At 32.1% G+C, this 288,358-nt stretch overlaps 17 protein-coding genes and 1 long non-coding RNA gene across 41 annotated transcripts; 10 read left to right on the top strand and 8 right to left on the bottom strand.

Annotated features, from left to right (window-relative positions):
- Positions 1-33,623: 33,623 nt before the first annotated feature.
- On the top strand, positions 33,624-36,898 carry Cyp18a1 (Cytochrome P450 18a1). The gene is made up of 6 exons (XM_085204605.1): positions 33,624-34,173; positions 34,417-34,538; positions 34,660-34,884; positions 35,040-35,244; positions 35,360-35,624; positions 35,712-36,898. Exons 1-6 carry the CDS (start codon positions 33,789-33,791, stop codon positions 36,130-36,132), a joined length of 1,623 nt encoding a protein of 540 aa, XP_085060731.1. The 5' UTR covers positions 33,624-33,788; the 3' UTR covers positions 36,133-36,898.
- Positions 36,899-37,029: 131 nt separating this feature from the next.
- Positions 37,030-40,890, bottom strand: phtm (cytochrome P450 enzyme phantom). The gene is made up of 8 exons (XM_085204606.1): positions 40,757-40,890; positions 39,608-39,928; positions 39,377-39,522; positions 38,538-38,737; positions 37,978-38,428; positions 37,746-37,892; positions 37,451-37,625; positions 37,030-37,344 (listed from the first exon to the last, which is right to left on the bottom strand). The coding sequence occupies exons 2-8, from the start codon at positions 39,924-39,926 to the stop codon at positions 37,163-37,165; spliced, it is 1,620 nt and encodes a 539-aa protein (XP_085060732.1). The 5' UTR covers positions 39,927-39,928; positions 40,757-40,890; the 3' UTR covers positions 37,030-37,162.
- Positions 40,891-71,841: 30,951 nt separating this feature from the next.
- Positions 71,842-75,250, top strand: LOC146527780 (uncharacterized). Its single transcript, XM_085204657.1, has 2 exons — positions 71,842-71,989; positions 72,286-75,250. The coding sequence occupies exons 1-2, from the start codon at positions 71,987-71,989 to the stop codon at positions 73,939-73,941; spliced, it is 1,659 nt and encodes a 552-aa protein (XP_085060783.1). The 5' UTR covers positions 71,842-71,986; the 3' UTR covers positions 73,942-75,250.
- On the top strand, positions 75,116-77,716 carry LOC146527779 (glycolipid transfer protein). Its single transcript, XM_085204659.1, has 5 exons — positions 75,116-75,250; positions 75,326-75,381; positions 75,525-75,637; positions 76,172-76,322; positions 76,635-77,716. The coding sequence occupies exons 1-5, from the start codon at positions 75,118-75,120 to the stop codon at positions 76,803-76,805; spliced, it is 624 nt and encodes a 207-aa protein (XP_085060785.1). The 5' UTR covers positions 75,116-75,117; the 3' UTR covers positions 76,806-77,716.
- On the bottom strand, positions 77,223-78,905 carry LOC146527778 (transmembrane protein 17-like). The gene is made up of 4 exons (XM_085204660.1): positions 78,663-78,905; positions 78,466-78,579; positions 78,162-78,378; positions 77,223-77,804 (listed from the first exon to the last, which is right to left on the bottom strand). Exons 1-4 carry the CDS (start codon positions 78,762-78,764, stop codon positions 77,740-77,742), a joined length of 498 nt encoding a protein of 165 aa, XP_085060786.1. The 5' UTR covers positions 78,765-78,905; the 3' UTR covers positions 77,223-77,739.
- Positions 78,906-79,055: 150 nt separating this feature from the next.
- Positions 79,056-80,531, top strand: mRpL16 (mitochondrial ribosomal protein L16). The gene is made up of 5 exons (XM_085204658.1): positions 79,056-79,212; positions 79,307-79,384; positions 79,465-79,622; positions 79,722-79,964; positions 80,236-80,531. The coding sequence occupies exons 1-5, from the start codon at positions 79,182-79,184 to the stop codon at positions 80,449-80,451; spliced, it is 726 nt and encodes a 241-aa protein (XP_085060784.1). The 5' UTR covers positions 79,056-79,181; the 3' UTR covers positions 80,452-80,531.
- Positions 80,532-81,486: 955 nt separating this feature from the next.
- Positions 81,487-140,585, bottom strand: dtn (transmembrane protein 132C dtn). The gene is made up of 21 exons (XM_085205196.1): positions 140,136-140,585; positions 96,239-97,070; positions 94,501-94,647; positions 93,347-93,614; positions 92,273-92,416; positions 91,382-91,556; positions 90,734-90,879; positions 89,660-89,861; positions 88,590-88,762; positions 87,717-87,885; positions 86,807-87,079; positions 86,576-86,710; positions 86,375-86,415; positions 86,080-86,284; positions 85,651-85,960; positions 85,430-85,535; positions 85,056-85,174; positions 84,568-84,863; positions 84,405-84,494; positions 84,113-84,258; positions 81,487-83,611 (listed from the first exon to the last, which is right to left on the bottom strand). The coding sequence occupies exons 1-21, from the start codon at positions 140,164-140,166 to the stop codon at positions 83,597-83,599; spliced, it is 4,023 nt and encodes a 1,340-aa protein (XP_085061322.1). The 5' UTR covers positions 140,167-140,585; the 3' UTR covers positions 81,487-83,596.
- Positions 140,586-142,350: 1,765 nt separating this feature from the next.
- LOC146527775 (rRNA methyltransferase 3, mitochondrial) lies at positions 142,351-144,944 on the bottom strand. The gene is made up of 5 exons (XM_085205195.1): positions 144,443-144,944; positions 144,119-144,366; positions 143,515-143,670; positions 142,797-143,082; positions 142,351-142,580 (listed from the first exon to the last, which is right to left on the bottom strand). The coding sequence occupies exons 1-5, from the start codon at positions 144,829-144,831 to the stop codon at positions 142,412-142,414; spliced, it is 1,248 nt and encodes a 415-aa protein (XP_085061321.1). The 5' UTR covers positions 144,832-144,944; the 3' UTR covers positions 142,351-142,411.
- A 593-nt stretch (positions 144,945-145,537) lies between these two features.
- Nop17l (PIH1 domain-containing protein Nop17-like) lies at positions 145,538-150,121 on the top strand. Its single transcript, XM_085205193.1, has 3 exons — positions 145,538-147,667; positions 148,243-148,363; positions 148,925-150,121. The coding sequence occupies exons 1-3, from the start codon at positions 145,674-145,676 to the stop codon at positions 149,300-149,302; spliced, it is 2,493 nt and encodes an 830-aa protein (XP_085061319.1). The 5' UTR covers positions 145,538-145,673; the 3' UTR covers positions 149,303-150,121.
- Positions 150,122-152,638: 2,517 nt separating this feature from the next.
- LOC146527772 (voltage-gated delayed rectifier potassium channel KCNH8-like) lies at positions 152,639-201,481 on the top strand. 5 transcript variants are annotated; one of them, XM_085205192.1, is made up of 16 exons: positions 152,639-152,819; positions 174,252-174,365; positions 187,296-187,526; positions 190,427-190,564; positions 192,614-192,756; positions 192,885-193,119; positions 193,210-193,373; positions 193,774-193,990; positions 195,175-195,354; positions 196,055-196,254; positions 196,581-196,830; positions 196,910-197,025; positions 197,519-197,799; positions 197,888-198,089; positions 198,416-198,562; positions 198,741-201,481. In XM_085205192.1, exons 2-16 carry the CDS (start codon positions 174,290-174,292, stop codon positions 199,209-199,211), a joined length of 3,051 nt encoding a protein of 1,016 aa, XP_085061318.1. In that variant the 5' UTR covers positions 152,639-152,819; positions 174,252-174,289; the 3' UTR covers positions 199,212-201,481. The 5 variants fall into 5 exon arrangements, with proteins under 5 accessions (XP_085061318.1, XP_085061317.1, XP_085061316.1 ...); XM_085205191.1 differs by having other exon boundaries at positions 192,563-192,747; XM_085205190.1 differs by having other exon boundaries at positions 192,563-192,756.
- On the bottom strand, positions 163,290-163,871 carry LOC146527773 (uncharacterized). Its single transcript, XM_085204416.1, has one exon. The coding sequence runs from the start codon at positions 163,869-163,871 to the stop codon at positions 163,290-163,292; it is 582 nt and encodes a 193-aa protein (XP_085060542.1).
- Positions 201,482-209,148: 7,667 nt separating the features above from the next.
- LOC146527771 (NECAP-like protein CG9132) lies at positions 209,149-212,258 on the bottom strand. Its single transcript, XM_085205169.1, has 5 exons — positions 211,976-212,258; positions 211,698-211,903; positions 211,389-211,570; positions 211,073-211,251; positions 209,149-210,606 (listed from the first exon to the last, which is right to left on the bottom strand). The coding sequence occupies exons 1-5, from the start codon at positions 212,059-212,061 to the stop codon at positions 210,543-210,545; spliced, it is 717 nt and encodes a 238-aa protein (XP_085061295.1). The 5' UTR covers positions 212,062-212,258; the 3' UTR covers positions 209,149-210,542.
- Positions 212,259-212,581: 323 nt separating this feature from the next.
- On the top strand, positions 212,582-223,399 carry Pef (penta-EF-hand domain containing protein peflin). 2 transcript variants are annotated; one of them, XM_085205147.1, is made up of 4 exons: positions 212,582-212,836; positions 221,608-221,842; positions 222,184-222,327; positions 222,877-223,399. In XM_085205147.1, the coding sequence occupies exons 1-4, from the start codon at positions 212,825-212,827 to the stop codon at positions 223,095-223,097; spliced, it is 612 nt and encodes a 203-aa protein (XP_085061273.1). In that variant the 5' UTR covers positions 212,582-212,824; the 3' UTR covers positions 223,098-223,399. The 2 variants fall into 2 exon arrangements, with proteins under 2 accessions (XP_085061273.1, XP_085061274.1); XM_085205148.1 differs by lacking the exon at positions 212,582-212,836 and adding an exon at positions 215,940-216,490 and having other exon boundaries at positions 222,877-223,397.
- Prim1 (DNA primase small subunit) lies at positions 223,395-226,013 on the bottom strand. The gene is made up of 7 exons (XM_085205168.1): positions 225,834-226,013; positions 225,506-225,762; positions 225,178-225,347; positions 224,681-224,879; positions 224,377-224,587; positions 223,755-224,094; positions 223,395-223,445 (listed from the first exon to the last, which is right to left on the bottom strand). Exons 1-7 carry the CDS (start codon positions 225,834-225,836, stop codon positions 223,426-223,428), a joined length of 1,200 nt encoding a protein of 399 aa, XP_085061294.1. The 5' UTR covers positions 225,837-226,013; the 3' UTR covers positions 223,395-223,425.
- A 3,324-nt stretch (positions 226,014-229,337) lies between these two features.
- On the top strand, positions 229,338-258,417 carry milt (trafficking kinesin-binding protein milt). 19 transcript variants are annotated; one of them, XM_085205166.1, is made up of 15 exons: positions 229,338-229,427; positions 235,307-235,411; positions 236,200-236,211; positions 239,151-239,255; positions 245,603-245,679; positions 246,022-246,186; positions 247,471-247,669; positions 250,295-250,425; positions 251,557-251,646; positions 253,162-253,367; positions 254,153-254,335; positions 254,660-254,802; positions 255,150-255,326; positions 255,721-255,871; positions 256,052-258,417. In XM_085205166.1, exons 5-15 carry the CDS (start codon positions 245,629-245,631, stop codon positions 256,788-256,790), a joined length of 2,235 nt encoding a protein of 744 aa, XP_085061292.1. In that variant the 5' UTR covers positions 229,338-229,427; positions 235,307-235,411; positions 236,200-236,211; positions 239,151-239,255; positions 245,603-245,628; the 3' UTR covers positions 256,791-258,417. The 19 variants fall into 19 exon arrangements, with proteins under 19 accessions (XP_085061292.1, XP_085061293.1, XP_085061277.1 ...); XM_085205151.1 differs by lacking the exon at positions 229,338-229,427 and adding an exon at positions 233,460-233,675 and having other exon boundaries at positions 255,171-255,326; XM_085205149.1 differs by lacking the exon at positions 229,338-229,427 and adding an exon at positions 233,566-233,675.
- On the bottom strand, positions 242,766-244,149 carry LOC146527768 (uncharacterized). The gene is made up of 2 exons (XR_014879199.1): positions 243,654-244,149; positions 242,766-243,621 (listed from the first exon to the last, which is right to left on the bottom strand). It is a non-coding gene; the product is annotated as an uncharacterized LOC146527768 (long non-coding RNA).
- A 1,258-nt stretch (positions 258,418-259,675) lies between the features above and the next one.
- Positions 259,676-266,261, top strand: LOC146527766 (intraflagellar transport protein 81 homolog). The gene is made up of 11 exons (XM_085205126.1): positions 259,676-259,889; positions 260,121-260,326; positions 260,923-261,110; positions 261,756-261,877; positions 262,052-262,183; positions 262,498-262,629; positions 263,787-263,987; positions 264,661-264,780; positions 264,872-265,045; positions 265,131-265,517; positions 266,073-266,261. The coding sequence occupies exons 1-11, from the start codon at positions 259,743-259,745 to the stop codon at positions 266,238-266,240; spliced, it is 1,977 nt and encodes a 658-aa protein (XP_085061252.1). The 5' UTR covers positions 259,676-259,742; the 3' UTR covers positions 266,241-266,261.
- A 5,894-nt stretch (positions 266,262-272,155) lies between these two features.
- On the top strand, positions 272,156-287,428 carry LOC146527765 (putative cytochrome P450 304a1). The gene is made up of 9 exons (XM_085204227.1): positions 272,156-272,313; positions 279,723-279,971; positions 285,066-285,238; positions 285,564-285,836; positions 286,058-286,175; positions 286,332-286,512; positions 286,723-286,840; positions 286,980-287,121; positions 287,204-287,428. Exons 1-9 carry the CDS (start codon positions 272,217-272,219, stop codon positions 287,392-287,394), a joined length of 1,542 nt encoding a protein of 513 aa, XP_085060353.1. The 5' UTR covers positions 272,156-272,216; the 3' UTR covers positions 287,395-287,428.
- Positions 287,429-288,358: the final 930 nt, after the last annotated feature.

Here is a 288,358-nt window from a genome sequence, read left to right as displayed (position 1 = left end):
GAATGCCTTCAGAATTCAGCGAAAAATGCGGATGCTTACCTTTCTATCTGGGGGTTTGATAAAAATGTCTCAGAAAAAAATATTCTTTACCTTTTGCAAATTAAGAAACATTGACATATCAGTTCAGCGTTTCGTGTAATTAAATCGATGGAACGGAAATATTTTAAAATACGATGGCGTCATCAAACATCAAGATTCTATTGATGTCCAAGGATATTTTTGTAATGGATTTTTTTAATTACATTGAGTTTTTGTTTAATATTGTTTTTATGTATGCTATGTACTAAAATGGGGAACGGAGTGTCTTACTAGATTCCCTCTGCCTATCCTGCTGTGTGCGGGATACAGCGTGAAGCTGATTTTTTTTTATTTTTATATACTAAAAATACAAAAGACGACTAATCGTTAATCGTTTTTTGGATGATATCTATTGTGTAGTTTTATATAAATTATGATAACTTAATGTAAATTTACCGTACATTTGTCATTTACGTGAATTGTTAGGATCTCACAAGAAAGTATTATAGGGGAGAGCGGGGCCAAAAGTTCCGATTTTTTTTTAACCTCAAATATTGCTACGAATACTTGATTTTAGTATTTATACAATATAATCAAATTAAACTTACATATCTAGACTTGCAATTAAAACAGTAATTTGGGGTATTCTTTGTAAGACTTTTTTATTATGAATTTTTTTATGACTGAAGTCGGAAAGTAACAACTTACCCCGACTTGGGGCAAGTTGTTAACAGACCGGGGTAAATTGTTACCATATTTTTAAAGCTATTATTTGCAAAATAAAAAACAATAAATAATCGAAAAAAGCCTGTTTATTTAAGAAATAATCAACAGTATCGTAATAATTACCAGGCGCAAAAACAAATCTTTATTAACCGACTTCTGTAAGAAAAGAAGATTATCAATTCGACTGTTTCTTTTTTTTATGTATGTTACTTCATAACTTTTGATTAGGTGAACCGATTTTGATGATTTTTTTTTTATTTGAAAGGTAGTGCTTCCCGTGTGGGAACCAATTTTTTTTTGGTCTATTTTTGACAATTTTGTCTATGAGAAAATCACATAAGTATTAAATTTGTATTGGTACGTGTGCGACAAAATGACGAATAACTCAATATCACGCCAACCGATTCTAATGATTCTTTTCTTATTTGAAAGAATACTCTTCAAGGATAGTTTGATAAAAGTTTAGTTAGGTTCTGATTATAAAATCCGGTCAAAATTGAGAAAATTTGTTTTTATTTTGGTAAATATTGCTTATACTGGAATAGTTACAAGGGAAAACTTTGTTAAAATTATTGTCAGAAGTAAGATTCCCCATCGTTGCATTTCTTTTCAACCAACCTTAAAAAAAGAAGTTTTCATTTTCAACCGACTTCAAAAAAAGAAAGGTTCCCAATTCGCCCGAATATTTTTTATGTATTTTCTTGTTAATATACCCAAATGTTAGTTTCCACAAAAATAATACCTAATTGAGTCAAGTTTTACATATCACAACAGATGCCACTCGTTAACAACCACTACCACCACAACCAACACTCGTTTAAGAAGTATCCTTTTAAGGTTACTTATCACTTAAAATCGTGAAAGAATTAATTTTGAACAAAAAAAAACCGAGCCGAAAAACAACGGAAGTAAAAAGTAAAAGATAATTTTACATAAAATAAAACTTATTTTGATTTTGTTAAACCAAAATAATAAACAAAAAATTTATACCTTTAGGTTTTTGCACTTAATATGTATATGTAATTCTTTGGTAACAGTTTTTATCTTATTCCTGCAATCTTTGAGAACTACATCCGCTGCTTTTTGCATCAACTCATATGGCACATAACCTCGAGTTGATTTCCGAGCATAAGTCCGCATGTTACTAAATTGCAATATTTTTTAGTATGAAAAATTACAATATTTACATCCCATTATTGGTACAAATGAATTGGCGAAAGTTTTTCGTCACAACAATAGGTCACAACATGCCCCAAACAAAGGGAACATCTAGCCCCAAAAACACGTGTTGAAAAAAAATTAAATACAAATAAGATATAGAAAACATAAATAATTTACAAATAGTGTTCCGAAATAGTAGGTAATATAATGTAAAAAAAACACTAACATACTCGAGGCTAATCGTTAAAATTTGTGAGATAGACCAAAAATATGAAATGCAAAAATATTTACAAACGTGCACCAACGACACCCGTGTGCTATTCCATTGGTTTCGGATGCCACTGGATTGTTCAATATGCTGGCCATGGGTGCGCTATCACATTGCATTTCACTATATGTTTACTAAATATTCCTATCACTTTTCTCCGCGAAATTATTTCCATCGGAACAACTTACCTCGGTAACTTTTAGCCCCGCTCTCCCCTATTCCGTATTTTATTCCATTCCGGAAAAGCTTATAATTCTTATAGATATCATTTATTAAATTTCAATTATAAATATATATAAGTATTTATCGGTTTATTATAAATTAAAAAATATATATTTATATCATAAAATAGTTTTTATAAGGCCAATAACCTGTACAATGTACATATATAAACACTACTAGCACACTAAAATTGCATTTACGTGCTAAAAATGTCGTAAAAATCAACACAGCGGCCTCACTGAAACACGAGCCATAGAATTGTAATTTGAAATATAATACTAACAGCGTACAACCTCGAAAACAACATACACGTGTTCATCTTGCTGTGGAAAACAAATAAATCAATCGCGAGTAAACGAACGTCCTTGCCGGAGCGATGAACCCGGAACACTCGTCTGTTATTAAGATAACAACCACTAGGTACTATCTGAGTACTCTTACGTAAGTCCTTGATAAAGTGACCTTCGCGGTCAATGCCTCATTGAATGAAGTTAATGACATATATCTAGCTTGTAATGCTAGAGGCACGTTTGTTTAAGATCGTTGCACTGTTACGTAAAAAAAACCTTGGAATATATATTCTTTATTTATTTATTTTTTCTATTTTATTTATAAATAAAAAAAAACCATTGATTGTATTATATTTTTTGCATAGATTTATATAATATGTATTTCAATTTCAATACAATTTGATGTTTAGAAAGCTAAAATTTCGCTCAGGATCAAGCTTTCACCTGGTAAGAAATCTTTTATGATCTACTACGCCTTTTAAAATACTTATTTAGAATTCTAAATCTAATTTATTATTATTCACGTCAATTATATAATAAACTAGTGGATTTGGGCGGCTTCGCCCGCTAGAACTATACGAACATTTATTAAATATATTTATGAAAATATTGTCAGTTTAGAGGATGAGTCCTAATAAACTAAGAAACACGTGTTCAATTAAATATTTTTAAGAGTCTACATTTCAAATCCTATAAAAATCGGTGGCGATTTAATTTTTAATTTTTAGGAGTCGAATATTGCAAATTCCCATCTTAGCGAACACCTACGTCCTATAAGTAATATTTGAGATTCCTAGCACATGTAGTTTCTGAGATTTCGTGATGAGTGAGTGATCTTTCGATTTTATATATATAGATAACTTATACTGTAGTCCATAATAATTGAGTTTCATATATTTTTAAATATAATAAAATATGTAGGTATGTTAAAATAGTGTTTCGTGAATCCATTGTGACGTCAGATATATGTGGGTACCTAAGTTAATCTAACATTTACATAAATAATATACCTCAGGCGTGCATATACTGCTGCACTGCTTTTCATTATCTGGCGAAGTGTCGGGTTCCTTAACCTAATACGCAATACTTGCAATTTCTTGGTAAATTGACATAAGTCTTAGAAATAGATGTGTAAAGAGGAGAGTCAACGCACTTTCTAACTAGTCTACGGTGGCTTTTATTTTCTTACATTATAATGTCACTGAAATGTCACTGAAAAATCAATAAAAGTCCTGCAATAAAATATTTATAATATAAACTTAAACTATGAGGTTAATAAAAACAATGATATTTTAATGTCGTAAGAACATTACGCATTACGTTTAAAATATTCGTGCTCACCAAGGTTCCCCATTTGTTACCAAACACGGATGTGTTGATGGTTTCCGGTATTGTTAATCAATTGACAAGATTATGTAAGCACGGTAAAGGAGATATACGAATGAATTCGTATAGCGCAAGTACATACTATTTTGAGACGTATTTGAGAAAAATATTATTCTTATAATAATGTTTTTTTTTTTTTATTTAAATTCTAAGGCGGCCTTTGAAAAACTATACTTTTTTCTATAACCAAACTTATATACTGTTGATATTATATTTAATAATAATAATAAAAAACAGAAATATATAATTAATTATGTTTTTTTTTAAGTAAAGTTAAATTTTAAGGCGGCATTTGAATACCAACTATTTTCTATAATGACATTGATATACTTACGAGTATATATATTCATTTATTACAATAAATAAATAAATAAATAAATACATATTAATCAGGTTACTTTTATTTAGAGGGCGAACAAAAAATGTTATAAGTAGTCAGCTGCAAACGAACGATTATATCATGGTCCCTTTTTGTGTGCCATGAAAGGGAATGTGTAGATCTGTTAAGAACGTACCTTTATATCAATAAAATTACAATAGTTTGTGAATGAATAAATCTTTATATAGCATCGACCTTGTAATTTTTGAGAATTCAAAGGGCAGAAGGGAGAGATTGGATGTTATTTAATCAACTTGACCCTAAATAACAAGTTCAAGGCTTTAAGGAGTAGTTTGACTTGTGTTAATTTTCTACTTATTATTATTTATATTTTATTTCATAAGTGCATTTATTATAGGTACCCATAATTAATATATATTTTTATTTTAACTATGCTAACCCAGTCAGGCTAGTAATAGCGTAAGGACACAAGCGTGTGACTGTAACGCGGTAGCTTATAGGTTCGATTTCCACTCTTCACGCACTCGTCTGCCGCTCAACACGTAATGCCTCTAGAATTCAGCGGAAAGTGGGGAACGGAAATGTGTTAAGTTCTTAACACTAGGTTCCCAGGTTCCATCTGCCTACCCTACTATGAGCTGGATACAACGTAAAAAGTAACAAAAAGTAAAACATTTACGTATATATTTGTAAGTTATGTCATATAAATACTTAACGATAAGTAATAATATATGAAGTAAATACTTGTGAAGAAGAGGCAATTAACCATCATGTAAATAAACACGTTGAATGCCATGTGAATATAGAGATGCATATCACGTACCTACTCAGCAATTAGAATTCCTAAGGGCACTTCTTATAAACACTAGTGCTTGATGCTTATCATAAATAAATTTGTAATTTTAGATCAAAAATGACCATTTTACTTATATGTTAACGATAAAAATCTCCATAACTTCCTTAACAGAATTTTTAATTGTTAATTAGACCGTGCCTTAAGCTTGCCACGTGTAAGCCAGAACGTCAAGGTTGTAAGGGATGAATCTACTACGGTCCCTGCTCGCGCTTGATTGACGTCAATTCATTTCGACCTCGGAATTCCGTTAACAAAACTTTAAACATTCATTTACCCGCCTATTCTAATTTTATGCCCCACTGCACATTTAATATTATTTTACATTTGTCTCTGAATGAGGCCACATAATTATTATTATTATGAGAATATAAAAAAAATAATCATAATTACATTTTCCCAGCAACTTTGAAATTTATATATTTAATCTACGTGATCAGAACTTCGCATGTCTAATACTATTATTGTTATAAAAAATAACATTTAGAAGAAATTAGCAAATTGTATCGTAAAACTAAAAAGAAAATAGTCATTGGAATTAACAGTCGGGATCCATTAAAATTTTACAAGTGTTTCGTCTCTACAACGCCACATAGGAACATACATACATACATACATATATACCTACATCCACCTAGCAGGGTAGACATAAAGAACCTGGGAACCTAATGTTGAGACACTCCGTTCCCCATTAAGATTTTCATTTCCCACTATCTGCCGAATTCTCGAACCATTGTGTGTTGAATCGCGGAACTCAACGCCGCGTTTTGTCTGGCTACCAGAACCCGAAGAAATGAAAATATCGAATATTACACTCCTCCAAGTGCCTATCGAACCCACAAGCACAGTATATATAAAATTGGCAAATAGAACCCGACTGTTGCGTCTGTAAACCGTCCGTCTGTAACTGTAAATTTAGGAAATTATTTTTGTTATTACGCTTTAAAACATGTTATAATTATTAATGTAGTTTAATTTCAAATACAATTTCTCTTTTTGTAACTTGGATCAATTCAAAGTTTTACATTTAGAATTTAACGTGAATATCAAATTTCAATGAAAAGATAAGAAGGTAGAGTCAAGACTACATAAAATTTATTTACAAACTATATATACTAAAAAATCATTGCTTATTACATTCTATAACATTGATTTTACATGAGATTTGATAACTGACGGTGAAGACACGAAACAAAAATCATATAGTACATGTACTATAATCAAATTATTATATAACAAATAATATATTTGTATTTTTTTGGCTTTGTATATTTGGCTTATATTTAAATATCTATTCAACTAATAGGCTTATAAATTAAACTCATAATTCATATAATATGATTAGAATATTATTATAATTTATTATAATTATGACTAGTGTTGTAAGTTTATTTCAGATCCACTCGATATTAGTCGTTTTTATTACACAATGTTCATAATTAATGCGGATCCTTAAAGAGAATATTTTCTTTCAATGGAAAAAAATATTTAATAATTTAGTCACGTCACTAGCGTTGGAGTGTGGATATAATATATGTATACGGCTTTATGTGTGTCGAATTGATTATCACATTTGTAAGTTGGTCAAACAAAAGTACCTACATTTAAAAGTATAACTTTCATATTATGTATATGTATATCAGTTGCAAAAAATATTTAATTATTATATTAAATATTAGATGTTTTTTTGCAACTGAAAGACACTCACTTAATATTTAAGATAAGAAATGCTCTATCATTCCATGGATTCACCGGGACCGGGTCCATCCTGTTGCAGCGTGAAGAGCAATGATCAAATACCTTAAATAGAAAACTCAGAAATATAGTAATTTCACTTTGAATTGATATCTAAACTAGCATTCCGATAAAAAGATTTGGCAAGTAAATGCTACTTTTAGTGAATGTGTGCAATTGTTACAAACAACCCCATAGCGGGGCCAGATATATCACAAAATAAACAAAAATCACAAAGTAAATATGAGTTTTATTAATCAAAAATACCTAATATATATAATACTTAAGCACACTAACAATATTTAAATATAGTTAATTTATTTAACTAAGCTTACTTAAGTGGCCCAAATTATTTAGACTAAAGTAAATCGACATTAATAATATTTCAACCTTTGATTTAAATATGATAAGTGATAATTATATATAATATATAATAACTTTAGTAATTACAGAATTAGACTTCCAAAACAAAAATGATGGTTATAATTCAAACAGTTAACAGTCATAACGAGATACTTTTCGAATTGAAGCTGATCTTCATTTAAGACTGCGTACTTGCCTCATAGCTCATATCCCAGTAAAATTTCTGCCTTTTCATAATCATCTTCATTTACTGAATCCCTCTCTCGCAAGTACCAGTACCTACTATCAAAAGCCTTATAGAAATCCTTAATTTGAACTTATATTTACAATCTCGAAATCTTTCTTATGCATGATCCCTGTAAACCACTCGAGGGAATGAAATATTTAATATTTTTATTTCTTCGCTCTGGTAACGAGGCTAAGAACGTCGTTTAATTCTGTCACTCAACATATAATGCCTCCAGAATTCGACAGAAAATGGGAAACGGAGTGTCTAACACTAGATTCTCTCTGCCTACCCTGCTTTGTGCGGGATACAGCGTGAAGCTAATTATTTTATTAACTTATAGAAAGGGCAGGGCGTACATTTATATGAACAAACCTATTCTATTCTTAGATGTGATGATATCACTTTAAAAATTATTTACATTGAAAAAATTATATAATTCTTTATTTTAAATTAGCTTAACACAAAAGAGCCAAAATTAGAACCAATAGAATTTTTGTAGGCTATTTACATCAAATAAATATTATGAAAGCGTGCAAAATGATATGACGGTAGCGACCTTACGCACCACCACCACCACCAGGTTTCGCAAGGGTTCCGTTACACAAGCTATCAATGTTCTTACGCCGTCATCGTCATTGTAATCGGACAAGTTTAAACTCGAGCATTTCTATTCATGGTGTGTAGTATAATATATTCTATGAGGTAACCCATTGGGACCCTTCGTAAGTTTTCGGCGTCAAATTTAGAAACGAAGACATTACAGAGGCTCGTGAGTCCAAACGCAGTTGGAATGACGAAATGATTTATGTATTTAAGTTGCCACATACGCTATCCTCTCGAATATTTAATTCAGGGTCGTTTTATTTTAAATTTTGCATTTTTTTGTTTGGCAAATTTTTGCGTCAATACACAGTTTTAAAACGTATGCGAATTTAACTAGGTGGAGGTTGGCCTCGGTCATGGATACATTTGTTTATATAAAAAATATATATTTTTTCATTTTCACGTTGTATCCCGCATGTAGCAGGATAGGCAGAGGGAGCATAGTGTTAAAACACGCCGATCTCCACGGTTTCCGCCGAATTTAGGAGGCATTGCCAGTTGAGTGGCGTAACTCAAACCCGCGCTTTGCTTCGACACCAGAGCGAAGAAACGAAAATATTGAATATTTCCTTTTTTCGAGTGGAAATCGAACCCACAACCAATCACGTTTACAGTAAAAGACATTTTTAATGATATTGATATATGCTTTACATAAAACATGAAAGAGCTTATATTAGTTAACCGTCCGTAAATTGCAGCGAGCGTGCAAGGCGACCCCGGCATTGAGTTGATAAGGAAAACGGAATAATTGCAATAAATCTCTGCAACTATTATGCATTTAGCGTTTTGATTACGTAACTTTAGATAACTGCTAAACCATAATTTAGTTCTAAATTATTATTTAGATTAATTTATTCTTTACATAATATATAGAAATATGTATTGTATATTACTTTAATTAATAAACGTTAGAATTTTTTTTTCAACTTCACGCTGTATCCCGCACACAGCAGGGTAGACAGAGAGAACTTAGTGTTCAGACATTCCGTTTCCCATTTTCCGCCGAATTTGAGAAGCATTGCGTGTTAAGTGACGAAATCAGAGCGAAGAAATAGGAATATAAATTTATATAAATATCTCAATTTCTTGAGTGAGGATCGAACCCACGACCGTCATGTTACAGCCACGCCCTTGTGCCCCAGCGCCACGACGTTGGTTTGATTAATATTATTTAATAATCATGCTTTTTTGTTTTATGGGTTCTTATATCTAAGTAAGGTAAGGGGTAACTTTTAAATAGAGACTGTAAAAATCAAATGAAAAAACAAAATTGCTTATATACTAACTGCTTATATTTTGAATTTTCTAATCTAATATAGTAAAAAAAACTTTATTTGGTTATAAAAGCTTATATAAAGCGTGAACTGGCGTAATGTAAAATTTCTATTAATATGTTTAAAGAGCCACACAATACATATATCTACATAGATTTTTTGCTAAAGATATTTAAAATGCTATATATTTTTTTCAGCTGTAAGCTATATACCGCATGTAGGGGTGGGTAGGCAGGACGAGCCTAGTTAAGACACTGCGCTCCTACGCCCTAGTTAGAGATAGAGTTTAAGCTCCTAATCGAACCCACTACCTGACGCTTGTGTCACTGCGCCATGGCTGGTCTGTTATATATTTAAAATTATAATAGTCACGTAACGTTAGTTTTATAACGTAAATCTAGATAACTGCATTTGTCTATGTCAAGGTTCGTAAGTGAAAGCATAATAATAATTCAGTTTTTATTTTGCTTACATTAACAACGATATATTTAGTATATTCTTTTGAGTATAGTTTTTTATATCTCAACTTTTTTTGACGATGTCTATTCCTTCCATGTTTCGAATTAGGCCGATTTATAGGGACTTACTTAAAGTTTGTAAATATATTTTTAAATTAGTGTTAAAATAAAAAGTTAATAGTCTCGATTAATCGATTTTAAGTTCGATCTTAACTCTCGATTAATCGATCTTAAGTTCAAGTAATATTTTAATTTTAACACATTAAGTCATTAACTCGAGAGTCGCCGTCTTAAATATGTTGTGAATAATTTCTAATTTAAAATGATTTTAGAAAAGTTTAACAAACTCAACATGACTCTATACCGATTTTAGAATACGTAACAAACGTTCTGTGAATCATTAGATTTTTTAATAAACTGAGAAAACACAATAAAATTCTCTTTCCTTTGGAACTTAAACAAATTGAATAGGTTTATAATTCATTAAAAATGAAATAAGAAAAAATATATCCATACCTATATTATAAATTCGAAAGTAACTCTGTCTGTCTGTCTGTCTGTTTGTCTTTTACGCAATCAGGGCCAAACCGCCAATTTAATTGTGATAAAATACTCATATAGAGATACTTGAGGGTCTCGGGATGAACATATGATACTTTTTTTTCTCATATTTGTAATATTTTCGATATATACCAATATATTAAAATACTTACTAATTTGACATGCAATGTATTCCGCCATATTAATAACAACCGTCGCCGTTTGTTGTTAGAAAACGTCACCCAAAATGAGCTTGATTAACGCATTTCTCTATTGAAAACTGAAAATAATTATAAATATATTTAATAAATATTCGTATAGTTCAAGCGGACGTAGCCGCGTTCGGGTCCACTAGTATAAATATATACAATAAATAGTGAGTGTGAGTGTATCTAACTATTACATCGCCTAATCAGATAGTAGATACTGATAGTATTTTTATAGCTATAGATACTTAAATGTTAATATAGGTCATCTCTAACGCCTAACAAGGCTAAGTGTCAAGTAACATTTAGAAAACCGCGAGGCCATATATTTATACAATATATTTATAAAAAAAATGTCATATTCTTTTTTTACATTTTTCAAAGTTATTTCATACTTAGGAATGAAAAATACTTTTTAGAAAACATATATAAATATATACATAGCTTCACGCTTTATCCCTAACGGGGTAGTCAGAGAGAACGGAGCGCCAAACGCATGGTCGAGGTCTCTACATACCTCTTTCGCCTCTTTAGAAAACATAAAAAAATATAAAGAAGTGCGGGTTCAAATTCCGCTACGTTCAATTTTTTATATTTTCTGAAATATAAAAGTATTATTTGTCAGTATAATATATAGCACTGGCAAATGAAAACATAACATACAAGACCAGACATCTATATAAATCGTCGTCGCAATGTACTTGTAGATTTGAAGAAATAATCCAAGAAAAAGGTGAGACAACATGCTCATTAACTCACCTACTTTCTAGATCCGATCTTTCTTCTTTCTTTAACTCACGCATAAATAGGAGGGTAGGCAGCAGAGAATAAGAACTTAATGTTAAGACACTCCATTCTCCACTTTCCGCAGAAATCTCGAGGAATGAAATTGAATGGTGAAACTCATTATTAAATAATTTATTTCTCAGAGTTGGAATCGAACCCATAACCGTCACCTATACAGTCACACCCTATACAACTGCGCCATGACGACCTCACTTACCCAGTACCCTTTACAATTTTAAATTCGAATCTGTTATCATATATTTCAAGACGACACGTGCACGGCCGCGGCCTTTATTATTCTGTATACATTTCTATCAATAGAACAATTCAAATGACAAACAACTGTGTCCTCTGGATGTCAGCATTCAGATATGCACTTAGGTTAAGAGATGGCAGTTATTATGTTTATATATACAACTCACAATGAGGTCAATGGCGGATGTTTGACATTATTAAGATGCCTTTATCCTGCCTATAGGGTTTCTATTGAATTACTTTTTAATGTTTGATAATGTTTGAAAAATAGATATCATTTTAAAAAAAACTAGGCTACTATTAGTTCTACTAGAGTCTTTATATATGAACAGATTTGATTTTGCTTTTTTTCCTGAATAGAATGTAGGCTACAATTTTGAAAGATTTTCACAATCGTCATACCAGATGTAGAGCCATAGCAATCCAGCTAAAGTATAACAAATAAAAATAAAAATAAAATTATTTAGCGTGAGAGACATTTTCCATTGGCATAAAAATTAACATTTGGAATATCTGAGGAAGAACTATAATAGTGCAGATTAATAAAAAAATATAATAACTTTTTATTGACAAATTAATAAAAAGTAAAATTAAAGTCACTGCGATACAGCGTTTGACTCCAATTGCAACAATTATGAATTTGATTGCTACTTAAGGTGTCATTTTAATATTTAAATATTGGCGTTAATTTTGAAACTTCACACGTAATATCTTGAATTTAGGACACATGGAGATCACAGAGTTCTGACACCAAGTTCTCTTTGGCTACCTGCTGCAAGTTGCAATAATAACTTGTAGTCAGAGAAAATAGCATGGCAAGGGTCATGATGTCCACAGAAATGAATATTGAGGTGACCAGTGTATAATAATATCACAACAATGATTTCTAATAGTATCAACACTTTAAAATTTTTATTAATTTAAATATTTTATTATTAAAAATTCAATATGAATAATAAATAAACTCATATATTATATTTACGACAATACCACAAAGATCTCGTTGTTATCTACGTTCCGCCATGAATAGATCGCTAATTATTTATTTATAGGCACGCAGGGTACCACTGGCACCGTCAGTGTTAAGTGCGCCTCTGCATATGTATGGGCATGGCCAAGCACGTGCAAGCCCACGTGATGATGGACAAAAGTATGCTGCATTTTGCCTGACTTTGCTATATTATGTATGTATATGTGATACCATTGTAAAAAACTCACGTACAAACAAGAGTTATTTGCTTTCTCTTTTTCGGTTAGCTCGTTTTGAATTAATGTATTTATATTAAAACTAAAACATCTTTGTTGCGCCTTTGAAACTAAGAAATAAATAATTTAGGTTCTCGCTGTATCCCCACTTCGTTCCCCACTTTTCGCCTAATTTATCTTCGGGGCATTGCGTGTTGAGTGGGGACTCAACACTGGGATTTCGTGTTGGTGCCAAAGCGAAGGAATCAAAGTATTAAGAAATCATATTTCATTCCCTCGAGTAGAGATCGAACCCGCATCCGTCGCATTACAGTCACCCCCTTGTGCCGCTGCTTACTGGTAGAGCTTAGAATAATATTTATTTTAACAGTATCACGTTATTAATTTAATAAACAATTGATTTACTGTAAAAAATTAAGACATTACTATTCAAAAGTTAGGTAAAAAATGAAGACATTGCTATTCAGAAAGCATCTATGCATCAGTTGCTACAGTAGAAATAAATGCATTAAATTGCGCAATTGTGATGACGTCACAAGGATAATAGTATTCGCCTTGACCTTAGGCTAATGTCAGTACTCAGTACGGCGCCGGCCGGCGTCTGCGCGCGCCGGTTATGCAACTTGCTCGCTAATGACACTCACAGGAAATGCAATGTGCATTACATGTTATTGATGTTAGCTGATATTAGGAAGCTGATATTATTCTTAGAACGGAGTATCTTAACACTAGGTTCCCTCTGCTTACCCTGCTGTGAAGCTGTTTTTTTTATTTTAAATATAAAAATGCAATACTAATGTAAAAAATTTAAAAATTGTATGTTTTTCTTTATTTTTCAGCTACTCACTGTATTCCACCTATAGTTAGACAGAGGGAACAAGGAATAGTGTTGAGACATCCAGTTCCCCACTTTCGAATGCGTGATGAGTGGCGGCACTAAGCAACTTGGTACTAGAGTGAAGAAGAATACCAGAGAATAGCAATCAAACCCACAAACCCACAATCGTCGCGTTTTAGTCACTCGCTTGTGCCCCTGGGCCTCACACTTATCATGGAGGGTATAATAGCGTCTTGTAAATAGTAAATAATTAACATTTTCATTTATTCGCTCTGATGTAGAGGCAAAAGCCCGGCGTTGAGTCAACGGAAAGAGGTCAGCTGAGTGTGTTAACACTAGGCTCCCTCTGTCTACCCCACTACATGCGGGATACAGCGTGAAGCTGAAACAAAATAGATTCAAGTAAATAAAGAATAGCAAAGAGCGAGATTTAGTTTCATAAAGATATCAAGGTGACCTTGCATCTCGACTAGGAAGCCTAGCCTCATATATCATTTTTCATTAAGCGTTGACAACTGTAAATTATATAAATCACTCTTAAATTGCTATTTAGTACTCTATGATTGTTCCAGTGCCAATCTTTTATAAAAAAAAAACAAACAATATTTGTATTTGTAAGATTTCAATCTCTTATTTATTTCTCTTCATCTTGAAAACGACCACTTTTGGAATTTGAAACATGGCTCTTCTTTCATTTTAATGTAAGTGTAATTTATTAAACCGATAATGACGTATCGAAAGAGTAACGTTAGAATTATAATGATTTTCCACTAAATTCTACCTTACAACCTGAAAATGAAGTTTGTTTGATAGAGTAGTAAGTATAAGTTTATAAAAAAACCTGTGTAAATGTGGCTTTTCCTATTTTTTTTATCTATATATATATAAAAGGACTTGTCCTCGCTGACTGAGGTAAGACGCACGCACAGCCGTAACTGCTGATGGTACAAACGTGAAATTTGGACAGATGTTTACTTTCGTAATCTGGACATTCACTAAGAAGGGATTTTGAAAAATTTTAACCCTAAAGGTGTGAAATAGGGGTTGAAAGTTTGTATGGAAAAATTTTTAAAACGCCACCGATTATTATAAAATTTGAAATTTAGACTCTTAAAAATATTTAATTGTACATGTGTTTCATGGTTTTCGAGAATTCATCCCCTAAGGGTGCAAATAAGAGGTTGAAAGTTTGTATGGAAAAATCTGTAAATCACCACCGATTTTTATAAAATTTGAAATTTAGACTCTTAAAAATCTTTCATTGAACATATGTTTCGTGGTTTATTAGAATTCACCCCTAAATAAGCAAGCGAAGCTGCGCGCGTCCGCTAGTTGTAATATAAAACTATTCAAAATGTTAAAAAGCCTTATTTTGTTATTTCAGTTTAATTTTTTTTTCAGCTTCACGCTGAATCCCGTACATAATGCAGGGTGTCTCTGTACGAGCTGCCCAGGGTGGAGAAAATGAGGAATGTCTCTGTACTAGCCACTTCGTTCTCATTAGGACACTTCCATTCTTCATTTTCCGCTGAATTACAGAAGCACTGCATGTTTAGTAGCAGAACTCAAAACCGTGCTTTGTCTCGTTATCAGAGCGCGGAAATGAAAATATTAAATATTTCATTTCTTCGATTGGGATTAACGAACGAACCCATAATATGTTGCATTTACAAGATGGTGCCCCTGCTGCGCCACAACGGGCTGACTAATATAAAATTATTTATTTTAATTTTCTCATATAAATATTTTAGTAATCTATTGGTCTAATATAATGTAAAAAAAGTTAAGCGAAATTAAAAAATAGCTATTCATATTTATGAAAAAAAGAATAAATCAAAGACAAGCTTAGCACCAAAAGAAGCATGGACACCAAGTTCTAAGCGAGCAGATATCCGTCTTTTAAAATTAAAAATATTTTATATTGTATTTCAAAGGCTTAACTTTTATGTAACTGTTAGAATAAAAATCTTGCTAGCTATAAAATGGTAAACGAAATTAAGAAAAACAAAACTTATGTCGTTTTTATAAGTTATACAACATTTATTTTTTAGAATACCTAACTTTTATGTTTAGATATTCAAATTAGAATCATAAATATAGTTGAATGATATCCTTCCAGACACGATTTTATTATCGATGACATCATCTGACTGCATCGGTTTGCCAGGATGTCCAAATACTAGAATGTTTTTTTTAGCTTCATGCATAGCAGAGTAGGCAGAGGAAACGTGGGTACACAGTGTTAAGTCACTGCGTTTCCCCTTAAGACTATTAGTAGGGGCGGCGAAGAGGGGACTTTGTGGAGTCATTCGAGCGCATCAGATTAAGATACTGGGGATTCCTTGTACTCGGTTACGTACTTCCACCAAATATGAGCTTCCTATGTATGGCCGCGCGTCTAGGATAAAGGATCAGATTAGTAAAAAAAAATTGATCATCGGACATTCTCGAGCGCGTCAGATTAAGATAGGGTAAGTTAGTTACATGCTAAATCGTGTATATTCCACTAATCTGACAATTTGAGAGTGACGCAAAGGAGGGAGAGGGCTCCAAAGTTGTAAAAAAAAAACGTTATCTGGACATTCTCGAGCGCGGCTAATTTTTTTTTTATTTTGAAGGGAATCATTCAAGGATTACGAAAAACATATAATCTGACAAATTCCACAAACCGAAGTAATAGAAATTGATTGATAAAGTTTAATATACCTAAGAATTGCATATATTCCTCTCACCGTATTTCTATTCCTATCGCACTCTTTTTTTATTTATTGGTCCCTAACTCATCAATGAAGATGATAAATTAAAAAAAATACTTGAAAAAAAAAAAATTTTTTGTACTTTTTTTTTATAAATACAAGTATTCTATTTCAAACATACATTCTTTTAGTTACATTCTATTTCTTGAGCTTTTCTATTGATTGCGTTCAATGAATAAAAAAATTGAGGCCAGTCGTGGCGCAATGGCATAAAGTGTGACAGTAAAACAGACTGGTTGTGGGTTCAATCTCCATTCCAGGAGATGAAATATTTATTGAAATTTATATTTCCATTTCTTCGCTCTGGTGTCGAGGCAAAACAGTGACGTTAAGTGCTGCTACTCAACACTCAATGCCTTCAAAATTTGGCAGAAAGTGGGGAACAGAGTGTCTTAACCTTAGGTTCCCTCTGCCTACCCTGCTGTGTACGGGATACAACGTAAAGCTGACTTGTTTCTTGTATTGGTTTAAAAAAATATTAATAATTGTCAGATTAAGCAAGTCCCTTCAGATAATCGTCTGATTTTGAGATATCACGTCTAGGGCATGAAGATGAACCATATATATCTTAATCTGACGCGCTCGAGTATTTCAAGATGACGATTTTTTTTTGCATTTTCAAACAACGATTACGAGCTTGCGTCACATCCAAAATGTCAGATTATTACATAAGAGCTTTTTTTTAGGTTCACTTAACACCCCCTTAGAAAATCTGACGCGCTCGATAATATTTTTTTTTTTGCCATTTTTAACTCTTACGTACGACCACCTCCACCACGGAAACTGTCAGATTAACATATTTTCATGCTTAAGAAGACGTAGGCAATTGATGATATCAATATCTGACGCGCTCGAGTATGTCCATGGAACAGTTTTTTTTTTACATTTTTGAAAATCTATAACCCCTCAACCCACCGGTGAAACGAAATTTTTTATATGACATTTTTTTCTTGTTATCATCTAAGCTTCGCAACCCAATAGGTCTCCATGACGCTCGAGTGACTCCACAGTTTGCTGCTTCGCCTCCCTAACTATATTCCGTTCTCTTTGCTTCGTTACCAGAGCGTACGAGAATAATAATTACAATAATTTAATATATTTTTTGTCACTACTAGAATATAATAAAATAAATATGTATGTACTTACGTATGATTAATAATAATGTGTTTTTGCTGTAATAGATTAAATCAATTATTTTTAAAGTACCTACGTATTAGGTATGATTCATAATTTTATGATTTTTTTCATGCTAATCCTCACGTTATTTACTTTTATGTACTTTTTTTTTACATATATAGATATTGTATGAAAGGACGAAGATAGATTTTTACATAGATTTTTTTATCGCTTTTATTCTAAATTTCAACTACATATATCAAAGGAATGTTTATTTAAAATAATATTTAAAAAATATTTTAATGATTGTATTTAAGAAGTCATTAGAAGCATTTATAATGTGCTGATTACTTAAAATATATTTTACATTTGTATCCTATAATATAATAATAAACATTTAGATGTAAGTTGTTAATTATTTACGCAACGAACGCGAAAATCTGCGCTGTTGATATTATTTAATATCTATAATTTTTTATCTTCTAAGTTATTTAGCTTGTGCGTAAAGCTAAACGAATTAGGACATCTTTCAATTATAAAGTGCTAAGTTATCTTTTGTTTTTTTTTTTAATTACATTAAAGTCGTTTTATACTGGTAACATTCGAATTTATCATTATTTCTCTCGATACTGTAGCAAGTCCACCAGCAACCAGGCGGGTCAAGGTCTCCATGTGTGCCATATAAAGAAGTTTGGCGCCTCAGACACATTCTTAAGATTATATAAATCGATTATTTTACAACTCTACCAACGTAATGTAAATTTATAATACAATGTAACACATTTGCAAGATTACGAACAAAAACAAAAAGAATTTTTGAAAATAAAATTGATTTATGATAGAGCGAATAAAGTAGGTAGGTTGTTATTTACTAAAGCATACATAGTAGGTGCACACAAAATATATTCAAGGGTGAGATTTCTGTGTATTCACCTGTATAAGTGTTGTATTATTAATCATTTTGCGCATTTTTAATAGTATCGATATATTTTTAAAAATGTCTAAAAAAAAATCTTTCTTAAAGTTATAATAAATTTATGGCATCTGAATCAAGAAAATATATTGAGACAAACTTTGTTAAAATGTATAATTTCAATAATTAGAATAATAGCGACCACAAATATATAATAGCTAGCAACCCCGCCACGGCTTCGCCCGCTTTAACTGTTAGTTATATTATTGCCAAATTATACAATAATCTTCACATAAATTGTAGTTGTGCTAATCAGAATAGCTAGAAGCTATATTACTGTAAAGTTCCATATATATTTGATCAGCAATATTTGCGTGAAAGTAGAACAAACATCCACCCTGACGAATGTCTCATAAAATAAATGATGGAGGTGGATAGTCAAGTTTTAGGCGTAATGGTACAGATAGATAAAAATTCAGATTTTTATTTATTTGTTTTCAAATACTGTCCGCTGTTTTGTGTGTATCGAATATAAAATTTCACAATTAAATGATTCATGTAGATTATAGTACGTACAGTCATATCTACACATAAATTTTTATTAGTAAATAATTTATGCAAATAATGATTATATAGTGCGAATTCGACGACCGAAGTCCGATAACTTACAAAGAATATGTGCTGGAAATTTTTTATCACAAAAATTGAGGGCGCCTTCCCAGCCTTGACCCGCGCGTTGCGCAACTCCGGCTCCAGAACACCGCGCTGCCGGACACCAAGGTTGACCAGCCGCCTATCCTTGCCAAAATAAACCTCATTATACATTTTTATTTGTACACACGATTCACTTTACATATGTATATTTCTTTTAACAAATTTGTGCATTCGCGTAGCGTAATTATCTATTTTAGTTGCATATGTGCTACGAAGACAATATTAATTATATAATATATAAAATAATTAATATTTTATTGAAATACGATAAACTTAATTTAATGAAATCAAAATAAAATTTAGTAAGATTGGATATGAGTACTAGCTAGGTACTTGACCTTAGCGCAGTGCTGTCTACATATAATAATTTCATACAAACGTACTTATTAAAACAACTAAGAACTATAATATATTTTTGAATATTTTTTATATATTACTATTTGATATATACTTATATAAAATCGAAAGGTGACTCACTCATCACGAAATCTCAGAAACTACATGTGCTAGGAATCTCAAATTTTGCATAGGCGTTACTTATAGTATGTAGGTGCTCGCTAAGACGGAAATTTGCAATATTCGACTTCTAAGGGGTTGTTTTTGGGGTCGAAAGTTTGTATGAAACTTCGTTACTACAAATGCTAGGAGTGTCAAATTTTGCATAGACGTCACTAGGACGTAGTCATAGAGATAGAAATTAATAATAACATAGTTCACGCGGGTGAAACCGCGAGCGGGTCGCTAGTACTTAATATACCTGTTATTATTCAATATCCAGAATATTTTTGTCATCACCACTTTAAATGAAACCCCAATTTTAACTATTCTATTAAAGCCTAATACAATTAAAACAAAAGAGATTTTGCCAAAAATGAAAAAGTTATTTTTCTAACAAAATAATATAAGATAGATAAAGTTAATATATTGCGAATCTCTTGTTTTATATTTCTATTTATACAAATTAAATATATTATATGTTTATTTTGAAGGTATACTTGAATTATTGTATACTATTCGTATTTTCGGGAATGTCGTGGTCGTCATTCCAAAATGAATGAATCCATTTTTTCGCTCAAGCAAGGCAAATAACTATGAGTCTCGCCAATCTATACATGATGAAGCAGAGTTTCTAACACTAGGCTCCCTCTGCCTCTCCTACATGCGGGATACAGCGGGAAGCCGAAATAAAATATAACTGTATAGTGACCAAAAATTATGAAATTAAATATATAGATATGTACACATTTCTTTCATATTGTATAACGCACGCCGGCTGTGATGCTCGCATAACCTCGAGATTAGTTACGCTGCTCGCTTCAGTGTCGATCCCCGGCCAAGGATACGCGTCAGTTGAAAATATAGATCACTTCAAACAAATACTGTTAATGTATATTTGTTAAAAAAATAATATATTTATACTGCTATCTATATACATATATAAAAAAATTGTAAATCGCTGTTTGTATATGGAAGGTGATTAATATATTTTTTTTTCAATGCACCTATATCTAAGTTTTTATTATATGAAGAACTAGAGAGTCGCTCGCGGCTTCGCTCGTTTGTAGAACCTACACTATTATTTATTTACTAATCTGAATTACTTTCGTGTTCTAATAACATTAGAACAGAAAACTCCATCACTATCATTATTAATTAAAAGAGTATCAGCTATTTTATAACAACAATTTTATCGAACCAAATACTTCAAATTAATATACCTTTTTATAACGCAAAAATAACTGAATGTAACAAGAAAACTGCATTAAAATCATCTAAGCCATTTCTGCGATTAGCGTGCACAAACGCTCAGACAAACTAATGAAAACCTCAAATTTCACTGTTTTGGATTCTTATTGGACTCTTCTTCGACATTAATGAATATACTCGTAGTTTTTCTCAAATATCTTCCAAGTACGATCAGCTATTAGTAACAAAAAAAAAAACAGTTTCACACTAGTATCCCACACGCAGTAGGACATGCAGAGGGAACCTTGTGTTAAGACACTCCAATCCTCACTTTCTGCCAAATTCTGGACGCATTGTGTGTTGAGTGGCAGAACTCTACGCCGCGCTCTACCTTGACACCAGCGAGCGAGCGAAAGAAATAAAAATATTAATTTAAATAAATATCTCATTTCCTCGAGTGGGGATCGAACCCACACTTTTTCCCTCAGCACCACGACTTTCCTCATTGTTCAATCAACATACTTTATTTTCAATTACGACAACCTTTGAGCCTAGGGCCAATTTCGACCTTTAATTATTATTTAAATGATTACTCTATCACGAGACCCACGCATGAACAGATACTAAATCGAATTATTTAAAATATTAAATTATAAGCACACTCAAAGCTTGACCTTGAATGGTGTTTTACTATAAATATACTTATACATTCTATTATATTATAAACATATCTATATTATATTTGAGTACGAGATTTGTAGAGTTCGTATTATATTATGTAGATATGTAAATGTTTTAAAATATATAATAGAGTAAACACGATTATGATTGTGGCCGTGAACTCGTTGGCCTGTTTAGTGTCGCTTATAAAATTTTTATTTACAGTTTCTAGAAATGAATATTTAAAAAAATCTTGCCATTCACATATATATATATATATATATATATATATAATATTTCCAGTGCATTTCCTCAATATGCAGTATTAAAAAATTATATATTTTACATTACACAACCATATGCAATAGGTACATGTACATAATAATATTAAATTAATATATAATATTCCATATAAGTATTTACAATGTGGTTACATACACCCTGCCTTACGCGGCGTCATATTTTTTTCGGATATATACAGCAGACAGAGAAGCCACCAACGTTACTACATAGATGTTCTCTATCTACCCTGCTATGAGTTCTTCAATTTCTCAACTCAACGCCGCGCTTCGTATAGAGCTAGAGAGGGGAAACGGAAATAATTCTTTCTCTTGGTGGCGATGGAACCCTTAGATCCAGACGCTGCCCTACGAAGCGGTCTAGATGTAGGCAAACATAAACTAAAAAAAGAATAAATAATATACAGTTTATTTATATAATTCGTAAACCATCACATTAGTTGATTACTAGAAATTATACTCATAAACTCTATATTTCATAGTAAAGCAAGTTTGTTATTTAATACATCCAATTATAAATATGAGGTTATTGAACTTTCATTCATGAACAAATAGGGAAAAAACATAACATTGCGGTGACATTATGTAATAAAATTTAGAATCAATTTTATGTCAACAAACTACAGTCGTATAGTATTTCAAGTTGAATCATTGAAAACTACAATAGTTATAAGTGAATCACCTTTCAGTATTGCGGAAAAATCATTATTATGTGAAACTTGAACCCGAGTTGATCACATCCTGTGAAATTCTATGTAAAAACCTTAAACAAAAGCAATTCTATGTAATAAATTGTTGTGGAAAATAATTCAATGAAAGAGTATTGATGGAAATTTGATGTTTTAAACATAATATAACATATATTTAATAATAAATACTATTACGAATCTTATATGTTATATGTTACCTATAATTAAAGCGAACTGATATGGTGTCAGGACTTTCCACAAGAATATTTTTCTTTATCTCTGGTCCGTTCTTTCATAATAATATAATAATAATTTAGCCAATATCACTTTTAAATTTTATAATAGATTTTAAGCAAAACTAATGTTATTATATTTAATCGTGATGGGTACGTAGAATGTGTACGCAAAATGTATTGAATAAATAATAGTCTATTTGACATCTATATATATAAAATCGAAAGGTCACTCACTCATCACGAAATCTCAGAAACTACAAGTGCTAGGAATCTTAAATTTTGCATGGGAGTTATTTATAGGACGTAGGTGCTCGCTAAGACGGGAATTTGCAATATTCGACTTCTAAGGGGTGGTTTTTGGGGTCGAAAGTTTGTATGAAACTATGTTACTACAAATGCTAGGCGTCTTAAATTTTGCATGGACGTCACTTATAGGACGTAGGTACTCATGGAGACAGAAATTAATAATAAAGTAGTTCACGCAGGCGAAGCCGCGGGCGGGCCGCTAGTTTATTTATATAATACATTTTAATTTTAATATTTGTTTGCTGCGTATATTCTTTTGTTGACAAATTTCAAGTTGAAAATATCTTATTACATCATTATAATTATAATACGTACAGGTCACAATCATTTAGATAAAACTTACTCCATTCTTCATTCAGTATCGCAGCCAAAACAAAGCAGATTTTACAAAAATACACACTGGGTCTACGTTTTAGATAAATCATAACTTATAATAAGAAAAAATATCAGCTAATAAATATTATTAAACATTGATAAAACTAAACCTGATTTTTTATAATATTTCTATTTTATAATTTTAAATAAATAATAATTTATGCACGAACATTTAGTTCGATAACTGTAGATAGTTTACAATGTGTATGTATTTCTTAATATATATGAACCCACACTCACTATAAAAATATAATTTTCAATAAGAAAAAATCGATCTCGTCGCCCAAAATATAATCTCAACTTTTTTTCTTCTATTAAAGGTATACTTACTTAAGCAAAAATATCCAATACTATTTCGTATATTAAAAACGACAGTGAAACAGAAAGAAATATAAACCTGTTTCAAATATAAATAATAAATCAATTAGTAAGAACAAAAAATATATATGCATAGTAAAAATAAAACCAGTTAATTTAATAGTAGTTTGTATGAATCAAAATTATCAACTTTATCAACAAGGTGACCCGGCTTAAATGCCGTCCAAATTATCTGTAAGGTGCCCCCTACTATTAATGATATATTCAAAGATAGGCTGAAGCTGTCAGGACATTTAAATATCTGTATATGTTACGTAAATACTTATCTTCTATGTAGATAGACACTAAATACGTACTTAAATATTAAAATAAAGTGTCTTATTGCAATCAGAAATTAATAATGTTCTTCGGGCGTTATATTTTTGCATTGTTTCTTAGATTTTTTCTAAGGTGGTCCTATAAGAATTTCGTTTGAGTTACGGATCCCTAAAAGCCCACACTTTTTTAATATAATAAATATATATAATATAAGAATTATTACTTATAATTGCTGTTCATTGTATTTATTACTAACAGTTAAAATAAATTTTGTTTGTTATTGATATTAGTTTTAACATTTATCGCTGCAACTAATAATAATGTTATACTCATATTCTTATTAACTTCATATATTAATCTGCGAATATTAAATGAAATTATAGAAGACACATAAAGGTGTTATTATAAGAGTTTAAGGTTTTCTTCGATTTACTTGGGATTCCATTATCACATTGTGACTCGGTGGCAATGACAAGAAATTAAATAATGAATTCAACATACTTAAATATATGTGGGCGTCGAGCAAAGAACCTATTTCTTTTTTTTTTTTTATGGAAAAAGGACAAGGTAAACGAGCGTTCGGGTCACCTGGTGGTGATCACCGCCGCCCACGACCCCGTGCAGCACCAGAGGAGCTACAGGTGCGTTGCCGGCCTTTGAGGTGGAGATAGACGCGCTTCTTGAAGGTGGAACCTGGAAAAACTGCCGCGGGTAGGCCATTCCACAGTTCGTTCTTTTGTGAAGTTAGTTAATAAAAGGTTCATAAAACGAAAATATTAGATATTTTATTATAACTATAGATTTAGTATATTTTTAACATTTTTAAGTATTATTCCACACTTTCTAAATAAGTACTCGACATATTTATTAAATTAATAAATTATGAATAAAAATTATTATCTCCTATATATAACTGTTATTATCTTTTAAGATTTAGTTAAATTTTTGGAGCATCAACTGTAGAAATTTAGGTTATCGCTTCGGAGGCGAATTGCGACGTTAGATTAGACGTGACGTCACAGGTCATTAGGATTTGTGAAACTATTGCAAAGTTTGTCATTATTTGTTATTTATTAATGCACCTAATAATATACAAATATATGCAAGTATTTTTTTTACCTATTAATCTTTTGGTTATCTTAAGCATAACAAAAAAGCCTGTCCTGGTGAAGAAGCACGCAGGTTGTGGGTTCTATTTCCTCTCGAGAGGAGATTTAACATTTTAATGTTCATTTTAATATTATAATTGCTCTTGGTACTCCTCTACATTCGCCACGAGGATTGTTTTTCACCAGATTTTCAATCACGACCGTATATGACGAACATATCGTAAAAAAGAATCTGCCTCAACTTAACTATTTTACTTCATTTATTATCTCATTCCTATCTCCGGTCGAAATGGAGATCTTTTTCGCTCTTGGAATTTAAAATGTCTAGACATTTCTTTTTGACAAAACAGAAGAAAACATTCAAAATATTCTAAACAATGGGTCGTAAATTCGTTGTCAGATTCGTAGACCAGACGAATTATTTGGCGGACATGTTTTTAGGAGGCAAGCTAAGCATAGGGTTTCGGTCATTAAACCTTCCATACTTTTTGCTCATTGTGTAAAGAGTTCCGCAGTAAAATGTCATATGAAAACTCGTGTTTTATTTATTTTTTCGAGGATTATCTGTATCTGTATTAAAATCAGTTTCACGCAGTATCCCGCACACAGCAGGGAAGGCAGCGGGAACCTAATATTAAAACACTTCGTTCCCCACTTTCGGTGCGTGTTGAGTGGCGGAACTCGAGCCCGCCCTTTGCCTCCACACTAGAGCAAAGAAATGGATATATAAATGTAAATAAATATTTCATTGCCTTGAGTGGGGATTGAACTCACAACCAGTCGCGTTTACAGTCACACTTTGTGCCCCTATGCCACAACTGGCCTCACTGTTTGCTTATTAACTTAATTCCTGTAATATGAGTGGAATACTTAAGAAAAAATTGTTCTCGTCATCATCAAGATTTAATTTGAAATTATTTTATGGAATTCACACATAAATTCTATAAATTTATTATTAGCATTCATTAATAAGTGAAGAGGTAAATATATTGTGTAATAATTTATAAAATATTCTGTAAGTTTTAGTTTGGAATTCCCCTAGAAGTACATAGCCATATGTAATTGCGTAAGGAGCCTCGACAGCCTTTGCCTATGTAATAATATTTTGCTAGGGTCAATGACCCATTGGTATATAGTGTGACTATTGATATTTGAAAACTATTATCACACTTGCAGCTGCATCTTAATTTAATTATAAGGTTCACAAGTGCGAGCTAGACATAACATACATACGCATATACCTACCTATCTAATATATACTAGTTCAACTTGAATTGACTATAAATAAGAATTCTATTATTTCTTCTACTACTACTCTCGACTCGACTATAAATAACAATTCTATTATTTTTTCTTTAAGAATTCTATTCTTTAAAAACAAATTCTATTTTTTTTTTAACTTAACGCTGTATCCCACACAAAGCAGGGTAGGCAGAGGGTACCTAATATTAAAACACTACATTCCCCACTTTGAAGAAATGAAAGTAATACTTTCATTAATAAATAATAATTCATTAAACCGAGTGGAGATCGAATCGACGGCCTTAAAAACACATTCAGTTCTTTAAATAATCGACATCAACAGAAGGCATCACAATAAAAAATCTAAGTATATGTTATAGACATTCCCTTCTATCGAGTGCTAAAGTCTCTTCTAAGAATTAAAGCTAACAATACACTACATAAATACATATATGTCTATAGCCTATAGCAACATACATATTTGTAAGCGATACAATTCTGTTTTATTTTTAACAACACTTATTGTTTTCAGCGTATTTTCTTCATATTTTTCACACAATAAATATAATTACGTAATTTATTTTGTACTTATATTTTATAACGTGATACGGTAGCGATATGAATGTTAAAAACATATTATACTTCCGTAATAAAAACTGAACTGAACAGCAAATTTTAAATATATTTAATTATTCATAATTTTAATTATTCATAGTTCGATTCCCACTCGAGGTAGTGAAATATTTATTTACGTTTATATTTCCATTTCTTCGCTCTCTTGAGGCGTGCGGCGTTGGATTCTGTTACTCAACACGCCAAATGCCTCCAGAATTCCGCAGAAAGTGATTCCTCTACCTATGCTTCTGTGTGCGGGATACAGCGTGAAGCTGACTTTTTAGTCATAATTTTAATTACGAAAGTTCGTACGTTTGTATTTCCCACCTTTATTATATACGTGTTACATATATACGTTCATTCGCATTAAAGTATCGCGATTAACGTTTTGGATTACATTGTAATCCTGGGAAGACAATAAGTTTCGATATGCCTACGTCGTATGTCAACATTTCCACGTAGCGACACTCGACACCACTGAACTGGCAGTACTTCGAAACGTTGCTTATCATTTTTAATTATAAGAAATCGTTCATGCAAATTTTAATTACTGAATTGGTAGTGATAGAAAATGTTATTACATATTTAATCACCTCATTCTTAGAGGCTGATTACATTTTTAAAGAAGATTTCGATGCAAACAAGTCTCTAACCGAAACTTACCAAAGCTTTACCAATGTTATTTTATCATATTTGAAAGTTAAAATAAAATGTTATATAAGTTAAATATAAACATGTTTTCCAATAGCCTTACGTCAACAACGATTGTTTACTACGTATTTATGTTCAAAATTGACTGATTGCTATAAAAACTACCTCTGTTATCACAATTGGCGCTTTATCTTCTTGTAGATACTTGCAAGAAGCGGAATAAGCGGAATTCACGTTGGAAGTTACATTTTTTTTTTGTATTTTATCGGTGATAAGCTGCTGTGGTCATAGTCATACGGGGTTTACCTGAAGATCCCAAAGCATGGGGTAGAGTGTTCGTTTGTATAATTGAAATCGTCAATTTGGCATAAAAAAATCGTTATCACAATTCACCGTACCACGTTTCTTTTTAGGATTCCGTATCGCAAAAGGAAAAAACGGAAGCCTTATAGGATGTCCGTCTGTTAAGACCAATTATACCGAGACCGCGTAGACGCATTTTAATATCAAATATTCAGGTCTACGTTCCCTAGTTTCTAAGGCAACGTAATCAAAAGAAATTAAAACTTCCTTTACTTATAGTAAAGGAAGTTTCTTTTGTTAACACAATCAAAGTGTTACACAAATTGCACATTTTTCCTCTAAAGGTGTGCGCACACTTACCTGCAATAAGCGTCTCGTGTAAGCATTTTATCTTTTATGTTTCTAAACATTTCTTTAAAAACTAAGAAACATATTGTTTTTTTTTTATTTTGATACACAAAAGCTTATTCCGAAATAATATTATTAATATTATGTGACGCCGTCCTGGCGCAGCGGCACAAGGGTGTGACTGTAACACGACCGTTGTGGGTTCTATTTCCACTCGAAGAAGTGAAATATTTATTTACGTTATTTCCATTTCTTCGATATTTTCATTTCTTCGCTCTGGTGTTGAGATAAAGCGAGAGTTCTGCAACTCAACACACAATGCCTCCAGAATTCAGCAGGAAATGGGGAACGGAGTGTCTTTAACACTGGGTTCCCTCTGCCTACCCTGCTGCGTGCGGGATGCAGCGTGATTTTATTTTATTAGTATGTGACAAAATTTTCACTATTCTATTGCATTATGACACTCGGTAGTAACTGAAGATAACATACTCGATCCGAACGATTCTATATGTACATATATATGACTCTATATTTCAGAGCATCTCGTAATCTTAACAAATTAACGATGTGTTTGGTTTTAATCGTATCCCAGCAAGAAATCTCGGTCAACGAGTATCTAAGAGAGAATAATATTAGATTCTTCCTGCCTAAAAATAAATAAAATAAATAACGAAATTTGTTATCAAAAAATAATTTAAAATATAGTATTTTAATATCTTTATTACCACTATTATGCTGAAAGATAAGCTGTACAATATATTTACATTACACTATAAGAAATTTAGATTATATTAGAATTCGGATTTCTGTGGAATAAGATATAATTAACATGATAAAATTATATTAGATAGTAAGTATTAACTAAACCACGATAAAGTATGTACAGTACACACTCTCTTTTTATTTAGAACGTGTAAATATTAGGCACAATATTTAACAGTTTTTTTCTTTTTTTTTTATATTTTAAGATTTTGTTACTTTATCACGCTGTAGACAGAATGAACTTCTGAACCTATCCCATCACCAGATCGCCAGATCCCATTAAGATATTTCCGCTTCTCACTTTCCGCTAAATAGTGAAGGCATTGCGTGTTGAATGGCGGAATGAAATGAAGAATGGAATGGTATCTAAATAAGATTTTCATTTTTCATTTATAATTATTAGAATATTGTAAATGATAAAGGACAACCACAGCCACATAGAGCAAATATTAATTAATAATACAAGATGTTTTTCCGACGGCAGCGGATATTTAATGACAGCAAAGAATCATTAATTAATAAAATAAATATTTTTATTGTTAATTGCAAAATATGCACAGGGCATGCGCTCATTGATTGTAGGGCCCGGGTTATCTCAAGTTATCGTCCCACGCTCGTTTGAGGTAGTGCAAAAATTGTGTCACCCACTTTTTTGTATATTGAAGGTCACTAGAGATAGCGACTTTTTTTTAGATTTTATATCGATCAAATTTTAATTAATAATAATATACATTAGGGCACATGTCATGGACAAGACGATAAAACGCGTCCGCGACATAATTTAAAAATTAAACAAAAAACATTAGTGTCAGACATCTATTATTATAACGCCTATTTGTAGTATAAATTGGCAGTTGAATTCCGCCATTCAACACTCAATGCCTCCGGAATTCGGTGGAAAGTCTGGAACGGGAGTCTCAATGGGAACGGTGTATCTTGAACACTAGGTTCCCAAATTGTCTCTGCCTACCAGGAAATGTGCGAGATACAATGTGAAGCTAAAACATTTATGTATATTTTTTATATTTGCAACATTTTGAAAGAAAAATTGCAATCAAAAAAATTTTTGTAAAATATTTCTAAAATCAACTTTTAAAGTCAAATTTTTAAACGTCCGGAAAAGGTTAGATGACTCATAGTAAATATGAGTCTCTCAAACATTTTTGTAAATTGCGTGAAAATGCGTTTATTATTTAATTCGTCATCGATTCTTAATATAGGGTCAATAGAATACGTGATCGGTTGACGAAGAAGAGAATATGCTTCATTTGCAATTTTTAGATCTACTTATTCAATCACGTTAGTTAGGTAAATGAGGCAGCTGGGGAAAGTATACCAATTAGAAAATAATATATTGTGATATTTTTATAAGAAAGACTTTTTTTCTGTTTTAAATAATTTTATTAAAACAATAAAGATATTGGTACTGGGTTTAGCCAAGCATAATTATTTTATTATGTTAATTTTATTTTCTATTTGTTTACAGAATAAGTAAATAAGATTTTCGCCATATTTTATATAAGTATGTACTTGAGTTTAAAAAAATAATATAGAATAATTAAAAAAAACTTTGTAATTTTACAAAGAATATAAGTTGATACATGTCTTAAAACGAAAATCATATGTGTAGCAAAGAGAAAGAGAAATAGTAATAGGAAATATTATACAATATTTTCAGAAGAAAAAAAAATATTTATGACTAGTACGGTTTATCCCCTACTTCCTCCACGTTCGTTTCGGCGCTTTGTACAAATGATGATGAATTGGTTTTTTTTAATCGAGATCACGTACTAATGTAGTTCTATAACTAAAAGTGGAACACTCACGCGTTTTGACTAATTTCACTTTTTATTGTAGGCAGTTACTAAATTTATCTTTATTTTTGTTATTATTACCTATGATAGAAGAATTGACAGATGTATTTGTTTTTTATACTAATTAATATCATGTTTTAAACTGCAACTTCATACGCGTAAACCTCAAAATCCTTTGCCACCCATTGTCATCAAATATGAACCCTTTGTACCACTTTCACTACGTGGAGGCAGTCCAAGCATTATGAAATGAGATAAATGTTAATAACGATGATAAGTCTTTGTAAGGCTTTATTCTCATATCTCATATTTGTCTCATCTTTTCATATAAGTATTTTAAGTAAAAAATAAATCACGTACAATTGAATTTTACTTTCATACGAAATGTTATTATATTCATAAAAATTAAATTTAGTTATATAGATTAAACCTTTAATACTTATTCTTAGGTGTCTTGAAAAATATTCCATAAATATACGAATATAGAAATCTTATTCTATAATATGAAAATAGGTTTTAGGATAATGAATACATATTTTGAATATATTAGGATTTTCCTAATACGTAAATAAGTAAATATACTAATTTGTTTCTTTTCATTATCGGCTTTAAAATACATTATTATATTTATGTCAAGGTGTCATTAAATGAGGATAAGTAGAGAACTCTCGTACATCTGTATTAACAATGAATAACGATCAAAGAATGAACCAGTTCTATAAGAGTGTAAAGTGACAAATCAAAAGGTAAAAAGTTTATCTCCAAGAGATGATGATTGAGATGTCGCCCTAGTTTTGTAGAGCCCTCAACTTGACCATATATCATGCCTTTTTTAAACTTATCATTTTGTAACTGATGAGGTGAAAAAAAGAGAATAGAGAGCCAAGCGTCATAAAAAGCTAATAAAATAAAAAAAATAAACAAAATAGTACTACTTGTAACTACATTCTTTACAATGTATTCTGCACTTAGCAGGGTAGCGCAAAAGGAATCTGCAAACCTAGTGTTTAGACACTCCGTTACTGATACTGATAAATGCCCAATAATATTTTTGTGATATATATTCCATAAACAGACACAATTAGTTACTATTTTACTATAAGTGTATGTAGATATATTCATTTTTGTTTGCGTTAACGTAAAGAATATTTAATTTGCCGATGTCTTGTAAAACATATATTAACATCGAATTTTACGGCATCAAAGCGGATTTAATTTATTATATCAATTTTAATTATTTAGGAATTAATAATTTACCAATGTCTTCAAGTTAAAGTTCCATATGAATAAATGTTTTCTGGTCAAATGCTATTAAAGATTTGTGAATAGAATGTCTAACGCCCTAATTAATAGTATATAACGTAATATCTGCTACAATCATAGATCGAGAGGGACGGTCGTTGCTCTTTTGGCCGAGTGCTCGAATTGCCAGTACGCTACGTAAAATGTAAACTTATTGTATAATAAACATTTGCAATTAATTTTATGAAGTTACTAAATTCAAAACTTCAAGAAATTACGTTGATTTTTTTCATTTCTAAAATAAAATATATATTTTTAATTGAGTATTACTGTTATATGAATTTAAGCTTTTTTAATAAAAAAATAAAGATGAGGTGAATAAATAAAAAATATTATTATTCCTGCTATATAAATGTGTCTTTTTTCAAATAGGGAAAGAATCATCATTGTCTATTAAAGGTTAATCTTATTCCTTTTTTAGTTTTATTATATTGATTAAATAAGTTATGAAACTGGTTTTAAAGCGTGTATAGGTTTACATTCTTTTATAAATGTGTGTGATTCAGTATGAATATTTGATATTAAAGAACGTCAAAACAAATTTAAAAAATATATTCTATAATAATGTATGTATGCATTGCTGGTATTCGGTAATTTGTCGGTATTTAATTAAAGATTATGAACTTATTTTAAGCTAAAAATTGTTTTAAAATACATATAAAAATATTTATTATTTTATAATTAATAAAAACAAATAATCATTCAAATAACAAATTTTCAAATGTTTCACAATTTTAAAAAAATACTTAAACTTCTATTTGAATATTATTCCAGAACATCATTATATATTTTTCGATTACTTTCTTTTATTACAAATTAAAAAAAATAATGGAACAAAAAAACTATTAACTTATATTATAAATGTTACGCGCGATATTAGTGTCGCTTAGAGGTCGGGCCGCATAGAACTTCGCCCAAGGCTCTTCTACGTACGCAAGTCGTCGACCCTCCGTCACCTTGCTTCGCACTAACTTACGCAATTTGTTAATCTTATCATCTGCATGCACACCCGCGCGACCTCGATGGCCTCTCTAACCCCTCGCCAAATTTAACGCATGTTCATAAACTGACATCAATACCCATCTCCGAACCAATAATAATGTAAACATACCGCTATCTCTTATTACAAGCAAAACAGTGTGTACAATCATTTTTTTATATTAAAAGTTGAAAGATATTTTTCTTAAAAGTTTAATTTATATTTAGAAGTGGGCCTACGACGCGAGCGCTACGCCTCGTAGCAAGCAGAACCGACCGACGGAAAAGTCGCGGAGAGAGGAGTGCCGGTGGGACGAGCCTGCGCGCGCGCCACCCGCGCGTATTTATTCGCAAGGCCACGCCAGCGCCGCGCCAGTGCGCAGACGACAGTCGCACGCGATATACGATTAAAGTGCTTAGGAATCCGCGTTGTCGTGATTAACTCTCCGCGCACTAATACTATGTGTAGTTGATTCACTATTCAAATATTTTTTTTTGTTGTAAACGTATAAAAAAATTAAAATGATAACAATGTTAACAAACTCTAAATTGTTGTGGGGCCTGTGGCAAGTGGTGAGCTACTGTTGTTCGCGTACGTCGCTGCCGCTGCTGTTTACCGTTGGCGTGACTTTTTTGGCTTTGCGGCTGATAAATTTAGTGCGTGAAATCCAGAAGCTGCCGCCAGGACCGTGGAGCCCACCTGTTGTTGGCTACCTTCCCTTCCTCGGAGTTCGGCATAAAACGTTTTTGGAGCTTGCAAGAAACTATGGTGCTCTATTTTCTGCCCGCCTTGGAAATCAACTAACGGTGGTGATGAGTGATTACAAACTGATTCGGGAAGCTTTTCGCCGAGAAGAGTTTACTGGACGGCCCAGTACACCGTTAATGCATATTTTGGATGGTCTCGGTAAATATTTATTTATTTAAAAATCTAAATGCTAAATTCATAATTTCTTGCTTAAATTCTAAACTATATAAATAAAAGTTTCAAATTCTTAAATTCCACTATTTTTATATTGCCGTATAACTAAAATTATAAATGTACTTATTTCTTGAATTAAGTAGTAGTAAGTAGTGCGAATTTTGTAAAGTGCTGTAGGCATAAGGTACCGCCCACACACTCAGTCTCAAACTCCTCCCCATTGTGCAGGTATCATCAACAGTGAGGGCCGTCTCTGGAAAAGCCAACGCCGTTTCTTACACGAGAAACTGCGTGAATTTGGCATGACTTACATGGGCAATGGGAAAAAAGTTATGGAAGCTCGTATTAAGGTATGCATATAAATAAAATGTATTATTTACTAAATCGGAGAAAGAGAGAGAGAGTTTATTGAAAATATTTTGTGTAATTTTAATATACGAATTATCATTTAATTATATATTTATTTATCAGTGTGAAGTGAATGAGCTGATTGCAAATTTACAACGGACTGAAGCTGAAGCAATAGACCCAAACCCGCTACTTGCCCTGGGCGTATCTAACGTGATCTGCGGTATCACCATGTCAGTACGTTTTAGTCATGGAGACGCACGATTTGCAAGACTTAATCATTTAATAGAAGAGGGTATGAAACTTTTTGGAGAAATTCACTATGGAGAATATATTCCGCTATACAATGTAAGTGAAATTTATTTATTTATTTATATAATTTTAAAATCAACGTAAAATTGTATTTCTAATTAATATCTACACTATGTATTTTTTGTAGAATATGCTCGTTTAATAAAATGACTTCACGTTTCCGTATATTTTATATTTCTTTTATGTTACAGTATCTTCCTGGAAAAGCCCTTGTACAAGAAAAAGTAGCAAAAAATCGTGAAGAAATGTTTGCATTTTATCAAACTTTAATTGATGAACATAGGGAAACTCTGGACATCAATAATGCTAGAGATCTTATTGACGTCTATTTAATTGAAATTGAAAAAGCTAAGATGGAAGGAAGAGACGGGGATCTATTTGATGGAAGAGATCATGGTAAATATATAATATATAATTTTAAAATAAAATAATATAACAAAATAAAGTAAAAAATGTTTAACCGAAAAAATATATACTTGAACCCGTTGTATAATTTTTAAAAATATTTCAGAATTACAACTTAAACAAATCTTAGGAGATTTGTTTTCTGCTGGTATGGAGACAATAAAATCATCACTTTTATGGATGATAGTATTTATGTTAAGAAACCCCGATGTAAAAAGGCGAGTGCAAGAAGAATTGGACGCAGTAGTCGGCCGTGAGCGGCTACCGACTATTGAGGATATGCCCAATTTACCATACACCGAAACTACGATTCTAGAAACACTGCGTATGTCTAGCATTGTCCCCCTCGCTACAGCACACTGTCCCACAAAGTAAGAATTATTTTAATAATGATAACCGTTATTATATATTTAAATTAAAAATAAACTTGAGATGCTAAATGCTTATTTTATTTGCAGAGATGTCCATATCAACGGCTACAGAATTCCTGCGGGCTCACAAGTCGTTCCGCTAATTAACTGCGTTCACATGGATCCAAATCTCTGGGAAGAACCTAACAAATTCAATCCAAGCAGATTTATAGACGAAACTGGAAAAATTAAACGACCTGAATTTTTCATGCCTTTTGGTGTTGGTCGCCGTATGTGTCTAGGGGACGTTTTGGCACGCGTCGAAATGTTTATGTTCTTTGCAAGTATGATGCATCAGTTCGACTTACAATCAGAATCAGGCGCAGCTCCCCCTTCTCTTGAAGGCACCGTAGGCGCGACCATCGCTCCACAGCTGTTCCGCGTAAAGTTCATCTCGCGAGCAGCGCCCGCCCCGCCCGCCGTGGTCCTGCACGACCACCCGCACCTCCGCCACGTCGGCGCGCACTAGGCGTGTCACCCACTCTGCCACAACATACCCACCAGTATTCCATGATCACTCGTTTTAGAGCGCATCGATGACAATCTTAATTAAGTTTATTCGTAAGTGACGACATCACCCCGTGTATGTCGAGGCTGTGCATAAAGTGTTCAATTAAGTGTACTGTAATTCCCATCGTTGAGATTATACATTTTTATTTTAACTTCAGTATTATGTTTAGATTGACGATCTTTGAGGTCGACCTGAATCAGATGACACGTGGAAGTAACAGTTTCGTTAAGAAATATGGTTAATTCCATAACGTCTTAACTCTAGTTTCCCATACCAAAATATAATAATGTTATGATCGTTATTTATTAATAGATAGCACTGAAGAATGATTGTTGTGTGTGATCTCAGGTTAAATGAGTTAGTGTGCCTAATAGTATTTCCGTAAGATGTCTTTGTGTTCATTTAATATTTACAACTTTAGTAACATATGTACCTATCATATTTGCTATTCTAAGTAACATTTCACGATAGAATAGGAACAACAACTAGTCTAAGAGCGGTAACATTTGTCGCTGTAATTATATCATTTTTTATTTATAATTGACAATAATTGTTGTAATAGTGTTTTTGTATGTAAAACAATAATTGTTAGCAACAAAGTTGCCTTATTGAGCTAGAACTCGGTATTTAGTGTATTACCAATATTTACCTTAGCTTTGTAAACAATGCATTACAATTACGTTATATGTAAGTAGTTTATAATAAATGATAATTTTGAATTATATTTTGTTTTTCAATAATCCCTACAAGAAGCTATGTTTAAAAAAGTGAATATATTGCTATAACATAAGTCAGAGCTATCAAGGTTTACTAAGAGTATACGTACATAGAAATATTTGAAATAAATGTATGTTGTTTAAAAAAAACACCACTGAAAATATAATTCACTTCCAATCCAAATATAAAAATCAACCACTTATGGGTGTAAGTACAATCCTTTTTACTATACTAAAAATACAGTTTTCCCCCCATTTTTAATAAATCCATGTTAAATATCTTCACAAATAAATGAAACCGCTGGTGCTGACAAAGTCACTCCAATTTTTCCTTGCATCTCTTTGACTGTCGGAGGCTCGGAAGCTAAGCGAATTCGAAATGATCGCAGAAGACGTACTATAAGCCCTGCAGATAACATGCGAGAAAGCTCATCGCCAGGGCACATTCGTTTACCTGAAATGAAGTTTGAATTATGTTAATTTAATAAATGAAAATTAAATTAAAACATCTAAAATTAATAAGATATTTAAAAATATTTAAGTTTAAATTAATGATTTACCCGTTTGAAAAGGAATGAACTCTTGAGGTTTTAGTAAATTTCCTTCCTCGTCGAGAAACCTGGATGGTTTAAATTTTTCGGGATCATCCCAAACATAAGGATCCATGTGAATGGCCCATTGTAGTGGCACAACCATAGTTCCTTTCGGAATGCGATAATTTCCTAAATATGTATCCTAGAAATAAATGCATATAAAAATCAAATATATAAGTGATTAATTACGTACATTTATAAATGTATGTATACATGTATACATGTCACTAATAGTGTGAGAATGACTTGTAAACCGACTCACTTCTAAGGCTCCGTGGGGTATTCCTACTGGTACAATTGAGCGAATGCGTTGTGTTTCACTTAACGTAGCCATAAGATAAGGCAATTTTGTACTGTCAATCTGACAATCCTCTGGATATATTGACAAAATTTCTCTTCTTACTTTTTCCTAATGAAAGACATTAATTATTAGCTCAATTTGTTTTAATATACTTTATGAGTCCATATGTGTAACTCTTGGAGGTGTAAATTACCTGTTCCTCTTGGTGAATGGCTATAAATAGCAAATACCATGAGAGAGTAGTTGCCGTTGTATCCAGACCAGCTCCAAACATATCAGCTAACAGAAAATGCATCTGTTCATCTCTCATGAAATAAGCATTTTCTTCGCCATTCTCAAATCTTTTCTTTTGCTCTATTAAGAAGTTATCTAAGATACACTCCTCTTTTGATGGAATAAGCGTATTCGGGTCAAAATAATGTACTGTTGTATCAGATGCATGATTACTATATTTTACACATTTGATGAAACCCTCAGGATGATCTTTAAATATTTCAGCATGTTCTGAATGTGCAGCACCTCTTGGGATCTCTAGGCCAAGCATCGTTCGACGTCTGGCTATAATACTAGCATAGAGCCTATGAGTTTGAGCTTGCCCTCGTATAAGCACTTGCATAGTATTTTGAATAGAGGGTGAAAAAAATCTAAAACATTTTTTTTTTTAATATTTGCAATATTTTTTAATATAATATAAACTTATAATATTATTATGATTCTTTATATCTAAATTGCATGCAAAAAATTACCACTCACCGAATGAATGGCAAAAAATTTACAACACCCGCTACTCCCATTTCATGACAGCCCTCCTCTTGAATATTTCTGAACCATTGCCATGTTTTATCTTCAAGTGGAAATTTAAAACCAAATATAATGTCATTGACAACATTTCCTAACGAATTGGTTATCAAATTAGATAAATTAATCGCCACTCCAGTGTTTCCGTTTAAGTTCTACAATTTAAAAAAGAAGTTAGCTTATTTCTTTGAACCAAATGTATAAAGCAGATGATAAATATGTACTATAATATTGTAAGAATTGAATTGATCTTTACATAAGTAGCCGAAGTAACATTTGTCAGTGCCATCAAAAAGGTCACTTCTAAAAACTAACGACGGTTTTTGTCGAATGTAAAAACAGTTTTTTATTTTATCTTACGTTCAACAAAAACTTTAGCTTATAACCATTTGTTACGTACAAAAATACATTATAGATACTATATTTTTTATATAAAAGTCCATAACTAAAATTAGACTTATCATCCACCTTTTTCAGAATATTTAATTTTATTTCATTAACCTTTCCTAAAAAAGATCACATGTAGATGATATTTCCGAATTCAATGCAGCAATTTTTTTCCACCATTACTATCTATTCAAATTCCTCTTAGAGGATTATTTACATGCCTGATATACATAGATGTTAAGTTTCGCCAACCGACACGTCTCTATAAGTTAGGTTAGAAATTGAAAAATATAACTAAATACGGGGCAATCTCTGAACTCAAATACATCGTATTCACCAGACATGACTCCAGGTTCCCAACGATAATGTCAAGTTTATAAATAAAATAAAAATAAGCTGTATAATACCTCTATCAATTCAATGACGCCAGTGGCAATCCGCTCTTCTAACTTATCTCGAGCCACACTGTGCTTACTCATTCCAAAACTCTTCAGCCATAAGGTTATAAGTTTACGTTGGTCTTTCCAAAGTGCACCCTCCGCGCATATGAGACCTGATATAGCAACATTATATTTTGTATGGTACTGACAGTGTAATACAAAAATATATACAAAGATAAATCAAAATATTATATTAACCATTTCCTTTCATGATTCCGTGTGTTAGATATAATGGTGCTCGTCCAGAAAATACATCTTTTGCAAAAGCTTCCCGTACTAGTTTAGGATCAGACAGTACGACCGTATAGATACTTCCCATATCAATGCCGTATATAGGGCCATATTGTTTAGCCAACTTTGTTAGCGTCAGATGTGGATAATCCCGATTGATAAATGGTAAGTATCCAACAATAGGTAAGCCCCAAGGGCCCGGCGCAAGTTGTTTCCATTGATTTAATTTTTTGAAAATCCAAAATCCCAAACCAAAAGTTACAAGAAATATAAAAATAAAATCCATGTCTAAAAAAGAAAAAAAATGTACAGATAAGTAATTAATAAAGGGAAATTATTAAAATTAATATAATTTATTATTAGGCTGATATAGAAATAAATTAAAATTATATTTTCTCTGTAATGAAAATATATATTAATAGTTATAAACAATCATTCTGTACGTTGGGTAGCAATTTAGACGTGAGTTCAGTGATCTAAATTTTCAATTTATTAACTACAGATATTATTAGCCACAAATATTTAAAAAAAATATTTAAGGAAACATAAACACCTATAATCATTAACGTAACTGTGAATTTTGTTTGATAAAAGATTAATTCAAGAAATACCAGATATTGGATGTAAAAATAATTAAACTAATACAGTTACAGTTGGACTAACCAAACTGCATCAAAACGTAATTTTTTTATTAGTTGGTATACCAATAGTGGTAAAAATAACAATTTTCAAAATATTTCTCAAATCCCATAAAATATTTGCCTATCCTATAAAATGTAAATAAGACATAAATACTATTCTAACATAAAATGATGTCATAACTTTACAGTCTTAAGGTTGCATAGCAGGTACTGATATTCGTATAACGTATTATAGTACAAAATAAAATATCATATCGAATTTTATCAGGATTCCTATCAACAGTTCGATAACATTTGATCTATACAGTGTTCAATGTCATTGAGTCAACCTTTCAAATCTGTACAAGTCAATGCTGCCAACTTAAAATATAGTAAACGCACGTGAATATGACGCATAGCCCGGCTTGCATTCTATTTGTGTGTCGCGCTCAACTTGGAATGAGGTTTTATATAAAATATTTATAAATAGACTCACCTTATGTCTTACGGTATCGATGTAATAACAATGTTCTAAATATAAGGGATTTAATAGAGAACTCCAATGCATTAGATGTAACCAAGGTATCACATGGCCTGACGCTTGACAACTGACCAAACGCGTCGTAAACAAGCGATATCAGACAAATTTGTTATTTATAAGAATGTTAATAAAATCTTCGAGAACGTTACGCTTTTTCAGATGTTGTGAGATGTTAAATATTTATGCTATACCTGAGATACATATTCTTGTTTTCCTTATACTTAAATTTTGTAAGTTTTTATTTTATTGATTTATATATTAAATATATAAATTATTTAAAAGTACTATTTACTATTAAATATTTAAGTAGTAGATATTTACATAAGTTGAGGCCAGTCGTGGTGCCTTGCCGCGTGCGACTGTTAATGCGACAGGTTGTAGGTTCGATTCCTGCTCGAGGAAGTGATATATTATAAACATCAAATATCAACATTCCTTATAGAAATTATGATAATGTCGTAAAAAAACATATTAGAAGTCATAATAATTGTCAGTCAATTCTATGTTTGAAATTAAATGAATAATTTTTAATATATTCAATTCCTCGCCCTAGTTTTTACTCAAGTATATTCTCAGTCAGCTCGACTGGGCTAACTTAGATTTGAACATCAATAGGACCCGCTTTAACAACTTAAGGTTTGCCGACGATCTGGTGCTTCTAGTAGAGAATCCAGGAGCAATCGAAGAAACGAAGCAGAGTTTAGCTAATAAAAGTAAAGAAGTTGCTCTTGAAGTTAATGCCAATAAAACAAAACTAATGATAAGCTTAAGAGAAATGGATATTACGGTGGATGGTATTAAAATTGAATATATCAAAGAATATGTCTACTTGAAGCAGATTCCTATTCCACAAGGGACACGGAAGTTAGGGATATCGTGTAACATTGAACAAACATGCTAATGATAAATAATATATGAATAATACATAGTAATAATATAATAAAAGAGGATAAGCTAGAACTCTATAATTAATTGTAAGAACTTTCTCTGCATCGGAAATATTGAAGTTATTACATACTAGATTTTTTTTTTATATAAATAAAATAAATAAAATCCGTAATACGTAAGAAAATGAATGGTTGCATCAAAAGTTATTTGGTCTCCATGGAGTTGTAGATTTAATAACGTTTTTAACTAATATTTACACATATTATATTTAATGTGTTATACATACATTTTACCAAAATAAGTATCAAAAGTCTAAGAGGTAATTAGATTTAAATCAATAAATTCAAAAGTATAAGATAAGTTTGACAGCGTGAGACGGACGTCGAGGTCTTGCAATGCGCAGGCGCAGGCGTGAGCATAAGCTGCTCGAAGTGTGAAGGCCGGTCAGCGGCCGATCTACTGTTATCGGACCACTCATAATGATCCACTATTAGCGTTTAAATTGTATGCTAATAGGTATATGCATATCCACGTGCCACAACTCTCATTGATTACTATTATAAGAAATCTTTAAATTATCAAAGTTTTCATGTGTTAATTAACAATCATTGAGTTGGCATAAAGAAATTATCTTAATCGTAACAATTTCAAATACTATCAATCAGTTTAAAGGAAATGAATACTATCATTCAATATTTTGTCTATTTTTGTCTGTGTACACGAGAGAGCTAAAAAATCTGTCTAGTGCAAGTCGGACTCGCCCACCGAGGGTTCAGTACCGATTTCAAGATTGACTTATAAGCTACATTTTTAAGTTTGTAATAGTCTTTTTTACATTTTTCGGATTTTTTTGTCCTTTTATTTGTACCGCAAGTTTTCACCAAGTTCGTCTTACCAAATTTTATAATTGTAGGTCTACGGGAAAGGTTTTAATCACGGGGCGAAGAAAGTTGCCAACTTAAGTTTGCGGACGTATGCACACATTTTGTTTGAAATAAACTGCAAATACAAAGTTTATCTCTATGAAATATCTATAAATTAACAGTTTTTCCTTTATTTCTATTGTAAGTCCTCATTTCGTGCCGAATTTCATGCAAGATGCTGGTAAAACGATGCTTTGATTATTTTCACTTAGAAATTTGGTTTTTTTCTGTGCTCCAAGGAACCACAAACCTGAATATCTGATATTAATTTCAGCGTTCAGCATCCACGCGTTCTCGATATAGAAATGGTCTATACAGACGGGCAGACAAACAACAAAGTGATCCTATGAGGTTTCCGTTTTTTGGCTTTTAAGATATGGAACCCTAAAAACTATTATTAAATATCTATTATTAATTACTGTGGTTATTTACTTTAATTTAGTCAATCGATGTAATGGATCCAACAAATAAAATATAAAAATAATCAAATATCGATGTATACTATACCTGTAATAGAAATACTATAGAATATGTTGCCAGTAGTAATACATTTAAAAATGATTCAAATAGAACATACGAGCTTCGTTATCTGCAATCCTGGCGGTCTAAAGTACCCGAACACTACTTTTTGCTATTTTCATTCATCCACCGTACAGTTATTCAGGGAGCAGTGTTACTGACACAATGCAAGGTTAACGCGAGGTAGACGCCCGCGTAACTTGCCTCCGAACATTTAAAAGGATATTTACGCATAATCGATTCGAAGGTATCAAACAGGCCAAGCTCCAGGTCAAAATTTTATTATAAGCCGTTTTACTATTAAAATGAGACTTGAAAACTTTAACTGTTTCCTAGTTGATATTAAAATACTTATTTATTCTTAATCCTTATACATGTGCAGTCACAGTTTGTCCAATCTTTTCCCTATACCGAATACAGCGAAGAATGTGACGGGCGAGTAGAGATCCTTGAAAGTCCTCATTTATTTAGAACAATTTATTATTAAATCAACAATTTTATAATATTTAACTTCTTAAGTAATTTAAGGTAGACACTTATAGTAGGAATACGTTTAAATATCTAGATATTGTTAAATTCATATAGCGCATCAAAAAAAGTTAAATTAAAGAAATGTTATTTATTAGAAGTATTCTTAATATAATTCATAATGTTAAATTTACATAAAATTAGTTAATTATAGCACTCTTTAGCAATAAACATATGTAATTATCTCGAGTCAACGATGGTGCAAGCTAATGATTACCAAGCTGTCTTGTCAATGAGAAGATGGAGGCAGACCCCAGTCAGATGTAGCCTCAGACTTCTTTACTTTCGATCGCACATCAAGTTTAACAAAGTTACCGCCCGCCGACTTCGGTCATCCACTTCACCTTAGGCCACTCAACGAACTAGATTATTTTTTTCCTTTTTCATCCTCTCCAGTCTAGAATACTCGTATCCCGTGTATTCATTTGCCTTCTTCTATTTTTAGTTACAGTGAAAAAGTTAATCCATACAACGAGTGCGATGTATTCTAGGATTTTATCCTTATTGCAAAATTGGAAGTTTTGAACAAGAATTACACAAAATGCAAATAGTTTAGTAATTTATTCAAATAATATGCTATACATATACGATTACAAAACTTGGTTTATTATACTTTTTTTTAACCAAAACGTGAAAGTATATCTATAGAATGCTGTACTTCTATAAATTACATGCTTTGATAAGACGTAAAGTAATTATTATTAATCCTTTATTCTTGAAATTTTTATAATAAGAAATTTATTGTTCATGCAAAACCCATAAATAATTTCTGCTTAAAAGCTTATTTCAAAACGTTTGTTTTAGGATGACAAACAGCAAGATAAATATTTACAAGACGTGGTACGTACATACGAGTAATATGTCAGCATAACATAATTTTTCTTTAACGCTTGAAAACAGTATGGTCAAAAGATAACTAACAATGTTTGTAATTTAATAAAAATATTATATTTTTTTAGCTTCACACACCCTATCCCTTATGCAGCCAGAGAGAACGGAGAGCTAAAAGCTGCTCTAAAATAAATTCTGTAGGATTCTAAATACGAGTCTCTGAAGTTCTGGACCTCCTCAATTTTACAAGGCATACTTGAAGATTCGCGGTAAGGAATATTGAAAAGCGTGCTTATTGAGTCATCTTATAATAAATGCTGTAGCGTGCTAGTATATTAATTACCTGTAAACGTCTATTGAATATCTAAGAAGCTGTATCGGCTTCGTTGTGAGCATACATAGTCAAGTATTGAGGTCAAATCTTGTGGACTACTTATGCACGCACGAAGAGTTGTGCCGCCCTAATGTAGTTTATACAAATATAATAAATAAAAGATAGTGATTAAAGTTGTCGTTAACCTAATGTAAGAGTACAGTAATTACTTAAAAATACTTATAATTTATATTTTTTAGGTAACTATGGCCAAATAAGCGCTATTAATGTCTGAAAATCTACACATTTTAAATAAACCTATCTTTTATACCTAAATATAAAAACTTATTTCAAATAATTACAGATAAAACACGATCTTTTATCGTAGACGACTGGTTGGAAAATATCTCGCAACATATTGTCATGACATTTTAAAAATATTATCTTTAAAACTAAACTAACCGTGGACTGAGCACTGACAAAGCCTTGTCACATATCAAGGTTAACGGTACAATTCATTTTGTTTTATTTTATGAGAACAAGAATGTTGCAACGTATTATTCCATTACTTTAGGTATTTAGGGTTTCCTTTGTAAATTTACTTTATGTTACCGGTAAGTACCGGTAAGCTAAAATAAAGCACTTTAAGAACATATATTTTAATTATATGCTGTATGTGTTTGCTTTTAAACTTCACATTCTTGCATTTAAAATTGTATATGAATATTGTTTGTATGTTTTTCAGCATTTAGGTACAAAATCAGGTTAAAGATGTACTTAGGTATTAAATATATTTTAAATTGTCTTGTTAAATATATATTTTTTACTTTCTGCATTGGTGTGGTTAAAGTTGTAGAAGACGGCGGTGGCGGTGGCGGTGGCGGTGGCGGTGGCGGTGGCGGAGGCGGAGGCGGAGGCGGCGGCGACGCCATGTTTACAAACAAAGAGATCAACGCACGCCAAGTAGGTTAGCACAGCGGTGCCCGCGTGCGCCCGCGCCGCGCCGGGCCGTATTGCGCGGGTCGTGGTCTCGTGGTTCGACTACCTCCGAAACTACACTGCTTATCTATAACATATTTTACAACTTGAATATAATTATAAAGCATAATATAAAGACAATCTGAATGCAGCTTATAAGCTTGGAATTATAAAATTTTCTTCCAAATTTACCTTTTAAGCGTTATTAAAATATTTATTTGCTTCATTTTTAAGCAATGTCAAATTTTAATACAATACAAATAGTGTTGGAAAGTTTAAATACACTTCGAAGTACCTACTATGGCAATATGATATGAGCAAGTTTTGGTAAATATTAATTGTATTATATTACAAGCTTTGGTGAAATCGATACAACGACCGCGCGGCTGCCACCGGTACGCCGGCGGAAGAAAGTTCCTACCAATTTGCATAGCTCAACTACGATCAGCGATAATCCCGCGCGCGCGACTCTCAGCGATGCCCTACTTAGACGTTTAATGGTTTATTGTGACGGGCCCAGTTCCATGGGTGCACGACCACGAACCGCCGGACCCGCGACCGACCCACTTAGCTCCAACCGAAAGTTTCTCCGATAGAGAAACTCACAATATCTAATAGCACCGACATCCGTCTATGCAGATTTCCAGAGCAAGCCTTCATATAGATGGTGACCTAAATAGAAGGATCACAAAGCGAAGCAGTAATGTTTGTAGGTCAACAATATCATACATTTTGTATGGCATTAACTTTAAAATACATTTTTCAGCACTCGCGGATTGAAAATATATAAAACAATTAAAATGTTAATGAGTCATCTCGTTTTCATCGCAAATGGCAGGCGGCAAGAAAAACTTGCACTAACATTACGTTAGAAAGCGTAGATATATTTCACAATGAATGAAACCTAGAAAGTGGACATAGAAAGAAAGTGAAGAAGTACGGAAAAAATGTACGATACGAGTACGCCGACTTCCACATTTCTAGTGAAGTGTGGGAGTACAATACTCGCTCCAAAATCGAATTTCCAGTCGGAATCACTTTTTCTCCCAAGAAAAGTATTGTAGCGCTCGCTTGCACAGTTTTCTCGATGCACCATATGTTGTTCAGCTCTTTTATAACGTTGAGCTCATTTTTACTTTCTTTTCCATTCACTCTTGTTATTTATTTCTATGCTATTAATATCGTTAACAGTTTTTATTTTTCTCTGGAGTATGTTATAATTTCATTTTCTTATTTATGAAGTCAGTCTACATAATTAAAAGGTGAGAGAAATATGGATATAATAAAATCGAGAATAAGCATAGTGTTATACTTGGAAAAGTATAATTATATAAATAAAAGTCTTGAATTGTATATAATTTATTAAAATTTTACTAACCTGAAAAAGAAAACCCCAAAATTAGCCTATTATTTGATTATTTCTACTTCTCTACATTATAACTCACATGTATTATAATAAAATATTTTTATAATGAAGAAACAAAAAACGATGGCATTTAGATTTAAAAGTGAAAATTTATAAAAATAGCATTATGGTTGAACTACCGTAATGGTGCATAGACATAGATAGTATGTTAACCATAAGACGGCCCTTTGTATCTCTATTATTATTATTTTCTCTTTTCTTTTATTTTCTTCTTTTAAAAATTAAATTATTTCTTTTAAAATAGACGTATATTTGCTTCACACAATTTCATGTTTGTATGTAATGCACATTCATATAAGAGCATTGCATGCTTTAGAGATAATTTATTTCTGCCAGATGCTGTTAGCAATAAATACCAATAAGTACCTACAAATAGATAGCAAAAAATCAACTTGTATTATTTGATGTTTTAATGACTGTCTCATATATGTCAGTTCCGTTAAATAGTTTAAATGGCCACATGCAACCAGTTTTACCCGAGAGAAAACACAAACATTGTCGATCTAACACGACATTAGATATCGTATCTCGTACATGTGAATACAACGTTTATTTAATGATTTTAGAATTGATTAATTCATATCAATGACATCAATTTAAAAATAATTAGTGAAAAATGCGAACGAAGCGACTATAAATTGTGTAGAAGCTTTACGCGTAACTTAGGGGACAAAGCGAATTGATGGGAAAGTCGTCGCCGAGTGACAATGTTGAGAGAAAGAGTGTGAAGGAGAAAGATGGGCATTTCACCGCGAAGGTCAATGCGCTCGCGGTACTGTCGCTGATTGTGGCCCAATTGCAGTATGTGGGTCTAGGCCGGCGTTCGTCGACCTGCGTGACACACTTAGCGGCGCCTGCGCACTGTCACAGTGCTTTCACGCCCCGCGCGGGGGTGGGGAGCGGCGCTGTCGCAGAAAGCTAAGTAATGTGCGGTGCATGGGCGGGATCACGTTTCATATCATAAACAAACACTTTTCTTTGCAACAAACAACGCCCTGACGTACACTTCTATCACTTTTCTCTTAGTAGAAAAATATATTTGTATATAATATAGAAAAAAAATTTAGCTTTTTTTATTTTTGTACTTTTAAAAACAAATACTTATAATATAGTCGTGACACGAGGGTCTGTAAAATTGACTGGTTGTGAGTTGGATCGCCACTCCAAGAATTTCCATTTTTCAACATACATTTAAATTGACATTTTCATTTTTCTTTCTGGTGTCGAGGCAAAGCCTTGAGTTACTACTCAACACGGAATGCCTCACGAGCTTGGCGGAAAGTGGGGAATGGAATATCTTAACACTAGGTTCCCTATGCCCGCATAGTACCCTGTTGTTTGAGGAATACAGCGTGAAGCTGATTTGATTTAATTTTTGACTTAAAATAGTTTTAGATTAAAATATAAGTTTACCAAAAATATTCACAGATTGTCCATGAATATTTTTGGTTAACGTGGCATAATAATTAACCTGACGTACCCTCATTTGTATAGTTAGAACATAAGTATGTTTTTTATAGTCATTTAGGTATCTTGGTTTTATAGTGATTCATTGGCTTGTTGACTTCCTTTTATAGCAAAGGATCTACCGTCATCATTTAGATCTTGTCATTATGTTGGAGATAATATCAGTTAATGATATAATCTTATACTTTTGTTTGGTAAATTATAATTTGGTGTATATATTTAGATATATTTTTTACAGATTTTAATTTTATATTATTATTATTTTTTTTTATAATTGTTTTGAATTGTTAGTAAATGTTTATGGTATTTTCGTTTTTATTTATATTTTTAAAGGAAGGACAACGATACACAACATAGTACGTTAAAAAGTAAAGATTCATCCAGGTCAATAAAGAATACTTTGACATAATTTTTTTACTTATGAAACAAACACTATGTTAAAGAAAGTAGAAAAAAACTTCATTTATATCCGTTAAGCGGTTTCTGAGATTAACGTGCACAAACAAAGAAATAAGCAAATTAAATCGTTGTTTTCTCATATATTTACCATGTAAGGACAGCGATCACAATTTTCCTATAGGTCTAGATTACACAAAGGTAGGAAAGGTATATATTACACAAATTTTATTATAAAAACGATTTTTATATGCACTAGAGAGGAGATTCTAAAGGTCGATCTACTTTATATATTTTTGTAACATTTTATTTTATATATTTTTTTTAATTGTCCCCATTTTTAACTAATTTGAACGACTATATCTATGTGAACGAGGGTTAGTTAAACTAAGGTAAGATGCACATTTATTTATCTAGTTTTACTTCACTAAAACAATATAAATATCAACACGAACGTATTTATATACGAGTAAAAATATCTTAAACTTTGTATATTAAAAACTATTTTATTAAAATAAAATACAATTATTATTAAAACTAGTTCTTAACTATAAGAGTGCTGGTAGTGGAATCGTCTTATTCTTGAGGTTGGTCGGCTTTAATACAAATTCGGGTGTCCCCACCCCTTTGGCTCGTTTCCCACGATGCTTTGTTTCTCATGGAGTTATTATATGAAATTTCCTCGAAGTCGGAAATCAGTGAGCCTATTGTCATCGACATCCAAATGTTCATGTACCCCAACATGTGCAGCAGGGTTCTCGTAATGCTTTTAAAGAACTTTCTCTCCGAGTCATAAATCTACCATAGGCCCACATGCCGTCGAGCTCTTGTTTTATATTTATTATCTTTTATTTAAACCATTTGTTACAACAATGCTAGACTAGGTTGACTGTCCCCCTCCAAATTCGAAGTACATGTTTCGAACGAAACCTGGATCTGAGAATTTAAGCTCAAATTAGGCATATCAATATAATAATAGTTATAATAGTTGTCAACCATATTATACTATGTCGTGATTTTCATAGTTAAATGTTGGAATTTCATTTATTCTCCATCTTCATCAGCTGTAATTCTTTTTTTTTAATATTTCCTTTGCATATTAATGTTCTAGTTCAGTATAATCTTCGACATCATTATATTTCATTTCCATTGTATGCTATAATTACCGTTCGCATTATAGGATAGGAACAGGGAAGGTTGTATTGGATAATAGGTACAATATTTCATATTTTCTATATACTACTTTACATAATTATCAATAAAAATCATATTAAATTTACAATACAATCTAGTATTTACTGAAACAATTTTATTTTAATATGTTCTAAAATAATATGTATACTTTGATATCTGTGATTTACATCTTTCTAACTTATGTATAATAATTTTTATTTCTAACTTATATAATTATTGTATAGCACTTTCCTTCTAATATTCGAGTAGGTTTTATTACATTTTCCGAAGGGTTTAACTACTTGAACTTATATCCGACAGTATAGAGGATTCTGAAACAATTAGTTCCTCTACGTGATAAATTTTTCCATTACTTATTTTATATTTATTATGCGGTTCTATACTTAAGATTTTGTATGGACCCAGAAATCTTGATTTCGTTTTGTGCCTATCTACCATTGATTTTTTTAAATAAACCTTATCATCTATTTTAAATAACTTTGGAGGCTTAATTAGTTTATTCAATCTATCATTCCTATAATTCTTTTGTTTCCTACATAATTCACAATTTACGATAAATTTCTTAATAATCTTTCGCATATTTTCAAAATAATATTTTTTCCGTAATTGCTTATAAACATTTTTAATACCTGCATGTTTATTATTTAATAAATGACACTCTTTAATCAAATCTAATTGTTCCTCTTTTTTATCTATCTCTATTAAAGACTTAGTATATCTTACTGGCTTAAACTTACTATGATCAAAATATTTCCTATATACTTCTGAAACTTTAAAATATAATTCTTTATTAGGAATTATAAACGCATATTTTTCTTTACTTAAATATTCTAACATAAAATTTTTAATAACTTTTTCCTCATTATTTGGTGGAATATAAAAATACCACATACTTTTTTCATATTTCGCGTTTTCGTAAGGCGCACTTTCAAACACTACACGTCTTAAACGTTTCGGTGGATAACTGTGAATAATTGGTATGCTATTATCACTGTCTTTTTGGCATGAATCTATTGTATTACTTAATGTTTTATTGTCTGAAAGCAATGAATTGGACTCTGTATTTACAGTAGAGTCCGTTTTACATGGTGTATTGTCTAACGATATTTCCTCACCACAATGGGCTTGTAATGAATCCGAGTGATTTTCTTTACCTTTCACATGTTCTATACTATGTGATTTTTTTTCGCGGTCGGTAACTTCGTGAAAATTTAAATTAATATTATCAGAATTATTTTCATTGTGGAATACTTCCTCAGCAACAATACCTTTCCCTAAATTGACCTGACCAGGACGCAATGGAGGGGCTGATTGCATTGAAACATCCCCCATTTCCTGCGGGATCCTATTTGTATTAGGATGATATTCATTCCTTTTAAAATAACTATTCTGCGGCCTAGTAAAAAAATTATTTGCATTCGGAGTCCATTGATTTTTATTATGATGGTAATTATTATTATTATAAAAATTATTATTATTATTATGTCGCATCGGAAAGTGATTCGATCGCGGTGTAGACGGATAAACATGTCTCTGGTTATAATTAAAGTTCGATTTATATTGCGGATACGCATTTTGATGTACATAACGCCGCGGCGGTAAAACGTTATAAAAATTTGGTTTAAAGTTGTCATATCTCCCTTCTTCTTCTAATTGCAATATTCTAGTTGCCGTTTCATTAAAATTACAGTTAGATACATATATTTGGTCATGATACGGTAAACTATTTCTTAAGGTGTTCTGGGCGGTATTTATGTACGGCTCCATTACCTCATCTACTAAAAGTTTTTCACTATATTTATCTAATAATTTACTTCTAATAAAAAATAACTTTTGTTTTAATTCGAATATTAAATCTTTATATAAACCTTTTCTCTTAACATTTCCTAACTCTATTAATAACGTATTTAAATCTCTATTATCTCCGCATTCTCTTTTTAATGCTAATTCTATATTATTCCATTTAAAATCATGCTCAATCATAGATATTGATATAGCAGCTTTAGATTCTAATTTACTTAATAATAACATAACATTTTGTGGTGTATCTCCACCCACTATTTGTAGCCATTGCTTAGCACAGTTAATATAATTATATAAAGTAAATGCATCGCCCTTATACGAAGGGACGAACAAAAGTAAGGTTTTTGGATCCATTGTTTAATGTAAACACGGGACTCTAAAATGGTAGGACGACTGACTCGCGCTACTTTCACTACTCTCACTATCAGAAGGAGAGTGAATAACACTACTAGTATTCCTATAGCTATTTTATACAAAAGTTGGGAGTTTCAGATGGGAAGGAATGGTGACAAAGATAATGCTACTTGGTACTTACAGAATGCTCACGACGGCAGCTTCCTTGATCATTTTCTTCCACTGATAACAGTATTTTTACGTATTTATATGGTTTCGTTGCCTAGCCATAGTCTTGAGAGACTTCGCGAAACTTTTTGCGGAATTACTTATGATTGCGCGTTTTGTTCACTTAGCTAGGCCCCACCGATGGGCGCCAGTAAAAATATCTTAAACTTTGTATATTAAAAACTATTTTATTAAAATAAAATACAATTATTATTAAAACTAGTTCTTAACTATAAGAGTGCTGGTAGTGGAATCGTCTTATTCTTGAGGTTGGTCGGCTTTAATACAAATTCGGGTGTCCCCACCCCTTTGGCTCGTTTCCCACGATGCTTTGTTTCTCATGGAGTTATTATATGAAATTTCCTCGAAGTCGGAAATCAGTGAGCCTATTGTCATCGACATCCAAATGTTCATGTACCCCAACATGTGCAGCAGGGTTCTCGTAATGCTTTTAAAGAACTTTCTCTCCGAGTCATAAATCTACCATAGGCCCACATGCCGTCGAGCTCTTGTTTTATATTTATTATCTTTTATTTAAACCATTTGTTACAACAATGCTAGACTAGGTTGACTTACGAGTAGATTTACTTGTCCCTTAAGTCTCTACGTATTTATAATCTCACACAGTTTTCGGCATTAGTGTTAACGATAGGCAATACCACGTTATTAAGTACAGTGGGCCACCATTGAAACTATTGCATTCTAGGAGATAAGCGCCGCTCGTTAGCTTCGAGAGAACAAGGTCAGATCATCTGGAGCAAGGTCAGAGCGGGCACTCTTGAAGTGATAGCACGACCTCTGTTCATTATCGCCCGATCACAAGTTGCACACTAACGAGTACGTCTCTATCGACAAAGAGAATTGGACTTGTGTGCACCTACGCACTCTACAAAACTTCTCTCTTTAAACTTATTACGTAAATTTATATATGTGAAACGGGTAGATAGGTCTAGTAAATCCGTTTCTCAGCCAGTGGTGGTCGCGGAGGAGTACCTTGAGGTTTTCCCGGGTATTCTGGCGGCCCACATCTGCCAGTCTGCAGGCTCTACATAACCTGTTCAAGTCCCTAGTTGGGCAGGTATTCGTAGCAAGATCTTCTGAGGTAAAAAAGGATCTAGTCAATATTTATATCCAAAACATTTTTCCATAGAGCATGTCTGGAAGCCTGGGATTATAAACAATCTGACACGACTGGTCATCAGGTTGAGGAGGTTGGTTATCAGTATTGATATTTAAACAAAAGTATCATATTACATCAAAAAGATAATTCATAGAAGTACTAGTGCACTAGGTAAGTATATTGGTGAAGAAGTTTCTTTTATAATAGATGTTATATAAAATATGTATGTATTAAACATGTATATGTATTTTATTATTATTATATTTTTTTTATCTATGATATCAAAATAAGCTTAAGCGAGCGAAGCCGCATTTATATCTCTAGTATAACATATTTATTACCGAAATTATGACCTTGTCGTTAAATTACTATTTGTATATATTCATTATACATACCTAATATAATTTACCAGAATTCCAGAATTCAGCGGAAAATGAAAAACGTAGTGTCTTAACACTAGGTTATCTCTGCCTACTCTGCTGTGAGCGTGAAGCTGAATTTTTAAAACATAATTTAAAGAAAAATGATACAACCTTAGTTAAAGCGCGATGAATCGATGAAACGAAGGCTTAGCCGCGCCGTACGTGTCATTACTTACTCGAACATACGAGTCGAGTGAAGACAAAAATAAACTGTCAAGATAATTGATGCTGCATTCGCAACACGCTCACAATTAAACGAGGAGGACCAAATAAGAGCAGGTGCTTAACTGCTATACTTCATGGAAACGTGAGAGCGTTCCGAGAACCAGTTGTATACGAGCGCATCCTGAGACAGCGAAGGGAATCTGCCTGGGCTGACGTCATGCGGGATGTCGTAATGAATGGGAGAATTATCCAGGACGTTAATGTTGAGGATGATATTTTTGAATCTTTTCTTTCCTGTATTATATTCTTTTACTTTTTTTGTTTTAATGTATATATATACACGTACGCACACGTTGCATTTGCTACATACGCAAAGTGATTTCATTTAAATTATGCTTACACGTTTCAAACTGTTTATTTCTTCTTGTATTCTTAATACTTTTTTAAATTCACTTGCACGCCTGCGATATCCTGCGATTCCTAGGGGGAACCTGGGAAAATAATGTTAAAATACTTTGTTGTCCATTAATATAGTTCCCATCCCACTTTCCGAATCCTTGAGGCATTATATGTTGAGTGGAGGAAATCAACACCGCGCTGTGCTCTTTGTCAGAGCAAGTAAATAAAATTATTAAATATTTCACTTCGCCGACTGCAAATCGAACCCACAACCATCGTGTTTACAGTCGCACGCTTGTGCCCCTGCATCACGGTTTCATCATCCATACCTATATTATAAATTGGAAAGTAACTCTGTCTGTCTGTCTTTTACACAATCAGGGCCAAACCGCTAATTTAATTGCGATAAAATACTCATATAGAGATAATTGAGGGTCTCGGGATGAACATAGGATAGTTTTTTTTGTCATATTTGTAATATTATCGAAATATACCAATATATTAAAACACTTATTAATTTGACATGCAATTTATTCCGCCATGTTAACAACAACCGTCGCTATGCAGCCGTTGCTAAGCAACGATTTGCAAAGTTTGTTGTTAGAAAACGTTACCCAAAATAAGCTTGCTTAACGCATCTCTCTATTGAACACTGAAAATAATTTCATAAATATATTTAATAAATATTCGTATAGTTCAAGCGGGCGAAGCCGCGTTCGGGTCCACTAGTTGAAGATAAAAGCAACAATATAGAAATATAATGAGACGTTCTATAAATAAAAACAAGCAAAGTAATAACAATAAGACATTTGAAACAAAAAGTTTAATATACGAGTAAAATAGATAACTTGTTTCTTGAAAATCATAGTGCTATTTATAGTAGGAGTCCAAGTGGAATATAGGAAAACCCTCTGCGTCATTCTAAAGAATTTTTAAGTGCCAGGGATTCACAGCCATTCATCCCTTATGAGGTACTGACTTTGCAGTGACTCATATTTTATTTATAGAGTCTATATACATACATATTACGCACGGTGCGTCGAACAACCGCATAGCAACCATATTATTTCTGGACCTGAGACTACTAAGAAACACTTAAAAACTTGTTATTTACATTTTTATCCTTTAATTCTATTATTACATATACCTACTTATACTGCAATGGCCGTTTTTTCGTACTTAAAAATGATTATAGTAGTTAAGCGACTGTATAATAAAATCGAAGTATATTAATTAATTATTTTTTCAGTTGCATTTCGTAAGCAATCAAGAAGTAATTCTTTTATGTTGATATGAATATATACTTGTATTAATAAAATATTTTTTTTAAAAAATCGTGAACGAGTACAAGGAAGTTAGTTAGTTCTATATTGACAGAGTAAACGGATATTAAATAAAAAAATCATTTTAAATGATTAAGTACGTATCTATGTAAGCGTTTATGATTTTATTTAACAATATTTCTGTATTGAAAATTACATGAAATTGTAAGTCAGTTCAAATTTCTTTTTGGGGTAACCTAAAATCCCAGAAGGATTCGAATATTAACCATGGCCATTAACATTATTATCTTGAACTATTAGTCATTTTTACTATCTTTGGACATTGATTAACAGTGCCTTCGATTCAAATAAATTATAAAAATAAATAATGGTATCTAATATGTTTTGTAAACTACAGGGCCGCTTTTATTTTTAACCGACTTCTTATTCATAGTACTCAAAAAACTTTCTTATATAATAATTAAAAATTCAATTATAATAACTTAAGTTTCTAATAATAAATTAAATATATACAAATTGATATCACAACAATCCCTATATCGAATATCCTGACCAGGACAGGTTCGTTGGAACAAGTATTTGGAAAGCCCGAGCTAAAACATCGATGGACGATACAGCTGTGCCAGTGTGCTCGTGGAAATTGTGCCGCACTGCTCGTCTCCGAGTAAAAGTACTTTCTTCTAGCCGCTTTCAGAAAGTAGTCAAGAAGTAATTTCCTATAGTAACCTTGTACGAAGTGACATAAGGTAAGGCCTGTACCCACTATAATTAGAACTCTCTGTCGTGTTACAGTAGTTCTCAGAAACGCAATCAATATTGCCGCGCCTCTGAACACCGTGAGAATTGCTATCAGACGTCGAGATGAACTCGTTAGAGTTTCAAACAATGGAATCTTAATTTTGTATATTGATAATCTTTAAACGTTTCTCATTGAATCTTATTTTAACTCGTGAACTGAGCCTTTCAATTCTACTCAGATCACGGATTTAAATAATAATATTTATTTCTGTAGGTAATACCTTCTAGGTACAGATTATGTACAATTTTTTATTAACTGTTTATTTGTTTTATTTTATAGTTATTTGGAATGGAATATTGTTATTTATTCCTGGTAATAATGGCACGTATATATAAATTGGCATATTAATTCTTAATTTAATTTAGTTTAATTAAGTAAGAACTGTGTAATGAGATAAACGATACATTATAATCGTGTATTTCTTATAATTAAATTTATATAAGAGAAAGTCTCCGGAACTCTGGCACCACAGGTAACAAATATATTATACATGATAGATACATAAAACCAGGTATATATTACTTTTTAATCTTGGACATCGGCGTAGGAATGGGGGCCAGAGGGGACCTAAGAATTTTTACTAACAAAAAGTATAAGGTAAATATTTTTACTCAAAAAATTAGTTCGTAAATAAAGTCGAGGTCCATTAAAAATATTTCTAGATACGCCCATGATCCTGGATGCATATAGTCAAACGAAAGTACAGAATAGGTATTACTTTTACCGCAGACAACAAAGGAACCGACGTTTTATCAAAAAACTTTAGATGTCTGCTAAAAATACATGGACTTCCAAAGTTCCAAAATATTTATTAATTATAATGAATCAACCATTTCTTTAAAGTTTTAGAAGAAACATTTTCTTGCAATATTTAAAAAACGATGTCTAAAGAAAGAGTTCCAAAATATCATTAATATACCTACGACTACATAGTATAAAAAATTTTAAAAAATTAAATCAGCTTCCCGCTATATCCCGCACACAGCAGAGTAGGGAACCCAGTGTTAATACACTCCCTTCCCCACTTTCTGCCTAATTCTGGAGGCATTGCGTGTTAATTAGCAGAACACCGCACTTTGCCTCGACACCAGAACGGAAAAATGGAAATATAAACACAAATAAATAATTCACTTCCTCGAGTGGGGATCGAACCCACTACCGTCGCAGCCTCAACATATTTAATTATATAGTATATTAACATAGAAATCAAATCAAGTTATTATTAAGTATTAATAATTAACAAAAAATTAAAGAATGGCTCAAATATAACAACAACGAATTCAAACCACCCGGTGGCGAGTCACACTCGAGCACGCTGCAGCACCGCGCCGGCGCATACTTACCACGGCTGTCTCGTGTCGTGCGCCTCTCCGAGACTCTCGACTCCGCTCTCGCCCACTGATCTACATTTCACCTCCAATATGGGTCAATAACTGCCCACGCTCAGCCCCTCCGAGCGCGGCCGTTCACCTCGCGACTCCAAATCATTGTTCGCCAAATGTAAAGCGTAGCTCGAGGTCGTCGACCCCCGCTATGGTACCGACTACGAACTGCGGCTGCTGTCAAAGACATATTCTTCTTAGAACGACACTCGATACTAACTGAGGGACAGGATTATTAAAAACATCCTCTGGACGTTAGTTGGTAATAGTTAATTGTATTGGTAATCTTCTTTAAATGATAACGAATTAGTGTTTTAGTGTAGGTAGGTATTTGTTATATACGGTAAAGGTAAATTCCGTGCAAATATGGCTAAGAATAATATTAACATAATGCTAGAAAGTAAGAACGTGGCAAATTGGAGGAGAAATACATAGATTTAGTGTATATTTTTTAAGTGATTAAATTTTCTTTCCTTTTTATATATAACGTTATATTGACCAAATAATTAATACCCAAAAGACAAATACAGAATTGTACTCGACCATAATTTGCAAACTTTAATAATATCTCTATTTTCCTATCACATAAACCAAAGCTTAGTATAGAGACAAAACTCGTTTTGGCCCACACAAATAAAAAAAAATTGGAGAGATATTAGTGCTTGACCGGTTTGCAACAAATTTCGCTGATGACCTATTGAGTTGACTCTATCTATTGACTTCTGTTTAAAGTTTCGGATCCCAACGTCGAACAATTACTCGGTAGAAAAATTTTGATTTGCAATTATGTATATTTGATCCACCATTTAAACCAACATACAAAAAAGAGAAGAGAAACAGGAGAAAAGATTTAAAAGAACAACGAAACGCTACAAAAGAAGAAATAAAAATCTTCAATCAGCACTAAAATTGGCCAAAAAAAATTTCTTATAATTTACCTCTCCTTATAAGACATAGGCGCAGAGTTAACCAAATATTTAACTGAAGGAAAGTGGCGCACTGAACGGGCGTGCCGCGTGCGCCGCGTCACGTGAAGTGTCACGTTGAACTCTTACATAAGGACTTAATGTGCTTTCGAAAATATAATCGGACATTTCGGACATTTCTTTTTCGTACAAAGCCTTTTGTCCTTTCACACGGCGTACGGATAAATATCCGTATGTAAATACATAAGCTACCAAAGTTTTACTAGTAACACATAGGTAGTCTATCTTTTCGTTGAGTAGGAAGGCAGACCCTGGTAATAGCAGGGATTAATGCCAGGAAGAAGAGGAAGTCTATAGAACATAAATATCAATAGGAACATTGATATTTTTTTCAGTATCACGCTGTTTCCCGCTAGTAGGTTGGGCCTCGACACCAGAGCGAACAAATAAATATTAATATTAAATATTTTATTTTCTCGAATGGGAATCGAACCCACAACCTGTTGCGTTTACAAGTCACACGCTTCTGTCTCTGCCCTACGACTGGCCTCAAATTTAAATTAATGTGATTTTATATACCTTTTGCTCAAAAAATCTAGTCTTACAGTAGTCGAACTGCAAAAGTGCAATACGTACTGGCTGCCACCAGTGCGTCGTCGAAGTAGAAACACATAGTATGCTCCACATTCAACGAGTTCGGAGGCGATGACTTTTCGTGACCGTGTCCTCCTTAGAAAATACTACTTTATCTCACGAAATTTCTCTTATGTTATGCATCATCGCAAATAAAAGTTATTCTACTATGGCCTAGTAACTAAGAAAGGTTGGGCAATTAAATCTCACCAATTTTTTTATTATTACCGTTTTAAGAGAAATATTTTTTTAGCAGCTTCACGCTGAATTCCGCACACATGTTATTTAGATTTAAAACACTCCGTTCCCCACTTTTCACCGAATTCTGAAGGCATTGCGGAGAGTGGCGGAACCCAACGCCGCGCTTTGCCTCGACACCAAAGCAAAAAAAATTGAAATATATTTAAATAAATAGAGAAATAATTTAAATTTCAATTTATTATTAATTGAAAAATCTAAAATAAATATTCATTAGCACTCACATACACGTGACGACGCTGTCATTATAACATAGTAGCAATGGTTATCTCAATGGACTGGTATGCATAAATCAAAATAATTAACTGTTTTAAACATGTAACTGACTAAGAAGTAACTTAAAGTATATATTATGTAAAAATTGTATAAAATGTTATAAAATATTATTTTTTTACTATCATAAAAAATTGTGTTATGGTAATTACTTATTCTTGCTATAACATGCATAAGGCAGGCCGAGAGGCGAGAGGCTTACTATTTAGAAACTCCGTTCTCTACTTTCTGCCCAATCTTCAAGATATGACGCTTTGAACGTCAATGATGCACTTTGTCATCTTACCAGAACGAGAAACCTGATTTATATTAGTCCCCGACCGGGAACCGAACCTACAACCGTCACGTATACGGCCAGTGGCCACACGGTTAGCCAGAAATTGTCCTTTTTGGCCACGATTACCCTTTTTTACTTAAACGATTTATTACGTTACTATACTTGTACAATAAATATCGTTAAAAATTCCTTAGTTTTTTAAATTACGTCCTCTATTTTCTACATTTAAAGTGAGTATATTTAATATGTATAAAAAAACTTTACAGTTTCTTATACTTTCGAAATCATACCGTATATAAAAATTTCTCATCAAGAATTTACCAAAAATGAATATCAATCAATACACGGTTAGAAACGAATTTATCTACAATTAAAGCTAATTTAAGCTAAATAATCTACATAACAAGTATTTCATATTAAAAATAAAGTATAAATATATAAGTCAATTCAAATATGGACATTAAATAAAATATTTTCTTAAATGTCCAACACAAATTTAATCCACTATTTCATTGATATCCAAGTATAGCACGAAGTCCTTTTTTTCTTTATTTCCTACTGAATATATTTAATTCGCATTATTGGGGATATTTATCTAAAAATAGGTAAATATTCTATGTGCGTGTGCGTACCTAAATGAAGTTTCGAGTTGAGATGAAAATAAATAAATAAATAAATAAAGTATGACAAAAAATTCTTTTTCTGATTTCTGTTTCTGATTTAGTTCATAGTTCGAAAATTAAATAAGTATTTATAGTTTTTTAAATGTATTGAATAGGATAAATTTAAATATATAAAGAATGAACTTAATGCTTAAAACAGTTAATTTCAAACTTCCTAAACTAAATTTAAATTCTGAACTTACATTTACATTTTAACTATAATTTTTACATTTACTACTATATTAATCTATATTAATTTTATTAGAAAATATCGACTCATGCCAACTAGCTAGCCACTGGTTATATATATATATCATAAATAATACGTATTGCCTACATTAGTTTCGCAACATACCATGTTATCTTCTGCAAAAAATATTAACTTTTAAATGAGCCGCTTTCCAAATTTCGTAACTCCTATTGGTTCCTTTAAGTATTTTGGTTCTTTTATTGAAAAATACATTGAATTAAATTATATACGCATTTTAAAATTATAGGTTTGTAAAAATATATCTATGATTTTCCTTTAAAACTAATTCTTCGCTTTTCTTTTTATTATAATTGTTATTTAACGCACTAAAACGATAAATTTCTAATCTTTCTAAATATTGGTACTATTATAAATTAATAATTGTCAAAAATTATTTCTTCAACCATAAATTAAAATAGTTTCTAGTTTCATAAGTTTCGAACAAGATGTATTCACAAACAGAATTCAAACAATATTCACAACAATAAAAATAGTTAAGTTCGACTTGACCTCCATATGAGCAAAAAGCTATATATTATAGCGTTTGCTTCTTTTTTTGTTTGATGTTTTAAAAGGTTTTTTGTTTTAAAATATCCCACGTATCTAAAAATAGCGTTTCTTTCTATGAGATTTTGAAGTTATATTATTTAATGCGTATTTTCATATACATATATGTATATACTAACTAAAATAGTTTTACACAAACAAATAAATTTAATAGACACCCAAGCAACATTACAGATTAACACAATTTTACTAAGGAAAGTTGTTAACTTCCATGTGAAAGCATTATCATTTCTCCTTTCTCCACATATAAATGAACAACAAATTTGTTTTGAATACCTTCATTTTGTATTTACCAACTAACCGAGCTTATTATTTAGGCTTATTTTTAATTATAAATTAAAGTTATGATAAATTATAATAATATGTACTTATATTGTACATAGATATAGTAAAATACGTCTAACTGTTTCATAACAGTCTAGTTAAATTAAAAAGATATAGATAAGGAATTATTAATTAATTATTGATATATAAAATAATCAATATAATCCATAGTGATTTTTATTATTTATTTTTAAAAAAGTGTGATTGTTTATATAATTAATATATTTCATTCAAAATGTTAATAATTCTATATCAGACTCGTACGCCTACCGAATGGTCGTGCAAGGCGGGTGCGTCCAGCATTACGGAGCTAAATGTCGCGCATACGGCCTCAGCACTCACAAACGGCCTTTGCAGTTCAATGCGGTCGACGACCCGCCCGGGGTCGATGACCAAGTCCACATTTAGTTTTCACTTTCGTTTACTAAGGATAACAGTAACATACCTATGTAACGTACATCTACGTCACTTTCATACTCACAAATTCGGCAATAGGCAGTAGAAATTTACAGTTTCTAAACGGTAGATAGAACGTTATTTATAGAATCTTAGATATAGTAACAATAAATATATTTCAAAAGTGTGGGATTTTGAAATTGTTGATTTTTTTACGAAAATTAGGCAGAAGAAGCAGGTTAAGTTAATTACGAATGTAAGCATACACCAGATTACAAACGAATATTAATCGGATACGTTCGATTCGTGCGTCCTTAGCAGAGGTTGTTGCTCCAAAGATTGTCTATTTCGCAATTCGACCGGTCAACCAGTGTAGTGTCCTTTTGGTACATTTTCGGTACAATTAAGTAACTTAACGAGTGGTGGGGGAGGAGATGACAAGGTGTGGTGCGTGGGGTTGTGGGTTCGACGGTGGTTGCGCAAGCGCGGTCGTCGACTTGGTTATATCAGCGTTTTACGTAAGAATCACCTCGCAACGCTCTCGGGCAGGCGCCAATTGTAGCCCCGCGATCATTTCGCACTTCTCGCATACTATTTGCGGACTTGGGTCACTCATTTACTTTTCTATAAGGAAAACTCTTTATAGAAATAACATTTAAGTAAACAAGTACAATCATTATTAAAATCATTTACTTTATGACACCTAAATTATTCTGAATCAAAATAAAAATACTAGCAGTCCTTTAAAAACTATAAAAGAATTACATGTCGCTTTAAACAGAATGTATATTATTATATTTATATATAGAATAAACATCGCAAGTTTGCTCTGACCTTTCAAGAACTGATAAAGATCCCATAGAAATCGTCGGCTATAGCCTACTATGAATAGATCTGCCCTTAAGAAATTATTAATTAATGATACTAGCTGAAGAGGAGAAGGGGCTGCCGCGGTTGCATCAGCGTAAGGAGAACGGCCGGGCTCAACGCACAAGGTTGCAGAGGTTCAATGCTCTAGAAATACGAGACCCGACCCCGAGCAAGCGCGCACTAGCGCTGCCACCACTACGGGCCTGTGCGCGTACTACGTACTGCGCGCATGCACTCGCGCCCTACGCTTCTGTGCGTAGACGATGCTACTACGTCGCGTAGACCATCCTGAATTCATTCGCTTTTAACAAATTAACTCTTAATTTATATTAATTTAAAAGCTATATACAAAATTAACAGTAACTTAATCAGTACCATTGCATGCCTAAATTATTAACAAATATATCACAATCCAAAAGCACTTAAATTTGACAAAGCATTTAGAACTATAACTGAACGTCGGTGTACAGTTACGCAGTCCTAATAAACTAGGCCTTCTAAATTATGACAGTTTTGTTTTAACGGTACACACACGCACAAGTTTGGCACATAACCTTCAAAAGAGAGAACGTGGCGCTTACGGCACGTCCAATGTGCCAACTCTTTTATATAGTCGTTTCGCAATTTTTATAAATTATCTTGCCTTCGACCTTTGTAAGCTGCCCAATTCAGCCCGATTGGTATTCCCGTGGCGCCGATGAACACTTTTCGTAATCCTGCCTCAGCGCAACAAGCGAATGTAACGTGAGAATAATATTATGTTTCATTTACACACTTGCCTCACAATTTTTTTAAATAATTAGCGTTTTCAGTTAATTATTAATAATTCGACATATTTTTTTTGTCTAAGTAAGAAGAAATATATTTATGATTTTTATGTGACGACCATCTATTCAAATTAGTTATGTTGCTAGCTTAGGCACAACGATTTTTACATTTAAAAGAATTTCAACATTACATCATTTGCTTATGATTATAATCTGCTAAATTAAAGAGGAAAGTAGGTAATTACACAGTTTCTTTTCTTGTTTATTGTTCCTTTTTTAGTGGTTCAACCGTTATTCGTTGACAATTTCTCCGTTCACTTCTTCGCTTATTCTGATTACAAGTCGTAGAAAGCGTTAAAGTGCTTATACAACTCTGTAACAGCCTACGTGAGTGACAACCTTTGTGTCTAAATGACTAAATGGTCCCTTTATCTGAAATTTCCTTTATATTACGACCTCATCGACCTCCTAGCGCTGATTGGTTCTATGTAGGTAATAAATACTCCAATACAATATGAAAATATTTTAAATCAATTGTACTAATATGAATAGCAAATATATTTAGCCTTATGTATGACAATCCTTATTGGTTAAGGTTTTCTACACATAGCAATGCATACCCAAAGTACCTACAGCACAGGGCTCGCTATTGCCAACTCGTACCTGATCAAAGGAACGACTACAGCCTTTCACGTGGTTATTTTGGCAGGACCCCCTTCTCACCTCACTCGTCGCGGCCCGCCTCGCCTCAACACCAAGAGAAAGTAGCTAGCCTACGCAATTCTAGGGTCAACAACCGAACTCGAAAATGCTTACTTCTGACAAAAAGTGACACATTAACTGCGTGCACTTCATATTCAGTATGTGTGGTCAGTTTCTTGGACGGATGTTGAATGGGCGATGTGATTGGGTCAGGTAGTGGACAAGTATCTATTGTTACTATGAGCTGATGTCCGTTCACATGGGCAGTTATGGTGTCGGTACATGGGCACGGTTCTCACTAGCATCAATTATGATATGCTATTATTGTTTCTTTAGCTGTCAGAGCAGAATTCTAAATTTTTCATATCTAAAATATTAATATTTTTTCTTATGTTAAAAATTCAATTGTAATTTTACATTTCGTAATCAAAATTAGAGTGGCCTATACTATACGTGAGCGAAACACGTCTTGAGTCATGTAACATAACAGGGAACTCAAACTCAAACGCAAAAGCGCCTTTAGTAAAAAAAAGTAACCGTATTAAAAACATAACAGAATAGTGTTCCACTACTCTACAAAGAGCATAGCAACGGACCAGCCTCGAGGCTGTGTCGAATTATTATTATATTAAGTAGATTGGAATAGCTTCGACTTCGCTCAAGATGTGGTCTTTTTTTTGGACACGTATCGTATGCTGTTCGTCATAAAACACAATCTGACAGGTTTGTAATCGACCTCCTTATGGTAGTTCAAAATTTGCGTATTGTAATTATGTATAGTATGTTTTTTAAATATACTCTAACATCGAACTCCCGTTCGTTACTCTTCCTTGATTGTGGCGGTCCGAGCATGTCAGTTTTACCATGTCATTAGGGATTCCTAATCACCTTGCCAGTATCACTTTGTATGAAGAGCCCCCAAAGGATTTTTTTCAATCGAAAGGTGAAAAAGAGAGAGGAAAGAGAAGTTGCACAATTGGAAAATGTCAAAATAATTTCAGGCTTTTAAATAGGAATGTGTGCGAATAAACATTTTGGATTAACCGTGCGATGTTGCGATTGATGCGGTGATAGGCGGTAGTTTTTTAGTGAAACCATCGTTCTTAAGGTGGATTTCCACTTCGCCTTTCTCTCGAAGACACCTGAGATTCGGAAAGGCCACTTCCAGGATCAGAAAGATCTAAATCTAAATAACCTAATCTATTTTATAATATACTAGTTTAACATATGAATAACACAAACACTCACTACAATTCAAAGATCATCTAGCATTTCAGCTTCAACACTTAAAATAACTTTTAAAAATTAAATTATTTTTAGTAATACGTACATCAAAACAACAAATTAGCAAGTACCCGCAAAATGCATACTAAAATAACAACTCGTATCACACTCGAAGCACCTACCAGCTACGAGCTCGTGCTAGGAACCGCCTGCGACGTCGCACGTGCCTCGCACTCTGCCATGGAAAATCACAGAAAACAAGGACACGATGCAATGGTTCATTCAACCGGACGTTATTATTCAACGAGCGCACTGTGATGAAACTACACAGATCTTCATTATTATTAACAAAGCCCAACGTTTCGAAATTGGACACGTAAGCAGTGCCTTGCGAGGAGCCCTAAGCTATTATCAAAATATTCTAATATTAGATTTTTAGATATCATTTTCTTAAATATCCAATTGATCCTCATAATTCTTAGTTAATAATGTTTAAAACAAAATTCTATTTGATTTTGGTCCTTAGTATTAAATAAATAATGCCTTACCCCTTCGGAAACTACATTCTACTTCACGTTGGAAGTTAATTGCATCGCACGATCAATAATGGGAAAAGCCAAGCGAAATGTAGGTATTTCAGGAAATTTCCACTGACAATGTTTTCAACCGAATAATTCAATTAGTAACTGCAAATATATTACTCATATTATGTTTCGTATTTTATTGCAGATTAATGCAATTATAATTCATAGTTAAATCAATATGATTTATAATGAATCCTTATAATAATTGTCATTTTAGGTAATGGTTCCACTCAATTTATATTTTGCAGATATTTTGAATTATAAATTTTATCGATATTTGAGGCCGGTCGTAGCGCAAGAGCACAAAGTGTGACTGCAAACGTGACTGGTTGTGGGTTCAATTCCTACTTGAGGAAATGTAATATTTATTTTAAGGCGTTGAGGAAAAGTGCGGCGTTGAGTTCTGCCACTCAACACGCAATGCCTCTAGAATTCGGTGAAACAGGAGGAACACTAGTCTGTGTTAACACTAGATTCCCTCTACCTATCCTGCTTTGTGCTGGATACAGCGTGACGCTGATTTAATTAAATTTTATAATATTTTTGCAAGGATTACTTTCATAATCGATATAATTATTATACTTAATTATTTTTTGTGGGAAGAAACAAAACGACCACCAATTTTATGTAATACTTATTTCATTGATTTAACAATTATTATCATACAATAGAATAGAAAATATACAATTATACAAACTTAAGACTAACTGTACAAGTTATATTTAGTGTAACTAAACACTGCATGCAAATAATGAAAGTTGTTTATTTTGCGTAATTCAAGTAAAGGGAAAAGTAACCAAAATTATTAATTTCTAAATATTTGTCTTAGTCGGTTAGGTTAATTTAACGCCTCAGAATATTAATTGCCTTCGAAGACATTATACACGCGAAAATAGGAAATTTGGAATCGATTAGTTATAAATATTTTTCCTATTGTAAATTCTGAAAAACAATAATGTAACTAACTATATTAATAATGCTAATAAGTCCAAATGGATCGGTGTCGAAATTGACACTTTACAATCAAGACTGCCTAGTGCCTACACAGCACGAGCAATCCCACGACTACAAGTGGATATCGGAAACATCTCTGATGATGAATCCCACAGTACCACCTGCTCGGGGGGTTGAATTACATTGTGCGTGCGGGTGGTCTACGCTAGACTATGGTGGAAAAGACGCTGTTTCTCAGTATGATGTAGCTATTAGGAATATCACAAATGAAACTTAAATCTTGGAGAAAAATTTCATTTAGCATTTTGAATTTTCATTTAAAATTGTTAATAATTTAATTATGCTCTTTATAATAATAGTACCCAATAAAATATATTGTAAATTACAACATCTATATTATCGAAATACGAAACCCAACTATTATATCTATGGATCTATTTCCTGCCAAGATATTTAAATAGGAAGTCCGTATATTTGCGAGCAAGTAACGCTATTCTTGGTTGCTGATACAATACCATCATTTATATTTTCATTTCTTCTCTCTGGTGTTAAAGCGCTGCGTTGAGTTCCGCAGTACACTACCCTCTGCTTACCCTGCTGTTTGCAGGAGACAGCGTGAAGCTGATTTAATTTATTTTGATTTTATTTGATATAATATCTTTAGTAATGAAAGTATGTAGAGAAATTATGATTTTGCCTTTCATTTCTTATCGGAAGGAAGAAACTCCGCCTACTACATCATAAAATATTAACACAAGATTCCATATAGCGCAGAGAAATCTAAGCACCACAAGTCTAAATTAGATCTATTAGTATGCATACCGAGGCGACAAACGCAGCCAAATCCGAGCAGCTGCGTGATGGTGTAACCGCGTGAGCGAGGTAGTAATGGACCGGGTTCGTTCGCCGATAAAAGCGAAAGTGCTGCGTTCACTGGGACAACGACCTGCTCCTGCGACCAGCCCTGTCCACTTCCTGCCAGCGACTCATCATCATGCTGAATGCCGATACGTCATTCACGCCGGCGTACATGACCTAAGTGCCGCAACGCGCACTGGCAGCCAACTAACGTTGATATGTCTTGATTTCTTAGTAGAATTGAAAAAACTATATATAATAAATATCACACTAATAGATGTTATTACTATAATATATAAGTAAAAAACTTATTGATCTTATAATAATCAATTTTCTTATTCGCGCATTTAATGTAGTTGTTATTGGCCTAAGATCCCACTGCAAAAATCTGCAGGTATCTGTTTTTTAATGAAACTTATTTTTTATAGATGATACTTAGTAGTAAAATCAACTGCAATGTGGTTGCTTCGCAAAATTTTGGCAGCAATTCCTAATTCAATTCATGGTAATTAGTTTCCGTTTGGAAAACTTTTAACCAAACACCATTTGAAAAAAAATGAGGTAAAGAATCGAAAAAGTAATAGGTGAACGCTCAGTCAGCCGCAAACATAGGTTGTCAGGTGGTGAAATGAGCAGGTGTTTTGTTGTTAAATATTTGCACTTACGCGTTTTTTAAATGAATTATATATCAAATTGAGGTTAATTCTTTTCTCTACTATAACATATGGTTGCCTGCAAAATAAGTGCCACAAGCTGAGATTGCCATCTGAATAAATTTTTTCCCAATATAGATAGCTTCAAACAAAGGAGATAATTAAATAAAAAAATAAACAAACATCGATTGATTATATTATTTGTTAAATCATGGTTCTTTTAATGTAGCTGAATAATTATTATATACAAATTACCATTTTTTTCATTAAGAAAAAATTACATATCAATAAACTCTCACTCTCTCTTAATCCTCTCACGGTACGGTTGGTACAGCAACGTACTTCTTAATTTTCTCTTTTTTCAGATCGCCGACAAATGATTGGTTTTAATGTAACTTCAATTAAAGTCCAGCTCCTCAGTGTTTGAGTTCACACATCATAATACTGCTGCTTTGATCTGCATTGAGTTGACAATAATAGTATGTATAGAATTAATATACATATGTAGAACATAACTACTGTGGGATTTGAATCCACAGGTCGCGTTCTATCAGGCATTCTTAACTACGCCTCGATAGTTGTACCTATACGGCTTCGCCACTCAACGAGTTATATTATATCTCTGAACGGTTAAAAGGGGAATACAAAGTGATATTTCTATTATTTTTATTCAGCTTCACTCTGTTCTCGTACCTAGCAGGGAAAGCAGATGAAACCTGGGAACCTGTGTTAAAACACTCTATTCCTGTTTCCCATTTTCCCCAACTCTGGAGGCATTGCGTCTTGAGTAACGGAACTGAACGCCGCGCTTTCCCTAGTTACCAGCGCACGGAAATGAAAATATTAAATATTTCATTTCCTCGGGTGTAAATCGAACCCGCAACATGTCGCATTTACAGTCGCACGCTTGAGCCCCTGCGCCACGACTGGCCTTTATCTATTTTTATTAATAAAAAAGATTTTACTTTTTATTAATCATTACTTTATAGTATTCGATTTTTTTATCCGACTTCTGTAAGAAAAGGAGGTTGTCAATTCGACTGTATTTTTTTTCTATTTGTCTTCAGTCCAGATTAAAAGTTAAAATTAAATTCTATTTATTTTCTTATATAAATATAATTACTCTACGAAAATCCTTAATTAGGCTTAGCTGAAATTAATATGACGACGTTTGTTGACTAACAGCTATGACTAAAATATATGTTCAAATTTTAAAAATTTAGCTACTAAAATAAATGTATGTAGCCTAAGACGCGCTCATTTATATTAAAATTATATTGCAAATGAATACGTTTGAGAACACACTTACAATATTTTTTTCTCGTAAATATGCTGAAGAGATCGAGATTGCGAGATAATATTTTATACACTACGTTATGAAAACCTAACTAAATTAAGAATTACATTTGAAATACATGTTCGCTGACCGTGTAATATTTATTTTACTTTAGATTTTTTGTAAATTGTAACTAGAATATTAAATTTAAAAAAATGTGAAATAAACATAATTAATTACATCATAAAAAAATCAGTATAAGAATATAGCTTGCAAGAATTTTGTTTATGAATTACTTATAGCTGTGTTGTCGGCCTAATAATAAGAATATACCTTATAATCCTCCACTTTTCATCCGTTTAGATACTTCTACCTACTTTCTTTCTAATATTAATTTTATGAATTAGAAACATACTGAACTTACAACATCTTCTTATATAAAATCTAGTATTGTCAGTGGTGCATGCTTAGTTAGATTAACTTGTTCACCTGTACGTTATCTTTGATTATTCGGCCCTATTCGCTAAATCTCTCATGTCGTATAAATAAGAAAAAAGAAAATCTATTTCATCGCACTTTTGCTAATAAAAATGAACAGGACCTACAGACTTCTTTTTAGTTATAACTGGAAGAATCGATAATTTATTTATCCCTGATGTAGTAAACTTTCTTACTCAACAAAAATACGACTGGACGATACAAGTTAAAAATGATATTTATAAATGCATGCATTATTTGCATAGTAGCCTGTAAGATATTGCATACAACTTTGAATAACAATCGAATCCACTATAATTTTTTGCAAGGCGCAAAAATACTTTTAACACACACTATAAGTAAATGTCTTTATAACCAATTAAAAAATAACAACAAACATACACAATACAATTGATATAGTAAATTTTTATTTTATACATGATGAATGAAACATTAATGAAATGTATACTTTGCTAAGTTTTACCATTGTAATTTTTTGTCAACAGATCAAATAAAATAAAATATAAATCTATTAAAGGCTAAACTAATAAGAAAGGCTACAAATGAATATGTACAAAAAAATCCATTGTTTGGATCTGGCGCATTCATTTGTATTTACTGCATCACATCGTTCAAATTTCCCTCTTGGCACCGGAGACAGCAAGTCTATACCTCCGGCGGGCGTCGCAATCGTTACGCCGCGCGTCGGCCTGCAGCGCCTGACATGCGCACGTCGAGAGAGAGCAGTGAGGAGAAGGAGAGCCGACCACCGAGGCCCGAGCACCGCCCGCGCCGCCCGCACCCGCGCCGCAGTCCTCCCGCCGCGCCGGTCCCGTGCGCTCCACGCTAGCCGCATCATGGTGAGTCATTGCTCAGTGCGAAACTATTCATTTATGACGGTCTCTAGTGGAAAAAATAAATGAACAATAGAGATTTAAGCGCTGTCGAACTGTTAAATAGCTTTTAGCCGAGAACCTACTTTTCGTCCATATATAACCAGCTCCGACAGAGCGCAGAATAATGCTTAACCTAATTATATGAGTGTTATTTCATAACATCGAGAAGCCTATACTCGCACCAAATAGTAACAAGGTCAATCTACAAATGCCTGCGCAGGTTGAGTTTTTAATGTGAAGTATTTATATAATAATTTCAGGTAATGGACAACCGACCGAACGAAGAAAATAAAAATGAACAAAATTCTGATATATTTATCACCAATTTTCAAAATGGTGAGACAGTTAACTATTCCTTGGTTCTTATAAGAGGTTTGATAACATCTGGAATATCTGTAAATAAAGACAAAATTATATGTATAGTGACTAACAATGGAAATAAATATGAATCACATTGGGAAATCCATAACAGAGAGTTCAAAACAATAATCGATCTTAAACGGGGTGAAAATGTAATCGATTTTATGTATAACAATCATCAAAAAAAATCTCTACTCTTGGATTATGAGCCAAGGAAGACTAATCTCAGAGTAACACCTATATATATAATCTGTCAAGGACATGATGGCTGTTTTCAAAGCCCCTCTGAATTTGAGAACTCTATAGAAAGTGCTTGTTCTCGAATATCTATTGGGGCAAAATTAATTCAAAGTGTGACAGCAGAGAAGCTTTTTGAAAGTGGATTTGGAAGGAAAACATTTCAACTTGAACATGAAGTTAATCAGAAAAAACCTGAGTGCATTGTATTTAGAAGTAATTTAAATGTAAACAAAGCGAGAAAAATGAGACAAGGAGAACTATGGACACATTTTGGGAGAGAGCTCATGCTTTCTGAACTAGGAAGTAATGAACGGAAATATCTTGCTTTTATTTCCTGCACACGATTTAAGGGTACGGATATAGATAAACCCATGACGCATGAGGAAATTGTTTCACTAACTGAGGCTTACGCAGCACTAGGCGGAGGAGGATTGGCATTATTTGGCACTGCTTGTTTATATACGTGGCCTACATCAGTAGAAGAAATACTTCCTCGGTTTTTAGATGTTACACCTGTAAATTCACGTCGATATATGGATGATAGTGGATATAGAGGAACTCTAGGTGGATGCTATGCTACGACATTAGGTTCTGTATTTCATGAACTTGGTCACACTTTTGATCTCGGACACACTAAAGATGGTATAATGGGAAGAGGTTTTGATAACCTTGATCGGGTGTTTATTGTAGGCGATAAGAGGTCATCTTTAGTAAAAGATAATATGAATAATTACAATGGGAAACCAGTACAACACTCGACTGTGTCGCTTCAACGTAATATAAATGTTACAATGAACGTAGCAGAGCCATTAAGAGTCTTAGGTCCTAGAAGCAAAACAACTTTAGGCAACTTTGCTTCCATGTCAAAATCAGATATAGTAAGGCGAAGTCCCAATGTAACCCCAATAACAAGACCATCTAGTGTTTATTCGACAATATCAAATAAACTTTCGGATTCGAAAAAAGCTCTTAACAAAACTAACAATAACGATTTTATTTATTGGACAAGGAATTGTGCTGTTCTTTTATCATACCATCGGTGGTTTAATAACGAGTATGGCAGAGAAAGACAAGCCATTACAAGATACTTAAAATTTGACAAAAACAAAATGATGATAATATCCACTGCAGGAATACGTATTGTTGAAGTGAGGGATGAATCTAATGGTATGGTTTTAGATTCATATGAATTTACAAATCTCCTACCAGAAAAGAGATTTCTAGTGCCGTTTACATTTTCACCTAAAAGTAAAGTGTTAACTATAGTGGTCGAAGACGATTTGGGAAATGTTTTAAAACAGACATTTTCCTATTGAGATTATGTTATGGTGTTAAAATAGTGTCGGTACAAACTAAAAATTGTGTAAAAGATGTAAAACTTACTATATTTTCATACTATTAAAATGTGCTAAGTGGCAAAACTATGGAACTTTAAACATAGCTATTTTTAAAAATTATTATTTCCAGCTGTATTTATTAAAGACTGATTTATTTGTTAGTATTACACTTGCTTTCATAGGCAATAAGAACGTCTACGTCTCTAACTTTATTTCGATTTACAATCATTTCTAAAAAATCTCATTCCAGATATTCGACGTTTATTATATAAAATGTAATTATGTTAAAATAACATAATTTTAGCCTACCGAAGGCTTAAATATTAACTTTTTTACTTCCGAATTTGGTTGAACGTAATATATAATTTTCTAAAATACAAAAAAATCAAGAGTCTCTTCATTTTACCTTGTTTATATATTTCAAATTCACATTTTCAAAAAGTCCATAAAAATATAAATAAAGTCATAAAACTATAAGTAAAAAAATATAAATATATTATATGTATTTTATTTTGTTTTATTACTATTATGAAGACTTTAAGTTGAAATTAAAAATTCTATTTACGATCTCAATGTATCTTACCAATGTTTAAAATTGTTGAAAGCATACAAAACAATTATATGTATTATTAAGTCAATTTTATGAATTGTTATTTTTTTGACGAGATACACTACATAAAATTGTTTGTACTTAAAAGTTTTCTACTGCGTATGCAACGTATGCAGTCGGCTTTAAATTAAATTTAAATATAGCAGCTTCTTACAAATATAATGTGTTTAGACTAGACTAGAATAAGCATAATGTCAACGATATCGATATGCTCAGTTCAGTTCATGCTCATCATTATTGAATCAAAAATGACATTTAGAAAATGACAATTTGTATAATAGCTTCTTGTCATTATATAATGAATTTATGCTTTTTAAAATATTTCAGTCAATTTTACAAATAAATGTTTTAAATTATTTACAAAATTATAATAATGACAAGAAAACATACAAATTTCCAGGTAATTTTATTGAATTTTCTATGATGTTTTGCAAATGATAAGAATGTAATGACTAATGAGACGATAAGCATTGATAAGGCTGCATGCTTATATCATGTAATAGCCGCTTTGTATGTAAGCAGCTTTTAGTACCTGACGCTTTAAAATGGAAAGTACTTCTGAAAGAAACGAACAAAGTTTTAGGTTTCAAGATGTCAAGCCTTTTCCTAACAATGGAGATGGAAAAATAAATTTGATGGAATTTTTAGAGGCTACTTCTTATTTAATTAAACTAGTTGGTAAGTTAAATTGTACATCTGTTTATATTAACTAAGTATTATTTTTGAAAATATAAATTAAACTCTTGTCTACAGATCATCTTGGAAAAGTTTTTGCTCCAGTTAAATATGATATGGAAGGCAATGTCGAGGTAAATATTGAATAATCATATAAGATCATATTGTAACTTATTCTTGCTGCTACTATTTTTCAATTGATCAAGTAGTAGGTATATTTATAGTCATACTTTAACAGATTAGTAGGATGCCATAGATGTTTTGATTTCTTTTTCAGAAAATAAAAAAGACATATAGTTATGATAAATGTTCCTGTTTACTAGAATTGATGAATGATGAACATTCAAAAGGAGAAACATGTGGTATTGAAGGGGTTTTGTGGCTTAACAGGTTAGTGCAAATAATTAGTATAATACAAAATTGCTCAAATTTTGCTTTTGGTATGAAAAGAATTATTTAATGAACATGAGTTCATTAAATAATTCTTTTTTGAAAAAAAAACACATTCCCAAAGATTGTAGCTTTGAAGTAATTAATTATTTGTAGACAGTGTGGAGTTGGAGGGTGAGAGTTTGTTAATACCTAACCTGAGATGTTTTGTGGCACAGAGCCTCAAGTGTATGAATGTAAAAACATTACCCATTGTGGTTAACAGCAGGTTGTGAGTTCAATTCTCACTTGAGGAAATGAAATATTTAATATTTTAATTTTGTTGCTCTGGTAATGAGGCAAAGCACAATGTTGAGCTCCACAACTCCACATGCAATGCTTTCTGAATTCGGAGGAAAGTGGGGAACAGAAATAAAGCCTAACATACAATAATATTATGTTAGTTATTATTTAAAATATATAGTACAAATTATATATATATTTAATTGCTAAATTGTAATTTAGTTACTAATATTAAGATGGTATCATTTCCAGGGCATTATTGTTTTTCGAATTAGTCTTTCAAGAAATTGGCTTGTGTCTGGACAAAAATGACTGTGAATATAGCATGAAAAAAATATTTACACTGGCATATGATGGTTCAGTCAAGAAATATCATAACTGGATTACCCAACAACTATTTACAGTAAGTAATTGACAAAACAGTATTTACAATACAGAATCTATATTTATAACATGTATAGTATATTTAAAAGCATATAGTGATACATGCTTGCACCACTTGACTGTAAACACGATGGCTGAAGGTTGGATTCCCATTTTGAGGAATAAATTATTTTATTTTTTTCTCTCTGGCAACAAGACAAAGCGCATCATTGAGTTACTACTCAAAAGACAAGGTCTTGGAATTTTTGTAATATTGGAAAGTGGATAAAGGAATGTCTTAACACAAGATTCCTTTAGCCTATATGATTAAAAAAGAATATTTGTGTTACAGTTTATTTGCAAAATGTCACCAACACTACCACAAATAATCAAATCTTGTGGTATGGAAAATGACCATGACACATTTAAATCAACACTATCAAGATTTAATACAACATTACATTCAGTGAGATGCCAAATAGATAGCTTTTTTGTAACTCATAGCTTATTTCTAAATCTTTAAATAAGTAGCGTTTTTATACATTCTTTAAAAGTAAAGTTAATAACTTTACCTACTGTTATTGCTATTTTTAGAAATGCCTAATAATTTAAGATACAATTTAATAAATTCCTTCCTTTTTTTCATAATCAGTGTAACAATTACAAAATGTAAGCTGTAATAGATAATATTATCTGTAGAATATTATTATCTGTATGACTCATGAGTTAAAAGGTGATTTTAATACTTAACAATAGTAGTAATTTGTTTGTGTTTTTTTTTGTATATTTAAAATAGTCTCTAAAATTATAAAAAAACATTATATTTGTTTTTCCCAAAGAAGTACTTTGTAACTTATTTATAAATGAACAAGATTATATTTATATATAAATTTTGTTTTATGATTTCTATTTTGTTTCCCATTCAGCACAATTTTTTAAATTATTTAATTATTACAAATGATTTGAATAAAAACTATGATTTTGATTATTGGTAAATTCTGAAGGAGAGCATTCTAGATGTCAGATTAGAACATGAAAAAGAAATATAAATTAAGAATAGACGTATAGTATTTTATTACAAAGTATTTAAAAGTATTTCCTTTGTAATTAGGATAAGTGAGAATTGGCAATAGTAACTATAAGTGGTGCTGTCAATATTTTTTCCCTTGAGTCCTGTGCTCCTGCTATAGCAAAATTCTATTTAAATTATTTTATATTAATATTTATAGTTAGTAAAGATACCAAAGTGCTTTTAATTTATAAAATTATCTAAAAAGTATTTTTGTAATCATAAACATGACCATATTTTATAACAAGCGATAATTATTATTAATACAATATAATTTAATCAAAATCATACTGTAAAAAAATATTATTATATAATTATTTATTTTACCAATGTGAGAAGCTTTAAAATAAAATGTAAATTATAAATATTTCTTTTATTTAAAATTCAACTATCTACCCTTGAATACCCCTTTCCCGCCTTCTATAATAGATTTTAGCACATATAAGTGTAAAGCTGTAAATATTAATTTATTGTTAATAATAAAAAATAAATTCACTTACAATGTGATCGACGAGTTTTGGCCGCTCTGAAGTTAGTTGCAGATGGCGGCGCAGTTTATATTATTTTCTTCCTAGCAAACAAAGCGGAAAACTTCGGAAAATCAACTTCAGGACGGCCACGACTAGTCGACCTGTTTTGTTCTTCCCGTATTTAATTTTAATTAGAAAGAAATAAACTTTTTATATAAAACTTTTTTGACTTATCAACTAAAAACGTTTACAAATTTGTTAGAATCAGAATAATAAACACATTGAAGGATCCTTATCTCGGTTAAAAGTAATGTTATTTACTATTTAAAAGTGTAGGTACCTCTAGGATGACACAAATACATGCTTTTTGCTACTGAAGATGCATGTTTTAAAGCTAAGAAGCTGTATATAATTTCAACAACGGTTACACTCCACAGACTTACGTGTAGTATAATTTCAGTGGGTGTACTTTCTAAATACGAGTTAAATAAGAAAAAACTAACAAGAGGCATTTGCATCAATATCGTTAGCATTAAAAAACCGGCTAATTCTGGCACCTGAAAGTTAAAAAATGACAAAAACAAGTAAATATTCAATGTTCATAATATAGGTAAGTATATAATAGAAATTAGAAATATACTTACTCGACATAATATGTTTCCATATTGGCCTAGGTAAAGTCTTATAGCCTCTATAACGGTCAATAAGGTAAAAACTGTGATCGATAAATATTTTGAAAGATGTCCAAGCTTTTCAAACTGTTAAATATATAAAATATTCATTAAAAGTATAATCATTAATAAATATTAACATATTAATTCACTAATTTATTGATAATTACCTTAATATATAAGAAAAAGCCAGTAACAATTACCCATGTTATATATAAATATACGTTAAAATATAAACTTTTCTGTAATTGTAACATTATTTTGTATTTCATTATATTAATAATCGTTTTCAGGAAGTAAAACTTAAATTAGTTGTCATGGCAACTATTCGCAAAATAGTAACAACAGATTTTATTATAGACAGTTCCGTCGGTCGGAATAATTTTAATTTTAGCCTATAGTTAAGAGCAAAAATTATGTCAGTATGTTGTTTAGTAATTAATTTATATTTTTTTAATTTTGCAATGTATATTATTATTTAAGCTTTTTCTTATTCTATGGCTTTTAGGCGTGCCAAATTTAAACTTTTTGTAAAACATGTTGGTAAGCCTTCAACTTCAAATATTTGAATTTGACTTGCACGTCAAAATTACTATTGTTAAATGTCAATTTCATAACCTTAATATTTTTATTTCTGTACTAAAGCATATCCTTGTAATAAACAACTGTTCAGGATACAAGTTTTGATTATGATTCCAAGAACGATTAAACTTTCAATAGGTGCTTTTTCAATATCTATTTAAATTTTCAATATATTTTTTAAACTTTAAGAATAAAAATTATTAGAATATTTTTTGTCTTATTATTTTTATAGGGTTATTGCGGCCAGAGAAGCTGCAGCTAACATTAAGTTCAGGAATAAAATATTTTGCACCGCCAAAAAACTATGATGGTAATATTTTTAAATGCATTTTATTCTATTACAAATTAATTAAAATATTTATGTTACTAATTTCAATTATGTGATTATAGACATTGAAATACCGGAACGTCCAAGACTTAGAATATTTGATAAAGTGCCACTATATCCTCCAAACTTAAAACCTCCTAAAATGCAAAAACGACTTAGATATATGAGAGGGCCAGAAACTCTTCATAACACTTTACAGCTTAAGCAATATGGTGTAGTGGTAAGTTACCAATAAACAACAAATATATGACTGTTAATTTTAATAAGAAGCATGACTTTTTAATATAAAATACTGATTTCATGTTTATATAAAAAATAGGCCACAGGTGGAGGAAGATTGAGACATGAACACTTTGAAATGGTTCGTCTTCAAGTTGCTAGAAGAATAGATATGAAGAGGATGTTTGCTATTTGGAGGGTAGATCCACCATGGCAACCTATTACAAAGAAAGGTCAAGGACAACGTATGGGTGGAGGAAAGGGTGCCATCGACCATTATGTTACACCTATAAAATCAGGCAGGATTATATTTGAAGTTGGTGGAAAATGTGAATATGCAGAGGTATATTAGTTTTTTATCGTCATATATTTTTAGCATGAGGCTGTCAAGGCTTGAGATCAGAGTGATGGTTGTGAATTTGATTCTCACTTAAAAAAGGAATAAGTGACTTTCATTTTTCCCAAGACAGAGTGTGGCTTTCAGTTCTTCTCTCAACATGCATTTTTTTTGTAAATTAGGTAGAAAGTGGGAAATGTGTAGCTAGAAATAAATATATATACTATAAAAATCTTAGCCTTTTTGAGACCATCATTACAAATATTAAAAATTCCAGGTATATGACTTACTGAGAATAGTCTCTGAAAGACTACCCTTCAAGGCAGAGCCAGTGTCATATGAAATCATGCAGAAAAAAGCAGAAGATGACAAATGGAAAGAGGAAAATAATAAAAATAAATATACTTTTAAGTACATAATACAAAACAACATGGGCGGCTGTCACAGGTTCCTTTCTAAATATGATCATAGATGGTGTGGAAAGTATGTTTAATTATAACCTTATTTTATTTATTGTATGTTAGACAAGCTTTCTTGTTAATTAGAATTAAAGATTGAAAAATAAAAATTAAATAGTCTTTTACTTCTATAGCAATTCAAAGTGAAGTATATCAAATATGATGCACTGTATTGTCCGTCTGTCTAGATCATATATTTCGAAGTTACGTGGAGTCACTAAGCTGAAATTAATATCAATTATTCAGATCTATGTTTCCTTTGAACAAAAGAAAAAAAATACGGCTTCTACTTACCTTTGATTGAGTAGACTTCAACTCAATCAAAAGATACGATTTATACATCATACTTCCTGAGGATCTACAGTTCTGTTATGAATTATGCCATTGGTAAGGGAAAACTTCCAGAATTCGGCAGAAAGTGGGCAACGAAGTGTCTTAACACTAAGTTCCTTCTGCCTACCCTGCTGTACGAAGTGAAGGAGTCACGCTGTATCAGCGTGAAGCTGATTTATTTATTTATTTTATTTCATAGAAAAAAAATATAATTAAAGGCAATTTCATTAAAATCTTGAACTTAGAACAAAGACCTCGATGGGCGAGATGACTCGCGCTTGACCAGGTTTTATTATTTATGTTGTTTTTCTTTACAGACTTATTTCTTTTTCGTTCTTTCAATTATATATTGATATAGAAACGTGTGAAAGTCATTGACAACATTTATCATTATTAGAAATCGACCTCATATTTGGATTTGTTTGTTGGTATGTACTTATACTCGATTTTCTAGTCAACTCTATAGAATAATCTTATTTAAAATCGTATCAGTGCAATAAATGAACTCAATTTGTCACAAATCTCGATGTTGAGGCCAGTCGTGGCACAAGCATATAAAGTAAAAGCGCCAGGTTGTGCGTTCGAATTATTTTTAAAATTCACGTATAATATTTTTTATATAAAGATTAACGATTGAAAATCTCCAACTACAGTTAACAGTCCATTAACCACTTAAAATACTAATATTATTAATAAATAAATTTTGCAAAGGGAAGTTCTTCAATAAAACTCTTACACATTTAATAAGATTTATTATATTTGACATTTTATGAAAGGATTTTCGTGACAAGCCTCGGTTTGCATACATGTATAAATTTTGTAGCATTAATTATAATAAAGTCCTCTTCTCATATAATAGGGCAAAACACAACAAAAACAATGACATTAACAAATAGGTACTACTCACTGCATCGTGTACTTACTTCTGTAACTTGTGTCTAATCTAACGACAAAAGCAACACTCTATTTTTATTTTACGAAATATCAATTATTTAGTAGATATCTATTACAACATTGCTATACACGGAGTAACAAGTTTACAGTTATTTCAAGCCCATTAGTAAAGATTTAATACATTTAAAACATAGCTTCGATCCACAGAACATTTTTACTGTTCTTAATTTCTAATAAATATTTTGCAGAACACTCTTACTATTTTATTATAAACAAATTCACATTGATACAAATACGAGACGAAACAATTACTATTCAGTGTATATTTTGTAACAGACATGAAGTACTTTCGTAATAATTGGGTGCAACTACTCCGTCGATAGTATATATAAGCGGCTACCACATCAATACTCTATATTCGCCATTCATTCCACATAACTATAAATTATATAACGTCATAACAATATTTACAAAGCCTAAAAACCTAACTTACCAGTAACCGCAATGTACACCCTTCAATAAATTATTAATAGTGTTTACATAATATAGTACAATACAAGCGCTACATTTTATATGATATGGCTTTTAATTTATAAAATCGACCGCTTTAAAACAACCCGTGCAGTCGGTTATCACATTAAACATATTTTTCTCACGATTCGAATCATTCTGTATACGAGTACGCTCCCAGATTTGCATTTCTAAGCAATTCTTAAAAAGGTAAAATGCAATTCAATAGGCCGAAGTACATAGAACATTTATTTATTATCTATATCTTATTTTTTTAATGACGATGGGTTAATGCGGCAGTAGGGTATAAGGAACATTACAGAAAATAAATATATTAACAATCTGAATTAACTATAAAATGTATTTTATTTATACACTTGAGCAAATAAAATTAGCCCATAAAATATTTGACTAGTTCCGTCTTACATTATATAATATCAAAATATGGAATATACCTAAACACTGGCATTATGCAGTCTTAAAATCTATAGACCTTTCCTTGTTTTTAAAAAAAAAACGAGAAATGAAACGGACGACGCCGACATGGCAACTATACGATCCACAAACACTATTTTCTTCTTAATTTTAAATGTAAGTTAATTTGATCTTGTACATGTTTGCTTGCGATATAGATATTGGCTAAGCTAAGACATAAGAATATATGTATAAGTGAGGTAGCGTTTTTACTGTCTCTAGTGGAAAATATTTACATATCTAGGACAAATGCAAATGTAATATATTAATTGGAATAACAACGTTGTGAAAATTAAATAAATATCGTATGCTTATAAGTAGGTTTGATATCGCATTGATGAATAGACTACATCGTGAATAGAATAAGTTATATCATTTTACAAATAAAATAAACGCGCGTAATTAATTATCTACAACAATATATTGATTGACATATTATGAGTATTATAGACTACGTGTTACACGTTGGCCGTTGGCCGTGTTGGCTGTTGGCCGTGTTGGCCGTTGGCCGTGTGATGGTGCAACTTGTAGATGACTAGAATATGTACGTTTAACGCTAAATAAGTATAAAAGTCACATCGTATGTATGTATTTGTTTAACGATCACTGCAAGGATCCACTTTTAGACACATATTGTGTGAGGATAATACTTTGACAGATTCATTCGTAGGACTCGCTCAGGTGCTCCAACAAAAATTTCAATTGACGTTTCATGAAATTATTTTTGTGCGCGATGGAGTCGCACAACATTTGAGTGGGTGCGACGTTGGCGCTGTGCACGTTCTCGTATATGTGCCCATCGTAACGGTTGGAGAGTGAGTCGCTAAGAGTGTCAAGAGTACTATCCTCGAGCCCGGCCACCCTGGTTGAATCGGTGGGTGCATTGAATACGTCGATCGGAGCTTTGGTGATATGCTGATAATTAAACGTAGACAATATCTGCCGGATCTTTGCAATGATCTGCTCTACTCAGGCGTTCGATTCCTGCGAAAAATTTCAAAATAGACATCAGACAGATTTTTGTTGCGAATTCTATTACGTATAATGTAAGTCATCTATGAACTAGTGAGAGATTTAGCTGACTAGCCGACTACTGGATGAGAATTAAATGAATGGGTTAGAACGCGACAGTGCGACGTGTATAGGTTGAAAGGCCTTGCATATAAATACTATAAATAGTTACTGCTACGACTAAATCCAAGAAGTAAATCGAGGACAATCTTACCTACATCGAACTATTCTTAATACTGCACGTTTTATATATCTTATAATAGTCGTATAAAACGTATCTATATAAAATACTATACTAGATATTCATATTAAATGCATCAAAATTCAGGCTCTATTCATAAGAGAGTAAGTACATCGAAATACAAAGGATATGATATAAGTTTCCGTGGCCGGTGCTCGAGCGGTATCGATGCAAGCGTCAGCAACGTCTACGAGTACACTAGAAGCATGGTGGGACGGTGGTGGCGATTATACCTTGAGGTTGTGGAAATAGTGCATGATCTGATCGTAGTCCATGTGCAGGTCGTCGATGCCCAGCGCCTCCGTGGGCGCGTCCTCGCCGCGCGAGTACATCGGATTGCCCACTATCGTGGCGCGCTTCACCTCTGGAGAATTGCCTCCTGACATCAAGTACAATATTTACTATTTTTGAAAACACCAAATATAATATCCATTAAAAGTTCAAAAACATTTTATAAAGCTTTAATTTTGTTGGGATTTTATTAGTAATGATTTTATCATATAATACCCAAAAAATGCAAAATACCTTTAGTTTGAGCAGTTGGCTCAACGAAGTCACCTTTAACGTTTGCTTCCTTATTCTTAGGCTTATGTCGCATTTGTACTTCAGGTAGGCCTGAAAAATTATAAAAATATTTGTTAATATAAGACGTTTAATATTTAATTTTATACAATATAAATATATTTACCGATTCCAGAATCGTGCATATAATCGGGGCTCTCCGGTTTGACAAATGTCCGTCGTGAATCGTCTGTTCCTCTATTGAGGCCTACGATTTCTCTATAATCTTTGTTTTCCATAATTAAGGGGGCATCATTATCGAATTCAAACAATCTAGCGCAGTCGTCTTTGTTGGTAAGCTTTTCCACGGGGTTGTCGTCAAATTCGTTTCGTAGTTGTAGGGGGAAGGAGTCGCGTTTGTAGTGGTCTTTGATATCTCGGCTTGGCATATAAGGGGCTTCCATTTTGTTTAAATCAATAATTCTATAAATTAAAAATATATACACATTTTCAAACTTATTAAATTATAATTTTTACATTTGAAATGAAATTGTTTAAGCAGTGCTTGGTTACTTATTATCGATTTCAGCTTTTATTAAAAGTTGTGTTATATCTTAGTTTTTACATAAGCGATAAAAAAAATTGAAATCAAACATCTTATTTTATTTAAATTACCGATCTGAGCGTCGGCCATTTTCTGGAGATCGTTTGGAGTCATGGTCGCGGTCATATTTTTTATGATGATTTCTGGAATGACTTCGTCGAGTAGGTGGCATGACGGTGTCTGACAAAATCTGAAACGCGACATAGATACATTTAATACTTATGCTATCAAATGTTTCTTTTTTTATAAATACAAATTAATAAATAATATATCCAAAATAATACTGATACAAAATATACTTATTGTACAAATATTAAGATTTAAGACGACCTATTTTCAAAAAGAAATTTGACAATCATATATTCGTTTAATTTAAAACCATTAAATGGTGCTCTTAACGACCAAAATGTATATTCTGATTGTATAAAATCAATGTAATATTTACTTTATTGGAACTTCGTGGTGGTGGTGGAATTTGAGTTTGGGGTGTTCCAGAGTTTCTATGAGGAGGTACGGGTGGTCGATATTCGTCTTCGTTGCTGGTATCCATCCTGAAATGAAAATGGTTAATTAAACTAAAGTAGAAGAGACCAAATGTCATTTTGTATTTCAATGTTAAAATGGCAGTTGTGAAGGTGCAACTAATGATGACAAAGATAATCTTACTGCCAATGACCGTCTCCGGAGTTTTGACGAGTGTGCCTCGATGGCTTCTTGCAGTAGGTAGTGGTGTCGATTAATCGATCGGCTCTCTCGTTTTGCGAAGGTAGCTCGATAGAATTAGGATTGTCGAAACTTGTCACCATAACGTTGCCATTTTCACGAATTGCGTCGTCTGGATCCACGTAGTTATAATTAAGCGGGTTCGAGGTGATCCTCATCTCTTGATTGTTGTTTCCTTTGTCTAAGGGCTGAGTCGAGTTTCTATTAGTGTTAGCAGGCTGGCGATTACCGTTTCGCTCAATAGTGGCTCGACCTGAAATTTATACAAAGATCATCAAAACTCTTCACTAAGTAAAGTATTTTTTTTTATTATTTATGTACCTATTAGAAATCTGCAGTTTAGGGCTGCATATAATTAAATTATGTACGAACCTAACCAGACCCAATCATGAGCATTAGTGGTAGATTCTCTAGATGGCTTCTCTCTCGCTAAGCCCAAGGTAGTGCCAACAAGTCCGGCCACTTGCAGTCTCCCGCCCTCTGCCACCGCTGCCATGGACCGCGTGCCCCCCGTATTATTTTCTACATTCGTTGGTTTCAAACGATAAGCGTAAACTACGCATGATACAACGAATACCTGAAAGTTTCGCATGATGAGCTTGTTAGCTGAAGGTTATCATTATTATGGCATTTAAAAATTGTAATACAAATATCTTTGCTTACTTACCATAATGGCAAAGCAAAATGCTCCGAGAAGGACGAACATGCCTGAAACATTACAGATTAACATTGTTAAGCTTAAAGTATACAGGCCACATTGAGAATAAGATCACAGTGGGAACACAGGGTTCAATTCACATCTCGTAGAATGTTAACATTAATTCTCATAATATTAAAATTATTTTATTTATTATTTTTTTATAGTTACCAATTTCAACTTGAGACATATTAGTCTGTGGCGGATGTCTTGGATGTAGCGCTGGATTGCTTCGGAATATTGAACCATATTGTTGAGCTTGTACAGTGGGCTCATGATTATTTTCGTCTTTGAACGGGGAGAAACCTAAACAAAACCGTTATAAATAATTATTTTATCATATTATTATACAAAGGATACTTTTATTGAAATTAAATCCTTATTAAAAAACCTTAACCTTACCTTTAAGTACATCGCTAAGATCAGACATGCCCGTCCGAACACCTCCTCGAGCCATAATATCATCGTTTTGAGGAGTATCAGGTCTTTGAGGAGTATCACCTCCACTAAAGTCCACATCGACACTGGCCGCAGCACTTGCAAGGGCTCCCGGAACATTCTTTATATTTGCAGGTGTTTTAGCATCACCTTTTCCTGGTAATGCTACACGACGGAGTGGACCAGATCGACATTGTTCAGGTGTTAATAAAGTAACCCGAAGGAGTTCGCCGCTACCTGAAATAAATAATTTAATTTATTCCCTAACTATTTACTTAGTTGGTTTAAATAGGAACATAATTTGTAAAAATGATTAATTATTTCAAATAATAACCATCACACCACCCAGTGCCGGTTTTAGCACTACCGGCGCCCTGGGCGAAATTTTTTCGGCGCCCCCTAACTACATTTTAATAATATACAAAAAAGGAATGGGTACAACGAAATAACCTTTTAGGCAATTCTAGCCTTTTTTTTACATATCAAAGACGACTTCGTTTTTTTTTTTTTTAAATTTTAGACCATTCTAAAAGACCCTAGCTACGCCACTGCAGCGAGGAGACATCTTTGCGCAAAGCAAAGCGCCCTAAACGGTCGTCTACGGCGCCCCTGGGCGGTCGCCCAGTCTCGCCCTACCCTAACGCCGCTAGTGCCACCACCATAATAATATTCACCTAGTTGGAAGAAACATATTTCGCCATATTTAGAGGCAATCTACATATATCTCGTTACGTCGGTTGTTTAAAACATGAAGAAATAAATGAATAGTTACAACTAAATATTACGAAAATTAACTAAAAAAATATGTAGTATTCTAAAGATTTTTGATAATTAAAAGAAATCTGCTATTAATACGATAAGTTAGCAATTTTACCTTCACCAACTGCAATAACCCTCGGGTGACGAGACGCCAACATTGGAGCGAATGCCACTACTTCGGTATCCAAGCTTTCCACCAGCAAATAATAATCTGAGACGGCAACATCTCGTAACGCAGTGTGACTGCCATCAGAGAACTCTATGTCTATATCCAACAAACCTTCCTGAAATAATGTTTTTATTTCATTAATAATACATCACTTATTGAGGCCGTTAGCGCAGTGGCATAAACGAGCGATGCATCGTCGCTTATGCATTGGATTGTGGGTTCGATTCCCAATCGGAAGAATCGAATCATTTTTATTTCGTAGCTCTGGTAACAATGCAAAGTGCGTTGAGATCCACCACTCACCATGCAATGTCTCAAAAATCGCGGAAAGAGGTAACGAAATGTCTTAATACTATATTCCTTCTGCCTACTTTGAAAGGTAAAAAAAAATAAAATAAAGTTGAAATCTAAGCCTTCCTAATAGCCATTTGACCTTTACACGACTGAAGTTTTGTTTTAAGGCCATCTAAAGTTCATAATTCACTATGAGTAATGTCGTTATATTTTGGAAATATGTATATTCACGAAAGCTTTTAAGTAAATATTTCCACACAAAAATTATGAAAACATTGAATTTATTGACTTTATTAACGCTATTATTATTATAACACTTTATTAAATATTTTAAATAAGACACTATTTAAAGAACCATTCAGTAATATATATTTAATCAAATAAAACAAAAATCCGCTACAAGTTGTATCCCGCGTACATCATTATTTTCATTTATATATTTAATATGTATTATATATATTTAATATATTATGTATTCATTTAAAATAAACACAAAAAATATTAAATCATTATTTATAACCATACCTGATATTGGGCCGTCAAGCGTCTAGTAACGGTGGTTTCCGAAACGTATCCATTCTCTATTGCAGTATCAGGAGAAATATTAAGTTGTAGACCGGAGATAACGCGCACCAGCAGCCGGGAGATGGAAACTTTGTCGTTCACAACACGCACTTCACGAAGGCCGATTACTCGTCCTTGGAATTAATATAAAAACTAATATAAGTATACAAGTATACAGGAGGCCTTCGTGGCCCAGTGGCACAAGCGTGTGAATGTAAACGTGACGTTTGTGGGTTCGATTCTTCACTCTGCTTGAATGAACTATTCATTTATATTTTCAATTCTTCGCTCTGGTAAAAGGGCAAAAAGACGCAATACCTCAAAAATTCAGCCGAAAATGGGAAACAGTTAACGGCGTATAGAGCGTGGAGCTCAAAACATATATAAAAGAAAACGATAAATTAAACATATGTTTATTCTATAATTTATTCAATATAATTGTGTATAATATCAAAACTTTTTAGAGCCATAGAAACGAAACACAACAAAAGCTTTTAATAAAATAACATTACCTACTAGCAGAAAGCTCCGACTACGCCCGTTTGAACTATACGATTGTTTATTTATATTATTTTGTAATAATTATTTATTAATAAATGCATAATATTACATGTTTTCGACAATATTAATAATTATTTAATATACTTAGTTTATGGTATGAATAATGATTCATTGAGTTCGACTGATAATTGTAACCGTGACCTTAGACTCTATTCAGTATAATATATTCATTTAATGCAATAATGACCTCATCAAGTGGAATATATCAGCCAATATAAATAAGTCTTAAAAGTTGTTAGCATATAAAAATAAAAAAATATATAGAAATGAATATTAAAAAGCTAAATAACTACGCTCTTTGTCGTATTATTACTAAGATTCTTTTATTAATTTATGAACGAACAAATGTGTTTGTCGAAATACGAGGCTGTAACTTAAGTTTGACACTAAATAACATCCATTACCATTACATATTTATGAAAAAAAATTCAAATAAGGAATAAAATAATAGACATTTAAATAAAACTTACCGGTAATAGGAGACAGAACTTGAACTTCAGTGCGACCGGTGCTCCGACCTTGTAATATTCGATCGCGCAAAGAAGCTATACGGGGATCCGACACCCGCATTAACGATAACACCAGCTCAGTCACTTTCAACCAAGTGCGTCGGGACACGAAGTATGACACCCTGCCGGAGTCGTGGTCTTTGGCGAGAAAACGTGCGTATACCTGTATAGGAAATGTAAAGTTATTTCATATATCGAGATATATGTAAAAGATTCTAAGAATTATAGAATGTCTTCCACCATAGCGATACTCGCCCCAGTACCAAATCCCTAACTCCCTATAAGAATAACAACTTATGTAATACTCAGACATAACCTACAGTTTATTTGATCAGTGTTAATTGAACCATTTTCATCAGATTTTTTTTACTTAACATAATTAATATTACCTATAGGAATATAATTATTAAATGTGAAAAAAAATTAACTACTAAAAGGTACAGTGATCCTAAGAGGTATTTTTTAATCATACGACATCGTAAAATACATCATGTTCATCGTATAGTGTTTCATATTCCAATAATTTTATAACCTTTAATTTCATCAAAAATTTTGATTTTACTTTCAAAATTAAATCAAAAATTTTGATTTAATTTTGAAAGTAAAATCTATTTAATTCGATAAAGCTAAATGCAATACCCGTGCTTACATAATTTTTAATAACCTTTTTGCAAATTGGCAAACAGCCAAGAGCATCTCAGTAGCATAGTTTATTAATTAATGATTAACTTCGGCAGCTAAAAGAACAGAAATATCAGTAAACTGTGAAGGAAATGCAGTTCGCTTTCTTGGTCCAATTAGTGCCAATTACTGCGTACTTGCTTCTCAGCGGAGGCAATTTGAGGATAAGAATAAAATTCTTATGTACCTACATTTTTCGTAGTTTAGTCGCATGATATTAATCAAAGAAAATAGGTCGCAATAGAATCATGAAAAAAGTAATTACGTAGTACCGGTCAAGTAAATGGTTTTTATTTGAAACTTTGTACTCACCAGCATTTAGAGACAGTAACAAAGAAAGCAATCTATACAAACCTCAACATTGCTTTGTTGGTATCTCAGCCTGCAAGAGCGCTGATCCGTCAGAGAGTTGGGGGCGTCGGGCCTCGTGCCCCACCCTCGAGATGACAAAGACCGCCGTAATCTGTCTTTAGCGTTCGCCTCGTCTGATACTTTCCAGCCTTGTGAAAGAACAGATATAGGTCAATACAAACAAAGTAGAAAGACTTCACGTGAACAAAGAGTTCGAACATACTATATAATATATAACGCTGGGAAATGGTATAAACCAACTAATATCATGAAAGAACGACTTATATTGAATGTTTGTTTAATGGTGCAAATAATTGACTATTTATTTAGTAAAAGCTTCATATAAAGGAAGCAAATAATTTTTGAAAATGTAACTCAGAAGTAAAGATGGTGAGAAATAAAAGATAAATGTGATTAATACAAATTTACATTAAATATAATGTCAAATATTCAATTAATAAAGGAAATGAATATTCCTTTGTCTAAACGTGAGTGTAGATAAGTCAATTTGATACGAGTACAGTATTTGATACGCCAATTAAGAGGGGTTTAATGTACATACGGTTTCCTGCTTAAGATATTATTTCGAATTAGACGGATCGTATAACAAGTTCAAATAACGGCGAGCAGCTGTATTTAATCATAGAATACCTTTGATTTGTGATAGTCGGTTGTCATCCACATCTATTTCAAGGGGGTATTCTGGCATCCACACTGTGAACCTCGCCAAACCGGTGTAAGTGCCGTACTTCACTATAACAGAAGCATTCGAAGAGCCACGGATTTCTGATCCATCTACGTAGACAGAACTGCACGACGAGGACACCTGGATTTGTTTAAAATAGTAATTATGGCTCAGTAATAGTATATTAAGACATCCTTTACGTTTCATGATTACAAATTCTAGTGATTATACCGCTGAAAACTCTTTATTTATAAGCCCCCTTGTTTTTACTTCAGTTTTATAGTAATTGTCAATGGATATTACTATCATTATCCGGCCAGTATACCTAAAAGGGCCCTAATTCTATGGGAAGTACCTTTAATTTTAAATAAGACCGAAAGCTTGCGTGTTTTACCGAATGCCTCCCCTAAGTGGTTTCTTCAAAAGTAATTCTTAAGCCATTCCGAGATTTGAATTGTTATGTTTATTTAATCCTATTAACATAAAATTAGGTTTAGAGTAAATGTATATAATATATATCTTATTTAAGCTTTAAACAAAATAAAAGCTTATAACTTTTTCAATGTCTTACAGTTTTTTTTTATTTATTTGAAGATAATAAATATTTTTCACATGTTCATTTTTATCTTACATTATTATTTGCCAGATAAATCAATAGCCGAGGCAATTTATTTCAATTCGTCAAAAAAATATAAAATTATTACGATATATCGAACTTTTTTTGATAAATCCTCGAAAATTAAGTATTTTCGAAAGTAACGAGTAACGTTTTCGTTTTATATAAAATATTTATACTAACTTTTTGAGATAAAGCAGAGAAGAGGCTTGTAGTTATTTTATAGCCTTTATAAATTTACCTTTAAAACACTCTCGTCTTCCGAGTGGCAAGAGCTCTGCAGCGTGACGTCAGCCACCTGACCGGCTTGAGATACGATTAACACTTTCATAGCCTGAGAAACTTGTCTTCCTGTGAGCACAGCTGTGTTCAGCACTTCCCAATTCTAAATAGAAAAATACAATTTAAAATTTTGAAGGCAGTCGTGGTGCAGGGACACAAATGTGTGACTGTAAACGCGACTGGTTGTGGGTTCGATCCCCACACGAGGAAATGAAATATTTATATTTTCATTTCTTCACTTTAGTGTCTAGGCAAAGGTCGGCGTTGAGTTCCATCACTCAACACGCGATGCGTCCAGAGTTCAGCGTAAAATGGGAAACGGAGTATCTTAACACTAGGTTCCCTCTGCCTACCCTGCTGTGTGCAAGACACAGCGTGAAATTTAAAAAAAATACACTAAATTCAACAGCAAAACAAAACCTGAAAACTTTTTACATACGTATAAAACAGTATGACATCATATGTCTCGAATGGCAATTAACAATTGAGCTCAATTGGTAGAAAATTATTCTCAATGAATATTTGAGTAACAATGAGAACTCTTAACACTATAACAACAAAGATATAATTAATAAAGGCGGCGCTTATTACGAGCACGCCATCAAACCAGTTACCAGTTACTGGTATTAATCTACTGCTGAGGAACTGTGGATAGTTCATCAATCATCAACCTAATATGAAATAACGGTCTACCTGAAGTGGCTTCCTCCTATAAGATTAAGCGATGAACGAACTCTCAATATAGTTTGGAGTTCATATTATTTTAACTTCTTAACTACTTGTCTAAAGCCATATATAATGAACTGGTGTCACTTAGCTGATATATTTTTAAGATCAGAATTAACCGTTCCCCTTGACAAGTTTCACGTTCTATTTTCGGATAAAAAAATACCTTTTAGACTAAAATATGTATACGTATAATTGTTAATGTCACATGTTTAGAACGATAAATTAGTTGAATCTAAATTCTTGTGTATTTAAAATCAAATATTCTATATTTGCGATAAAATATTTGCAGTATTTAGAAATCTACCTTTGAAATAGGAAGCACAGCTTGAATATCATCTTTTTCAATATCGAGTCTGGTATTGACTCTGTGTTCGTGGGGCGTCTCTTCGGTAGTTGATGTAGAACTAGGAGCCGTGGATACTTTGGCTGACCAACTGATACGTGCTGTACCACGACCAGATTCTCCTTCTGAACCTTCGGCATCCCCTTCTCCTTCGGCTCCAACTTCCACGAGCCATGTGAGAACTTCTTCCCACCCTGGTCCACCAGCTCCAGTGTTTTCTTGTACATCACTAAGCAAGATAAGCGACTATTCAATAAAATATCATTTACGCGAAAAATGGTATTATTTTTACATTGCAAAAGTTCTTGGCTGCACCCTTGACCTCATAATGTAGGCGTGAAAAGATGAAAAAAACCTTTTTTTTTTCTGTAAAAGCTACTAGAATTTAAGAAAAAAAAGTCACTAGAATTTCAAAATCCTTCACAAAACTTTAGCATAAAATGGCAGCCCATTGTGCCCATTGACAATTTTGACACCCAGCCAGAACAACTTGACCAGTGCTAACTGTGAAATTCAAAACGTTAAGTTTCATTTTAGATGTACCGACATCCCGGCTCTATGCCAATTTACTACTTTAAGAGCAACGCCGCTTTATAAACTGAAATGTGTGGAAATTACTTACCTACTAAAAGATTTTTAAACGATGAAAGCTGTGTTTTAAAAGCTTATTCTTTACAAATGTACGTAAGCTTATAATTTTAAGAGTTAAAGCTTCACGAAGAGTTACAATTATTTAAAATTAATTAAAAACTTGAAAAAATACATTTGGGGTAATATTGCAATGTTAACAAACAATATCTATATTACACAAGTAACAAATATATTAGAGATATTGATTGAGGCCGTCAAGGCTGTGTGTGTGACTGTAACGCGACGATAGTGGGTTCAATCCCCACTTGAGGCAATGAATTATTATTTATTAATATTTTCTTTTCTTCACTCTGGCACCAAGGCAAAAACCCGGCGTTAAGTTCTGCCACTCAACACGCAATGCCTCGAAAAATTCGACTTACAGTGAGGTACTGAGCATTGTAATTCCTAATTACTTATTGTATTGGCTAGTTTCTTATATTTATATAGATACGAGTACTTATATTTCTGGATAAATAACTTACGTATCCGAGCTGTCGTCATCCCGTAAAGGTTGCTCCAGGCGCGTTGCGGTGACGGTTGCTGCTCGCGGTTTCACTTCAGCTGTGACAGCCCAATGTGAATTTGCGGATGTAACACTCACTAGCCTCAATCCGGATTTCACCTTCATTCTGTTAAAACAAAATATATATTTGGAGACCAGTCGTGGCGCAGGGGCCCAAAGTGTGACTGTAAAAGCGACTGGTTGTGGGTTCAATCCCCCCCTCGAGGAAATTAAATATTTAATGTTATCATTTCTTTGGTCTGGTATTGAGGTAAGCGCTGCTTTGAAATCCGCCACTCAACACGCAATGTCTCCAGAATTCGATAAAAAGTGGGGAACGAAGTATCTTAACACTAGGTTCCCTCAGCCTACCTTGCAGTATGCGGGATACAGCGTGAGGCCGAATTTTTATATATATTTAAAGAGACTAAAACATGCCCCAAAAATGAATCTACTTAATGTAAGTTTTATGTTAAACTAACGTGGTTATAAATTTTCGTTTAGAGCGAGCGATATTCCCCAGGGATCCAATGCCTCATAACTCAAAAGTAGGAACAGATATATTCGCTGAAGTTTTGAAGCAGGTGCTATTAAACTATGGGTACTTTGAATATAATGCGTTTCTATCCTTTAAAATGTTTCCAAACATAAGTAAAATAACGCTTTTGGTACGGCGATAATTTTTACATACTACCCATAGCCCATATACTTCACGCTAAACAAAGGGCAAAACGCAAAACTAAGAACCGTTCCCTATATTCCGCCGAATTCTGAAAGTATTGTATGTTGAGTAGTGGAACTTAACGCCGCGATTAGCCTCGGCAGCAGAGCGAAGAAATGAAAATATTAAATATTTCATTTCCACGAGTGAGAATCGAATTCACAACCTGTACGCTCACCGTGCTTTGTGCCCCTGGGCCACGATTTGCAGATTAAGAAATGGTAATTTACTTCTATAATTTGCGTTTATTAATAACTTAAACGTTTCACGAGCCGTAGATTAAGTCGTAATTATATTTGCAAAATTTATTTTTAATTCTCAGTTTGCCATCTGTTTAACGAGTGCGAGGTTTTCACAGTTGCAAGTAATGGGCAGTAAAATATAATAAAAGTGCACGATATATCATTGAAATATTTGTGTACGCATTTAATATTAGGTGCATTTTTTCTTTTTTTTGAGGCCAGTCGTGACGCTGAGCTACAAGCGTGTGATTGTAGACGCGATAGGTTGTGAGTTCTTTTCCCACTCAAGGAAATGATATATTTATTATCATCATATCCTCGCTCTGGGAACGAGATAAAGTGCGGTGTTGAGTTCCGCCACTCAACACACAATGCCTCCAGAATTCAGCGGAAAGTGGAGATCGGAAGTGTGTTAATGGCAACGGAGTGTCTAAACACTAGGTTGTTAACAATTATAATGTTGGTGGATTTAAGAAAATTTCGTTGTTAACATAAAAATTATATCAAATTCCTTTATTTACTCCTATAGTGATTTTATGTAGAATCGACAATTACGCTGAAAGCTTTCAAATATATTTAATGACACCCTATAACGTTTTTTAAAAAAACATTATCTAATATTTTATTTCCTACAAAACTACTTACGGTACACCATAATTTGTGTTCATTATATATTATAGAGCAAAAGTAAAAATAAAATTACACAAACGAAAAAAATACAATATATGCATTAAATGCAATTGGTATGTACTCACCTTATAACTACATGTCCAATTGAATGACCGGTATCACGACGAACAACGAAGGGTAAATGTAAGCGAAAATGAGGATATAGCGGTGCTCTCGGTAGCAGCAGCGCCGTGTCACCAGCTCGAGCTTCTCTGTAACCAGCACGAGCTCCAGCTAGGGTTACTGTACCCAAGGGCCAGGCCGGCTGAACGGAAACCTTGCCACAAAGTCCTTCACCTGTGTCTCCACTACTTGCTTCCGCTGCACTATATGCTAATTTCATTGTTTTTGGTGGACGTTTTCCTTTGCCATCTGCTGGCCACCACGCTGCTGGTACAGTCAACTCCGCTAGGCAAGCGCCTTCTTCGCCTTCGGGACCACACGTTGCTGTTAAAGTTTTTGTTCCAAGACTCGCATGTAAAGTTATGCAAATATGACGTGGTCGTGCTGCTGCTCGTCGCGCGCCTCCCTCGCCGCCAGTATGAAATAATACTCTTAAAACTGGCGCATCTTTGGGTAGTTCACGGAACACGAGATGAGCTGATACGTCAAGTCTATGCGCTGTAGCATCTTGCAATTCAACTAAAGTAGCGTTCCTTTTGGGTGGTTCAAGCGGATCCGGCACAGCGTAGCGAGCAGGTACAGTTTGCTTTGTAGAAAAAGGACCATACGTAGCCCGAACAGAAGCTGGAGAAGAGCCTTGTAAAACTGTGAACCTATCGAGGGAGAGGAGAGCCCCGGGTAAGGCAGTTCCCATAGGTTCGGGTGGTGGACCAGCTCCATTCCATCTCGCAGTATGCTTTAGAAAAAATCCACTGTCTTTATTTTCGAAGTGGACTTCCACAGCAAATACAATTCCTGAAACAAAAAAAATAATTTGAAATAATATTTTTCTATATTTTTTTTATTAAATAGGCATATTCTATCGATGTAAAACTGTAAACTTTATTATCTTCAAAACAAATAACTAAAATTATTTCAGTACATTTTGTTTATTATCATTATAAATTGCTTGAATTTAAATATTAAATCATTGAAACTAGCGAACCAAATTGAAAACAGATTTAAACCGCGAAATGTATGAAAGATATACACAAACTCAATTAGTAGCGCAGTTGGAAATTTTCTCTGACAAATACAACACCAGACAAGCGTTAGACATGATCCCATCATTTGCCTCGGTTATTGCCAGATTTATATGTATAATATTCTACATAGAAATGTTTAACATTGTTCTATTGTATAAATACGACTATATCTAATGTTATTTTAAATAAATAAAATAAAAATAAATCAACTTCACTGTACAGGCTAGTAGGCAGAGACAACCTAGTGTGAAAACACTCCGTTCCTCAGTTTTCGCTTGCGCTTTGCTTGGAGACAAGAGTGAAGTTATGGAAATATATCGAACCCACAAAATAAATATGAATATCCTTTACCAACTCTTTGCAGTGCAGACCAGTCGTGGCGCAGGGCATAAGTCTGTGACTGAAAACGCAACTGGTTGTAAGTTCAATTCCTAAATTTCTTCGCTCTGATGTAGAGGCAATGTGGGGCGTTGAGTTTTACCACTCAACACGCAATGTCTCCAGAATTCAGCGGAAAATGGGGAACGACGTATCTTAACACTAGGTTTCTTCTGCCTACCTTACTGTGTGCGATATACGGCGTTAAACTGATAAAAACAACTCCTCCCAGCTTTTAAAATTGAACTAACAAAGCAGATATTTAGAGCACATTCTACTTTATACGTACTCTAATTTAAAAATAAAACCAAAAATGAATATGAAATAGCTTAGTGTTGAATTTTCCGTCTACAGTAGTAAGCTCCTTAATTTAACGGAAACGACTCCTCCGAGCGCACGCTCGTAGCTTGTAGGCGGAATATAGCAAGTAATAAAAAACTCCAGCACGTGACGCACTTAGAACAAAGAACACTTGCACAGGTTTCAATCTCCCCCGTAGATATGATACCTTTATATTACTCTGTTGGAGAAAATCCTTCAAGTGAGTACCTACACGTTTCATTATTATTTTTTCTTTTTTTAGGCTATACATTTTTTTGTATTCGTTTTTTTGTTATCTATACTTATAATAAAATCGTAAGAGGGTCGGTCTCTGTATTTGGAAGATTTAAAAAAAATAATATTGGGAACCTTTATTGACGTAATAGAACCCAAAACAATGATTTTTAAAATGTCTGTCTGTTTATCCGTTTATCTGTGCGTTTGTTACCGATAATCTCAGAAGCGGCTTAACAGATTTAGATGCGGTTTTCACTATTGAATTCCGAGTGATCCCGAGTGGGACAGACATGGTCCCTCTTTTTGCGAATTGTTCCATACACGGAAAATTATTTTTTAATAAATTAGGTACTATCAATTCCGGAAATAAAATCTCGCTTTTCCCCGAGACAAAATCTGGCAATGCTGATTTCTATATAAAAAACAGCGCAATATTACGTATGCATATACAGTAGGTACACATATTGACGTCAACCGACAGGTCGAAAGGCGAAATATCTCCTGTGATAAATGAACAATATTTATCTGTTAATGGATTCCAATACACTCGACTGTTCCCCTTTTTAATAACTTTTAACCATAAAATAAAGTTCATAAAAACATGTTAAAATAATAGAATATGTCACATTTAATTCAAGTAATGTCAACATATTTGGAATAAAAAATAATATTTTTTATGTTGTTTCAATGCGAGTGGAAGTCCGTAAAAGGTCAGATACGGTCGTAGCGTTGGGCACAAGAGTGTGACTGTAACGCAATGGTCGTGGGTTCGATCCCCATTCAAGGGAATGATTTATTACTTATTATATAAATATTCATTACTTCGCTTTGGTAGCATGGCAAAAGCCCGGCGGAAAGTGAGAAACGGAGTGTTTTAACACTAGGGTCCCTCTATTTACCCTGCTATATGCGGGATACAGAGTGAAGCTAATATATTTTTAATTTATAAGTAATGTGCAAATAAACAATAATAATTTTTATGTTGTTTCAATGCGGGTGGAGTATGTCCCTAAAAGGTCAGATCCATAAAGACAGGGGTACTGGATAGGATGGGGCCACGCCTGCCCATCAAGGAATAATCGTGAGACAGTTATTATACGGACTGCTCTTCACCCGTGTCGCGGCACCCTCATGGAATGATCAGATAGAAATATGGTTAATTTTGAATAACAATAACCTATTTGCACTATTTGAAATCTTGTATAAGAGACACAATTAAAAATTGTAAATAGTTTTTCCGCATTTTTTGACATAGAATAGAATAGAAAAAACTTTATTGCACACAAATATAACATATAACAGAAAAAGAAACAATATATTTTTATAAAATGTATTGCATTAAAAATATATATATATATTTTTTAATGCAATTACTTTAATGTTGCAATAAATGTTCAACTCTATTCCAAAGGTTAAACGCAATGGTTGCGAGTTCTAGCCTGCTGTATGCGGGATACAACGTGACACAAAAAAAAAAAACAATTTATTTCATTTACACTTCCTTCTGGTCATGTAACTGTAAAAACATTTACCATATTGTTTAAGGTAATGAAATATAGCCATTTATATTCATTGTTATAGCATTTGAGATTTAGGTAAACATTATTATAGCATAATATTCGTTAAATGTTACTGAATTTAGCTTTGAAATTGTAAAAAAACCAATAAAACGACGAAATTGAGGTAAAAGAATGGCGCGTAAAAAATAATGGCGTAGTCCCCTTGCCGTGTCGGTGCTGGGTATGGGATGGGCAGCTTAAATAAATCGTTAGCCCCTTTGAATGTGGGCAAAGCTTAGGCCAAGTGGGGTCAAAAAAATATTTCATAAACCGAGTCTTCCATTCTTTCTACATCTTTTCTGAAATTTTCTGAGATTTCCAATTAATAATACATTTTATACTTGTAATATTCACATATATGTATTTAGTAACGTATCTCGGAACATTTAACTATAACTAAGAACGCAAAATACTATATCTGAAATGTGAGCTTTTATATATATATATAGATAACATCACCGTAAACATTAGCTATAGGTTTAATTTATACATATATAACAGTTTGCAAAACTGGTTTAGCGGTGAAATTTAAGATCAAAGCTTTGGACTTCGTTTCCAGTTAATTGATTATAATCTTTCTCTGTCCCTATTCTTTAACTCGCCTAGAACCGAAATAACTTTATTTGGCCAAAATAGATAAGTAACTAATATAATAATATAACTAAAATGCTATTAGAAACTCTATAATATATAATCATACTGAAAACTATTAATGATTTCACATAATAAATAAATTATAATTTAAATTTTATATAGATGAATTGGGCGAAGACATGCAACTAACGTGACTCTCGAATCTCACTTTAGACGTTAACCTCTCATGCACTCTACTTGAGGGCACTTCTATGAAGTCTCTTTACGCAATATATTTCTAGTAGTTGATTTATGTATAAAGACACTTAATATTATGTTGGTAACTCAAACTCAAGTTGCCAACCTGTTCACAAAGTAGGGTAGAATGACTATTCCATAGTAAAATTTGATAACTAAAAATATTGATTAGATTAATTTAAAATGATAATACCTACTTATTATACTTTTTACCTACATTATGGGATTTAAATTAGAACCATAGATTATGGCTTAATAAAACAATCTTCCAACCAAAGTTAATCCTAACAATAAGATAAAAGCTAAACGCTTATTAAACTGTGATGATTCATAATATATTCCTTTAGAATAGTCCGCCTCCGCACATTTCCACCTTATACATACATACATACATAGTGTATATCTCTATATTTGACAAATCCGACTTAGAACGCCGTGAGATAGTACAACGCTCGATGCGTTCGCTTTCCTTTGCATTGTTAATACGTGCGTAGGTCTGTCTCTCTGTCCAAGTTGATTCGCTGCAAGTGTGTATAGCTGTACGAGTATGTACATAACGGTTTTCCTTCGTGTACTGTTGACGACGAATATTGACTGCTGTGCTGCTGTTTATATATGATGAGTTACATTCTTGCATATGATTATTATAATACTAGCGGACGCGCGCAGCTTCGCTTGCGTATTTAAGTGTGAATTCTAATAACCCATGAAACATGTGTTCAATGAAATATTTTTAAGAGTCTAAATTTAAAATTTAGGGGGTGAATTCTAGAAAACCATGAAACATGTGTTTAATTATATACGTTTAAAAGTCTGAATTTTAAATTTAATAAAAATTGGTGACGATTTAAGAAAAACCTATACAAACTTTCAACCCCTTATTTGCACCCTTAGGGGGAGAATTCTAGAAAACGATGAAACACGTATTCAATTAAATACTTTTAAAAATCTAAATTTCAAATTTTATAAAAATCGGTGCCGATTTAATTTTTTTTCCATACAAACTTTGAATCCCTATTTCACCCCTTTAGGGTTAAAATTTTTCAAAATCCCTTCTTAGTGGATGTCCAGATTACGAAAGTAAACTTTTGTCCAAATTCCACGTTTCTACGCACAGCGGTTACGGCTGTGCGTGCGTCTTACCTCAGTCAGTGAGGACAAGTCCTTTTATATATATAGATTATGGTTTTAAGCTTCCCGCTGTATCCCACAGACACTTCTGTCCCTACTTTCTATTGAATCCTGGAGGCATTGCGTGTTGAGAGGTCCAACTCAACACCGGGATTTTGCCTTGTTGCCAGAACGAATTAATGAAAATATTAATTCATTCCTTCGAGTTGGGATCAAACCCACAACCGTCGCGTTATAGTCACACATTTGTGCCCATACGTCATAACGGTCTCTTCCTCATCCTTATAATATGATAATTTAAGAAAATTTGAATAAAGTAACAACATAGGTTTTACAAGTATAAAGGGGTACAATAGAGCGAAAGGTTCTCCAATACAAGGACTTTTCATTGCGGCGAAAATTCCTAGCAGATTGTTAGTGCCCCTAATTAGTCGGGAAGGTGAAGGGTGATTGTGGCGACAAGTACGCCTTCCGCCTTACGAATTGTCGTGCTCAACAATATCTTGTCTCGCTCATCTAAATGCAAATGAAGTAGAACGCCCCTTGATCTTTGTATTCGCACCCCCCATTTGTCTATATTCGGTGTATGGATTTGGAAGATTTACTTATTTCATTTATAGTTACACATTTGTTTCATATATCTATGTATGTTATATTTTCTTAATATAAGACGTAATATGTAAATGCTGTTTTGAACAAACATTTCCTAGAAATATAATGAGTCTTAGAATAACGTAACAATATCTATCTTATATAAAATTTAATAATTCAAAATTGAAATTATGTAGATGATTGAATTAATAGATAGAAACATACATACTACCTATATACAATTACAGACCTAAACGTACTCGAAAATATTAATATTTAATTGATATTAGATATAATTTTGATACATTTAGAATATTAAAAATACCAGCTTAGAAAAGTTTAGAAAATCTACAAAATCAGTTTTTCCATGAGAAAGTGATTTTCCAAAGCGATGCAAATAGGATTAGACAGGATAGGCGGACAGTGAAACCAATTCAAGACCTTTGTTGGTAGGAATATGCAAATGAAATTGAAGTTACCTAGTTTACTTTGGCACTTCTATTCTACATATATTTAAATAAAAAGACACGAGGTCTTTAAAAAATCGCAATCAAATAAAGATGAGTTCAATAAATTTTGATCGATATAATAATATCATCGGATACATTTAGATATCATTATTGTCCAATTTTCTTCAAATGACTATAAAAACTTTATTTTTCTTTTTCTTATGTTTGTGAACCTCAAATAATTTAATAAATTTATTTTGTAACAATATACTTTAAAATATCTTAGTTAATTTCGTAGTAAATATTTTTGTTTCAACTGAAAATTCATTTTTTGCAACTTAGATGAAATTGAAATGTATAAATGCGTATGCTTGAAATTACGAAATTGAAGATTAAAACTTCGAATTTGGAGTGTAAAACTAATATGTATATATTTTTATTATTATTTTAACTTAAATCGATACAAACACCGCAGCACTACCGCATAGATACCTAGACACGAATATCAATTATCATGTTCCCCACAATTACAAATTTGATAGTATTTTATCCAAATATATTGACTTGACCACATTCATTTTTCGCTAAGTTAGAAAATAAAATGTAAATATTTTAAATTTGTAATTTTAGTAGCTACACGAGAAAGAAAAATAATTAATGATGACATTACTACCAGTGGACAAGATGATGAAGGCCATCGAAAGGAAAACAGAATATACCAGTTTGGTCAAGAAGTGGACAAAAGAAAAAAATATGAATAAATCGAAACTTACAAAAGAAAATAAATATAATTAGAAATGTCACAAGAGAACGAAATTAGCGGAAACTTCTTTGAGTTCAAAGTTATTTTGGTTACGACAATAGTATTTTTGAAATAGCATTTCAAAAAGCAGGTTTACCAGTTTACCCCCACGGACGTGGTTAAACATAGTTGTGCTAATTTATTACTTTATAAGTAGTTTTAAGTTGTGAAATTAGGTTAAGTTAGAAGTTTTAGATTTCAAAAATTTTGAGTTTAAAATCAGTTTAGATCCTGCTGTAGTAGTAGAGCTTAAAATTAGTTTTGACTCTGGTGTAGAGACCAACAAAAATGCCAGAAAGATAATGGACGCTTAATTTCATTTGTTTTTTTTTTATATTTTTCTAGTTAGGTTAAAATTCGATTTTATAGTTTTGGTTTTAATATTTGACAAGTTATCTTTCTCAATTACAAAACTGAGGCTTTTTGTCAGATATGAGGGTTGACTAGGCAAACCGGTACTTCTATATAACTATACAATAAGTATACCAATTTATTAATTGCCACATATAAATTGGACATTAACAATATATTTTGTCGAATTAAAAAAGGGGAACGGAGTGTCTTAACTAGATTCTTTCTGCCAACCCCGCTTTGTGCGTGATACAGCGTGAAGCTAAAAAAAACTACTTTCTCAAGAAAAGAAATAACAAAATGAGAGTACGTATATTTTTTTGATTAAAAAAAATCATATAATCGTGACCAATTGCAATAAGTAAGGTGGAACCCTGCAGAGCACACGCCGCAATCCCAGCAGGGAATCGTACTAACGTAACTAGACAACACAGCCCGTAAATAATCAACTTTTAAATATACGAAGGTAGAGTTGCTTATGGTATTATTATATGAAATTCTCATACCTGTCGTCCATTGTACATTTATGAAACAACAAAGCAGGTTGCTACGAATAAGGACATGATAATTCAAAAACATTTACCGCGATAACATGACGATGTATAAAAGGGTACTATGTCATTCAAATGAATATACGTTGTTCTTGTAAGGCCGATGTAAGCCGTGATAAATATTTAATGTTAAATAATTTAAGGAGTATATTATAATTCATATTTATTTACAAAGACTTAATACGTATATTTGTACATTTTTTGTCAATAAACTTGCTATAATGTATAGAAATAATAATAAAAAGTATATTGTTAACAAATAACTTTACAATATGAGATTAAATATAAAACCTCATTCGCAAAAAATGTGGAATGTGTTCAAAAAAAAAATAAAAAAAAATAGAATGGCTTTCGCAAAAGTACATGGTGATTGTATGTTTAATAATAGAAGTACAAACCTACCGTTTCACACGGGCGACGAAAAATATAGCAAAATGAAAAGCGACAAAAGCATTGCGGCTGGCTCCATCAGCAAGATTGCTGATATGCTCGTTACATGGCTGCAGTGCTGGAGAACCTTTAGAAATGCACGCGCCACACTCTTGCTTTTAGACTTAATAAAGATAGTTCAGCCTGTACCTCTCAAAGCTCATCCGTTTTAATGACTATGAGATATTTTAGAAACCTATTTGACTATCTATAATAGATGAATTCATATCGACTATAAAATCACAAAATTTTGTTGTAATCCGAAATAAACATCTAAATATAAGTGGATAATATTAAATTTGTATTTAAATTCTGGTTTATCAGTGCTGTTTTAGTCCTCTTAAACTACCTACGTTAATAATTTGAATTCATATACCGCAGTTACACGAATGTATAATATTTCTGAAATATTTAATAATTATTTTAAGTCAAAGATAATATTAATAGTTTAACAATATTTTCTCACTAGATACATTATATAGGTATCAGGTGTATTTCCGAGCAGCAACTCTGGATTCTGCACTTCCCGATTGCTCGAGCAGTAATTTAATTAAGCCGAGGACGCATTAGAGATGCCGATGAGGTAAATGGGAACTTCGCTTTGCTATTTCAAACGTACTCTTGAGAATTTGCTTTCATTCAAAAGAATACTGCAACTTCCTTTGGATGAAATGATGCAATAGTCAGTCACTTTAACAATTTTTAAGCAATTTTATAAAATTATCACGTCGATCGTTCGTAAACTAAAATATATGAATTAACACCCTTGATGCGAGTTCAAATATTAAAAATAACAAAAATATTGAAAATCGTCGTTTTTCTCATATATTTTCTATGTACAGACGAGTTACAGATTTATTATATGTATAGATATACAACATGAAATTTGAATACTCTATTAACTAATATGTATTCTGATATCTTAAGTATATTAATTATTATTACATAAAATAAAACTAAAACTAAATTTGATCCATTAATTATCATCAATCCGCTATAGCCGCTATATTATACACTATAACGTGATATCACATAGATGAGTAACGTGACATCATATAGATGAATAACGTGACATCACGTCCATTATCTATAGTTCCAGACTTTGGGCACGCTAAAAGCCGCCGCCATCGGCACCGCACCAATTAACAGCATTTATAGGTACAAAGTCATTATTTACTACGAGTATGTATGTACTGTGCACACTGTAGGCACGATCACGTAACGCAAAGCTTACTTATGTAAACATATAACTGGCAATTTGCACTGGCAATTTATTCTACAAATATTGGTAAGCTTCTCGAAAATATCATTTTCAATGAATTTCTGTGTGAATTTTTATATTTTTTTAAATGAACGCGTCTATGCCAATATATGAATAAATAAATTGAAATATATATGCATCAAAATTCTACAATAAAGATAATTAATAATTGTCAACACAATTTTTACACTAATTTTAAAAATCTAGTGATATCAACCCTGCTTATTGAGTCATCTTTTTGTATTTAAAAACACCAGCTCACCTGTATTAACGATGTAGCGTGTGAACTTACAGGCGCCGGTGTGAGATATTCATCTTATTTACATAACCGGACGTGTCCAGAATAAAATGGAAATGACCCCGGGCTTATAGAGGGGGGAGGTCTGGCTTAGTGCAGGCGTTAAAACGCGAGCCCGTCAATATTGGCTTCATTTACAGATGGAATCCGGAATTCAATCACGCGACATAACCATTCAATACTATATACGAATACCACACCAGTCAAATCAAAAACATGGCTTTTCATTGATCAGTCATGTTGAAAGTTTTGACTGTTGACAACTAAAAATTGATTCTCTATATATGTGTGAGGGTGTGACTGTAACGAGACTATTGCGGGTTCAATCTCCACTCGAGTAAATTAATTATTATTTATCTATATATTAATTTCTTCGCTCGGGCACCAAGTGGGGAAAGGAGTGTCTTAACACTATGTGAAGCTGATTTTATTTTAAAATTTTAATTTAATATACGTGCGAGTTTAAGCGATAAAAAACAAAGTGTACGTGTTTGTTTGTCAGTCAACATTTTCGTAAAAATCTCTTAAACAAATACGAATAAAAGTAAAACAATCAAGCCAAGTCTAGGATTCATTAATTATTTCTCTACTGATAAATGACTTCTGAGAACGCGGTGCCACGTCCCCTGAAAACTTGAGACTTGGCGACATATCGCTCGACTGCCCGTCTCAATTCCCCACTCTTGAATTATGCACGAGTATGCTTTAACTTTTTATTCAATTCTCGAACGTTAAATAAATTTAAGAATTCGATTTTATTTTAACTTCTTCGAATACTTGCAATGGTATGTTATTGATGTATTTTTTTTATATTTATATATTAAAGATTTAATTTTATATAGGATATCTAGATCCTCTACTCTAGAGAAGAGGCCAGTCGTGGTGCAGGTACACAAACTGAGGTGACCAAACACGACGGGTTGTGAGTTCGATTCGCACTCGAGGAAATAAATTTTTTAATATTTTCATAACGAATTACGAATTTCGATAACGCGGCTTTAATTTCTTAACACTAGGCTCCCTTTGCCTATCCTGTTTCATTCGTGATGCTGTATCACGTGAATCTAAAAAAGAAAGAAATACATATACCATGCACATGCAGTAAAAACGAGGTGTCAGAATTGTAGATGGTTCAGCGATAGCCGATATGTAGGTCTGAATGACATTCACTTCCCGGGGCGCACCTACAATGGCCATGGCGGCGGATCGAACTCAATTTCACGCGTGATTTGTACGCTTTTATTTCATTTCCACTCGAAACGGATAAGCTGTCGGGAAAGGCCGAAACTTATACAACATTTACACTTAAATTAAATATAAGAACAGAAATGTACTAGTCATTCAATATTTCGATTAGGGCATATTTTTATTTATATTTTGCTTTTTTATTGGTTTCGAGGCAAAGCGCGGTGTTGAGTTCCGCCACTCAACACGCAATGCCTCCAAAATTCGGCGGAAAGTGGTTAATTCTAGGTTCCCTCTGCCTACCCTGCTGTGTGCGGGATACAGCGTGAAGCTAATTTTTTTCTTTAAGTATGGTAAGATAATATTGGAACATCAAAAAAGACAAACAAAGAATGAAAAATGATAATATGACTACTACATTGCGTGACTTCCTTATGTGACATTATGATTTGAAATGTTTAACATTAGATAATAACTGACCATATTATTTTATCATTAAATTTCTACTATACTTATTATACTAAAAGAGAATAACATAGCAAAGCTTCGGATTGAATATTTATTTAATAAAAAAATCAGCTTCACGCTATAACCCGCACACAGCAGGCAGAGTGAAACTAATGTTAAGACACTCCATTCCCCACTTTCCGCCGCATTGTGTGTTGATTGGCGGAACTTAACGCCGCTCTTTGCCTCGACACCAGTGCAAAGAAATGAAAATATAAAAAATGTAAATAAATATTTTATTCCCTCGAGTGGGGATCGAACCCGCAACCGTCGCGTTACAGTCCCACCCTTGTGCCGCTGCGCCACGAGGGCCTCAATGAATATTTATTTGAACTAATTTATTTTACTTACAAGTACTTACGATACTTTAATCCTCATGTTCCACATATACGTGTTTCAGTTTAAGACAGGAATTTCATGTGAGCAATGCTATGCCGTAATAGCGAAGTGTTACGTGACAAGAAATGTTTTGGGTAACATCTTGCGACTTAAGTAAAGTTGAGACGACAACTTGATATATGAAGTTGCTTTAGTAGGGTGAACGTGAAAACAAGACCTAGTAAACACGTAAAAAGAAACATTTTTCCATTTTGGCTCTTATAACCAGGATATCAAGGCTGATGCTGAAGAAGAGCCTTTGGATCTGATAAGACTCTTGTATGGGAACAGTAAATTATTGTTATCGTCCAGCTTAAGACTGGCATCTTTATTCTCTGCGTACTTCACTTGTATTAATTGTATATAGCTTTTAATTAAGCAAGATATGAGTTTTCGCTACTAATAGGCTTTTCATATAGGGGCAGAATTTTTTTTATTTCTATAGATTAAGTATGCGTTCATTAAATTTTGTTTATAAACTGAGTATATGTAAGTATTGTAATAAAAGTATGACATATTTTACTATAACTAGAAAAAAACATACCCAGGATAGGCTTTAATATGAACAAATATCAAATAAAGTTACCAAATTATAATTTGCGTTATTACGATTACAATAGAAAACGTTCGTGAGATTATGTTTAGCGATAATATTAACAATTATTTTCTAATTGCTAAAACTTTCTACGCGTCTCTGAATACTCCAAGTTTTACAATTATTACCTCTTATATAGCTTTTCTTTGAAATCTTAGAACTGAGAACTCGATTTAATTTATATTCGACGTCGATCGACCGAGAAGGTCCAATAACTACCAAAAATATCTAGATACTAACATTTTTTTTTTCAGTTTACGCTGTATCCCACATGTAGCAGGGTAGGCAGAAGGAGCCTAGTATTAAGAGACACCGTTCCCAACTTTCTGCGGAATTCTGGAGGCATTCTTTGTTGAGTGGAGTAACTCAACGTCGCGCTTCAACAAAATGTAACATTAATATATATTTTGGTGTCACCAAGAGTTATGTAAAGGAGAACCATTACTCTATTTCAGCACTGCAACATTTAAGTGAACTTTAACTACGACCTACTTCGAGTTTGCTTCTCATTGGAAAAGTAGGTTGATTCCAAATCGGTCAATCAATTGCGTGACTCCATAATAGTATGCAATGAATTTTGTATTATGGAAAACGTTAAATTTATAAAAGTTGGCTTGCACGAAACCTTGTCATTTGTATTATTATTTTTTAATTTCACGCTGTATCCCGTACACAGCAGGTTACGCAGACGGAACCTAGTGTTAAGACACTCCGTTCCCCCTTTTCCGATACCAGAACAAAACGCCGGAATAAAAATATTAAATATTTAATTTCATCGAGTGGGAATGGAACCTATACCATGGACAATCACAAACTTGTGCAGAGGCATAGAGATGCCACGACTGGCCTGGCTATTTTTAAATGTTTTACAATTTTTTTGTAACATTCGATACAAAAGTTATACAGCAGGCTCTACAGGAAGATCGTTGTCTATATCCATTATGTAAATGGAAGGCTCCAACAGAAAACGCATTTAGCCAATCTGGCGAAGCTCGTTGTATGGCAGGCTTCTATTCCTATTCGTGTCTATTTTCGAACTAACTTCGTTAAGATAATTTCACAGTGATTTATCTCAGCTGTTAAAATAGGGAAAAAGGATTATATAACACTAGCGGCCCGCTCGCGGTTTCACCCGCGTGAACTATGTTATTATTAATTTCTGTCTCCATGACTACGTCCTAGTGACGTCTATGCAAAATTTGAAACTCCTAGCATTTGTAGTAACGAAGTTTCATACAAACTTTCAACCCCAAAAACAACCCCTTAGAAGTCGAATATTGCAGATTCCCGTCTTAGCGAGCACCTACGTCCTATAAATAACTCCTATGCAAAATTTGAGATTCCTAGCACATGTAGTTTCTGAGATTTCGTGATGAGTGAGTGACCTTTCGATTTTATATATATAGATGAATTCTTGTATTAGTTTGAAAATTAAAATGTTTATTATAATAAATATAAGTATTTATTGAATAGATGTTCGCTCGGTTAAAAAAATATGGCAATAGGTCACACATATTGTATGGAGTTCAACCTAGGTTCGATGTCTGTAGACATGAATTTCAAACTGGGTGCAAAGAAAATGTTAGTTTCTAATTAACGCGGTAGTTAAAGCTAGCTAAAAGAACTACTTAGCTCACTGAACTAAATGAACTACTTTCTTTTAAGTTCCCCCACTCAACACGCGGTGCCTCGAAAAATTCAAGTCAAATGGGGAACGGAGTGTTTTAACACTATGTTCTCTCTCATATCCTGCTACGTGAGGCAGTATAGCCACTTGATTGTTATACAACCATTGTAACAATATCTTCATAAAAGCTTCAAATATAAAATGTTTTATCTCCGACTATATATATGGCTATAATATCCCATTTGTAACTTCGTTGATATCCAATTTTCGTGTAAGAACGTGACTAAATGTATTTTTAGGGTCTCCCAGCGCCGTTCCCCCATCTTAACATAGTGATAGCAATGGAAGCAACATTTTGAACGGCTTTGATGATATCGCTCTAACGTGTCCCGCCATAATCGATATTGCAGCGGAACTGGAGCGTCTCTCGTTTCTATTTTTGTAATACGTACCTGCTATATTTGTTTACCAAAAACAGGGAACAGAGTTTCTTATCACTAGGTTCCCTCTACCTCCATCCATCAGTCTTTTAAGGTCCACTGCTGGACATAGACCTCCCCCAATGCTCGGCACTCCGTCCGGTCCTGCGCCCTTTGAATCCAGCGGGTTCCCTCTGCCTACCCTGCTGTTTTTTTTTTTCGCGTTACAGTCGCACCTAGTGCCGCTGCGCCAGTTTAAATGGACAAAGATACAAAGGCTTTTTATTTTTTAATATTCAGCAAATAAATATTATAATAGCGATTATAACATTATTATAATCATTATAATGAAATTAAAATATAACTCCTAAGTCCAACACGCTAATAAACTTTTTATAATAAAGTAGTATTCACTCTAGTTTATGTATATTCTTCGTCTACTTTTTCTCATGAACTACATTTTCTTAGGGTTTGAATTTTGTCATCGCATCAACGTCTAATAGAACTTCATGGGAAACTTTAATTGGAAAATGTTCCTCATTCCTAGATTCAACTCGTCTTTCAAGTTATTACCTAGTTACTATGGAATGTCTACAGAGCGATGGAATTAACTAATTAAGTTTAAGAAAATTTCAAATTTGATATCGACGCCTTCGTAGTGCAATTGTGACGAACTGGACTGGATGATGATGTTTTAGGTTGAAAATTTGCTCAGAGATTTGCTTGATTAATTAGTTATTAATTCAATATTTATTTATTATTTCATTTCTTCGCTCTGGTGTCGAGGCGAATTCGGTTAAAAGTGAGGCGGAATGTCTTATCCCTAGGTTCCATATGCCTATCGCGTGGGAAACAGCGTGAAGCGTGGTATATAAACTTCTGCTTTAATGTCTCGTTTCTAAATAAATATGAACGTAAAATATGATTTTGATAAAAAAAATCTTAAAAAGAGGTTTGTCAATATGGTTTCAGTAAGTATTCTCGACGACGACGGTGAGTATGGCGGCACTTGACCCTCTTCGTGAAGTGTTAAGTTCGTCTAAAATGGCCCTTAATGTAGCTAAATTATACTTCCTGAAGTGATATTTTATAACAACTATTTCTATATTTTATTTTAAAATAATTATAAGATTTAAGATAAATATTATTACGATAGCAAAATCGGCTTCACGCTGTATCCCGCACACATCACGTTACGCAGAGGGAACCTGGTGTTAAGACCCCCATTTTTTCCCCATTTTTCACCGTATTCTGGAAGCTGGCGCGATGAGTGGCGAAACTCACCGCCGCGCTTTGCTTCAACACCAAAGCGAAGAATTACAATATAAATTTTAATAAATATTTCATTTCCTCGAGTGGGGATCGAACCCACAACCAATCGCGTTTATAGTCACACACTAGTGCCCCTGCGCCACCACTGGCTTCCATAGTAATTCCACATAATAAATGGTAGAAGCAATAATCTCCAAAATTTGAATTTCTACAAAGTAGTCTATTAATATATCTGCCTTTTAGGATAAAGAATATTACTATTTTAGCTTACAAAGCTAAATTGAATTCAATAATTCACACCTTATATAAAGAGACAGTTGTATAATTTTCACATTTCTATTCATGTCTCGTGTTGTTTGAACTAAGAGAAAACCTTACTGCCTTTATTCCTGAATTTATCTCACCACTGCACTACTTAAGTCCATAATATTCTTTTCAATAATTTATTTTAGCATAAAACTGACTTGCGGCGTTTAGTACCGCCACTCAACACACAATGCATTCAAAATTTCGAGGAAATTGGGGAACAGAAGTATCTTAATGGGACGGAGTGTCTTAACACTAGGTTTACTAACCTTAATTGTTTTTTAAAAAACTTTATAGAAAGAGCTGTAAAGTTATTGATATAAATTTAACTTACAATTTATTTACTTTTATTTAATGGTCATATTTTTTTAGGATTCCGTACGTGAAAAAAAAAAAACATAATCCTTATAGGATCACTTTATTGTCCGTCTGTTCATCTATCAAGAACATTTATTTCGAGATAGCGTGGAAGAATCAAGCTGAAATTAATATCAAATATTCAGGTGTACGCTGCCTTGAAGCACAGAAGAAATGAAGCCTCTAAATCAACGCAACCAAAAGACACGAGCATATATACGCAAAACCTATAGAGCATTTCTCGTGATCTTTCCTGTGTATGCAATTTGGCACGAATTTAAAAATAACAAGTATATACGAGATTCCGTAACGTAAAAAGGCTATCGTAATTAAAATTCTTCTTATTAAAATCTTTTTCAAATATCTTAAAAAGATTTAAGGGTTTCAGGGAAGGAAATTTCGGGGCTTATCACAAAGTTTAATTAGAAATGTCTACGAAAATTGATAGGTTGAACTTTCAAAGTTAAGGCAATTTGCTTAAAAGGAACATTGGAACATTTTAAATATTGTTTTTACAATTGTATATGTAAGTATACTATATTATAACTTTTTATATTTCGTTATTTTTAGAATAAGTAAGATCTACCCAATGATAAGGTTTATATTATTTGTTGTGTAAATATTTGCTTTTGTATGAGGAGTCTTTTATATGAACAAAATGTTTCTATAAATTAATCGAATGTAAAAGCTAGTTTTATGGCCTAAGGTCCTAAGCGCTAGTGTTACAAACGAGAGAGAACCCACACAACATCCATTCTCTTTTAAACATTTGGGTTTTCTAAAAAATATGTTGAGTACTTACAATTTATTCGTTATTGTAATAGAGGTACATTCATAAATAATTTAATCGGAATCCTTGTAACGTCCTAAGAAGGTATTGCTTGAATATGAGATAAAGTTTGAAAGGTTAAGCCCACATAGTAAGGATGCTTTACGAACTAAAGAGGGTCTTTAGTACACCTAGCCACCTGTGATGCTCAGTCTTGTTTTCATACGAAAGATAATATTGTTATATGCCTTTAATAAGTATTTATAATTTTATTAAACGTTACTACTATACGAAATTAACAATTACTATTCTATATATAGCCACTTAATTGAAAAAAAGGGATAATTTCAATTAAGCTAATAAACTTTCTAAAATCAATTAGAAGGTATTTGTCTACTCCATTATCTAATTGGAGTGAACACAATGAAATCACCATTCACATTCAGAGCAAAGGGGAATAATGGGCCTTTGTTATGCTTTCTATATAAAAAAAACCTATTTTAACATTTTAACTGTTGATATTTAAATATTGCTATAAAAGAAATGATAATTATTATATTTTTTTAAGCTTCACGCTGTATCCCGCAAGCAGCAGGGTAGGCAGGGTAAGCAGGCATTACTTGCTGAGCGGCGGAATTCAATCCCGCGCTTTGCCTCGACACCAGAGCAAAGAAATTAAAATATTAAATAGTTCATTTCCTCGAGTGGGGATCGAACCCACCACATGTCGCGATACAATCACAGGCTCGTGCCCCTAAGCAACAACTGGCCTCAAGTCATTAATAAAATAATTTAAAACTAAGAATATGACATTTTTCTACAATTGATACTGCTTCCTAGTGTGATTCATATGTAATAGTTATGGCCAGGATATGACGAAGATTAACAGCTTTCTTTGAGAATTCCTTCATAGTCGCGCTTCAAGTTCACCTCCGTTCTCTTATTAAAATTCAACCCTGCCTCCTACTTTAACATAATATTATCTGTATTCGCACAATACTTGTTTATCGAATAAGCATAAATTGTCACAAGTTTAACATTTTTCCACGTCGCGCATTGAATCATTCTCAACTATTTCTATACAGATATTCACGTGAGTTAAGTTAAAGTAATAATTATAATGGCTTCCTACAGTATGTTATATTAAAAAGGTGCAAAAAAAAAGAATTCTAAGGAACTGCTAATAATAAACTATGCGGTAAAAGCAATAAAATTGTCATTTGAAATCTCATTTCGGGTAAAAAGAACACTTTCCAGGTAGTAGGTTTAAAAGTATTAATTTGTAAGATTATAAGCACGCGTTAAAATAAAATAAATAATTATAAACAAACGAACAAATAACGCCAATAATGATTGTTATACTATTATTATTTCTTTGAGTATAACTTAATACCTGGAATGTAATAGAATAATATAATTATAATTTTATACCTCCATACGCGAATACTAAACTTGTAGTATAATGTATTACAGAACAAAAAACCGTTGCGATAATAAATTACATATTTTTAAAAATAATCTTACCAGAAATATAAAATTGTTTATTTACTTATTTAGAACCACCAAAACCAACACTGCTCGCGTGATGATTGTGTATACTAGAGCTCGACCCAGAATCCCCACCATAAACACATCCACGCGGATGCCAGAACACTTCATAATCAATTTGCTAAGCATATGCATGCATTAAGTGTTGAAATTCAAATATTTATCTTTAATTCCCATGCGTAAGCGCATCGACCGTTGACCTGCACCCGCGCCTCACTGAGAATGAATCTACGAGTACTTTCTGTACACTGTTGGTGCAGAGCAGCTTCGAGACAGGTTTCAGTTATCTCGTGTTTGCTTAATGACACAAAACAGTCTTTGGAAATACCAACATGACAATGTGGTGCTTGAAAATAATAATAAAGATAATTAAATTTGCCATATAGGCCTACATATATTTTGTGCTGTTAATTAGGTATAATAAGAACATCGGATTCTTTTGTCAAGATTTTTATATGCGTATATTCGTAATATCTAAACGCATAGTCTATATGTAAATAAAATCTACACATTTCTAATAATTTTTCACAGCACAGTTGGTGCACTGTTGAATATAACAGAGGACATTCGGTGTGCTATGGACAACACCAAGCTCACTGTTTTAGTGTTGTTAGATTTCAGCAGTGCTTTCAACTCTGTGGACTTCGACATACTTCTTGGCACACTTCGAGCAGTCAATATTTCATCTGCAGCTGAAAGCTGGTTTCGTTCTTACCTCTTCGGCCGCCGGCAATGTGTTAAAGCTAACGATATCACATCAACATGGCTTAATCTCACTGCTGGCGTACCCCAAGGCGGCGTTCTTTCTCCTCTTCTCTTCTCTGTCTTCATTAACAATATTTCTAGAGTCATTACTTCTCCTTTCCATCTGTATGCAGATGACTTGCAACTTTACCGTCATAGTAACTTAGATGGATTGCCTGAAGCTATCGCCAGTTTAAATAGTGACCTTGATGCGATTCGAACTTGGGCCGAATCTTTTGGCCTACTTATTAATCCAAAGAAATCTCAGAGTATTATCATAGGCAGTAATAGACTGAGACATAAAATTAACTGGGATTCTGTGCCAGCAATACGTTATTCAGGAGTGCCGGTTCCCTATTGTAGCGAGGTTAGGAATTTAGGACTTATTATTGATTGCAACATGTCTTGGGCACCGCATATCAATGCAATCAGCAGGCGCATGCATTTCTCTTTCCATTCCCTTAGGCGTCTCCAATACTTCCTTCCTCACAAAACCAAAGTTATGCTTGCGCAATGTCTTCTCCTTCCAATACTCGACTACGCTGACGTCTGCTATTTGGACGCGACTGAGGAGCTACTTAACAAATTAGAACGTCTTCAAAATCTCGCCATACGCTTTATTTATGGCTTACGCAAGTATGATCATGTTTCTGAATTTCGTGCTAAGCTCAAGTGGCTCCCAATCCGTCTTCGCCGTGATATGCACATCCTTACCTTTCTTTTTAAACTCCTTAACTACAAAAATTTTCCCTCATACCTTCGCTCCCGCTTCAATGTTCTTCCTCCTCCTTCACGCTCTAGGCGGTCGTGTGTCGTTCCAGCGCTTGACGTACCTATGAGCAACACCAAATTCTTGAAAAATTCCTTCTCCGTTTATGCTGCATCCCTTTGGAACCAACTCCCTAACCCTATCCAGAGAAGTCCTTCCTTAAAATCCTTTAAATCCCAATTAAAAACGCATTTACTTGCTACTGAGAACAATTAATTTACATTCCGACAATGTTTCAAATATTGCAACTGTATTTCATTTTTCTTTTCTTTTGACACATTCAAACATATATATATATATTTATTTATATCATGTATTAGTATTATTTAGTTTAAGTATTTTTTTTTTATAATATATGTGTAGTGTATTTATATATGCAAAGATTATATTTTTATGTAGTTTATAAATGTATAATTGTATACAAATATATGTATCTATATTTGTCAATAACATGTTTCATCTGTTAGTATATTTTGTTTATTATATTCTTTTACTGTTAATTGCATTGTACTCTCCCCGCTGTTTTGATATATATCCACTTCCACTGGTTGGCTGGAAGAGATTTCTTTTAGAAATAAGTCCACCCTTGTCAACTTTTTTTTCATTTTATATTACTGTATGTGTGTTTTTTTTATGCAATAAAGAATATATATATATATATATAATAGATATAGAATAGAATAGAATAGAAAAAACTTTATTGCACACATAAATACATATAAAAGAGAAAGAAACAATATATTTTTATTTAAAATGTATGCAAAGGTGGCCTTATTGCTTCAAGCAATCTCTTCCAGGCAACCCTTGTAAAATAAAGGACTAAAAATAAAGAAATGGGAATAACGTTATAGTGCCCAATTAGAATATATATTTCTTAATTTTCTAATTTATACTTAAATCTCACGTGTAGGTGATGCACCGTGAGAAGCTAAGCTAAGAGCTTTAAAATTGTTCAAAGAAATAAATAAAAAAAAAAAAAAGATTTTGGATTAAGTTTTAGGTAATAAGTTCCCTCCCAAAACAATTAAATTTCATTGTTTAAATTATTTATATTGTATTTTTTTTATTTTATTTCTAGATCTATATAAAAAAAATATGTAAAATTTTATTAAATTTAAAGACTTCGTCTAATCTCTAGGAAGATTCATATATCCATCGCCTTGTACTCTCGAGCGAGCTGACAACGACACGCACCAACATTATGCATGTAACCCATCAGAATGAGGAAGTCGTACATTTATTTAATGACTTCGTAAGTAATAATAGTTATCGATAGCTATTATTAATTTTTACCGAACGAATCTCGAAGAATATTGAAATTCATCAAATTGGAAAGTTTTAATCTTTTTTTATACTCGCTTAATTATTTTTTTATATATAGAGCACAGTAACTGTAGCGGTTTATGCGCATATATCGAGGTAAGTAGAGGGAGGGGGAGACAGTGTTGAGACACTCCGTTCTCCACTTTCCGCCGGATTTCCTATTACGTGTTGCGTAACGGTACTCAACGCCGCGCTTTGCCTTGTTCTGGTAACAAAGAACGAAGAAATAAAAATATTAAACATTTAATTTATCCATATGTTTTAAAGCATATTTACATTATTATTATATGGTAATAGATATAGATAGAGTACTTACGATAAAACCTACGTAGGCATACAAAGAAAACATGCCATAAATGTAGCCGAAAAAGATATCATGTGAACTAAAGTATCACATGATGAAATTTACCCAAGACAAATATTTATTTAACGGAAAAGGAGGGACAAAGAAATAATGCGACCATAACAAACCACTCTAGCGTTTATACTTATCTATCTATGTGTTATATTGTTTATCTATGGCAATTGTTATTTCATATTAATATATTTTATGGATTAAGAATAAAAATAAATAAAAAATAACATTGTTTATTTTATTATATATTTTTTTTTTATTTTCATTTGAATGGAAATGATAATGAATACCATTTATACAAAGCATTTACATAAATAATTTGTTATTCGAACTCGTAGAATCAATTTTTCCAACCGGTTGTTTAAAAAAAAAGAAATAAATAATACATACATATATTATGTAAGCAAGACATTCATTTAATTTAAATATGTTTTTTATGTCACGTATCCCGCACACAGTAGTGTGGGCACAGGGAATGTTAAGACACTCCGTTCCACATTTTTCACTAAATTGCGTTGTGTTGAACTTGAGTAGCGGAACTCAACGCCGTGTTTTGCATCGAAAGCAGAACAAAGAAATAAAAATATATTTAAACATTTCATTTCCTCGAGCGGGACTCGAACCCGTAACCAGTCGTGTTTACAGTCACTTTGTACCCCTACCCCGCGACTGGCCTCAATATAATTAGATTTCATAAAGGTATATTATCATTCTTTGCTAGGTATAAATTTCATTTCAGAATAAAACTAAAAAAACTTCCAACTTAGACGTAGAACGTTTCACATAGCTTATAAATGCATAGTAGTTGAACATTTTTGTTTCAGAAAATAACACAACAAGTAAACTCAGCATGCGAGGACGTAATCTACCTCTTTCGTTAGAACTACTCCAAACTAAAAACTCGTGTAAAACTCTCCGTAGACAAAGAGAGTGGGCACTTTGTGTTAGCGAGCACACTTTCGTACCGCTCCTAGCTTGGTTTGAGAAAGAGTAATGAACTCTAAAACATTTTTAATTACTTATTTCAAAACAATGACTTTAACATTATTAATAACGATATTATACATTTATTAAAATACTGTGCCAACCTAAGATTTCAAACAGTTCAATGCACATTTTAGTCTCTGACTTGGGGTTCCAATCCCGCTGCATATTCAAATTTTATATGCAACATCGATACGATATTAACTATTATATATTTGTTAAACCTACAAATAAATATATTTTAAGTAATTACTACTGCGATAACCTCATTGCGATGGAAAATAATATTATAAAAATTCAATATTTGAATATATTCTGCATTCAGGTTATACACAATATCATCACGAAGTATTCCGTCAGGAGCTCGGGACGGGTCAGCGATTCGAACACAAGTCAATTTAATTAAATGTCAACGCGGCCATTGCACTTGCGACCAATGCAAATAAATACCATTAGATTTTCTTTTATATTAATTTATTACTAGGACTATATGTTAGTTAATATGTATTATCTATACTATATACATTATTTATTTGTGGTAATAATAAATACAAGAATAAGGCTAATAATTTTTAAGCTTTATTCTCTTACAAGAACTTTTTTATTCTATTCTAAACAAACCACTACATAAACTTTGAATACGGACTATCTCTAGGTTTTTCTACAAAATGGTTAAACATGGCAAGGAAATTTATTACTTCCCGATGTTTTAAATTGGAATTGAAATTATACAAGAGCCAGTAAGTCCGAAACATATCGAACTGTTCGTCAGAAGCCATTTACATAATAGTATTAACATTATTTCTTATTCTGTTTTATGTTGTGTGCGTCCTTTTTTTTAGGGTTCCGTATTTCAAAAGGTAAAAACGGAACCTTTATAGGATCTCTGTCAAGACAATTTAATACGAGATTGCGAGACAGTAATTAATTTTAAATATTCAAATGTCCTTAAAGTAAAGAAATAATCAAGCTTTTAAGTCTACGTAATTAAACGATACGAGCCCTTATGCATTCATTTTGCTGCATTTTTAACAAAATTCGCTGCATAGTCTAAAGTTCCCGTGGACCTACAGCTAAAAAATTCGGCACGAAGTGAAAATTTACAATGCAAATAATTTTCTTTATTACATATACATCCAAATCAATTCAAATAAGCTTCACACTGTATCCCGCATACAGCAGGGTAGGCAGTGGGAACCTAGTGTTAGGACACTCCGTTCCCCCCTTCCTACCGAATTCTGGAGAAAAAAAACATATGAAAAGAAAAAATGTATAGGTATGATTTAATTTTAATTAAAACAAATGCCCATAATCTTAAGTTTACCAACTTTTATAAGCTGTACTTCCCGTTGACCTGCAATGCTGTAATTGGTACAATTATATCAAAAATTACTTAAACGATTTTACTTTGTTCACTCAAAGTAAACGAACTTACCAATAATAAAATTAAAGCACAAGCGACGGATGTAAAATTAAAATTAACGGAAATTAGTAGACTACGAGTAAATGCCTTTAGTTTAAGCTCTCAATGTCATCAGGGTCTATTCTATTAGGGACGACTTTAATAACGTAAAAGCCCAATTACGTAGTACTGGACCAATTTATATTGCTTTTATTTCATTAATATTTTCAGTTTCAATATCAAAAAGAAATATATCTACTATTATCATTTTAATAATAAAAATCTATCCGAGTCTTGCTAGTAAAATATTGTCAAGCTAAGTCTTTGAAAATATATGTACATCTACATATATGCGACACACAAAGGATGTAGTCGCAATATATCAATCTTGTATACTATCATAAATAAAACATGGAAATATGCCAAAGGAGAGCTCTAAGGCGGCCATTTTGACCCTAATATCGTCGAAAACAAATACTGCTTATAAAATTTAGCTGAATAATGAAACAGTATTTCAGTTTCATAGAAGATCTTCCAGGAATAGAAAATTGTGTTTTATTTGAAATCCCGTATGTGGAATATTGGACTTTAATATGAAAGTAATAACATGACTAAACTAATATAGAAATAACGATATTATACAAAATCTGTAATATATTGTGGATCTGTAAATATTTTTATAGTTCAATTCCTAAAAGAAAATTGGGAACTCTTATCTGTTAACTCTTATCTTCTGTCTCTTTGTCTCTTGGTTTGTCTCTTGTATTGTCTCTTATCTGTTCATCTGTCTGTCATGATTAGATGTTAATGGGAAATACAACTTATGAAAGTTAGCCATTTTAAGTTTGCGGGCACTTATTTTGTATGAAATTAACTACAAATACGTGAAACTACCCATTTGTCCATTAAAAAAAATGAAACAAACATAAATCAGAAATAACTATATTTAAAACTAGTTTTCTTCACTTTTTTAACTATAGATACAAGATCTCATGTTGATATTTATAGGTTTTGAAGACCAAGGATTTTAATTACCTGCCAAATTGTGAACGGCGGCTAGCGTTAGTTGACTATAAGTGGCAGACGTTGTCGACTACACGGACTTCACTAGGATCGGTTGATTGGCCACTAAACTTGTCAAGAGACGAACAGAAACCAGAATTATTTACTATAGGTAAATATAACATTAATTTGTAATTATCACAATATTTTTCTCTTTATTATAATAAAACTACTATTATGAACTATTGTGTGAGACGTTCTCGAAATAATTAAAGAATAAAAAGATAAATTCTTGGTAAAGACTCTATTATATTAAAGTATTCAAAGAAATAGCAAGTATCAGACTTTTAATAAACTAAATGGTTCAAAAATATATCTCATATTCTTTTATTATTTTTTTTAAATTATACCTAACTAGAGACTTGCAGTTCAACTAATTAAACATTTAATATTTACAATCACGTCACAGAAATTACATATAATAATTATAGCAATCTCATTATGTAAACTAGCTAAATTGGATCTATAATGAATTTCATAGCAGTAATTCAGCAAAACGGCCGATGCAAAATGGCTTAAATCAACATTAGTGTTAATTAACAGCTATTAGGGAGGCTGTGTATCCTAAACCGCTCTGCGATATCAGCTCTGCCTGATTGGACTTAGATTAAAGGAGTTATTTAATCACCCTTAATGCCACGCCTCGTTATATGTCTATAAAGAGAATTAGACTCAGTTTTTGATTATATTTTAAGGTATATCATAAATATAATTATTTCCTTCTTCTTCTGTGTCGTTGTCTTCATTACTGGTCGTGCCCGTTCTGGTAGGTCTTGGTGGGAGAGCAAACGAGATGCTACCATGCCGTCCTGTTCTCTGCTTGCCTTATTGCGCTAATCATGGAGAGTCCAGTAATTTCTTTGACGGCGTCGGACCATCGGCAAGGTAATCGGCCTCTAGGTCTTCTACCGTCTACTTTCCCAACAACAATAACTTTGTCGAGATTATCAGACTGTCCTCGAGCCCGAAGAATTATTTCCAATCACTAATAATTCATATAAAAGTTGTATTTTTTTCGTAATAAAGTATCTACGTTTAATATATTTATATTAAACACATTTATATAAAATAAGCAACTAGTATGTTAATTGTAGTTAAAAAACAATAAACTAGTTCTGGATTTTTATTAAAGGGTTTATTTTATGGACAGTTCGTTTTACGATATAGCCAAATGTAGATACAAAATCGTTAAATTGTCGCAGTCGTTCCGTGAAATCGTCAATTCTACGATATTTCCACGATACTTATTATCCTAAAGTATACTGTATGATTTTTTAATATTTCTAATATCTTAAAAACTTCGAAGAGTTCCGTTTTGCCACTTTTACTTCTATATGATAACTTTTTAAACGTCGACGAACTGTCGTTCACTATAGGTATCTAATTTATGTTAAAAGTTTCATGCAAAACTTTAAACTTTTGACCTAATCAAATGCAAAATTTCACAGAAAGTACTGTCAAACTTTAGCTACAAGCGTCACAGGAACTCAACTGTGCAAGAAAAGCACAAAGTTTACAAAATAACTGTGAAGAAACGGACTGGATTTATATATGCAAAACATTATACAAAAATATAGTGATGAAGAGGAACTTATAACAAGTACCTAGTTATATATTTAAAAATATCGCCATTGCCTTTTATTACAGACTAGCGGCCCGACCGCGGCTTCGCCTGCGTAAACTACGTTATTATTAATTTCTGTCTTCGTGAGGACCTACGTCCTATAAGTGACGTCCATGCAAATTTTGAGACTTCTAGCATTTGTAGTAACGAAGTTTCATACAAACTTTCAACCCCAAAAACAACCCCTTAAAAATCGAATTTTACAAATTCCCGTCTTAGCGAGCACCTACGTCCAATAAATAACACCTATGCAAAATTTGAGATTCCTACCACTTGTAGTTTCTGAGATTTCGTGATGAGTGAGTGACCTTTCGATTTTATATATATAGAAGATTATTTTAAAATTTATTTAGTTATTATTTCACCTCGGCTAAAATGTAAATCGTTCCTATGTAAATTATAACATTTTTTAATTTGTTATTAGCTTGAGATTCTAACACTTTATTAAGAAACAAACGAGTCTTGATTATTAAGTCGTACCAAGAGATATTTTCTGTGGTTGTTTTAAGGTTTCGTGGATTTTTTTTGTTATTTCTGAGGTAGGCTCCAGTCTATTATTCTGGGGTGGACACGGATCACCCTGCTCTCCCTCTTTTAAGCCAATGAACACAAGCCATAAAGTGTAAATAAAAATAAATTACAACTTCAATAAAACACCCACATCAAATCTTCTTAAACAAATATTATTTTTACGTTACCAATATAAATGAAGTATAATAACAAATTGAAGTACAAAAATATATACGTGCCCATATATTTTGCGTATAATTGAATAAATTGGAGCTCATTTCTTCATATAAACACAAACAATTTGTACTAAAATTATATTGAAAACAACGATATCTTAATTCATTAGTAGGGTCTTTGTAAATATTTCTTACTCGTACATGTACTTTACTATGCTTTAAAATTAACTTCGTAAGTTCTTAGGTAATACCTAAAAGGAATGTAGCAAGGCTTATATGGTGCTTCAAAAGTATAAAGTTCTATATACAGCTTTTCTATATAGCACGTCTCGCCGCCGTCAAAAACGTGAATGGCTAGACGGCGCGGCACCATATTTTGCCGAACCGCTTCGTTACCCAAACGAGTTTTATGTCATTCTTTAAACTCTCTGCTGTCGTTTACAGTTTTTTTTTATTTCATAATTCTGAAATTTAAGATTAAAATATAATATGAAGTTTTCGTCATATGGAGGATAATTTTAACTTGTTAAATACTATAATTTTAAGTGAAACCTATGTAAATTGGGATCTTGATACATTTATCAAGATCCCAATTTACATTATTATTTATTTATTTATTCGGTGCCAAGTAAAACAAACAGGCTTAGTAATTAGATATTGTAGTAAGGTTGTTGTAGCAGTAGTTTGACACCGACTTCAAAATTACAAAATCTTTATAGAATTATTTTTCACTTTTTAGTTCGTTGTTAGAAGTCGGTTTTTCTTTTTGTTAAAAATTAATTTATTTTACGATTTTTAGTGATGGGTAGATCTTAAAATGATGCTTCTTGAACGAGTGGTGATGGTGGTGGTAGTGGTTGTCAACGAGTGGTTGTGATTGTTCTATGTAAAACTTCATTTAATTAGCTATTATTTTTGTGCAAAGTTACATTTTGGTATATTGACAAGAACATACATAAAAAGTATTCGGGTGAATTCGGAATCTCCCTTTTTTGAAGTTGTTTGAAAATGAGAACATTCTCTTTTTTGAGATTGGTTGTAAAGAAATGCAACGATCAGGAATCTCACCTCTGACATCAATTTAAAAAGTTTTTGCTTGTAACTGTTACAGTATAATCAATTATTTACCAAAAAAAAACAAACTCTCAATTTTCACCGGATTCCATAATCGGAACCTACCCAAACTTTCACCAAATTATCCTTGAAGTGTATTCTTTCAAATAAAACAAGAATCATCAAAATCGGTCAGCGCGACATTGAGTTATTCGGCTATTTGTCGCGCACATACATATGTGATTTTCTCATAGATACCATTGTCAGACACGGACCAAAAAAAAATGGGACCATTCGGGAAACTTCACCTTTCAAATAAAAAAAAAAATTAAAATCGGTTCACCCAGTCAAAAGTTATGAGGTAACAAACATTAAAAAAAATAAAAAAAAATACAGTCGAATTGATAACCTCCTTTTCTTACAGAAGTCGGTTAAAAACCCTCTTCAAATAGTACAAAATTTTTGGTCCTTTGAGATCCCAATTAACTAGGCTTCACTCTACTCTTCACTATATTGTAATATAGAACTCATTTTTGACTTATTAACTATGAGATGGCCTATCAGATATTTTCGAAAATAAAAATACTTATTTGTAGAAAGACAAAAAAGGTAATTATATATTGGTACTAGTGGACCCGGACGCGGCTACGCCAGCTTGAAATATAAGAATATAATTTCTATAGAAATATAATTTCAATCTAGATAAAATGCTAAAAGTGACTATTATATTTATTTTCATAAGGATGAATATCAAAATGTCGCGGTAACGGTTGCGTAGCGACGCGACGGTTGTTATTAACGTGGCAGAATAAATTGCATGTCAAATTAGAAAATACTTTAAAATATATTAGTTTATATGTATAATGTAATGTTATATAGCCTATAGCACTTCTGAAGAATACAGCTTTCACACAAAACAAAAACATAGTAAATCGGACCAGTAGATCCAGAGATCTTAGCGTTCAAACAAACAAACAAATAAACAAACAAACAAACAAACAAACAAACAAACAAACTCTTCCGCTTTATTATATTAGTATAGATTACCGCAAGAACTGATATAATCTACGATTGCATCAGTGCAGGAGTAAAAGTAAGCTCTATAATTACTTATGCTAAACATAGGACCAATATCGTACAATCTATAACTGCAAAATTGTATATATTTTGAATAATATCAATAAATAAAAAATTAACAAACATTAACATTAATATTTTAAATATTTCATTATATTGTCAAACTTTAACTTTAGGCTTTCCTTTTGTGTAATTTTGTTGCATTTATAATTTATTAAAAGTGAAAATAGTCTAAAGAAATATATAAATAATAAAAAAAGATATTTTTTTCTAGCTCGTTTACAGAGAATAAAGGGAAAGGAGTCGAGTCGCTATTAATCGTGCTCGGCTTTGCGGGCACAATCCTAGGTAGTGGTCACAATGGCCGCCATTTGAGTTAATCGTCGAACGTTTAACCGACAAAAGAAACTATTTAATTCTAAGGCACGCGTACCGTCGTTTCCTTCTTGTTCGAAACGTTTTATAGTGATTTCGTGCAAAAGAACAATTGTAGAGCTAAGAATTCAAATTAATGAGCTCTTTGAGAAATGCACTTGCTTCAATAAATAGTTTCTTATTTCAATTTAAAATATTTAAATACGAATATTCAACCACAAGTATTTTGGAAAATGTATATTTTAATAAACATAATTTATTTCTTGTTTTTAAGAAACACATAACATGTACAACAAAACTCGCTTTTCTTTATACATCCGATTATCCGGAATTTCGATTATCCGAATACTTAACAATAACAATTAATAAGACGTGAATACTTACTTAACACACTATATTAAACAAGGCATAATGTAATATTTTTTTACAACTTCATTTTTTCATGTTATATTATAATGCAAACTCGGTAGGGAAAAATATGAAACTTCTGACTGAAGGGTTCCTATACAAAATGGTTGGTTTCTAGTTCCTTATATATATTTCTACCTATGTCCAAAATAGTCGGATAGGCGGAAAATAGAAAACTTTAATACAAAAAAAAATATCTCAGCAATTAATCATTCCGAAATTATATTATAGAAGACAAAAGAAAAACTAAGTTGTAAATTACTCGGCTTGAATGCAGATCAACCATCAAAGCAACGTTAACACGTAATAATATAACCTATAAATAAAAATGAAAGTATATTTTAAACATTTCATCTATAAAATATAATTTATTTAACTATGAAACCGCCATACCTAAATCAAAATATGTATAGAAAAATTATTGTAATGTTTCGCTTTTAGTATAGCGCTTTAGTATAGCAAGTATAGCGGAAAGTGTAAGAGGTATTTATGTATATATAGGAAGGGAGAGAGAGAGAGAGAGAGAGACAAAGCGCCGAAGCAACAGCAAAGATTAATGGACTCAAAATTGCATCGCTGTTAAATGCAATAAAGGCAGACGCCACTGCAAGCTGTGCTTTATTGCTTAGAGATGTGACTTCGCCCTGTGACCTGATTTTATTGAACAAATTAACTGCAACCGAACGCATTCACAGCTCTGGCGTATCAGAGATTGCTTTACACCAAAGACTGAACTATTTTCTACAGTGCATTTATGTATATAAAAGCAAGAATAGTATTAATTATTTACTAAATATTTTTTTTACGTTTCAGTATAAGGCATTAGTTGTATGTAGCTTAAAATCTTAATAATTATTTAAATTTCAAAAATAAGTGTAACAAAAGATAAAGATAAAAAAGGTAACAGAAAAAAGAAATGGGGAAAAAAATGAATTAGAACAAGGACTTCATCCAACATATATGTAGATATAGAGCTAACGCCGTCACAACAGCTCGTTTATAATGCCTAACCACAAAACACAGATCATTTACTGATATTATCACAAAATTGCGGTTACCATAATCATAGTAATCATATTTACAAAAAAGCTATATAAATATTATTGTACTATATGAGACTGTAAGACCATTTTAACAGCTCATTTATCCGTGTAAGTTTTTATTCATACTTGGTTTTAATGAAGCGTCAGTATACAATTAAAGCAAAAGTAAAATAATTAAGGCTAGGTGTATTACGTAATATTTTTTTACAGCTTCACGCTCTATCCCGCACACAGCAAGGTAGACAGAGGGAACGTAGTGTTAGGACAATCCGTTCCCCAGATTCTGCCAAATTCTGGAGACATTGCGTGTTGAGTGGCAGAACTCACCGCTGTGCTTTGCCTCGACGCCAGAGATAGACGAAGAAATAGAAATAAATATTTCACTTCCTCGAATGGGAATCGAACCCATAAACGTCGCGTTACAGTCACACCCTTGTGCCGCTACGCTACGACGGCCTCTACGTAATATATTTTTTACTTAAATTCCATAGCTGTAGGTATATTACATAAAATAAATAGAGCATGTCATAAAAAGAAATCTATCAAGATTCTTTTTTGTGTCCTTTTATAATAATAGAATTAGTTAGTGGTCCTTCGATCTCAAAGAGTAATAGATGTAAGATAAGGAAAACGAGGGAAAGAGCGGCTTAAAACAAGCAACTCTCTAGAGAATAGTTTTACGATGTAAGGAAAAACTTCCTTGTGACCCAGAATGGAAACATACCTATACCTATGTAATACTATTTCAATTTAAACGATTCAGATAAAATTATTATATACTAGCGGCCCGCTCGCGGTTTCACCCGCGTGAACTATGTTATTATTAATTTCTGTCTCCATGGCTACGTCCTAGTGACGTCTATGCAAAATTTGAGACTCCTAGCATATGTAGTAACGAAGTTTCATACAAACTTTCGACCCCAAAAACAATCCCTTAGAAGTCGAATATTGCACATTTCCGTCTTAGCGAGCACCTACGTCCTATAAGTAACTCCTATGCAAAATTTGCGATTTCTAGAACATGTAGTTTCTGAGATTTCGTGATGAGTGAGTGACCTTTCGATTTTATATATATAGATAGATAGATAAATTTATTTACTCTGTTAAACAACGGTAATACGTATAAATCAATGCATCTAATTAAATTCAAGGCCAATGCCTGTTTAGGAGTATTTTATGAACAACAAAAAGAATTTGTAATGGCTTTAGGGAGACTATAACTAAATAAATAGTTGAGGGTGGATGGATCGACCCCGCTCTTCTACATAGGTCGCAGATGTCCATACAACGGTTTACGAGACGTTGCGTCATTTCGACCGTTTTCAATTACTCTTTTTACGGAGGTTCTATAAAACCTTCATCCTATCCTTCACCCTAGTATAGAAAACTAGAAAATGTGGATTCCAATGATGTTCATTTTTATAATATTATTAAATATATATATTTAATTTCATAGAAATATTATAAAAAAAATACTAATATTTATGATTTTATTTTTATTTTCTCATAAATAGTTTTCAATGACCGGTTCAACATAATATATGTATATCTGTATATATTTCCGGAACTACCAACAACTGGGGACTGGGGTTGTTCTTTTCTCGTGAAGTTATAAAGTTCTTATCGATTTATAGTAAGTTCGTGTCATAAAATCTGGAAAAAATAAAGCACAAAAGACAGTATTTGTTATGTGGGGTGAAGCCGGGATAATCCCCCCGCAGAGTGGCGCCGGCCGGGGCGACGATGTGCCCCAAATACCGATACCGTCTCTGCAGGCTTTCAATAAATTATTTTATTTATGTAATCGCAATGTACTTCGTTTAATATGTAAAACTAGAATAATAATAATTCTTTATTGCACAAATATAAAATAAAAAAATACAGTTCATTTAAAGATACACAAATGTAGTGTACATGCGCTCTTATCACTAAAAGAATTAGTGATAAGGCCGCTTTTTTTTACTTTATGCTTTACATATTTAATAAAACAAATGAAGGCTATTTGACCTGGCTCCTTTTAAATGTTTACATTTCAATTAAAAAGTTGCATATTGAATAATATAATTTAATTTTTTCAAGCAAATTATTTTTAACGTTTAGCAGCACGTATTTTAAATATTCATCTTATATTAATTAATTTAAGGAATTGTTTGTTATATTGAATTTCCCTAAAACAAGTTTACATAGCAATGTTCGATTAAACATATAAATTGATTATTTACATACATGTAATTACATTACATAAAAATAAAAATAAATGTCTCGATAACATATATAAAAGGCATTAAACTATCGAACCCTAAATGAGCTTCGTGTTTCATTTGAGATTTGTATCAAGTTGCCACTGAGCTACCCGCATTATGTGGCTTCTGGCAATATAATCAATAGGTATATAGGTCCGTTCAAAGAATAAAAGTTAAAAAAAAAGAAAGATTAGGATTTCAATACTAATAATCAACATATTTATGTTCTCATGACATATATAGAAGAGTAGTAATTATATTTATGCACATGATATATCGAGATATTTTTTTTTCTTATTTATCATTAAAAGATTTTTAAGGGATGCACCGTCTGTTACTTAATTAAAGCTAGGCTGAAGAAATGCACTTAGCATTTCTAAAGCTTATATTTTAAATGCACACTTTCAAAAGAGCACTCTGTAAGGAAAAAAACGTTGGGAAAACGAGGAATTAAGGAGCATACTTAATTTACATTCCTATTACATTTTTGTCTTTTTTAACTTATGCCTATAACAATTTCGTTAAGTTGGCACACATGGGAAATTAATTTTTAATTCATGACACTGTCATAAAATATTTCCACGTGCGAAATAGTCATCATCATCATCATCATCAGCCTGTCCTCGTCCACTGCTGGACATAGGCCTCTCCAATGGCACGCCACTGAGCTCGATCTTCAGCTCTTCAAGCGAGATAGTATTTACAGCTAAAGCTGATATAAGTGGCGCTTAAAATTGCGAAGGATCAATAGGTCGAGCTCAAAATAAATGGAACAATGGACGCCACGGTATCAATGCAGCCGCTTAAAATGCTTTCCATGTTCGGACGCGTCCGCCAACGATCCTCCCGGAAGTAACACATGGATATATAATCACGTGCGTTATCTGTACTCGGCTTATTTAGCTTGGATGAAAAATAATGGTCACAGAGAATCATTAATTTCACTTGTAAGCAGGATGTGAATGTTTAACTTAAAATGTTACGATAACGTGAAATAAAATTTTCAAGTTATTTTTGTTCGTAGCAGGTTATAGGTGTGACTTAATTCGTCAATAAAATACTTTTCTATATTTTGAAAGTATTAAATATGAAATATTTAATATTTCCTCTATTAGGATTAACGCGCTTGTGTGCGCCATGACTGCCCCCAATATTGTTCAAACCTGAATATAATTATTTAAAATAATTGCAAATAATATTTCATTAATATTAAATATACAAAAAAAAATACATTCGTAGTACAACAAATCTTTATAAATAGAGGGGGTTCCAAAAAATGCATTCAATATAATGTCATTAGATAAAGACCATAAATCTTGGGAGCTCACAAACGCACTTACGCTCATAGCCTTTTGATATCAGAACGACCCCAAAATGTTATACTGGTAGTGACTAAGCAAATTGATACACTAATGCATCTCCCTACACTCGACGACGTCCCACATGGGGCTAATGTTGAAATATGTACATATCTTACACTTAGCCAAATGTGTCTAGTGCATTCGTATTGGTAATGGTATCGGCATCAGGCTTAAAGATATTTAAATTTGTGCAGAAAATATTAAATTGAAATTTATTTTGAGATTAATTAATAGATTTTTGCTGACCATTCCAGTCTGGACGAAGCAAGTTTTGGACTCTGGTACTAACAATGAAGTTATTTGTCATAACTACTTCATTATCCACCTAACAGCGGAAAAAATAAAAAATATTATTTTTTATTTATTGCTTTTGGGAAATTATTTATGTATTCTAATTCCATCAGATACAAAGTTTATATTTTTATTTAAAAATGAATAAATAACACTCGAAGTGCGTTTCAAATTTAATTTATTTATTTAATGAGTGATCAAGTTTTTTAATTTATAATTGATTTCAATCAGCTGCTTAATACGATAAACCTAAAAAAAACAATTGGAAACTAATGAATTAAATTGGTTAAATAAAGGAACGCACGAACGTGGGACAAGTAGGTACTTACAACGAAAATTATGCGTCATATAAAGGTTCGCGGCAGATAACGTTGGATAATGGAGAGCTTATTAGCTATAGCTATAACAGTAAAAATATTTAGAATATGAGTGGTACTGGGAGACATTTGTTAAACAGGAAGTCCAATTGCATTCTAGCAATTAAGGCATCTAAGCACATATGGTGACTTCATAAATCTCATGTCAGATAGAAGAGAGAGGACAGTGTCATAAATACAGCGGGTGTATGTCAAAACATGGGGATTTGGGCGCTGTCTCTCGCGCCGAGCGGCCCCGACGCCGTGCCAGATAATGAAAAAGAGATTTATGATCAAAAGTAATCAAATTTTATTATAGCCCATATCAACCCCTATACAACACTTTTATTAATTTAGTTCGCCGTGACAGCTAAGGCACAATTATTTTTTTAGTTTTTAGGTCAAGCACACACGATTTTCTCATGTTTTCGTTTCAATAGCTTTAGAAAATGTGAAAAATAAATATAAAAATGTAGTTTAATTATTTATCAAAATATACGTCAGATGAGAAAGTATTATTTATTTGAGTTTATTTTGACAAAGAAGTCGTGCTCGTAAGTCACATTTTCATAAAGTTTCTTTGCAGAATGTGGTGTGCTATATTGTCAATTGTAATACAACCGATTCAAACACATCGTGGAAAACACTCCACCTCCCCATTCTACTTAGTTCCATCCTTCGCCTCTTTGACCCAATTACACATAATGTACTTGCGTCACATTTTAAAGCTCTTGCATCTTTTACTATCTTAATATTTCTACATACATACTGTCTTAGAACTTTTTGCCTTGAGACATTTTTATGTTGACTTTTGTATAAAAATATTGTAAAATATAAACTGAGAAACTTACTGAAACCAACGTCTATGCTAATATATGTCCTGTTATTTACAGGCAAAAATGATTATTGTATCTAGTCAGTCAGTCGTTGCTCTATGTAAATGTTGTCTTCAAAATATAAAATCTATATATACAAAATCGAAAGGTCACTCACTCATCACGAAATCTCAGAAACTACATGTGCTAGGAATCTCAAATTTTGCATAGGAGTTATTTATAGGACGTAGGTGCTCGCTAAGAAGGGAATTTGCAATATTCGACTTCAAGGGGTTGTTTTTGGGGTCGAAAGTTTGTATGAAACTTCGTCACTACAAATGCTAGGAGTCTCAAATTTTGCAGACAGAAATTAATAAAAACATAGCTCACTCGGGTGTAACCGCAAGCGGGCCGCTAGTATTAAAATAAGTACAGATTTACTCTACAAAAGGTCTAATTTAAAAACTAGCTTTGAATAGGCCGTTTTTGTATATTTAACAAAAACAATCTTGGAATGACCCTTCATCATTAGAACTTTCGACAATAGGGTCTACCGTCTAGGGCTAGGGTATCGCAAAAAGAGCTCCCGCACAGCGTAAAGTGCAATGGTTTGAATTAGTTATTCAGTTGATTATGAGTCCCCTCCAGCTACTCTATCATTATCGTTTTACTAAGCGCACGTGTCGCCTTTTGCAAGGCACCCTTAGGCCGTCAAGGTCGATAAATGTAATCTAAGCGGTGCCTTGTCCTTCACTACTTGACTTTTCTGTGTTTATAATTACGAAAGAAAAAGCATACATATATTTTTTTAATAAATAGTATGTCTATTCTAATATTTCTAAGAATATATGTAATAACTAGTTGATTAGTTTTGGAGTAAAAGCGTAACAAACAAATTTATATTTACATTTATGATATTAGTATGAAGATTATCAAACAGTCTCGTTTATGTGTGACACAAACTCATAAGATGAAGCAAATTGGAAAATGTCCCCATATAGGTACTCTTTTCCATAAGTTAATAACTGAACTAACAATGTAGATAACCTAATTATGTATACTGTACGTATAGGTACTGTTTAGTTTAACACCTAATGGATTGTCACTTCTAGAGCGCAGTGAAGCCTGAATAAAGCTAAAGCTGGCCTAGTGACTACTACATATTCACATTGCATGATATAATTCTCATTGTATGATGCAATGTGGCTGTGGTCAGTCAGGTCAGGTCAGGTATCAGGCTGTAGCAATGTAGGTAAAGGGGTCCTAGTGTCTAGTGTCACAATTGAGGAACTGCCCCCACCCCTTTCTCCGCCGTAATCCGGACGCCGCGCTTTGCCTTTACCAGTTTCGCAATAATGAAAATATTAAATATTTTATTATCTCGAGTGGGAATCGAACCCACAACTTGTCAAATGTGTTAACATTACGTGGAAATTTGTTAAAATTAGGTTCCCAGCGTGAATGTGTGATATGCGTCCCAATTTACAGCGTACAGTTAAAAAATAGTACAATATACTTTTCGATCCTTATTATGACTAAAGGATCGCGATTTTTCGACAAGTTGATCGAACTAACAACCTTTACGTTTTACTTTGACCTTATTCACCGTTAAGCACTTAAAACTTAACCTGCGTGCCTTTCAAGGTATCCTCTACGTTTATGACCTCAGAAAAAATATAAACGTAAAGTCGCTGTGAAATAGGCAAACTACTTGAGTCTGAGTTGGTTGGACGTTATATTTGTTACTGTAATAAAAGAGTAAAACAAGTGTAGGTACATTAAATATTATTACGAGAAAAATATTTAATTATGTTATATTAACATTAGAATAAAACACAAATCTAGGATTTATAGAACTTTCGTTTGTCTGTTAGTATTCCTACATCTTCTGAAATACTGGACGGATTTAAATGAAACTTTTTTTGTTGTATAGCTAGTACTCCCGGGAATGATTTAGGCTATATTTGATTTTGAAGACAGGCAGACCCGACGTAAAACTATAATGTTCGAATCGATCGATGATGAATCTTTGAAGATCGAGTTATAAAATTAAAGTAATTTTCCAAACACTTTGGAAACACTAAACAGAGTTGGTTGGACGTTATATTTGTTACTGTAATAAAAGAGTAAAACAAGTGTAGGTACATTAAATATTATTACGAGAAAAATATTTAATTATGTTATATTAACATTAGAATAAAACACAAATCTAGGATTTATAGAACTTTCGTTTGTCTGTTAGTATTCCTACATCTTCTGAAATACTGGACGGATTTAAATGAAACTTTTTTTGTTGTATAGCTAGTACTCCCGGGAATGATTTAGGCTATATTTGATTTTGAAGACAGGCAGACCCGACGTAAAACTATAATGTTCGAATCGATCGATGATGAATCTTTGAAGATCGAGTTATAAAATTAAAGTAATTTTCCAAACACTTTGGAAACACTAAACAGAGTTGGTTGGACGTTATATTTGTTACTGTAATAAAAGAGTAAAACAAGTGTAGGTACATTAAATATTATTACGAGAAAAATATTTAATTATGTTATATTAACATTAGAATAAAACACAAATCTAGGATTTATAGAACTTTCGTTTGTCTGTTAGTATTCCTACATCTTCTGAAATACTGGACGGATTTAAATGAAACTTTTTTTGTTGTATAGCTAGTACTCCCGGGAATGATTTAGGCTATATTTGATTTTGAAGTCACGAAAGTTATAAAATTAAAATAATTCTCCAAACACTTTTGAAACACTAAGCCGAGTGATCGGAAATTATAATGAGTTCTATAGTAGTACGAATGAAATAATAAAAACATACAAATTTTAAAAACAACTAGTCTAATATATAGGTTGACAAGTTATTACGCTTGTAAGGCTTATTTTTTACCTTAGTGTACTCTATTGACGACGGCCATGACTCTGTAGTCTCGTTACTGCGGCAATAGTAGTTACCGACAAAAACAATAGAAATCAATATTAAAACGTAAAATTCTTGTTTTTAGCTTCATGCTGTATCTGGCACATGCCTACCTGGGAACCTAGTGTCTTAACACTCCGTTCCCGGTTCTCGTTGAGGCTAGTCGTACAGCAGGGACATAAACGTGCCACTCTAAACGCGAAGGCTATTAATTTAGTTCCCGTTGTTCAATAATGTTTATTTCTCTCTCTCTCTCTCTCCATTTACTCGCAAAGTAGATGTTCTCTCTATCTACTCGCAAAATTGTGAATAGAGACTAGTACCTACACAATGTAAAGCTGCAATCCAGGAAATACAAAATTTTGATTAAGTAAAAATAAAGGTACAATAAAAAGTGAAATGAAATTTCTTTTGCATTAATGAAGTTTTGTGTAATGTAAGCAAGAAATGAGGAAACTTGTGTAATATGTAACACAATCCGGATTGTTTCGGGCTCTCGGGGAAAATTAAATAAGATTCATTTGCACCTGGGAAATCTCTTTTGTAAAACACTTCGTGGTTTATCTACCTCAGATATTTTGTGAATATTTGTTTCTTTAATATACTCTGCTTGTAAGATCCATTTGCTTAAAGTTTTTGATAATAAATTTCATTAATCAATATTAAGTCTACTGAATTGACATAATATTCTCTATCTTAAAAATAGTAGAATGACAAAAATAAAGTAAATTATAATTAAATCTTCAAAATAACTAGATAATCTTTAGTTTTGGTCAAAAAGGTGGGTTAGGGCCATAAATTTAACTCAATTATCGGTACTACTGTGGAGGGTAATAAATAAATAGGTTATCTTTAGAGATAGCAGTAACCAAGCCGTCTAACGTCACAGATTGTGAATGGGCGAGCTAAATTAGAACAGTAAAACCATTTCAAACTAGTACAGTGCTTTTGATCTCCTAATTATTAATTTTAAAGTTAAACCAATACAAATGAAAATATAATCAAAAATGTTTCAAGATTGTTCTTAAATATTTACAATCGTCTTTTTTTATATATATTCTTCTTAATTAAATAATTAGATACATAGTTAGTGAATAATCACTATTATGAAAATTATTAAAAAAACATATAAACTTAAAAAAATCGTATAATATCTCGAGATATATAATTGTTTTAGTTATTTACATGTAAACGCAACTTAATATGCGCAGGCGCAATCACACGACTATCAACACATACTACAGTTGAGATGAAAGCCGGCGCCCGGCTACTTATCGCTTTCCTGCAGCCATTCTGTAAGATTGCTGTCAGCACCCCAAAATAGAATAACTGATGAAAAACAACGAGAATACCAGAAATACCAGAGTCGATTTCGAAAATAGCGTTACATTTTATTTTATAAGAGTCTTTTAGTTGATATTTTGTAAGCTAAAAGTAATGTAATAGTTGGGAGCAGTTGTGGCGCAGTGGTTGTGGGTTCGATTTTCCACTAGAAGATATTAAATATATAATATTTCATATTTCGCTCTCGTGTCGAGGCAAAAGCCCGGCGTTAAGTTTCGCCAATCAACATGCAATGCCTCCTTGATATAGGAAATTAATACGTGATATGAAATGTATCAATAAATACATTAAGTACATAACTCTCTATGGACCTTTGGACAAAACGCCGACAACAAACCTATGGGAATTTAACGGACCGGTGCCGAAGCATTAGGACGTGTCGCTTTGTGGATCCCGATATTAATCTAATATAATTTTAATTGACTTTGATAAGGATAGGATAGGAAGGATTTTTAATACATTTACATTAAAGGTTATTTTATTTAAAGCTATTATTTATTTTTTAGATAAATGATTTATAAAACGGTATAGTTGATACAAAGTTCACTCTATGTTAACTCTATGTAATGTTTAAACATTAAAATATTTTCGGTTAAGCATCGGATCCCTCAACCTAACAAAATTTCTTAAGTGTTTTTTTTTCACTATAGTGGCTTAAATAATAAAGTGACTATAAAATAATAGATAAAATAAAATAATTATCAATTTGCTATTAAAGACTAGGTACGATGTTTATTTATTACATTTTATAACTTACTATATTATATTTTTAGAGATTAACATTATGGCTCAAAATGTTTTAGGCACTCGATTTTAAAAATAGAAGTAAGTAACATTCTTTTGTGCGAGCAAAATAAAAAAAGCTCAGAGGCCAGGTGCGTGCAGCATCCGCTTGTTAAACGTAGAAAAAGTGGCAGTTGCAAACTGAAAAGATCCTCTTTAATATTCCGGTTCTGATCCAATTCTTAAACTTAAAATATTATACGAAGTGAATTTAAAAGTACATATATATGATATGTAAATATAACATTTTTTGTAAGTCTCGTGAGCTTCTTTAGCTAAAAGTAAAGCGATGTCAAAATATAAAACTGATTGATGAGAATTCTAAGCAAGGAGGAAAATTTCCCTAACTTTTATTCAGAAAAACTCTGCGTCCCATCAAACTGTTAGAAACAGGGTTTCGTCGACGGACCGCTACACAAGGAAAGTTTTGTTAAAGACTATTATTGATATATTGAAAGGACAAAGTTTAGTAAATTGTTAGTATTAAAAATATATATTTACATTGAGCTAGAAAAAGAACCAATTTGGTCACATCCAAAGTAATCTGCATTGTCGGAATATATTTTAAGAATCGTACTGGTTAAGTTAATCTAAAATATTATTTTTTTAGGTTGTATTATATAATTTATCAATTTACTCATTGGATTGTCAAATTATTGATGCCATACTACTTTTTTATATATATTTTTTTTGGCCTAAGACATTTGGTTATAAGCATCCCGGGATTTTTTTTCAAAGCGGTCCGACAATCGAGTGTTCCTAATTCTACCTGCATTCAACACCTGTCGCCAACTGGACTCATCGTGCCGGTTTTCGTACAAGTGATTGAAAATCTTCAAATAAATTAATTCCAAAAAATATACCTACCACTTTTTACAATTATTTTATAATATAATATCTATAATATGTTTTGTTACAGAGTATCTATCGCATCTCTATGTTAGAACCTGAGAATCGCTTATATATATTCTTACTTGTAATATACAATAATATATTTTTGACTCGACTGTAATTTGGTTGGATTAAGTGTGAAATTGAGCATCTCCCAACACCTATAAATAGCACAATCTCTACGCATATAATGGGCAAAAGGTAGAGAGTTAAGCTAACTTGAGTTGTCTATCCCTTAATTTGCAGGGAAACCATGAAATTGATAAAATGTGTAAGAATAATTTTATAATTTTTACTTCTAAGAAAGTAGTTAAATATATACTTTCAAAGTTAATTCAATTTTTTTTCTCTACTTTAACGTGAGATACAAATGACGTTTGACTAATATTTTTCGCTTCTCTATATTGATGTTAAATGGTAGACATGTAGCTTTAATAAAATTAAGACAATATGAATTATTTATAGATTTTATAAAGTAACTATTTTAGACATTTTTTTAAATTTTAAAATTATAAATACTCATAAAGTGCAATAGACATTGCGTGCATTCATTACATAGATAAATAATAATAATAATAAAATAAAGTGCAATTTTCTTCATTATTATTAGTAACAGCTAATCGATTTTGCTTATCCTTAGTTTTTTTTTCTCCAGACCAATATTGTACATACCTAAACTAAGCCTTTAACAAAAAATTTAAAAGGTTCTTAGCAAAACCTTTTTGTAACTATCTCACAATATATTAAGCTTAATAAATTCGAACCTTACCTGTCAAAAACAGCAAAATGAATCGCTGCATCTTGAAATCCTTCAGCAGTGTCGTGCTAGTTACTGGTTCAAAATCTATAAAATTGGTAAAACCATCGTATCGTCAGTTTAACTCGGTCAAGCCAATGTTTACGCGACTCAGCTGACGTCGCTAATGAAGCACACACTTGCACACTGCGGGACCCGCACGCTGCAGTGTCAACGGCCACGAGCTTACGAGAAAAACTAGACACTCGGTGAAAGCTGTCCTCCCTGTCCTCTCTGTCCTCCCGCGAGAGCTCAATGTGACACCGCGTACCGTAGGGGTTTAATTTATTCATTCATGTTTAGAGATATCGTGTCCCAAAGCTAGCTGACAGATAAGCTCTGTGATGAAAACATTACACATGGCTCGGGAGGCTGCGAAAGCTTCGTCGCGCGCGATCACAGCGCACGGCGGCCGACTCGCGAGTTGCGTGAGCGGAGCGAACCGGCGGCGGGCGGCGGGGCGCGGGCCGGGACGGGGCCACGCCTGCGCGCCGCGCCCGCCCCGCGCCCCCTCCGCGCCCGCACCGCGCTACCTACTAGTATTGACCGACGACGCCTCCTTCCACCTCGAACATCCTTAACTACGTACTAAGAATTCTCCTTTGAACGTTTCCCTTGTACCTTCTTACTGATCTAGATATACTGAGTAAATTTTATGCAACTTTGAAAAAATGTTGAATTATAACATAAGACTTTTATTTGTACCTATTAACTCTTTTTTCTTTAATTAGTTACTAATATAAATATAAAAAAAAGAAATTTACTTAAATACTAATTCAATTGGTACATAAATATCATGATATGTGATCAATCGTGACAATAAAAAAAATATTACCGAAAATTGTTATTTGTAAAAAAATATTAGTTAGTTATTTGCTTAACCCATACGCACTGTACTTATGCCGGCAAGTAGTGTGCAAAGCACTTTTGCGTAACAATATTTGCACGAGTCTCGATGCGGGCATACTTGGACTGGTGCCTGTGGACTGCGCACCAATGACGTCATCTGACGCTCATTCCAAGTCGACTTGGCCACAATACGAGACTATCCTTAATCAAAATCTTATATTAACATATATAACTTAACAACTAATAAGGAATGACCTATTTCAGAAATGAGGCTGCAAGTTTTGCCAACTTTTTTCTACCCACTTATTATTTTACAAACGTTTATGTATTATACAAATATCTAATATTTTTACGTACTAAAATGAGGGCGAATTATTTTATAGAAAAATGTTTTGAAAATACATGTGTAATATTTTACTCCATCTATAGATTTCATTTTTCACGCCTTCACCGAATTTCCTGAAAAAAAGTTCGCATTCAGTTTTGTAGATGGCGTTATATAATAATTTATATTTTCAATATAAAATTTTACACAAATTCTTTTTTTTACATTTCAACTACATATATATAAAACAGCGTTGTCAGGTTTTGTTTCAGGGAACAGGACGAATTACGTGCTAAGTAAAAAAGCGGGATTTGGAACGTCTGGCAACGCTGATATAGAACCTGTGCCAAGTCACTCAGTTTTCCAAATATCGCCAAAATTCGACCCATTGAGTGTCGGCTGACTGATACCTTTGGTGCTGACTTTTTCCTTGCCAGAGCAGGAAAATAAAATTAACTCATTCGCACCATTAAGAATCGAGTCCACAACTACCGCACTCAGACGCTGTCTCATCGCGATACTATAAATTAATCTCTTAATTAGTCTCCTTAATTCAGCAGTGCCCTCATCTGTTACAGCTGATCGACTGCAATGTGTTATTAGATCATTAACATGTAGGTTTATATACTGAAATGTTTTTATTTGTGTTTAATTTATATTAATTTGTATTCCTCTTCCACATGGAAATAATACATTCTCTTTTTTTTAAAAACAATTTAAGTACATGTATAGGTTACATTAATATTGTAAAAAAAATAACATTTGTTTTTTTTTGATTTCATAAATATATATTTACTGTCTATGGATATAAGGCTTAAATAACATAAATTGCGTTATAAATATAAGCAAACAGACTAGATAAATACTATTACCTGTCTCCATCTAATCCAATTATAGACTAAAATTAATGAATAATTTTAACTGCTGCATTTATTAAAATAAGATAAATGCTTACATTTTACATTTAAAGCTGGATAAAAGTATCGATGGCAAAGAGAGAGAATAAAAGTCATATTTATTATATCATCTATATTCATATTAAAAAAAAGTAATACAAACAAATTGATGTTACTTTTTAAGCCACTTTTATAGTTTGATTTTCTAATTTGCGCTTAGCCCAAGCTTGGATAAATTGTTTTCTTATTTCAAATGCTATTACAGCCACTGCCATTCCCGTATTTAAACTATCAACTCCTTTTTGTAGTGGAATGTTTAATCTGAGGCCATTGTTTTGTGCTGCTAGCCTGAAAAATATTTTATTTATTAATTTTATTAAATTTTACAGGTTTCTCTGAACAACAGTAAATTTAGTTGTGGTCAATAGGAATCATCTCAAAATATCAACACTTCCATTTGTAGAATATACATAGATATTGTGAAATGCTATATTTATATAAAGTATATGGATATATATTGCCCAAATGCAAAAAAAAATTTAAGCAAGACATCAGTTTGGTTACCTATAACTAGTTTCACTGATTCCTTCAGTTTCACCACCTATTACAAGTGTAACATGCTTAAAATTCGCAAAATCTACACTGTAATATGGCAGGACAGGTAGATGACTGTTAAGAGCACTTTCATTTTCTTCAACCACTGCTGTATTGCTATCTGCTATGAAGACAGATGTATTTTGTTCTAATAAACTGGGCATATCGTCCCACTCAATTGAAGTATGTATTGGCTGCCTGAAGTGAGCACCAGATGCACTTCTTATTACTTTGGGATCCCATAAGTCCACACAACCTGTTGTTATATAGAAAGAATTAAAAATATATTTTCTATTTGATACCAGGTTGCACCAGTTGTGAGTTCCATTCCCACTTGCAAAATTATTATATTTAAATTATTTTCATTTCCTTGCTGTGGTAGACAAAGTTTCACATCAAATGTTTCAAAATTAGAAAGTTGTGAATACTATATGCTGTTTAGTATTATATTTTTTAATATTTTAATAAAGTACTATATACTTTTTATAATAATGTAAAGTAAAATTGAAAAAAATTGCTCATTACAATTTATACATATAACCAATTATATTATGAAATAACTAAACATTTACATAAAAATTCTATTTTAATACAGAGTAATGTAATTTTGTTTACATCAAAATTTATACTCTATGGCTATTAAAGTAATAAATAAAATTATTGTTATTAAAAATAATACTTCCTATACCTTTACTAAGAATAACTTTTTCACATCCAACACCAACTGCTGCTCTTAGTATAGCACCTAAATTTCCAGGTGTTCGGATATTGTCACAAATAAACTGGAGTGGGATTGGTTTAGAGTACCTTTTAACATTTTCATGTGAAGGGGTCTCAAATACACCTATAACAGATTCAAAATTAGTTTTTTAACACAAACTTGCATACTTAATATTATAAAATATTTAAATTTGCCCTTTGTAATGCAGTGGAACAATGGAAATTAGTGAAAATGAATTATTTTCATTTTAGTAAGAAGACAAAGAGTAGTTGCGTTCTGCCACATATCTGGGTAAAACTGTAAGAAAGAGTACAGAGTGCATCAACACTTGGTTCTTTCTTCTTACCTTGCTACAGAAATAAAGCAAGCAGTGAAAAAGTCGTTCTTTTTAATTTCATAATAGCAAATAGCCGAGCTAAGAGCGAATAGGGAACCTGCGAACCTAATGTGAAGGTGCATTGCATGTGGAGTGGCAAAACTCCATGTTGTGCTTTGCCTTGTCACGAAAGCAATAAAATAAAAACATAAAATAATGTACAATGTGTAAAATGTAATGGTAAAAGTTAATTACCTAATATACCAGAAGAAGTCTCCACATCTGACCATAATTCTATTTCTTTATAAGGTATTTTATAAAATTTAACACCAGTTTTTGGCAAAAAAGGCCTTAAATTTTGCAAATCTTCAACGTGACTAAATATTACATATTTTAAAACACAATTTGCTTCTAAGCCATCTACAATTAACCTCCAGCCTTCAACAAGCATCTGTCCTGAGCGTAAACGCTCCTTTTTAGATTTGAGTCTCACAAGAAGTGAACTGAAACAATTTATCAAATATGTAAATAATTTAATCATAATTTATTAAGTCATTTAAAATTCATAATTTAATATACCTTATTCTTCCATCGTTTTCTTTTAGTTTTTCGTAGATTATTTCACCATTGTCGTCAAAAACCTTACATTGATTTAAGTAAAACTTTTGTCGTTGTAATTTTTTTAGCTTGTTATGTTTTATTTCACTTGTTGTTACAAATTTTTGGGTTGTGTCTTTTTGATCGACTTTCTCTTGCTTTGATTTTAGGTTATTACTTTTCGTATTTCTATTTATATCAGATCTTAAATCAATTATTTTTTCTTCCTTTAAGCTTGTATTTTTATCAGGTTCAATAGGCAATAAAACTTTTGCAGGTTTTCTATGCATCCATCCTCTGTATAACCTAACAGAAAATATCTGCGGATGGCGAATTAATGTACGAGACAGTAAATAAATACCTGAAGACATTATAGAAACAAAATACACTCAAACCAATAATTCAGAATTTTTATTTTCATTGAATTCCATTAAACATTCTTTTAATTCATTTCTTCTGAGTTAGGATTTTAAATTTAGATAAACTGAAAGTAAAATATAAATATGACAATATGTCAAAGTCAAAAATTTTAACCTAAAATACAGATTAGTAAGAAGTAATTAATACTTTGATTAAAACTTATCATTTAATAATAATTAAATTTCGTTTAAAGATACCACTTTACTCTACTTGGATACACTATGCGCAACGTTGTGTCGGCAAACGCCCAGTAAAAATGAAGTGTAAACATACTAATTTCTCTCAATAAAGGTAGAATAATAAATTATATTAAGACATTTTTTTGTATCGAGATGTCATATTTAAAGTAACAAATTTTATAAATTTCCTTATTAATTATCATATTTTAAATTAAGTATATTATTATTAAAAAGATAATAACAAAGTCAATAATTATTACATCAAATTCCTTTCCATTTAGACCATTAGTCTCTTATATATACCGGTGACTATGGCTATAATCTTAATAAAAAATATCGTACCTAAAAAATCGATATTTTAAGATTTATACGTTCGATAATTATATTTGTAATAAGTAATTTATGTTATTTATACTTGCTTATAAATATATATACATTTTTTATCTGTGAGTTTATCTTGACAACTGGAAAATAACCAGAAATCGACCAATTAAAACGTGGTACGAAAACAACTCTTGTTAGCTATACGTCTGTGGTCATCAGCTGAAAATTATCGTGTTTATGCGTAGTACATACTTGTGTTTATTTTTATATCGTTAGAAAAGTTTGGCAAAATGGCTACAGGGATAGCACCGCGTGATGAGGATTCATCTCTTACCAGGGCTGATTTAGAGGCAATACAAGACGCAATGAAGAGCAAGAAATTTCGAGATCTACTTACCGAGTACTGCGATGAAGTACGTGACCCGGCGAATCAAGCAATCTATCAGAAAGAGATGACCCAACTAGAAAAGGAACGTGGCTACGATGTTACTTTTATTAATCCAAAGGGAAGTTATGTTATTAAAACAAGCGTCGCAGGCGATAAAAAAGCGTTTATAAATATTTGTAGCAATGAAAATGTGGAAAAGCCGTCTTGTTGTGCGCAAGAGCTAAATGGCCAAAAAGGAATGAACTGGCAGTTGCCGTATACAATAGTTCCTCCACGAGAAGATTTTGATAACAAAAAGGAAAGATGTGTTATTTACGATGTTGTTTTCCACCCAGATACATTGCGCATGGCAGAGGTTAACAAACGATTTCGTGAACTAGTAAACAAAACGGCATTTGATGGATTGCAGAAAACATATAATATTCAACTTGATAGCAATAATTATAGATTTCCTAAATCAAATTATAAAGGAATGATTGTTCCAGCTGTTATAAGAAAAGAAGATCCAAATTTTAAACCCTTAGATGATAATGAAGCTCAAGAAATTTCACCAGAGCTATTAGAGAAGTTATATCCTCAACACACATATTCAAATTCTAACAAACCTGTAGTAGAAAATTGTGTTAAAAAAGAACAACACAGAAAAAAAGCTAAAAATAGTAAAAAGCAGTATGCTCATTCATCTGATGATGTGTACACAGTGCCTAAATACACAATAAAACAACAGCATAATGTAGACCTTCAAGATTTCACTTATGATAAGAATAGTAAACAATATTCTGCTATGCCAACTTACATATCTGTTGAGATCAACTTACCACTTCTGTCTTCAACTAAAGATTGTGTCTTAGATGTACAAGAAAAATGTCTTGAGCTGACTTCTGAGAAACCAGCAAAATATAAACTTAACCTTAATCTGCCATATACTGTTGATGAACAGAAAGGGAATGCAACATTTGATTTATCAAAACATTTATTAATTGTAAAATTACCTGTCCTACGAAAAACACCTATAACTGAAAAATCATCTTTACTAAGAAGAGACAGTGGTCTAGAGAGTGAGGAAAACTCCAATAGTGATGAAGAGTCTAAACCAAAACTTGTAGAAGAACTTACCATAAGTGTGGAAAAAAAGAATTCTTTAAGAAAAGAAGAGACTACAGAATTTGATGATTTCTTACTTCCCTCCATTGGTTACTCATTCCCACCATATACACACAACATGTTAGATGAAATTGTAGCATTCACTTTTCATGTTAAAAACACTGACCCTGATTCTGTTAAGGTTAAAAATGATGGAAACAAGGTTTTTATTAAGTTCTCATCTATAGGGTCAGGATTTGTACCTGTACACTACGCAGCTTTAATTTTATTTGATGATGGAATTAAATTCGATACTGCAGTTGGAGAGGCTTGGGATAATAATGTCATTTTACAGTTAGAAATGGTTGGAGAAAAATGTCCTGAGAAATTTCAAATAGGATTAAGCTTAGAAGACATGAAAAATGAATATTTTGATGTGTCCCCACTAAAAATAGCTGTAAAAGATGATGTTCAAGAGGATAAACCATGTATTCTAGGAAATCTTGCACCTTCAGTTGAAGTAAGTACTTTAGGTAGAGAAACAAATATTGTTGTATCTTCACCTAACCAGAATGACGATGAGGATGAAGAAGAATTTGAAAAAGAAATAGTTTGGACGGAATCCAATACAGCTGAGAATGGAGCTAAAAGTATTTTACGGAAGCCTATTAGAATGATAAGAAGTTACTCTGAATCAAGTGCTGGAGACATTGCTTCATCTATGGATTATATTAGCTCTGATTGCATTCCAGAAGAGTCAAGCTTAAAGAAGACAGTTCGTTTTAGCGATGTTATTGCTAAACAATTTTATAGGTAAGAGATCATTTTTAAGGTTGTCTTGGCGGAGGGGCGTAGTATCTGACGTCTTATATTAATTTCCTTGCTTTGGTAGGAGAGTATCTTGCATGGACAATAGGAATAGAGAGGGCCAGGTGGTCGGGGCATTACGTGTTGACTGGCGGATTTCTACGCCGCGCTTTGCCTTGTTACCAAAGTGAGAAAATAAAAATATGAAATATTTTATTACTCCGACTAGGAATCAAGCCCAATGGAAACCCATGGTCGTGCCCACTTATAAAAAAAATGGAAAAACAAAACTGGAGTTCCATTGGGTTTGATTCCTACTCAGGGAATGATATATTTAATATATTTAAAGCGCAAAGCGAAAGTGAATTGGCGGAAGATGAGAGCGGAAGTTTCTCTCGGGATACATCGTAAAGCACAAACAATAAAAAATTTCAAATAAAAAAAATATTTATATATCAGTTCTTTTGTAACTCTGTTATTCGAATACTACTCTTTAACAATTTTATAAATATATGATTGTTTTAATTTTTAACACTATAGGCTAAATAAATTATATTAAATTAAATTTTATTTAATTACAGATATAATTCATCAATAGAAGGTCAAAAAAGGAAAAATCAAAGAAAAAAGAGTAAGAAACGTAACTTGGAGAGGCGTAAAAGTGAAAGTGAAGCTGAAGAAGAATGTACAAATTCAGTTCAGGTAATAAATTACCTATAATTGTATCTTTCTATTGGTCTTCCGAAAGGACAGAAAGCAGTACAGTGTCTGACTGTAAATGCAAAGGTGTTGGGTTTGATCCCACTTAGGGTGATGAATTTACAATTACTGCTATATAAAAAGTAGGTCTAAATTTAGTTTATTCTGCTATATTTGGGGTAAAGTTAAAAATAAAAAATAGAGCTTAAATATAAAACATGAAATTATCAGTGGATTCTTTATTTTTGGTACTTTATATGTCCATATCTATAATGCATTACTTATGATATCCTGTTTTGTCATTATCAATTTCCTTTTGTATAAATCAAATGTATATAGTGAAATCATGTGGAGCCGTTGTGTCAAGGGCACAAGCGTGTGACTGTAAACCAGACGTTTGTGGGTTCAATTGTCACTTGACGGAATGAAATATTTAATATTTTAGTTTCCTCGCCCTGGCAAAGCGTGGTGTCAAGTGCCACCACTCAACATCAACATTTCAACGCCAATGATTGTTATAATATATTTGGTAAATTATTAATATATTTTTTTTACAATTTACAGGTTTCGAAATCGAGATCAAAACCAACATTAAAAGAAAGACATGATAGTGGAGTTGTCGATACATCAGATGCGGAGGAGTTCAAGAACACATCGGATTACGAATTACAATATGACACCGATGAAAATGCCAACATAAACAACCCAAATATGGAACATTCTGCTAAAATAATTGATAGTAACGGCAACACTACTGAAGATCAGACATCTTGGAACTCCAATCCAGCGAAGTCAAAAATAACTTTTAAACAGGAAAAGCATAAAACAACATCTTTCAATATAAAACACAACACTGATCTCTACAATCCTGATAAATTGAACAAAGGGCAATATTTGGAAGTTAAATTTAAGAACGATCTCATATTTGATCTTGATATGTGAGATTTGCCATTCACATTATATTTTATGAATAAGTTTTTTTCTGCTATTTTTTCATGAAGTAGTTATTGTATTGTTTTAGACTTTAGTCACCTACCAGTGAGTTGGTTATATATAATCAACGTATTATAATAATGATATTTGTTTATAATTGTGTTTGTGTGTGGACACTTGTTTAGTTCTCTTGAAACTTTCCATTATTTACTTATTCCTTATTATAGTAACAGCAATGTATTTTATTATGCGAGTTTATGGCAGTTTTATTGAACATAATATATCTGTGTCAATTATTTGTTTTAAATATAATTCAACTACAATCAAGATGGAGTGTTGAATAAAATTATTTTAAATAAAATTGTAAAATGGAATATTTTATGCTCATATTAGACTATATACTTGTGTAGTGAGCTCTTATGGTACAAATTAGATCTAGATACATAATTAAGTCTGACACAATAAAAATGATAATAAATATGCACATTTTTACACAATTATTTACTTTTAATAAAATGTCACTTATGAATAAAATAATAAAATAAGATACATGAATTAATTAGGCACTGAAAGATGCGTTTCTGAAAATAAGTTGTTTATGACAACTATAAATATAATAATTGAATTATTATTATGATTATTTGTATAATTTTGGCACTATTGTAGGAAAGCGGCATTGTAATGTCTAATCTGCCATTATCCTTGCATTTATGTTTGTCCTTAGTTTGTATGAAGTGTGATTAGGTTATATAGTTGTTATGAAAATCGAAAGTTTAATACTAAAATATTGTGATGTTTCGAATAATATAATTTAATAGAAGAGTGAAATTTATCCGAATTTTCTTTATACCCTAAAACCATTGAACAAATTAAAACATGTTTTATTTTCTTGACTTGCAGAAATTTGCACTATGGCAAATGTTAACGGACAGGGTTCAATTCCCATATGGGGAAGGTATAGTAAAAAAACGTTAAAAATATCAACAACAAAATAACTAAAACGCAAAGTGTGAATGTAAACCCTACTGGTTGTGGGTTCGATCCCCATACGAGGAATTGAAATATTCATTTAAATGTATATTTCTATTTCTTCGCTCTGGTGTCGAGGCAAAGTGCGGCGTTGAGTACTGCCACTCAACATGCAAAGCCTCCGGTGCCTGCAGGTTCGGTGAATCGAGAATGTTCTTAATCACGATTCCAGCAAATATATGTTCAGCCATTTAAAATTATTAGCATTTTTCTAATTATACGACGTATACGAGTATTACGTGTATATAATAAAATTCCAGTGTATTTTAAATTTGCCACTACCAAAATTTACCGTTATTTAATATTATTTTGTAACGAGAGAAAAAAAATACTTTGCAATTGCATATTTTGTTGTTTTTAAGCCATGGTACCGCCTAGGATAAGAGTGATGCTTGTGTAAAAATTTACGAACAAATAAGCGATTATATGCTCACAAATAAATTATCATTTTTTTTCATAATACTTATGATTACAATCTAAACCTTGATATATTTAATCATTATACAAAATCTGTTACGATTTTATTATAACAATAGATGGTGACAACAAGCTGTGAGCTCAAAAGCCGCGAACTCATATGTAGCTATTTTTTTGTATGAAAAAAATTAAATAAAATCAAAATATTTTCACGCTGAATCCCGCACACAGCAGGGTAAGGAAAAGGAAGCTAGTGTTAAGATACACCGTTCTCCACTTTCTACCGAATTCTGGAGGCTTTGCATGTTGAGTGGCAGTTCTCAATACCGCGCTTTGCCTCGACACCAGAGCGAAGAAATGGAAATATACACGTTTCACTTCCTCGAGTGGGGATCGAACCCCCAACCGTCGCGTCACAGTCACACCCTTATGCCGCTGCGAAACAACATACAATTTGATTCAAATTATTTAAAGTGTCATCTATTATTTTACCTATTTTATTTCTATTAATTATTACTTCACCAGAAATTAAGAAAAAAGAAATAAAAACTGTTAAAATTTATTGAAACAATTACATGTTCAACCAAATGTTTTTTCGTTTGTTTCAATTAGATAATATTTATATTTATTATAGCGACATGAGTTAGGCAGTCAAGGGATAAATTTTACGGCCTCAAATATCTTTGGTCACCTCATAATCTGTCGTCAATCACACCATGAGTATCCTTTGGGATGACCTTATGTTCTCCATACGCTTTTCTTTGATAAGTCTGTCTTGGTAAGTAATTTTACTATTAATTCATATAGGGATTACTAAGTCTTTGTTAACGTATATTGAATATTTTATTAAAATTAATTTTATAAAATAGATTAACTAGCAAAATTTAAAACTAAAAATAATAGTCAACTAAAAATATCACCATCTCGTCGTGTCAAACTACTTGTGGCAACTTATACGATTAATCCGATTTTCATAAAATAAAAGCTAGGAACCACCGCGACGACACAAAGAAGACTTTCGATGAAAAAAAAAGCCGTACTCAATTCGCTTCATGAATTCAGGAGCTACAGTGCCACAGACAGATAGATAGACACGTTACTCAACTCAACTCATAACACCGCTCTTTTTGCATCGGGGGTTAAAAATTAAAAAGTTTCATGAATTTTAAAAATTGTAAAATTTTACATTAGTTATGTTAATTAATAAATATATATTATACCTATTACCTATATAATACATTTTTGTAAGACGTAGCTAGATTTGGGCAGGGGCATTAGAATAATCACGTTTTTGTTGAATTTTATAGCTCCCTTGAAAGCCTTACGCTGTTAATACTAGGCTTCAAGGAATATTATTTTCTGAGCAAGAGAATAATATTTTAGTTCACTTATGTATGACGACTTTTAATATATAAGCCTGTTTTTTTAGTTAATCTCATTTCTTCCTAATTCAAAAAATACAGTATTAAATAGAGCATGGTTTTTAATGTTATACGAAATAATAATAATAATAATATCAATGAATATTCATTGAATACTTAAATTCAAGCTCGTAATCTTTTTTCCAATAATGATCGTCCAATTAGGTCATACAATTACATTAAAAGCTCACATTTAACTTACGCTACGCTTAAATTTGACGAGATTGATTCTTGCATTGTACGACACAATCCAGGCGGTAGAGCATAGCTAGAACGAAATCTAAACTGATGGTGATCTGGAATAGAGGAGGAATCGTTACTCCGCTTAGATGCTGACTCTGGAGACGATAATGAGGATGTAAATTGGTGTATGGGGAGCCGGGGCCCCAGGCGAGGGGGGGCCCGAGGAGCGAGGAGGTGGCCCGGGTAACCTGTGGCGTATCTGTTGCGCCGCCCGCCCTGCCGCTCCCGGCCGCGGGCAGTCTGTCTCCCCGCGCCGGCATCGATGCCGCTTGCGAGCACCGCTCGCACTTCCGCACTAAACACGTGTTAAAAACCTTTGTGCTAAAATATCACAATGTTCACGAAAAGTTCGTGCTTCGGATGAATTAAATTGGATTTTTTTCGTACTGTCGTTATACTAACACAGTCTCGTTAAGGTAATTGATTTAGTATAATGTTTTTTTTTGTTGATAAGTTGATATTGTGAAATTGGGTTTGGGTAATTATTTACAAACAATTAATATACAAAATAAAAATGTATATAAAAAATATCTAAAAATATTCACGATCTATTTATTAAAAAATATATAATATGTTACGAGCTTATAGAAAAATACTTCTAAAATAAATATCTTTTTATTTATATTTTTGTGGGTAAGTATATAGCTTATACATAATGTAATAATAAACTAACAGAACCGAGTGGGGAACAGAGTGTCTTAACACTAGCTTCCTTCTGCCTACCCTGATATATGCGGGATAAAGCGTGAAGCTGTATAAGCTAAATAGTAATTGGAATTTTCTACTCAAAAAAGTTATTTTTGTTAACATACAACAAATTTAAATTATGCTTTTCACAATATTTTCTTATATTCCTAATTTGAAAAAAAAAATGTATTTCTTACAATTCTTTCCCTGGGTCCTTTGAACTCGTTGCCTGATATTATTTAAGAAAAACTATTTTTTATTATTACCTGATTTCGATCATGCCTCTACTAAGAAAAATATTGTAAAATCTTATTTTTTACTTAAGCATAAATTCCAAAAACAGTATTAGTCATAACAAAAATATTACAGAAATACCGCTACGGGTTCTATTTTTAAGAGTTTATTATTGAGATTTATCGGGATCCGACGTCGGATTTAGATAATATATGCGTCTCATGTATTCATATTATGTTATTATAGACGTTTTTAAAACAAAGAGCATTTTCTATAAAAACCTTCGCTTGCAATATTTTTTATTATATCGGTGTCTCTACAAATATTTTTCAACATGATTACATTATCTTTAATATAATTACTTAAATTTATCACTGTGCAATCATTTAAATGTTATAAAAATTACGTCATGTAAATGTCAACATAACAATTAGGTTATCCGAATATGTTTTCCACATTTTCCACCAAATGTTGGAGGCACTACGTGTTAAATGTCACGAGAGCGAACAAATGAAAATATTAAATTTCAGTTCCTGGAGTGGAAATGGAGCCCACCTGTCGCGTTTACAATCACAAACCTGGGCCACTGCGCTATCACTGGTCTATCCGAATATAAAAATAATGAAATAATTACTTAAATTTAAATTTCCGTTTCTTCGCTCTGGTATCGAGGCAAACGCAATGCCTCCAGAATTTCGGAAAGTGGGGGAACGGAGTGTCTTAACAGTATGTTCCCTCTGCCTACCCTGCTGTGTGCGGTGTACAGCGTGAAGCTAATTTTTTTTTTATGCAATTAAGTTTAAGGGATTACGTCCGTGTTATCGCATGTCATGAAGACATAACAAACAAACGTATAGACGACTATACGAGACAATACTAAAGCCACTAAAGCGAAATACAGAATAGTTCGTTTCACGCTAATCCACAATTGCAGAGAGCTAGCCACTCGGAACAATCCCCGCTCATTAAAGGGCTGAACTTATCTGATATATTCTGTCCATTATCTTTATCAGTTATCTGACATCGATACAGATATATCTACGTATTATTTCGTACTATATTTTATGTTCGTATCATATAACCTTGGACGATACAATCTTGGACGAACACAAAAAATATTATTCATTGAAATTTTTTAGGCGGCGTACATTTAAGATATTTCTACATATAATAGTAAAATAATAATTTATATTATAATTATTAAATAATGTAAAAAACGTAAAATTGTAAGCACAGTTAGTCATTTAACGGCAGCTCACATCGGGGTCCGTAAGCTGTCCGGGCCGCTACATCGATCCTTGCCGCACGTCGCGCACCCATTAGATGCATCCCGTGTGTGCAACTGAGATTATGGCTGCTATGGTTGCCTAGGTTTCTCCTCGTTTCGCTCCAATCCATATAAATCTTGTTCGCTTCGCTCGTACAACTTTAGCACGTGCAGAAATCTTTAGTGATGTTATTAGTATTACGTGTATACTTTCCTATACTCAATCACCTAAATATATTATAATAGATACCAGTCGATAGAAAAGTAAAACATTTTTCTAACCTAGTTTTTGATTTAAATTTTACAATTATAGAAATAAGTATATATTTTCTATGTACTGGGTACTAGGTACACTTGATGCTGTAAAAGGCGCGCCAATATTTGTATCAATAACAATTTCTTGTTAATAGTTATACCTCTGTCAGTTAACTTGAGGCAGTTTAGCATATTTTTTAGTTTTATATTATAGTATAGTAACTCCCCATCCATTGTTTTAAAGTCGGGCGAAAGAAGTAGAGAACTCAAGGTCCTCTTTACCTACGCTGAAATATGTAAAAATGAGATAAACAAAAAATATACATGTAGGTATAATATAAAGCAACGTAAGTTAACCAGGAATAAAAACTAGCAATTGAAGGTTTAATTAATCAACAAGTTATTATTGAAGTTAATCTAATATAAGTATCACAAAACTAATCTGTTTGGCGGTCAGCATTTATTTATTCATGTTTGGTAATTCATTCAATATAAATCGTTTTCACGCTGTATCCCGCACACAGCAGGGTAGGTTAAGAGAACATAGTGTTAAGAGATCCCCAATTTCCGCCGAATTTCGGAGATATTGCGTGTTGAGTGGCGGAACTCAACGACGGGAGAGGAAATCAAATTATAAATTTCTAATTCATTTCCTTCTGTCGAACCCACAACCAGTCACGTTTACAGTCACACACTTGTGCCCTTGCGCCACTTTTGGCCTCAATATTCAATATAAATATTACTATAGGTTTAAGGCATACATGGGGAAACAAAGTCTTTTTCTAAAACTTAGGATAATGGAAATTATTTATCGCAGGGTCAACGGTTGAGTTTTACGGTCGTTAAAGGTTTATTTTTAACTACATACGTTTACACTACAAAAAGCAGTAAAAACCTATATGTTTGTTGCTTCAAATGTCGTTTTTTTGAATATTATATTGAATTATATTGAATTGAATATTATATTGAATGAATTGAATATGCTCTGAGATAAGTATGAACTAAGTAATTATTAGAATAGTTTCAAAGATTGGAATTTTCCTTTTTGTCTATGCATTTACAGTATTTTGCCGAGTGGCCCGAGAACATAATACTATATTATTCCATTCAGCATTGATATAAATTCTATATGAATTATGAAACAGCATTCACAATTACTTAGCAGCCTTCGCTTTGGGCGCGTGTAATGGACAAGATAATCTATCTTCGCGTAGAGTGCGCTACATGTTACACAAAGGACTACTAGTTAATTAGTTCGTTTGATAGTGGCCAGCCATACCTACCTATCTACCTACCTACCTACCTACCTACCTACCTACTTACCTACCTGGTATATATCAGCTTTTTGCAGTAGACTGGGTAGAGAAAAGTGACTTAGTTTTCTTTTACTACTATTTTTATTTTATACAATGTTTGGTTTTTTAAATTAACGTTGTTCCTTAATAAGCTACAAAGCAGCTATTCTTATATGCAATATTTTTCACAATTTATTTAAAAGTTATTAGATAGCACGGCTATTATTTTATAAGATTATAGCACGGTGTACGCTGTGTACTATATACGTTTCTCAGGAAAACGTTGAAAGCTGGAAGTGGAAAGTATCGTTCGGGAATGTGCCCTTATGAGCTACACGGATTTTGGTGGGCATAAGTTTGCGCGTTGACTACTAAGAAAATTCCAAAAAATTTCAAGTCACTGCTAGTATCTTGGTGGTTTATGGAAAACAAGGCCAATGACATGGCATTCAAGGAACTGGGTATCATGGGCAGAACGAGTAAACACTTCCCATGCCAAGACACCGATTTTTCGGCCACATATGGAGTATTATTCTTATCTCAGGGCTGTACCCCGGTATCAACTTGAACCATTTGATCGTATACACCGTAGAGCCCTTTTGAATCATTAGGTACCCAATAATCTATAAAAGATAAGACATTTTGGGATAGAGTCGTTTCCTTGCTGTGCACTCTCTAAGGAATAACTGTTCCAATCGATTCACGCCTCTGAAAACCCTCCAGTACGTCCCAAACCTCAGAGTGTGTTTGTGTAAAATAATATCATCCTCACCAAGTATTCAATAGTGCGGTTTTGTAGAAACTTCCGTTAACATGTCACTTAACTGTGGCTACTTGCGGCAGTGTTTTCGGGTCGATACGACACCTTGAAGGATGGTTACACACCTGTAGCTTCTAGTGTGTAGCACGGGGTCGTGAAAGGCGGCGATTGTTTATTATCTGACCTGACCGAAATCCTCATTTGCCTTGACTTTTCAATAAAAAAAATAGCTTTGTCTTGTCTATAAAAAAATAAGATACGAGTGACTCTGGCTTATTTATTTATATATTGGGCATTAATAATGTAGAGCATTACAAACATATAATAATGTTCTTATTAACTTCAAATATTATTTCCATAAATGCATATTACATTAGTAGTTTAATACTTAGTTCGCCATTATAGATAGCTTTGAATTCAATTGACCTAACCGAAATTATTAATTTCCAAATGTATCAAATATATTTTACTACAATATTAAACTGTACACATATCTAAATATACAAATTTTAGTAACGATTAATTGCATAATTATGTAGTAATAATCATGTTAGTTTTTAGGGTTCCGTACCTTCTAATGGAAAAATGGTACCCCTTATAAGATCACTTTGTTGTCCGTCTGTCTGTCTGTCTGCCTGTCTGTAAATATTTAATATTCAACTTCCTCGCTTCGATAACGAGGTAAAACGCAGCATTGAGTTTCGCCAATCGACACGCAAAGCTTGAAGAAGTTATTAAACAACATATAAGAATACGACCTTACAGCTTTACAATTGTTTTTGTTTTTAATGAACGGAGAGTAGCATTTCTTCCCAACAAATTTAATATAACCCTTATCTTATACATTGCATACTTACTTATGGCTTATTCTATTGTCCTACGGGCTTTGAGCTTACAAAGCCCTTTGTAAAATATATAGCTTAAATTATGTTTTATTAAAGTCCCGCTTAGTTCTCCAGAATATAATATTATTTAGTGCTATAAACCTATTATGCGGGTTGGAAGGGGGGAAATCCGTAGCACGTTATAATCTCGCTACCCTAGATTGAAATAAATGAGGTTATAAAATAACGCTTCATGAAATAATGTTCTGGAATGATCTTTGCTTGGATCTTCGTTTGGATTTATCTCACGTAATTTGTATATTACGTAACTTTTGCAGGTATTCTCTATAGGCCTTCCTGGCAGTTGAGAATTCTCTTAATATACTCACTAATTAATATCATCGGCGGTTCAATTTCTCAGTTTCAATCAGCGCCGGGCTTTTTTATATGTCTTTGTACCTACTACCTACATAATTTTCAGATTCGATTCGATCCCCACTAGAGAGAATGAAATATTTATTTACATTTATATTTTCATTTCTTCGCTGTGGTGTCGACGCAAAGAGCGGCGTTGAATTCCGCCACTCAACACGCAATGCTTCTAGAATTAGGCGGAAAGTGGGGGACGGAGTGTCTAAACACTAGGTTCTTATGCGTGGAGCTGATTTAACTTTATAATAACTAAATTAATATCAAGTTATACCTAATATTTCTTAACACGTAAAGGCACAAAAAAGCTGAAATAAATGTTGCACAACTAGAATATCGAAGAATAATATTCGTAGTACAATTTCTAAGGTTTCGTTAAAAGCGTTTGATTGGAATGATAAAACTATAAAGTTTCAATTTGTCATAGGAAAGGTAGTTTTTAATAAAGGCTGTTTTTCATTACTTATATTTTTTCATTCATTTTAATAATATATATCTTTAACATTATTTTAATATTTATTTTATAAAATAACAAATTTGTATTAAGTTTGTAGAGAGGACGATTTTTATTAATGGTGTAAACATTGCATAACACACCTATTTAAATGTGGAATAAAGGATTTTTCTCATTACAAAATATTTATAAAAGTGGTCATTATCTCGAACCCAGTTCAAAGGCAGTTATTGTTCTCATTTCACATTTTTTACTACCAATTAATGAAGAATGAGGCAAGGAAAGCGGTGGTGTTTTCCAGATTTTGGCAAACAGCCAGACCACGTCGACCAGCAGCTAATTGATTGAATTCGTTCAAAGTATGCATGGTTTCATATAATTTGTATCAAAAATCTACATAAACAAATGCCAGTGATATTTTTGACGCACTAAAACTATTACGATGTTAATAGTTTAATGTTTAATGAATTTATTCTAACCTCTATTTTGATGAAAATATTTAAAATGGATTTTTTATGAGTATTATTTGTTTTTACTTAGTTGGTACTAAGTGTTATCTATTGAAATTTGCTTAAGATATCTTATTTTACTGCTACATATAATTAAGGGCCTTACGATCTTACCACAGATACGTGATATATGTAGGTATGTAGGTAACAGATATCATTATGCGTATGATATCTACCATAGATTATACAATTATAAACGAAGAAGAACATTATGTTATTTACGTCGCTACATTACGTTATTTACGATTATCAAAACCTAAAGAAACACCGAGTGGATCTGTGGTCTTTTCCGTTACACAATTTTTGTTGTACTTAATAGAAAAGTAGTAGTAGTATTAAGATATTATTATTAAGATAAAATCTTTATATTGACATTCATGTTATTAACCCATGTACCAACCTCTTTTTCTGACTACACATATGTATGTACGTACTCATATAATTTCAAAGAGACTTATTTTTGACGTAAAATAAAAAAAAAACCCTCAGAAATTGAGATCATCATTAATTCAATGTGCATTTGTGTCACGCATTGTTTACCTTTTTAATAGCTTTCGTAAAAATACGGCTTAAAACCCCTTTTTATTTTGGACCGCCGCCAAACCGCCATGGCACTTTTACTGTAATCTCTGTCATCACAGTTCGACAATTTTAGGGTTATTCGTTTTTTCACCTGAAGCCTAAAAATACTATCATTTATTTACATTTTTAGAAGGTTAAACACATACATAAAACATTATGGCGCATATGGTTAGTAGTGAGGCGATCATTTCGAATCTGTAAACCATTATAAATTCTGGAGAATAGAGCTAAATCACTGTTGAGCTTATATTTTAATGTGGCACACATGTAGGTAGGTATATGAAACTAAACAGAATAGAATACTTTTTCAGTATTCTTTAATTGTAAAGACATCACCGCCATTATATTCTTTTAGGAAAAACGAAAATATAAAATAAAAGAGACTTCCCCTGCTTGCTTCAAAGAAATAAAACTCTTTGAAGGACAACCACGTAAATTTCTCTTGCTCATACATTATATTCATGATTCGACCTTCCTGTATAAAAGTCACTCGCATGTTTTTTTTATATACGAGTAGATATTATAAAAATGGAAAAAAGAAAACCTTGAATAGCAATACCATTACATTCGTTACATCCAAACTTCTTAAAATGTGGTCAAGTCCGAGTCGGGCTTTAAAGATTAGAAGATTAGGGCCACTTAACGTACCTTAGCTAAAACACCGCTTTTTTTTTTGGAAAGAAATAACTTCATTTTTCATACAGTAATGTGTACATGTTAAAGAAAGTTGTCAATTAGGTACATCTCTATCAAACGAAATTTCGTCGAAAGTTACCATTAAGCTCTACGGTATATATTTTTTAGAGTTCACCATTTTTTTAAAGATAGGGGAATTTAAGGGGGAATAGGATATATATAGAATTTAAGGGGGAATAGGATATATTTAGAATAGGATATATATATAGGTATTCATTATTATCTGCCTTGAAAAAATGAAAAAAAGTCGTAAAGTGGTCCAAAAATATATCTATCTACCAACTTTTAACTGATTAATGGTAATAGTTTTAGAATAAAATATAGAGTTAACTACTTCGGCTACGGAGAATTAGTAAAATCGATGTCGTAGATTGTCTAAAACATTTTACAATAGCCGGGGACTTGAATTAATCGATGACATTACTAATTTTCTAACGAGACTAAAATGAATGGCCAGTGTCACCTTAATTTAATGAGTTGGACGCGTTAGGCGGTCGGTCAGGCAACGCCTCGCGTCCATCGCTTGGATTGTGAGGGATACTTTAAAGTACGACATTTATAGGAATTCTTCAAAACCACCCGACCTATATAGAATGTACAGTTACGTTAGTTAGTTAGTTAGTAGAGTTCTAGACCTGGTTTTTATTAAATTGTAACTTTTATTAAATTTGAAAAATATATTACGAGGATTTCCTATTAAGAAGCGGAAAATAACGTTTAATAAAGAATATATTATGTATGTATTATATAAATTTAGACTTTTCTCTCATTAAGTAGGTAACTTCGTTATGTTTCATAAGATAAATTAATGTTTTCTACTTACTTTTTTCGAAATGTTTAAAAATTTTAAGGTAGCGGACAATTTTTATACGTTTTAAAAAAAGCTATTTTCCGTCACAAGTGTGTAATAACAATTTTTTTTTTTTTAAATGTGTCAAATCTATTTCTCTTAAAAAACTAAAATAGCTATTTTTTTTAAATCTATTTGTCATAAAAAAACTAAAAAAGCTATTTTTTTAGCTTCACGCTGTGTCCCACTTATAGCAGTGTAGGCAGAGGAAACCTAGTGTTAAAACACTCCGTTCCCCATTTTCCACTGACTTTTCGAGACATTGAGTGGCGGGCACAACGCCGCGCTTGCGTTCTTACCATAGCGAAGAAGACCCCGATCTAGATCGAGTCGAAATTGAGCCCACAATCTTCGCACACGGTTTTGCCACTACGCCATGACCGCCTCTAACAAAATTCATTTAATGGCTGAAATGGATATTGAATATAGAGAGTAGGTATTTATTTATAACAAATATTTCTAAGAAACAGGACTAAAAGATTCAGATCTTTTCGGATGTTTTGTAAGTAAAATCTTTTTTGCTTATGATTTCATACCATTAGGGAAAAGTAAAATTTTAGTCTTGTTGAAATTGGTACTCCGGAGACCACTTACAGTTTAAAAGGAAACGAGCTGGCGAGCGCTATTTATTAAGGAGATTAAAAGTAAATAGTACATTTCTACGTTAAGTAAATAATTTAAACACCAAGTTTTGACTGTTTTCGAGAGATTAATATAAAAAGATAAATAAATCTAAGATTAATTTTCTTTACTTTAGTTAATTTAGTTTTTATATTTTTCCTTTAAGCCTCTAGTATTTATAATGTTGAAAGTTATCCTAGTGTTGAAAACATTCTAGAAGAATATTAATCACTACTTTCTACCTAAAGGCTTCGGTTTGATGTAAAATCAATAAAAGTATTTTAAGGGACGCCATGAGTGAGGCAGCAGAAAAGAGAAAATAAATTCTGTATTAATAAAAGCAGAATAATCTAGTAATTCATATTACCCATCTACATCTTAGCTTCTTGCTTTCGTCAATTAAAATTAATGCTATAATTATCTTAGGTAAAGTAAGCGGTTTTTATTTTGTTTTCACCAATTTGTTGTCATTATATACATATATATAATTATTTACAATTACCCCAGTCACCTTTCAACCGAATGAGAACAGATGTCTCGTAAAATCTGACATATCCTAATTGCTTCACGATAGTATCTGACAAAGAGATTGTATTGTGCGTGTCTAATGATCTAAAAAGAAAATGTGTGAAAAAGGAAAAAGCAATATTTGCCAAAATAAAGCTTACAGGCTAAGCATTTTTTTAGTTATTTAGTACATAGGCCATTTTACTTATATATATACTACTCAAAACAAAATAAGGGCCACTGCAATTTTCAAGTATATTTATGTGTTACTGGGACTTAGGTATTAAAAAATGATGAAGTTCATTAACTTTACCATTTTCTAATGTAATTAACTTAAAATTTAATTAAAATAAAATTAACTTACAATTTTTTCAATTAACTATGCAATTTTGACAAAAAATTCACTCCCGCTCATAAAGCTTTCAACAACTTTTAGCATTTTTAAAGCTTTCTTTTTGTTGTCTTCAGTATCGTGTGTGTCCTCCTCATTTTTGTACATAATCCTGAGGCCTGTAAGGAACACTTTCAATCAGGTTTCGTACAGTTTCTTGAGGAATTTGCTCCCAGCTTGATTTCAGCACTTCAATAAGCTGTGGCTCGTTATGTATGGGCCGGTCAGTACTTCGATCGCTTCGTTTGAGTAGATCCCACATGTATTCTATCGGGTTGAGGTCTGGACTGTTGGCAGACCAAGGTAACACCTCAATATCAGCCTCCTCTAGAGCTGTTTTGGTGGCTCGAGCGGTGTGTGCGCGTGCATTGTCGTGCATCAGCTTGAATCTTGCACCAATTCTCTGAGCAAAAGGCACCACATAAGGTCTGATAACCTCTTCAATGTATCGCTGAGCTGTTACAGTGCCTCCGTTTAGGATTATTAGTTCAATTGTACCCGATAGACTGATGCCTCCCCACACCATCACATTAGGACCCCGAATCTGTCACTTTCTAGGATGCAAGCATCCGAAAATCGCTCACCTTTACGTCTCCAAACACTAATGCACCTATCATCATTAAAAAATATCACATTACTATCATCAGTAAACAACACTGTGCTCCAGTCACTTATGTCCCAGGCAAGATATTGCCTTGCATACGCTAATCGGTTTGCACGATGAGCACTTGTTAGTGAAATTCGCAATATTCGTCTTCTGGAGAACTGCTGGTCTTCGTGCAACCATTTCCTAATTGTTTGATCACTAACACGGGCACCTGTGACTTGTCGCAAGCGAGTTTGTAAGCAGTGAGCGGTGATAAAACGCTCTCTTCGCGCAGTCAAGAGAACATAGCGGTCTTCTTGCGCGGTGGTGGATCTAATTCTGCCTGATACTCGTCTACTGGATGCCGTTCCCGTCTCTTGAAAACGATTCCAACCATTTTGGACCGCTCTTCGTGAATAGCCGAGCTGTAGAGCTACAGAACGCTGTGAATGTCCTTCTTGAATTAAAGTTACAGCTCTGATTATGGTTGGCAAGTCCAGATCTCGTCGAATACGTGGCATAGTATTCGCAAAAGATCAATTAACACGATAGTTAAACATTATTTGAACTACACACGACTAGTTCCAAACTTTGACTGAATTTAACCATCAACTTAAATAAGGGTAAAATCAAGTGGTTTTAATAAATCTTTAAAACTACCTACTTTTTCAATTTTTTGCTGGCAGTATACTCAAATAGGACTTGTCAACACTTAAGATGAACGTACCGTAAGTACCAACCACTCAAGATTGCATTCATGTGAATAAATTAACCCAAAGTGAAAAAATACGTAGTGGCCCTTATTTTGTTTTGACTAGTATATATGTTCCGCCACCCAACACGCATGCCTCAAGAACTCGGCGGAAAGTGAAGAAAGGAAGTGTCTTAATGAGAACGGAGTGTCTTAGTGCTTAGGTTTCCAGGTTCCCTCTGCCCACCCTTCCATGTGTGGGATACTGCGTAATATATACCTTATAAATACACCATAAAATAATTCCTTTATAATTAAAAAACAAATACTGTGAAATAAAATCTTTTTTAGAGAATTACTTTTATTCCTATTTTTTATTCACTACACTCTCGCTCTGCTCAGGCAAAAGTTGAAAGCAATAAAAATCACGTTCTTTATAAAACACTAGTGACGTATCGTGCGTATTTTCTGTTCGGGCTTTGCACTAGCTGGGCAAAGCACTGTTGGAATTTTAAATTGTATTACGAACAAATATTTTCGTGATAGACAGACAAGTTTATTACACTTAAATATAGTTAGAAAAAAAAACATTGTTTTTAATAATATTTATTTTATCAATAGTTTTTATTGGGAGACAAAAAACATGATAATTTTAATAAATGGCAATACCTGGGCACTCGCACTAAAATAGACGCTTAGGGCATCAAGATTTTTTTTGAGGAAAACAAACAAAATGTACAAACTTAATTTTTAATTGTGCACTCGCCAACGTAATTTCCGATTATTCCAAAGCAACCTTGAAATTGACTGAAATAGCAATGTGAAACGGTAGAGTACTAAATGTCCACTTTTATGTAAACTATACAACTGCATGCATAAATGCACGCTAAAATTACGAATATTTTTGCATCACAATTCATAGGATTTATTTTATATATTCAACTAGAAATTTATTTATTTTTCTTTTTTGTTATAACAATTAAATATGACCTACTTATATAGTTTTTAATTTGAATTAAGGATAAGGTAAAAACAAGCGGGTGTAGATTTATTAACACTATACTATTCACTCCACGCTTTTATACAATTCATAATTCAAATGATTAAAAATACATTTTTCAATTTTTAGTTGGTTGGTTTAATTTTTAACTCTTTTTAGTTGTTTTTTTTTAATTCAGTTTTTTTTTATATTATTTATTATATTTTGCACCCTCTGTTGGTCCTTGATAAGTCACACATAAATACGACGGAAGTTAATTATAGCGTGCTAAAAATAAATATTAAACCTTTTTTTATGTACTTACCTGTGCCGTTGATCTAACGTAACATTTATCCATGTGAAATAAAGGCAAAATTTCCGGAACCGTTAAAAAGTCAGGGTTTCATTAATTATTCCTCGTTGGATGTAGAATGGTGAATGAGAAGATTATACTTTAATGAATATTCTACATGTACCTACCTACTTAAAAATTAGTTTATGCAATCCCACACAACCATACGAAAATATTAAACAGTAAGCAAAAATATAATATAGTAGTTATCGCCAACTTCTTTTGCGTGTACTTTATAAACCTTGTTATACATACTCTATTATCATCTCCTCCACCCTAACTTATACTGCAACATGTAATACCCAGTTTTCTTTCTGTTGGAGTTATGGAAAGTCCTCCGGAATTCCTGTACTCTCCGAGGAACCTACTTGCCAAATTTCAGCTTTCTGTAAATATTGTTAAGCAACTTAGTCATAAAGCCCTTATAGCCCTTTTCAGTCTCATTCTAATCCTCATCCTAAATTTAATTAAACGCTTAAATCTACTGACATATTTTGCATTTTGGGGGGATGACAAAGAAAGAGATAAGAGTTTATTGATTTCTATTTTGTCAGAGACGTTTCTTCCAGGGTGGTAAAACTCAACATCTCATTTTATTTATTCATTCCGCAGAATTATGTGTATTATAAAATTAAATATACACAGGATCCATTCTGCCAGATAAACGATACATATTTAAAACATTACAATATTTCTAGTTTCTTATTTTTCCTTAACTTGGCTCAAATATTACCCAAAGCACTTACATACTAAGCTATAAAACTTGCAAATTATGTAAGTTGGGTTTGACGTTGATCTATGATACGAATATTTTAAACTCCATAAAATATACAATATATTTAGAGATCAGAATATATTCTAAAAATTCCGGTCAAGTGCTTGACATTGAGGATCCTTCTACCAGTTGGCAATTTTAATTTGGAAGTAATGGGTACTTATGTACGTTTTATAGAACAGTTACGTTTTCAAATAAAAAACATCATTAACTAATAAAGTTCAGTATTGCAAAATGTTAATTTTATGAATTGATTATTAGTTATTTTTACACTGTCAATTATCATATAATATTTTGTTCTTTTGTTAAGATTTTACATGGAGCCCATGGAGCAGTTTTAAAAAAAAAATTAAAAGAGCACCTACAAACATGAAAATGGTGAAAATTGGTGAAATAAAAATTTTCGAAATAAATTTCGAAATAATAAAAAAAAAATCATAATAATTATGCTATAAATTAAAATAAAAAACTAACAAACTAACAGTACCTACATAATGTCACTTAGTTTTTTGGAAACATTATAAAACCAACTTTTGTTGTTAGAAAATTTCGCAATTTCTGTAGTAAACTCTTTGGTTTCGATAATAAAATTAAATCCATATTAGTTAAAAGTAGTCAATATTTCTTTAAGCATACATTAACATAATATCATAGTTAGGCTTTTTTGATTGAGATCAAACTAAACTAACTAAAACTTTAAAGCGATTTCAACAAGTTTAAAATTTATCATCTGTATATACAAAATCGAAAGGTCACTCACTCATCACGAAATCTCAGAAACTACATGTGCTAGGAACCTCAAATTTTGCATAGGAGTTACTTATAGGACGTAGGTGCTCGCTAAGACGGGAATTTGCAATATTCGACGTCTAAGGGGTTGTTTTAGGGGTCAAAAGTTTGTATGAAACTTCGTTACTACAAATGCTAGGAGTCTCAAATTTTGCATAGACGTCACTAGGACGTAGCCATGGAGACAGAAATTAATAATAACATAGTTCACGCGGGTGAAACCGCGAGAGGGACGCTAGTTCCGTATATTTATTATGTGTTGACTTACCCGCGCACGCTTTCTAAAGCCAAAATTCAAACCAACCAACCGAACAATTATTATAACAAAATTGTAAATAAAAAAATATTTTTATACACTTGTATATAGATATTTACGAATATCCGCCATTAAAGACAATTTAAAACTTTAATAATTAGGCGGCAGAGAGAATGTACATTTTATTATTAGACAAATTTCAAATTACAATTTTATACATTCAATAAATCTTAATTATCTATTCGAAGTTGATATAAATAAGTTCGGTTTATTCAAAGTGGAAAACATCATTCTATTCTCTATTGTCTAATGGTTCATCGTGCCTTACTAAAGAAGTAAAAGTTTATGATTTAATTTTTTATTCTAATAAATGGTTTTTATATTTATATGCTACTAACTAAATAAGCTTTAGTATGAGGCAAATAGATTCTAGCATGGTCACGGACAAACTGAGGTAGTAGAATCCTAAAATCGATGTTCTCCTTTGTTAGGACAATGTCGGTAAGCTCCCAGTCGTAGTGTAGTTTAACAACTTTGTGCTCAAAGTTTAACGCGTATAGTTAAAATAAATATTTATGAAATTTTACTCGCACGTAAACTTTTTCAACAAAAACGTTTATACTTAATACAAATTTATAATACTCGCGGCGTTGAGTCCCGGAACTCAACATGCAATGTCTCGAGAATTCGACGGAAAGAGGGCACATAATGTCCCAATATTAGGTTCCCATGTTCCCTTTGCTTACCCTGCTATGTACGGGATATAGCGTGAAGCTAAAAAATAGTTTATAATAATTATTTTACCTGAGTATGGACGCAACTTAAAGCTATAGTTATTCAACAATAAATTCATCAAATTGAGTAGATTTCAAAACAAATTTTATAAGATTTGGAGTTTAAGTTATTCGTAACAATAAATATTAAATCAAATTTAAGTATGTTTTTCCATAGTACCTACGACGAAAAAAATCATAGAATTATAATCGTTAGTTTTCAGATAATGACTTCATTAGATACTGGTGTCCAAAAATTCCAAAACAATTCCTTTTGGCACAAGCCAATAAATTACAAAATTTAATTCATCCTTATAGCAGCAATAATTTATCTTATTTATAAATCTTATTTTTTTCTTAGCTGTCTCTAATTTTATTATCGATAAATATACAACTAATAATATGTAATATTAAAGTGATACATTAAAAGCTTACTAAAAGGCAATGCGGTATTAAAGGATATAAAGAAGCCAATTTTCATATTATGAATCAAGTAGCATCAAATTTCCTAAAGTAATTTGTTATCTGAAGTGATTTTAAGAATGAAGACCGATGCGCACATAACTGCTGGTGAAATAAAAATTAAATGACAACGTGAGAAGATAAAATATTTTTTTGATTTCATATAGATATCTTTTTTCATTTTTTTTTTATAAAAAATGTCATTTTTAGTTTATATAGGCTATAAAGCTCCATGGCTCTGGCTCATGAATGTTCTAGCACATAATAACTTAAAAAGTAACCGCTCACGTAAGCTTCGTTATCTTCGTATTTAAATTATTTTTTAGTTTTATATATTAAAAGTACAAATTCAAATTCAAATTCAAAATATTCTTTATTCAAATAAACTTATAATAAGCACTTTTGAATCGTCGAATGAACATATGAACAAAAAGCTACCACCGGTTCGGAAGGCAGTTCTGCTGAGAAGAGCCGACAAGAAACTACTAAACTACTAAACAGTTACAATAATGAAAAATATCATTTTAACTTATTGTAATAGTATACTTGTTTTAAGTAAATCAATTTAATTTCGAAAAGATCCTTCCATTTAATAAACAATAACGAATTTAATTTCGATAAAGTAATAAATGAATCTGCCAATCCTGCCTTAATCAAAAATGAAACTTTTCTCATCTTTGAATTCGTGCTTATTCCGAAATGAAGTTTCTAACCGTGAATCGAACAAGACATAATTAAGATATTGACGTCTATTATTATTTGTTCAGCAGAAAGTCCTTTTCACTTTCAACAACTTCAGTAGAACGAATAGGTCAAACAAAGATCTCGCAGTTTGTGAAGTGAGTTATCCAAAAAAGTTTTTGCTACAGGTAGACTTGACAATGCATCTTATGACTGTTATATGGCAAACTAGCGGCCCGCTCGCGGTTTCACCCGCGTGAGCTATGTTATTATTAATTTCTGTCTCCATGAGTACGTCCTAGTGACGTTATGCAAAATTTGAGACTCCTAACATTTGTAGTAACGAAGTTTCATACAAACTTTCAACCCCAAAAACTACCCCTTAGAAGTCGAATATTGCAAATTCCCGTCTTAGCGAGCACCTACGTCCTAAAATTAACTCCTATGCAAAAATTGAGATTCCTAGCACTTGTAGTTTCTAAGATTTCGTGATGAGTGAGTGACCTTTCGATTTTATATATATAGATGAAGATATTTCAGTACTTAAGGCTTTATTAAATTTTGTTTCGTTTTCTTTTATAAAATTATTTAATCTCATTATACAAAGAAATGTCCGTCTCCTCCTTATATAATTACTCAAACCAAAAAAATATTATTTATTAAGATTATGAACAACAAAACTTAATCAATTTAAGGAAGGTTTATTATATTTGTATTTCTTTTTAACGTCTTATTCTGTTAAATATTCATGCTGTGTCCCGTTTTAATTTGACGCGAAGGAAGAGATGAATGAGATATTTCTATTTGTTACTATACTATACTGACATCTTGCTATGTAACATAATACAATTTAATAGTCGACTATTTAATTTAGTAAATAGTCGACTAAATTAAAAACCTATTTAATAGACTCCCTATTTAATAGTCTATTCAATAGTTTTTTTTAATCTACGGCTAAGGAGTTGTCCTTAGCATTAAAAACACGTTTCCCGTGCTAATAATAATTTAAATGTATTTACCAAAGACCGTAATTAAAAAAAGTTGCTGTAATTTCAATAAACGTTTCTTGAATATACATATGTATAAAACACTATAATTTACAGACAAAATATTTACATTAACAGTGCAATATATTTGGTACCAAAAATATACAAAATATATTTGTAAAAATAAGTACTGGTCTGCCTAAACAAATGTACGAGGTCGTTAGGTTCTATTTTCAGGGTTCTGTACCTCAAAACCGAACGTCGTCGTCGTCGTTCGTCTGTCAAGACTATTTATCTCAAGATCGCGTGGAAGTTTATTAGTGTTAAATATTATAATTATATTATTACTATAAATTAAATCTATGGCGTCTTGAAACAGCTCGAGGTCGACCTTCTAAGACGATAAAATCAAAAGATGCATGCATTTATGCATCGTTTTTGCTGCATTGTATATGAAATTCGCCGCATACTCAAAACCTATAGGGTACTAAATTTGTTTGAACTTACTTTACAGATAAAGCAATCCGAAGAGCGAAAATTTATAGAAAAAACACATTACACATTTATATTTGTTGTTCATTTCATACAAAATGTATGCAAATGCTCGCAAACTTAAGTTGTCAACTTTTATAAATTGCACTTCCCATTGCCCTACAATCCTGAAATTGGTACGAAAGTGGAAGTGGGCGAGTCCGACTCGCACTTAACCGGTTTTTTTTTGTATAATTTTGTCAGTCTGTGCATCAAAGATATACAAGAGAATTAAATTGGGGACATTGGATTTTACAATTCTTGTCTGTTTGGCTGTTTATACGTTTAGCGTTTCTGTTTTTCACTTTTATATTTTGGGAAACTTCCCTTAATAATTAGTGTTTGTTTCATTTAAATCGCTTCATAAATAAAAATAATATATAAATATAAAGTGTTACGATCAAAAACACGAAAGAAAGTGAAGTTAGCAAATAAATAATTGTATAGAAACCGCGAGCGGGTCGCCAGTTTTAAATATATTGCTATATGGAACTAGAATTGAAACTAAACCGCTTAACGGTACGAAGTGGTTCACCACCAAGTAGATTACGTTTTGTATCGCGTAGTTTCGGAATTCTCTGTTTAACGTAGAGATTCTGAACATCATGTGTCAGATGAATTACAAAATCATTCCCATGGCAAAGCAGCGCTAACGTAAAAGCTTTTCGTGCTAAAAAAGAATGATGAGCGGTGCTTATATACACGTATATAATACGTATTATGAAACCTAAATTTCGAAACACGTCCAAATTTTCTTCTATAATAAAAAAATAACTTCATGGTGTATCGGATACACTGATAGTATCGATATCTTTCTGACCGGGAGATACGATACTATCGATAATATCGATAGTATTACATTTGTCCGATAGTATCGTACTCTTTTGAACTATCGATAGTTTCGATACTATCGATTAAAATATCGATAGTCCTACTATCGGACAACTATCGATAGAATATCGATAGCCTATCGATAGTCGACTATCGAGGGTAGGCAGAGGAAACCTAGTGTTTAGACACTTCGTTCACCATATTGAAAATGCGAATGTTGCGAATCTCAACGCCGGGGTTTTGCCTTGGTGGCAGAGCGTAAAAATGAAAATATTAATAACTAATAATTCATTCCCTCGAATAGGGATCGAACTCACAACCGTCGCGTTACATTTACTCCCTTGTGCCCCTGCCAAATTTCCTTCTAAGCAAAACACAAATGAACAATAAATAAAAAATAATTAAGTACCATAACGAAGAAAAATGTAATAGTCCATAACCACCTTCATTTACAAAATTTACGACGTAATTTACTTAATCAAATCTATTTTTATATCCCAATAAGAGTAAGATGACACTCGATAGCGATAAGTAAGACGCCTTTTAGTTACAGCAAAGATCGTTATTGTTTAGAACCTAAAAAATAAATAAACCTTGTTTAACACACTTTTATCAGCTTTGCCAGTTTCTTTAAAGATAATCTATCTGTCGTAATTAATCTTGAAATGTTATTTTTAATTCTGGCCGCCCGATTTGTATGAAAAACTGCAGTCACATCCAATGCTAATATTGTGTTATTTTAATATAAGCCGAATACAGAGCAGAATACAGAAAAAATACTAGTGCTAGTAAAACGTTGGAATTTTAATTAAAATAATTAAGTACATTGACTAAAATTAAAAAATACAGTTAACTTTTGGTAAATTACTCTTCGTATAGTATATATATTAAATATTTGCAAGCGTTAAAACTCACCACAATCGGTCAGAATGTAAAACAGTGTGAAACAACGCGATGTGAATTTGAGCTTCGCCTAAAAGCCATTCAAAATAAAATCAATTGAATTGGAATCCGTATATGTAGTTGAGCATTATCTTGTGTCATAAAAAGTGTCAAAAAATCTAAGTTAGCCAAATAATATATTCGCAACAAAACGATGACATAAATTTTTAACGGATCAACGAGATTTTGGTAAGGAAACATTTAAACATTTAAATAATATAATTTTAAATAGGTATGTGTATCTATTCTATTTAGATTTAAGGATAATATGTAAGCTGTAACATAATATGCTTCTTAATTTGTTTTGTGTTCCTAGCTCAATATTTACTGTTGTTTACTTATTAAGCTGTTTATTCTGAGACATCTTGTATTTTCACATAAACAAACAAACAAAAGGTAATTGTGCAGATTTATTTCGGAGTTATTTGTTTAAAAAATTTAATATGAATATAGGTCAATGGTAGTACAATTACAATTTAAAAGACCAGACAAGCGCAAGTTGGGCTCCCCGAACGAGGGTTCCGTACAAAAATTAGAGGATTCGAGCTTTTTCTGAAATTCAAGCTTAGTTTAACCAGAACCTCTGATACCTCACTTGAACTACCGGCATTAATACCAATATATATACCTTTTAAGACATATTTTATAGGATTTTACTTCCATATTTACTGTTCGATTTTTAATACATTGCAAAAATATAGATTTTTATAATTTTAATATAAATAGATATGTTATAACAATTTCATATTTCCCTAAGAATTCTTGTTATTGCTTCGACAATTTAATATTACAACTTACGGCTTCACATGATAGATTTATACGTAACTTTATTGGTTTCTACCTGCGAGAGCAACTACTCGTTATTGTGGAGAGAATATGACCAGCAATGAGGCACCACCTCTAAAACCCATTAATTCATATTTATTACCCACGCATTTATGAAACATCAAAAGTTTACGAGAAGGTAGAAAGGCTGCAGGCATATACCTACTAACGTCTCTCTTTATGAGTCACCTTAAATAAAGATTTAATTACACAGGAAGATTTATGGAGACAGCTAATGAAAATGAGGATTATACTATATGTCTGTAATTACAATTTTTATGAAACATCTTAAATTATAATTTAATAACCAAGCTTTAGCACGTAAATAATTAAATAATATTTCTTATACTCTTTGTAATTTTTCTTCGTTTTACTGAAAATTATCAGCGTATTTCAATGCCTTGTGACCTAAATCTGTATGTGAAAAGAAAAATACACACGTTTCAGCCTCCACAATATAACAATAGTGGAACATTTCCTTTCCCGCATTCTAAACAAAAAATCATCATACAAAATCCATGACAGCAAGAATACGGACAAAAAAACTACGTTGTCTACCTATCTCTATGCAGAAAAATACATTCAAAGATTTTTTTATAATTATGTAAAGAGAATACCAAAAAAGTTTATTGTTATTTTTTTACATAAGTGTAGAATAAAAAAATGTAAAATGCTTTTCTTATATATTATTATTTTTTCTTTTTTTCACGTACGCCTATATTTAGCAAGATAGGCAGAGAAATGATAAATATTTCCCCAGTCGCGCGCTCTTATAGCACCTACAGTTTAGTATAATAATATATTAGTAGTTAGTTCATATATCACCAGCGACGAATGAACTAATCAGTTGCAAAACAATTCAATTTTAAACTAAAATATAGAGCCGCAATGTAACTGTGACTTATGTAGACTGTAATTTGCTAGTTTAGTTTTGGAAATTCCGTAAATTTTAATTGAAATAGTTTTACTTTTGGCGAATGACCTTTCAAAATATTTGTTTAGGATTTCATGTGATGTTTTAATTGCAGGTGGGGGGCGGAGAGCGCGAGGCGCGCGGCGTGGGGTGATGCCGGTGCGCAAGGGGCTGCTCGCGCCCCAGAACACCTTCCTCGATACCATCGCAACACGCTTCGATGGCACACGTGAGTGGAATTACCTGTAATAGACGCCCAAAAAGAATAGAATTATATGCAATAGATGCATAAAAAGAGTGGAATTACCTGTAACAGACGCACATAAAGAATACTTGATACGTTTATCACGATCTATTAAACATTAAATGATTTTATGGGTGACAGGTATGTTTGCGGTAACTAGTGATAAACCATTCCGTTCTCCATTTTCTATTCGCTTTGGAACATTACGTTGCATTTACAATTTTATCTATATCTTTTCACACTAACGATCTACGTCTGTTATCTACGATATCTACGACAACCGACATAGTTCTGAGATGAGATATACTTTTACTATGAACACCAAGACAAATATACAATATATTTGTCAAAATATCAACTACAACCACTAACTATAATAAAAATGTATCCATGTATCTTACATGAAACATATATAAGTAAAACTATTATAAACAGTATTTATTTATGTACCTACTTATATTGTAATAGAAAGATTTTTATTTTCTTGTCTGTTTGTCTGTGCGTTTTTACACACTTATTTCAGAAACGTTCAAATCGATTTAAATGCATCAGTCACGATATTATTAGCAAAATTTCCTAAAACAAAGCTCCAAGTCTAAAAACACACCACACTCACACGTGTAGTATTATATTAGAAACTTGAACACGGCAATTAATAATACAAATTAAATTATAGCGAAAACGATAGAAGCGCAACGTACGGCAAGCGACTGTTATAAATTAATTTGACAAATGATAATAAATGCGCCAAACATAATAATTACTTAAGAATAAATATAACATTTCATGTTGGCTTTAAAACCGGCTTCGTTTCTAAGAGCAATAACGAGCACTAAAGAAAAATAAACTAAAATGAACTCTCAACGTAAGCGAGTCCGAGTATTGATTTCAAATGGAAGTAAGAGGTCTTATTACAGATTTAGTATGACTCAAGAGATCTGTGAATATTATAATTGATTGACCTACAAATTGAAGAACTATTCTATTCTTTGAACTCAGAGATATTTCCTTAATTAAAAGAAAAGAATAAAAACATTATCAGTAGCTTTATCAGAATTAAATTTGTCGAAGTGTTGTATAAGAATATAATTACACTGTCCTCTGGATTTAAATAGAGAGATCTTCGTGAAAACTCCATCTATTTTCTACTTCTCACCCATTACATCTCCTAAAAACTAAACTTTACAAATAGGTATCACTATTAATTAACAAATCTATATAGATATAAATTTATAGAAAGACTTAGGCAAGCCAAACGTCATGTAGCTAGCTGGACGTAGTCGAAGAGGATCTGAGTACTTTGGGCGTGGAGAATTGGAGAGAGAAGGCCAGAAATAACACAGTAGAAACATATTTTGGACCAGGCTATTTAGGCATGGGCCGCTGATGGCAGCGGCTGTAGAGTCGTTGATAATGATAATAAATCAAACGTAAAAAAATGTCATTAGTGTAAACACATAATATGGTGTAGCTGAGTGTTCGAAAGACAGAGGGAATATAGTGTTCACACTCCGTTCCACACTTTCTATTGAATTCTGGAGGCATTTCGTGTTAAGTGGCGGAACTCAAAGCCGCGCTTCGCCTCGGCACCAGATCGAAAAAATGAAAATATAAATTTAAATAAATATTTTATTTCCTTGAGTGAGGGTCGAACCCACAAGTCACACACTTTTAACCCTGCGCCACGACTGGCCTGTTGGATGTTGTTCACTAACAATGATTTTCAATATATACTGACATAAAAGGAGAAATCGTATTTTCCATTTTATAAAGAGTACGGAAAATGAATTGCTTTTCAAAATAAACTGCTGCATTCATTTTTCAAACATTACGGTCGATTATGTTTTGTTTACTCCCAGAGCTATTCTTTCGTATACGAGTATTTGGTATTAGAATTTTAAGTTCGGTATTTTTTTGTGTAATTATGAATGAAGCTGTTCACTTTTAATTATGTCTTATAACATTAAATAATCAATAACTGATAAAAACATTATTGTTTTTTGTGTTTGCTTCACGCTGTATGGAGAAGATGTAGGCAGAATTAACCTGGGGACCTAGTGTTAAGATACACCGTCCCCAATAAGACACTTCCGTTACTCAGGTTCCGCCGACTTCTCGAGGCATTGCGTGTTGAGTTGTGAAACTGAACACCGTACTTTATTTGCTTTGTTACCAGAGCTTGGAAATGAAAATATTAAATAAATAGAAAATATTAAAGAAACTAATATTTAAATGCACAAACTGCATTTACAATAATAAAATCTTTCTCACATGTAAATAATTGTTATTTCATATATTTTCTTATTTTCCATAACATATTATTTTCCTATCATAAGTAAAAGCATTTTATTTTTCTCTTACTACTACTTACTACTCTACTCTTAAAGTGAACTGAGTTTTTTTCCCTTTTTAGTTCATTCAGTGCTATTGTAGTCCAGGTTCATTATATTTTCTATACCTTGCACTTCCAAGTGTCCTTTTTCAGTTCATTCAGTGTCATTGTAGTCCAAATTCATTATATTTCCACTTTTACGTTTAACTTAATTAATAATTTTGATAATTTGGCCTATTACTTTTTCTTGTCTAGTGTAGCAACTGCCTTATTTAATTATATTTATAGACATATAGAATGCGAAACATCTTATATCATCCAATTTTGGTATGGTTTCACGCCCAAAAGGATCTAATTACGGTGTTCACGGTCTACCCTGAAAATTTGGTTATAATATTCCTACTTACGTATAATATCTTAGGTTATATTTATTTTTAAATTTCACCGTTCAAAACTGTTGCCACAAAAATGTAAATAAATAAATAAATTTTTAACAAAAACAAAAACCGACTTCTAACAACGAACTAAAAAGTGATAAATAATTATATAAAGATTTTATAATTTTCAAGTCGGTGCCAAGTAAAACAAACAGGCTTAGTAATTAGATATTGTAGTAAAGGTGTTGCAGCATTAGTTTGACACCGACTTCAAAATTATAAAATCTTTATATAATTATTTATCACTTTTTAGTTCGTTGTTAGAAGTCGGTTTTTGTTTTTGTTAAAAATTAATTTATTTTACGATTTTTAGCGATGGGTAGATCTTAAAATGATGCTTCTTGAACGAATGGTGATGGTGGTGGTAGTGGTTGTCAACGAGTGGTTGTGATTGTTCTATGTAAAACTTCATTTAATTAGCTATTATTTTTGTGCAAAGTTACATTTTGGTATATTGACAAGAACAAACATAAAAAGTATTCGGGTGAATTCGGAATCTCCCTTTTTTGAAGTTGGTTGAAAATGAGAACATCCTCTTTTTTGAGATTGGTTGAAAAGAAATGCAACGATCAGGAATCTCACTTCTGGCATCAATTTAAAAACTTTTTGCTTGTAACTATTACAGTATAATTAATTTTTGACCAAAAAAAACAAACTTTCTCAATTTTCTCCGGATTCCATAATCGAAACCTAACCAAACTTTCACCAAATTATCCTTGAAGTGTATCCTTTCAAATAAAAAAAGAATCATCAAAATCGGTTGGCGCGACATTGAGTTATTCGGCTATTAGTCGCGCACATGCATAATGCAAATTTAAGACTTATGTGATTTTCTCATGGATACCATTGTCAGACATGGACCAAAAAAAAATGGGACCATTCGGGAAGCTATACCTTTCAAATAAAAAAAAAAATATCAAAATCGGTCCACCGAGTTAAAAGTTATGAAGTAACAAACATAAAAAAAAAAAAAAAAGAAAATAAAATACAGTCGAATTGATAACCTCCTTTTCTTACAGAAGTCGGTTAATAAATAAATAAGCTTCTCACTGCGACCTATACATAGCAGGGTAGGCAGAGGGAACCTAGCTTAAGGTACTCTGTTCCACAATACCGCCCAATTCTGGCAATATTGCGTGTTGAGTGGCGGAACTCTACGCTGCGCTTTCCCTCTCTACCAGAGCAAAGAAATGAAAATTTAAATTTAAATAAATATCTCATTTCCTCGAGGATCCAATCCACAACCAGTCACGTTTACAGCCACACACTAGCTACCTACTGCCCTCAAAATTCAAATGATAACCAGTCAAAATGACGCTTACCTAACTAAATTCGAATTATACTGCTTTGAAACTGATTTGCGTATTAAACGTACTAAAATAGACACCTTTGAATAATATGTAAAACACAGGAAGCTATATTTATTTGTGTATAAAATTATATATTTAAAGTACATATTGATTTAGCTCAAAGATAACATTACAGTGGGCCGCGCACTTCCTAAGTTGTTAATTTGATTTATGATATTACATTATTGACGTCGTCATAGTCGAGCAGTGTTTGGTATACGGGAAAGTGGGTTTGATCCCAATGGCCGAGGGCGAGGGCCTAGCCTAGTGCAAAGCATTGCGTGTTGCGTGGCGGAATTCAACGCTGCGCTTTGCTTCGACACCAGAGCGAAGAAAGGAAAGTATGAAATATTTAATTTCCTCGAGTAGGAATCGAACTCGCAACCTGTAGTTCTTACAGTCACACGTTTGTCCCCTGCGCTACAAATGGGTTAAACTAAAAGAAATTATTACAATTAAGTCAAGAAAACAATACAAACGTATATAATTATCAACAACTTGTTTAAACAAATACTTTACATTTTGTTAAAGAAGTTGTCACAACAGATTTTAACAGATTTTGTTTTTCGCAATTTTTTCGTATCTAAATAAATCTAAGTTTTAATTGTAATAATTTCTAAACGCGACAGGTTGTGGGTTCGATTTCTACTCGAGGAAATTAAATATTCATATTTTCATTTTCATTTAAGCGGATTAACTGGAACACATTGCAGTAGTCCGTGATCACGGGTAAAATGGGGTGGCATTCGTCTGTTAGTTCTCATCTCACTTTAGCAATTTCTTAATTGCCTCGTATACTGCTCTGGATTCTGGCAAAACAAGCTGAATGTATCTGGCATTCTAGTGAGTTTTAGAATTAAAAATTTTTAAGATTAGATCCCAGCTAGTAGAAAGTTTCCAAATGTCTTCTTCATTGAAATTAGAATGGTTTTGTATTTCAGCCTAATGACCAAAAACGCACACACACGCAAGGTGTTCCAAACGAGTTTCCAAAATATACGAGTTTAATTGTGCAATAATTGTCTGATAAATTATAACCTAGCTCCTAGACTAATTAACACCCAAGTATGTTAAGCTTTTTCATATAAAGAATAATTATTAATTTATTTTACAAGCTTTTTTACTAACAACACCAATATTAATTCAGGTTAATAATAGTCGAAATTACTTATAAACATTTGCACAAGCACATTCTAATAAACATTCTTAAACTTATTATCGGCGCTATGTGACATATTCTTCATTATTCTTTGGAAATTGATATACAGAAAACAACATTTTTTTTTAAGTTTTAAAATTTACTATTTACTCACATTTTCCCAATTTTCCAAGAAATTCAAATTTCACGACGCTTATCTATACAATCACTATTCTATCTATGGTTTCTCTTTTCCTATAGACCTATATCATACGAATTATGCAACGGCACGCGCACGTCCCAACAACGTAGACAAGCGTGAGACGTACAATGCTATAAAATAAAGTGAATACGTTAAACATCTTAGGGAAATGCATCATCTCATTGAAGTAATTCGATTGCGATCGAGCGCAATCGGCGCCAGTTTCAATTAACCGCCTGTTATTTCGATGCAAGCGCAATGACCGTATGTCTGGATTTAGCGTTTGCTAACATTATCGAACTCATGACCCCCGTAAAATATCTGTTATTTAACGTAAACTTTGGTATATATCGATAGAATACTCTTTTTTTCACAAACATAAAACATGTATATAAAAATACATGTATATAAAAATAAAACCATAAACAAAATCTATATACAATACTAGAGTTGCTTTACAATAGCCGGCTTTCCATATTAAAATAAATACAAAATTTTTGTTCTAAGCCTGAATTATGACAATGCAATATATTTTAAGAATTACTTTTAATTTTTTTATGTATATTTTATACAGCATAGCCCAAATATTTCATCAACTAGGTATATTATTTCATAGATTTTAAGCCATAATATTTATTAATTCAGTTATTTGTAAAAAAGTATAACATTATATGGACATAAGAGTGACGTGTATCTGTATACTGTATTATAAATAGGTACAAATAGAGTAGATCCTTATCACTCGAGAACTACGGAGTTTGCTAGAGCTTACGTCACTCAAGCTTCAGGCCTACAACGAAAATGTTACGTTCATTATTATTTTAGAGTTATTTTACTTGCAAAAATTGATCACAATATAATAAATATATTGAAAATATATAACATACTGATTGTTATGCAAGTAGCCTTTATATTAACAATAGACATGTGTATATTGTAAATATTCTAACAATATTACCTACTAAAAATCTAAGTAAAAATTAAAATCAAATAAGCTTCCCACTGTATTCCGCATATAACAGGGTCGGTAAAGGGAACTTAGTGTTAAAACACTCCCTTCCACACTTTCCGCCGATTTTTTAAAGCTTTGCGTGTTGAGAAACGAAGTATAGTAAAATCGTAACAGATCAGTCTGCACATGGAAGATAAGAAAATATATTATTGTGGTGGCATTTAATAACTTAATAAAATATGAAATGTAATATATTGAAAAAAGTATTCTCAATATAAATAATTTAACAAATAAATAAAAATAATAAGATCACACATAATTTTCGAGTATACTAACATATCACGTTAAATCTATAGATAGACTTAATTCCGCAGAGTACGGACAATATTTGATCACTCACGAACATTGATAGTTATTAAGAGTACGTTTTCAGTTCGCTGTATCAATATGAACTGCAATTGCACTGCAATTTTATATGTGGTAGATAAATAAAAGCTCTCTCTCTCTCTATCTCCACCTTAAAGGCCGGCAACGCACCTGTAGCTCCTATAGTGTTCCACGGGGTCGAGTCCTTTTCCATAAAAAATAAATAAAAAATTGTGTATATTTTTTTACGAATGGAGTCTAAGTCTTAAACTGTTTTGTGGGGTTCCGTAACTTAAAACGTAAAAACGGAACCCTTATGGGATCACTTTGTTATCCATCTGTCAAGATCATTTGTCTCGAGGTTGCGTGGAGGTCAAACAATCAAGCTGCAAATAATATCTATGGTCTCTTGAAGCACAGAAAAATTCAAGATTCTAAGTCAACGCAATCAAAAGATACGAGCTTGTATTTTGTATGCAATTCAGTTTTGAATACGCAAACCTGTTGGGTACTTCCCGTGGACATACAATTATGAAATATGACACGAAGTAAGAACTTACAATATCAATAAAAGAAAAAACCCGAAATGTGATTTTTTTAAGTATTTCATAGAAAAAAAAACAATTATTACGAACCACATGTACTTAGTTTCATACAAAATGAGTGCATATGCCCGCAAACTTAAATTTATCAACTTTTAGAAGTTGTACCCGTTGACCTACAATCTTGAAATTGGTACGGAAGTCTCGCCTCGGTGGGCAATTCCGACTCGCATTTTCTTCGCATACCTCGCATTTTATATGACCTGCTGTGCTATCATTTTTAAGTGAAAGTAAAATATAGATAACAGAACTATATACAAAACAAACCCAATTAACTTAGAATTTCCCTGTATTTTGATCTGGTCTAATTTTAGTGATCTAAATTAGGTATGTGTAAAGCGGCCCTTTGAAAATATAATTTGCAGTCCATGAACTGTCGTACAGATTTATGGAGCAGATGTTCAAAAGAACATCAAAAAGTTTGTTCGAACAGTAAAATAAACACTGAAAAACTAACGAAATACATTATTTATCGTCAAACTAATGAAAAACATACTTTTATTAGAAGTACACATAAATTGTAGTACAAAGTGCACATCCGTCACATCATCGTAAGACGTTGAGATTTCTTTGAAAAGAAGAATTCTCTGTGACATGGTTTACAAGTGAGAAGTAGGTAGAGAAACTGAAAATATACGGTACTTATTTACGAAAGTAACGCTCATTTCTCATATAACATATAGCATATTTCCTTAAGAGGTTTCAATTTTGAATATTACTGGCCCACAAATATTTGGTAGAATATTTTAATCAAATTTAAAGTTGTTAATGTTTATTAATTAAGTTTTCGAATAGTTTGCTGGCACTTCGCGATCTGTAAATGAAAATTAGTTCGGGATATTTGCTGAACAGTTCAAAGACAACAACTCAACTAAATTAGTAAATAGTAAATAAGCAACTTAAAGTGGATAATCATTATAAAATTTTAATTTGTTATGTATTTAATGAATTTAATATGAAAAAGTAGATTTCATTTGAGTGTAACAGTTTTGGACATGCAGTTTTTCTATTACAATTAGAATCTTACACTAATTAGTATAAAAGATTTGGACAGGAAACAGAAGAATAAGAAGTTATTCGTACTTAGAAAATCTGTGAAAAACAAAAAATAAAAAATATATCTATTATTTTAAAAGGGATAAAAACATATTTGGAATTTGAAAATAATTTCATTAACTACGGCGTATTGTTAATGAAGTTTAAATATATGTTCATACATAATCATGTGCGAGAAGTTAGTACCTACAACACTAACATTATTAAATTTGACTTTCACAATATTTACTCGTATATTTCCAATTTAGCATAGGTATTTATTAAGTAGTTATAGGGGCCCTATAAAATAAAAAAAAAAGAAATATATTTTCACAAAAATGCTGTCCTAGCAATATATTTTTATGTAAGTTTTGCTTTAATGAGTATAATATTTTTCGTGGCGAACTGACGATATTATTTCTCTCATTACTGAGTATAGAAATAAGATTGAATATAGGCTCAACTTTCAGTAAAAGGGACGCTGTAGGTGAACGAACTCTCGTCATGACACACCTGCTCTCATTAATTTTGTCTTTCACTGAGAGAACTTTTTATGATAACATGAAAAAATATGTATTAAATAATATTTTTAAAACAGAGAGGTACATACCGACATACGTAGATTACATATTATACGTATGTCACGATCTGTGCACTTATTATATTTAAAACATTAATAAAAATATTCTAAAAATATGTGAAAAAGTACAAAAATTTTAACGTTATTAGTTGCTAGCAATCCCGCAACGTTCAAATTTTTAATGACTTTATAACAAAAGGTATTTTTCTTTCCCAAAGTGTGGAATAACACTTAAAGTGCTAAAATATTAAATAAAAAACTTTCTCTATTACCTTATAATAATTCTAACCAATTATCTTTAAGTAACGCAAATTTGCAAAAATCTTCCACAAACAGAAATGCTCTAACAACATTAATAAATTGTACCAAGCGTATAAGAATTTCCATGTAACTTGATGAGAACGTTTTGCTTGTGTGAAGGAGACAAAAAATAAAATCAAATATAAATATAATTCATTTAATTTACGCATGTGTTCATGAGGCACATATTAATCACATAACTCTATAGCAAATTATACGTTTATTGCGAAATAAATTCCAATTATTTTAATATAATTAATTAAAATTAATTAGTGGCACTCTTCGCTGAAATTGTTTTACATATACAAGGCAACGTTACTAAAGTACTTGCTTCGTATATACATATATACATTATGCAGTGTTTAAACCTAAGAAATAGTAGTTAATTGCTATACATTTCTAAAGTATAGAGATGAAAGTTCTGAGCAAAACACAGTGGGTGGTTAAGGCAACGAAGAGTAATCAAAAGTTACCCCATCCCTCCCATCAGAGTAGGGTACTCTCCTACTAACATTTTCTAGTAGATTTATTTTTATAAATATTCCCTCTATATTGTGCAATAAAGATAAGATAGATATATAAGTGGTTAAGAATATCAAAGTATATTAAATAAAACAGTAAGTTTATACCAGTTAACCGATAGAACTTGGTAGTTTCAAACAAATGCATTTCATTCTCTAATTGGATTTCCATTTAACTACTACCTACTTCAATATCGAATGCGGGCTATTGTGGGCTATTTATTATATGAAATGTAATCGCTCGTTGCAATTATAATCTAGTCTTTTACATACTTGGCAATACCCGTCATTTGTACGTAGGTTACTAGTGTGTTCCTTGTTCTTTTTCGGTTATTGGAGTTCCGTACCTCAAATTAATATCAATTATTTATATAGAATCTGTAGGAAAGTCCGACTTAGCTGTTTCAAAATTCAAACTTTAATAGGTCATGATAAGCAACATCAGGTACCTAAAGCTACTTTTTTATCTCATTTACATTACTTTAATTTCACCTCTTGTATATTATGGCGTAGACAGAAAAAATGTAATAAAATATCACTTGTTTCTCCTCTTTCTGCACTAATAAAAAAACTAGTTGTCGAGTGAACTTCTTTAGATTGTATTTTATAACACTTTCTACACTATTTCCTTTACTACCCGTAGTGCAGCTAACGTTATTATATATGAGCTTACTTTATGAAATAAAAATATATTCGACACATTGAACATATTTTCAAAAGAAAAATTCATATATATAAGTTACAGTATTGCTATCCAGCTTTTCTACTTTAAATGTGCTTGAATTCTCTTCACCAGCATCTATCTGAATCGGAATGAATTATTATTCAATGGCATTGTATATGCCTCAAAAACTTCATCGGAATGGGGAAGGATGGGGGAATGGAGTGTCTTAACACTAGGTTCCTCCTTGGGGTCCTGCTGTAGGCGGAATGCAGCGTGAAAAACATTAATAGAATATTGGGATTGTTGTTTTTATTTCGTATACATTGGTGAAAATAATGTTATACATATAATTAGGTAGGTAATCGTTAATAAAAAATCTGAACACGATCAAAGTAGCAAGTTCCTACTTTAGTAAATAAATAAAAAAATCTTTATTTCAAACATAAAAAGAAATATACGGAATGGAATCACAATTATAATACAATATGTGCTAACTATTTTAACCTAGGCACTATGAGACATACATTATTCAGGCTGATAAAACTAACTTGTGCGGACCGCCTCGCCTGGTCCTTTCAGCATTTTAACTCAAAGGGTCTTTTGATAAATGAAGATGGTTCAGCCGACCGTAACGAAAATACTGAGTGATTACACAGTTCTACTTGCCTGGACCCCCATTAGTTCTAGTTCATATCTATATTGTTTTGCAAGGCGGTAACTTAAAGGTTTTAATGACATTAACTATTTTTTGGTTTACATTATGATTTTATAGTATTCCTTTTAAATAGTTTATTTATTTATTTTTTTATAAATAGTACAAAGTTTATTTTAATCATGTTTAGATATTTAAAAGCCGCACTACTATTTCTGTAAGAGCTTTTACGGTCTACTTACCGTTAAGGCCACGATGTCACCTGCAGTGTCTTATGAAAAAAAATATGAAAATTATAGAATAGCTGCTTCGTATAACATAAATAAGATTACTTAAAACTCACTTAGAAGACGCTGTAAATTTTTTACATTTTTTATCCAGCTCCAAAGGATTTTTAATAATGCTGAAATATATATATATATATATATATATATATATATATATAATTAAATGTGGAATCTGTTGTATAAATATAAAAAAAAACCATCGACACCTTTGGAATCGGCTATCTAAAATCTAAATGCTAGAAGCATTATTCACCTTAACACCACCATACCTAACCAAATATGTATTTATAGGTTTCCGTATCTCAAAACGAAAAAACGGAACCCTTATAGGACCCTTTATTACCCTTTGTTGTCCGTCTTGGCAGACGGACAGATGGACAACGAAGATAGATATTAATATCAAACTTTCAGGTCTACAGTCCTTCGGAGCACAGAAAAAATCTAAAGATACACGAGCATTTATGTATCGTTTTTTCTGCATTTTATATGAAAATCGTCGCGTCATCAAGACCAATAGGATTTGGGTGGATCTATACATGAACTACTACTATTTAGCACGAAGTGAGAACTTAGAATACAAATAAAGAAAAACATCAATTTATATGTATTGCATAGAAAAAAACATTACAGATTTATATTTATAATTAATTTCATACAAAATTGCAATTACCGTCGACTTGCAATCCTGAAATTGGAACGGAACCCTCGGTTGGCGCGTCTGACACTTGACCGGAAGTAAATGAGTAAATAACTTGAGGTATGGTCGTCATATGTTTCTGGTGGCGTAATGATTTCATTTACTTTAATAAATGAATTATATCGGTACATTTAAATTATGTGTTAAAAAAATTATAACAATAGCATATATACAATGAAGGGTTCGTCTGCATCATATATTCCATCAGTTGATATGCCTGTGAGACGGCAATTTAAACTTACTCGAAGCCTCAAACAGTAACTCGAACATTAACATCTACGAACAAAGCTAGATTTGGTTATGGAATTCAATTAGCTGGTAATTTAACGTTATATTCTGTTAAAACAACACGCATATATATCGCTTAGAGGATCCGTATTTAGATTAATTTAGCGAAATAATTGGATTAAATTATGTAGTGCTGGCACGCTACGTACATTGGTTCTTTATCTCTTCTGTTTTAACAAATTTCTAATATATTTGTAGACATTGCTGTAAAAATTGTTACATTATCAAACAATACTGAAATTCTGTATATAGAAGAAATGAACAGATGATTACTTTACTCATAGATAAGACCAAAATGATCTTACTTTTTAGATAATTTTTACATCCGCACCCTTTGAGCAAAACGTGTAAAATCTGTTTTGAAACATATTTTTTTTACTATTATAATATAATTTAATACGTTAAGACTATTTAGATTTGACAGAAAACAATATTTTAACTTCATATTAAAGAATTACCCGTATATAAAAGAATTTAAAAAAATATGTCTAATTCATAAACTTATTCCTCCAGACAGCAACTTCGTCCTGGGCAACGCGCAAGTACCGGCCTACCCCATCGTGTACTGTTCTGATGGCTTCTGTGAGCTGACGGGGTGGGCTCGGGCGCACATCATGCAAAAGGGATGCGCCTGTAAGTTCCTGCATGGGCCGGACACGCGGGAGGAGCACCGCCACGAAATAGACACTGCCCTGGATTCTAAACATGAACTTAAACTGGAACTCATATTTTACAAAAAGAATGGTAAGTTTCAAGTTTTTGTTACATAGTCTCGAAACTCGTAGGTTGAGTGCAAGTTTTCAAATATTTGTTCTAAATTTGCGCTTAAACTTTTATGCAAACATTCGCTTGGAGATGTAACCTAGTTGAAAGCAGTAGTTAGAATCGATACATTATCTTTAAATTCTATATAGAAACTTGATTTAAACAAAGTACGTAATATATATGTATGTACTGTGTAGATATTTTCATATATATATGTATACATATTTAAGGTTGTCACGTAGCACGCAAATTGCTTCATTAAGAATGCAGAATCATACAAATATTAGGGTATCCATTTTTATGATTGGCCCGAAAGAGCCTGTATATTTTATTCCAAATCTTGAATTTACAAACGTCATCAAAAAGTTTGATCAAAATCTGCCCAGTAGTTTTTGCGTGAAAGGTGGATAATAGACAGACACATAAAAATTTGTGATAGAGTTCTTTTTGTTTATATTTAATATACGGAATTGAACTCTTTACAATTATATTATATTATACCAATAATTAAAACTTTAAAAAAATAAAACAAAAAGTTATTGGAAATCTCATAAATATTTATATTTAGTCATTAAAAAATACCCCAGCAATAGTTCTCTTGTATGGGAAATTTAGAGAAATTGGAAAAGTTTGAAAATCCGTCGCCGATCAACTTCCAGCTGCAAATAACAAATTTATAATATCCTCCGAAGCAAGTTAAAAACTTATATAATGTAATATTCGTGGCATCTGTGTTATTAAGTAAATTACATTACACTATGTTGATTAATATAATTATTTACATTTTTGTAATAAAAAAATCACTTTCTAATATAACAACAGTGTAATTTATTTAAAGACAATAACAAATAGGCAATGGAAAGGTATAGAGTAGGGAGAGATAGAGATATGTTGACTTTATACTATTTAAAGATTCGATGTAACGTTGAATTCGCCTACGGCCGTAGCACTATTCGGTCGCGATAATTAAATACGACCACGCGACCGCTTGCATATAGCCTAGGATTATATAGCCTGGTGAGATACCCTTCTATCTCGCTAATTAAATATAGCCAATAATATTCATATAAAGGTACTACCAGAAACTCATATTAATACTGAAGTACAAAAGTTTCTTAGAATCAGCTGCCTCTGAATTATGTAATAGCTAAAAATAAGTCAAAATAATAATCTATATGTACTTATAATAAAATCGTAAGAGGGTCGGTGTCTGTACTTGAAAGATATTTTAAAAAAATGTTACTGGGAACCTTTATTAACGTAATAGAACCCAAAACAACGATTTTTAAAAATGTTGTCTGTTTGTCTCTGCGTTTGTTTTCGTTAATCTCAGAATCGGCTTAACTGATTTATATGTGGTTTTCACTATTGGATTCTGGCAAGCTCCCGAAAACATCTAGGGTTTATTTTATTACAATCGGTTCATAAATAAAACAGTTATATCAATTTAAAAAACTTAGGTTAGTTTTTCTTAAATACACTTAAATAAACATTTGTATAGTTCAAGCGGGCGTAGCCGCACGGGCTTACTAGCTACGTAATAATTACATATTTGACGAATAAGAAGCTCTACAATATATTCATCAGGGATTGCTTTTAAAATTTTGCAGTAAGTCGTTCAAACCGCAATCGTAAACCAAAACCAATATAGGGTTTACGATACCATTAAACAAAATTAAATTGCTTCAAGTGCCGATCTATTTAGTCGTCTGTTGTCACAATACGTTCACCGAGCTGGCTGGACTTTTATGGAACATCGTAGAAATATTAATGAAATTATTATTTTTTTTATTATATTAATATTATAACGCTTTTTTTAAAGCTCTCCTAGAATATTTTTTTAATATAATGTATTGGGAATTGCTCTTTGACCTCTGAGTAACTAAACATAAGTAAATAATTGTCCAGATATGGGCCCCCTAGGAAATTAAATTAAGACTATAGAATGGGGTTTATTTATTAGTAACATGTGGGTTATTATTGTTAATATGTTATAAAATGTAGTATGTAAAAGTATCTCACTAAGTATCTTCTTCTACCTGGTATTAGCCCCAGCTTTTGTTACTGCTGCAAAAGTTATTCTGCTGCACTTATCTAATTGCTCAATTTATTCACTTGCTCAACTTATTCTGCTGCACTTACTCAGCTTCACGCTGTATCCCGCACACAGCGGGGTAGGCATAGTATTAAGATACTCTGTTCTCCATTTTCCCGTTGAATTCTGGGGACACCAGACACCAGATCGATGATATGAAAATATTAAATATTTCAATTCCTCAAGTGGAGATCGAACCCACTACCAGTCGCGTTTACAGTCACTCACTTATAACTTCCAATAAATGCAATATATTATACTTTTATTATCCAAAGAAATAATTAATTCATTATTATAATAAAAAAAATATATATTATACTACGAACAATTACATAAAGGTACCCCTAAATAAAATGTGTGCAGATAAAGCTTATTCATTAACAGTGCTTTCAAGTCGGCTCAATCAATCTAGATATTGGTATACGCTGATGTAGATATAGTATAAACTCTATTGCTATTTGATACATATTTTTGAGTGTAATATTTTATTGAGGCCAGTCGTGGCGCAAATGAATGACTGTACAAGCGACTGGTTGTGGGTTCGATCCCCACTCGAGGAAATGAGTTATTTAATTAAATTTATATTTTCATTTCTTCACTCTGGTGTCGAGGCACAGGGCGGCTTTAAGTTCTATCACTCAACACACAATGCCTCCAGAATGCGGTGGAAAATGGTGAACGGAATATTTCGACACTAGGCTCCCTCTGCTTACCCCGCTGTGTGCGGGATACAGCGTGAAGCTGATTTACATAATATATGTAATTTAAATCATTTTTTTAACAGGCACTCCGTTTTGGTGTTTGCTCGATATCGTCCCAATTAAAAATGAAAAACGAGAAGTGGTTTTGTTTCTCGCTTCGTTCAAGGATATCACCAACACCAAGATGGCCGCCATGAACACTAATGAGGAGTTCGACAGCGGTAAGTGATTCTTAAAGGCAATACTAAAATAAATGTAAAATAAATAAAAAAAACTCTTTACACCTCTCCTTTGAGGCCATTCATTCTCTTTATTCAACAATTTTTATCATTATTATAATTGTAATAACGTGTACTGAGCTATATGCTCTAGTACCATAGGTTCACCATATAGCTCCCATAGACCCCAGTTCGTGGTAGCGAGTTACGCGCATCATGGCACGGTAAAGTCTGTTTACAGTGTTTTCTGGAATGTTCTAGAATCACCTATTCAATGTTTCTTATTATGGTTATGATTCCAAGTAGTATTTACAATTTTATTAGTATGTACGAGTATAAACTGAGTAGTTTGTAGTGGTTTTGTTAGAAATATGTCGTAGTATATATTTGTAGGTAGGTAAAATTACCTTTTATAGATGAAAACATATTTCCACTTCAGTCAATACACTATTTAATCAACGCCATACAATTTAATACTTCATATATTTTGCAGCGTTGTTTCAAAGTAAGTAATATAAATATCATTATTCGAAATTTAAAAATATTTCCTTTTAAAATGACATACCTACTTTTAAATAAAAATTATAAAGTTAAGTATAGTCGTTTTTAATAAGATAGAAAAACTTCTTGTAGACTGTCTCTAAATTTTCCTAATAATCTTAATAAGTTAGATATTATGTGCAGATATTGTGTTACAACCAACCTGTAGTATTATATTATATGGTTTTTTTTGTAATAGTTATAATTTAAGGTAGTAGTACTTTAATTTTTATCAAATTGATTCAGCACACATCTCAATGTCAATTAGCATTTTTTTGCTTTATACATTTTATTCTCAATACTTCTTGGCAACTTGGCATCACATTTAAAACTTACTCACTCACTATATTTCTTCATCTCACCCTTTCTTTCTTTTCCTTACACAAATCAGTTAAAAACAATGTACTATATTAACTAAGAAAACTGTACTTTTTACATAAATCAGTAATAATGTAGAGATTTTTTTTCTGCATGATTTTTTTTATATATTTCATTTTAGTTTTGCAGGTTTCCTTATAAGTATTAGTGAGCAATTTCCATTTCGCCCATTCTTAATGTATTTTAATTAAATATTCAAACCAATTTTGTTAGAATAATTATATAAATAAGTGTTAATTACAAAATTATTAGTAATAAATGTTACATAAAATATTTCTTTACTTTTAAAAAAGTATACGTTATTTCAAACTTATTTTTAAAAGCAACAATTTATTTTGAATTTTTCATAAAGGTAGTTTAATTTTGCTTAAAATGTGCTTCTATAGCAGTAAAATGAGGCGGCAGCATATTTTAATAATTGTGAACTCTGTAAGTTGCTAAAAACAGTAATAATAAATAAAGATAGTTCATAAATATTTTATTTTTTGCTATTAAATTTGCTGCCCCTTCGTTCATTTTCTATTTCTTTGAATACATACAAGATTTTCTATTACTTACTAGTAAAAGAGCATTTTTTTCTAATAAATAATATCCACATTTTCGTTTCCAATGAAGCTCATTCACATTTCTTTTTATGAATATTCATTACATTTATCCTCGGATGTCCATTGAACGACTTCTTTAGAAAATCTCTTAATACTTTTAATACGAAGAAAATCTTGTACGGTATATTTTTTCATTAGTAAAACGATATATAATGATTATGGATACTGGGCGCTGACATACGCTATGCCTTTCATTAAAAACAGATGCTACGTAAACATCAAGATTTTCATAAGGCACACGTAATATTCAAAACATTTAAAATATCCAAAGTATTTAAAATCGGTGTCTACTATAATAAATGTAAATTATTATTAAAAAATAATTATTATTTATGAATTCATTAAGTGTAAAAGCATGGCGTATGTAAACGCTGTAGAGATAGTTTAATAGTAACGGGGTGGTTTGTGCGTACAGGAGCCGCGGTGCGGCCGTCAGCTGGCGTGGTCACTCTAGCGTTATCCCCATTTGTACCCGCAGCGGCACTTTTGGGCGCCCGGTTCCGAGCTGAATCTAGTTGCCTACTTCCAGACCCGAATGGCAATCTGGATCCTGAAGCACCCTCGCCCGCCAACATGGGCAGGCGACGCTCCAGGGCTGTACTATACCAGCTCTCGGGACATTACAAGCCAGATAAAATGAAAACCAAACTTAAACTCAACAATGTTAGTAAGGTAATCACATTAGTGGGGATGAATAAATTAATTTAGGAGTCCCTGACGTAACAACTTGTTATATGTTAATGTCACAATGCTTAAATTTGGCCTAATTGCGCATAATTACAATACATTTGTCATTTTAGAACCTATTACACTCGTCCGATCCTCCGCTGCCTGAATACAAAACATCAGCTATAAAGAAGTCAAGATTTATTATTTCACATTATGGTGTTTTTAAAACCTTCTGGGACTGGCTTATTCTTATAGCCACATTTTACGTGGCTGTAGTGGTGCCATACAATGCTAGTTTCGTTGACGAAGGTCACCCAAGAATTAGCGTTACAAGCGACGTCGTTGTAGAAGCGTTATTTATTGTAGGTAAGTCGCGTAAAAAATAACTTACCAATACTTCTTAGTTACCAAAACATCTTTTGCCATGTAATTAGTTTAATTGTTTTTTTTTTCTAGATATAGTACTTAACTTCCGAACGACGTTCGTAAGTAAAAAGGGGGAAGTGGTATCGGATTCTAAAGCAATAGCTCTTAATTACATCCGAACATGGTTTGTCGTGGATCTGCTGGCCGCGCTTCCATTTGACCTACTTTATGCGTCAGATGTGTACAGCGGGGCGGTGAGTTGCCTTAATATAATTAAATACTGAATTTTACCTCACAAATAATTAAATTATTATTTTTTGCAGCTTCACCCTGTATTCCGTATGTAGCAGGGTAGGCAGAGGGGGCCTAATGTGTGTGCCATGTACTGTTTGCGTGTTAAGTGGTGGAATTTAACGCCGCGCTTTGACTCTTTACCAGGGCGAAGAAATGAATATATTAAATATATAATTTCCTCGAGTAGCAATCAAACCCACAACCTGTTGGGCTTACAGTCAATCGCTTGTGCCCCTGCGCCATAACTAAAGAAAATTAAATTAGTACGTCTAGCTAGCTTCTTTAACTAGTATTTTAATATTATACGTTATAATATAAAATAACAAATTCAAATAGACATTTTCTTCGTTCTTCATATAGGAATCGACGCATGGAAATGTTCACCTCGTTAAACTAACTCGGTTGTTACGCCTTGCTCGTTTACTGCAAAAGATGGACCGATATTCACAATACTCCGCACTAATACTTACCCTTTTGATGTTGTCGTTTAGTCTCGTAGCGCATTGGCTAGCCTGTATATGGTTCATAATAGCGGAAAAGGAAATACAATACCATAGAAATGAAAGCTGGGATTTAGGTAAGCTTAATTTACTGTTTATTAAATTTTATGTTAGGTACTAATGTAGAAATATTACTTATTTAGAAAATGTATAAGATGTAACCACGTTTGGTTGATGTCTAAGAGGCGCAGGTTCAAATCCCGCTAGGTTAATAGTTTTATAAATAAATTTTAAAGTGTAGAATAAAACGTAGAAAATGTCAAATACATATATATTTTTGTACAACTTTAATATATTATCATTATCGTACATATTTTAAAATGACAAAAGAAATAAAGAAGTTTAACATAATATTCATTGTATAAAGAAAAATGCACTCACTACTGAAATGCTGCAAGAAAAACATTGTTGTCTTACTTGTTTAGTGTTGTATACGAGTAAACGCACTTTAACACAGCTTGACATTTACTATTATGAAGTACTCTACCACTTTAACTGAAATAGCTTTATAAAAACGTATAGAACAAAAGGATTGCGCCATTTCTTATATTTATTTACGTGGCCTTAACTTATATAAAGCTATAAAAGTAACAATAATATAAAAATACAATAGTTTAAATAAAATATCTGAAGAAATCTAAAACCGATTGGCGACAGGAGCAAAGATACCCAAATGTCTTTTAAATTGACTTATTGATTTAGAATGAATCTCATGAAATGCTTAAGTAAGCGTAGTCAAATCAATAGAGCCAAAACCAATCGCTTCGAGATGGATCAATAGCTGTGCCAACCAAATGAAGGAGTCAACAGTCTTCCTGAAAATAACACATAATAGATAAAGAATTGATGATGATATTTTTTATGCAAGGTGTCTAATATGTTTGAAATTGTAATCTTAGTATTTTTATTAAAATTATATAGTTAGGTACAAATATATTAACACATTATACGTTTAGGAATATTTTGTATAATCTCTAAATTTGAACTTTTTAATACTAAAATGCAAACATACGATATCCCACTAATATTATACATTGAGAGGATGGATGTTCGTTCCGCTTTCACGCAAAAACTACTAAAAGGAATTAAATGAAACTTTACAGAAATATAGCTTCTACATCTGAATCGCACATAGACTACAATTTACGTAAAGATTTTTTATAATTCGGCCTTAAAAATTGAAATTAACTTTAAGTGGTCCGCGTCTTTAAGCGGCTTTTTAACGGCTAGAATAATTTTAAAATGTATGATACTGTTTTAGGTTGGATAAATAACTTGGCGGAACGTCTGAAGGTGCCAATTGTTAATATTTCTCATAGTGAAAGCTACGTTACAGCGCTCTACTTTACGTGTTCTTCTCTTACTAGTGTGGGATTTGGGAACGTGTCTGCGAACACTCTGCCAGAGAAAATTTTCAGTATTCTTACAATGCTGGTCGGAGGTAAGATGTAACCTAGTGCAATATGTATAATTTTCATACTAATAACCATGACGTTGCTGACCCCCCCTCTATTATCTATAAGTGGTAATATAAAAATACCACACTTTTATAAAGAAAGTTATGATTAACAGTAATCAAAATTAACGCATAATAATTTTAATAATACATCATTGATTTTAAATAAAAATATATTAGTTTAATTTCTGTTAGTCTACAAATGAAATTAGGTACCTTTGAATTTCATTCCAGCAATATATTAAACAAAAAACAACATCTGATATTATACATATGTACATGTATCGGTATTCATTTTTGTTATTAAAAAACTTTATTCTTCGCTCGAGTCAAAATTAACGTTGCTGTTACAGTGAGCTATTTGATTTTAATTGCTCTCTTAATTTGAGAGTCGTGCCATTTTTTGTGGGGTAAAAAATGTAAAACAGTGAATTTCGTGTTATTTAACTTCACAGTGTATCCCGCACATAGAAAGGTAGGCATTAGGCAATTGACACTATATTCCAAGGTTCCCTGAATATAGTGTCAATACTCTCCGTTGCCATGAAGACACTTCCGTTTCAAACTTTCCGCCCACGTCTGGAGTGGAAATCGAACACCACAACCTGTCGCGTTTACAGTCACTATTCTCTACAAATTAAGTTCGTTGTATATTTTAAAGGAAAAACTATTTTTAAACTTGCAGCGTTAATGCACGCCGTGGTTTTTGGAAATGTAACAGCAATCATACAAAGAATGTACTCCCGCCGTTCAATGTATCAAACCAAGTGGAGAGATCTCAAGGACTTCCTGACCCTCAACCAAGTTCCGAAGGAGCTCAAACAACGTATGCAAGATTACTTTCAAACAATGTGGTCGCTCAATCATGGGATCGATATACATGAGGTTTGATCCTATATGTATATATTTTTAGTTACAATATTTCAGAAATGTATAAGTGAATTAGTGACATTTTTAAAGTGTTAATCCACAAATAAGAAAGATTTTTTTTATTTTATCTATCAAATTATATTCTGTCGAATTTTACACCTTGACTAGTTTTTTTTTACTATACTATATACATTTACCTATATACACAAACTGACGAACGAAATCTTTCATAGCTAAACTTTTTAATTACCGTAAATATTTGTCGCTTTACATTTTTATAAGCTATTCTCAAGTCGTATTATGGATTATTATCGATATTGAGATGCTTTATATCATTGTAGACTCTCAAAGAATTCCCTGAGGAGCTGAGAGGGGACGTTTCGTTACATTTGCACCGGGAGATATTATCGCTACCGATATTCGAGGCAGCGTCGCAAGGTTGCCTGAAACTACTATCGCTGCATATTCGTAATAATTTCTGCGCTCCAGGAGAGTTTCTTGTACACAAAGGAGACGCTCTCACCTACATATATTACATTTGCAATGGTTCCATGGAAGTCATGCAAAATGAAATGGTTGTTGCTATACTTGGTAGGTAATGAAATTTTTATATAAAAACATTTAAATAGCTTATTTTATTAGGATGTAACATACGAAAACTCCGTTCTAGGTAAAGGCGACCTGGTGGGTTGTGATATGAATACCCACTTGCAAGCTTACAATGGAACTGGCACATCGCAGTCGAACAATCCCGACGTGGTCGTTAAATCCAGTAGCGACGTAAAGGTAAGTTGAGTTTTACTAATTACTCAATTAAAAACTTTACTGTAATTCTCGTCTTACTTACGTTGATTTATTTCATTCATAATCTCATATTCGATGAATATAAAGAAATATTTGAATTTAAGTGCACATACTAAAATGATTTTTACTGCGTAATTCAGTTGGGCCAGGTTGAACGCAATAGTTACAAGTTTAAATTTTTAGTTAGTATGTATGTACTTATCTGGAAAGACAAAGACCAACGTTTGTTTCCACCTAACAATGCCCGAATTCCCTAAATAGATCGAGAATTGAGCACGACTATTTACGTAAGTTTTCGCTGACACAGTTGTAAAAACAAGAAAAAACTTCTCAAATTAATTACCTTGATGTCGGCTAATTAATTGTTATTAGAGGAGTATGAAGTTTCTATATAAATATTATGTATTTATAAGTATTATTCGATCTCAATAAAAATCTTCCTTTTCTATATTAAATTATTTTTTCATTATAACAGGCTCTAACGTATTGTGATTTAAAATGTATAAATATGGTGGGATTATTCGAAGTATTACGCTTATATCCTGAATATCAACAAGAATTTATTCATGATATTCAACATGACCTAACGTACAACCTACGAGAGGGCTATGAGGCAGAACAAGAGTCCGATGGGAATGGACATCCATCACTGACATTACCCTCTATATCTGAAGATGATGAAAATGCAGCAGAAGAAAATGCATTGTCCCCGAAAAAGCCCCTTTTATCAAATAGTCCACGTCACGCTAAATTTAGGTAATAAAAAAAACAACTTGTGTAAAAATTTTGTTTTAATTAACATTATTAAAAGTTTATGAATAAAATATAATTTCTATATTTTTAGATCGGATGGGCAACAACGTCTCACGCATAGGGAGTTGCGAGAGAGAATTGAAAGACAGCGTTCTGTAGCAACGCCTAAGATTACGCGAGCCGATTCTTTGGAAGGACTAAATTTAGAAATGCATAACACTCGTTCGTCTGTTGATAGGCTCGACACACAAGTATCCAGCTTACATCACGATGTTGCAGCTCTCAGTATGGAGGCAAGTCAATTATAATTATTTTAAATGTTTTATTTTATTATTCTTTAGATATGAATTATGTAGACTTTAAATAATATTACTCTACTATTTATTTGATAGACTCTGCCTAAACTAGTTTCATTTAATAATAGATTTTATATTGTAATTTATACGAAATTTCGAGTTCGTAATTATAGCGTATATTATCGAACGTTAAATTATACGCAAACGTAAATTCGGCTAAAATTATCATATTATTTTATAATGTAAGCTAAAGATATATACTATTTTTAATATTTAATAATATGACAAATTTATTTAAAGTTGATTGCTTTTATTATTCTTAGGTTCGAAATGCTATTCAAGCATTGCAAGAAATGACCGGGCCAGTGTGGCACGCCGCCCATTCGAATCCGAACCTGCAGTGGAATGCTCCTCCTAATCAATTAGCTCGCAGCTGTAGCCATCCTCCTGACGTTTTCTGCTGGGATCAGGTAACTTAATTGCTAACGTCCAAACATGTTGTTTAGTATTACGTAGTTAAACTAGGTCATCCAATTTTCTCCAATATTAATACGAATATACATAATAACCAGCTACTCTGCTATTATAATATGGTAAAATTTATTTTAGTGCTCATAATGTTGAATGTTATGTATGCATTTTCTGCAGCAAGAACGCCCACTTAGTCCTGAACGACCGAAAATAAACCGGTGTACGCAAACGGAACCGTTCCTTCACTGCGTTACACAATACATAATGGACCACCCGGCGACAGTCATGCTTCTATTGGGTTTGGACCCGATGGCGAACATGGGTCCCGTTATGCAACCAACAGTCGAGTACTACGACTCTCGAAGCAGAAGGCCTAGCGGACTGGAACAAATCATTGAATCTGAAAACGGAAGCCAAACACCGTCCAGTACTACCAGTGATAGAGCGGAACCGGCCAGGAGTCCAAATGAGAGCACCGCGGAACTCGAGCAACCAGCACAAGTAAAAAGATTAGTAGATAAGGACAAATTTCCAAATTTAAAAAGAAGTAGATACTCCGCCAGCGACCTTAGTGAAGTGACAGAGAGGTTGCTACCAGCTAAAACACAACCAAGCTCTTACAGTCTCAAAAACAATATTAACAGTTAAATAATATAGTCATTAGGAAAACCTGACTTTTGGATTTTACGGTTTTTATTACATTTGTCAAAACTAAAATTAACCACTATCTTTTATCCTAACATCGTACGCCTAATTATAATTTGTACATATCAAAGTGTTTTTATATATTTTTAGTAAGATTAATATGAATTAGTCTTTTATCTAGTCATTGTTATGGAGAGACTATATACAGAGATATTTGCGTGCATATTTAGTGCCAATTAACTTGTATAAAAATATTTTTATTTTTATGTTAATTGTTTATAGATTACTCATATCGATTCCTAAAATATAATTCTTCGAGTGGAATAAAGAATTGAAAATATTTTTACATTAAGTATACTTTGTATAGATATTAAATTTCAAATTTGAATTCAAATTCATAATATTATGAATGATGAATGTGCCAAATCTGAGGTCTGCTTACCCTGCTACACAGTGTGTGATAAGACACTTTGCTCCCCACTTTCCGCTGAATTCTAGGGACTTTGCATGTTGAGTGGCGTAACTCAACGCTGCGCTTTGCCTCGTTACAGTCACACGCCTGTGACCCTGCGCCACGACTGGCCTGACAAATATGTCAAATTATTTAAATATCTATTTATGCAAAAAAACAAATATTTATTATCAAATAATTATGTAATTCTCTCACTACCTAGCCATCTAATTTAAGTCCGCGTTTAGTCCTAAAGCATATAAACCAAACATGAAGATGAGGATAATCTTTAATTAAAAAATATTACAACATAAGATAAGAATAAAATCATTAATAAGTTAAAAGCGTTAAATTTCGACTGAATGCGGCGCCATTTTATGCCGAACGATGAGTATGACCAGCATTAAAAATTATCCATAATTTTCCGGTCTTTACCCATTAGTGATCTTACCCAGTACCCACGTACTCTATCTATTATTATAAATTATTTTTGATTAGACAAAATAGATTGCTATTACCATTTGCTAATACTGATAAATTTTTTTTATGTAAGAACTGAAAACAATGTTATATTTCAAGTCTTTTATTGTAATTAGGTACTCTAGAATCCTTCGACGTATGACCATTTTTATTGGTATGAACTTGCCAAATTTGTTATTTTTTCTTAATAAAGAATATTTTTAGACTAGTCATTCTTTTTTAGGATGAGCCGATCGATTCTTATTCGATTAGGTATAACATTTATATAACAATTTGAACGTACATAAATAATTATATCATTTTAAATATCTACCTTAACTGACGTAAGTCTACGTATGAATTCCGGGGTCCGGGAAGAAAAGTATGTAATTTGGATTTCTGTATGAAGCTTATATTAACCAACAAAGAGATGGCGTAAAAAATTAATACCTATTTATGGCATCTGTATCTAATAGTAAAAAAATGTAATGATTATGATCTCAAATATGAAATGTCACTTTCAACTAATTTGAAATTAACAAACGCGTGCTTATTTAATCATATTAACTAAAAAAATATATATATAAGTTTATATTGTTATATTTAATTTGTATTTTGCAAATAATTAATTAAATTTATTCCAGTGGTAAGTAAATGTTATTTAGTTAAGTTTACGTATAGATATATAGAGATGTATGAAAATTGCTTAAAGTAATAACAAAAGAATATCTTGTTACATATGTAATTATGTATATTTAGAAATATTTTCAATAAGAAATGAAAATAGAAAGAAATATCTGTATTTATTAACTTGTTATTACGAACGAACAAAAGGCATAAAGCGTTACAGAGGTAATATACAAAGGGAGTAACAAAATCTACATCAAGATATGAAAGAAACGGGTAACTCACTCAAGTAAATAAGCCTTCTCTCATTTCCAACACTGTAGTACAATTTGATTTTGAAATGGTCTATCCATATGTCTATTGAATTCATTTCATTGTAGATTGTTAAGAAATATTGCATGTGTATCTCTCGAGAAGGATAAAAGTGAAAGTTATGATAATAATTCTTAATAAAAGTACGGTGACGCTTACTAGAATAAATGAATTACTCTTAATAGAGATCTATGAATGTGATATAAGGAAAAATTACATGTGCAGTGCCTAAATTCTTATTTATTTACATAATAATTCTTGAATTTTTATCATTGTCTTAAAATCAGTAGAGACGCACATTATGTATGTGTACTTTCTAAAAATATTTTTTGTACATAGATGTTAATATTGATCTTTTTCTTGTAGTACAAAATTAGATTCATAACGTTAAATAAAGACAATTTGATGTTGGAAATAAATGTAATTTGTTGTTTTATTTGTATATTCCTAGTCAACTTACTAAAAAAATAAGAATATATCTAAATATAGAATAATTTTCTGAAACACATCTTTCAATTTCTGAATAAAACAAACTTAAATTTCTTATTTCGTACTACCAAATAAGAATTCTTTTTTAATCAGCTTCACGCTGTATCTCGCACACAGAAAGGTAGGCAGACGGAACCTAGTGTTAAAACACTTTGTCTCGACACCAGAGGGAAGAAATGAAAATATAAATTTAAATAAATATTTCATTTCTTAAAGAATATTTTATTATTACTAACTATATATAAGTATCTTAAACAATGCTATGATCATCGTAAAAGCTCTATCTGGTTTTTTTCGTATATGTAAAAGGAAAATACTTGGTAGATATTAAAATTTAATAAATTCTTAGAAAAATGTACTTAACTAATAAAATTATTTAATAAAACTGTTTAATGAACCTTTAATAAAGTTCAGTGTTCAGTATTCATATATTTACAAGGTTTTAATTTCAATTAACTATTAGTTACAGCAAACATGCTGACAACCTACACACGACTCGCAGTCGGCCAACTTGAGCGTGAAATGCAATTTTCCCCAAATGCAACGACCGTACAGAGCTCGCTAGTTCGCTAAATTAATTTAAAAAAATCGTAACACGTTAAAAATAATCTCTTACCATAATTAGTTATACAGATTATAAAATAGCATTTTAGAAAATATTTACTGTATGCATTTTTTAATATCCTCCCAGATTAAAAGCGCTACGTCTATGCCATTATTAAAAGAATATAATTAAAAAATAATTTAATCTATGTGTATAATCTATGTTTTTTTTTGCAAATATTTCATTGTAAAATATATAATCTTAGAGTATTCAATCACTATTTACCACCTAGAATAAATAAGCACAATATAATAATCATAACACGATTGATAGATAATTCAAACTGTATTTCAGAGCAACGTCCAAACAATAAACAAATATGTTACAGATCTGCGAAAACGTGATTGAATTAGTGTTTGTGGAAATTGTATTATTTTGAGGCAAGTTCTGGAATCATGTGTCAGTTAATACAACACTAGACTAGACATGGTAAATTTGTCTAAGAAAAATAATAATAAGTAAACTATTAGATTGTTATTAGTTATTTATTATTATTATTATTTATATTATCATTATATTGAGGCCAGTCGTGGCGCAGCCTCACAAAGTGTGACTGTAAACCCGACTGGTTATGGGATCGATCCCCACTCGAGGAAAATATTTATTTAAATTTATATTTTTATTTCTTCGTTCTGGTGTCGAGTCAAAGCACCACGCTTGTTCTGGCACTCAACGTCGCGTGGAGGTTACACATAGTTTATGGTCCCTTTAAGTACAGAAAAAATTCAGCGACTAAGTCAACGTAACCAAAATATACAACCATTTATGCGTAGGTTATACGAAATGAAATAAAAACTATAGGGTACTTCCCGTGGACCTACAGTTATGAAATTTGGCAAGAAGTAAGAACTTAAGCTTACCGTTGGAGAGCGCTTTCTAGAGTGGGGACGCCGGACAAGCGTAATGTAGGACGTCCTCCAGCTAGATGGGGTGACGATATTAGCAAAGTGGCAACGGCTGGATGCGAAGAACTGAAGGCTCCAATGGCTTCAGCCATTGGAGAGGCCTATGTTAGGACAGGCGTCCTCATCCACTGCTGGACGAGGACAGCCGTCCACATCAGCCTTGATGATAATGATAAAGAACTTAAAATACGAATGAAGAAAAAAGGGTTCCACTTTTTTTAAAAATTTTCCCTCCTTTTCCCTAGAAAAAAAGTGGCAACACTGGTACCTATCCAAGTAAGATAAAGTAGGTATCGTAAGAGACGCTGCTTATTCATATCACGTTCAGTATCGGCCGTAAGCCTAAATAGTTCTCGGAATTGTTACAAATTCACGACTTACATATTAACTTTTATATTAACTTTAATAATTAATACCTACTAATAATACGTGTATATATTTTATACAGACATTTTATTAGCATTAATTTATTTTATACTTAGGAATTTAATGTAGCTGAAAATATTTATTGAAAATATTGAAAAATGTATGTTTGAAAAGTTAATATGTGTTACATATTTTACAAAAGTGTTTTGAAAAGAAAATAATAGTAAAAACTGCTTACTTCTCAATTTTTTATCTAAAAAAACTAAAAAAAAAAAGTTTGTACTTAAAAACCATATTTATTCTCAAATGAACTTTTCTTCTTTTTTTTTATTTCTAAACCCGATAAGAAACTTGGATAGACAAATAAGATTATCTTATATGTTAATCCAAATAACTCAAGGCTCTTGTAAACATCAGTGTATACGATACGGAAAAAAATCTGGCTTCGTCTTTGAAATTACATCGCGCCATCAATCTTTGTAGTCTAACCGCCGACGGGCTGTAACGTTATTAACACCCACACGGACCCTGCGAAACAAACGAAGGCATCACTCCCTAATGTGCCCGCTTCCTTTCTTTATATATCTTCAATTCAAAAACCTTAGAGTACTTTTATTTCTTATTTATGACTTTTCTTTTATATTGCTATGGTATATGATATAAAATACAAGTGTACGACTGAATACAATAATATGCACATGTTAAACATTTGTTTGACTCGTATTCTTAAGATTTTTAAACTCTTATTTCGCACTTAACTTTGAAAGAAAAATACTTAGATTTTGCTTACCCGCGATTTTTGGAAACCGGTTAAACGGTTTTCAATAGGCGCGAATCAAATCCCATACGTTTAAGTTTTTAAAAAAATTGCACTATTTCAACATACAGATACAGATACAGTAAGTTTTGAAACTTATTTGCCAACCTTACTCATCCGTTTATATTTAAATATAACTGACGTAACTAAATAGAAATAGCTAAAGGACTACGGTTAGTATACATAATATAACCTATATAATAATGCAAGTCGTTTGACTCTACAATTCAATGACTCGAGCTTAAAGCTTCCCTTTAATTATCCGAGTGAAAACGACTTCTTAGACCGCACCGCAACTTTAACTTCTATTAACAAATTGTTATCTTCATCATATTGTGGACAAGGTGAGAATAAAATATAGATTTTATTAGAAAACTGTATTTTAAATGAGTGTAAAAGGTCTGAACAATTAAACAAATCTTCAATAAAATATAAAAGAAAAGAAATATCTATTTTGTATTTGTTTTTTTTTATAAAAAAAAATCTAATATTTATGTAAAAACATCAAATACCTTTTATTGAGCATTTGACAAAATACTAAAACTAAATATATTAAGACGAAAAATATATTATTAATAACCGATAAATACGTAAGTTAAAGCTAGCTGTCAAAGGTGGTTAAATAAAGCAAGATAAGTATATACGAAAGGTTAACGCTTCAATCAATATTCAATCTCCACGTTCATTGAAACTGATAATTTTAACAGGAAACAATTCCATTACTGTGAATTCATGTTTTTATATTACAATATCAGTGTATGAATTAATAATCGTCCCAAATATTTTGATTTTGATAACTTTCTTCTTATTTGTCGAATACAATGCATATAAAAGGCTTAATGCATAAAATATTTTGCATACATCCAGTATAAAAATAATATGATAGGTAAATTATTAAATGAATATCAAAGTAATTTTATTTATTAAAAGTCGAGGATTGCGTGGTAATTGTTTTTTTGCAGAGGGAACCTATTGTTGAGATACTCCGTTCCACACTTTCCGTGTTGAGTGGCGGAACTTAATTTAAATTTGTATTTGTATATTTCTACAATAACGTATACAACCATACTAAAAGATAATATTGTTAGGAAAAGTTAAGTTAGGAATCCTTATAAGACAAGTTTAAGAATATTTATAAATCAGATTGTACCAACCTTTTATGCTCTGTTTATATTTAAAAAATGCATATTTTTTTTTCTATGAAGTGAATTTCAAAATCAGGAAAAGTCCAGAAGTATTTTTTATTTTTAACCCTAGAGTTTGATTAAAATATTAATTTAAAATAACGTCGACTCGAACTTCATGCATAACATGGCAAAAGTTTACTATATAAGAATGAACTAAAATCACCTTTGTGTAAACGTTCTCAGCGTGTGATTTCCGCAAGTAGGCAATAAAAGGAGCACAGATTGAATATCGATCGCAGCCTGGTGGGATAAAAGGTTCTTGGCTAAAATAATGCTATTATTAATGCAGCACACACAAAGGTCAAACAATGACGTTTGGGAAAGCATTGAAATCTGAAAAATATGTTTACTTCGAAAAACACTTCTAAATCCATTATGGGAAACAAACACGCACCTCGGTTTTTGTTGTACACAGTTTTATTTATTAAATGAACATTACGTAATTATTTTTTTATTATGTTAGTCACCTAATAGATCATTTAAATAATAAAAATAATATTCGGATCGCCATAATTAAAGAACAACAACAACAAAATAATATTATTATTAAATTAAGATTTCGTACATAACAGTAACTTAAATCTGTAGTAACTGCATTGGTATACAACTGTGTTGCAGCTATTATTGTCATCTTTTCCATTAATCCCTTTAAAAATAAAAATATAAAAAATTTTACCCGCCACGCGTATTCCGTCATCCGTCGTCATTGATTGTTCGTCATCAGTCTTTCATCATTCGTTATCTGTCATAGTCAATAGACTGAATTTTATGATATTCGATATAAACCAAATAATTGTACGAGTAAGTTGCCAAAAATGTCGTATTTAGTAACGAAGGATTTCCTCCATATTATTACAACAGTTGAAATGTCTTCCCTTCTCTTTCTTTATTAAAATGCGTAAGGCAATATCGCCCCCTCCGGTATTAATCTTTACTAATGGAGATTTTATGTCGCCGTCAACAGTTTTTAGAAACATATTATTCAATGTGAGAAATATTTACGTCCAATAAATAAGGCTTAATCGACACATTTATATATTATACTTTTTGAGTTAGTTTCATAAACTACCCGAGGACGTCATGGCGTAATGGTACAAGCGTGTGACTGTTAACGCGACGCTTGTGGGTTCAATTCCCACTCGAGGAAATGAATTATTATTGATGAATATTCAAATTTAATATTTTATTATTGATTTACTTATTTAATTTTGTACATATAAGAATACTTTTGGATTTTGTTTTTATTTTTTAAAGAACATATTTTTACTTTTAATAAATGTCTAATAAAATTTGTAATTAACACACTGCTTGTAGGCACATTATTCATTAGTAATCAGAACTTATTATAGCCTATTCAGGGAGCCGTGAGACGAAAGGTAAACCGGAAGAAGGTTACTTTACAGGTCACGATTGAAGGACTTTAGAAATAAAAAAGCAAAATAAATGTTTGAAATATTTTGTTTTCTTTGCTTACATTTTGTCTCACGCCCAAATGAATATAGACTATAGGTTTGTCTTTGTTGTATAAAGCATACCTACTTTTATACATATATACATGTATATGACATACTTACATATGGACGTTGATACGGAATTCTTAATTTAAAAGATCTGAAAGAATTATTGAGAACAGACAACATTTCTGAGATCAACAGGAAGCGAAAGAATTTAATTTAAACATAATAAGAGTGAATAAAAGAGGAAAATATTTTTACTTTTATAGGTACAAAAAAGTCGGAGGCGTTGTAACGGAACATTCAATTATTTAAATGATCTACATTTTATAAATCACAAGGTACAATGAACGTCTTTCATTGAAGATTTAGATATATTGTTGTCGTATCCTATATTTATTAAACACTTATTTAAAAAAAAACTTATTTTTTCGGATTCATTCCCCATCTATTTTTGAGATAGATGGGGAATGAATCCCCCACTTTCCGAATTATGAAGGCATTGTGCGTTGATTGGCTTAACTCAACGCCGCCCTTTTGGCTCGACAGCAGATCGAAGAAATGAAAATACAAAATATTTCATTTCCTCGAATGGGAATCGTACCCACTATTTGTAGCATTCAAAGTCACACGCTTATACTACACCCTACACGCTACGCCTCGACTGGTCTCAAATACTTACCTATACACAAATTAATTAGCACCTATTTTATTAAACATTAGTTTTAAGTAAAACAATTATGTATATGCATGTTGTGTTTACCTTTATATACTTAGTTGTACAATTATTATTTTTTGTATTACATGTGTTTGCCTTTTACAAATAAATAAAAAAAAAACAATATTGTATTATAGAGAAACTTACACCTCAACTAAATGTAAATAAACTACTATATAGAGTAAATGTTGGCAAATAATATTTATGTGACATAAAAATAATATGTCACAGGATTCAGAAATAACCCTTTCAAAAACATCTAGAGGAAAACACGAAGTTATAAAAGTTCAAATAGTTCCGCTCAGAAAATCCTTGCATTAACGCTAGACCCAGCCGCCTTTGAAACTTATCGGTAAATAAAATCAGATTTACGCTGTATTCCGCGCACAGACGGAGGAAGCATAGTGTTAAGATACGCCTCATTTTCCGGCGCATTGCGTGTTGAGTGGCGGAATTCAACACTGCGCTTTGCCTCGATACCAGAGCGAAGAAATGAAAATATAAATTTAAATAAACATTTAATTTCCTTCAGTGGGGGTCGAACGTACAACCAGTCACATGCTTACTTGTGCCCCTGCTCTATGACTGGCCTCATGATGTTGATGCTGCAATATATCAAATTTATTTTGGCCTAAACAAATACAAACTGACAACATATTCAACCAAGGTAAACATTGCTTTTCCTATTTCACCACTTCATATTTCGAAAGGAAGAATGTGTAATTTACCAAAATATAGAATCGATCAACTTAATAGATATTGCTATGGCGATACCGTATGTTAATTAAAAGTTAATTAATCATTAGATTAGCAAGTAAGTATATCATTAGAGGAATCGTTCAAGAAATCAAAATCATTAAGAATAATAATTATTACAATTACCTGTACCTGTACGGTACCTCCTTTGTAAATTTTTTGTAAATGATATTAAAAAGTTGACTTTTAACACCATTGTGGCGCAGTAGTATCATGTGAGGCTGGAAACGTCATATTTTGACTTCCATTTTTAAATGGAGTAATTATGTTTATTAAATTTATTTCCGCAAATACCAATCAAAGCCTCGTAATTAAAAGAAAAAAGGACGAAGTATCTTTACACTATGCTTTAATAATATCGAAATTGACGGCTAATATTTTTTTATTTTACTTAATAAAATAAATTATGTCTCAGACAGTAAGCACCTCAAACAATTTCGCACGTCGTCGCACACATGTTGTTGTATATTTCCATATACGAAAGAAACAATAGATATATTCTTTTAGCTTAATGAAATAACTATTTAAATTTATATTTTCATTCCTTCGCTCTAATGTCGAGGCAAAGGGCGGCGTTGAGTTCCGCCACTCAACACGCAATGCCTAGGTTCTAACACTAGGTTCCCTCTGCCTACTCTGCTGTGTGCGGGATACAGCGTGAAGCTGATATTTTTAATTTATATATTTTTGTCCAGAACATAAGCTATCTTTCTGTTCAAATACAAAATATAAGACTAATAAAATTTTAGGATAGTGTGTTGACGTAAAAACAAAAAGGAAAAAATATTAAACAAATTGTAGCTGCTACTTTGATTTATTACATTTATACATATTTCAATTCAGAACGCCAAAACAGATCTAAGATATTTTTAATTGGGAAAAGAAACAACATTTGTACATCACACAATTATCACAAGTCATAAGCTATTTACATACAAGTTGTCTATAACATGCAGAATTTCAACAACATTGAATAACAATAGAATGTAGAGCCATAATTTCATCTATATCTAAAATAATTGGATAATTTTAACAATACAAACTACATTGATACAAGTTATGAGATAATTTTGTCTAAAATCATAAACTAAGTTATCAATAAGTTTATTTGAATAATAATATTATTGGAACCTTTATATACACAAAAGTTATAGAAATTATTACATAAAACAAAGACGATTTTGACCTATTTTTTTTTTAATTAAAAAGAAATGGTTGCCTTTTACAGTTTTTTTTTTTATTTTTGCTAAAAGTATTTTATGCCTTATCAAATTAAAAGAAAATGTTTGCCTATTTAATAATTATAACATATTAGATTAGCACACAATGAACAAATACATTTTTTTTTAATAAAATCATGACATAATTAGTATTAGGCAAGTAATAGTTAATGTCATAAAATAATTAAGAATACCTATTGTATTTAAAAAGTTTCTCTATCACCACAATATAGTTATAATTTTATCATTATTAATAATAAATAAATAAAATGAAATAATATAACACAATGGAGAATCAATTATCCGGTGCTTATGGTGATTTATGAGTAATTGTAGATTCCAACCAATTACATGCATACCTATAATTTCATTTTGCTTAAAGAAAAAAATTAAAAGTGATTACAAATTACATGCGTACATACGTATGAATGTAAACATACAAACATATATATTATATTTTTTATATTTTCTTGAAGATTTCACTATTACCTTTTATTTTTTTCTTGATATATTGTATGCCAATATTCATTTATCTAAATGAATAACAGTTAGTCCAGATACTTGAGCTTCTATATATTATTTTACTTACAGCCACTATCCATAAAATTATATGCCACAGCATGTATTTATATGAGAGCTTTATCTTAAGATAACAATTTGAGAAACAATTTTAATATATACTATTCAATCCCATTAAAATAAATCATTAAATGAAAAAAATTAAACAATAAAGTTTATTGATGTTTTTTAGTAAACAAATACAGGCTACAATTACACTGATAACACTATCACACATACTATTCAAAGTACTTTACTGCTTTGATATAAAATACAATATGGCAGTACAGGCATAAATGAATTAATTAAAGAAAGTAAAAGTGTGGTGAATATTTAATCAATTAAGTAATTAATGTAAGTATTGTGCATTGCACACAATTATTGTATTATTATTCGATTATATTAGGTGAATTAAAACTGAACCCAGTTTTGTTGATTTGCCGGAGTAGTGGGTTTAGCTTGTTGATTTGGGACACTGTGAAAAAAATTAAAAAATTAGAGAATTCTTTACATTTTTTAAATTTTTAGGCTGTTGTTGTCATATTGTACAGTATTGATAATGCAAAAAATATTAATAACATACTATAAGATGGTTATAGTTTGTTGTCATTTTAAAAGCAATCAAATATTATATTTGGCATAATAATAAAAATACATTATTTGTTGCCTTTGTAGACCAGTGCGATAGAGACTGGCTATAAATATAGTGGTTTTGGGTTCAATCCAAGCACAGGTAAATAATTATTTGCATTTCCCTGTCTTGACAAAACAAAGCAAGGTGTCGAGTTCTGTCACCCAATATATCAAACTTCTATCTGTCCACAGATAGAAGAAAATGGAGGATCTCAACACTACATTACCTTTGCCTAATCTGCTTTATGTGGAGATAAAACATAAAACTGATAAAATAAAATTAAAGGATTTATATTATTAGAAACTACCTAGCAGAATTGAAGTCTCCCCATTCTGTGTTTGGCACAGCTGGTGTAATTGGTGTTGGAACATGTTGTGGTGATGGTGGTGGAGGCAGCTTTGATCCCCCTGGTGGTGGAGGGAGCAATCCACCAACATTAACCCCACCAGCTCTCCGAGGTCTACTGCCTTCACTTCCATCTTTTTTCTGAAAATGTAATTTTTAAGTATGTAACTTCTGTATTTAATTTTTATAATACAAAATAAAACAAACCATTCTTTTTTAAGTAACAAACTGCTGTCACCCTTATTAATTATGTTATAATCTATTAGAGGATTACTTACAGTTATTTTCATGTTTATTTTAATGGTTTCCCCTTCTTTAAAACTCAAATCAAGTTGCTGTTGCTGTCCTTGTTCACCTTCTTGTTCCTTTCGCAACCACTTAAAATGATCTTGCAGGGCTACATTTAAATCAAATGAATCTGATCTATCTCCAAAACCCAAACCAATATAAGCACTTCTTCCTGCAATAATAGCACATAATGTATTTTTCTTTTTGGGTTATGCTGTAATGTGTATGTGATATTTTTGATAGAAATGAAAAAATGTTAGTCTAATTTTTATAAGGCAAGCTAATTACTAAATAATTACCATTATCATCTTGTATTCTCACTACAAAATATCTTGAGCTATCAGTAACAGCTTCCAGGGCCACTCCAGGGTATTTATCGATGGGGCATTTTGCAAAAAGCTCTCCACTTGTTTTATCTTCCAACTTCATAATCAACTCGTCACCTTTTGCAACGAGACGCATACGCCCCGTCCATTGTGGTTCTTGAAGATTCCAGTCAGCCGCCCTTAAAAAAGGCAGCATTAATGTAAGCCACTTACATATGTAAAATTTTGTAAAGATGTTCTATTTGATTTACCTGTATCCTCTATTAGTTGTTTTAGGGGGTATTTTAAAAACAAATACTTCATTTTTAACAAGTAACACACTTTCGTAAGCTTCCATTGTATATACTTATATATCCATATATTATTGAAAAGATGTAGTATACAAATGTAAAAACTAAGATATTTTTAAATAATTTTAATAAATTCAAAATGTTAGCTTATATCAGAAATATCAACAGTCGCAAGACAAAAATCCAAGCAAGATAATACACTTCATTCAATTGACATGACGTGTTGATGTGACGTGACTGTCGTTTGAAATGTTACAGACAATAATGGAAAAAAAACTCTACATCATATCAGATCTATGTAATTATTCATGAGGATTTATTTATTTTTAAACAATATAATTTCAGATTCAAAATTTTAAAAATTGATGTTTTTATAGTATGTAAAATCCTTGACCCAAAAATTGAGAATCGATTCTTAAGCTGCGTAGCAAACGGTAAGGAAAATTGTTGAAACACAATAAATATGAATCCTTATTTACTAAATATTTTTAATATTTATAATTTATATATTTTTTATTTATTTCACCTGACATTAGCGAATTATGTTCGAATTGACACGCCTAAAAATCATAACGTAATTAACAATAATAACAACAAGGAAGTGAAAAAGTAGAAAGGATCTAAACAAATTCCTACTCTTTTTCTATTCACTAAGTTTTCCATCTAGAAAAAATAAAGTGACAAAATAATAAAGATATAGTGTAATAACTTTTTGTGACTTTATTATTTGTTTCAGTTTAGTTAATTCAAATTTAGGTACTTTACCTAGGTTAACTAATTTGAAGTAATAAAGTTCTTTCGGAAATAATTATGGCTTATAATGTAAGTAAAATCTATATTTTTTTTATTTTAAGAAAAAAACCGTAAGAATTTTAGGCGAAATATTTTTTTTCCATATATCCAAATAACCAATAAATTTTGAGTATGAGAAAATAAAAAATCTATATATTCTTATTTTTAAGTCTATTATAAAATAATACAAAATCAGCGTAATAAATAATATCACAATATGCTTATGATATACATATTTATTGAATCTATGACTCACTTTATAATTGATATCTATTTTAAACTCATCCTTAATTAAATGCTTAACTAAACTACCAATTCTTTCTATGTGTAGGCATTGTAGTATATGAAAAACCTTCAAAATACAAAAGTTATTATTACGTTGAAACAAATATTTTAGAAAATGATCTTAAACGTTTTGTATGATAGATATTGTAAAACTTACGTTATACAATTTCCTACTTATATGAAAGCATACAGAAATTAAAAAAGATTATAGACGGAGGTAAGGTTACCAAGCCCCCCAGGTTCAAATCTCGCTACGTTTAAGTTTTTACATGTTTCTTAAATAATTATTAGAAATGACAAGTTTTACAATGCTATAGTTAAATGCTTTAGTTTCAATATCATTACCCAGCATAATGCAGGCCACTTCCCCAAATGCAAGACATTGCATGCATGACATGACAGATTTCGATGTCACAATTATAATCCCTTTTTAAATTAAATTTATAACCAAAGCTTTAATTTAGATCTCAATGATTTCCTCAAAATAATAGTATATTGAATATATAATAGTATGTTGAATATATAGTAATATGTTGAATATATATATATATATATATATATATATATATATATATATACTAGCGACCCCCTTGCGGCTTCGCCCGCTTTTACTAATGGATTATTCATATAATGTATGTTTGCAAAGCACTTAAGATAATGTGAAAATTAATTAAACCCTAATGCAACCCGCATTTTCGTAGTTTCAATAAGGATTTTCCAATTGTTTCACACAGCAAGGATTTTTTAGTAGGTACCGTAATTTTAAATCTGTGCTACTAATCTTTTCAAGTACTTATTAAAATATATTTAAATGACTATTTTTAGATAGTTAAATTACTATTTTTAAACGGAAGAAATTATAACTACTAATAACTACTACAAAAAATATGAAACCAAATATATCGCGCTGAAATAATACATTCAACTCCAATTATCCAATATGTGCAAATGCATCTAAATCTTCGTTGCTATAGAGGCAGGCGGGTTTTTTTTTCGAGCTTGTGGTTAATACTGAAGAGGGTATTCTGTCCCTGATGAAAAGCAAGCACTATGTGGCTGCCTGTGAGGAAAATTAAATAGAATGCATCGGCCGGGAATCGAACCCGGGCCGCCCGTGTGGTAGGCGAGCATTCGCAGCAAGGATTTTTTAAATATTGTAACAACTTCTAAAGTACTTATTAAAATGAAAAACAGTAAAAGACAGTTTTGATCTACATTAAATCGCCAACATAACTAATATACTTATTTATATACTGAGAGTAAGGGATAAGTGAAACTTGAGTAACATACAGCTGATGTGTGAACGGCGGGATGTGTCAACAATTAAATACGTTTTTCTGTAAAGCTTTTGACAATTTCGAAATAGTGTAAAAAGCAAATTTTATCTTCGTTTAACGAAGAAAATTAATAAAGTATTTTAAAGGATAAGGATTCATACCATTATGGAAAAATATGACTCACAATAAAAAATATATTGAAATTATTATTTTTAGACAGAAAAATGATCACTACACGTTATTCTTAAAATATACGAATATGCCGTCGCGGACTTTTTTGTAGATCTAATTAAGAGGAACAATACTCCAGTACATTATTTTCATGTAGTACTTACCATTAAAGCAGCGCATGCGCGAAAGTGTCTCAACGGGTAGGATCTTATACATATTTATCGTATTTATGTTAATTTACATAAGAATGTACAAATAATAAACTATATATAAACCTTCTACGAAAAATACTCGACCTAATGGTGAAAACCGCATCAAAATCCGTTGGGTGGTTTAGAAGAAGAGTTAGAAACAACAGACAGACACTAAAAGCGACTTTGTTTTATAAGATATAGGATAGGATATTGAATATTGAATATATTACCACTACAAAGTATATTAATTTAATTTTAGAAAATAATGTGATTGTTCTAATGCTAAGTCTATTTTTTCTACAAGTATAACCACTTTTTTTTATAATTTCTTTATTAAAAAAAAACTATGGGTTTGTAGTAAAAAGTACAAATAAAATAAACTATAAAAATTCCAATTAAATAAACTTTTCAAATAAAATTTCACACTTTTCCAAAACAAGATCTAATGAATCAATGTTTGCAAAGTGTTTGCAATTAGTCAGTTCCAAAAAAACACACATTCACTGCTTATTACCCTATATTACACAAAATTATATTGTAAGCGATGCATTGGTTAATGCAACATCTCTAAATTAAAATGTTTGTAACTTTTAAAAAAGCAAAGAGTTATTTCCTATATTACATAATTATTTCTATGTTTTTAAAAAAAAACTGACTAACTAGAAATATTTCGTTCCCTGAATGTGAATTACACCCATTACCGTGATATGCATAGAAACATACTTGTGCGCCACAATGACGAATTTTAAGATATATTTTAAATGATTTTATATTATAACATACATGATACAAGTAAACATTGCTTAGTTTGAAATATAGTAAAATAACAGATTGTTCTAAAATATTTATATAATTAACATAGTTGTGGACATATTCTGCCAATATTTGCTTTCCGTCTTATTTTCATTGTTTGCTTGCATTTCTTCATTCCATTATAAAAAAAATTTTTAAACTCTCAGTTCTTGTTTAAAGTTGGGTGTCCAGTTATAATTGATATATATTTTATATTTAAATTAAGTTACATACGAAACCACAATTCATTGTAATACTACATAGTTTAACATTATATAAAATTTTATTTACCGATTTTATTTATTAAATCTATATTTTTCTATATTTTTTATTTAATTATTAAATATAGGTTTGAGCAATTTGACTAGTATCTAAAGCAACCCTACTCCGACATCCACCAATCAAATGACGGCGATCACGAACCAAAGATTGATCAAAGAAAATGGCGGCCGAGTCTATAGCAGTAAATAACAAGCAAAAATATTTTTGTAATGTTTTCTGTTATGAATAACAAAATGTAGTGAATTATTGAAGTGAAATTAAATGAACCAATTTAAATAAAAACTATGCACGTGTGTTTGTTTATCAAATATGTAAGGATGAAGACGCAAATCGATTATGTTAAATGAGTTCTGCATCTGCACTAATGCTTAAAAATGGGAAACTTCCTTTTATTCACGATCACGGCAGTTGTGTTTTTTATAGGAATTTCGTCGCAAAGTGAAAATAATGAATGCCCTCAAAAGTGTGACTGCTTAGAGCAATATGTAGACTGTTCAAAGAAAAATTTGGTGTCAGTGCCAAGAATTCCAAAGTGGGTGGAACAATTAGATCTAAGTTATAATAAATTGAACCAAGATGTGAGTGACAGCTTCAAAGAATTATCATTATTGAAAATTTTAAAGTTAGACAAAAATATATTGATTTACATTCCTAACTTAATACATCAAAATAAATTGCAAGATGTCAGTCTTAACAGAAATAACATCAATGCAATAAATACAGGACATTTTCCAGTCAACAGCACAATCAAATCACTGAGCCTAAATAGTAATCACATTAAAGTAATTGAAGAGGGAGCCCTTAATAACTTAACAAATTTATTGATATTGAAACTTAATAGAAATGAATTATCATCTCTACCAAATCAATTATTTATGCACCAGTCTAATTTGAAGGTGTTAGAACTAAATCACAATAATTTACATAGTTTAAATGGTCTACTTTTTCAAGGTTTATCTAGTTTAACAACATTAAAAATAAAATATAACAATATCGAAAACATTATGGATGGAGCATTTTTTGGATTTAAATCTATAAATCTTTTGCAACTAGATCATAATAAAATAAAAAATATATCCAAAGGTTGGATGTATGGACTGGAATCTTTAACAATTCTATCTTTGTCTAACAACTTAATATCTCAAAGTATTGATTCTGGTAGCTGGGAATTATGTACCGATTTACAAGATTTGGATTTATCTCATAATTACCTGATTGAAGTGGAAGGTAGAACTTTTCAACATTTGACTAATCTGCATATTCTTAATTTGAGTAATAATAACATATCTTCCATATCACAAGAAGCATTCAGCCACATGGTTCAATTGCAAACATTGGATTTAAATAATAACAAAATATCTTGGACTGTGGAAGACATGTCTGGGCCATTTTCTAAATTGCGTAACCTTATGATATTTAATTTATCTGCAAATCACATCAAATCCATAAGTTCAAGAGCCTTCGAGGGTCTCTCTAATGTTACAGAATTAGATTTGAGGGCCAATAACATAACTTCAATACAACAACATGCTTTTGATTCTCTGACAAAAATAAGAAAACTATATATGAATTCTTCCTCTTTACTATGTGATTGCAATTTATTGTGGATGGTTAAATGGATAAGAGATAAAATAGGGCACAAATTTGTAACAGCAACATGTGCCTATCCATCAGAAATAAGAGGTGTGACTATTTCAAGACTTAAAGAAGATAACTGTGGAGACTCACCAAAACCAAAAATTATAGAACATCCCAAGTCTCACTTGGCTATAAAAAACAGATCAGCAAATTTAGTGTGCTCTGCCACTTCCAACCCTTTCAGCAATATGACATTTTTGTGGCGAAAAAATAATGGTAATGTTAGCAATCCAACAGTATATGAAAATGTTACAATTAATGAAAATGGCAAACAACATGCTACTTCTGTATTAGTTATACCAGATGTGTCTCATACAGATTTTGGCAAATATCAATGTGTTGTTAGTAACAAATTTGGGACAACTTACTCAACAAAAGCTAAAATTAACATAGTAACATTTCCACGTTTTATAAAAACACCTACGAATGTTACTGTTAAGACTGGAGAGACGGTTACATTGAACTGTGCAGCTACAGGTGATCCTCCACCAGAAATATCCTGGAAGAAAGATGGTGGGAATGACTTTCCAGCCGCTAGAGAAAGACGCATGAATGTTATGCCTACTGATCACTTATTTTTTATTGTGAATGCTAAAACAACAGACATGGGAATCTATAGTTGTGCTGCAAAAAACCCTGCAGGTACTATTATATCAAATGCAACTTTGAGTGTGTTACAAGAACCTTCATTTACTAGAGTTCTTGAAAATAAGGAGGTCACAAGTGGAGAACCAGTTGTTTTACAATGCATGATAACAGGTTCACCCAAGCCAGTATTGAAGTGGTTAAAAGATGGGAATCCAATAATACATTCAGAACGTCACTACTTTACAGCTGATGATCAGTTATTAGTTATAATAGGAGCAGAAGCAAATGACGCTGGTCAATATGAGTGTGTAATTACTAATGAACTTGGCACTAAAAAGGAAATGATAGAACTCAAAGTATTGCCTCCAGTTGCAATACTAGTGAAAGAAGAAGATATGACAGGAATCATCATAATAACAGTTGTATGTTGTGCTGTAGGGACGTCAATAATATGGGTGGTAATTATTTATCACACCCGCAGACGTATGGCTGCTCCTGTTCGCAATTATCCATCTGAAAGTGTAAAAATGACTCAAGTGGTTCACAGTGACAGTGACTCGCCCCACATGTTCCCAGACAATTTATCTGAACATTCATCATGTAAGGACAGTGGAACAGGTGACTCTGCAAAACAGACAAGTTTTGATGGTGTGCCCACTGACAGAAGTGAGCAAGTACATTTTGAAACAGCCCCTTGTCAAAGCTATTCTCCAGTGCCAGAAGCCCACAAGCTTCTCCCTTCATCTTTTAAACCATCTATACAAGTGTGCGTGAATACATGTGTCACACCTGCTACTTATAGTTTCTCTAGTCACAGTAGTAATGTTTAAGTCATTGAACACTTTGGTATCTAATAAGAGCTAAGTACTATTGTTATTACATAGCTTTTCACTAACTACATGGGCTGTCACACTGGAATACCTTTAAAATTGTATATGCATTTTATATATTTTTTTAGTTAGTGAAGGAGCTATGTTTAAGGACATTGTTTTTAATCTTGATTGCTAAGTACAAAATATAAAAAACTTGCCAGTATTGGTTTGATGTAAAAGACTGAATGTCATTTATGGGTATGGTCATTGTTAATTTCTATTCTGTTTCTAGGCAATAACTATTCTATAATTTATACAATATATACAATTTGAAGTATCACTGTTAATTTAGTTGTATGAAGTTTTTGGCTCTCATAAATCCTATAATCACTCAATTGACTAAATTGTATTGGGTCAAAATTTATCACAATAATTAGTCAAATAATAATAAAAACTAACAAAGAAACAATAATTTATAGACTTCATTAATATTGTTAAGCTAATAATAAGTTATAATCTATAAGTAATTTAAGATGTAGGGCTCAGCAGCTGATTATGAGGAGTGAGATTAGAAATAATGGGCACAAAGTTTATGTTGATTTATTTGTCACATAGAAAGTGGTTTTAATTTGCTAACAAAAATAATTAGAATATTAACAGTTCTCATTTCTTATAGATTTTTTGGTATTATTTTTAAACTTGTAAATACAATGTCTTTATTGAAGTTTTTTTTATATTTTTATCCTGTTTTAGTTAGAATAAAACCTATAGAATGAAAATATTTCTCCTAAACAAATATGGTTTCAAATTATTTCAATGTATGAGTAATTCATACACAGACACAACACTTGTTGACTTTCAATATGTTCACATATTTTATAATTAATAGCTTATTCATAATGTGATAAGTAAAAGAAAGTTTTGTTTCTAGTATTGTTTTACAAATTTGGTATTTTTTTTTCATTAAAAACAGTTAGAGAGGTTAATTCAAATTAATATTTTTTCGTATGTTCTTGTATACAAGCTTCCAATATGGTCTTTTATTTTTACAAATACTGAATTGTTTAATAATAAATAAAACGAATTGTTTATTAAGTAGATATTTATATGATATAAGGACAAATTTTAAAAGTGATTTATATATATAATTATAATCCTTATGTATGTTCATGTAAGGTATTATACCTTTACTTGCATGCATGAAGCATTTAGATATAACATATTTATATGTTTTGCTTTCCATAAAAGGATACAGGAAGCTTACTCAAATAGACTGGATTGTGCCTATGTATCTACTTACCAATTACAGCATTCATTGTGTATCTATAAAATATAACAATTAAGGAGTAATTAGAAATACCTACTTTATATTAGAATGTATTTGAACATATAATTAAGATATATTTGTGTTTATTAGCGTTAATATTGATATGTATATGAAAAATGGCAAGCTATTATTTTTAATAACACATTAGTTTAGTTAGATTTTCAATAAGATATTACTTGAAAAGAAAAATGTAAGATTACTCATACTCAGGTCAAACATCTGCTGGACAATTTGTTTGCAATTTTACACCCATTTACAAATATGAGTCTTAAAATTTGTTTGATATTGTGGTTTTGTAAAACAGGCACTAAATCCTTAGAATATGTTCCATTAATAAGAAATGAATTAGTCCGCCTAAGTGTTATAAGAAAAACTATAAGTAGCTTTTATTTATTTTCATTTATAGATATGAATCAAAACTTCAAGGAATATATTTGGGTATAACATGTTTGTAGAAAATCTTATCAGTGTTTTGAATATATGGACTACAGCAAGTAATATAATTTATGCTTCAAAATATTAACATTGGTATAATCAACTAGTAACCCAAACGCGGCTTCGCCCGCTAATCTCATTGTTATATTATAGCCGATTCATACATTTTTTACATAGTATATATTATTATAAAGTTTCATCCAAATACGTTTACTAGTTTTCGCATCAAAGTGGAACAAACATCCATTATCACAAACTTGCACATTTATAATATTAGTAGAATTATTAAAATTATAATCAAAACATTGCCTGCTAAAGTTCTAAGCTCTTTCATAAAATATTATAACATAAAAAAAACTAAATAAATCTACATTGTACTATAAATGAGCCGTATTTAATAAGTCAATATTTTTATCCGTCTAAGAGGAGCTTACAAAACGCCTTCCTTACCTTTACGTACTGCTTTCGTCCTATTTTGCGCTGCTATTACGACTGTTTTGTATTGTTTTTATGCTACGATGTATATAATATAACAACTACTTATTTATATTTTATAGAATAAAGTGGTTTTAAAATATTAAATCTTGTTTAAGTTGTACCTTTTGTGCTGACATTATATTTTCTTAAATTTATTTATTGCTTACATTCATGTAAGCACATCTTTCCTGTTCATTTTTTACTTACAAAAGTTACAAAGTAAATTTAAAACGACTCTATGCATAAAAAATCCGTTAAAGTACCTTAGAGATATAATTTTTTTTTTCAGCATCACGCTGTATCTGCATTAAACAGGGTAGGATAGGGGGCCTACTGCTAAGAATTCTGGAGGCATAGCGTCTTGGGCGTTTGCCTGGACATCGGAGCGAAGAAATGGAAATATTAAATAGTTTATTTCCTCAGGTGGGAATCGAAAACACAACCGTTCGCGTTTAGTCTCTACTGACTATAAATGTAAACACTAATCTTTTTTATCTTTTTTAAAAAATGCATTGCTTAATAGCCAGGTTATCAAGGTGGCTACGGCGCAGGCTACGGTCAGCCGGACCAGCTGGAGATTGGCCACGGTCCCTACCCATCCGTAGGCCCGGGAGGCACGGTGTCCCCACAAGTGCAACAATGGTTCCGTGCAGTGGACAAGGATCAATCTGGCTTTATAACTGCGCCCGAGCTGAAATCAGCCCTAGTAAACGCTCAAGGGCAAACATTTTCTGAAACTGCATGCAATTTAATGATTGGTTAGTTTTAAAACATCCTCTTTATAAGGCTTGTGAACAATACACATTTTTTATTATTTTTTTATTTAAAACCTAACGATTTTATTATTTTTGTATATTAGAATGTTGACTCTATTTAAACTGCGGCGAAATTTATATTTTAAGAGCTGTTTCTAGACATTAAAACAAATAGATAGACTATCAAAGATAGCTTATTTTTTGCTGAAAATGACAATAATAATTGTGCTTTTCAAAATCAGCTACATTTTTACTAAGTATAAGTATGTATAAATTTATGTTTTAAGAAGAAATGTTTACTGATAGATATGGCGTTATAAAAGATTTGCTGTATTTGTTTACAGGCATGTTCGATAAAGATCGCTCGGGCCACATTAATTTAGAGGAATTTGATAAGCTGTATACATATGTTAACCAGTGGCTAACTGTATTTAAGACTTATGACACTGACCAGTCTGGTAATATCGATGAAGAGGAATTATCAAAAGGTATTTTAAGTTTCTTGTTAAAATCAATATATTCAAGTTTTGAATAGTTAGGTAACATAAAATGATTGTAGTATCCTTCCTACAGAAAGTTACCACCAGCTCAAAAGGCATTACTTATCTAATGAGAACAACTAAAATTCTATTTTATACATTTAAACCGAAGTAGTTTGCAGTAGCTTGCTCGACGACTTTTTGATACATTGCGTGTTAAGTTTCTGAACTTAACTTCGCGCTTTGTCTTGTTGCGAAAATGGAAATAATTTCCCTGGGTGGAAATCAAACCTCTAACTGTTGCGTTTAGTTACACGCTGGGCCCATGCGCCACGTTTTTATTATATACCGTATATTAATTCAATCCATTGATAAAAATAGTTAACAAAACAATATTTAAATAAATATAGTATATGTTAACGACCTACCTGATGCTTTTAATATAAACCACAAAATCATCCAAAACTCATTTATATCAATAGGATGTTTTCTCACCTACACCACATATACATTGTTATTGTTACATTAAAATAATTCATAATTCATGTTTTATTACAGCATTTTCGCAAATGGGATTCAGATTTTCACCAGATTTTGTCAAACTTTTAACCAAGAGATGTGATAGAGAGGGTAAAATATCAGTCGACAACTTTATAGTGCTTTGTGTGCAAGTGCAAAGATTCACTGAAGCATTCAGGGTAAGGGACACCCAACAAAATGGAACAGTTACTATTGGCTTTGAAGACTTCCTCAATGTTGCTCTCAGTTGCACTATATAAATATACTTTTAATTTGTTGCTCCCTAACAAGTCAAATAAGATGACCAATGCGTTCTTATTATTCATGCTATGTCACAATACTTTAATAATTGAATCATACAAGCAAATTAGAATTTTTTTTAAGTAATATCTATTATTTTTTTATGTTTTTGATTTATTAAGTGGTTATTTTTCAAATTTTAAGTGCATATTATATTTTGAAGAAATGATCTGATTTCTTGTATCTGTTGTAAAACATATACATGCTTTAAATGGTACACATAAATATTTAAGTATATTTTAATAAAAGAATTCACAGTTGTTATAAATATTTTATTCAACCTCCTTTTCAAAAATCTACAGATATACCTGAAACAACATTGAAATAATTGTAGAAAAAAAAACCAATAGCATTTTCAATTTTAATTACTTTTTAAATATCATTTAAGAAAAAATAAATATATAAGATATAATAAAGAAATCATTTTTTATCTTGCTACAAGAGTGAGTAAATGAAAATAATTAATTGCCCTCATTGTTTTACTACACCCCCTGTTGGGGTTGTGATAATTTTTTAATCTCACATGATTAATGAATGTGAATAGAAAAATGAGTGAAAATTACTGTATTTTTAAAATATTTGTAATTTTTTTTACTAACAATACAATATTAACTTACTAGCTTCATTTTTTCTTCTCATTGCCTCAGATTTTTCAAAGCCAAAAACAACTTCTTGAAAAACTTTTACTGCTGTTCTCATATTGTTTTGATGTTGGACACTATCAGGAGAACTATCATCAAGTAGAGTATAAATTGTTGGAACCTCATCTAACTTCATGGTTTTAGCAGTTTCAGGTTTAAAAGCAATAGATACTTTCCCAGTTTTTGGATGTATGCTAAATGGTGATTTTAGTAAATGGTTAAATCCTTTTGTAACATTGACGTCAAGTCTTGGGTAACAATATTGTATTTTTATCTCTTCAATTAGATATTTCATTTTCCTAATTCCATTACTGTTCTGTAAATTGGACATATAATATTATTTTTTTATTGTCGTGCTTACAGTCAAATGCAGTTTCACAGTGCAACAGCTGCCTGGGTCTGAGTAAAAATAAAGAGACAAAATAAATTTAGACAATGAAAACTCTGTCTAAACGGCTTTAATAATATTTTTAAGGCTAATTGTATTAATTAAAAGTGAGAGTTAATAGCCGAGGCATAGTATTAGACTAATGCAGCTATCATACAAAAAACTTTCGTATAACTACTAAATATTATAAAATTTATATCAAATATTTACTTCTTTGCAATACTTGTTGTAAGTATCAGTAAATGCTTCCCATCTCTCTAAGGATGATACTGGCATTCTCTCAAAATTTTCTTGAATTTGTTTCCTAAGTGTTTCATCAGGTATCATTTTATAGAAGCATTTTACACTCTCCGGTGTGGATAAGAAACTTTGTTCTTGCATGATTTGTTCAAAGTATGTGTCAATCACATCTAATGCTCTCCTAAAAATTTTTTAGTATTTAAGTATTTATCTATTCCATAGAACATAATATACAAAATATGAAATTTTTGTATATTCTGTAATTCAGACAAACCTGATGCTGGAATGTAAATTGTCACTCCCTAAATGCACTTTTTTGTTTTGATTTTCACCACCCATTATCAGGCACAGATAGTCTGCAACAGCTGCTCTTCCTGGACTATCCAGTGTTCTTGCTTCATAGTCTGACACCCAGCAATGTATTCCACGTCTCCCAGAGAAGACCCACAATATGTTTTGAAAACCGAAATCCTCTAAAATTTTACAATTTTATCTTTAACTTTACATCCTACATACAACATGGTATGCAGAGAAAATCTAAGGTTAAGCCAGTTGGTCCTTTTCTTTACTTCCAATTTTAGAGATATTGTATGTCCCCCGATTTAGAGCAAAGAAATGAAAATAATTCATCTTCATCTTTGGGGTTTGAGTCCACAGAGTGGGAATCACACCCACAACCATTTACAATCAGATGCTGTACCACTTACCTACTTTTAAAATGTATATATTTTGTTGAACTACAAGTTAAATTATTATTATTATGATTATTACCTTTTAATGCTAACTGTATAATTTCACATGCTACTACCATAAATTTCCAACATTTATCACATACATTTGCCTCTTGACAACATGTCCGTACTTCATCATAATCTGTAAGATCAATATCAAATACTAATTCTCTAGCAAGTACAACAGCATCATGTCGGCCAATAGATGGTCTGAAATTTAGAAGTTATTGAAACTCTATATAACATTAATCCTACAAAGCTGATATATATTTGTTTCTTTTATCACATTCATTTAACAATAAATGTAGATAAATGTGATAAAGAAAAAAGAAATATATTAATGAATTACTAAAATAATTTCGTCTTACTTGGTGTTATAAACTGCACCAATATCAAGTTTATGAGGACACTTTTTTTGTAACAGTGTTTGAAATTCTTTTTGATTACTTATGGATAAATATCGCAAATATACGTCGTCTGCTAAAGTAAACGATAGCTCCCGGTTGGAGAGTGGCTGAGGGTAACTTCCGCAGGAAAGCCATCGGCAAAATATGTTTTGCGGAAATAATCTAGTGTAATACACTGGTAACATATCAGGTAAAACATTTTCATCATAATGGCCAACCTGTAAATTATATATGTTATCAAATGAAATTGAATATATAAGCAATAAATTCGGGTTTGTATATATATTACCATATCTTTTTTTTATTAATTTCTAAAACTAATAATTTTCTGATAAATTATTCACTCTCCACAACTTAACGGCTTCTTAAATTAAATACTTAATTTTACTTTGGAATCATAAAATTTATAAACAGAATTTCGTATTTATAATTGATTTTGACATTTTTATGATTTTAGCGCCAATTATAAACTACAGATGTTAATTCGACAGATTATATAGTATATAAATATCGGAAACCAGAATAAATTTTATTTATGTGACGTAGCTCTCGAGAATATTTTTTTTCTACTACCTACATAATATTCAGAAATGTCAAAATAAACCATAACAATAATATATCTCAGTAGTCAGTACATATGAATCGCTATAACTAATGAATAGTATTAAGTGTTAATCATGGAAGTTAATTTAAAAACTGCTTTTAAAATTTTTGTTAAGGTTTCAATAGGTAAGAATTTTGAGGAACATCATATATATTTTTTACCAGAAACATTTTAATAATATCTTTTGAGTGGAATTATTGTTATGAAATGAAATTGTTGTTTCAGAACCTTGTGCACCAGTATATATTATTATTTCCAAGTCAATTCAAAAAGAAGCTAACCAAATTATTCATTACTTATTGCAAAATCCTATTTTTGGCACACTGATATTTTTAATTATAGCTATAACATTGTTAATAACATTATTAAAATCATTGATAGTTATAGCTGGAACAATATGTTTTGCCGTAGTAATTATTTTGCTTGAAGGTATAAACAAGGATGATATTTTAAGCTGTAAAATTATTATGAAGTGGTCATTGTTATGTAGAATTATTTGGTGGTGGTGGTGGTTCTTTAAATCTGGCGTTCCGAGCGTGCCAGTTGAGCACATATCACTTCACAATATCGCCAATTTCACGTTGTATAAGAATTATTTGAAAATTACGAAGTTGCTTGAGAATATCACATATAAACTTAACACATGATATATTTTTTGTTGCAGGCATAATCATATTGAGCTTAGGAATTGTGGCGCTAATATTCTTTTTGATTTTATTAATTATAATTTTGTTAATAAATAAGTAGGTAATTTTACTTATGTATATTACGTTATTAAACAGCTGATTTATAGTTTTATAAATATATAAAATTATTTAATTAGTTTATTGACAATATTAATAAATATAAAGTAACTGTTCTTTCATTTCAATCTTTTAAAAATGTGTAGCTTTACAGGTAATATTTCTAAAATTTAAGAAAGAAAGTTGAAATAAACGAAAGAATGCAATAATTTATCTGAATTATATTAGAATTGTGTTATTATATTAGAATGTCAATGGCAATTTTTATTTATTATGAAGCTCGAAACTAAAAATATACTATTCAAAAATTAGTCTTATTTTTTAAAATTGGTGTTGCTAGTTCTAGATCATAAAGTCATTTATTTCTGTTATTCCTTAAAAGTTTTCATGGGCTAACCAACCCTCGGTATTGCTCATCTTTTTTCATGTTAATATTATTTTAAGGACAAAAGTATCTTAAAGAAAAAGTATTTTAATTATTACTAAAAGTATCCAAATTCGTAATATTGTTAAAAATATCCTGAAATAATTTATTGAAAATATTATTATATGTTTTTTTTCAATATAGCGTAGAAAAAATAGTATAGCAGTAGTCATGTAATAAACCGTACCATTTTTTTTACATAAACAAGACCACAGAACACATTTACTTGAACAAGACGGACTGTGACGACTTGAAAATGTTGCAAGTTACGAAATCTGTTTTTAACTTTCAGAATTCAGATGTGAATATGACTTAACGAGACAGTACCTCAATGTAAAATCTAAATTAAAGATTTTCAATCTATGCGTTTCGAAGCATATAACGTAACGAATGTGAGATAATCAATGTTAAATATGAATATATATTAAATTTTAAAAAGTGATATAAAATCAGATTCTTTTATTTTATTGTGATTGTGCTACAATGGGTTTTTTCAAACAAGGTCAGGGTTCCTAGCAGTATCAATGATGTAAAAATGAGCGTAAGTCAAAATGTTATTTAGTTGATGTTATTTAATGTATAATTTATAAAATAAATATTTTTAAATTTTATATGAAAAATGTCATGGCAAATATCTATCATAGAATCCATATTTAACTACAGTCCATAACCGATGATTGGTCATCTCACGATAAAATGATGATATGAATAATAATGCCGAATAAACTGATTTTGAAGCAGCAATTAATAAAAAGAATCTTAATATTTTATATGCAAATGTATCTTGTGCAGGTCAAGAAACTTTTTGCGAAGCAATCAACACCTTATAAATAAGAAAGTAAGTACTCATAGTCTCGAAACTTTGCTTCTTTACAAATGCAAAATATAATAAGTGTAAGGTAACACTTGGTATATGTATTTCATTTGAGCTCTTCATTTACATACCACATTGTATCAACATCAGTGTTTTGGTCAGAAGAATAAATAAAGATGATATATGAACAAAATAAGAAACAGAATATACTATTATACTCTATATATCAATATCTGATTACATTCAGAGGATCTTATTGAGAGTAGGTATAACAGCTTTGCATATTAGGAAAAATGGATTTCATATAGAAATAATTTCCATTTTAAAGTTCAAAATACCAAAACCAAATATCCTTGGCATGGTATATATGAACATATTTTATTTTATACTTTATCCCATGTAGAGCGGAATGGGTAGAGAGTGTAAAAAACTAAACACCAACCATCCTTTAACATACCATCTGGGAAATGAACAAAAATGAACTTCCCCAAGTGTGGGAAATCAAAACCCTGATCTTTGTGTTCACACAGCCTGTTCAATTGTGCCGTGATGGTATCACATTTTGAAAATTATCTATCTCTATTAGTGTTAAGAACTGTATATTTTTTTATAAAATAAATGCCTGAGGCTAGTTGTGGTGCAGAGGAACAAGTTTACACAACAGGTTCTATTCCCACTTGAGAAAAAGAAACATATTTTTTTTCCTTGCTTCCTGGTTACCATCAGGCAAAGCATGGTGTTGAGTTTCATCACTCAAAACCTCTAGACTTAATGAGGAGGAATGTGGGGAATGGAAGTGGCTGACCATGCTATGTGCGGTATATAGTGTAAAACCAAAGTTTGAAATTAAGTTTTTAAATCACTTTTTGTGAGCAAGTATGTAGCAAAGACATACTATACTATATTTCATTAATTTTATATTAAGTAGTTTTTAACTAAAATTTAACAACATAACGCTTCCAACCATACACATTTTTACTTATATACTAAAAATATGTTAAAATTGAAAAATGACTTAAATATTTCAAAATATTTATAAAAACTCAAATTACAGCAACATTTTTTGCTTAAGTAGATTAAATAAAATTCAACAGTGATCCTTTTCTTGTTTCGAAGACCACCAAATTTACATCTATCTTATTGTAAGATTTACTCTGTCATGATGTAATGGTTGAGATGGCACATAAAAAATTGATAAAATTTTATAGGGCATTCCGTCAAGCTGGCGGCCCTCCAGGATGCGGCTCGCGCGCCCTCGCTAGCTCCTCGCGCTACGCGTCACGTCGCTACTATTACAGGTCAGTTGCAGATTCACTGTTTAAACTAAAAATATAATATATCTTTATCTTATTTTTATTTTAGTTAAAATTATCACATAAAATTTTAAACACAAATATTTTTGTAATTTGATTTTTTTTTTTTATGTTAAGCAATGGATATAACAACCTACTACTAATATTACTTTTATTAAATATTTTAATCGTAGGCGTATCGAACCAAATTATCTGATTAATTAGTAATAAACATTAGCAAAATTCATATTGAAAATGGTTGAAATAAAAGATTTAAAGTAATTTATGACTGCAAATAACAGCATCTTTATTCTCAGATATGCTTTTATTAGGTACATACATATATGGAAACATTTCTTGTGGAGCCGTCGCGAGTACAGATTGTTATTTAAAAACATTTTATTAATCATTAAACATCTATTGTTTATGTAGGTGTGAAAGTAATTTTACTCTAAGTGATTCTACAATATTTGAGTAAAATTGTAGAATACTTTTTAGATAGACGACCGGTTACTTGAAAACGAAATGTTTTACATAATAATCTAAATACGTAAAATGAGATATCATTATACCAAGACAATTCCATAGCACAATGATAGTACACAAAATAATGAAAACTAACTAACTGGTCGTCACTCTTGTTATTTTATTTTGTGGCTTTCCATTCAAACAGCTTACAGGTCTTTGATAACGTAGATGTAAACACCAATAATGTTTACTGTTAGTACTCTTTTTCTCTCCAAATGTAGAGCTCAAGTATACTTACTCTCCTGCAAAATGTACAGGGTTATAGTAATAGAGTAATAGAGTATTAATAAAGTAATAGAGTTTGTGCTGAGTGATCATATGTATGAAGTACAATTCTCAATTTTTAATGCTTATTGAAATGAATATTTTGTGATGTACATTTTTATATCTAATTCAGTTGAGTTTTTCGTTGCTTACTGTTTTTGGTAGGTTGATAAGATATATTGTGTTTCTTTTATAGGTCCAAAATTGTCGAGTTAAAACTGGTGCGCAACAGGCACAAAGTTCATTAAGAACAGCTGCGCAGGTTTCGTTTACCGTCACGTAACAAGCTTGCATTGAATATTGTTACATAACCATCTGATGTTCCGGCCAAATGTTAACCTTTAAAATGTGCTAGTGCTTTTGAAACTTTATTTAAATACTGTACTAGCTTCCGTAGGCGGATTCGCCCGCGTGGTGTGTTGATAAAATCCATCCTCATAAAACTTCACATAGAGCTAGTCGAAGCGTAGGGGCACAAGTATGTGACTGTAAACACGACTAACTGGTCGTGTTTACTGTGGGTTCAATCTCCACTCGAGGAAATCTCTCTGGCGTTGTGTGCTGTCACTCAACACGCAATGGAGTGTTTTAACACTACGTTCCTACACAGCCGGATGTGTGCGGGATACAGCGTGAAGCTGATTTTTTTTATTTATTATTAAAATTTCGCTTTTATAAGATTAATAGGAAGTAGGATATTAGTAGGCTTAGGATATGCATAGGACCTAAAGCTAAAAATGTTACTAATCATGAATTTGTATTGTATGAGCCACAAAAGGATTTTAATTCTGTTAAACAGCCAATCAAGTACATTTTTCCTTTCAATGAGTTGTTTGGACCTTGAGTCATGTTATTTAACCAGTAAAGTGGCTTTAATACGTCATTTCTAAATTGATAAATTTAGTAATTCTGTTAATATTTCGTTGTTTTATTTTGTAATATAATATGTTTGTTAATTAAGTTTTTTCAAGGCACAATGATTTATTATACTTAGCGCACCTAGATGTTATTATTATTTTTAAATTTTATGATTATTTTATGTTTATCAATTTAAATGTTGACTTTTAACTCGCATCTGCAATATGAAGTGGACAATGAATTCGACTCATTCATTTTAATTTAAGCATTGGTATACATTAGTTATCCGAATATGCCACAGCCAAACAAAGACTTTATGATATCTTGTGTTGACTCTCAGCTCAGGACTAGCATTATTTGACATTTAAAAAATATATTGTTTTAATTATCCGATTAGTTACTTCTGGATAGATGAGAATTGTACTTATTTTTATTTCACTCGGCAAGGGTTACATTTCATCACGTGTTAACGTGTTCACGTGTCTAAACGATAAATATGAATCTTTATAAGACGAACAATGAAAGAAATAATAATGCTAAACTAAAATAACTTAGTGAGTTACTTACTCACGCAATCGAAGATGCTACAATAAGATTACTCCCACTACTAGATGAGCTTACAAGAACATTTGTTTTTGTTTTTTTCCTAGCTTCACCGCTGTATCCCCGTAGGAGTATAGCGTAAAGGTATACCTGCACACCTGCCTGCAGGCGTGTTGAGTGGCGGAACTCAACGCCACGAAACCAGAGCGTGGAAAATAAAAACATGAAATATTTTTTTTCCTCGAGTAGGAATCGAACCGGCAATTGGTAGCGTTTGCAGTGGCATGCTTGTGCTCTTGCATCACGACTGCCCTCAACATTTGTTAATAATTATCTTATCTGATTTTATAAATCAAATTAGCATGAAGTTATCGTAAGCTTTTTTTTTTAATATAAAACAAACACAAACAATGAAGGCTTATGCACAGGGCTTATGAATGGGGGAATAGCATATATTTTTGCGATTGGCGTGTTGCCAGCTCCTATTCCGGGCGGGCGGGCGCGAGCGCAGGCCCAGTCTCACGCCGCGGTCCCGCCGACAATTGTCGGTTCACGCTTCACGTCCGCGCTAACCTTATTTCTTATCTGTATGTCTTCTGTAAATTTGTATTTTAAATGTTTAGTTTATTTTTGAGAAATAGGAAATATACTTTAAAACGTTTTCTAGTTAGTATGTTGTGCATACTAAAGATGTACAGTATAGAAAAATAAAACGTGAATATTTGATAAATATCATTATTGACAGAGATTGCAAAAATTGAAGGCATAACAATGAAAGGTATTGAAATAAATTTTAATGCTTCAGACACATTATGTACCTATATCACTTATGTAATTTTTAAGCCATTACGAAAATATTAACGAAAGATACCATACGAGTATAAATCATGATAAGAACCGATTGCCGATATTTTTTTTTTTAAATCTTAAAAATCCCTAATTACAGAAAATAGTTGATGCTCAGCTATTTTCTTTCCTGTAAATTAAGAACACATATTGTACTTAATATAGAGTTAAAGAGAATGTAATCTTGTTACAGCGTATAGGATTCATGTTCCTTGAAATACAGATTATATAACAGAAGTACCGTCATTTCTTCTTTACATTTTCTATTCTAGGTTACTTTTAAAAGTGACAAATAATAGTTTTATTATAAAATATAATAATTTATAGCTAAATATTGAGGTTTCACATTTCCAAATTTAAGTTGTAATAACATTTGAAAAATAGTTAATAATGAAAGGACTGTGCAGTTCAGAGGTGACCTATGTATGGAATCGATGCCAACATATTGACGACATCCTTATTTTTATTAACGCTTTTGAGTGCGACGACCGTGCCGCCTCCACAAGCGATCTATGCGTGTGGCCTCGGTACCATTTCTACTTGGCTTTGTTTGCTAAATTATAATTATATCTTTCTATATCTGTTACAAATAATATAAAGATATATGTTAATAGATTGCTATATATCACAGCCATAATATTTATCTATAAATTCTCCATCTTCTTATCTTTAAATGGTGATTTTTCATCCTCTATTATTATTTATTATTTTAAAAATGTTGGAAGTTATTATATTTAAAAATTCTATAAACTTTGTATAATAAATACCTCTAGTTATTAATAATATGATTATTAGTACAATAACAGTGATCTATTTTATCTCAATCGACACAGTGTTTCTTAATTCTCATTTTAAAAATTAATAAATTAGGACCAAAGTAGATTTGGTGAAACTATTTTAAAAATCATTTTATACGTTCGCTCTGTCGTCGACCGTATTCATTATCGACTATTGTGACGTTACGGCTATTATCTACTATCTAGATTAAACACAAACGATTATTAGGGGAAGTAGAGGCAAGTGCACGTACACACAAGTTAAATATTAGAATTAGGTTCCCCCATTTCTGGTTCCTTAATGTTAATATTAATATTGGACGTTTAAGTTTTATGTGTCACGATACTATAATGAGTGAGAGGCGACCTCGCGCGAGGCCGAGGCGGCGCAACGGTTTGCATGATGAGCACCAGGAGTTGATTTTTACTTGGAGTGACGGTGAGTTTATCTATGTGAAGTAATAAGTATACAATATATGAATACTTACTATCCTTCAATAAGATTGTATTGTTAAAACTACACAATTGGTGTTTATGTTTTCGTTGTTAAGATTCCGTTGCTTGCTTGTATAGCTCTGTCTATTTATTCAGTGCAATCACATGATCGTTTTCGATTAATACGTGATAATGATATTTTTCTTTTATTAAATGAACTAGCCACCTACACTTATTAAATAAAAAATATTTGATGATTTTCTTAAATAAATGGTAAAATATATTATCTACTAACTTCATATTTTTTTAATAAGTGGTCTGCAAAAAATAACATAATATTTCTAGCGTCTCTTGTAAATTTCTCCCAGATGATTCGCTTTGCGAAATGTATAATGTATACATACTCTTCTTTCTCTCGAATAATGAATAGTTAGGGTTTTAGAGTTTTGGACTCATTACACTTAAGAAAATAAAGACTTATTATGTCATATTAACGTTTATATTTAAATGTTTATAATGATAAGAAAACATATAATAGCTTGGTATGAACACATAATATTTTAATCAAGAATTCGAGACAATTGCATTGTGAAAACCTTTTGAGATTGAAGATCGCTTTGAATCCTAAATGTTTTAAATAATTTTAATGTTTTCCAAATATGATTAAAAACTGTAACTCCACTACCTACAATGCTAGGTAGCATTGTAGGTGGTGGAGTAGTACAACCTAAATAATGATTAAAGTTATATCTGTCCACCACACAATTAAAATATTATTAGTTTAGATTTAATTGGAAATTGCAGTATATTTACAATGCTTAACAACCATTATAAGGATTCGATATGTCAAATTAATATTCCAAATTAAAATAAGTAGATTTAAATTTTAATAACAATATGGGATTCAAATGAACTTAGTTTCTCCTCCACAAATTATTTATTTATAGATAGGACGCAACATCTAGAATTTACTTATCAATAATTTAAGTAGTTAGTGTAGTTATGTAAACATTAAAAAAATATATAATTTGATTTTAATTTTGTAAACCAATATTATAAAATAAAAATATTGCTAAAATAAACTTTTAACTTGTGGTTATTTTATTAATATTCTGTTTTTTCATTTAATTACTTTATATTGTCATTTCATTCTTTAATTTGTTGCAAATCAGTTGCAAAGTGCTCCTGTAGATGGCGCGCTCAGCCTGTGGATATAGGGAGGGTGCGGTATTGATTCTGTCTGGTCCGTATTTAATGCAGCAAGTACACCACTACTACATACTCGCAAAATATATAGACTCAAGCGAGTACTTCATAATGGTGTAGACATCGCAATGCGTCCAACTTCGATTCTCTAGTCACGACACTGCGAACCTACGGCTTTCTAACTATTATTTAGATGTTTATCAAATTTTCCTACTTTACTCTAGAAAGTGTTGTAATATATTTAAGGTTAGAATTATAGAGCTAATAAATATTTAAAAAAAAAACGAAGGTTATTTTATTATCTGTAACAATTAGAGGTAACTTTTGTATTTATTTAGTAAAAATATTTCTAATCGCATAGAATAATATATATATTCCTATATATTTTGTATTGTTTATTTGACTTAATCTTTATATTTTTATTAACAGAGCTGTGCAATAGCGAGGAGGTGCCAGAAGTAGAAATAGTTAGCTTGCTTCAAGAGCATATTCCGAAGTATCGCCTTAGAGCCGACAGTCTAACACAATTTGGAGGTAAGGTTCACATACTCTTTATGAATATGGCATGACATATACATATTTTAATCTCGGACTTAAGAATTACAAGACTTAAGATCATTGTATGCATGATATCAATTATTCATCTTGTTAATATTTACAATGAAATGATGATGAAGGAGAATAACGAAAAATCTGAGCCATATTATTACTGATGACTATCAGTTATCCTTATAACCATAAAAATTATATATTTAGTCTTGTTATAAATATTGTTACAAAGAAAAAGATGTTTTTTTCATTGTACGGAACATTTATTACTATTACAGTATGTTAGTTAATAATACAAAGTAAAACCACAAAATATTTTACAAGATATTGGGGCGAAAATAAGAAAACAATGAATAATAGTATAAAATTGACAGATTCCAAATTCAAAAGTAATATTTTGTTTTTTTTTTAAATGTAACGAACAGTATTTATTTATGGCAAGATTATGTATATAAAATATTAAAAGTTGTTTGAGTGCTAAATTTCATTGAAACTTAAATATATATATAACTTAAATATATAATAAATATAATAAAGTTAATTTTCGAGCAAATGATTATTAAGTAGGTACTATACTTTATTAATACGTTAGAGCTCAATATATTTAGGTATAATTTAAGATTTTTGAATGATATAAAATTTTATGTTATACATGTCTTATGAAATATACCTATATTTTATGTGATCATATGCATTTGTGAAATAGAATATTTGACGGCTTATTTGCAAATGTATCACGTATTTTGTGACAATTATAATATGTAATTTTGTAGCTGGCAATTACCGTAAGTAACGTTATTATTTTTATCATGTCTGTGTAATAATTGCAAGCTAACAATGTACAGCTTATTAATTATGTTTATGCTATTTTTTGAAATTATTTTATAATTCATAGTAGATTTAATGAGAAAATTTAAATACAAACAAGCTAAGAATAAACATTACATTATAGTATAGTATCACTGCGTTGTCAATAATAATATGACTATTTTAAACTGAAATTATTAAAATATTTGAAAATATTTTAGTGCACTTTAGAAACCCATAGATAATAATAAGTAAAAAGTCACAGTAAACTTTTAGAACTTGTGGCATGTGTGTCAATTAGTACTTAATAGGCACCTTGAACTTTATTTAGAATAACCGCACTAACACCCATGAAACCATCTAAATTGATAATGTTTCAATTTATAGGCTATTTTTTTATTATGTGATGTATTTTGAAATTGACTCTTTTCTTAGTAGTGCAGAACAATATCTGACTTTACAAACAATGGTAAAATACATCTTTTTTTTATTCTTCACACATCTCGAAGAGATCTGGATGGGTCGAGAGAACCTAGTCTTAAATCGTCATACGATGGCGCCTAAAAGTCATATTTTGTGTAAGCGGGTGAAAAATTACAATTATTTAATAAATAAACATTTTGCATTGCTTTAATGTACAATCGATAAGATACTCTCTGTATAATAAACACAATTGCGCAACTACAGAGACGCTCTACCCCTTAACTAGAACTTTGTAAATAATTTCATAAATTAATGTTTTAAGAACTTTTGATAATTTTCCTTTAACTAAGCAAGCTTAATATTAATATATTCTCCCGTCTATTTTATTATTAATTCTACCGTGCGTACGAAATATATAAATCTTTCAAAATTATTTCACTAAAGTGAAGTACACAGTTGTCAGTGTTCGTCAACGTACTGTGGCCACTTATTCCAACGATGAAGTGTTAATGAACTGAATAGAAACTAGCAAGGAGTTACTCAATTAGTGATAGTTATATGACAACCGAGTCTATATTTAATATCTTTTAAATGACTAAATGATTATACAAGAAATATATGTATATACATATATTTAACGTAAGCGACGAAAACAATTCAGCAGTAATAACTATACTTAAATTTAAATTCTTATTAAAATAAACACATAAATTTATATTTTTTGACAAAAAAAAAACGCTCGAAGATCGCTAAAACGTAATTACACATTTCAATTGGCACGACCTTCGTCGTTCTCAGGAAGTTTTACGAGATTCGAACAGAACTACGATAATTATTCTTATTTGTTAATTTTCAGACAGGTTTAATGTTATATTGTATTGATTTATCTCAATGAGGTTAAATATATGCATTTTCTATTCTAGTACGTTTACGCTCGTCCATGGCCTACTATTCAACGGGTATAATAGAGGAGAAAAGCTAATTTAATACTGTTGTAGTTGAAGTTGAAGAAGCACTTTCTCATTTTCACTATATATTATGCTTAATTGACAAATCACAATGAAGATTTTGTTTAAACGTAATAAAGTTTTTATATTTATATGTGCATGTAATTTATTTTTCGTAGTAGAGCCAAGCCCTAACTCCACCCTAGTGCGTGTATTCTTTTACAGTCTTTAAATGTAAAAGAAATTTGAATATAATGTTTGTTACCAATATAATTCTTCACTTACTCCAGTCTTAACTTTTATTTAATTTTAAAATATAATATTTTTAAATAATTTACCTACTTATTCATAAACAGATATATATAAAATTTGTTTAAAATTCGCATTAACTTTTTTTTGTATGTTGTGATTTAATTTTTTTTTCGTATTAATCTAATTGTATATCTTTCTCATATTAAGAACGTAAACAGTTAAAACTTTGAAACCAATGTTATATTGTAGTCTACTTTCTGACAATTTAATATTAATATATATTACATACTATGAACTTTCTTACAATTGTATGTGTTTTATTTATATATATAAAAAAGAAATTAATATTACACAACTAGAATAGAGTTCCTTCCTACTGAACGCGTAGCGCAGCTTCCGGCGCCAGCGTTACGTAGTCCAACGACGCTATAAATAATGGTGTCTCATCGTACGAGTCATCGTCCGCTGACCAGCGCGCATTCCCGACCGGTCTCGCGTATGCTATTCGTCAACCTGTTGCAATTTGTGGCATGCCATGCTATGATAGGAATCTTAGAAATGCAATTCTACGTTATTTCTTCTAGTTGCTAAATGTCACTTTATATTGAATGTCACGTTTTATATGACACATTTTAGTTTTGGCTTTTCCTATGTTTTGAAATTCTGTCACTTTTTTTTAGAAAACTTTATAAAACTTTATAATACTTTACACTTTAAGTAAGATTAATTTCTTTATTTGGTAACAGATTTTTAAATAAGCTTAAAAAGTTTTAAACGATAAACCTATAATAGTCTATAAATTGAGTTCTAAGAAAGTAATTAAATTTAAATCTACGATGCGTTTAAAAATTTAAAACATTACTTTTAACTGATATTCGTTTAATATGTGCTATATCAATTTATATATTCATGGATCTTACTATTACCGTACCCTAGAATGTCGTAGATTAAGTCACGTGATATCGTCAACGGGAACAAACTGGATTGAAAGTGGACGGGGAATGCAGGTGTTATTCAGAGCTCCTCTGACGTAGCCGCTTCTTAATTTTGCCATCATAAAGTTAAACAGCTAAATATATATTTCTGATTAAAATAGAAACTGTAACTGTGTCTAATACGAATGAGTGGGGAAGGTGGCTACATAAATAACTAGTTGTTTTAGACCTGCTAAGTCTGAGATCGATCTTGAGATGCCATTTCGTACACAATTATTATTTGTTTTGTAGATAATTGGCGTTTTGTAAATTGAAACTACAGTAGTTTGGATGGCATATTTAACGAGTTACGTTTTCCAGGGTACGAGAATCAAGATTGGTTTATACCGTCGCCGGCGCTACCGGTCAAATCCGAAGACTACGCTCTTACGCCTGACCAGATCAGGGAGACGCTCAATTACTTTCGTAAGTAAACTTTTGATATTATATGAATATTTTATATCTAAAATCATTTTTGTAAAAACCTCAAAGATAAACATTTTATTTTTATATTTTTTTAGTATTTACTATTTAGTCGCCTTAGTTTATAATTTGCAATGGTTATAAATCAAAATATTTTTTTACTGCATGCCTTATCCTAGCTCATATGTCTTGTCATAAACATTATATTTAATGTTTGTTTACCAATTTATATTGCAACTACACAGATTAGTCAATAAAGTAACTATATGGATATGGTCTACTAGGGTCCAGCTGAACTATAAGACATAATTAATAGCGTCCTTAACATAAGTGGTCGAGCATAATGAGCATTTTTCATTGACTTATATAAATTGGAGATTTGGAAAATCTGAAGAATACCCATAACAGCTGGCTAAACTATAACAAGTAATGAAATGCAGGCCCAGTGAAAGATGTTCAACGTGATAGGTATTTTACATTGATTTGTAAAAATTAAAGATCTGGAATATCTATCTATATAAAATACAGGCCGTCGTGTATAATATACATCGTTATTGCGAAGCCTATTTGTGAAAGCTATGAATTTGATATCCACTCAGGGAAATTACTAAACTTAAATTGTTTCTGTTTCGCCACTCCCCCAGCACAAAGCCTATTTGAGTAGTAACTCAACACGGAGTAACTTGAATTTTGATGGAAAACGGAGAGTTTTGATACTGAGTTCTCTTTACTTCTTATTTGCTGTAAGTTTCAATCACTGTGGTGGGTGGTATATATATGGAAGAAGCTTGGCAATATAAATCTTTTGAAATCGAATACGGACCAAAACATAATTGTCTATAATACAATAGCAATGCCTTATTTTTGTATCATAGATAATCTGTTACTCTGTGCAATTTTTAAAATAAAACAACGAAGGTATAATACAATAAAACAAAGAAGCAAAGAAATAATTTAATAGATAAGAGTAATGTATTGCGATGCGGCAAGCGGTAACGGCGCGCCAGTCTCGCCAGTGCGGACGGAGCGCGTGCGCGGCGCCTCCACGCGAGCACCAGTAGTGAGGTGACGGTCGCGCCTCGCGCCGGTAGCCACGCGACACGCGCTCGCCCTACCGCCGGATCAATACTGCGACTCCTCGACGCCCGCGGCCCGCCTTCCCTTGTGCAGCACGCAGAACTGCGCTGGCTGGCTGCGCCATCCGCACCGTTCTAAGTTTGGCCTGCACTACACGGTGCAACGCTGCATCGTTGTATCGGCTTTTTTTAACGCAACCGTCCTTCAATCCTAGTGATCTCGCGTTCCTGAACAGTTCCGTCGCGCTCGTGACCTCATTTCATTATTAAAATTTACATGTGATAATATCATTACATCTTACGTAAGACCAACTAAGGTCTGTTTAGCGGTAACATTAATTGGTAACCTTTGTGTGAGGGACTATAATATATTTAATTAGTGTAATTTAAATGGTACGCTATAACATATTACGAATATAGCTACGGAGTCGGCGTGTCATCGATTGAGGCGTGTTCGGGATTGGGGAGACGCGTCGCGACGGCGACCCCCTCCGCGCAACAGCTGTGGGCCACCGTCAAACTATATGTTATCTTGACCGTGAGAGCATAATTATTATGTTCTTTGTTATCTATATACGTATTTTATAATGAAATATTAAGTAGTTAGCATATATTTAATAGTTTGCTTCAAAGTTTAATCGATTAAAATATACAATTTGAAAAAATACGCACTTTCTTTTTGCTTATTTGGCTAACACAATTTAAAAGAATTTATGTAATATATACAGATAATTTATGAAAGGTCAATTAGATTATAGATTTATTATTGACATACGAATGGTAATATTTATTGTAAAATTAAATATTTATTACATTGTGGACGTGCAAAATACGTTAAGTATAATATAATTATACAAATTATTAATTAAGTGAACAAATGTTCATTAATAAGTCTAATAGAGTTAAATTCACATATAAAGATAATATTTTTAATATTTTTGACCTTGAATAGTTTATATCAGAGTTTTAATTTTATTTGTCTACATATAGAGGGCGGACGGTAATTTCATATTTTATGAATGTCCCAGGCGGTATACACACTTACGTGTGATGCAAATTCTCATTTGCCGCACCTGAATTACCTATGTAGAAATACAACAACAAGCTATTGTAGTCGTAACTATTCAATAGATAAGATTGAAAATTGTATGTGGAATAAATAATTCGTTGTAAGAAAACTATCGGCGTATACAAGGTACTGGCTGACCACGGCCAGTGACTTTGGTAGTGCTAGTGCTAGTGCTAGTGATTGCGCGGTGGCGGACGGAAATGGACGCCTTACCATCGATCCATTGGATTCGTTCCGCGTATATATACGAGTATTGTATATGTGACTGAATCGCGTGTATCGTTCTACCGCACATTTTATCGTGAAAGTTTTTAACATTGACCTGAAATACTTAACCGTTACTAAAAGAAATCACTTCAATTTTATTAGGAAGCCCAAGTTTAAGTATATATCAAGTACTATATTATAATATCCATATTAAACTATTCTGCTATTTTTCGTAAGTAACACTTTTTTTTCTTTAAATCAATACATTTCAAATATATTTGATAGTATAATATATAGGGCGAAGTAATATTTTCGAAATATTATTCTTATAAAAAATCATGAAACCATCTTATTAAACTCACATTTTTTATCAAAAAAATAGACTATAGAAATATTAAAAATAAATACTTAGACTTATGTTATACAAGTCCTTTTATATATATATAGATGAGCCGGCTTAAAATCTAAAATAAATATATATATATCGTATTCTACCTTCTTTTTAAATATCCACATGAGAGAATGGTTTCTTGCCTGTGCGAGTCAATTACGAATTACTTTAACTTTCATTTCTCTTATGTAGCATATAAATATTTCATACAGTAATGGCGATAAGTAAGACTAATATATTATTAATAAAAAAGTATTATATCTTGACTTTATACTGGCTTATACAAGGCTGATTTACGTCAGTGCAATCACGTGCAAGGCGACCTTTATGGCGTTCTTACATTCTCTTGTAACATGAAATTTGAATTATAATGAATACATAAAAAGATTTTATTAATAACAAAGGTTCCTTAAGAGGGATATTAATGTTTTACATTTTTAATAATGAGAAACCATCATTTTTAAATACCTCCGCCATATTAAATCTTATATCATCAGTTTTCTAATTGAATCTTTAGGGTGATTGCATTATAATAAATTATAATATATTATTTGAAACGTAAAATCACTGCTATAACCGTAAATATGGAATATTTTTTTATGACAGAATTATTTTTGTAAAACTTACTATGTTAAATGTTTAACGTACATTTGTCTAAATTAAACACTTGAAATCAATGGGTATTAACCACTAGTGATTGCTAGCAATGTTTTAATTATCTTATCTTATAGTTAACCTACGAGTTGGTTTTGTGCAATAAAATAATAGCATTGTATCAGCATTCAGTCTAATAACACCCTTTTGCGTCTTCGGTCTATTACATGCTTAGAGATATTTTTTTTCTGTTATAATCATAATTAAGGCATTACGAAATTATTTAACAGTGTCGACCAGTAGTAAACTCATTTTTACTTAGTGGAAATATGAAACAACAGACAAATAAGAGAATATTGAGGAGACGGATACAATTTAAATAAAACTTGTGATATTAAAGTGTGTGGTCGTATGAAGTGATATAAAAGTGTCCAACGGCCTGAAAAAAACTCTTCGCCGGCGTGAGGCGGGCGGAGCCGATGTCCGCGGGTCGGGCGCGTCACGGCGGAGGGCGGTGCGGCCACGGGCGCGGGGTGCGCGGGAGGCTCGCGCGCCTCGCCGCCGCCCGGCTTCGATCGCGAGCTCTTCCAAGAGCTGAGCTTCCTCTCCGACGCGGAGCTCAGAGAGTGTCTCGGCGAATACCCCGACTTCCTCTATCATCTGGCCAGGGACAGGTTCGGCCGACTCTACTTTCGCGTTATACGGACTTTACTACTTGATCGAGGTACAGCCATGATCCGCCGGTGTAAACACACTTCTGAACACTTCTTCATGCGCTTGCATCAAATTTTTATTGGTTTGGTTTTCTAATTATCATGCTTTTTTTAGCAACCAAAGCGAATTTTGTTTTTTTTCTATATAAAACCCTTCTTCCAATTTACAACTACATTATCTGTGCAAAACGATTGTAGTTAATATTATTATGTCATTGTCATTAACATTATCACAACAGGACTATCATTTATTTTACTAACACTTGGCTGTACAATCTTCATGCTTCTAACATCTGTTCAACTCTATCTGATTTAATACCTTATAACATGGAATATTTAAATAAAAAATACTTCTAAATAAAGTCGCTTCATCTATCTTTCTTGTTTTCCAGGTCATTTGCTTCTCACTAAATTAATTATTATAGCACCACCTATGTAACTTGTCAAGTTATAAATACAACGATATTAATTGATAAAGCAAGCCACAAAAGGGCATAAAAATTAAATTATATTTTTTTTATTAATTATTCAATTAATTTATTCAAATTCACTTTGTACGGAAGTGAATATTAAAATTATGAAAGCTTATTATTGTTGTTAACGATGAACTGAGAACACAATCGATATCCGCTCAGATCACAACACACTCGTGTATGACGAGAGTGGGAACAAAACGCAGCATTGAGTGGGTGCATCTATTATTGATCGTTTTTCCCACTAGTAGGCAGTTTTTACTTTAATAGAAAGCGGTATTGTTACATTCAACTGAATTAATTAATATTTTGTAACAACTCTCAGATATGTACGATTTTATTTTTATTGCGAATCAGCCATAAGATTATGTGATGCGTTGTAATACAAACTCCTGCCAAACTCTAAATACGACATTGACTCATGTTTTCTGACATATACTTGGATAAACTTTTTTCTGGCAGTAAATTTTTCAATCATTTATATAAATATTTTGCTTATATATGTACTGTTCTATTATATAAGTATTAAGTATGTACTAACCCACCTCATGTATGTACAGAAATATTTCTGCATATAAAAGTGGTGGAACGATTTGGGATCAGTAAAATCAATGAAAATGCAATGAAATGCACCAAATGATTATTGTTTTGTAAAAATGTTTATTGACTCTGTGTAATCCAGTTTTCTCATGTTACACAATAGAGCATAGTTTATTCTACCTGTCTCGTGAGCCTGGTGCGCGTTCTTTGAATACGCAGGCAGTCACCAACTCGAGCGATCAGTGCACTCTAGTGTTGAAAGGCACGCACTTTAGTTTATTTTTTGATGTAACACTCGTTACGTCTTCGTTAATATAAATTATGAATATATAAGCTTTTATTATTTCTTTATGAATTATGAATTGAAGATCCCATGAACGTTTCAACATCAAATATTGAAGATATTTGTGCTGGTCAGTTATTGTTATTGATTATTACACTTAAATTGGCTGATAAGTAAATATGTCTTGTAGATATTGGAAATATCTTATCTGTTGTCTGAATCGGTTGTGCATTTATAAATACTCTGTTATATGGAACTAACACTCGGCCACATTGATTTTTTATTTTTGTGTGATTATGAAGATAATATTAGCACTCTTTTCTGCTTGAATTTGTAGGCATCACGCGTTTGGATTTATGTGACAATATCTAAAGTGTAAATGTTAAAAAATTCTGCCTTTTAAAAATAACATCAATTTTTTTATTAGTTAATGTTCTGTGCCTCTTTCTTAAATTTAAATTTATTTAGCAACAGTCAGTGTATGTAAATGTTCTCTTATTTCATTAACAGTTAAGTCATATTGATAGATTTGTATATTTTACAAGTAAGTACAAAATTGAAAAAATAAATCGAGTTCTTCATTTAAAATTTATCCTATTTTATTATATTATTTATTAGATAGTTCAAAATTAAATTATTATTTACCAATTGTTTGATACAAAGACATTTTAACGAAAACACTTCATAGTAGTCATTTGATACTATTGTGATACTCTTGTAAACTTAAATGTATATATGACATTTAATTTGTCAACAAACAAAAGATAATCCTTTTAAATATTTATAGTAGTTTTTATTTTAAAAAGCTAATCGTACTAAACAATACTGTTGTATATCTATTTATTTTTTTACTTTTATCTATGTTACGTTTCACTTAACTTCAATGAAACCTATCACGTAGCGGAAAGGTGTATAGTTGAATTTATCTTATCTAATATCAAGTTGTAAATATATCGCATATTAGAAATTTTATTTTAATTGAGTAAACTATTGTATTTTGACAGTTCTATGCAGCAACAGGGTGAGCCAAATGACAAAAACCTACAATGACATCGAAGCGGTAACAAGGCTCTTAGAAGAAGTAAGTATATGTATATATAATATACACATAATAAATGTTAAACACATTTGTAAATTGACATATTAAAAAGTAATTAGGTAAAATAAAACATTATTATTTCTTGCTGTATTTATAATAAAGTATGTATTTACTCAATTAATAGTGTCCACTTGAAAGTATATTATCTTTTGTTTGAAATACACTCAAACGTACAATACCAACAATTATTTTAAAACGACAAAAACAGAATGTTATTTGAACATCTTTTGTTTTTGACAGTGTTTCAGGATTAATAATATTATTTGCTTATGTTTTATACTACTATATTTTTTCTTCGAGACTAATAAAAATATTTATCATTAGAAAGAAAAAGACTTAGAGCTAACGGCACGGATTGGAAAGGAACTGCTGGCTGCGAATGGAAGGCTCGAGTCTCGTGTAACGTCGCTTGAGGGCGAGCTTCGCGGTGCGCGGGACCTCATTACTCAGCTGCGGCACGAGCTCAGCACCAAGAGTGATCTGCTACAGGTTCGTTATCTATCTATTTCCTATATTATGTATACTCGCTTCACAAATTATTGAATACTCGGATACGATATTCAAGTAGTACACACTTGAATACGGTGAAATTTTTATTTTCATTTTCTCTAATCTCATCATCATCATCATCAACAGCCATCTTCTAATCTATATATATAAAATCGAAAGGTCACTCACTCATCACTAAATCTCAGAAACTACATGTGCTAGGAATTTTAAATTTTGCATACCCTCCAATATAAGTGACACAGCGTAAAGCGAAGAAGAAAATAATGTTATATTATATAGTGAAATAGTAGAATAATTTTGTATTATTACATTTAAGATTTACAATTGAATAATGAATTGCAAAGTGATCGAAGATGAAGAGAAAATATATTCACATGACTCACAATTTGACCTCGCATCGTCTTCGTATGTAAACGTGGTTATGTATTTTTCAAGGTTATTTTTACCACCATTTATATTTATCTTCTTTCTGAGATTTCTAGCAAAGAGATGTATTTATATATATATTCATAATTAAGTGAACAACAATATTATGTCATTTAGATTTTGTTATTAAATAAAATTATATAAGTATTTGAAGATAAATAATTTATTAATTACCATAAAGCTATTATATTAAATTTTAAAGCGAAGTACATGAATGCAAATGTCTTTGTTATCTTAGAAGCAGACACAATATTGATTAGACATAGCAGTTTAAATATAAATAAATATATTACATACATGTAGTTACTTTACTATTTTTCACATATCTACAATCATTGGTAATTAATGTTGTTTTTTTTGTAAATATCTTCGGTATTTTATCTTTTTAATATTTGGATCATATCGTAAGCCCAAGTGAATGTTGATAGCATAACTAATATTTATTGTAGGTTATATTGGATAGAATTAATTAACGTTTACAAATTAATCATTCATAAAGATGTATAAAGTTTAAAACATATTCTAGAAATGAATCAGCTACAGCAAATTACAGGCCATCGTGGCGTAGGGGCAAGTGGACAAGCATGACTATAAACGCAACGAGTTGGGGGTTTGATGCCTACTCGAGGGAGTTAAATATTTTCATTTCCAAGTTCTGGTAGGGAAGCAAAGCGCGCTGTTGAGTTCAGCCATTCAACATGCAATACCTCGATAATTCGGCGAAAAGTGGGGAATGAAAATGTTTTAAAGTGTTGTAACAGTAGGTTACCATGTTCCCTCCGCCGACCCTACTATTTGCCAGATACATAAAAAATGACACTAATAATATATTTGCAGATATTAACCAATGATACAGAGGAGGGTTCACCCACAGAGGAGCAGGAGGACGCGACGGCGGTGGCTCTGAAGCGGCGCACTGGCGCGCTGGAGCGGGAGAACCGCGCGCTGCGGGAGGAAGCCGCGCGCCTCGCCGCCGGCGCCGACTCCGCCGAGCTGGCCGAGCGGCAGCTGCTCAGGGACATCGCGGCGCAGCTGTGTAAGTATTACATATATAGTAAGTACCTATGTAATAGTATTACGTATTAAGATCTTTGATCTTAGGAAAGAAAAAAGACGTTTTTTATAGGCACATCACGGAAAACACCATTACTTACGCGAGTTTATAGTTCATTTTATACATTGCGAATACACGCAAATTTAAGTTTAATTTGTCATCTTTTATAAATTTTATTCTCCGTAAAGTTAGATCTGTTGTGCCGTGCACCGGTACGTTCAATGCATGACGCCATCTCGGACTTGATTGGTTTTTTTATGCTATATCCCTCATATAACAGTGTATGTATGTTGAACCTAGTATTAAGATAATTCATTCTCCTTTTTTTGAATTTGAAACATCGCTTTCTCTTAGCGTGAAAATGGAATTCTTTTATTCACAAAGATTTTATCCACAACCAGTCAGGTGCCGGCCCACTGCATCACGATGGGCTTATGTATATTAAAGCTACGAAAGTGTATTGATTTAATCTGTATTATCATATCATTTCAAAGAAATAGATTAGAAAGTGAATTAGTCATATTTGAAATAGGAAATATTTGAAATATATTTTTATTTGTATAAGCAATATAATTCAATTACATTACTCACACTGAAACTTCAATTAACGTTTAATTTAATTAATATTAATTTATATTTTCTAGCAATTCAGTGTATATTGATTATTAATTAATATCTGTGAGTATACTGATGTAAATGATTATATTGCTAAAATGAATTCATTTGATATAATTGTGATTGTAATTTACACTGTTTTAATTAATTATTCCTGTCTATTTTTATACTATATTTTAATAACTAAAATGACAATGACATATATGCTCGCTTATAATATTATATTTTTAGTTTATTCTAAAGACAAATAGTGCTTAAGATATAAATATATTGTTTTTATTGCTTTTAAACTGAAAGAACAATTAAGTAACATAATTTAAGCTGCAGAAGAACAAAGGTATGTCATTAAAACATGTAATAAATTACACATCTGCTTGTTTGCAATGTTAATTCATGGCAGGTGTGATCGAAAGTTTTTAATTTTAACAGGGACAACACTTGGCTAAGTGCTTGTGTTCTACCTTTTACTTTGTCATTTAATTAGACCTTGAGGTACTGTTGAACTTTGCTATTGGTTATTTCTATGAAGTAGTTGTATCTCCATATAATATATCTTGTATTTATATTATATGGAAATACAACTACTTCTTATAAAAAGTCATTATTGTACCATGGTTTGTCCCCAATAATAGTATAAATTAAATGGTTTAACAATGACTGTATCAAATAATATTAGCATAGATATTATTTAACACTGTTATTAAAATCTACCCTATAAAAATAGTAATAAAATAACAAAAGAAACCATTAAGTGAAATAATTTTATTGATAAGACTGGTCATCGCACCACTTTTCTCATCAATCTAGGGCATTCATTAGATTAGAATCGAATCGAGGGTTCGTTTTTATCTAAAGTCTACTATGTACTTTGTATTAGACTAAGTACTTTGTTTATGTACTATGTAGATGGGGAGTGGAGTGATAATCGGTATCTGGTACCTATTTATTTCTTAGATTTTTGTTTTGTATATTATATTATTCAACAAATTATTTTTTCTATAAAATAAAAATAATATTCTAAATTGTATGTCTTCTTGGAATTGATTTCGTTTGATGCTAATTTATTAACGCACTAGTAAAAACATAATTCACAATTTTGTGACAGCAGCCATATTGATTGTACAATATTACTGAATATTACCTATATTATAGTGTGTTCAGAAACAAAGATTCGTATAGAATTATTTAACAAAAAGTAAGTAAATTTTTAAATACTAGCTATCACTCTGGAATTTTTTTAGCCCTTTTTATAAAATGAAATGTTGCCATATTAAAATATATTCATTATTTTTTACCTAAAAACATTATTTATAACCCTACGAAGTATAAGCGAAACGATAATATTTTACTAAATCTTAATATATCGATGACGTCAAGAAACTGGAAATCACTTCATGTGTGCACTCTTATGTTGTATCAATGTTTTTCTTCTAATCAGTTAAACGTGATAAGGAAAAAATGTATGCTATTGTTTGTTTGTATTGATATTAGCATACATTTAAGTGTATTTACGCTATATTTTGTTCAGTATGTTTTTTAAAAGAACAAGGATAAGGAAACATGGGTTTTGGTAGAACAAGGTGGCCTAGCAGCGTGTTTTCCTCTAAGTTTTGCACCCTGTCAGACCATACTTGTTCTAACGTACCTATTATCACAATGAAGACACAAGTTAACAACCGTGAAGAAATATTTTGCAGATTATTTTTGCACTTAAGATTGCTGATATATTATTAAATTGCTTGATATACCTATACATTATAATTTTAAGATTATTCAATGATAAATGGTAATCCATCAGAAGTACGCACTAAAACAATTTCTGTTCCAATTGATAATAATTAATTATCTGGCTTCGAGCCGACACAATGTTTATTACTTTAAAGGTATTATTATTATCAAGCATAAATATTTCTATCTTTCTAGTCCTTTCATGAAAATGTTATTTGAAATTGATTGTAATATTGTATAAATAAACATTGTTTTTTTTACTAGCGAGTGCCAATTCTGAAGCTAATGTGTTGGGCTCCGAGCTCACGGAGGAGCGACAGCGCGCGTCAGACCTACAGTACCAACTTGACAGTGCCAATGCAAGACTCACAGTCACCGAGAGGAACCTGCAACAGGTAAATATTATACGCCATTGTCAAAACTTTATTTCGACGTTAGTAAAGGTGAAATTACTTATTAAAATTACTGGTTGAGTTCGCACTAATTTGAGATTCTGAACTTATGGTACCTTACAATATTTACATTGTTAGCAATAAACATTTTGTACGTGTGTATTTTAAATATTCTTTACATTTATTGTAATGTGAAATATCGCATATGTATATAAAAAGTACTAAGATTTATACATATAAGATTATTGTTGTTACATAACTTTATGATAACTATTCATATGTTTTTTGTATTAAAGATTTACAAAAATGTATATAATGACTAAATTTGAAGTATTATTAGTACTTACTTATGAGTTGACATTTTTGTGTAAATAAATGGCTAGAGATTAAAATTATCTCAATTGTTCTCATTTTCAGCGAGAATATTTGAGTTTAAATCATTTTTAACGTAAAAATCACCGAATATATGAATATACTTCTTCATTAAAACTGTTAGCAAACACGTTTTAAATTTTAATTGGAGCAACTATTGCATGCTGTCACATGAGATAAAATATAATTATTCGGTTAGCATAGATTACTTTCTTTTCGCACTCCAGCTATAACCAGGTACCGCGCGCGGTACACATAAGGTACTTATGTAATTGAACTAGTTTGCGGAATATCGTGGCACAGGGGCACCAAGTGGGACTGCAGACTGACAGGTGGTGGGTTCGATCACCATTGGAGGAATTGAAATATTTAATACTTTCATTTCTTCGCTCTGGTGTCGAGGCAAAGCGCGACGTAGAGTTTCGCTACTCAACACGCAACGTCTTCAAAAGCATTCTGCATTCTGCGGAAAATGGGGGACGGAATGTCTTAACATTAGGTTCCCTCTGCCTACCCAGCTAGGATACAACGTGACGCTAAAAAACTTCTTTGCTAATAACTTTTGTTGTAGTAACTAAGTAATGTGTAGTATTTTCATTTAACACGGTTGCCTAATTGTTTAGGCAAACACAATGTATTACGACAGCTAATGACCTAAAAAAACATAATTTACGGCTGTCATTCACACTTGTTGACGGGCCGGTTGCTAGTGGAAGGTTTTATATTATTTTTAAAAAAATGCTTATTTTCATTTTTTTTCAGCTGACAACAGAACACGAACATACATTACGAATTTTAGAAATAACAAAAGATAACCAAAATGCTCTTGCTGCAGAATTGGCTGATGCAAAGGTATGTAAATATAACTAACTACAAGTAGTTTACAAGTTTTTTTTGCGTGATATAAAAAAACAACTAAAAGAAGGAAAATATTTTATTTCAAAATATTATCCGTTTCAGTTTTAAAGAACATAAGGAAAATTGCTCAATTTTCCATTCATAAGGAAATTCTTAAGTTGAATATAAAGCCTTGACCTTGTGTTATTTTGCAAACGAGATATAATTTACAAGTAAATAATGAGTGTCGTGATAGTCATGTTTCGACATTATCGTGTTGTGGACGTGACTGACACACAATGGGTGTGGGTTCAAACCTCACTCGTGAAAATATTAATATCTTTAATATGTGTATCTATAATGTATGTAGATGTTTCTCAAAATATAAAACACATTGTTTCACACAATGATTTTAAAATGGGCAAAAATGGTTCAGGTTCCTTCTGTGTGCTTTAAGAGTTACTTAAGACTTACTTATGAGTTGATTGAAAATAAAGCAATGAGATCCACAAAGAACTTGCGGTGTAGTTACTTTTTTTACGGTTGTCTCACGCTAGGAAAAGTATTCGATTATGTACATAAATTACAATGTGTTTCTTCATCTTGAAGTAATTGTTATTAATTATTGCGGAGTCTTTTCTTACATGCATAAGTTTAGTTCAGTCTAGTTTCTGTTAAATTTTCGAATCGTTGTAAAAGCATTGCTTTATTGGGGTGTTGTAATTCTTCAATGCAGTTGTTAATTACAATAAAATGCATAAATGGTCACTAACAATTAGTGTGTGTGTGTGTGTGTCGTTTATAATTGATATCAAACGATTAAGGTATTTTGTCTTATTGTTAGTGTTAATTTAGGATTCTGAAATTTAAAGAGTAATGCATGTCATATTCTTTTTAGTTTCATGCTTCTTTCTCATATCAATATCAGCAGGGTAGGCGATATTCTAAAGTCATCGTTGTTCAGTGGTGCAGCGTCTGATTGTAAATGTGATGGTCGTGACTTTGATTTCTACTCGGGGGAATCAATTATCTACATTTCTTCTCTATCGGCCAATGTTAATAATCAATCCTAATCCATAAATTGCAACCATAGATTGAAATAGACAGAGATGGAGGATGGCATGCAGGTTAGTGATTGGATAGACATGTCGAACAATACAAGATTGACGTTAACTGGAGATAGGAGATACATTATTAACATTGGGCGTATGTCAAATCACGGCGTCAAATTCTTCCACTCGACACAGTCTTGAAAATTGGGTAGACAGTGGGAAAGAAGCGAAACACCTTTCCCACTTTCAACACATAGCGTGATGCTAAAATGAATTATATGACAAAAAACCATACATCGTATACTATCTAGTTATTCGGGTGAGTTGATGAAGGAAGGTACAATTCTTCAGTTCTAACAATATGTACCTATTTATATAACAAAAGCTATAAGGGCTTACACTGTTCTTTTTTCTCCCGAGGAAGAGTAGAAGTAGTCATCAGACATATTGCTTAAGATAAAATGCTATATATAAACAGGAGAGGTACGCAGAGGTGGCGGCGCTGCTGGCAGAGGCGCAGGAACAGCTACGCGCGGCGCGGCGGCGCGGCGAGGCCACGCGCGGGCTTATGCCGTCTGTGGCAGCGGCGGCCGGCCTGTTGCCCGCCAGTCTACACCGCGAGATGCACTCCTCCGTTTACTCCGAGTTTAGCCTCGACTCCGGCATCGGGGACCCTCTCGCGCAGTTAGTGTTTTTTTCAAATGTTAAAAATTTTGAGCTAATTTTTATACAGGTGGAATTGTCAGCACCACTTTAAATGAAATCACATTTTTAACTACTCCATAAAAGCCCAATATAATTCAGAATAAAAATAATTCCCAAAAATGAAAAAGTTATTTTTTCAAACAAAATAAATAATAAAATTATCGTTTTAAAATAAAACGCCATTTGTAAAGTATAACATAGGCACGCACACACTTACCTGTCAAAGCACACGTATGTGTGCGTCACACGAAATACAGGTATGGATAAAAATCGTGAAATGAAAAAAAATCCTACGTCCAAACTGTTCAGGTACCTTGATTATTTTTTTTAATTCTGGGTTTGAAATATTTTACCCTATATGCAGTTTCAGTAAAAGGAGCGCTGCCTCTTCCACCCTGTATACCCTGTATAGTGTGAAATAACCAGGGAGGCCAATCGTGGCGCGGGGCACGATGTGTTCTGTAAAATCGAATGGTTGTGGGTTCAATCCCCACTTGAGGAAATGAAATATTTATTTAAATTTATATTTTCATATCTTAGTTCTGGTGTCTAGGCAAAATCCCTTAGCGTACCCTGCTGTGTGCGTGAAACGGAAATAACACTAAAATTATTAAAAATATTTTGTCAAGTTATTGTTACAAAAAATTGTAACATGCCGTTGTGTTGATTTATAAAAATAAATCATATGTTTGTTTACACGTACATCCATTGTACATAATCAGATATTACTCTTTAATTATAATTTTAATATTTTGTTTATTTAGCACGAGTATGCAGAAAGTATTCGAAACGGTGCAATGCGCGTCTCGGTGGTCGGGCGGGTCGCTGGCGGGCTCCGACACGGACACGTCCAACGTGTACAAGCCGCCCTCCGCGCCTGCCAAGCCGGCACTCTCCGACTCCTTACTTGAAGATATCTCCGATACGGAGTCGGAAGACTTATACCCGTTAGTACATATGATAACTTAACTTAGCTTCACGCTGTAGTCAGAGAGTCCTTGCGAGGTAGTCAGAGAGACCGAAGTGCCAAACGCTACGCTATGTAGAGACATAGCTCTATCGCCTCGTCCACTATCATTAACTTCTTCATTTCAGTTATTCATGCACAATCAATTTTGAGAAACATTTAGGCAATTGTATACAAGTAAATATTTAAAATAGTTTATGTACATTTAAAAGAAATTAAGATATTTTAAAATTTGTTATTGTTAGATATTAAGTAATAAAATTTGTTTACTTATAAAAATTAATAAAGCTAATTGTGTATCCAGCGGTAACACGGGCGTGGGCGTGCCCGGTGCTCCCGGCGCCGCTGAGCTAGCAGCGGCGCTCAGGCGGCTTACGCCTCAAGAAATTAACTCAAGACGTGCTTCCCTAGCAGCTTCACACGTCATAAGACAAAAGAGACGAAACGGTTAGTTGTTTTAGTTATTTAACTACATGCTACGTCCCACGTATAGCAGAGTAGAATAGTGTTAAGACCGGATTGTCTTCAAATTTGGAATTTTTCCCGTCAAACTTTGACTTTTCGTCGCAGGAACGACTCGTTTTGCCTTGTTACCGGAACGAGGAACTGTAAATATTTCATTTTCCTTGTGTGCTTCGAATACGCAACGCGTCGCGTTTTTAGTCAAACGTTGCGTCGCTGCGCAACGATAGTAACTAAATGTATTATATTGAACTAAAATAAAATTACTAAACAACTGTTAAAATTACTAATTAAGATAAGCTTATATACATTTTTTAAACATTTATATACAGAATTTGAAACCTATATAACAGAGAGGGACACGAGCGAGGAGAGCGCGGTGTGGGGCGCAGGAGCGGCGGGCGGCCTCGCTCACTTCCGAACACCGCACAAGCTGCAGATCGTAAAACCTCTAGAAGGATCTCTCACACTACACACTTGGGCTCAGCTTGCTAAACCAACCATGTCGGGTAAGTGTTTTGATTTTTTGAGGGTTCCGTATTTCAAAAGCAAAGAAATGGAAATGGAACCCTTATTGAAAAGGTGACTTTTTAGTTAGTCTGTCATGACCATTTATCTCACAACTGCGGGCAGGTATAAAGCTCAAATTCTTATAAAGTGTCCCAGGTCCACGGTCCCTACAATCATGAAATTTGGGAAGAAGTGAGAGCTTGCAATATAAATAAAGAAAAAAAAAAACAAAAAAATCGACACAAACCTATATCAGTTTTTCAACTTTTATAACTTGTACCTCTTATTGAACCACAATCTTGAAATTGTTACGGATTACAGGCACTTGACCGGTTTTTTTGTTTATAATTTGTAATAGCTGTGAAATAATAAATAATTAAAATTAACTTGCAGGTTTACTAGAAGACCAAGAAGGTGTTGGTGTTAGAGGTTCCCGATCAGCGCAAGCATTGGGGATGAGAATATATAGGCTATCAGATGTAGAGGAAGATGACGACATGCTGCGATTACCACATTCCAGTCACATCTATACATATACTAATAGGTATTCTTAACCATATACCTGTTTCCTAAAATATTTTGTTGCGATATATAACGCTAATGCTATTGATGTAAGCTTAATAACATTTTTGATTAATTATAAAATATTTATTTCTCATATGCGTAGTGTTTACAGTAATTATTATTAGCATTGCTTAAGCTTTCCGTTCTCATTCCACTACAGCACGGTCTTACATCCGAACGATGGCAGCCTCGTAGGTAGCAGCGTGAGCAGCGTCTGCAGCAGCGGCATGAGCAGCCTGTCCAGCAGCGTGCTCGGCAGCGCGTGGAGCTCGCGCCTCACCTCGCGCCGCTCGTCCGCCGCCGTGTCGCCCGTGCTGTCGCGCCGCGATTCGCTGTGTGCGCCGCCCGCGCCGCCACGCTTCACGCCCACCGCCACGCCCGCCAACAGCCCGCTGCTGGGCTCGCCCGACGCCTCACCGCCGCCCACGCCTCGCCCCGGCGACGCGCCACCCTCTCTGCACGCGCTCATCGCCAGCGGCACCTCCATCCTGCGCCGTCGCTACCTCGCCTCGCCAGCCGCTGACGGCTCACCCGGCCCGCTGGCGCTGCAGACGCCCGGCTCGCTCTACACCGGCCTCGTGCACCGCAGCCCCATGGAACAGCTCACGTGCCTTAAGCGCACGCTGCGCTCGCCCGCCGCCCCCGCTGCGCCCATCGCCCCTGCCACCGCCGCGCCCGAGTCGCCACTGGGCGTGCCCGCGCAGCCTGGGCGCGGAGCGCTGGACGCGGTGGGCACGGCGCGAAGGGCGCGCGTACGGGCGCCGCGGCCGCGCACCGACCTGGGCACGGTGGGCGCAACGCCGGCCGCGCGGCCCCCGCAGTCCCCCGCGCAGGCGTCACCGTCGCCGCTGGGCACTCTCAGCACCTTTCTCTTCGGTCGGAAGGGTGGTCTACTGTGAGAGTGCGCGTGCGAGAGTGAACGGACTGTCGCTAGGTCGCAGCTCGCGCGGCGAGGTCGCATGCGAGGCGAGCCGCGTCGATTGTAGCGATCCGATCGATTCCGAGGCGGAGCCTTATTGATTTTGTTAATTGTGATTTAGATCTAGATAATCATTTTTTTACGAAAGCAGCGTAAAAATTAGGGGACATTTGTCAGACTAGACGATTTTATATTTTATAAAATTTTATATTTTCGATCACATATTCGTTTGTTTTTTTATAGGTTTGACCTTGTTTGTTTTGTAGTCCATTATTGATTTTAGAAAATTGCTTTTGCATTTGTATACAGACTGTAAAATCGTGAATCTGATTAGATCTTTTTACTACTTGCAATTATTGGAATCTAAAAATTTTAACATAGTAGCTTAAATTTCTCTCACACATTCCTTTGAAATCATTAGTATTAATTCAAAATATTATGTACTTTGAAGTTGTAAAATCAAATTAACACTTTGGAACAATATCAAGTTGGATAATCATCATTGCTAATAAATCGACAAATATGCAAAACAAAACTAAACATCACATTTAATTTTAATCATTGGTATACTATAAGAGAAGTTTTTCTATGATAGAATTTTTATATAACAATTGACCTTTAAGTATTATTAGGTGAAATTACTTTTTATCTTTTTATTTCATTTATCTTGTGAGTTTTGTATAATTATTTAATTTTTTGACATTTACAAAATATAATTACTTATCATATCACTAACGGAAGAATCATAAATGTATCATGATAACATTGTAAATAATAAGATTTCCATTATTTTAGAAGAGTACAAATTATTTATGTTACTGTAAATTTACAAAAAATAGTAGTACATAATGATAAAAACTTAGATGATCCGGTTAATTTCAAATCTAATTCGGCCTTTTTATTTAATTTTTAATAAAAACTTTGGCAAGCAGTTTATAATAATATAATTTTCTGTTTGGTTCTTATGTAAACTTTGTTACTAACTCAGGGTCTATATATAAAATGGTGCATGCCATAGCTTAAGAAGTCGTTAAACTTGGTTAATTAGAAAATAGTCACAGAACTTTTGTTCAGTCCCTTATTTGTACTTTTGATAGCTTTATTATTTATTTATGTTTAAGTGAAATCGGGAAGGAGAAGATTACATCTATTATAATTATAACAAATGCTAATAAATAGTAATTATAATTATCTAGGTTTCCTAGTACTTTAATAAAAATTATACAACATTCATCCCCTTTGTGCAGTTTACTTCTCCAACCTGTTGGTGCTAGATATGTCAGTAAGGTTTCATTTGATGTGTGATTTTAGATAATCACACGCATTTAGCTCTAATTTAAGAGTCAGTAGGGAATTAGGTTATTTTTAATTTGTGTTAACGCTTCAGCAAATAGTGTTGCAATTAAAAAATGTTTATGGAGATGGAGTAATCTAGGTCAGGCAGGCTGTGAGGTGTATGTTGTTTTCGATTGTGTTAAATTCCGATTTTCTACTACACTGTGGATTCGGCACAAATTTGTACAGTGTAGAAATATCATGTTGAGAATTGATGATAACAATATGATAGAAATAATTGTATGATAATAGAAATATAAATTATTCCAATTTATGAGTGTTTTATTTTTTATATATATAGGTATTGTTTCAATAGTTTCTATCTTACTACATATTCTATTCGTCTTGATCTTCTAATTCTTCAATAGAGATGAAGAAGACTTCTTATTTTTATTTATTAAAAAAAATTGCCAGAACCTGAAGCAATAATGTGTTTGTGTGTATGTAACTTAGTTGAATTTTCTAAATGTAACTTTAGTTATGATAAAAATACTTAGACAATCCGATAGTAATCGATACGAAATAAAAAGCATAAATGATTAAGACGCCATGTCTACATCTGATTAAAATAATTTTAAATACAAACACTCTCGGAAAATAATAATATCTTAAATGTTCATGCACGGACTATGACGTTTTTTATTTTATTTCGACATATGTTCTACTTCGATTTTTTTGTAACTTATAACATAGATTGCTAAAATATAATATGTGCATAATGTCTATTCACAGGGTGGAATATGAAAAATATTATGCTTAATTTTTTCAAAATATATCTTCCTAAAAATCAGAAAAAATATATAAAATAAGCTTACAGATAGCCATATTCAATTTAAATTTCATTAAGATATTTTTAATAGATACCGAGGAAATAAACTTTAACTTTAAGGGTTACCCCCATAAACAACTAAGTACTCTAAGGCATAGAGACAAAAATAATGTTTTGCTATATCAAATAAAAAAACAATCAATCATATTAAAAATAATTAATTAGAAGCCAGTGCAGTTATCCATGCGTATCGAGCTAGATCCTTTATAAATAATATTGATTGATCGATCATTTATCGATTGATTATTTTATACGGATTGGTAATGATAATACACTATTGGGAAGCGTGTTATATTATCGTGGGTATTTTATTATTTAACGTATGTTAGTCTGTCTAGATCTTATCCACGTGTATATCACAGTAATCTCAATAGTAAATAAAAAACGTTATTAGTGTTAGTGTTTATTGTCTTTTACAGTAAAACAAATCAGCTACACGGTGTATCCCGAATATAGAGAACCTAGTGTTAAGACCCACTTTCTGCCGAATTCTGGAGGCATTGGATGTTGAGTGGCAGATTTCAACAGCGCCCTTTGTCTCGATACCAGAAGAAGAAATAATAATTCATTCCCTCGAATGGGCATCGAACCCACAAACATCGTGTTACAGTCACGCATTGGGGCACAAATGACCTCCTTTATTGAGAATTGTAGGATAATTACATAAGTTTCCATAGCAACCTGAAAATTATACACAAACTATGACAACGAGTCATCACGTTCTGTTTGCATTTAAAACAAAATATATACAACAAGATAAAATTAAATATGACTGAACAAATGAAATTTGTAGTTAAAGAATTAAATGTCGCGCTGGGAAGAAATTATGATTTGATAAAATTTGACTCCTTGAATGAAAAACAATTGTTGCAAGTGCTCGTCGACTTGCTAGCGAGCTTCAATGCTGGAGAAAAGGTAAGTTTTCAAATAGATATAACAGATATAAATATTATTCGCATGCTTCATCTATCTCTTCTTATTTTTAACAATAACAAAATGTACCTCCCTCACTAGGTACATGGAAAAATATTATAATATGTTATATTTCCTCTTTTACATAAGAAAAATGTTTTTTAAGTATATTATTTACACCTTTCTATTACTTTCTTATTGAAGGCGGTTAAAAATGATTTTGTTTTCAATTAGATAAACATAAGTGAGGATGATCCAGAGACTGTCACCGTGCGCTTACTAGAAATGCTAGGAAGCGTTAAATATCGACCTCCAGGCGGTGTGGAACCTGCGGTTTTCAGATCAAAACTCTTAGCAGGTGACTCGATGACAATTCAGCATGTCTTATTCTGGCTTCTATCGAATAAAGAGCAAGTTAAGAATACTGCATATCTTGCGAAGTAAGTTGATGTGTTTAAATAATAGTTATTAGCTATTTTGTGTAGCACAATCATTATTTTAAGAGATCTCTCTTAGAAGAGGATTAAAAAAAATGTTAATTGAAGTGCAGTTGTGTACCGACTAAAATATTACGATTTTAATATTATTAAAATCCTTACCTTTAGCTTTTTATGAATGGTACCTAAATTATATATTACTGGTACCTTTGCCCTCCTAACAGAGATAGATAAAGGACCTTATATTCTTTATGATAATTTTGTAATACATTTGTAAATAAAAATAAATCAGCTTCACGCTGTATCCCGCACACAGCCCGGTAGGCAGAGGGAACCTAGTGTTAAGACACTCCGTTCTCCACTTTCCGCCGAATTCTAGAGGCATTGCGTGTCAAGTGGCGGAACACAACGCAGCGATTTGCCTTGACACCAAAGCGAAGAAATAAAAATATAAATATTTTATTTCCTCGAGTGGGAATCGAACTCACAACCAGTCGATTTTACATTTGCACTTTGTGCCCCTGCGCCACGACTGGCCTCGTAATTATCGTCGTCGAATACACTTGTAAATTAAAAATTATCTAATTATCATATTACAGATATTTAAAAATCCCTGATATACCTGCCGACGTAGCACGAAACAGTACTGTTCAAGATTTGTTAGATTTATATCAAAATCTTATAAACGAATTCAAGGATGTCCACAAAAGAACGAGAATATTGCAAAAAGAAAATGCTACAGAAATTATTAATGACATAAAAGAAATGGCCGTTGAAAGAGACATAGGTAATGTTAATTTTATAATATTGACGACTAATGTCATAACTAATTTGTTTTTCTATTTTTTTTTGTAAATGTGAAACAACAATGATGTATAATTGATAAATTGTAAATGTAAAATACGATATGACTTTTTAAGTTTTTTCCAAAGGCATAGAATTTCATTTTATATTAAAGTTGCATACATTTTATATATTTTTTTAATATTATTTTATACATATAGTTAAAGCATATACTCATAAAATGTTATATTAATCTCAAAAATAACAAAAATGGAAGCTTATGACTGTAGCCATAATTTTAAATATTCGTTACTTTTAACTCTCGCTAAGTTAATTAAAGTAGAGTGCGCGTGCTATATAATATGAATATTATATAATGCCTCTTAATGTAGGTGGTTTATAATGCAGTGCGAGGAAATCCCAACACTGTTGTTACGGCATATTAGGAACTTACAGTTTCATTGAAGAATTTATAGCAAAACAGGAAAACCCAAAGTTAAACACAAAATGTGTCTTAAATATTTTGTAAAAGTGGAGAACCAGACTAGATGTGTAATTTTTTTATTTGATATATTTTAAAAAGTCTATATAAATATTTAATTATGCCCACAAAGTGTTTATAATATAGCTTTCTTAAAAATCGTTTTAGTTATAAAGAGACTGGAGAACGTACAAGTTCACTTAGTCGATGTAAGAGATAAGGAAGATCTACTAAACATGAGTAAACTTTTGCGGGTACAGCAAGACAGAGCAAAGGAGTTGGAGAGTCAGGTATTCTATGGCAAACATTTTTATCAATTAAGTAAATAATATTAATATAGTAAAATATAAAAACTAATAATATAGCGACTGCACAAAAATTACTTTATGCCTCGATTCATTGAATCCTTATATTCTTTATTATACTGATGTAACAAATATTTATAAAATATTTTAAATTTACAGTACAATTTGCAACAATCCCAACTAAAGACAGCATTAGAGCAGCTCAAACGATATCTAAACGTCATACATGGCCAGAGCGCTACTCCCAAGAGCGTTTCCGACGTTATTAAACATTTACAGGAGGAAATACAGGTTATTATGTTTATTGAATGGCTGCTCTTTTAGTACATTATTTTATACGATTATATGTACATTATATTACGATTATTACAAAGGTAATTAGAGTAGGCAAAGGGAACCAAGAGCTAAGACACTCTGTTCTCCACTTTCTGCATATATGGAAACAGAGCGAAGAAATGAAAATATTGATAAGCAATAATTCATTCCCCCGAATGTGAATCGAACCCGTAACCTCACGTTACAGTCCTCGTACACGCTTGTGCCTCTAAGCCACGTCGGCCCCATTATTATTTTTAATTAATTTATATATTTTTTTTGTGTCTCAGTTAAACAGCTACTTGAAGAAAGAAAAACTGCCACAAGAAAGTTCAAGCTTACAGAAGGAATTAAATATTATGCAATCTATTGCCACGGAGCAGCATCCAACTCGATCAGATTTAATTACGGCACAAGACAAGGTATTTATCACCAAAACCCTTAAATACTGCAATATTTCAGTTTACGTAACAATCGATAAGGCACTAAAGAATTTAGTACTCTACCCGCGGCTTCATTTGGCCGTCGGAACTCTCGAATACTTTTTACATTCCTAAACTTCCTGCCCCCTCTTTTACGGGACGAAGTTTAAATTACTTTGAACAGTTAACTTAATACTGATGAAAACCTCTAGCGAATACGCTACGAAGTATGGATCGATTTCGGTCGTAATTTATGGTTAAGTATACGAAAAAAATAGCTCTCTTTTTGGGTCATGGTTTCCCATAATAAATAAATAGTTACACTAATATCACAATCAAAGACAATTAAATGCCAGATCTTAAATGAATTCAAGTATGACATATTTTTTTATTTATTAATTATGTTAAAATATGAATATTGTAATAAGTTCAGTTGCGAAAAATAACGTTTGGTTATGTTGTATTATAGCATAGAATCTTTCATTAGGTTTACTTTAAGTTGGAACTTTCCTCGTACTCTGCGGGAGAAAGCTAGCATATACGGGAAAAGTGTAAAACAAAAACGATCATAAAATTTGTTTTTTGCTTCGCTTATCTCAACAAAATGAATATAATAAATGCTTGTATCCAAAATCTCACCTTACTAATCTAAACGTTTATCTTAGGTTATTATCGATTATTATTCCTATTTGAAATATTAATCAATTTTATATTAAAATTAGATTTTTGTTTTAGTTTAATATTATTTTAGGATAAGTTGTTCTAAATTTTATTTATTCTTGTATGCGTGGCTATTGAACTTTCATAATATAACTCTACATCACTGTTTAGTCAATAACGATTATCGATTGATCTTAGAGCGTGAGAGCTGTGAGAGATTGATTAAATTTAAATTAGCTTCACGCTGTATCCCGCACACAGCAGGGTATGCAGAGGAGTGTTAGGGCACTCCGTTTCGATTCTGGGGGGCGGAATTCAACTCCGCGCTTTGCCTCGACACCAGAGCAAAACATCAACCAGAAGAGAGAGAGAGAGAATCACAATCAGAGAGGACCACAATCAGTTGCGTTTACAATTACATTTTACGCCTCCTCAGCCCCCACTGGGCTCGTTAGATATCGATTATTATTATTATTAGAGATTGATTGACATTTTAGATTAGTGCTGTAAACAATGAAATAGAACAGCTCGTTCAGCGTCGTCTCGCTGCGTCAGACCCGCAAGAGGACAAGCTGGCGCCCTTCCGCCAGCAAGCGGCGGTCATTAGACGCAACAAGGAAGCGAGCGCCACGCGCGTCCACGAGCTCACTGCCACGCTGAAAGACCATGAAGCCACCCTGGCTGATTTGCGATCGCAGGTCATTTAACTTCTTCTTTATCTATTCTGTGAAACGTGTCATTTCTGTGTAGTAATTATAAACAAACAAAATACTTCTACATGTATTTATATTTATAATAATATAATAATGTGCATTTTAATATATTTTAAATACAATACTATGCGTGTTCATATAATATTATATATTATAATTTATAGTTTTGTTTTGACGTCTCTTTGTCTTTGAAGCTTGGCTCATTTGAGTGATAAGTCGGTATCGCTGTTTGAATTGTATTGGTACTGTCCCGTTGATGTTTAATTTTATTCCTTGTGATCGATAAATGTCGTAATTACAATATAATAAAAGTTGTATGATTATCTTAATTATGAAGAATTCACATTCTATTTTTCAATCTTAAAAGTACTTAGTTCAAAATGATTTGCCGCAAAGCAAGTCCATCGAGATATCAAGACGTTATTTCCATTTCAAGTGAAAGGTCATTATGTCGAAGTGTCGGGAGATTCGGCCCCGATAACTTCTATACTATTTCTTTCCGAATGATGTTGGGCTCAATCTTTGATCCGGATTAGCCATCAAATGATAATGTATCTGTAATCCATTTCTCTTGTGTTTGTTGATTTATGATCTAGAGATGTTATAGTTTTCTACGGAAATTATTTTTAATATTTATCATTATTATATGTTACAATAGGTCAAGCAACTCCTTGGAGACATGGTGCTTAGAGGGGAAGAATTGAAGAAGTACGTTAACTCTTTGCGTACAAAAAGTACCCTCTACAAAAGGCAGAGAGCTAATCTGTCAACATACAAGGTATATGTTACAGTTTTATGGTAAATTAAATGTAATATTTTGGAAAACTTTTTAAATAATAATTTTTAATAATTTATTTTTTGGATTGAAGGTGGAAGCAGGTATACTGGTAAGATCATTACATATTTTAAATACCAACGACCCTACAGTGGAAATGGCTCTCGTGAATCACAAGAAAATGAAAATTGACGACGATGATATTATCGAGAAAGTTCAAGATAAATCTGATGATTTGAAAGAGAAGTCTTTACATGATTTATCACAGGTATTTTTAATAATTATACAATATCTTTTAATTTATAGTTTGCTTTATTAGTTTTTTTGTCATTTTAATGAAATTATTATTTTAGCTTGTAGCGCAAACGGCACAAAAGTTATCCCAGGTGAGACAAGAAATACAACCTTTGGCGGATAAGGTGAAGCCTATAAAAGAAGAATTTCAAGAAATCCAACAACAATACGAACAAAAAAAGAGAGTCTACGAAGCTACATCCATTAATATTTCATCACAAATGGAACCACTAAGAAATCGTGTTAAAGAATTGACTGACCAATTGAATAGTAAGGAAGATGAATGGAAAAGTTTAAGGCAAAAAATTACAAAGGCTGAAAGTTTGCAAGAAGTCGTCATGGTTGAAATGAAAAACTCCATGCAATCGCCAAGGAAACCTTCGAAAATGGAAGCATTGAAGAAAAGGGTCGCTGACTTTACAGAAATCGTTAAAAACTTAGAAGAGGTATTTATAATTCAATAAACTTTCAAACTGTTTTAATTGATAAAAAAAATTAAAAATATATTAGGCATTAATATATTATCCTCTGAATTTAGGCAATAGTCATGTATAAATATTTTTGTACTATGGTTTAAATAATATTTATACAGAGTGGAATTGTCAGCACCACTTTAAATGAAGCCTCAGTTTTAACTACTCTATAAACGCGTAATATAATTCAGAAAAAAATAATTCCCAAAAATGTAAATGTTATTTTTTCAAACATAATAAATAATAAAATTATCGTTTTAAAATAAACCGCCATTTGTAAAGTATAACATCAATCCATACCAGTATTTCATGTGTCGCACACGTATGTGTGCGTCACATGAAATACTGGTATGGATAAAAACGTGAAATGAAAAAAAATCCTACGTCAAAACTGTTGAGGTACCTTGATTAATTTCGTTAGTTTTGGGTTTGAAATATTTTACCCTATATGCAGTTTCAGTAAAAGAAGCGCTGCCTCTTCCTCCCTGTATACTAGAACCTTTAATATAATATATTTTTATTGTTTAGGAACAAAGAATGATAAGTTCGAGACAAGGTGCGGTGGAGGAGCAGACGCGCTTATGGCAAAATGCACTGAAATTATTGCGCTGCAAAATAAAGACGCGCCGCGAACTTGCTGCGAGGCAGGAGCGGGTTCATATCACACAGCATTCACAGATGCTTACACTTTCATAAATACATACTGCTATATATTTCTATGGCAATTTTTATTTAAAATAAAAGTACTCATATATGAAGAATATGTACATGAAGAAATAGAATATGTTTTCTTTAAAATAAAGGTATATAAAAAAAAATATTATTGAGTAGGTACATTTTAAACGATTTTTGACGATCGGAACGTTTAATATCAGACTGTAATAAATATTTATATACTGTATGTTAATTAATGTTATTTATTTTCGCTATTTAATTTCAAGAACATTGTATACCACATTTATCAGATTTTATTTTGTTCTATGATGGCGTTGATCTTAAGTTAATTTGCAATGTAGATGAGTTTCCCGTCGAAACTTTAGTCACGTACCATTTCCGAGTGCCACGCTCCGATCAAAACTGAATTAAGTTTCTATTCATATCGGAAATTGCACAATAAAAAATAAACAAGAAACACGGATTGAATGATCATTCACAATTATATCATTTAACTCAAATTTCCTTTTATTTTGTGGCATCTTTCTTTAATGACGCTAAATAATGAGTAAAATAATTGGTTTCCGATGACATCTGCCTTTTGTAACATAGGCCTAAAGTTAAATCAGTATTTACCATCCAGTATCAGCTTTTAACTATAATGAGAAGCACTGTCCCATTCATATTCATTATTAAACGTTCACTAAGTAGGGAGTATGTTACGTACAATTTTTTTTCACTTCTAGTTTGATTAAAATTAAATGTTAATAGTATTCAAATTCACTATAGGGAAGCCTCCTAATTTTACTATAAAGTTCGTTGACATCCGGACAAAGATTATAAGGATTATTATTATTATTATGATAAGGACGACGGATGATTGAATGAGGAATGTGCATATAATCAAAATGCTTCCTTTTTAGTGTTATACAATGATATTATATGTATAAACCTATATAATTACCCTATTTGGTAAAATCCCAGAACCTGTCAATAGTATTTTTTGTATTTTACCGCGGTACGTCATATATTTCAATTAATATAATCATTTAAAGGTACAGGGCCCCCTGTAGGATTTACACATAAAAATCTATTAGGTTTTCGATTTCGACATTCCGACAACTTCTCAGTGGCTTTTTGTACAAGAAACATTTTTTATACTTAACACGACACCTGATTCCATCCCTTCTCTAAGCCCAAAGTAATTTTGATAAAAGTTAATCGTTTATTCTCTATGTAGAGCACCTATGTATACAATATTAAAATTGCCTTCGGAGTGACATATTGTTTTATGAATATATGAATGTATATTATTCTTGTGGGAAATTGTGTGAAATGCTTATTCATTGCAAGCATTTTTTTGATAGGGATATTATGTAATGTATTATTATTTAATGTTATTACAAATAACCATAGGGGTCGTCTCGTTTACAGTCCCAGATTAATATTTTCCCTTTCTCTGGTAACGAGGCAAAGTGCGGCGTTAACTTCCACCACTCAACATGCAGTTCCTCAAGAATTCGGCTGAAAGTGGAGAACGGAGTGTCTTAATATCAGGTTTCGTCATGCTATGGTGGGATACATCGGGAAGCTAAATACTCAATTCCCATTAAGATATTTCCGTTACCAATTTTTGCCGAATTCAGGAAATGAAAGTATTAAATATTAAATGTGTGAATCGAATTCACAACCTGTCGCGTTTACAGGCAAACGCTCGATAAAATATTTTCGCAAATAATTAATCATCTTTCACAGTAATCCATATGTCATTAGAAGTAAATTGTTTGTATATCTAATTATAATGTATCTATAATAAATCAGCTTTTTACAATTTGGCTTTGTATGGATTTAGATTAAAATAGATTAGTTACAGCTAGGTGTAATATTATCATTAAAATTAACCCTTTTATATCTGCTTTTAGTATTTTTACTACTTTAGGTGGTATTTGCAGAGATTACACTGTTTACGTGTGACCAGTCGACCATAAATGTCACTTATCGTTATTAAAATTGTGTATGAACATAAACCATTATTGATGTGAAACTTTTTAAAGAAAAAACTTCCTTTGTCTGACTTTTACGAACTTACTCCACTGAATATAAAGTAAGATAGAGTGCTCTGATAATAGAATTAAAATTTTATCTAAGCTCATAATATTCTTCTTTGTTGTAGAATAGCTAGCTGAAGCTGAAGAGCTTCACGGAAGGCACAAGGAATCTTGTTAATAAGTAATAACTCCTTCCCAATTCTCCGCATTAGCCGCTTGCCGCTCTCTAGGCATTGCGTGTTGAGTGGTGGAAATCAACGCCTCAGTTTTTAGTACCAAAGCGAAAAAATACTCGTAATTCATTTCCTTGAGTGGGAATGAACCCACAGTCGTCGTGTTCTGGTCACTCACTTGTTGCCCCTGCGCTTCAACGGCCTATGTTTAACATTTTATTATATTTAGATAACTTTATAATGCAAAAGTTTAGTGAAAAAGTTAATAAATATTTATTTCATGGAAATTTCTTACTGAAAATTAACAAATGTGTCTGATTTGACTTGGTAAATTGTGAGTGCCTGGATCCTATTAATTTAGTAATAGCCGTCACCGTCGTTACACAGAACATCTGCTACTCTAATTGCTTGACTTGTCAAACAATATTACTAACCCGAGAGCAACAGTTTGCCGTGATTGGTGAGCAACCCGCAGAACGTCATCAATCACGCATTCGGGCAACTTGCGCCGTGATAAGGCTTATACGTGGCATCAGTAAGGCTATTTTGATAAATGGAAAAGTAGCCCTGATATAGAAAACCTCCAAAAAAAGCTCTTGACCTAATTGTATAAATTGTACATGTACAATAACAATTTATATTTAAAGAATATAATATTTATATTTCAGTATATAAATATAATAGGTTTTACAGTCACACTGTGTGCCCTTACGCCACGACTAGCCAAATAAGTAAAAATTAAATCAGCTTCACGCTGTATCCCGCACACAGCAGGGACCTAGTGGTAAGACACTCCGTTCCCCACTTTCTGCCAAATTCTGGAGGCATTGCGTGATGGGTGGCAGAACTCACCGTCGCGTTTTGCCTCGACACTAGAGCGAAGAAATGGAAAAATAAACTATTTCACTTCCTCGAATGGGGATCGAACCCACAATCGTCGCGTTACAGTTACGCCTTTGAGCCGCTGCACCACGACGGTCTTTGACATGTTGCCTAAACCAGTGTTACAATGCTTCGCAAAAGAATATTTATTATCATTTAACTATTAATGTGGAAAACAACACTAATATTATAATGTGGTTCTTCATTGTTCAAAAAAAATGATAACTTACAACATTTACTTAAACTTACTTTGTTCATTAATATGTAATAGTTGAGATAGATATATTATTTTGAACCTGAAAGAGAAAACAAACTCGATAATATAATCATCGTATCCGTGAGAAATAGTTGCGTAAAACTTTGTATTGTAACATTAATTAAATATTGTGTAAGTACATTCTCCACTATCGTGACATTTTTATTTTTACATTGCTATTGCTAGCATTGCTTTTAATGGTTCCCATTAAAGCGGAAATAGATCCAGTGTTAAATCTATTTGAGTTATCATATTTTATCAATTTCAGTTGATTAAAACTTCGTTCAACCCATGCAAAATTAATAACGGCAATAAAGTAGAAGTTTAAAAACTTTTTTTATTTGCTAACTTTGGATTACCAATCAAATTCCTTAACTGTAAATTTTTACTTAATTGCATTTGCATGCAATGCAGTTCATTCCCAAGGCGCATTATCATTTATAAAATTATTAATTTAAAAATAAACTACTTAAAAAAAAAAAAAAATTCCTATTGTAAAAGCATATATGAATGGAAAGAGACGTAACGGAGTTGTTGAAAGTGGAACGAAAGTGGAAAAGAAAAGAAAAAAGGACACCACCCTGAGTAACACCAGCATTAAGACGACAGGCGTATGAACTATGAATGTTTGTCATTAACACGAATACTTATTATAATAATTTGAGTGAAGTATGTATTCGCAATAAACTCGCCGTCGTCGACTTCCAGAAATATCGATTATAAAGTGGAAGATTTATACACGTGCTAAAACGATTTATTTAACTATTATCTTTTTCCTAGGTCATATGTTAATGAATAAAGATATCTGAATGCGAGTTATCCGAGTCCACAAAGTAGTGTTTGCAGCGCTATTGCGGTCACCCATTAGTTAATGGAAGTCTCGACGTGCTAATGGTGGCAAAGGGCAGTACTTTGTGAGCGTGCCTGACTTAGCATTGTTCTAACAATTCTGTATGACTGTCTCAAACTTTATGAATAGATGCGTATTCTATGTCTTCTCTCATGTTTCAAATAGGTCAATATATTCCCTTAATAAAAAATAAAATCAAACTAAAATTATCTGTCTGTGTATCTGAGCTCATATTTTTATATTATTATAATTGTATTTATTTAACCGTACTTAACACGTACGTAATGTGTTTTCTTCTTAATTTTTACGTCATATGTGATAAAAACGCTTAGTACCCGACTATAATATACAAATATGTCAATTATTATAAATTTATGGAATTATGAGAAAAGAACCAAACTTAATGTAGAATTGGAATAAATTTAATATAGAATTGGACCTACGAAATCTGTACAGATCAAAGGGGACTCAAAGTACCGGATATAAATTTTCACATTATTTGGGTGGTATTTAAAAAAAATAATTAATTGTAATAAATATTTTACGTTAGTTATTGTAATGTTTGAGTAGGTACGATGTCTAAATACAATATGTTATTGGATTTCAGAAATGGATTCCTGAATTATTAATTTGCCTATTAATATAAACTTAACTTTTTGTGTAAATAATTATAATAATTAATATAATCAACAAGATGTCCATCAACAGTAATTTAATTTTAAAAAATACCATGATATAATTTTGTTTTATACAGGATGGAATTGTCAGCGCCACTTTTAATGAAATCACAGTTTTAACTACTCTATAAAAGCCTAATATAATTCGGAAAAAAAAAATTCTCAAAAATGAAAAAGTTTTTTTTCAAACAAAATAAATAATAAAATTATCGTTTTAAAATAAAACGCCATTTGTAAAGTATAACATAGGCACGCACACACTTACCTGTCAAAGCGGCAACGTCGCATACGTATGTGTGCGTGACACGAAATACAGGTATGGATAAAAATCGTGAAATGTAAAAAAAATCCTACGTCCAAACCGTTGAGGTACCGTGATTATTTTTTTTAATTCTGAGTTTGAAATATTTTACCCTATATGCAGTTTCAGTAAAAGAAGCGCTGCCTCTTCCACCCTGTATATGTGAAAATATAATATTGGAATTTAAAATTAATTTGAAAGTTAATAATGGGGGCGCTACATATAGAATAGAAGAGATTTAGAACTTAAAAAATGCCTCTGTGCAAAAATTGAGATTCCTAGCATTTATAGTAACGAAATTTCATACAAACTATTAACCCCAGAAACCGCAACTTAGGGGTCGAATATCACAAATATCAATCTTAGTTAGCACTTGTAATTTCTGGACATCTTGTAGAACAACAACTAATTGTAAACGCAATGGCTGTAGGATCAATATTCACTCAAAAGATTCTCGTCTCTCCGCGCAACCTCTCGAATTCACGTGGAAAACAGAGAACGAAATGTGAAATAGAATCTCTTTGCCTATTTGCAGCTTAAATGACCTCATGTTATAAATGGAAGAAGCATGCTACTTGTATGTTATATAAAGAATATGAAGTGATTGCATACAAAGTTCCTGGTAACTAATTAGTGATAAATTTAAATTATTAAATTACGTGTCTCATATTAATGAAATACGTAATTGTTTAAATTTTCTCTACTGATAAACAAATCACATATATGTATACTAATGATAACAATTATTATTATTATACATATATCTAATACACTTATTAATAATAATTGCTCGGATCGAACTTCACTATCAGTCACCAAGTCTCGTGCAAGATGATCGGTCTGGTCGCCTCTATTGCTTTGATTACGTACTTGGGCGTCCGTTGGTACAAAAATGCCTGCAAACGGCCCGGGAAGAACTTTCCACCAGGTAATTGATTCTATCAATGTGTGTATAGTTTCTAATTTTATTAGATTTAATCAATTATTATTTGTAATTAAAGTACATATTTGGATTTATTTTTTTGCCGTAAACTCAATTATTAAGAAGACTCGCCGGGGGTTAGTATACGTAGGACATACTAATAATAGTAACCGTTGTATTTATTATTTTAGGTTCATTAAGTAATTAGGTTTGCGTTGTACAACTATTTCTACATAGCAAACTTTTTCTTTTGTTTTGTTTAACTAGTAAGAAATACTCTATTTTGTACTTTTTAGTGTGTGTGATTAATAGTTTTGTTAAAAAGGAGGAGCTAATTCCTCTTGAAATTCTAATCAGTGGGACCTGTTTGTGAAAAGTCGAATAGAATGTGCAGTTACCAAATCTATGAAGATTTGTGTCGGACAGTTGTTAGGTTAAAGCTATGTTCATGGGGCCACCAGTGTTACACCCCGGGAGTTGAATGGGTTATCGTGTTAGTTTTATCGATTACTTTGGAAACAACGGCGATATTGCCAGGCTGGAGTTCGGGGTGCCCCCTATTGGGGTCAATCACGTCGGTCTTGTCGATTACACAGGTTGCAGTTGTAGGGATCCCCCTGATTGGGTCCATCACGTCGGTCTTGTCGATTACGTCATTATGAAGTTGCAGGGACCCTGGCTGGGTTTAATACGTAAGGATATCCAATCACTTCGAGCTGGAGTTAGCGAGGAACCCTCTGCTGAGGCCCATCACGCCAATGTGATCTATGTCGATGTTAATGTGACAAGAAAGAAGAATATTAAGGATATTCAACTCATTTATTATCATTTACTGTATTAATTTTTGATATTTATTCTGAACAAAATAATAGCTAAAAACATTTCACAACTGCGTTCTTAGCGAAATAATTTAGTACGATTACATTGTATGTTTACAAATATTCGTTTTGAATAACATGTTGTTCAATCCTCTAGAATATTTATTATATTTAACTAGTGGACCCGGACGCGGCTACGCCTGCTTCAACTATAAGAATATTTATTAAATATATTCATGAAATTATTTTCAATTCTCAATAGAATTAGTAAGAAAATATAAGCTCAAATAATCAAAAAGAATAATAAGTAGATACACATTATTAGAAAAAATTATCTGAGTTATTGAAATGAACTAACAAAAGGATTAAAAGTAACTAAAGGATAGGTATTCTTAATATTAGAAAAAGTACCTAAAGTTTTCCGTACGTGCGTACATAGATATCGACTCTACGAAATAACTAAACATTTCTCTCTATTAAGTAGGATAATTTTAGCGGGCAATATCAAATAAAATAAGAAGAGAATCAAAGTGTATTTTAAGTTAATTATAAACAACAAATAAAGTTCGAAAATGTATGAAAATTTATAAAACCGTCAACGTCATCTGCCCGTTCGCGTCGGTCATACTGTGCCGCCCGCTAGGTGGCTAGGTCATTTGGAATCAGTGACATCTCCTTAATTATTTATTAGTATGTTATACAGTAAACTATAATTTCAATCTAGATAAAATGCTAAAAGTGACTATTATATTTATTTTCATAAGGATGAATATCAAAACGTCGCGATAACGGTCGCGTAGAAACGACGGTTGTTATTAACATGGCAGAATAAATTGCATGTCAAATTAGAATGTACTTTAAAATATATTAGTATATATGTGTAATGTAATGTTATATAGCCTATAGCACTTCTGAAGAATGCAGCTTTCATATAAAACAAAAACAATGAAAATCGGACCAGTAGATCCAGAGATCTTAGCGTTCAAACAAACAAACAAACAAACAAACAAACTCTTCCGCTTTATTATATTAGTATAGACTAGCAGACCCGCGAACTTCGTATCGCCTAACAGTCGATTTTTTTAATATGTATTCTGCTATTCGCGACACCGGGTCAGCTAGTAAGATAAAAAAAAATAAAAACTTAAATAATTTTTAATTCTTATAATATTCATTAAAAATGATAATAAAAATAACAATTTCCGATATCTTATTATGATACCTACTTATTATATTCACCACATCGCAATTATCTAAATTACGTTCTCCTTTACTATCAATTTTTTATGATAATGTTTGTTTGGAGGTTAGTGAGAGTGTTAGGAATCTGGGAATCAGGATGGATAGTTCCGTTACGGACTAAAATCTCTCTTGCCCACGCTCTCCTTCTGCCTATCCTAGACTATGCTGATACGTGCTATTTTAGATTTTTTTGATTTAGATTTAAGAATCTGTCCCAGCAACTACTAAACAAACTTGAGCGTCTGCAAAATCTTATAATTAGATTTATTTTTGGGCTAAGGAAACATGACCATGTGTCGCAGTACCGTAGTCAACTGAAATGGTTGCCAATAGAATACAGGCGTAACTTGCATGCCCTCACTCTTCTTTATAGCATCCTTTTCAATCCTGTTACACCATCCTACCTCAAGGAGCGTTTTAAGTTCCTGGGGTCAGACACCTTTCATTCCCAAAACCTCCGTTTCCACCTTAACCATATCCTCATAACTCCTCTATGCCACACGAAATGCTATAGTGACTCTTTTACGGTTAAAACAGTAAAGCTATGGAACAAGTTGCCGCTGGAAGTAAGACGGTCCCAGTCAATTGGGATTTTTAAACGACGTCTTAAACTTCACTATCTCGTATTTATCTTTAATGTAATTGTATGTATGTAGGTGTTTGTGTAGATATGTATGAATGTATAAATGTATGTATTAAACTATTTTGTGTTCTCTGAATATTGGTTTATATATTTTATGTACTTTTTGCACCTTTCTGCCTTCTTTTCTAAATTTAATCCTTCTGTTTTTTCTTTGGTTGCCTGTAAGAAATCGCTTTTAGTGATAAGGCCGCCATTGCACACTTGTTTATCGTATTTGTAATGAATTGTATTTTTTTTTCTTCTCTCTTATTTGTGCAATAAAGTATTATATTATTATTATATTTTATTTTATTTTTACTTATTCTAAATTCAGTTTTATTTTCATTATAGTACTTTATGGTAGGTACACGTTATTTTTTGTTTGGTTATCTGGCGTGTAAACAAACAGAGCAGATGGTTTTCCAACACGGGAACAGGCAACATACCATAGACCATGCGAGAAACATGAGTTTTCTATATTAATACCACAAACACTTAATAACTGTCCCTGGGATTTGTTTATAGTCATTGCGAAAGCAAGCCGTACTGGAAACTGTAGTCTTTTAAGCTCGAATGGTATGTCAGTCGAAATCATTGGGATGCGGGGTATCAAAACGTCTTCTCCTTTTTACTTTCCTTTCAATATGATTGCTTCTATTACAGTGTGCCCGTTACAAAGTTTCAGTTGGTTAATATTTCGCAACATTATAACTACACATCCAAGCTTTAATTGAAGGTTGTGAGGCGGCAATCCTGGCAAATCAAGTGAATTTAAAAATTCCGGTGGATAGTTCACGACATCATCTTCATTAGTTGCCGTATCAACTGACTTATGTGTCCTTATTTTGCCAGGAATGCCATCTTGAAAATTTATATTTAATTCATTTACATCAGTGTGTTTGGCAGCCAGTAAAGCTCTTTCGCTCACCCAATTATGGAATAAATAATCAGCAACATTTCAGCAACATTTGGAAGCACTTTATGAATGAGTTCATCTTTTGATTACGTTAACTGACAAAAACTATCAGGAAAGGTGATGCAGCCAGTCAGCGCATATATAGGAAGTTTGCCATTACCAATATCAATGAGTTGTTTAGAGAATATGTCTCCAGATTGATCATTTTGCAACATGACACGCATATTCTTGCTTAAATGTAATACCTTGACATGTTTCCACAATTTTGAGGACTTTGAACATGAATTCAGTTCATCAGCTTGCATTGAACGTGGAACCACTGGCAATCCTCCTCCTTATAATAAAATCATTGCGCCACCAAATTGATTGGTAAACTGAGTTTTTACAATAACCTTACAATATTGGCAAGCTGAGTTCATAGATCCAATAGCAACACAGCTGTAGGCACTACTGGCATCAATTGATATATCGTAACAAAAAGCAGCTCGATTCAAATTTGCACCATTATCAGTCAACTATCGTGCTCACGTTCATTGCAATCTTCACGTTCTGGGAGTATGATTAGATTCTTCTGCCACCACTTCTGCTATCCACCGCCTTATAGAAGGCATATTTAGTAAGTCACAAATACACAACACTTTATTAATGTTATAGAAATTTGTGGCTTTTAGATTTAATAATATAGACGCACAATGAGACGTTTACATTTCAAGTGACATCTTACCAAAGAAATATTGACAAATATTGACATTAATAGACTGAGATCCCAGGGCCCCCAGACCTCCATCATTTTAGCAAAGCTGAAATTTTGAGAATTGATAGTCTAATATGTACTTAAGACTGTATACATACTCTCTAACTTAAAAAACCTTCAGAGATAGTGCCAACTTAAAGCACACTTCCAGTTGCGTTAAAGTAGAAAGTCTCTTTTTTTTTCATTTATTTATGTACCACACAAGAAAGAAAGTACAGAAAACTTATGACAATAGAAAAAATGTGAACAATGGATAACTTATCTCTAATAGAGATATCTACCAGAAACCCTTGAATGTAGGGGATTTTAAAAGAAATGATTCGGGTGCGGTATTTTAATATAATGTTAATAATAATAATAATAAATTGCAATTCAGGATCAAATAATTAACACCAAAAACTTTAGAAAATATATTATCAAAGACCCCACAGTTACAAGTGATAAATGCCGCAGGTGCCATACACAACCAGAAACCATACAACACATAACAGGAGCCTGCGCAAGCCTCACACAAACGGACTACACTCATCGACATAATCAACTAGTAAATATAATACATCAAATCTTAGCACACAAACACAAACTTATACAAGACACAAATATCCCTTATTATAAATATACCCCCCAATCTGTTCTGGAGAATACCTCCCATAAAATATATTATGATCGCGCAATACTCACTGACAAAACCATACACTTCAATAGACCAGATATAACACTACAAGATAAAATTAATAAAACTGTTTACCTGATAGACGTCGCAGTTCCTAATACTCACAACATTCAAAAAACAATAGTTGAAAAAATTAATAAATATGCAGATCTTAAAGAAGAAGTCACTCGTATTTGGAAACAAAACAAAGTCTACGTCGTCCCAATTGTTATATCCACCACTGGCGTCGTACCAAAAGCCATTCAAGATTATTTAAAGATGATAGACTTAGAAGACAGTATAATACACACCCTACAAAAAGCTGCTATTTTAAATACGTGTAGGATGGTGAGGAAGTTCTTGCAGATAGAGGAGAATAATATTAGCACACAAAATTGAACACACTGCACTCCATAATTACTTGGCGCATGCCCGTTTTTATGGTTCTTTGCCAGTTAAAAGCTGAGAAATTAAAATAAAAAACATAATAATAATAATAAACCTACATACAAATATACATAACATTAATCAATATTACTATACCTACTTAAATATATTAAATGACATAAAAGAGTTGAAACAGAAAAAGAAAATTAATAAAAAAAAGACAAAGCGACTACTAAAGATTCTAATTGAGATTAAGAAATGTTGTTTTAATTTGATTTTAATAGTATTTAGAAATGGATTGCCCGACAATATAGACTTAGGTAGTGAGTTCCGTAAGCGCACTGCTTGAACTGTGAAGGATTTTTCATAAAGAGAGGTATTAAATATAGGGCACTCAAGCTTTCTTAGAGTTACACATGAGCGTACAGGTCTTTCACTTGGAAGTGTCAACTGAAAACGCCCCCTTAGGTAAGGAAGAGAGTTTTTGTATATGTTTCAAAGTTAAAAATGTATATTTCACATTCTTTCACGTTGACCTTTACTTCTTCCAGACGTCATAAAGGTTCTTTAAAATTGGGGCAAATTACATTAAAGTAAATCTAAAATTTAAAATATATTATTTACGGACTATTTTAAGACCCCTCTAGCCCCAGACCCTAAGCAACCAGATCAATCCGATGGCATTATCATTTTCCCAAAAAGAGATATACCGTTATTTTTCTCTATCTCTGAAAGGATCCCATTTTCAAGTTAGTGAGTAAGCATACTGTCTTAACTACATGTAAGACTAATAGTCCTCAAAAATTCACCTTTGCTAAAATGACGTCGGTCTGGCAGCTCTGGGTTCTTGGGCTTATAATATTTACACGATACTAACGTCACTCAATTGTTTTGCCTTCCAGGAATCCAGCTACTAACATTTAAACTTTATAGTAGAGTATTAAAGTCCAAATTGACTTTAAAGTAGATATTAATACGAATCTTTTGTATAGGAATATAGAAAAGTCATGTTTTTGAATCTTTTCCGGTAATTTTTTAAATTTTTCTCTCCGTTAGAACCATCCTCGTACTTCAAGGAATATTATAAAAAAATTGCGAAATCGGTTCAGCTGCTCTCGAGATTTGCGCTTAGCAACACATTCAGCGATAAATTTTTATAAAAAAGAAGATATTTCGTATATTTTTTTGATATTATAAAATTACTTTTGCCTCGTTCCAGAGTGAGATAATGAAAATATTAAATATTTCATTTCTTCAAGCAGGAATTGAACCCAGAACCTGTCGTGTTTATAGTCCCGTGCTTGTGCCACTGCGCCACAACGGGCTTCAAAATTATAAGAATGTAATCTTTTTTTTCTGTGATACACATATGTATATGTTACCGATTTATGGATTTTCTTTTTAAAATTTATTTAATTTGTATATATTTACTTAATATATTTACTTAAATTTATATCATTTGGTTTTGAACCATTTCAAATAATAATTATGGTATTACGTAAATGTCAAAACAAATGTTTATTACGTAGAATAATTTATTTTAAGACGACTGACGAATTATATGTAATAAAGTTTAGCTGGGTGACTGGGGTTCCACATTGGATCCAATTTTTTTTTATGTCAACAGAAAATGCTCATCACGTTGAATAACTTTTCCTAATTCGTTGTATCGATATCTCTTATAGATATGGCGGGCTGCTAGGGTCTCACATCAGGTATTCGGACTATCAAAATAAATTATAGCCTATATGTTGCCGAAGACTAATAGCTATGCAACAAAAGAAGTTTCATTTAAATCTGTCCAGTAGTTTTTGAGTTAAAGAGTCACAACAGACAGACAGACAAGAATTCCAAAAATCATATTTTTGCCTTCTATTAGTTGTATTGAGTCCCCCTGAAGTGTTTTGTTTTAGTTTATATTCAATGTACAGATTTTACCCCCTTTACAGTTTTATTATATATATAGATATAGATTTCTGAGTAAATAGATGGAAAACCAAAAACAAAACATTGTAATGTTTCAGGACCGCCAAGTCTACCAATATATGGTGCTTACTGGATCATCCTATGGCGACAGTTAAACGACTTAGGAGGATCTTTGAGAAAATTAGCCCAAGATTATAAAACTGACGTTTTGGGAATGTATCTCGGGAGCTTTCCTACAATCGTCATAGATGATCCCAAGTTAATCAAGGAAGGCCTGAACCATGCGGACTTTGACGGTCGCGTGGATATGATAGTATCTCGATTGCGTTCATTTTGGAAAAAACTCGGTAAGTAGATACATATTAAATTTGTTTTTAATATAATTTTCATTTTTAACATATTAAATATTAGTATGATATATTGGCAGAAGGTACGAAGTGTACGATAATCCGTTTTTTTTTTTTTTTTTATTTTAAAAAACCCGTTGCCCGTGCCTTTTTTTATTTTAAGAAAGTTCTTTTAATGTGGCGTACTTAATTTTGGGACAATTTAAACTGTACTTATATCTAGAGCTTATACTAGAGGGGTTGGATGAGACCCCTACCGACAATTTTTTTTTTTACATATATTATTATAGTCTTTTGTATAATTATTATAGTCTTTTGTATAATTATTATAGTCTTTTGTATAATTATTATGTATATAGGTGTGGAATTTTAGATTTGGCCTGGCTTTTGCAGAACGCCATCCTTAAGTTTTTGGATCAGTGCCTCTATCACCCTATCGTCTCTTTGTGACATTGCCCCTTTTAGGTTCGCCTCCACCACCTCCGTAAATGAAGCGCCCACCGCTCGGCTGATGAAGTTGCCTATTGCGTCACCGCCATCGTCAGAGTAATAGACACAGGTGTTGGTGTGTCTCGTCACTGCGACGACTGCGTGAGAGACGCTCTCATGTACTCGGATCCGTGCGCGGCCGGTTCGGACGATGACGACGTCTGCGAAGGTCTGCCCCTGGGCCTCATGGATAGTCATGACTCGCGAACCTGCTCCAGCTCCATATCCCTGGTCTTTCAGCTGCCTCTTCTCCTCCTGCGTGTGGACCAGATATAGGGTGCCGTCGTTACAGTGTGGTATTCGCGCGTCGGTATATCCGAGAACCTTTAGGGAGTGGACAATGGGGCTTGTGGAGTAAATGCTGTTATATACTCCGGCGAGGGCATAGGCGACGTCCATTGGGCTCCGATGTGTGCAAGGCAACTCGCATGTGATGTTGGTTGTCAAGCTAGGCCTACAGTACCTTAATTCGAATAGATTTTATCTGTCGATGTAAGGCAGCTGATTGATATTTCCGATGAGTGTGACCTCGTTCGCTCCTGTCAGTCTGGCCGCCATAACAATGGCCCCGAAGTGGTTCATGAAGGCTTCGTCCACCGTTAGCCGGTTTATAGCTATTCCCTCATGAAAACCGTTGACTAAGATCGAGGCCATTGTTCGCACTCTCTTTGTCGCTTTCGTGCCAAGGCGGTGCGCCAGCTTCTCTCTTAGATCTTTCGCGGCCTCTACTGTGGTTGTCGCTACTACTTCCGTGTCCTCATCGAAGTGCTTGATAATGTGAGTTGTGTTACCACACCCCGGAACCCCATTTAACCAGGAAAGTTTTGGTAGCTCCCAATTCACGAAGGCTGCGCCCGGCTCAGGATCGCTTGAAATGGCGTTTGCCATTCCGAGTATCCTATCGTCCAGCATCACCCTCGTGCATTCGGCCACTACTACCACTTGCTCGCTCTCTGATGTAAGGAATTTGGGGGGATCGTCTACTCTTTCACTTTCGACCAGGCCTATAAAGCTCTTGGTGCTGCTATAGGCCGCCATAGATGGCGGCTTTGGCTTCATCGAGTTCTACTTCCAGGAGTTTGAAGTTCCCTCTCTGGAAAGTCTGAAGGATCTTTTTACAGACATTGGTGTTTACCTCGCGGGTTGCCTTTAATGTGGCTAAGAACTCGATGAACGCATTTATAGCATGTTCCTTTGGGCTTCTGGCTATTTTTAGGTCAGGTAGTGTTATGTTGCCTCTGCTGTGCTCTAGTACGCCTTCGCGGTGTCCTTTTTGTTCCCGTTGATTTCGGGTATCGAAAAAGGCTTTGACCTCTCTCTCTTGCGTGCTAGTTTGGCGCGCAGCCTTAGAGGCTCTGCCTCTAAGGCTGCGCGCAATCAATGTCTTTACAAAATTTAAGATTAATGATAATCAAATGAATAGACAAATGTGAAATGACAGGCTAGTCCATTATTGAACCAAGCCTCGTTCTCAACTTTATCGACAAAAGAATCGGAGATCTATATTCAGTTAAATGTTCACTCGGTAAATAATTCGCGCAATTTACCAAATTACAAAAAATATGCAATATTATAATTGTAAGTTTTTAACAAAAGTGGCTAAAATATGGTTATTTTAGGTAGTTTTTCCCACAAAAAAAACATTTCTACCATGTTGGACTTGCCAACACAAGCTGGAAGTAAAAAGTTGCAATTATAATATTGCATATTTTTTTTAGCACACGCTCAACACACCTACAACACCGTATCTACACCTTATCGTAGTTTGTTTTATTTATTTAATTACACAGTCAAAACAGACAAAGTGTATCAAATTTTAATAGTTAAACTGATAAAAGTAATTTTTTATTTTGATAAGAATTATTTTTTACAAAATGTGTAAAATTAAATTTTATTACAAGGTTCTCTGCAAAATTTCACTTTTATTATAAGTTTTATACTACCTATATACATACAGGAAATTTGTTAATTAGGTTCTGAAAGGTAATCCAGAAAGGATATCCAGTAAAGGTAATGGTAGTATCCAGTTTTCCAATTAGAAGGGTTTAAAATTATAGTTTTCTCATATACAGAGGTTCGCACTTACATATAAATTTGTTTGTAAACAAACGTGTCGAAACTGATCCCAACTTTATAAAATCTCTCACTTTAGAGAAAATATATAGCTACTGAGTCCCAATTACAGAGGTTAAAATCAAACAACCCTAAATCAAATCTCATTTAACCAGGTTCAGAGATAGAGATAATTCTATAACAAAATGCTAGGACCTCGTTGAATTACTCAATAGTAAAGGTTTCTCATTTATCCATCGTGATGTACATAAACAATATACAGTGATTATGTGTATTTAGCGACATATAACTTCACTTTAAATTCCACCTGAGCCTGGGAACCAATGTGAATGTGATGCCCGGTGAGGGCAGTTGCTTAAAGGCAATGAAGGCTTATCAGAAGGGCCCTCATGTATTTAATAAAAACAAAAATATGGTCATATGGCTATCTATATTGTTTTGCACTAAATAATTTAAATAATTTGGGATTTTGTTTCGTTTTTCTCAAAAAAATTGTCGTATGTAATAGAAAAATGTTTAGCTATTCCACATCTATCTGGGCCAGTGATAGATACGCGGGCTCGACTCGGGTATCGACTAACGCAGGTTTTTCCCCGTAAACCTTGATCGCGTGACAATTCTGGAATAAAATCTAGCCTAGATGTTGCTCCAAATATTGGGCGAAGAAAATAAACTAGGAAAATAGTTTTCCCACATGGTTACTAAAATATGATTTTTTTCTTTTGAATTTACACACTACTTGACGTTTCTTTTTTGCACACGGCCCACTGTAACTTGATCGTAACGAGTAACGACACCCTTTCATGCTCTTAAGCCTCTAGCTTAAAATAATCAAATTTGTTTGTTTTTTAATTGATAATATTAAAAATTATATTATTATTATTTTGTTCGTAAAGAATGGATAATTCGGAAATACCTGAAAGTAGGCCTTAATGGGCCCCCAAAATAAGCTACAAAAATATTTTTCTCAGGTGGTTACCTATTAAGATATAATATTTTTCTTTTAAATTACACACTGCTTTACGTTTTTTTTTTGCACACGGCACACTGTAACGTGATTGAAATCAGTGTAATGAGTAACGACTCTCGTACTCTTTCTAGCTTAATATGACCTAATTTGTTATTTTATTGTATTGATAACATTAAATAATATATAATTGTTATTTTGTATTTCAGTATTATCTAATAGATAATATTGAAAACAAAAAAAAAAATTCGAGTCGATTGCTAAGATATGATACTTTCTTTTAAATTACATACGACTTTGCACACGGTACTGTAATTTAAAGTGTAACTACAGCCTCTCATATTTTTTTTCCGACTTGATAATATTTTGTTGCGAATTGACCCTTTCGCCTTTTAATAACTATGATATCATATTTATATATTGAATTAAGCACGCATATTTTGGAAATAAGATTGGCCACTTAGGTTATCATTTTCTTTCAACATGTTGAAAGATTATACGTAAGCTCATGCTATGATAAAATGAACAAACAATTAGAAGTGATCTTTTATTCCTATTCTTTTTTTATATATTAGTCGGGGTTATACAGGTGGAAGAGGCAGCGCTCCTTCTACTGAAACTGTATACAGGGTAAAATATTTCAAATCCAGAACTAAAGAAATTAATCAAGGTACCTCAACAGTTTGGACGTAGGATTTTTTTTTCATTTCACGATTTTCATCCATACCAGTATTTTGAGCGACGTTGCCGCTTTGACTGGTAAGTGTGTGCGTGCCTATGTTATACTTTACAAATGGCGTTTTATTTGAAAACGATAATTTTATTATTTATTTTGTTTGAAAAAATAACTTTTTCATTTTTGGGAATTATTTTTTTTCTGAACTTTATCAGGCTTTTATAGAGTATTTAAAACTGTGGTTTCATTTAAAGCGGTGTTGACAATTCCACCCTGTATAAATGCAAATTTCAATTATATAATATTTAAAACGTGTAGTGTTTATCACGTTTTAGTAGCAATCATACAACAGAGTACAACATATGGCACAGGTCATCAGTCGGGTCACAATAAATAGCCCTATATCACAATAAATTATAATATATGAAAATGCTATAGCCTTATAATTAATAATATTATAATTATATTTTTTCAACTAAATTTAATATATGAAAATGCTAGCCTTATATTTAATAACATTACAATTTTTCAACTAAATTTAACTTTGTAAACAAAAGAAATTAAGTGGAATTATTAGGGAAAATTTATAACATTTTAAAATAAAAAAGGTTAGGGATAACTTTTATGTAAATATCAGAATACTTTTGTGTAAAAAAATCAGAGTTAAAAAATAACTCCATTTTTTTTTCGGCTTTTGCAGAATACCAAAGCATTATAGATACAGATATAGTTTTATTAAAAATTTATTGAAAAAATTAGACACTAGTATTATTTATTGAAACTATTTCAACTTTTTTTCAACCTGACATTGTTTCAGTATAATTGCTAAGGTCTGCCAATGTGTATACTATCTAAGATTTGCAAAAGTAACAATTTATTGTATTTGCAGGTATTTTCTTCACTGATGGATATTTTTGGCACGTACAAAGGCGTTTCAGTCTGCGTTATATGCGAGACTTCGGTTTTGGAAGAAGGGAAGAAGGCTTGGAGGAGGTTATGGCTAACGATACCAAGGAAATGATCGATATGGTTATTAACGGACCCAAGAATGACGCTGAAAGAGTAATACCTTTATTTTTCCTGTAGAAACACATATTATGTACCATATTATTAAATAGCTATTGCTTACAATTCCATTTACTTTATTCTCATTTAACTGGAATATTATTAAGATCTTAGTTCACCCGGGTCTTCTGGGTGGAAATGGATATAAATCACGAGCTTCAGTTATGTCTTATTATATTCTAAGGCAAGGCTACGGATTGTCTAAACACTAGGTTCCCTCTGCCTACCTTGCTATGTGATACAGCGTGACGCTGATTTATTTTATTTTTGTTTATTATATTTTATTATATTGGATTTTAACGAATGTTCTTCATTGTTCCAGGAAATAGTTAACGGTGACCTTATTTACCTTCAGCATTATTTCGCCACCCCTTTCATCAATGGTATATTACATGTATTCACTAGATCCACCTTACCTCGATCACAATATTCTGTTCTGTGGGAACTAGCCAGGAAAGCGCTGTTATTTCAGAGAGGAACTAATGACTTTGGAGGAGCTTTAGCACTGACTCCATGGCTTAAAGATGTTATGCCGAACTACAGTGGTTACAGTAATTTACGCAAAGGAAATCAAGGCATATTAGAATTTGTTACTGTAAGTTATCTAGATGCTTCTATAATGTCATGACATCAAGTCGAACAGTTAAAAATATGTATTTCTTATTTTAAGCCTAAAGTATAATAAATAGCCTTTCTTGAATTTGTAATAAATGAGGTTATAAGAAATTATTTACACATGTATAGACACTAAAGCAAAATCTTTAATACATAACTGTAGGTGAATTTTCTGACATCATTATTTTTTGTATATTTTAGAAACAAATCAATGAGGTGAAAAAAACCCAGGAAGATTCTCATGATCGTCACTTTTTAGACGTTTATATAAAAAAAATGAAGGAAGAAGTCAATAAAGGTGACCGTACCACATTCACAGGTTAGTTCATAAAATTTTTTTTTCAAAATACTTACATTTATGAATATATTTACTTAAAGTAAGACTTTGGACCGTATCGTACTTATGCTCGAATAAAAACGACTTGAAAATATGAATTTAAAACTTGTGAATTGATAAATAATATTTTCCTTTCAGAGGATCAGTTGAAATTAATATGCGTGGACTATATGTTTCCGTCAGCCACCGGAGTACAATCAACCCTTGCAATTTTAATTGAGAGAATATTAATACAACCAGAAATTCAGGACAAAATCCATGAAGAAATCGACAGAGTCGTCGGTCGCGACCGTCTTCCAACATTGGATGACAGGAAAAAGTATGTGTCGTTATACATAAACATGACACTTAATAACCTCAATGACTTACTCTTATAAGTCATTGAGGTTAATATGACTAAAAATCTAATTGAATGTTTTATAAGGTGGTTAATTAATTATGAAAATAATACAAAAAACGCAAAGAAAATGATATAGTGCTTATTATTTTTAAATGTGTCTGTAGTTAAATCTAGTCTGGTTTTTTTCAGCATGCCGTACACAGAAGCGTGTTTGCGCGAGATAATGAGAATGGACGCTTTAGTGCCCATTGGTGTGCCACATCGTGCTATGAAAGACACAAAATTCCATGGCTATGACATCCCAGAGGTACATACAGTACACATAATATTTATACTAACAAACAATTATGCTTGCATTTGAATATATGCATATATTAGTATAATATATATAATATGAAAATATATTTTAATTTCTTTTAAATTAACGAATGTGTCATACTTTCCAGAACACCATTATCACCTTTAACTATGTAACCTTAAACCATGACAAAAAATTGTGGGGTGACCCAGAAAACTTCAGGCCGGAGCGCTTCATTACGAATGGAGAATTGGACTTGTCTAAAGATAAATCTTTACCATTCGGAGCAGGTGAACTATTAAACAATAATTACGTAAATAATTAAATTACTGTACGTTTAAATTTATAATTTATTACTATTATTTTTTATAGGTAAGCGATTGTGTGCCGGAGAAACTTTCGCTAGACAAGGAATGTTCCAAGTGTTTGCAACATTCATGCAAGCCTTCAAACTTTCTACGGCTGATGGTAAACCAAGAAAATTAGCGCCAAGAATTCAAGGAATCATCACTACTCTTCCAGAGTTCTGGGTTCGAGTAACGCCACGAGATAGAGTTTATTAGTTTTATAAAAAAAAATAAAAGAATTAAAGCATTACACTTTTTTGTTATTTCGGTGTCTTTACATGGAAGATATACATATAAGAGACTAGTGGCCCGCTCGCGGTTACACCCGCGTGAAATATGTTATTATTAATTTCTGTCTCCATGGCTACGTCCTAGTGACGTCTATGCAAAATTTGAGACTCCTAGCATTTGTAGTAACGAAGTTTCATACAAACTTTCGACCCCAAAAACAACCCCTCAGAAGTCGAATATTGCAAATTCCCGTCTTAGCGAGCACCTACGTCCTATAAATAACTCCTATGCAAAATTTGAGATTCCTAGCACTTGTAGTTTCTGAGATTTCGTGATGAGTGAGTGACCTTTCGATTTTATATATATAGATATAGAAGAGAGATATATGAGATCAGAATGTCTTAGCACTAGGTCCACAGGTTCTCTCCAACTAACTGGCTATGCTCAAGACACAACGTTAAGCTTTAAAAAATGTAACCGTCAAATTTTTAAGATATTTGCATAATAATTTATCCTTGTACTCAAATTTATAGATATCCTTAAGAATAACAAGGGAATAGCTTTAAATGAATGAGGGTATGAAAGTGTCAAACGTATTGATATAGAATACAAAAAAGCTTTGGAAATGAGTGTTATGTAGCAAACCCTCATTGTGATTGATGCTATTCGTAAAGCGTAGATACGTCATTTTGGCCACGGTCGCGTTGTCGAAATTGGCCAATAACGACCGTATTGCCTCCCTTCAATGGCAGATAAATTAAGAGGCTTACGAAGATTTATCTGTGTAATGTATATGACACAATTTTACTCTTTTATTTAATATTTTTTATTATATGTAATTCATCACTCAGTTGTTTTTTGATAAATTAGTCTATTAGGTTTCCTACGAGGTACCTACATTATAAATGGGTTAAAAAAATATATATTTTTTTAACATGCTTTTATATTC

The sequence above is a fragment of the Heliconius melpomene genome, chromosome 20 (genome assembly GCF_056956725.1).
Source record: "Heliconius melpomene rosina isolate 202511_hmr_F chromosome 20, ASM5695672v1, whole genome shotgun sequence".
Taxonomy (NCBI): Eukaryota; Metazoa; Arthropoda; class Insecta; order Lepidoptera; family Nymphalidae; genus Heliconius; species Heliconius melpomene.
Note: the sequence above shows the minus strand (reverse complement) of the source record. Positions and strands in the feature narration are given on the sequence as shown.

What these genes read in the sequence shown, in the direction of transcription:
- Cyp18a1 (XM_085204605.1), top strand. Translation starts at nt 33,789, where the DNA reads ATGATAACAATGTTAACAAACTCTAAATTGTTGTGGGGCCTGTGGCAA. An exon ending in GCATATTTTGGATGGTCTCG is followed by an intron (nt 34,174 to 34,416) that starts GTAAATATTTAT and finishes CCCATTGTGCAG; the next exon opens with GTATCATCAACAGTGAGGGC. An exon ending in ACAGCACACTGTCCCACAAA is followed by an intron (nt 35,625 to 35,711) that starts GTAAGAATTATT and finishes TTTTATTTGCAG; the next exon opens with AGATGTCCATATCAACGGCT.
- phtm (XM_085204606.1), bottom strand. Translation starts at nt 39,926, where the DNA reads ATGGATTTTATTTTTATATTTCTTGTAACTTTTGGTTTGGGATTTTGG. An exon ending in CCATTCACCAAGAGGAACAG is followed by an intron (nt 37,893 to 37,977) that starts GTAATTTACACC and finishes GTCTTTCATTAG; the next exon opens with GAAAAAGTAAGAAGAGAAAT. An exon ending in TACCCCACGGAGCCTTAGAA is followed by an intron (nt 37,626 to 37,745) that starts GTGAGTCGGTTT and finishes ATTTATTTCTAG; the next exon opens with GATACATATTTAGGAAATTA.
- LOC146527779 (XM_085204659.1), top strand. Translation starts at nt 75,118, where the DNA reads ATGGAAAGTACTTCTGAAAGAAACGAACAAAGTTTTAGGTTTCAAGAT. An exon ending in TTATTTAATTAAACTAGTTG is followed by an intron (nt 75,251 to 75,325) that starts GTAAGTTAAATT and finishes TCTTGTCTACAG; the next exon opens with ATCATCTTGGAAAAGTTTTT. An exon ending in GGGGTTTTGTGGCTTAACAG is followed by an intron (nt 75,638 to 76,171) that starts GTTAGTGCAAAT and finishes TATCATTTCCAG; the next exon opens with GGCATTATTGTTTTTCGAAT.
- LOC146527778 (XM_085204660.1), bottom strand. Translation starts at nt 78,764, where the DNA reads ATGAAATACAAAATAATGTTACAATTACAGAAAAGTTTATATTTTAAC. An exon ending in ATGGAAACATATTATGTCGA is followed by an intron (nt 78,379 to 78,465) that starts GTAAGTATATTT and finishes TTTAACTTTCAG; the next exon opens with GTGCCAGAATTAGCCGGTTT. An exon ending in GTATTTGTGTCATCCTAGAG is followed by an intron (nt 77,805 to 78,161) that starts GTACCTACACTT and finishes TAATATTTACAG; the next exon opens with CTTTACACTTATATGTGCTA.
- mRpL16 (XM_085204658.1), top strand. Translation starts at nt 79,182, where the DNA reads ATGATTCCAAGAACGATTAAACTTTCAATAG. An exon ending in ACCGCCAAAAAACTATGATG is followed by an intron (nt 79,385 to 79,464) that starts GTAATATTTTTA and finishes ATGTGATTATAG; the next exon opens with ACATTGAAATACCGGAACGT. An exon ending in TTAAGCAATATGGTGTAGTG is followed by an intron (nt 79,623 to 79,721) that starts GTAAGTTACCAA and finishes TATAAAAAATAG; the next exon opens with GCCACAGGTGGAGGAAGATT.
- dtn (XM_085205196.1), bottom strand. Translation starts at nt 140,166, where the DNA reads ATGCAGCGATTCATTTTGCTGTTTTTGACAG. An exon ending in ATTGGACATGTAGTTATAAG is followed by an intron (nt 94,648 to 96,238) that starts GTGAGTACATAC and finishes TTGTTTTAACAG; the next exon opens with AATGAAGGTGAAATCCGGAT. An exon ending in TCTTAGCGATGTACTTAAAG is followed by an intron (nt 86,711 to 86,806) that starts GTAAGGTTAAGG and finishes GGTTTTGTTTAG; the next exon opens with GTTTCTCCCCGTTCAAAGAC.
- LOC146527775 (XM_085205195.1), bottom strand. Translation starts at nt 144,831, where the DNA reads ATGTCTTCAGGTATTTATTTACTGTCTCGTACATTAATTCGCCATCCG. An exon ending in GACTTCTTCTGGTATATTAG is followed by an intron (nt 143,671 to 144,118) that starts GTAATTAACTTT and finishes AATCTGTTATAG; the next exon opens with GTGTATTTGAGACCCCTTCA. An exon ending in AAAAGTTATTCTTAGTAAAG is followed by an intron (nt 143,083 to 143,514) that starts GTATAGGAAGTA and finishes ATATAACAACAG; the next exon opens with GTTGTGTGGACTTATGGGAT.
- Nop17l (XM_085205193.1), top strand. Translation starts at nt 145,674, where the DNA reads ATGGCTACAGGGATAGCACCGCGTGATGAGGATTCATCTCTTACCAGG. An exon ending in ATTGCTAAACAATTTTATAG is followed by an intron (nt 147,668 to 148,242) that starts GTAAGAGATCAT and finishes ATTTAATTACAG; the next exon opens with ATATAATTCATCAATAGAAG. An exon ending in AATGTACAAATTCAGTTCAG is followed by an intron (nt 148,364 to 148,924) that starts GTAATAAATTAC and finishes TACAATTTACAG; the next exon opens with GTTTCGAAATCGAGATCAAA.
- LOC146527773 (XM_085204416.1), bottom strand. Translation starts at nt 163,871, where the DNA reads ATGCCACGTATTCGACGAGATCTGGACTTGCCAACCATAATCAGAGCT.
- LOC146527772 (XM_085205188.1), top strand. Translation starts at nt 174,290, where the DNA reads ATGCCGGTGCGCAAGGGGCTGCTCGCGCCCCAGAACACCTTCCTCGAT. An exon ending in AACACGCTTCGATGGCACAC is followed by an intron (nt 174,366 to 187,295) that starts GTGAGTGGAATT and finishes TTATTCCTCCAG; the next exon opens with ACAGCAACTTCGTCCTGGGC. An exon ending in AATCCAGTAGCGACGTAAAG is followed by an intron (nt 197,026 to 197,518) that starts GTAAGTTGAGTT and finishes TCATTATAACAG; the next exon opens with GCTCTAACGTATTGTGATTT.
- LOC146527771 (XM_085205169.1), bottom strand. Translation starts at nt 212,061, where the DNA reads ATGGAAGCTTACGAAAGTGTGTTACTTGTTAAAAATGAAGTATTTGTT. An exon ending in GAGAATACAAGATGATAATG is followed by an intron (nt 211,571 to 211,697) that starts GTAATTATTTAG and finishes CTATTATTGCAG; the next exon opens with GAAGAAGTGCTTATATTGGT. An exon ending in AAATAAACATGAAAATAACT is followed by an intron (nt 211,252 to 211,388) that starts GTAAGTAATCCT and finishes TTACATTTTCAG; the next exon opens with AAAAAAGATGGAAGTGAAGG.
- Pef (XM_085205148.1), top strand. Translation starts at nt 216,182, where the DNA reads ATGGGAAACTTCCTTTTATTCACGATCACGGCAGTTGTGTTTTTTATA. An exon ending in ATCAAAATAAATTGCAAGAT is followed by an intron (nt 216,491 to 221,607) that starts GTCAGTCTTAAC and finishes ATTGCTTAATAG; the next exon opens with CCAGGTTATCAAGGTGGCTA. An exon ending in TGAAGAGGAATTATCAAAAG is followed by an intron (nt 222,328 to 222,876) that starts GTATTTTAAGTT and finishes GTTTTATTACAG; the next exon opens with CATTTTCGCAAATGGGATTC.
- Prim1 (XM_085205168.1), bottom strand. An exon ending in TATACAGTTAGCATTAAAAG is followed by an intron (nt 224,880 to 225,177) that starts GTAATAATCATA and finishes GTAAAATTTTAG; the next exon opens with AGGATTTCGGTTTTCAAAAC. An exon ending in GAGAAGAAAAAATGAAGCTA is followed by an intron (nt 223,446 to 223,754) that starts GTAAGTTAATAT and finishes ATGTTGTTTCAG; the next exon opens with GTATATCTGTAGATTTTTGA.
- milt (XM_085205149.1), top strand. Translation starts at nt 233,570, where the DNA reads ATGTGTCACGATACTATAATGAGTGAGAGGCGACCTCGCGCGAGGCCG. An exon ending in CCAAGAGTGATCTGCTACAG is followed by an intron (nt 246,187 to 247,470) that starts GTTCGTTATCTA and finishes ATATATTTGCAG; the next exon opens with ATATTAACCAATGATACAGA. An exon ending in TGCTAAACCAACCATGTCGG is followed by an intron (nt 255,327 to 255,720) that starts GTAAGTGTTTTG and finishes ATTAACTTGCAG; the next exon opens with GTTTACTAGAAGACCAAGAA.
- LOC146527766 (XM_085205126.1), top strand. Translation starts at nt 259,743, where the DNA reads ATGACTGAACAAATGAAATTTGTAGTTAAAGAATTAAATGTCGCGCTG. An exon ending in GGCCGTTGAAAGAGACATAG is followed by an intron (nt 261,111 to 261,755) that starts GTAATGTTAATT and finishes AAATCGTTTTAG; the next exon opens with TTATAAAGAGACTGGAGAAC. An exon ending in ATTTACAGGAGGAAATACAG is followed by an intron (nt 262,184 to 262,497) that starts GTTATTATGTTT and finishes TTTGTGTCTCAG; the next exon opens with TTAAACAGCTACTTGAAGAA.
- LOC146527765 (XM_085204227.1), top strand. Translation starts at nt 272,217, where the DNA reads ATGATCGGTCTGGTCGCCTCTATTGCTTTGATTACGTACTTGGGCGTC. An exon ending in GCATATTAGAATTTGTTACT is followed by an intron (nt 285,837 to 286,057) that starts GTAAGTTATCTA and finishes TGTATATTTTAG; the next exon opens with AAACAAATCAATGAGGTGAA. An exon ending in ATGGCTATGACATCCCAGAG is followed by an intron (nt 286,841 to 286,979) that starts GTACATACAGTA and finishes CATACTTTCCAG; the next exon opens with AACACCATTATCACCTTTAA.